This window comes from Schistocerca gregaria, chromosome 2 (genome assembly GCF_023897955.1).
Source record: "Schistocerca gregaria isolate iqSchGreg1 chromosome 2, iqSchGreg1.2, whole genome shotgun sequence".
Lineage (NCBI taxonomy): Eukaryota > Metazoa > Arthropoda > Insecta > Orthoptera > Acrididae > Schistocerca > Schistocerca gregaria.
The window spans coordinates 635386076-635674433 of NC_064921.1; the positions used below are offsets into that span (position 1 = coordinate 635386076).

The 288358-nt window shown below is 41.0% G+C and overlaps 1 protein-coding gene and 2 long non-coding RNA genes across 4 annotated transcripts; 2 read left to right on the top strand and 1 right to left on the bottom strand.

Moving 5' to 3' along the window:
- Positions 1-3177: 3177 nt before the first annotated feature.
- On the top strand, positions 3178-60330 carry LOC126334663 (uncharacterized). The gene is made up of 3 exons (XR_007564765.1): positions 3178-3209; positions 3576-3629; positions 59345-60330. It is a non-coding gene; the product is annotated as an uncharacterized LOC126334663 (long non-coding RNA).
- LOC126334662 (ER membrane protein complex subunit 4) lies at positions 59501-123688 on the bottom strand. Its single transcript, XM_049997125.1, has 4 exons — positions 123531-123688; positions 101654-101804; positions 76028-76145; positions 59501-59761 (listed from the first exon to the last, which is right to left on the bottom strand). The coding sequence occupies exons 1-4, from the start codon at positions 123608-123610 to the stop codon at positions 59565-59567; spliced, it is 546 nt and encodes a 181-aa protein (XP_049853082.1). The 5' UTR covers positions 123611-123688; the 3' UTR covers positions 59501-59564.
- Positions 123689-203869: 80181 nt separating this feature from the next.
- Positions 203870-215564, top strand: LOC126334664 (uncharacterized). 2 transcript variants are annotated; one of them, XR_007564766.1, is made up of 5 exons: positions 203870-204066; positions 204997-205113; positions 205316-205403; positions 209026-209210; positions 214327-215564. It is a non-coding gene; the product is annotated as an uncharacterized LOC126334664 (long non-coding RNA). The 2 variants fall into 2 exon arrangements; XR_007564767.1 differs by lacking the exon at positions 204997-205113.
- The last annotated feature ends 72794 nt before the right edge of the window (positions 215565-288358 follow it).

Consider the following 288358-nt stretch of genomic DNA (forward strand, 5'->3'; position numbering starts at 1 on the left):
AAAGCAATTTACCAACAATAGTATAAAACTGTAATGCCAACTAGCCTGTTGTTTCTTTTAAATTATTTATTGTATCGTATTATGAGGTTGACATTGTCTATTGCTGTGATGGCTTAATGACCATAAAGTTATTATTATTATTATTATTATTATTATTATTATTATTATTATTATTATTATTAAGTTAGTTGATCTGCACAATCTGTGAACAATCATCCACAATTAAACGTATTTTTGTGGTGTTATTTTAAAGTTATAAGAATTTGGATGCATTGTTTCCAATTTATAACCAAGAAATTACACACAAAAATCATCACAAATAACACTGAAAATTTTATGTTTACTTGACTATTAAGGCTTACAGCTCTTCTGAAATATAGTTTTTTTTTAAATTGTGAGTACCGCTCTTTCCTTGAAATTTCCATTGTCAAAATGTTGACTCATGCTATGAGTTACTGTCTCATTCACTAAGATATCTAATATTGATTCTTGGTGACTATTTGTCACTAAAAATGTTAGAGCATAGAGCTTAACGAGGAAATTCGTAAGGTGTGAAGAGACCTTCTCTGAAACAAACATGTTTTGCAGAACTCAAATAAGCGATTTTGGAAGATTTAAGCACGGTATACATGAAATAAGTGCAATGTATTTAGCTGAAGGAAACCTATGTTGGAATATAATTAGCAGATGACTGGGAAAAAAAGCTGTTTATAGATAATGGATGTGAAAGATCCAATGTCATTAAGTATAGGGTAGTGTGTGTTGGAATTCTACTGTTGGTGATGTTAAGAATATGTTGTGCTATTTTCTTATACCAATAAAGTACATTAAACTTAATGTTATACATACCAATCAGTGAGTTTAAACTGTTGGATAGTGTTTGATATAAAACTGCTTTTGCCATAACATGCACCTGTAGGTGACAATGTTGTGAAAATGTCTCTTCACTTCACGATTTACTTCGACTCATCATCCAAAGCAGAACACATATCAATTCTGGTAGGGGAAGGTGGGGCACAGTCTAACAGAAAAGTTATTTTCTTAAATTTTGAAAAATATATTTCTGGAGGCATTGTTCTTTTTAAGTGGTAGCATATGACAGTTGCAAAAGTTTTAAATACAAGGTTACCAGCATGATAAATTACACACAAATCTAAATGCCACACTAGGCCTCTTTTTAAACCGTAGCCCACCATCCCCTACTAATGGAGCTATTATGTGTCTAGATGAAAAAAGAAACCTTTTCACAAAATTCATGATGTTATCTCATTTCGAGAACTAGTAGTAAAATATTGCATCACTGGGGGAATTACTGCTCGAATCATACAATGGTCAACCATAACTGGCGAAGCAACAGCAAAGGTCCTTTTAAGCAATGAAACTTGTTTGTCAAATTCGCTGTTATATAGCAACGAATTTTTTAAACAAGTCTGTAAACCTACTGTACCAACAAAGTTTGTCAATTTAACCACACTTATGTGTACACTTTATTTGGACTGTTTGTTTAAAGAAGGAGAAGAAAGCAAGATGTTGGTCTGGGGAATGGTTCAGAATGAGAGAGAAATATACACAGCAAAACATGCTAAAGGAACCTGATGAGTACATCAACTTTTTGCGAATGACCGTGTAAATTTTAATATCTTCTCTAGAGTTACTTCACTCTCACATTAAAAAAAAGTCATAATAATACTAGAATTTATTCTCTTCTGTTTGTTCCTCCAATGACAGTTCATTAAAATATCATAATGACAGAACTTATAGCTTACATCGACCTCGGAAAAACCAGAGAACTTGATTTTTTTTTATTTCCTTCCATTCCCACTTGTAAGTTGGGCATAGAGTGCCGATTTTTTTTTTTTTTTTTTTTAAACCTCTTCCTGTGTTGTATAAGGCGTGGAAATATGTCATGACTACCGTTTTGTTAACTGCTAGTGATATTTTGTTTTTATTCTAGATCACTGTTTCCACAGTTGTAGAAACTCATGATACCGTAAGATAAACTGTAATAAAACTATTTCTCACTAAACATACGTGGCGAAACGTCAACACAAACAATGTTTCCCACGTCGTATTTTCTCTCAATCAAAATTTATGTCAAACACGCGTCAAATAGGTCTGTACATTGTCAAATATTTGGCAAACACAATAAAATTTGACAAATTGTTTGATGGTTTGTATGACCATTAATGGACCTTCTTCTCATCACTTACGAAAGTGCTAAAACGTACTTTCTTATACATCATTTGCCCATTGTTTATCACCGTGTCTATTGATAGGAACCGCCCGAGGTTGCCGAGCGGTTCTAGGCGCTTCAGCTCGGAACCACGTGACTACTACGGTCGCAGGTTCGAATCCTGCCTCGGGACTGGATGAGTGTGATGTCCTTAGGTTAGTTACGTTTAAGTCGTTCTAAGTTCTAGGGGACTGATGACCTCAGATGTTAAGTCCCATAGCCATTTGAACCAATCTATTGATAGGAGGAAATGCCAGTGTGTTAATGTTGCAATATTTGCTATCTGATGTCTGCTTCTTTTTATAAATTACATTTCATACTTTCTGCATCTACAGCTATACCTTGCAAATCTTTTGTAGTTGTTGAGATGCGTTTATAGCGAGTAGTTTATCCATTTTCTGTTGGTGTTTGCAGTAACAGAAACATGCTATAATGCGTGGGCTTTTGTGTTTTCCTAATTTATTTTCCCTCAGAAAATTTTGTGATAAAGTTTGGTAATTAATTAGAATTTCATTTAATGTATGTGTGTCCATGATGAGAAAATTGATTAACGATGAGCTCTTATTACACACCTGTTCATATTGTAAGTAGAGTAGCGCTTACCTAACAAGATTACATTTCATGTTTAGTAATACATCATTTGAAACACTTCCACACAGCAACCTGTGAATTTGCTGGTGGTCACGATAAGTCTGAAAAGACCGTCGTACAACACAAATCACTCTCCAGAGGAACTGTGGCAACAGTAGATAGACAACCGCAAGCGATCACGTAACGTGTAATTCTCTACAGTGTATCATTACTCTCGTCAAGGCTTCATTCGAGTTGTAGCAACCTATTTGTTGGTGACGGTAAAGATCTAAATCTGTGCAATGAATTGCATCTTTGCTAAGCGTATTTTGCGAACAAACATGAGATAAGACAGTAGTGAAAGAGAAGTGGAGTGAGAGAAGACGAAATAATGCTCAGATCTTTGGTAAGGACTATTTAAATAAATATTTACACCCAGAGCGTATAAAATACCAATGACAAAGGATAGGTTCAGATTGTATTCTATTTAAAACACCCTCCAGCTATCTGAAAATAAACATCGTATGTAAGTCAGTAGCAAACGTGTTTCGTCGACACGCTATGGCAATTTTGACATTTATTTACAACATAATCACTATCCTGTTCATTCTCATTCATCTTTTAGTAGGTGGAGCTGTAAGCACTTCACGTATTAAATCTTTCTTTAGTTAAAATTGTTTCGCAATTTGACGCGTTTACTGAGTTGTTTCGTAAATGCTCACATGCAACAAGGTTTCGTGTTAGTTTATTGAGATTTTACTCCTATTTTCAGATAACATTTGGTTTGGGCGTGTACACCGGTTTGTACATAAGTCAAAATTACGAGGTAAGTGCATTATGCGACCTGCACATATGGATTATATTCAGCTTTTTTAAAATAATTTTTATGTTGTCTTTGTGTATTAAAGTGAGACACGGTTGTTAAGTGAGAATAGTAAAAACGTTACATATAATTGGTACTGAGAGGCTAGTAATGCCTTACATAGCTTGATCAGCCACACTGACAAACAGTTGTGTGATATTTGATAGTGTCGTAATTGTACTACTGCAACAACATCGACATTATGTCCTAAAACCATTTAAGCAGATATACAGGAAAACCTATAACAGCACATTGCCAAAAGTCATTATGAATCAAACATGCATTAAATTTTGTTGTCACTAATATTTTTTGGTAGATTAACTAGTGTTTACATTAATTGGCTGTTGAAGCATATATATACAGAAGATTTTTGTAGAGTGAATATTTTATGTTCGGTAGAATTATTTGTGAATGTTCTGAATTACTGTATAGTGTTGGTACTGTTGTATTATGGTAGTGCGATATCTTCATTGTCGGGCTCCGTCATCATAAGCAGCTGATAGCCCACAGATCAAATTTGAGTCACCCTTTATAGATATATATATTAGGCCTGCTCCTTATCCTTCCTTATGGTTAACACTGCAGCATAATACTGATTGATATACTAGGTAAAGAAAAAGTAGAAAAAGTTTAATGGTCTTATGACATAGTATAGAGAGCTGATATATACTCCTTCAGTTGTTTACAATTTCTTTCTTGCTATTAATCTATCGTGGTAACATGATGTCTGGGTATTATTATCATTTTTGACTCGCAAGGAGATCCATGACACCACTGAGTCATATTTTCCACAGTTAGTCTGGGAATTACCTGCCTTTTATAATCTCTACCATTAATATTGTAGCTACTGAGTCAGCAATGTGCTGTTTGACTGCTTAAAAGGTAACTTTATGGTTGATGTGATGTTTCAAGTGTTTATATTGTTGCATTTCAAATTAACTTTAAATTAAATGGTGAGGAGCTCAAGCCAGTGTTAATTGTTTATGGACTTTTTGGTTATTGTAAAGGGAATATCTATGGAGTTGTTGAGTTTGTTGAGTCTTGGACCTCGCTTTTGCCAGCACTCTTACTGGCTGACATGTTGAGGATCCTGAAGCAAGGCATTGCATTCTCCACCAGCAGAAATATGTTTGCCAACTCAGCTGTTAATGATATTACAACAATCTGTAGGTCTCTTAAATGATCTTCAAGCCTTTTGCAGCAAAATTTATAGTTACCAACTTTCTGGACCTTGCAGATGACTTAATGTTCTCATTTCCCTATCACAATGTTTTGACAACTTCCCTAGGTGCCTTCATGAGGTGTTACAGATTTCATTGTTTGCTATTTGGACTGCAACCCAACTGTGAATTGGCAATCTGGGTACTGCCCAAGCTAGGGCGGCAAACTTAGAAATTTGTAAATCTTCACAAACATAATTCTGGCAGAACTACAAAGAAGAAATTAGTCCATATATGCATTTTTTTGGTACCTTGCCAAAGCTTTCAGTTTCATGGATTACAAAATGGTGTGGCATTAAATCAATGTCCCTTGCTTCAATGGAGGCATACCACAAAATAAGTAAAATCAGGGTCATATTAACAACTGATAGTACAGGAATAAAATGTAATTAAATATGGTGTCCCCCAAGGTTGGTACTTGGTGTAACCTCATTCTTATCCCACATAAATGGTTTACTTAATTTACTGAACGAATTACTTTTCTGTAGTGAGGCTACCTTTTTTAAAATTAATTTTTTGCTCCATAGGGCATAATAAATTAATGTCAGACAATAATTAGATAATGCATTTCCATTTGGCAGTATTCTCTTATATAAACATAGAGGAAAGAATTAAGATGTAGTAGGATTCTTCAAAAACTGCTGTTTTCTGATGTACAAATATCTTGAAAAAAGATGCAAATACATCCATACTGGATAAGGTGCACAACCCAGAGTAACTAAATCCACTTTCCCTTCTTCCCTTTCTGTCCCCTCTCTCCTCCCTGATGAAGGAACATTTATTGCGAAAGCTAGGAACGTAAATTTTCGGTTGTTTTTTGTGTATCTATCAGCTGTACTGAGCTGAGGTAAGTACTGGCCAGCCCCTCTATCTCTTTGTTAGTATTTGTTTCACATCTTTATATGAGATTTTCCATTAATTATTCAGTGTCCTTTGCTTCACTCATGTAGACTGTATAGTCTGCAGAGATTTTTTTAAATTATTATTTAAAGGAATATTTATGTTGTTCACAAATTGCGACACCTTCGCACTAATTAAAGCCATAGAAGCATGGTCTGTTCTGATTGTACTTCTAACCAAAAAGTTATTCTGGTAGCAGGAGTTGGAGGCTTTTGTTAACCCTGTTTCAAGAGTTCTTGTGGTAATATATCCATATAAACTTTCACTGTCCTATCTTGTATTTCCAACCAAGAAGTGAAATAACAGTTTTTTGTATATTTAGCTTTAGAACAGTTTTAATATAACGAAATATTTTCTAAAAAAAAATAATGCTCTATTTCACTCCCGTAGGGGTAAAATTTCATAAAATTCCATCGTAAACAAGGTCTACAATAGAAAATCAACACCTTCTGCAAATTTCAAGTTTCATTCCTTAGTACTTTGGGCTGGTCAATGATGAGTCAGTCAGTCAGGAATTGCCTTTTATAAAAATATATAGACTGATCTTATAATCTGCAGTAGCACACATTTTTATACTGTATTTTCCAGGTTTTTAAGGAATGTGCATCTTGAATGGATGCTGTCTCAAAGTATACAGATGCTCATCAACAATAATATAATGCCTAGGGATATAAGACAAAATGTGTACATTAATGAACATTTCAAACAAAGCCTGTATAGTTTCAACTTTTGATCCAGAAACTGTTTTTCTTTCTTCCATTGTAAGTTCATCATCGAACCAGAGGCGAATCAGAATATCACAAATCATAAAAAGCTCATTGTGGCTCAAAAAATAGGTCATATTCATCTGTCTGAAATTCACTCAGACTTCCCATGTGCCTTATATAAACCAGTTATTATTAGTAGACAAAAGATGAAAGAATGCCTGTAGTTCTGTAGAGTGAAGTTCAATCCAGCATTGAAGACATGGTTGTAGGATTTTACTGTCTTCGGTACATTATTGCTATGCATTTCTATTACACTCAGCCTGCGATTGATGATTAAAAAGTCTGAGACAATCTATCCATGTCTGTAATTGTGGTCTAAGGTGACATGGAATATTTGCACAAGTCAGGTGGTACCATATCATGTGTTAGTTATCAACTTCAAGATACAAGAGTGAGTGCACTATTTTCCTAAATACCGGTATCATCTTTTTCACATCCACTTCATCTCCAACTTGTATATCTTCCTGTATCACATCCACATCAGCATCGCTCTCATCCCTATTTCCAAAAATTGGTTCTTTATCACTATCACTCTTAAGCATGCCTGCTGAAACTTGATTGTTCTGTAACCCCTTTCAAAGCATATATCATCATCCATTATGAATAAAATGCACCATTACACCTTACTCCAATAAAATCTACTTCCTGACTGGTAATTTTCTCCAGCAGTGCATGCATATATATCATATGCAAATTGGTTACAATCTACATAGGAATGTCAGTTGAGAAATTGCACTGTTACCAAGCTTTTGTTTTTGTAATAAAATGTGACATTGAACAACTGATATTGTGTACTTGTAAAATCCAGGATGGAATGTCACAGTATTATTTTTAAAGGAAAGTTGCTGCTACAATGTAGCAGAGATGCTGAGTAACGTATAGGCACAACAAAAAGAATGTCACATATAAAGCTTTCGGCCAGTAATGCCTATGTCAGAAATAGAACACACACACACACACACACACACACACACACACACACACACACACACACACACACACACACACAAGAGCAAACGCAATTCACACACGAGACTGCAGTCTCGGGCAACTGTAGTCACACTGTGAGCACCAGCACCATTGCATGAGAGGGGGAGGGTTAATAGTAGGTTAGGGGTGGCGGACAGTGCAGTGTTGCTGAGGAGCATGCAGGAACAAGGTGGAGAGAGGGTAGGGCAGTTAGGTTGGACTTGAGGGCAGGGGAGAGGTGGTGAGGGGGAGGGTAGCAGAAAAAGACTGGGTGTGATGGTGGAACGACAGATGTGTAGTGCTTGAATGGGAACAGGGAAGAGGCTGGATGGGTGAGGACAATGACTAATGAATGTTGAGGCCAAGAGGGTTACGGGAACGTAGTATGTATTGCCAGAAAAGTTCCCAGTTGTGCATTTCAGAAAAGCGGGTGTTGGTGGGAAGGATCCGTATGGCACAGAGTGTGAAGCAGTCATTGAAATGAAGGACGTCATGTTTAGCAGCCTGCTTTGCAACGAGGTGGTCCACTTGTTTCTTGATGGCCATTCATGCAGACAGCTTGTTGGTTGTCATGTCCACAAAGAATGAAGCACAGAGGTTGCAGCTTAGGTTGTATATCACATGGCTGGTTTCACAGGTAGCCCTGCCTTTGATGAGAAAGGTGATGTTTGTGATCGGACTGGAGTAGGTGGTGGTGGGAGGATGTGACAGGTCTTGCATCTAGGTCTACTACAGGGATATGAGTCATGAGGTACGGGATTGGGAGCAGAGGTTGTGTAGGGATGGATGAGTATATTGTGTTGGTTCAGTGGACAGTGGAATACTGCTGTGGGAAGAGTGGGAACGATTGTGGACAGGACATTCCTCATTTAAGGGATGATGAGAAATAGTCAAAACCCTTTTGGAGAATGTAATTCAGTTGCTCCAGTCCTGGATGATACTGAGTTACGAGGGGAATGCTCCTCTGTGGGTGGACAGTGGGAGTCAGGTAAGTGGTGGGAGACTGGAAAGATAATGCACATGATATTTGTTTTTGTACAAAATTGGGATGATAATTACAGTCTGTGAAGACTTCAGTGAGACCCTTGGTATATTTCACGAGGGACTGCTCATCACTGCAGATGCGACAACCACAGCTGGCTAGGCTGTATGGAAGGAACTTCTTGGTATGGAATGGGTGGCAGCTGTCGAAGTGGAGCTAATGTTGGTGGTTAGTAGGTTTGATATGGACCGAGGTACTGATGTATCCATCTTTGAGGTGGAGGTCAACATCTAGGAGGTGGCTTGTTGGGTTGAGTAGGACCAGGTGAAGCAAATGGGGGAGAAGTTGTTGAGGTTCTGGAGGAATGTGGATAGGATGTCCTCAGCCTCCATCCAGATCGCAAAGATGTCATCATTGAATCTGAACCACGTGAAGGGTTTAGGATTCTGGGTGTTTAGGAAGGATTCCTGTAGGTGGGTGGTCCATGAATATGCCCATAGCCGTGCCTCGGATTTGTTGTTTTCAAAGGAGAAGTAACTGTGGTTGTGGATATAGTTGGTCATGTTGACTGAGAAAGGTACTGTTCAACAGTGGTAAGACCATGGGCATTAGGGAGGCAGCATCAGTAGTGGTGATTAGGACATCGTGTGGTAAAGGGTCAGAAACTGTGGAGAGTCGGTGGAGGAAATGGTTGGTATCTTTTATGTAGGAAGGTAGGTTCCAGGCGATAGGTTGAAGGTGTTGGTCTATGAGAGAGTCTCTCAGTGGGGGCACAGTAACAGGCCACAATGGGGTGTCCTGGGTGGTTGGGTTTATGGACTTTAGAATCCATGTAGAAGGTAGGAGTGCGGGGAGTGGTAGGGATAAGCAGAGAGATGGACTCCAGGGAGAGGTTCTGGGATGGGTCTAAGGATTTAAGGAGTGACTGGAGATAGTGCTGGATTTCTGGAATGGTGTCAGTGTGGCAAGGATTGAAGGTGCATTTATCTGACAGTTGGCAGTGTCCTTCTGCCAGGAAATCCTTGCAGTTCCAAGTGGAGCCTTTGTCCGCAAGTGGGATTATAAGGTCGGAATCAGTTTTTAGATGGTGAACTGCAGTTCTTTTTGTGGCTGTAAAATTAGTTTGCATGTTGAGGGATTTCTGGAATCATGGTGAGGCAAGGTTCGAGGTTAAGAAATTCTGGAAGTTAACAGGGTGATTGGAGGGCAGTGGTGGTGGATCATGGTTGGATGGAGGAGTGAACGAGTTAGGCAGGATTCAACATTGGTCTTTGGTTTAATCTGATTGGTAGGGTTGGTCGTAAAAAAGTGTTTCCACTGTAGGGACTGGGAGAAGGAGAGAAGGTCTTCAACAATTCCTTCATGATTGAATTTGGGAGTGGGGCAAAAGGTGAGGCCTTTGGGGACTAAGGTTTCTGGAGGAAAGGTTCATGACTGTGTTATGGGTCTGTTTAGGTTTTGGATTCTATTTGGTGGTGGTAGGGAGTTTTGGAAGGTGGGGTAAGTGTAGTAGGTCTGCAAGCCAGGGTTTGTCAGCTGTGGCGGTGGGGGGCGGGGGGGGGGGGGAGTAGGAAGTGAGCAGGACGGAGATCTTTCTGAGATGGCGCTGTGCATGTTGCTACCTATCCCATCAAAGGAAGGGCTACCTGTGAATCCAGTCATGTGATATACAACCTAAGCTGCAACCTCTGTGATGCATTATTAGCGGACATGACAACCAACTAGCTGTCTGTCCGCATGAATGGCCACCAAGAAACTGTGACCAAGAAACAAGTGGACCACCCTGTTGCAGAGCAAGTTGCCAAACATGGCATCCTCCGTTTCAATGACTGCTTCACACGCTGTGCCATATGGAGCCTTCCAACCAACATCAGCTTTTCTGAACTGTGCAGGTGGGAATTTTTCCTGCAATAGATCCTACATTCCCGTAACCCTTCTGGCCTCAACCTTGCCCTCACCCATCCTGCCCTTTTCTTGTTCACATTCCAGCACTACAAAGCCTTCATTCCACCATCACATCCAGTCCTTTTACTTCTCTCCTTTTCTGCTACACCCCCCCCCCCCTCCACCCCCTCGTTCCTCAGCATCTCTCCTCTGCCCTCCGTCTAACCTGCAGAACTTCACTGTTAGTTTCCCCTACCCTACTATCGCTCCCCTACTTGCCCCCTGCCTTCTGTTTACCCCCACCCCCACCCAGTCACCACTCTCATCATGTACTGGTGGTGCTGCACGCGGTATAGCTACAGTTGCCTGAGACTGCAGTCGTGTGTGTGTGTGTGTGTGTGTGTGTGTGTGTGTGTGTGTGTGTGTGTGTGTGTGTGTGTGTGTTTGTGTGTGTGTGTGTGTGCGCGCGTTGTCTGTTTTTGACGAAAGTCTTACTGGCCGAAAGCTTTATTAGAGGCAGTCTTTCTGTTGTGCCTATATGCAACTCAGCATTTCCTCTATATGGTGAGTGGCAACTTTCCTTTTCGTAATATTGTTATTGTATACCTGGGGTATTTTCTGACCCCAATGCAAAAATTTCAAATTACTGCACTAAGAATAATGAAACAGTAATAAATATTTTGCCCAGTACTAATAAAATGCCCATTAAAAGCACATGTGGAAAATATATGACATACACCATGATAAAACTGTTTCTTGTAGTTAAGAAAACCTTGGAATCTGAAAACATCCTAGACAGAAGCAAATTTAATAAGAGAAAACTATTTTCTTGCTGTGCTCTGTCCGATGGCATTATACTCGTACATGGCACAAATGTTTTTGGCTGCTTCTGCTGCTGTCACCCATCTATTGAACTCAAACAGAAGAATATATTGTAAATGCTCCAATTTCTCCAGTTGTCACACAATTTTCTAGCATTCAGAGCTCCAATCACTGTCTGTAAATGACAGTAGCAACAATGAACTAGGAATGAATATGGAAATTGATAAATAAACCCATAGAAACAGGAACACCAACATGAACAACAAAAATGCTATGAACTTATACGCCAATCTAATGCTTTCAACAGCTACTGGCCCAGGACTGCAGATGACATAGTGTATGTAAATACATAAAAGACTGCCCTTGACATCTCACACTTGCTATGCAACAGACCACTGAAGTGTTTTCATGTATGCTGAATACTTTTTGTGCTTCACTTTAAAGTAAAAACTCTCATTGTGATTACAGTTAACCCAACTGTCCACTACTAGACACACACAACCTACCTACAGATGCTTCCCAGTACGATTGCACATAGTAACTACTGCTTCAGCATGGTATTTAATGCTTTACTATTTAAAGTCTACTCATTTGCAAAAGTTTATAGAAACTCTACAACCTAGGAATCCATACAGCTGGTTAAGTATCTGTTGAGAAATTACTTATTATGTGCAGTTAGCCAGATGCCTTTGGGTCTGATGGTTTAGCCCAGAAAGTTTCACCCCTTCAGCCATACAGTGTGTGTGTGTGTGTGTGTGTGTGTGTGTGTGGGGGGGGGGGGGGGTAATTTTTATCTGTTTTCTGTCTTTCTCTTAGTTGCTCTAAACTCATGGAGGTATGCACTGTCTATGCGTCTAATTGATGGCAGTTTGTTTTGTTGCCATACGCATTTCGCTTATTTTATTTGGGAAGCATCATCAGTGGCCTGACATACATGTTTCCTTTTATACAAACAATAAACATATTATGTGGTTGATATAATATGCTGCTGTAGTACATTTTGTTGTGTTTTTCTCTTGCCTTTTTAGGTGAGAAGCAACATTTTTAGCACAAGCTCCGTATTGTGAAAGTATCGTTTGGTGTTACTTAAAATTTCTAGTGCTGTTAGCACTTGTGTGGTCCTGGAGGGAGAGAGAACAATACACACACATTTGACATCTTCAGAAAGCCAACAGCTACAGACATAATTATAAATGCTTGATCCAGCCACCTACAAAATAAAAAATTTGTAGCCCTACAACACATATTACACAGACTAAATAATACCCCTTTCAGCAAAGCAAACTATCCAAAAACAGTAGCCGACCGAGACAGATGCAGCAACAGGGAAGTAACCGTTTTTGTGACATTTATGAGTTCCTAACCAGGAGCAAATTTTATTATATCATCTGTGTGCTTTACTGGTTTATTTTCTTGAGTTTCTGCATGTAAATATAATATCTAATAGCCACAGTTTTCCACAGTTTTCGCATTTTTGTTTGCGTCAGAAAGTAAACAGATTTTGTGACACATTATAAGTTCCAAATCGGGGGCAAATTATTTAGTTTCACCTGAATGCTTTCTATAGTTAGGTTTTTGAATATCTGCATATCACTAGACACAGTTCATGCATTTTCATCAGGATCTACAGTAGATTTCTGTAGTGTGAGTCAATAGTCTGTTTATCTGCATAGTTTAGTTTTCCACAGTCTTTAGTATGGACAGGGACTGCGATTGTTGTGTGTGGATGTGAGCCGAGTTGGTGACACTTCACTCTCAGATTCAGCCCTGTGATGGCTTCGGTTACACAGCTTGAGGCTGCAGTGGATGGCCACCACTGTTGTGGGCCTGCCGTGGGGATCCAACAGATGTCCAGCACGTCAGAGTCCTCCGATCAGTCCTCACTGGTGGCCAACCCAGTTACTGCTCGCACTGAGTCTGACCCCTCACCTATGGTCGAGTGGGAGGTCGCCCCAGGGTGAAGCGGGCAGCGAACAACTTACCAGGCGGCCACACATAAGGCCTCCCCAGTTTGTCTGATAAACAGGTTCCAGGTGATGTCTGTGGCTGACATTGTCGCTGAGCCAGATGCTGTCGCCTGTCCTGTTTCAGAGGAAACCACTCAGCCTGCAGGATCCGGGAAATCACAGAGTGTGGGATTATTGGTAGTCGGGAGCACCAAACCTTAGGCGTGTTATGGGGCTCCTTAGGGACTTGGCTGACAAGAAGGGTAAAAAAACCAATGTGCACTGCGTGTGCATACCGGTTGGAGTCATTTCAAATATGGAAGGGGTCCTCCCAGATGCCAGGAAGAGCACAGGGTGCAGCCAGCTGCAGGTGCTTGCTCACGTCTGTACCAATGATGTGTGTCACTTTGGACCAGAAGAGAGTCTCTCTGGTTTTGAGTGGCTAACAGAAGTGGTAAAGGCTGCCAGCGTCCTTGCAAGATGAAAGCAGAGCTGACCATTTGCAGCATAGTCGACAGGACTGATTGCGGACCTCTGGTACAGAGCCGAGTGGAGTGTCTGAATCAAAGGCCCAGATGGTCCTGTGACCATGTAGGTTGCAGATTCCTCTACTTGCGCCAAAGGATGGTTGGGTTTCGGATTCTGCTGAATAGGTCAGGTGTCCACTATATGCATGAGGCGGCTACACAGGTAGCAGGGGCTGTGTGGCATGGACAGGGCGGTTTTTTAGGTTAGAGGGTCTCGGGAAAACACAAGAAGGGCTTCAGTCACAAAACACAGGAAGAACATAGATATAGGAACCACTGGTATAACAGTTGTAAATTGTCGTAGCTGTGTTGGGAAAGTACCAGAGCTCCAAGCACTAATAGAAAGCACTGATGCTCAAATCTTTATAGGCACTGAAAGCTGTATTAAGCCAGATATAAGCTCAGCTGAAATTTTTGTGAAGAACCTTTTGGTGTTCTGAAAGGATAGGCTAAACACGGTTTATGGTGGTGTGTTTGTTGCTGTCAGAAGTAGTTTAACTTATTATGAAATTGAAATATACTTCCTGTGAGTTAGTACGGGCAGAGGTCATTGTTGGCAACTGGAATAAAATAATAATTGAATCCTTTTACTGACCTCCCAATTCAGATGATATAGTTGCTGAAAGGTTCAAAGAAAACTTGAGTTTGATTTCAAACACGTACCTGACACATACAACAATAGTTGGTGGTGACTTTAATTTACCCTCGATATAATGGCGAAAATACATGTCGAATTCTGGAGGTACACGTAAAATATCATCCGAAATTGTGCTAAATGCTTTCTCTGAAAATTATTTCAAGCAGTTAGTTCATGAATCCACGTGAATAGTACATGGTTGTGAAAACACACTAGACCTCTTAGCAACAAATAATTCTGAGTTTATAGGTAGCATCAAAACCAATTCAGGGATTAGTGAACACAAGTTTGTCGTAGCGAGATTGAATACTGTAATCCCCAAAGCCTCGAAAAATAAGCGAAAAATATACCTATTCAAAAAAGCAGAGAAAAATTCTCTTGACGCCTACCTGAAAGGCAATCTCCACTCCTACCAAATTAATAATATAAGTGTAGACCAGATGTGGCTTGAATTCAAAGAAATAGTATCAACAGCAATTGAGAGATTTATACCAAATAAATTAACAAATGACAGAGCTGATCCTCCTCTGTACACAAAACGAGTTAGAAAACTGTTGCAGAAGCAATGAAACAAACATGCCAAATTTAAACAGAAGCACAAAATTTAGCGCAGACTTCAATGTGAGATGCCTATAACAGCTTCCACAATGAAACTTTGTCTCGAAACCTGGCAGAAACCCAAAGAGATCCTGGTCGTATGTGAAGTATGTTAGTGGCAAGAAACAATCAATGCTTTCTGTGCACGCTAGCAATGGAGATACTATTGAAGACAGTGCTGTCAAAGCAGAGTTACTAAACATAGGCTTCTGAAATGCCTTCACAAAAGAAGACGAAGTAAATATTCCAGAATTTGAATCGAGAACAGCTGCCAACATGAGTAACGTAGAAGTAAATGTCCTCGGAGTAGTGAAGCAACTTAAATCACTTAATAAAAGCAAGTCTTCTGGTCCATCCTGTATACCAGTTAGGTTCCTGTCATAGTATGCTGATGCATTAGCTCCATACTTAACAATCATATGCAACCATTCTCTCGACGAAAGATCTGTACTTAAAGACTGGAAAGTTGCAAAGGTCACACCAATATTCAAGAAAGGTAATAGGAGTAATCCACTAAACTACAGGGCGCATATCGTTAATGTCGATATGCAGCAGGATTTTAGAACATATATTGTGTTCGAACATTATGAATTACCTCAAAGAAAATGGTCTATTGACACACAGTCAACATGGGTTTAGAAAAACATCATTCCTGTGAAACACAACTAGCTCTTTATTCACTTGAAATTTTGAGTGTTATTGACAAGGGATTTCAGATTTGTTCCGTATTACAGGATTTCCGGAAGGCTTTTTACACTACACCACACAAGTGGCTCATAGTGAAATTGCATGCTTATGGAATATCATCTCAGTTATGTGACTGGATTTGTGATTTCCTGTCAGAGAGGTCACAGTTCGTAGTAATTGATGAAAAGTCATCGAGCAAAACGGAAGTGATTTCTGGCATTCCCCAAGGTAGTGTTACAGGCCCTTTGCTGTTCTTTATCTATGTAAACGATTTGGGAGACTAATAAAGTCATCAGAAGATCAAAACAAATGGCAAAACGATTTAGAAAAAATATCTGAGTGGTGCGTAAAATGGCAGTAGGCCTTAAATAAAGAAAAGTGTGAGGTCATTCACATGAGTGCTAAAAGGAACTCATTAAACTTCAGTTACATGATAAATCAGTCTAATCTAAAAGCCATAAATTCAACTAAATACCTAGGTATTACAATTACGAACAACTTAAATTGGAAGGAACACAAAGAAAATGTTGTGTGGAAGGCTAACCAAAGACAGCGTTTTATTGGCAGGTCACTTAGAAAATGTAACAGACCTACTAAGGTAACTGCATACACTACGCTTGTCCATCCTCTTTTAGAATACTGGTACGCGGTGTGGGATCCTTACCAGATAGGACTGACGGAGTACATCGAAAATGCTCAAAGAAAGGCATTTTGTGTTATCATGAAATATAGGCATAGTGTCACAGAAATGATACAGGATTTGGGCTGGACATCATTATAAGAAAGGCATTTTTTGTTGCAACGGAGTCTTCTCATGAAATCCCAATCACCAACTTTCTCCTCCGAATGCAAAAATATTTTGTTGACACCGACCTACACAGGGAGGAACGATCACCATGATAAAATAAGTGAAATCAGAGCTCATATGCAAAGATATAGGTGTTCATTCTTTCCGTGTGCTGTAAGAGATTGGAGTGATAGAGAATTGTGAAGGTGGTTCGATGAACCCTCTGCCAGGCACTTAAATGTGATTTGCAACGAGGATGGGATCAATGTGGTGTGCTTACTGTAAGACCTTCAGTACACACACCATCAGATTATTTGACTTGTTGCTTTAATGAAGTAGGCGAGTGTCTGCAATATGTCTCGTGGCATGTTTATCTTCTGCCGTTAGGTCAGAGGATAGAAATGCCACTTGCACGCTAAGGGTAGCAGATTATCGGTGACCGACTTTAAACACAACTTGATTAATTATCGCACACATTTATTAAAATAATAACAAGCATAAAAATTACTTCACTTGGTTCTGGATGCTATTTACAATTGACAATCTGAAGTTCCTTTGGTATTGGTACGTTAATCTTATTCTCACATATGTGTCTCATACTTGACAAAAGTGTCTATACATTTATCTTCATGGCTATGTACAGGAATATGGTAATCTTATTAGGCGCAGACTGAAACTTGACTATAGACTGGTACAGACAAATGTAGAACTGGTACGGACTGGTGCAGACAAATGCAGACTGACTAATCCCAGGTCTGTGCACTCATAATACCTTGCGCGTTCATGTATCACTGTGCAAGTGTGATCCACAAGGAGAAAAGGTTCTCCATTAGCAGCAATCTCAATGGCACATATTAATATGCGGATCGGCAGAAGCAGAATTTGGTCTGTCACTATGGCAGCGCCATCTCGTAGTGCGGAGACGGACGAGCGCTGTGCCTGCGCTGTTGTCCTTAGCGGGGCGCACTCTAGTGGGAAAGGTGTGTACGCGCTGACTACGCGGAACTATGTACACAACACATACATTACATGGTTAACTTTCTTGACACTGGGGTGCTCTACTCAACAAATATTAAGTTGGAACAAATCATTATTTGTATCCTGCCACTGCCAACAACAACTCGGCATGGTGGTCAATAGGAGTAACTGTTTCGATAGAAGCCAGAACAGCATGCAACTTCTGAGAAACATTCATTTGTTTTGGGTCAGTACCAACTTTATCTGTCTGTACTGTGTGCTGCAATAAGTAGCACCCTTACTTTATCATATCTACATTGTTTTGGTGTTAACTTCACCCTGTTATAATGATCCCATACAGAGGATACCCATTTCCCAGTATTTGTAACTTGCTGTTATATGGTGGGTATGGTTTGCCATCTGAGGTTGACAACAATTTCAATCAACACAGCTACTCTCGACAACTGCTGTGTGAAGAGTTTGTTTTTGTGACTTTGCTTTTGTGTGTGTGTGTGTGTGTGTGTGTGTGTGTGTGTGTGTGTGTGTGTGTGTGTGTGCTAAGTGATTGAAGTCTGTGGTTAGTTGATTCTTTCACGTTGTTGTTTTCTGTCACAGTTTAAGATGGAAAACTCCGGTACTGCCAAAAGGGACAGAGAAACCCTTTCTATGGAAGAAAAGGTAAAAATCCTGGAAAGAGTTGAAGCTCACCATGGAAAATGTGTTGCATTAACGCAGAGTTTAGGAATACCGCTATCTATGTTGAACACTACTGTGAAAAACAGAGACTATATTTTGGAAAGTGTAAGCAACAGTGGGCAAAATTAAAAAAAAGAAATATGCCAGATATTCAAAATTCACAGAACTGGAAGAAATTGCAAAGAGTTGGTTTCATGCAGCACATGTGTCGAATATTCCAATAAATGGTGTGATGGTGCGCGAAAAGGCACTGAAAGGCACCAATGTGCTTGGGATCAAGGACTTTACAGCATCTAATGGGTGGACAGATAGATACAAGAAGCAGCACAATGTAGTGCTTAAAACTGTATGTGGTAAAGAAAACAGAGTGGCAGGTTGCAAGAACTTTTGAAACAAATATTGACAAAACGGGTCTCTATGTCAGCGTATTTCCAAATAAAATGCTTGCCTTTAAAGGCTAAAACTACCATACAGGTAAACACAGTAAAGTTCACCTGTCAGCAATATTGGGCACGATCAGGGATGGTTCTGAAAAAATTAAACCGCTTGTGACTGGCAAATGTAAAATACATGGTGTTTTAAACACATAAAAACACTGCCAATGAATTTCAGTGCCAACAAAAAAGTGTGGATTATGTTGGAATTATTCGAGAAGCAATTATGTTGCCTGATGCAAGAATGGGTACTAACAACAGAAAAGTTCTGTTAGTGGATTGTTGCCATGCGCATCCCAGAAATATACGTCTGTGTAATGTGCAATTAGAGTTTCTGCTACCAAACTGCACAAGCAAATTACAGCCTTGGGATTTGGGTATTATCCATGCCTTCAAAAAGTGTTATAGGAAGGTAATTATGCAGAAGACATTAACTTTGATGGAAATTGGGAAAGACCCAGCTTTCTTTAAAGTGTCAGTTTTAGATGCTTTGCATTATATTGCAAAGGCATGGACAGAAGTTATGGCGGCCACCATCTCCAGTTGCCTCTGAAGAGTGAGATTCATTGAAGCCGACCATGGAAATGGATCTGACGCACTAGACGTGAGTGTTAGTGATAACTGTGAAAAACTGCTTATTTCATCATGGGAAAAGCTGCAGCATCCAGTTCACTATTTCTTGTAGATTGACGTGATGTCACTGTGGAAAGTGTTTCTGTGGATGACGTGATCGACTTTCACACACAAGAAAATACAGAAAGTGACAGTGACAGTGATGAGGGCAATGAGGTTCCCTCATTTGCAGTTGTTAATGCTGCAGTGGAAACAATTAAAAAATATATTTGAGCTGCAGATGTTGACAAGGTTTGCCGTTGTGTTTACAAACTCGAAAACCACATTGAAAAAATTAATCATAAAAAATTAAAACAACACACAATTTTGGATTTTTTTTGCTAAAAAGTAGTAACTACTGTACCCATTTGTTCACTTCTTATTTGTAGACCAACCAAATTAAAGTCAGTGTAATAAATATAAATGGCATATTAATGTTTTGAAAATGTGTGCTTAAAATTCTTCAGTGTAGTATGATTTCCTTCCCTGTAATTTTGGCTGCGGATACAGTCTGATCTCTTCGTAACCCCAATGTCTATGTTGATTTGAAAGTGTCAATTTGGCTGCAATCTGACGAAGCCAGTGAGTGTGAAATAAAGGCTGCAGTGACTGGTCGATCTGTAGTTTAGTGCCATATTTAACATACTTTACAATATTTCACGCACCTATAGATATAAAATCAAAAACGGAAAGATAAATGGCTGGTACTGTATACATCTGCTGACATCCCTTTTGCAGGAAAGTTACACTAAAAATTATGCAGTTTAGGGAGGTTTCTAATGCAGTATACACTTGACATGCACTTTTCATAGGCATCTAGTGTAAATACTAAAACTGCCAATTGCATCACTTCAGCTTTGCTAACATGCAAATCAACATGGCGGTTGGGTGATTTTCATTATTTTTAATGTGATTTGTTGTGCTAAAGTGTCGGTGAATGTCATATTACCTGCCAAACATAGCACTAAATTCAGATAAGCTTTATTAAATAATAAACATTCCCTGATGAGTATTTTGTTCCCTATTATCTACATATATCATACAAAACTACGAAAATGGAAAGCGGGGCACCATAAATAACCGGTAAAACTTAAAAAAGTCATTTCCACATTTTACATTTTCTCGCAGTTTATGCCATTTTTTTCAAGTCCCTTGAAAAGTGTAAAAGTGGGTTTTTACTGGGCTTGCGTTACACCTTCACCGAGTTAGTATTGAAATGTTTTGTGAGGAGGCAAACTGCTATTTTTCACAAGAAAGAGAACAGTGCATGCTATTGGTCAAGTGATTCCCTTCTAGGTGTCACTGCCATGTCTGAGCTCATGACAAAGACTAGACTCAAATTATTTGTAGAAAATTTGCATTTCAATGACAATACAAAAACTATACCTAGCGGCACTGCTAAATATGATTACCTTCAAAGTATCCATAATTCAGAAACTCAATGCTTGTTTGAAACAAGCTCATGTTCCATCAAGCATATTGCTGTTGATGAGAGCACTATACCTTTCAAAGACCAATCCTCATTAAGCATTATATGCCAGTGAAGGTGCAGCTGTAAATTATGGGGCTTAGCCAACAGCTGTAAATTATGGGGCTTAGCCAACACTAAAACAGATTTTGTTTCTAATTTCCAAATTTATACAGGGAAAATGTGCAGAACAAGAAGATTCCAGATTTTCTCTAAAAGGGTGGTTTCTAATGGCACTATGTGAGACTTGCATGGATTATCGTTATCTTGCCTTTGACAATTTTTTTACCTCATTCAGACTAATGGTATCCTTATATGAATTGGTCTTTGTGCTGTTGGCACAGTCAGGCAAAATAGGAAGGGGCTAGTTTATGTTATAAAGAGGAAAGGCCAGTTACAATGGGAGAGTTTGTCTTCTGTACAAAAGGGTATGTATCTGCAATAAAATGGTAAGACAAAAAGCCAGTTACAGTTTTGCCAACTGCTTACCACCTGAAAATAAGATTTCTCGCCAAAAAAAAAAAAAATAGAGATGGTACCATCTGATCTACAACCTGCCCTGCATATGTCATGGAGTACACAGCTGCAGTGGGAGCTGTAGATCAAATTTGACCAGCAGAGAGAAAGACATACTTATTGGCAGCGGATCACTCAAATGGTGCATTGTGTTTTTTCTTTTGTTTTGGACATTGAAATAGTAAACAGTTTCATCATGTGAAACTGTAACAGGGTGTATACGACCCGGGACAACCGGGAGATCCGGGAAAAACCCGAAAATTTTCCCATCCGGGAGAAAACCGGGGAAAACCCAGGAATTGTTTGGAATTCCGGAAAATTTTAATTGTTTTAGTTTTCAGTTAATTTTTTGTGATTTTTACTAGTAAGAACCAATACTCTTACAAAGGATATCATTGTATCCCGCTATTGCAGAATAATACTGCAGCAATAAAACATGAACGAGAACAAAAAAAAGAATTGCAACTTGAGTTGCAAACGAAATGCGCTGTATACAACAACAAAACAGTGCTTATACAAGCGTCTGCCAACAGCAAAGTGTGCCAAAGGCTTTAGGAAGACTATGCAATGTGTTGTAAAAACAAATTGCCTCCGATGAGCGTGGCGTGGCAACTGTTCAAATTAGATTAGTTTGAGCAGTTGTGGTGGGGGGGAAGGGGGGGAGTTTTTGCGCATGCGCAGTTGAGTCGCGTGGACCCCCACTAAATATTGCCCTGGTTCGGAAATTAGTAAATCTGGGCCTGATGCACAGAGCAGTCTCAGTTGTGGTGGGGAGGTGGGTCGTCTCCACGTGACCTGTTTTTACGTTCAGTGATTTTTGTTGTTTCGTCTTCGTTTAATACTCTCATGTTAAATGATAACAAAACGTATTTTTGTGGCCTGGAGCTATCAAATGCATTAAAATACGTACGCGTAATTACGGAAGGCAAAAATATGTTTTTAGTTTTAGATTTTATTTCCACCTTTCTGTGAGCCAATCATTAATCGCCTAACAGAACAATGAAGTTATTTTTGCCGGTTTGCTAAAGAGATTTGGCTTTTATTAATCATTTCTGTTGAGGCAGTCCATTTATTTGAAACGAAATGTTTAATTTCACACTATTGGCTAGTTTCAACTGTTCGCTGCATTTCAAGTGGACGTAAGGCATTATGCCACAATAAAGAATCAAACATTAGATAATACAGTACTAGTACTCCAAGAAAATTTACATAAGAATGTGCATTTTAAGCCGAATAATGTGTTTTAGTATGGTTCACGAAATTCTGACGCTCTTGAAGTATCCTCTGATGTCTTGTTTCTTTTATGACATAATGTAAAATCTTTTAATGTTTTACACGTACGAACATATAGGCCCGTTCACACACAACGATCTGTCTGCGCACATAACATCTGCGCAGACAGATCGTAGCGTGTGGACAGAAGATTTGCACCAACCAGAGGTGTGTGCAAACCTGGAAGTTGGAATTTTGAGCGAAACCTCTCAAATCTGTGGGTTCAAACCACATCTGCGCAGACAAGTTGGAGCGTGTGGACAGGAGATCGCCGCAAATCTGGCGCGAAACAGCTGTTTGCTCAGTCTAGTGTTTGTATTTGTGCGCACAGGGCATTAAAATGGCTGATAATCGTCAGTGTTCTCGAGAGTTTGTAAGTGAATTCATTGAAATGTATAGAAACCACCCATGTTTCTGGAAGATTAACACTAAAGGATATAGTGACCGAGACAAAAAGACAGCAGCATACAATGCTCTAATTGAGAAGTTGCGGGCAGTTGACGCCTCTGCAAACAGAGAAACGGCAATAAAAAAAAATTTCGTTGCGAACTGGCGAAATTATTTGCGGATGGATGTCGAAACTTATAATTATCTCTTAAAGCTTGTAACCCCTCATATTATGAGAAAAAATACTTGTATGAGAAGGGCAATTTCTCCTCATGAACGGCTGGTGGTAACATTAAGATTCCTAGCAACAGGGAGGAGCTACAAGGATTTGGAATTTTCAACTGCAATATCGAAATAAGCGTTAAGTGAAATAATACCCAACACATGTGAAGCTATTTACGCTGCCCTGAAGGATGAGTTCATGAAGGCAACTCAAGTAAATTAAGTCTGTCAGCGAACTGTTTACCGAGAAAAGTTATCTTTTGCATGTACAGAAATCAGAAAATGTAATCAACTTCCTTTTCCCCTTGTTCTTGTAAGGCAGCTTTCAACTGGGAGAAATGTAAAAAGAAGGGGGAGGCAAGCATTCATTGCAAAAAAAACAGTAGTTTGTGGAGTTATTGATGATGTGTGCTTGTGTGCAGCTGCAAGTTCAGAAATCTAGAAGATCTGGTGTAGGAGTAGATCAAGTATACCAGCCAACGTTATGTTATTTTGATATGCTTGGCTTTCTTAGTGATCAAGAAACGCCAAGACCAAGCAGGAGTACAATTGAAGATGAAATTGGAGTGTCAATGTGGAAATGGAACACGAGGTAATGTAAAAGAAAACAGGTTCGTCCTGCAACTCTCGGAGTAAATTTACGTGAGAAAACTGCTTTCGCTTTAGCAGCCACTGCCTACACCATTTTGTTTCTGCAGTTGGTCTAAATGTGTTCTGCAACACAAGTTGCGAACACAGACCACAACATAACTTTCTCCATTTCTATATTTCAAAATAACTGAATTAAATTTTTGAAATTTATGGAGAGGGTAGTCACTTGCCACTGATATTTCTTTTCTATACCGACAGATGGCGGGCGAGTAGTAGATTGGAGTTTGTGTCGTGTGAATACACCACATTGCAGCGATCTTTTGCATGTACAGAAATCAGAAAATGTAATCAACTTCCTTTTCCCCTTGTTCTTGTAAGGCAGCTTTCAACTGGGAGAAATGTAAAAAGAAGGGGGAGGCAAGCATTCATTGCAAAAAAAATAGTAGTTTGTGGAGTTACTGATGATGTGTGCTTGTGTGCAGCTGCATAATATTTTCCACCGGGGTACAGGGAGGTGAGGTGATACAGGCAATGCAGTACATGGAAGCAAGAGATTAAGACCAATTTCATATGTAGATACTGTCAAGTACCACTATTTTGTTTTGAAAACTTTCATAAAAATGTCAAGCTGTAAATAAATAAATTTGTTTGACATAATAATAGTGCTTACTTTTTTCCTTTTACAGTGAGAGAGATAGAGGGGGAGGGGGGTTCTCAATTTATTCCTCCTCGAGTCCAGTGGGACATACACATCCTACTTAAAATAGTAATTATAAATCTATAAACAACAATCAAACTTTAGAAATATGGCCTGATTCGGTGTCCATTCCAAAATAAGGAAGCCAATTTTTACAGTAATATGCAAAATTGTAACTAATGCAATCATGAAAGGGTTAAACAGTATCTTGTCTTTATGAGGTGGTTTGCATGAGAGTTCTTTGGAGTGCTTAAAGATGTCTTGGCTGTCAGTGAATATGGAGATGTCTTCAGCTTTTAGGAGTCCCGTTGAGGACTGAATGGGCCCATATAGCTCTTTTATTCTAGTACAAAAGTATTGTAGTATCATATGAGTCATGTAGGTGTCTTATTTTTTTGTTCATATCCCTTACTTTGGTGTGACATTTATTTTTTAGCTCTTGAAAATGTATCTTCTTCACTCTAGAGATTCGATCTTACATATGTATGAGGTGTGATAAAAAAGAAATGAACTTTACATTTTTTTAAAGAATATTTATTTATTCTTCAACAGCTTCATCCCCTTCAAAGTAATCCTCCTCAGATGTAATATACTTGTGCCAGCACTTTTCATTATGGTGTTCAGCTCCTTTGGCGAATATATTTCTCTCTCATCAATGGTGGCACAACAGCATCTTCTCGTGGTTCTTTTCAGCCTCAGGAATAGAAAAAAGTCGTAGGAGGCTACGTCCGACAAATATGGTAGCTGATGCAATATAACAGTTTTGTTTTTGCCGAAAAATCACAAACAAGCATTGTAATGTGATCATTATTGTGATGCAATTTCTACGAGTGGTTTTACCACAAGTCTGGTCATTTTATTCGGGTTGCATCACTGAAATAGCACATAACATCCAGGTAGTATTCCATACTGACTGTACAACCGTAAGACAGGAACTGATGATGCACTATCCCACTGTAATTGAAGAAAACAGCGAGAACATGTTCCGCTTGTGAATGAACTTGTGAAATTTTTTTTTGTCTTGGCTCTTCAGGTAGTTTCCATTGGAACGCTTGGGCCTTGGTTTCAACATTGTACCAGTATACCCGTGTTTTGTCACTGGTTATAACCTCCTTTAGAAATTCTGGATCACGGTTGACTTCATTCAGCAATTCATGAGCAATGTCTACACAATGTCAGTTTCGGCTAAAATTCAACAGTTTCGGAATATATTTCGCTGCTGCTCATTTCGTGCCCAAAACAAATGGTGATTCGATGATTTTCCAGAACCATTTTCTGTACTTCTTCCACAATGTCATCAGTAATTAATGCGCTAAGGCCTCCATCTCAGTCATTTTCAATGTCTTTTCAACACTCCTTGAAATTTTTATATCACTCATAAACTCATGTCATACTGACAGCAGATTCGTCAAAAGCCACATTCACCACTTGAATGCGGTGCTGCACTTTATTCCATTTTTCATGCAAAATTTAATCAAATTCTTTAATCCTCTTTTTTGAAAGTAAAAATTTGCCGAGCACTCAAAAACACAATCATTTTGAATGCCATCAATAAGTTAAATATTCAAAACAGCTAAAAATGCAAACAATATGCAGGAAAATGTGTAACAAGAAGATATAAAAATCAGATGTACAATGGTTATTTTTGAAGTAAGAAATGATCTTGTCCATCCATCCTGCCACTACATCTCTGCTGGTGCTGGTTGTATGATCATACTGCCTTTGTTTGTCACCATGTCAGTCAGTAATCCTGTCAATTGTGAAGTGCACTCGGTTATTCAGCTCTTCAGTGCAAAACAAGTTTGTCCTGCTGAAATTCACTGGGCAGCTCGTTGAAATTTATGGTGCAGGTGTAATGAATAATGGAAATGTGCATAAATGGTTTAGGCTGTTTAGTGAAGGGAGAATAAATGTTCTTGATGAACGATCTGGAGGGCGTACTGTGAAGACTGACACAAGAAGTGGATGAGGCACTTTGCCAAAACAGGTTCTTCACAATTGACAAGCTGCATCTGAAATTTCCGTAAGTTTCAAGATTGATAGTTTTTCACATTGTTACATACAAACTACACAAAAAAAAGTGTGCAAGATGGCGCCGAAAATGTTGACAGAAGAACACAAAACAAAGCAAATGGCACATTCTTTGTCTATTTTGGAGCATTGTCACAAGGATTGTGATGAATTCCTGACCCACATTGGTGACTGGTGATGAGACATGAATTGCTCACTACACTCCAGAGAATAAATGTCAATCCAGCGATTGGTATCATTCAGACTCCCCAATGAAACCAAGAAAATTCAAACAAGAACCTTCAACACAGAAAATTGTGGCCACAGTTTTTTGGGACCAGAAAGGCATTCTTCTGTTTGACTTTTGCCAAGAGGAATGGCAATAAATGCTTGAAAGTACTGGGAAACATTATTAAAGGTTAGGTATGTTATTCAAAACTACAAGTGGGGGATTGCTCTCTAGCAGCGTCGTTCTACTTCACGATGTGCTGGGTCTCGTGTTGCAGCAAGAACAAAGATGCAACTGGACAATTAGTGGATCATCCACCATACAGTCTTGAAGTAGCACCGTCAGACTGACTTTAATCCGTTTCCAAAATTGAAGGAATTTCTTAATGGAAATTGCTTAGAAAATGATGACATGTTGAAAGAAACTGTTACTAACTGGTTTAACGGCCAGCCAGCAGAGTTCTTTCCTGCTGTGATCCAAAAGCTGGTGCCATGACTTGACGAATGTTTAAGTGTTCGTGGTGACTGTGTTGAAAAGTGAAAAATATGTGCATATTGTATTTGGTGATTCAATTTATGTTCATAAATAAAATTTCTCTTACTTAATAACACATCAGTTTTTACTTTGAAAAGGACCCTAATATAAAGCCCATGAAATTAAAAAATTACCATTACTTTTTGATCACGCTTCATATATATCATTTCTGTATTGTATATGACATGTCCAGTACTATTGCACTAAATGGTCCAAGAAAGAATAAATCCAAAGAATCAAATGAAAATCTTAAAAGTGTAATTAAAAATAGACATTTTGCACCATTGCTCTGTAAGTTGGCAGTAGTGTTACCAATGATGTAAGGAATGACATATAGGGGGCAGCATACTACAGACATGCAAAATGCAGCCACAATACTAGTTCAAAATGGCTACCCCACTTGTGAAATGCAGCAGCAAATGAAGGTCCAGTATGGTGATGCATTTGTATCACTGCAGCAAGTGCACGAGTGGAGTAGAAAGTTTGGAAATGGTGTGATTTCTGTGACAGAAGCCCAGTGCCTTGTTTAAGAACACCACAATATTATGACATCAGAGTCTGCTGCAGCAGCTGAAGCCATAAATATGAACACAGGTCATGGCTCAACATGTAACATTATTCACAAAGTGCATAAATTTTACAAAGTGTCTGCAAGGTTGATGCCATGGCAGGTCACTCCAGAACTGAAAGAGTGAGGCATTAACATCTAAGAAGAACTTTCGCTGTTCTTTGAAGGAGAAGGTGATGGCTTTTATGTGAGAATTGTTACAGGAGACTAAACCCAGATACACTACCACCAACCCTAAACAAAGAGAGCAAGCATAGAATGGTACCATTTCTCATCATCAAAACCCATGAAGTTCCAGCAGCCATCTGCAGGGGAGGTTTTGCTGACACTCTTTTGGGATGAATTAGGCGTTGCTGTGGAACACTATACGACTAGGGGAAACACCATCATCAGTGCATCACATTCCAATGTGTTAAAAAATCAGATTCAGCCTGCAATAAGCTCAAAGCGATGTGCACTTCTGACAGCAGTTGTTATTTTGCAGTTGACAATGCTCGGCCTCATACTGCCCTTGCAACACTTGGAACCATCAATGACATGCACTTTGATACTCTTCCACATCCATCGTACTCAACAGATCTCGCACCAAGTGATTACCACATGTCTGGATCACTCAAATAGGTGATGGGACGAAAGAAATTTTGTTCTGATGAAGACGTGCAGCAGGCAGGGCACAATTGGCTGCACCACACATGATCAAAAGTCCCCCCCCCCCCCCCCTTGCCCCTTAGAGAAATCTGTGCACGTCCTACATGCTGGAGGAAGTGTGTTCTAGGAGACTATGTTAAAAAAAAAGGTACATGATTTCCACTTTTGTTCAACAAAAAAAAGAGGTTTTCATTTTACTCTCTCTTGTAAATAAAACAGAGCAAGTAATAAATAGATTTATATTTTGGTATTTTCAAAGTATGGTCCATTCTTACTCTAATTTTGTTATGTTGAGTGGATGGTGAGTCAGCTGGTGACAGTTTCATTTTGAAATTTTGATGTGTGAAATTTCCTCCTTTTGATATAAAGTTGGTTTGACCACTAATCACATATATTCCCTGAGCTCTTCATATATATCCATGTGATCTTTAAGTTTTTGGTTGGATAAACTGAGTGTCAATGATAAAGACTTTATGTTCACTACAAAGACGAAGTAGTAGTGTGTGTTGGAAGTGCAGTTTCCTATTTATTTCCCAGTAACACTGCTGCACTCTAAACATTAACGCTTTCAGACCATGTGGTTACATTTGTGTACATTAATTTTCATGACATCTTAACTGCAATAGAAATATTTTTCCTCAATTGGGAGCTGATGTACACATTTGTGAATGTTCATTCTTTTCACCGTGCACAAGTGCTGCCATCTGTTGTACAGCCCTATAAACATATCAACAGATTAATGTAGTGGTGCAGAGCAGTTTGTGACCTTGAAAGTACCTGGTAGTCTTTGGTAAGCTATAACCCACAGTATAGTTGAGTACCAGTATTGTGGTTTTGCATGAACATTGTAGAATGTTCAATTTATTCATTACAGCAATCAATATTTCAAAATCATTTGTTTTAGTCAGCAAAAAGAAGTGATGTTTTTCTGTGTGCGCAAATGTAGCCATGAGGTCTCAAGAACAATGTTTTACATAACACTGAGTATCTTGTGTTTCCTTCACATGAAGTGCTTGTTGGAACAGTTTCTTTTTATCCTGGAGATTGTATGAGTTTTGACTGGGATTTATTCAAAACATATTAAGTATGTTGTATTACTAGGTATTGTTATGAGCAACAATTAGGAAAATAGACATACCATTGAAGCTCCAGTTGATGACAATGTCGTTAGGTCTACTGTAAATTATTATTTTAGGGAAATACCACTACTGATATTATTTGTGAATATTTCAGTTCTGTTCATCATGTCGAAGAAACAGTATTTCAACATTGAGTGAGATGCAGATGCCATTTTAGAGATGCTGCTGAATGGAGAGGTGTCAGATTTCGATTTATCATCAGGTGAAGAATCAGTTCCTGATGTAGATTCCTACTGTACTTCAGGACAGAAGGAAGTGAGAGTGGGGGCTGACAAAATAAACAGGGGAGAAACCAATGATGGGTCAACTGCAAATAATGAAAGTGGTGTGTGCAGTGACAATGACAACAATAGTGGTATTCAAGACAGTGATCCACTTACCAACAATGAGCTCAGTGATGTAAAATACATTTTGTCAGAAAAAAGGACATGAAGTGGCGTCATTATCCTCTCTCTATACTGGATTCGTATTACGAATGGGAACAATGTATTGAAGAACAGGAAATACTTTCTCCTTCAACTTATTTCAGCAAGTACATTACCAAAGATCTGTTCAGTACTATGGCTGATATGACAAACCTATATGCCTTGCAGAGTGGAACAATTAGCAATTTCAAACAAGCTACACCAGCAGAACTCCAAATCTGGATTGGGCTTCATAAAATTATGGGAACTCTAAAATTTCCTAGAGTCCGAATGTATTGGGACACAACATTGAAAATGCAATTATTCTTGGACAGTATGCCCAGAAATAGATTCCTCCAACTCAGACCAAATTTACATCTTGTTAACAACATGGCTATACCAACAGACAATCAATAAATAAATAAAGTTCGGCCTATATGTACTGCCATCCATGACAGATGTCTGGAGTTATCTGTGGAGGTAGAGCTTGCAGTTGATGAGGCAATGATCCCATTCACAGCGAAGCTGTCAGTAAAACAGTATGTGAAGGTAAAGCCTTCTCCGTGGGGTATCAAAATGTACATTTTATGTGGTAAGAGTGGACAAGACTATGATTTTATTCTTTATCAGGGAGGATCGCTGAATTTCAGACATCTTTGTTGAAGGAATTTGGCGAAGGTCCAACAGTAGTTTTACAATTAGCCCAGAGAATAAAAAACCAAATGGGGCATAAGATATATTTTGACAATTTCTTTTCTTCATACAAGCTTTTCCAAGCATTGAAACAAGAAAAAATTTGTGCTGCTGGAACTGTCAGAGTTAATTGATTTGCAAATCCTCCTCTAATACCAGATAAGGAGGCAATGAAGAAGGGAAGAGGATTTTCAGAAGAAATTTGTAGCGCAGATGACATAACACTGGTAAAATGGATTGACAAGAAAGCAGTTGTTCTAGGCTCTAATTTCATTGGAAAAGGAGAAATTGACAAAGTTGGACGCTGGGACAAAAAAGAAAGTAAATATGTTACTATGGATCGACCAGAGATTGTAAAATGCTACAACCATGGCATGGGCGGAGTTGATCTTTTTGATCAATTGATGTCATACTACAGAATTTTTATAAAGTCAAACAAATGGACGAAGAGAGCTATTTTCCATGCTGTAGATTTTGCTGTGGTACAGGGCTGGCTCGAATACAGGAAAAATGCCAATGCAATTGGTCTACAAATGAAGAAAGCAATGTATCTCCTACACTTCCGTATGAAGCTGGCTGATGTTCTAGTTTTAAGTGGGATGGATACCTCGAATAGAAAATGAGGCCGACAATCTGCCACACCTCCAGATACACCTGTTCAGATGACGAGGAGAAACTAGACCTCCTGAAGAGATTCAGTACAATGGAACACAACACTTGCCTCTTCATGAAAGTGTTGCACTGCCTACCATGTGAAAATTTCCGGGATGCAAGGGGCATAAAAGAATATTTGTGAAAAATGTAATGTATATCTTTGTTTGTAAAAGGAAAAAAAAAACTGTTTCTGTTCATTTCATGTCAATTAGAACCACATAATGAACATAATTCTTGACTCATTTCATTTTTAATTAAAACTATGGTGAATTTTGTATGTAAATGATTTCAAATTTATGTGTAATGTTTAAATAAATTAGTTTTGTCTGCTATGATTTCAGTGTTGATTGAGACCCAGTTTACACAAACGAGTAAAAAAATTGGGATTATAAGAGTCATAACATATGAGGAAGTATCATGTAGCCATTTCCAGAGAGAGGCATGGGAAGAGTCATATTGCAACATGAGGAAGGCATTGCTCATTTGCCAAATTAGTCTCCACTGCAAATCCAACACCACAAATGCAGCATTCTCTTTATGCGTACCCCTTCCAAAAAGGTGGTGTAATTTGTTTCATTCTCAGTGATCTTTCCTGCTGATACCCTGGTTTTACCCATATTTCAACATCACTGTTAAAGGACTCTTGTGTTACAAGAAATCTTCTTTCTGATCTTCTGTTATACATTATGTCTGTTAATGTTCTTACATACTATGTTCCAATATTCATTCTGATTGCAGTTTGTTTTCAACTGCAAGGCTGACACCCACTGCATCTGTGATTGCACAACAGGACTCAAATGCCAGTTAGGTCACATTTTCATGAGGTTTCCTTAGTGGTATGGACAGTGGTATTCTTAAACTGGCCTGCTCAGACACAGGCACGAGTACAGGTCCGTGCACGAGTACAGGTCCGTGCACGAGGACAGGTCCCTGAATAGCTATAATATATACATATCCTGTAAGTGTGCAGGTTGGATCATAGAGATTTCCGGTTTTGCCCACAACTGGTCACTCTTACCCATCTGTTGTTCGATTTTCAGTGTAGATAAAGTGCAAAAGAAAGAGAGAGGGGAAACAGACAGAGAAAACGCATTTGAAGTAACTTCTGGGTGTATCTCATCTTGCCAAATAATGGTACATAAGCTGATATTTGAAGACAGACCATGAAACCTCACAGACTGCCTTGCATTAGAGGATATTTGAGTTAAGCATGTGTAGCCAGTCTGTGTGGTATAACCTCAAAGTTAAAGCATTGTTAGAGCTTCCTGTTCAATCTTCTCAGTCACTGGGTATTCCTTTCTGCCCCCCCCCCCCTCCCCCCTGCGTGTCCAGGGGTTAGAATATGCCCGAGGTAATCCTGCCTGTTGTGAGAGGTGACCAACAGGAGTGTCACACATTTCAGCCTTTATGTGACGGTCCTCTGTATGGTTTGACTTCCATTTTTCAAAATTGTGCTGAAGAGCGAGCCAGTTGGAGAAGGGCACCTTACATGGTGCATCGTGTCCATCGTACATTGAGATCTTTAGCCCACTTTCTTGTTGTTGCACTGCAGCTCCACCCAGTCTGCATCTCGTGGGCAAGGACACCTTCCAGGATGCGTTTTTCACTGTGCACTATGCAGTGTCACTTCCTGTGCCATCGATGACCATGGACTTCTTTGCACCTCATATCCAGTACGGTAGCCAGTCCATTGTGGTGGGGCCGCCATGTACACTGTTGGTTGTAGCCCCCTGACAACACAGGGATTTCTCTGCTGATGCCTGCACCGTTAACTCCCCACACATGCCAAGGAGTAGATGCCCGTCACCCTGAGACATCGGTACTCCCGATGGCCATCCTGCCAGGTGGCCTTTGCTGTGACTGGGTGGCGCCCATGGGGCCCCTGGTTGGAGTGGATGGTATCAGGGTAGATGACACGCCATGAAGTGTAGTACGTCATCCTCTTACTGGTGATCCATCACCAGCAGTCTCTAAGTGGGCAAAGTCTGACTTTAATGCTAAGAAATATGACTCAAAGACATTTCCCTCCCTGGCCATACCATGGGAGGAACACCAGGCAAAGGATGGCAGTGAAGCTTACTCATCCCAGTACCTCATATGTACGAGAGTTGAAGCCTCAGATTTTGAGGAGCATTTGGAGGACAAGTTTGGGGAGGTGAAGGGCTTGTCCAAAATGTGCTCTGGGTCAGTTTTGATAAAAACAGTATCCCCTGCCCAGTCATGGGCATTACTCGCTTGTGGGAAGTTCGGGATGTTTCTGTTACCATCGCACCTCATGAGAACATAAATATGGTCCAAGGTATTGTATTTCACAGGGACCATCTTTTGCAGTTTGACGACAAGCTGTGCACCAATTTAAGGTGGTGAGGTATTTATTTTGTCCGGCACGTCCATTGGGGTTCAAGGGATAACCAGGTTGCCATCGCTGCCTTCATCTTGGCCTTAGAGGGTGACACATTGCCTGAGAAGGTCAAGGTGATGGTCTACCACTGTGACGCCAAGCCATATATCCCTCCCCTGATGTGGTGCTTTACTTGCTGGAAGTTCGGCCAAATATCTTCCCGCTGTACTTCCAGCCCCATCTGTCGAGATTGTGGATGTCCATCGCATCCCAGTACTCCATGTGCCCCGCTTCCCATCAGTGTCAACTGAGGAGAGCATCAATTACCTTGCCCGCCAGATGGCAGGATTTTACAGAAAGAGAGGAAAATAGTAGAATATAAGTCCCTGGACCGACTGACTACACTGAGGCTAAGAGGAAATTTGAGTGCTTACATCCTGTGTCTATGACTTCCCCATATGCCACCGCTATGAGAAAAGTTGCCGCCCCATCAGTTCCCCGAATTCCAAATTCCTGTCGCCTCTCAGAACCAGGGGCTAGACCTGCCCCCTTGATGGTGGCAGGCACTTCCCTCCCTGTTGCTCCTGCACCACCTACTTCAGGAGAACACCCCCCCACCCCACCCCCCCCCCCCCGACCATTGGGGATTTCAGTCCCCACTTCTGAGTCAGAGAAGCGTAAGGCTTCTTCAGCTCCTCTCACCAGTAAGGAGTCCCTTGGGTCATTACCTTCCCAGGTTTCAGCTAGTGGGAAAGATGACCCCAGCCAGTGGGTGAAGAGCCCTAAAGCAGCTGGTCATAGGGCTTCATGCTCATCCTCAGTCCCGGAGACTGATTCAGTGAATTCTTCCCAGCCAGGGAAACCCAAGGAGCAGTGTGAGAAATCGAAAAAGAAGACTCATAAGAACAAGGAACTTGTGGTGGCACCCACACCACTGCTAGCTACAAGCTCTGTGTCTGAGGATGGGGTGGAGATTCTGGTGTCCGCTAAGGTCCTAGCTCTTGCCGTACCCTCAGACACAATGGATACAGGCTGCTCAGGCAAAAAGTCTATGGCAGCAAGTGACACTGAGGCGTAAACTGCCTCATTAAATGTTTCATGCCTTCCCAGTCACATGATCATGTCATTGTCCATTAGAATTACGGCAGTTTTTTCCACAGCGTGGCTGAGCTACAGCAGCTGTTAAGCTTTACAGCTGCTTTCTGCATTATCCTCAAGGAAACCTGGTTCCCGGCAATGCGGATTCTTGCTCTCTATGGTTATATGGGACCTTAGCGACTATAATCGAGTGTCATGGGGAATTTGCGTTTATGTCCTAAACTCAGTCTGTAGTGCAACTGTGCGAACATGGACGATGCAGGAAATAACTGTCTGCAATGTGTATCTTCCCCCAGATGGTGCAGTACCCCTGAATGTATTAGCTACACTGACTGATCAACTCCCTCAACCTTTCCTACTTTTGGGAGATTTTAATGCCCACAACCCCTTGTGGGGTGGTAGCATGCTTATGGCTGAGGTAGAGATGTCGAAACTGTACTGTCTCAGTTCGACCTCTGCCTCTTTAACACTGGGGCCGCCACACATTTCAGTGTGGCTCATGGTAGTTACTTGGCCATTGATTTATCAATTTGCAGCCCAAGATTTCTCCCATCTATCCAATAGAAAGCACATGACGACCTGTGTGGTAGTGACCACTTCCCCATCTTCCTGTCACTGCCCAGGCGTCAGGCCCTTGGACACCTTCCCAGATGGGCGTTAACAAGGCAGACTGGGAAACTTTCCTCTCTGATGTGACGGTTGAGCAGGTGAATACCACAGTCGTTTCTGCGGCAGAAAATACGATCCCTTGTTCTTTAGAATGCCCTCAGCAAAAGACAGTCCCTTGGTGGTTGCTGGAAGTTGCTGAGGCAATCACAGAGGGTTGGCAAGCTCTACAGCAACACCCTTCCCTAGAGCATCTGATAGTCTTGAAGTGGCTCCATGCCTGTACACCAGCTTATAAAACGACGGAAACAGGAATGTTGGGAGAGGTATGTGTCAACCTTTGGGTGCCATACATCACCTTCCCAAGTCTGGACGAAGGGATCAGACATCTTTTTAGGTACCAGACCCCAACAGGTGCCCCTGGTGTTAACATCAGTGGCGTGCTATGTACCGATGCAAACATGATTGTCGAGTGCTTTGCTGAACACTATGCTCGAGCCTCTGCATCCGAGAACTATCACCCAGCAACCTCAAACGGCAGATGGAAAGGAAAGTATTCTCGTTCACTATGCACCGCAGTGGACAGTATAATACCCCATTTATGGAGTGGGAGCTCCTTGGTGCACTTGCACATTGCCCCAACACAGCTCCTGGGCCGGATCAGATCCACAGTCAGATTACTACAAGCACCATCTCCTCGTCTTCTTTAACTGGATCTGGTGCAATGGCATCTGTCCATCGCAATGTCCGGTGAGCGCCCTCATTCTGGTGCTCGAACCCAGTAAAAACCTGCTTGATGTGGATAGCTATCAGCCCACCAGCCTTGCCAATGTTGTTTGTAAGCTGCTGGAATGAATGGTGTGTCGGCGGTTGGGTTGGGTCCTGGAGTTGCGTGGCCTACTGTCTCCATGTCAAGGCGGCTTTCACCAGGGGAGATCTACCACTGATAATCTTGTGTCCCTCGGTCTGCCATTCGAACAGCCTTTTGCAGACATCAACACGTTGTTGCCGTCTTTTTTGATCTACGCACAGACAACTTCTGCATTTTTGTACTGCTCCACCAGTACTGGTGTTGCTGAGCGGCGCCTACAGCGGGCCATCTACAAGGCACAATCATTGGCTCTCTCCTACGGCTTCCAGTTTGCAGTCGCTAAGTTGTGTGTCATGCATTTCGTTCTGCGATGTACTTTTCATCCGGAACCAGAACTTTACTTTGATGACGGTCCACTCACTGTAGTGGAGACATATCGATTCTTAGGACTGGTTTTCGATGGCCGACTGACTTGGCTACCTCACCTTCGTCAGCTTAAGTGGAAGTGCTGGCAGCACCTCAATGCCCTCTGCTGCCTGAGCAACGCCAACTGGGGTGCAGCTTGTTCTACGCTGCTGCAGCTTTTTAAGCCCTTGTTCAATTCCGACTTGACTATGGGAGTCTGGTTTATGGTTTGGCAGCCCTCAGCATTGTGTGTACTCGACCCGTGTTGCGTGTACTCAACCCAGTGCACCACTGAGGTGTTTGCCTAGTGACGAGAGCTTTTAGAATGAGTCCTGTGACCAGTGTCCTGGTGGCGACTGGAGTCCCTCCATTGCATATCGACGTGCACAACTGTTCACCAGTTACGTTGCCCACATTCATAGTTCTCCTGAGATTCAAATAACTGTCTCCTTTTTCCACCCACGACATTTCATCTTCCGCATTGGTGGCCCAGGTCAGGGCTAACGATTGCGGTTCATGTGCGATCCCTTCTGTCTGAAGGACCCTTTACCACCTCCCATCCAGGTCTGTCCACATACACCTCCATGGTGTAGACCTAGGCTGCAGATTTGTCTGGACCTTTCGCGTGACTCTTAAGGACTCAGTTACTCCTGCCACTCTCCACTGTCACTTCCTTTCGATTCGTGACGTGTTCCGGGGCTCTAAAGTGGTTTACACCTATGTCTCGATGGCTGATGGTCATGTTGGCTTCGCCTACGTCCACAGAGGCTATTTTGAACAGCATTCCTTGGCTGATGGCTGCAGTGTATTCACTGCAGAGCTGGTGGCCATCTCTCGTGCACTTCAGTATATCTGCTCATGCCCCAGGAAATCATTTCTTTTGTGTACTGACTCCTTGAGCAGCCTGCAAGCTATCAACCAGTGCTACCCTCGCCATCCTTTGGTAGCGTCCACCCAGGAGCCCATCTATGCCCTCGACCAGCCTCATTCAGTTTTGTGTAGACCTCAGGACATGGCGGCATCGCAGGCAATGAACTTGCTGTCAGGCTGGCCAAACAGATTACGGAAACTGCTTCTGGCGATGGGCATCTCTGAACCTGACCTGCTTTCTGACTTGCGCCATACGGTTTTTCGACTTTGGGAGCCGGAATGACATAACAGTGCACACAAGAAGATGCGTGTCATTAAGGAGACTATGAATGTGTGAAAGTCTTCCATGTGGGCCTCTCACAGGTAATCAGTTGTCCTCTGCCGGCTCCACATTGGCCATGCTTGGGTGACCCACAGTTACCTTCTGCACCATGAAGTGTTGGTGTGCCTGATTGACAGTGGCCCATAATCTGGTGCACTGTTCCACTTTGACTGTGCAGCGACGAAATCTTGTGTTACTGAACTCGTTGCCACTAATTTTATCTTACAACGCCTCATTGGACAATTTAGTTTTACGTTTTATTAATGAGTTGGGTTTTTTATCATTTGATCTAAGTTCCAGCGGATGTCCTTTGTCCCTATGTGTCCTCCAGTGCTTGTAGGCTGGAGGTTTTAATGTGTTGCAGAGTGGCTGGCTTCTCCTTGTTTTTTATTCTGATGGTCAGCCAGCCAAGGGAATCGGCTTTGTTGTTTTAATCTCTTCTTCCCATTTCTTGCATTTCTGTTTTTCTTGTCCCATTTTGTCCAGTTACATGTTTGTTGCCCTTCATTGTTCCTGTGATTTTTTCCTTTCATTCTGTTTTGAGTTGTCAGTCTCGTTTATTTTATTCTCACACTTGTGGCATTGTTTTATTTAGAACAAGGGACTGATGACCTCATAGTTTGGTCCCTTTTTCCCTCTTTTAATCCAACCAACCAATTTCCTTTTGCTTCAACTGCTTATTTGGTGAAGCCTTACAAAAATGAAAGACTATTAAGGAGGATGAGGCATCATCTGAATTTGAATAACTCACCAATGAAAATTACTATGTTGTCTGTCTGTCTTGGAAACATTCCACAGATTAAAACTTGTTATTCCAGTAACTTTCTAATCAAAGAGAGATTTGAAAGTGCTGAATTTCTCTAATCTGTCAATAACTAGACTTCTGCCATGCAGTTACACATGTATCAACTTTCTGTGCCACTTTATATTATATTTTAAGAAACTGTTTTGCTTCACCTGCGAAGTTTAACGAAATTGGCAACTGAACCTTATTGCCCACAATCATATATGGTTTTGAAGATACATGTGTAACTTTCCTTTACTAAGTGTAAGAATCGTATTAATTTCAAAGATTTATCAACCGTTAATACTGTTTGACAACTTATAACTGAGGAGGGGGGCATGTGAGTGTTGTGTCCAGAGAGGTGATTAGAAGGAGAAAGAGGTGGGAAGCTAGAGGAGAGTTGAGCAGCTAATGACTCAGAGGTAGGCAGCAGGTTTGTAGGCGAGGAATGAGGAAGGGAGGGGTGGTAAGTACACATCCTAGGCAAGTGACACACACGTACCAGACCTGGTGAGGCATGGCACACAATGAGGAGGATGTGGAAGTGTGGATTGGGGTGGAGCGACAGGACCGAGGGAGAGGAAACTAATGGGTAGAGGGTGTAAGGACAGTGGGTTAGCCGAGCAGTTGCTCTAGTCTAGGGCAACTGAACCATATTCTTAACCAGGGATTTGATTGTCTTTTCACCATGCCCAGAAATGAGACACTGTACCCAAGATTCTTCCTATACCCTCCAAAATTGTTACTCCATTGCCCGCTCAACCTACACAACAGTCTAGTCAGTCTCTACACCACTCCCACTCCCTTCCTGGGAGTCATATCCCTGTGGAAAACCCGGGTGCAAGACCTGCCTGATTCACCCACCCAGCACATTCTACTCCAGTCCTGTCACTGGCTTATCGTTTCTCAGCAGTGTTCTTCCGAAAAAGGCAACCATGCCATACACCAGCTCGAACAGCATTTTATGTGGGAATGACCACCAAGCAGCTGTAATCTCAGAATGAATGAACACTGACAAACAGTGGCGAAAAACAAAGTTTAATCCCAGTTCTACAACACACTGCTGAGAACAACACACTCAAGTTTGGTGGCTACTTTGCAGCCTGAGCCAGGCCATCTGGATCCTTCCTCCAGCACCAACTCTTCTGAACTACATAGACAGGAATTATTCTTGCAACATATTCTTCACCCACTTAACCCTCTTGGTCTCAATCCCCACTAACCCACTGTTCCCACACCCTCTACCCAATAGTTTCCTCTTCCACTTCCCACCCCCCCCACCCCCCCTCCTCGACTGTGCCCCATCGTCATCTTCATTGTGGGTCGCATCTCACGTCTCGAGTTCCTGTGTCTCACATGCCTAATCTGTGCACCTGCCACCTTTCCCTACCTCACTCCCAGATTGCACACAGGTGTCTCTGGTTCATTGTCAAGCTTTACAGCCCTCCTCAGCAATAATGTCAGTTCACATGGAAGACACCTCACCTCAGTATGCCTTTGATGTATTTGAGGATATACCAGTTACTTTGCAGTAGTTAACATAAAATCAAGGCTGGTCATTTTCTGAGCATTATACTGGGCTAGATGATGAATGAAACCATTCCCCCCACATCCTGCATTAACAACGGTAAAAAATACTTCAGTTGGTAACCTAAGAGTTGTGCCGCCAGATTGCTAGTACGCACTCCCCTGATTTAGCACACCCACACCACCCTTGGTTAAACTACAAAAAGAAATTATCTCTAGCTTACTGATGTCTTCATCACGTGTTACAGGGTGGTGCATGAGTAATCACTGCTTCTAACCATAAGAAAGTAAAAGTTATGTTCTCTGTGAAGCCATAAATAGTAGAAGACTTACCTGCACATATCTTACTTTGTTGAAACAATGGTGAGTTCCCTTTCTTATCTTTCTTCGTTGTTTCTACACATGAGAGTAGAAGTTTCAGAAACTTTTGACAGGTTCAATAGAGCTAACTCAGTGATATTTCAGGGAGGTTTTTGGAACGTCATCCCTAGTTCACCAGTGTCCTTGACATGTCCATCCAATGCCTACATCAGCTGCAGGAGGCACAAACATTTCGCCAACACACACAGTACAGTCTGGGGAGCAGCACTCTGAGAGTTCACAATAAATCTTTTTTTCTTTCTTCTGACATCAAGATTGCCACTTCAAACAGTTATCAATATAACCAGAAACTTCTAGTCATAGTACTGCAAAAAATATCATGTTAACTTCCATCCACTGAGAAAAGATTATCTGTGGTTTGGTGATTTATTTGGGAATGGATATACTGAAATTACCTGTGGATTCAATGTGGGATTTGAAGATTGCCCATGAATTCAAATAAGCCTATGAAACCCTTCGGTCTATAACATCAAAATCATGTATGAAAGATAGGTTTTTCATGAGCACATGACTGTTATTTCACCAGTTATACTGTTCAAAAACTAATCTCTCTCTAAAATGTCTCGAGACTCCATATTTATTCACACAACTTGATTTCCATCCAAGGCAGCGTTGGCCCTAGGTTGGAGACCAGGAATCTGCAACACAGTGTTGTGTTGTCATTTACTGACATTAATTGGTGGTTGTCCTTTTCTACATGTGAAGCCGTTTCACCCACCGTAAACTCATCTGGCAAATAACAGTAGCACAAATAGTACTGAATGTCTGAGAGATGTCATGGTGATTGTACTGTAAATTTAATGAAGGGTAAATAAGGCAAATGGCTCCCCACTATAAGAATCTGGCATTCCAACTGAAAGATACACAGAGAAGAACAGCAAAACAACTCCAGAAGGGGAGGGGATGGTCACCAGGTAGTTAGTCAGCTTTCTCACAGATGTAAGAGAGCAATTAACAATTAATATTATTCGTTTTTTATGGTTTACCACCATCAGAAACTCATCAGAATTTAGCAAATGACAATTAGAATTCTACTCTTACAATAGTTAAGAAATGGGCACCTGAAATCAACATTGTTTAGATAATCCATAAGAAGAGAATTTACATACTGGGTAAGGCATTTTAAGTTTCACAAATGTCTGATGCCACGATCTCCAAATGTTCTGTTCAGAAGCTCTGTAATTATCTGTTTGAAATAGGTGGCTTCATCGTATTGGTATCGCATGGCTTGCCTTATGTCGATTGGGATGTCTTCCAAGAATTGCTGCAGCATACCTGTTAGGAACTGTAGAGACTTGTTGCTATTTAGAATTCCAACAATATACAAGGGCTGTTAAATAAAGAATGATCATAATTTTTTTATGGTCATAATTTCTCTCGCTAAAATTTAATCTTATGATATTCTGTTAGCTTAATGTGCAGCAAACATGCCGTAGCAGTTTCATTGTTGGGACTCCTGGCCCGATTGTGAGAGGCAGGCAAGGTTAGACATGTTCAGTATTGCCTACCACTGCAGTGGAGGTAACACGCGAGGAGCAATATGCGGCTTTGAAATGCTGCTTTCGTCTCAACAAATCTTCAACTGAAGCCTATACAATGTTACCGGAGGCTTATCGAGAGTCTGTTCTTTCCTACAGCACAGCTCAAAGTTGGTTTAAAAGGTTTAAAGAGCGGAGACAATCAATTACAAAGGAAGGTGGACCCGGTGCTCCAGTCACTGCTCTTATGGAAGAAAATATCAACACTGCTGCTGTCACTGTGAGAGAGGATTGACAAATTACCTTAAGATCACTTTCTGATGTACTGAACATTTCATTTGGTGCCACCCACACGTTTGGTCACAGAAAAATTACATGAGACATGTTTGTGCACGATGGGTTCCGAGACTGTTGGTCCTGAAGAAAAGGACATTTGCGTGCAGTCAAAATTGATGTTAGAGGAAGACCCGGAGTTTCTTTCAAATGTAATCCCTGCTAATAAAACTTGGCGACATCATTTTAATCTTTACAGCAAGCAGCAAGGCTCAGTGTGGTAATCTCCATCATCACCAACCTCCAAAAAGGCAAAAGTGGTTGCTTCTCCTGGGAAAGTTATGGTCATCTCATTCTTTACTACTCATGGTATGATTTAGCAGCATGTTGTGCCCCCCCCCCCCACACACACACACACAGTACCTGGACAATACTACAGGGATGTCCTTAAAACATTGCAGGTGCAAAAGACCACATATCTGTGAAGCAGGCTGGATGCTGCACCATGACAACACGCAGTAGCATATTGCCAATGTTTCTGCTGAAAATCTTGCAAAAATCAATGTGAAGTGCATCCCTCACCCTCCTCAATTGACCGGAAGTCCACATTTAGCCCCTTGTGACTTTTTTCTATTTCCTAAAATGAAGAAATGCCTTCTTGGGAGGCATTACCAATGGTCGGAAGCAGTGATGAAGGCTGCGGAGACAATTTTGAAGGACCTCTCAAAAAATGGTTTCCAGCAATGTGTTTGAAGACTGTCAGAAATGCTGGGACAAGTGCATCACATTCATGGGAGACTACATTGAGAAGAACCATTAGAATTATAAGGATGAGTAAAGGTGTGTTGTCAAAAAAATTATGATCATTCTTTATTGAACAGCCCTTGTAATAAACCAGTTATAAAGTTCTTGAAAAGATTGATTTGCCCGTGGTTTATAAATGTTTCATTTTTAAACAAAGTATTGCACTGAAATACCATATTACATTGCAGTTGTTGTAGACATTGTTTATAGTGAAATGTGTTGGAATGAATCACTCCTTCAGCTCATCCCACTCTCACGTTCAAGTTGCCTTGTGTATTACCACTACTAAAATGTTAGTTGCATTTCTCTCATCAGTTGCTGCTCTTTTTTGTTGACATGTTTTGTTCATCTCACTTCCAGTGTATTGAAACTTTTTTTGCAGTGTTTTTAAAAACAGATCGCAAGGGCTGTTTTTGATGACAGATTGCAAGGGCTTGGCACAATCAAAATAGCTTTCGGCTTACAGACCACACTACTGTGTTAATAGTTTGGTGACATTTGTCATAAATAGAAACATAAAACTTTCCCATTGTGAAAAACTGAAGTACTTAGTGAACATGTTGTGTGATGTTTACAATACCAGAGCACAGACTGATGGGTTTCTAGCACACAGGTAAATGTGTGAATCATATCTGAGTTACATTTGATGCAGTAGTGAAGATTTCATTCTTGTTTTATGAAGCTCCACACATTACATTGTTGAAGTCCACTTCAGTGAATCTTTCCTGTGGCAGTTTCATGTGGAGTCAATATGGAAAACAGGAGCCACCCATATTACATGCCAAAGCAAACTGAAGACATGGTTAAGGTGGCAGCACCATCCTGTTTACACTGGAGAAACTGGGAATGGAGTTGATAGTGTAAACCCAGTATTCTTACAAGAGAGAGGCTGCCACACACTGTCAATACCCCACATAGTACAATGATTAAACAGAGCTGGCAGTTTTGTTTGGTAATATCATTTGCACACCTTTCTTGTCAACATTTATTCACAGTGTAACTTGCCTGAATAAGCCACTGACCACTTTGTTGTCTTGTTTACATATGACAGCATGACACATTTTAAAACCAAATGCCATAGACAACAGTTTTTCTCAGAACTTCCTTGCTAACCTTCACATCCAGATATCTGGCGACAACAGGGTGTATAAGACCTGGGAGTTTTTGCACCTGAGAATAACCCGGGAACTTTTTAGAATTCCAGGAATTTTTCATTGTTTTAGTTAGGTAATTTTGACTGGTAAGATCCAATATTCTAACAAAGGATATGGCTGTATGCTGGTACTGCAAAATAATACAGTAACAATAAAACACGAACGAGAGAAGAAAGACGAAAATAAAACTTATGTTGCAAACGAAATGAGTCATTTGCAACAACAAAACACAGTGCTCATACAAGCGTCTGCCAACAGCAAAATGTGTCGAAGAGCTTAGGAATACTATGCAATGCTTCAGAACAACAAATTGCCTCCGATGAGCGTCAACTGTTTATATTAGATTTGTTTGAGCAATTGCGAGAGTGCTCATGCACGTGCACAGTTGAGTCGCGTTTGTGTAGTACCTTCTCCAGCTTCTGGCTACAGAAATGTGGCTGTTAGCTGTATAAGCAATAGCAGCAAGCGGCCGGATGCTACCCGGAAAAATTTTACTGGCACGCCCAAGCTACCAGTATCACGCATGCGCAACAAGCTCGGATCTAAGGGGCGGAGGCAAACCGTATCGTCCCCGGAACGCATCCCTCTTAGTTTTTGAATGTCGATTTCTGAATGAATCATAAGTTGATTTTTGAATGTGTGCACAGTGTACGTGATGTGTATGCCAGGGGAATCCCCGTAGCATCTAGAAATAAACTTTCCTTCAGACAAAATGCGACAGGGCTATACGAGCTGAGCGGAATTAAGCCGAACGGGTGAAATGCCAGTCGCTGTTTATGTGGTTGACTGGACCTGCGAAAGCCATTGGCTCAAACTACCAGAGTGGAAATAAACGGCTAACAGGAATAACGGGTAAGAAAGATTATGTGATATCTTCTTGGTGTATCCAAGAGAATGAAATTTAAACAAAGTTTTTAGCCAGACGCTACACTAGTAAGGGTCAGTTGTACAGTCCCCAGCTAGCAGGCGCTTACGTTCTATTCTGGGAGTAGCGCGGAAATCGGGCTGTACGAAGACGTAATAACGCCTAACCGGAGAATAACTAAACTGGTGATTGTGGCAGTATTGGTGAAGTTAACCGGAGAATAAGTTTTGACACTGACAGGAATAGTTTTTAGAATTAGTGATAAGTTTGTTTGTTAGATCCAGCAAGGAAAAGAAACATCACACAAATTATACAAGAATATGACGATTCCAAATTTATATAAAAATTTCATACTGCTACTTTTCGATCTCATGCTTGAGAAGCTGGAGCATATGAATGAAATGTGAAACTATTTCCTAACATTAAGCTATTTGCTTGTAATAGGCCTAATAGGCGTTTGATATTTGTACTTCGTGAATTATTTTCTGTCGTCTCATAAAAATAACCATTCGATCCAAACCATAATAGTTTATTTCGTGTGTATTACAACTTTTGCAATATTAGACATCCCTATTTCGTTTTATCAAGCACACAGGGGCAAAATACACGTAGCTTGAGAAACCACACCATATTGGGTGCGATTTGTATTAACAGCTTTTTCAGTATTAGACAACGACATTTTGTTTTATCGTGTAGAAAAACGTTTGACGAACTGTGATGAGGTAATAGATTCTTCCGCAGAAAAGAAAGCACGCCATGTAAAGCTATAGTAAGATTAGAGAGAAAAAAAGTGCTAGGACCTAAGGATTGAAGAAATGTGTACTGTCTTGCTCGTCTCTTGTCCGCACTGGTTTTATGCAGAAAACAGCAAGTTATTAGCTAATAGTCAATAAAGAGTGCAGATGTTCTGAAGAGTTCTTGCTCTCCCAGTTAGAAGTAATCCCGTCCAGTATTAATTGCGAGGGCTATTCTTTTTTTTAAAAAAAAAAAAAAAAAAGAGGGGGAACAAGTTGTCAAAACAGCCAGCTTGGAGCAGGAGAGGCGCCACAGGACATTTTAATTTCCACTGTCCTGAATATAATTTGATGGCATCTGTTACAATGTATACACGTTTGAATTCGACAGAGCGAAATACAGTGATGTTCGATAGAAGAATGCTGTGTGAAGATGCATGGCACTGCACTTTGACACACTTAATACCAAATAACATGTCTACATTTCCTCGAAGACATATGATTTATGTATCAGACTCTTCAGAAAGATGTGCGCTACAAAATGAACATTTTTTTGGCGTCGTACCTCGAACGCTGGAGGGAGGGGCGTGCACTATCTAGCATTTCCCGGGTGCGGAAATATCATAGATCCCGGACTGGGTGCCTATTCTGTATCTTTCCGCCATTGTGCCGATTGTTTCGGTACTCAAGAGCACCGAATGATCTAGTACTCGAATTTGAGTCCCATCTTTATTCAGTATGCATTTCGGTAGCGAAACCGTTCGGTTCTAGAGAACCGAAGCGCTGTTGTCGGTTCGCGTCGCGCAAGCCACTCAAAAGCAAGCGGGCGCACATCCGCGCATGCGCACTGCAGCGCGCACGGCGCCACGAACACAAAGCGGCTAGCAGACGACACAGGCGCGCTATTCTTCGCAGTATCTAACTTGCGTTTTCGCAGTACAAAGTGTTGCTAAAATACCAGCGGAAATGTCGGACGAAAATGATTCTTAGCTGAAATGCATAGAAATTTTTGGTTTCCCTGACCGCATGTTTCCATGCATGCATAATATAACGATAGTGTTTTTGACTGTATTTTGCAGATTGTGGCAAATTCCGAATATGTCATCTTATTCTCATTCACACTGACATCTTGTTTTGGATTTTACGATTCGGAAAATGAGTTAGAATAGTGTGTAGTATCACATTGCATTGATACATCTAAACACCCGAAAATTGATTGAGTGTTTCAAAGAATAAGATAAACAGAATGTGGTTGTAACTCGCTCCTACAGATCCAAATGATTTGAGTAGCCCATTTCCCTGTATGATACTTCAACGATTTCGGTCTTAAAAAGAAAATTGGAAAAATGGGTTTTCGAGAGCTCTTGCAGTTCATCGAAGTTTATAACATGCATCTCATGAATGAAAAGGTTTCGTATATGGTGCTACAGTCTAAAAATATTACGGCGGAGATCTTTCATCTCTGTTTACTGTTGTTGAGGGTTCGATCGCAGATAAAGACGTGTGATAAGCAAGATTAAGATGATGACTGCTGCTAGTTACATTCCCAGTAATTTAAGTTGTGCTCTTAGATTCCTGTCTAACCGCATACTCGGAAATCGCTACATATTCGAAAAAAATGGTGAATTATTTCTGACAAGAAAAAAATATAAAGGTCGCTATCAGTTGTTTCACTCACAGCAATTTCTCAATTTCGTATTTTAAACACACACAAATCACAAAATCATTACTGAGGAAGTGCGCTCTTACATGTAAGTAATATTGCAGAAAAATCTTAACTTACACGAATAACAATGTCTCAGAACGTGTTCCACATATGGAACAAAAATTTTTTTTGCATCCATCCGTGCGCACTAACCACTTCGCTATGCTAAACAGCTACGCATGGCTGAATTCTTGTACTGTTGCGGAGGAACGGAGGCTGACTTTATTGCCAACCGATGCTGCATAAGTCAGAAATGCGTAATAGTTTGGAAGGTTTCTAATATCAGGATTCATATAATTGCTTTCCATTGTTACTTGAAAGTTGTAAACACGTTTCGGTAATTACTAACTAAACCGTTTGTGGGAAAAAGTACACAAAGTCACTCGTAACGTCAGTTCACACTCACGTAATATTTGTAAGCAAAGCTGGTGTATTGTGATTTAATTATCTTTAAACTCTTATTTGCATTAAAATAACACGTATTTTGAGAGAATATTGACCGAAAACGTTTTCTTTTTGGACGTAATCATTCACAGTAACAACCTAACCATATTTCTAACAAAGGGAAGTGGTCTATTATGAACTCACTTTCCAACCGGATGCGTCCTCTGGTAATTCTTTAGTAACACAGTCACTAAATCCAAAGCTAAATATGTTTAAAGTAACAAATTATAGGTGCACATTAACCACAGCTCACCCATCGACAGGACCACACAACCTCTCGGTACAATTGTCGTAAAATCAGTGGGAGGACCATTCAGTAACAGGTCTTACTGAAAAGGATATTTCGATAAAGAACCGAAAATGAGGTCACTACCGAAACGAACCAACTACCCCGATCGATATGAACGATACAGAATAGGGCCCCTGATATACAGAGTAGCTTTGTGTCGTAGTGGGGAGGTGGGAAGTCTCCACTTCACCCGTATTTACGTTTAGTGATTTTGCTGTTTCCTCTTCGTTTATTGCTCTCACGTCATTTGAAACAAAACAGATTTCTATGGCCAGTAACTATCAAGTGAATTAAAATACATTTACATAATTACGGAAGGCTAAAATATGAGTTTTTTATTTTATTTCCATCTTTCTGACAGTCAAACATTAATCACCTTGCAGAACAATGAAGTTATTTTTGTCAGTTAATTAATAAATCTTCTCCACTGAGGTTTAATTCCACACCATTGGACAGTTTGAAATGTTCCTGCATTTAAAATACAAGTTTTCATGTTCTAGCACGTATGGCATTAAGCCATGAAAAAGAACCAAACATGAGATAATACAGTACTGGTACTCCAAGAAAATTTGCATCTGACTCTGTACATACGAATGTGCACTTTAAGCCAAATTATGCATTTTAGGATGGATCACAAAATTCTGATGGTCAGGGATTATTGTCTGATGTCTTGTTTCTTTTATGATATATCATGTTTTACACATACGAAGATATGGGCTTCCTGTGTCGGCGTAGCTGTGCAAGTGTGATGGAGCCTGTTACCTGGTGCTCTGTGGCAGCTGCTGAAACGAACGTATTTCTAACGGTCATGGGAAAATATTGTGAATGGTGGTTTGAAAAGCATTACTTTTGAAGTAAATTTCCTTTTACATAAGATAAAATATGTGCGAGAATGTACAATGAATTTCATAAATCACTGAGCGTATGACTCATTTAAAAATCAACTCTTTTTACATGACTATTAGAAAATTTTTGAGCCCAGATGATCAGACATTAATGTCATTATTAAAAAATTTTACTGGCTCATTTTGATGTATGTGTAACACACGCAAAAAAGATCAAATTAGATTCTCTCGCAGCTTATTAATCTTAGAGACCAATATCACATGTGAAACCTTTGCTTTTCTTGTAACACCATGTATATTAATTTAAACCATTAACTTTTCATATTTGTATGGTCGTGCTACTGAACAATGATGTTCATATTGGCTGACAACATCATGTCGTATACTCTGAATATCCTTCTGGCGAGATCACGTGACATGAGCTATGACTGGCTGCACATCGCAATGACAATTTCAATGCTTTGCAAAGTAAGATGGGGTGTTTCGTGGAATTCGAATTTATACTTTCGTCATACGAAAATATGCAGCCTACATGATGATGCACATCACAGATCTTCCAAAAACGTGTATGCAACTCTCTCTCCCTCTCTCCACAATTGCATTAGTTTAAGAAGCAAAGAATAAAGCATAATCCACATTTTGTATATTTCCACTCATTAATCTACAACATAATTTTATTTGTAATCCATCACTTAGAAACTGTGTGTTCATGTGCTCACCCACAGTCATGCATTAGGTGTCTCTAGATAAGCCATCAAATGTTGAAGAATATTATTGTCCGCAGCTATAACACTAGAAGGAAAAAAAATCTTCACTAATGAAGATTTTTTTCCATTACTAAAGCTGTCAGATATTTAAAAAGAAGTATAATAAGCAACAACAAAAGCCTTCAATCAGTTTCTTAACATGAAACATTTGACAGGAGTAGGAAAATAACATGTTTGTTACATCTGCAATTTGTTTGCAACTCAAGTTGCAGTGAAGTCTAATGTGTCCACATTTATTAAATTTTAGTCACTCTTATATTTGTATCTTCTATATTTAGCATGTAAACAGACTCATAACTTTGATAGAAATTATGCAGCTGATCTTTGGAACATTTAACTAAATATTTGTACACTATTATTAGCATGTATGCAAGAACTGATACTATAGGCATAACTAAAGTATGAGTAATAGTAAATTTTTCATGAAAATCTGAATATGATAATGCTATGTCCAAGTTAAGATGTGGACTACTACTTTGTGTCAGAAATGAAATTGCAATCAGAGCAATGTATAGAAGCTGCTGATTATGTACCAAAACATGTGAATGTGATTTCGTGTAGTAGAAAGTCTGGAAGTGTTTCCTAGTATGAGCAAGCAATTATTCTTACTGATTATGTTGCAAATGGTCAAACAGTAACTAGCAAATACAAGTCTTCAGGACAAACTGAATGAAGACAATTTCCTCCTGTCTATACCTACATCTAAACACATTTGTCTGGGACCTTGTTATTCTGCAAAATAGGTTACAGCAGCTGTAGATGAGCTTTATTTTTTTTTATTTTTATTTTTTTTTTTTCACAGCTAGGTCAAGAAAAGTACTTTTGCTCTCACAGATTTATCAATAGTTCTCATTTACTGCCTAAATTTGTGGTGTGTTGCTGTAATTTATTTCCAGACACTGAAATTTTACTGTAAACTATTTATATTTCTTTCACAGGTTCCTCGAGTCGATGATCCGGCAAAATTATGGGAAAAGGTTAAAGAATTTGCAGATCAACATAAAAAGCAAAAATGATCCATTTGGCTTTATGCGTGTGTAGGTCCCTAGCTGTCATGCGCAATTTACTGTATTTAAATGGTAAGATAAAGTATTAAACTGTGTAGTACATTTTGTATGGATAGAGTTGATAATTCATTTTATATTTGCATAAAAAACTGAATGTTCTTGTCTCTGCAATTGAATGGATGAGTTGAAAAAGGTACACACTCCACAAATTAAAATGATAGCCTTTTTCTTCTCTGGACGTATCGACACCCATTGAGCATTTGGCAACAATAGTTAGATACGAGTGAGTTGAAGAAGGGACATGTTCCTGGAATATGTTCCTTCTTCAGCTCAAGGCCGCGCTAGTGTCGGCGACACCCACCACAGCACTAGTGCTCGCTGCTGTCGTGTTTGGCGTGTAATGTAGCAGATGAGTGAGCTGTTTAAGGTTATCTTGGTTATGTTAAGATCAGTGCCAAAATTAGTTTAGTGAAGTTTATTAGTTTTTGGTTTACTTTAACCAAGTAACAATGTCAGCAAAAGACAGTGACAGCGCTGAACCAAGACATAAAAAGGGAAGACGTCACAAAGAAAAACGTATGGGAGATGGAAAAGTTAGCAAGGCGTCACGGTGACGAGTTTGTAACTTCAGCAGGCGTTCATGTTCCAGCCAAAACAACCGGCCCTAACTGTAAGTTCTTGGAAAAGACATGCCTTGGTACAGAAGTAACTTCAGGTGCGCCCCAGAGAAGTTTTGGTGAGACCCTTGCCTCGTATTCATGTTGTATATTTGGCTCCTTTCACCGGTTATAGCATATTTTAACGAAAAACTAGTGACGATGCATATTTTCGCTCTACGTTTACAATTTAGGCTACGTTTAGGCTAGCTTGATCTAGTCGTGGTGTGTCAGATTGATCGCGAACAACTGCATGCAATCGCTAACTGAGAGGCCACTGCCTAGTGAAATCATTACAGAAGAGTAACAAGACAGACAGGCAGACAGACAGACAGACAGACAGAGTCAGTGCTCCTCATTAATCCCCTCCACCGTCATACTATACTCGTTGGCAACAATTAAACTATGCAAGCTTTTCGTCGCACGCCCATTGTTTCAGTTTAGCTTTCTGTTTACTTGTACATAGTTGAATGTGTTTACAATGTGTAATGCACCCTGCTGCAAAAAAAAAGGCGTTTCGTGGATAGCTGACCATCCGGGAACATGTATATATGACGGAATTGTTTTACATTGTCGAGTTAGTGAGAAAAACGGTCTTTATAGCGCAGAACTGCAGAAGAAAGCACCATGACAATAACTTCCAGCAGGGATTTGTCCAACAGTAACCAAAAAAGTCAGTTTAACATGGATCTATGTGAAGCATTCATTGCAAGCAATATTCCTTTTCACAACTTACAATCCCTATCCTCCAAGGCTTTCAGCACAAATATTGCTTAGATAAAAATACACTAGATGAAGCACCATTGCGTAAAAATTACATACCGACAATTTACATAAATTTTCTGAAAGAAATACACAATCAATTCAAGGGTAGCATTATCTGGATTTGTAGACAAAACTACAGACACTTGTGACCATTACAGTGCAAATTTAATTGTTGGTACTTTAAAAGAAAAGCCATCTTCTTCCTATATATCGGCCAGCAAAGAACTTGAAAAAGTAAATCATTCTACGATCACCAGATTTGTGAATGAGGGTACTAGAAAAATATTTCCAGAATCTTCTGTCGGTAAAAGGGTGTCTGTGTTTTTCAGATGCTGTTCCCTATACGATCAAAACAGGAAAAGCCCTCAGAGCATTTTATCCCAATTTGATTTGTGTGACATGCTTTGTTAATCACCTTGCCGAAGAAGTTTGTTCCACATTTGTGAATGTAATTTAACTGATTTCATCCACAAAGAAAGTGTTTCTAAAGGCTCCTGCTCGCATAAAGACCACTAAAGAAAAACTACCAAATGTGCCACCTCCCGAACCAGTGTTTAGTTGTTGGGGTACATGCGTCGAACCTGTGTCGTTTAACAGTGAACATTTCGGGGCCATTAGAGGGGTAGTAAACGGCTTCAGTAGTGCAGAGGCTTTAGCAGTTTGCCGGTGCAAAGAAGTTCTTAATGATTCTGGTATTAAAAAAAAAAAAAACATTGCTGTGATTAGCACTCATTTTTTCTCTCATAAACCTGCAAGTATTCAAAAGCTTGAAACTCAATGTTTGGCGCTGAATGAATTTATTCAGTTAATGAATAAAATTATTCTGGTGAACTCCTCACTGCTAGAGGTATTCCCAAGAAAACAAATGTTTGAAAATATTTTAAACAATAACCCAGGCTTTGAACCTTTGTTTCTGGTAAGTTCACCCATCCCATTAGCAAAACTATAAGTGCCAGCACAGCACCCAAATTCAGATACTGCCCAGTTACCTCATTTGATGTAGAAAGGTCCTTTTCTGCTTATAAAAATGTTTTGAGTGATCAAAGACGCAATCTTACTACCACCAAACATTGGGAACAGTACTTGGTCGTTTATCTTTACAACAGCAGAAAAATGTAAAATAAACTGTAAATAATGCTTCGGTCCAATAGTATTAATTGAAAATTAATGCTCTTCAAAAAATTCATGATTGTTGTTTTTTTATATGAAATACTACAGAGTATTTGAGCGTGCCACTCTGCGTGCGATATATCTTTAAGTTGGACCTGTAAATATTGATTGTTTCACTCCGACTCACTTAAATTGCATCTGCTTGTTACCAACAACAATAGCAAAGAAGGAACAATTCTTTAAACATGGTATGCAAATTTTTAGAAAATAATCCCAGAAAGGGCCCCTTCCTAACCTCTACCAGACAGTATTCAGAAAATGGTATCAGTGTTCTAAATGTACTGACTTTTTGTGTGGCTGGTACTCTTCTTCATAATTGATATGCACAGGTTAGACTTTGAGATATAATGCACACAGTAACTACCATGTTTAATTATTTGATCATGCAGTCTCTATTGATCACCTTGCAGACTTTTTGCAGATAATGTAGCTATCTGCAGTGAAGTGCTGTCTGAAAGATGCTGTACAAATATTCAGTCAGACCTCAATAAGATTTCAAAGTGGCACAAAGACTGGCATCTTGCTTTAAATTCACAAAATGAAAAGAAACATAGTATCATATAACTATGATATCTATGAAGCACAGTTGGAATCAGCCAATGTTTGTTTGACCTAGAGAGTCCCACAGAGTTGCTGAAGAAACTGGACAGGCAGACTCTTGAAGATAGACATAAATTATCCTGAGAAAGCCTACTTATAAAGTTTCAAGAACTGTCTAAGTGACGATTCTAAGAGTAAACTACCAACTCCTATGTATCACTCGCATAGGGAGGAGATTAGATTAATGACAGCATGCACTGTGGCATTTAAACAATCGTTCTTCCTGCACTCTTTTTGTGAATGGAACGGGAAGTAATCCTGATAACTGGTATAGTGGGATTGGAATGTATCCTCTGCCATGCACTTCAAGGTGGTTTGCAGAGTATAGATGTAGATGTGCCGAGGAGTTGGAAAATTCATGACAGCTCTTATTTTCTCAGGATCTGGAGGGACTCCATTGTCATTCGATTTTATTTAAATGTGGCAGGGAAGGTAAAACAGCTTAGGTTTAACCCGTCACCGCCCGCACCGAAACTGAGTTTATTGTATGGTATTGCTCCCTGTGTATCTAGTAAAGCCAACTGATGCCCTTAAGTAGTGAAAGGAGACCCTTTACCAGTTCCTTGTTAGACACAAGTTCTTCAAGTCTAGTTTTCCCAAAAATTGTGTGTCTCTTGCCATGCATTTGAAGATAGGGTGTGATGCAGTTTCCTCACTCTCATCACAGATCCTACATTTACGGTCCTCTTCCATAATACCCATTGTATGTAGGTGTTTTTTGAAATTCCCATTGCCGGTCATCAGTCAAACCATGAGTTTAATCTCTTTTCTGTTCAGGATTCTTTTAAAAGAACTACTTTGGCATCATTACCTTACCATGTTTTTGTTTATAGACCTTGGTCCAGTATTCTACGTGTTGTCTTATAATCCAGTTTCATAGTTCTAGTTTGATTATAGCCTTAGTGATTGTCAGAACAGGTTCCAGTCCAATGAATGGAGTCTTTGCCCCCATCCTCACCAATCAGTCGGCTTGTTCACTGCCACTGATCCCTGAGTGGCCACAGTCCCACACTACGTTTACCCTAATGCTTCCCCCTAGCTGCACCAGAGCTCTGTGACATTCTGCAACAATCTTAGATCTTGTTGCAGGAGATGCCAATGATTTCAGGGCTGCCTGAATAGATGTAGATGCTATAGTCCTTGTAGTACCTATGCATATTCTCCTCCACACATGCCCTAATTGCAGTAATTTCAGCTTGGGATACCGAGGCCAGTTTTCCTAGAGAGATGGTGCCTCCCAGTCTTGGCTGAACCCCGTACACCCTGGCTCCAGCACCTTGGTCTGATTTCGACCCATCAGTGAACCAGAGAATGTCCCCGTGTGGTGTCAAACTGTTTTTTCCCCACTGCTCCCTGCTTCCAATTACTATAATTCCTTTATTTACCTCACTCAGTATTTTAATATGTGATTCTGGATATCTCAATGAGATCCAGTTTTGAGTCTGTATGCACCAGTGCTGCCTTCATCTTGACCCAAAGCTATAGTGGAGGCATGTCATGCTTGGCTTTCATCCAAGTGGTTGGTGTGGTGCTAATTCCTCCTGTTATGGCTAAGCAGGCCAGTCTGCACCTTAGCAAACTCATTAACTGTAACCTGCTGTTCTACCTTCTTCCACCACACTATGGCCCCATAGGAGATCCTAGGTCTAACCACTGTGGTGTATATCCAGTGCAAATCTCTGGGGCTTAGGCTCCAGTTTTTGCCATGCCCTTCTGGTACTCATTAGAGTACCTTTCACCTTGAAGTAGATGCTCTTAGAGTGAGGGGTCCGTGTTCTCATCTAAGGTTACCCCTAGGTATTTCACTAAGCAAAGGTTGGTTAGCTAAAAGCCTCCTCGATGTCCAGAAAGATGCAGAGGGCTATTTCTTGAAAGTGAAGTGCTTTCTGCACCCACCCAGTGAGCTGTCTCACTTGATTTACCTGGTTGTGTGTGTTGGTTTGAATGTAGAGGAGCCCTAGTTAGTCTCTTCTCTCAAATATGTTCATTAACCAGTTTTTTCATTGCTTTATGAATAAAGGAGGGTAGAGTGGATTTGTCTCATATCCTTGGCCTTGCTATAATCAGTTCTCCCTGGCTTTCGAATAAAGACAACCTTCACTGCCCTCCAGGCATTGGGAATGGTTCCTGTTGCTAGGTTACCTTGTCATTCACTAAATGCTTTTTAAATTTGTTGGATGGCTAAGAGGCCTGCAGTCTGAACATATTTCAATACAATCGTAAGGTGGCTAAGATATTCTTAACTTGTCTTAAAGAAAAAGACATGTCATCCAGGCAGCACAGACCCATTGTCCCTTTAAGGCATTGAAGCAGGTTGGCAATATTATTCCCAGTCAGTCTCGTCAACCTCTGTTTACCCACAGCCTGTCTGCATGCACATAGTCGAGAAAGACTTGACTTCTCTCCAGCCATCTAGGGTGTCATCAGTGCACAGAAATGGGTAGACATCTTTGGTGATTTTATTCAGCCATCTGTATTCTGCCCAGAAATGCTTTGTGCCATCCTCCTCCTGAAGTATGCTGGAGAGGAACAAGAATTCTGAAGGTTCAATGCCGCCATTTTGCAGCATTCCTCCCTGATTATCTGTTTAGCTGGGGAAACCCTGTACTAAGTGCTAGATGACTGGTGGATTATCCCTTGTGTTGATACAGGTGTTGTTTTACCGTGGGCTCTTGTCTGTCGTTTCTTCCCTCCAGAAGTAGTGGATCACATTTTTAGTAAACATCTGTGAGCTGCCTCAGAGACTAACTTTATGGATGAGTTGGAGATGCTTTTTTTCATCAACCACCTACAATGCTTATAATCAGCGCTGGCATTTAGATATTTTTTATGAGTCTGAGTATCTTGATTGATGACAGACTTGTCTTGTCTGACAGTAGGATAACAGTTGGCCAGGGAAATCTTTATGTGTGCATATTCAAGTACCTTCAGCAAATGCAAGCAGTCCCGCGTGAAAACAACATTACAACTACATTCTTATAAGATGACAGATTTGGGGAACTGTTTTCTGCAATACATATTCCTGTTGGCTGGACATATTTTCCATTTTTTACTCCCACAACAATTTCTTACGTATTACAGAACATAATATTCTTTAGATGGTGACAATAAGCATCTAACATTAAAGAAAGAGAAATTCCTGAGTAAACAAGTGCGCGGACAGGTTGGCCATTGATGATAATGTCTATGAGATTTCCTAACATTTTGGTGTCTGTTGTCCATGGAGATTTGCATTGTGGTGGCCCTCATATACATAGATAATCACGTCACTTAGTTTTACTGAATTTAGTTGCTGCATGAGATGCTGGTATCTCTGTATTGCAACAGGAAATGGCTACAGCTTTTTGGGGGTCACCACATCCACCCACCCCCCCCCCCCCCCCCCCCACTCAAGGGCTCACAACTCTTTTCTGAGTACGTTTAGCTACCAAGAGCCCCACCCTTTACAGTACTACTTCCTTTTTTGTTCTTCAAGCCTACACTTCAACTATCCCCTTTACAGTCATGCTTCATGCTTCCCAGCATTTGCCTTTAGTGCCCTCCTTAGGATTATTCCTGCAACAAACAAAAGGGTGACAGTTGACTGGCTTGAGTAGAACTGTTGTGACATGTCGCAGTATACTGGTTGTTGAAATTCCGCCTCCTGTCTCTGCAGTAGCATATAATGAGTCAAATGTTCCACTGTGACAACATACCAGTGTGTTGTCTCAGTCCTCCAAATGTCTGTTCTGTGAGATGTTGCTTGTACTTCATTGTTGGTTGGTTTCTGGGTGGTCGTGTGATGGTACTAAAAATCAGTACACCTGTTAAACATTCTTGATAATCTCCGCCCATGGGGTCAGCGTTCATTCATGGCTGCCCCCTCTTGTTTACTCAGTTCAACATTTCTGGCTGCCATAAATGTGGCGTATGAAGTGAGGTCATGGCGGTAGTCTTGTACAACTTCCGAAGGGACAACATTTGGGAGTCATGAATTCGTAGCACCATGTAATCAATTCTTCTGTGAATTCTTTCATCAATATTTCACATGTCATTCATGTTCCCTATGTTGCACAGGGCTGTGTTATTTCTCCATAACATTGAGCCCTGTTGTTCAATTTTTCTTCCACTAAGCAAACATTGCTACTGATTGTTGCTAAAAATTGGCTTCAGTTTGGACGAGAATTTATTCATGTGGGAAACAATGGAAAAACATTTGAGAGATGTCAGACAGTGGGATTGGAACCATCACCTTCCAGTGGTAAAATCATCAGGCTATGTGTGGATAATCCACAAATGGTATACCCTTCACCATGATAATGGAGAGTTTATTGTATGTTCATTTTTAACATACTGTAAGTACAGCAGTAACTCGAGAGGCACCATAATAAGATGATGTGACTACAACCACTCAGTCATGTTAATGAAGAACAATTTTTCGTCTCGTGCATGTCTGGATTTTCTTAATATATCTCTCAGTGAATCAGGGTGCTCAAAAATTTTAGCAGTAAGAGAAAAATACGTGTTCTTGTGAGCCTATTATGGAGAATTTCCTTCTGTGTCAAGAGTGATATTGGATAGTAGTAATTCAGTTTGTTGGACACATGGCCTCCACAAGTTCTTTCAAAGGATTGTGAATTGACAAGACTTGTTATTCATTTAATTTAAAGGACTCAGGTTCCAGTATGAAACCAATCTCCATGTGCCCCTCCATAACAGACTTGTGCCCATGAGTGCTAGTAAGTTGTATTGCACACCATTCTGTGTGTACTTTGTGGCTCAGCTTCCCACCCACATGTCATCTGTTTGCCCATGTCTATTCACCTGTGCAGGTGGGCACTCAGGCTGAAACAGCCTGCTGTAGTCAATTACTTCATTTAAAAGAAGTGTATGCCACCATTTGAGATGACATCATCCTCTCCTTTCTCCAGAAATGGGAGTGTGGGGGAATCTTGCAACTTTCATCTGACTATTTTGTCTCTTCAGCTGTTTTATGTTAGTACGCTTGGGAGAACAAAATGCAGACAATGGTTGGCCAATACTTAACTTTCAGAAGGCAAAACTGTATTGCTGTTATACAAATTTAAGTTTCCTTGACAACAGAGGTAAGATCTCACTCTGTAACAACCTTGCATCTTGTGCCCTTTCTAAACTTCCATTAAACTCCATATTTGCTGTATCTCCTTTTTAACTGCACTGTTCCTGCCACTTTCCTCCATCCTTGACATTTTCAGTCCAAAGTGTTTACCAGTATATTACCTTTGTCCTTATAAAAGGGACACTCCTTCCCTAAAGAATTCCTCTGTGAGGAAACAATTAGCTGTTTAAATATGTGTGTGTTGAGTTTTGCCTCAAAGAAACCCTTGTATCCAATTGAATATATTTTAGCTGAAAAAAGCGTTATAGTTAGCCTCAGTGTGTGTTTCTTTTTGAAGCCCTGAGTAATCAAATGTGTCACATTTTCCTTACAACTTGCACTTTAAATTGGGTAATAATCAGCCTTATTTTGCCTTGTAAGACTACTAAATTGTGTTTTGTTGCAGGTAATGCCTTAAAGGAAAGGAGAGGGGGAGAAGACTGAATTGCAGAGCAAACATTTCTTGCCAACAGAAAGTTCACCTGCAGCCCAGGTCCTCCAAACACTTAGGAGATTATATATATATATATATATATATGTATTAACAGTTATCTTTTAGTTATGTGTTTTAATATTATATACAAATTAAGGATAAATATACACAATTTTTACACATTCATGAGTGTTTATGCAAGATGTATTCCTCCTCCTGAATATTCCATCCGTAATTGAGGTTCCACAAAAGCTAGCCAGTCAGAAGCATGAGATGGTAGCAGTCCCATTGAGTGACACTTGTAAAGTGCCAGAGCAACACTTACTATGTTTCCAAGTAGGTATGCAAATTTTTGCACCACTGCATGGTCACCTTCAATCATTTTGAATGCTGGCAAAAGAAAACAAGTTTAGTTCTTTGATGAACATGAAATTTTGATATCTTAACTTTAAAATGATGGCAAATGGCTCACTGTGTAATGATGTGGGCCATTAAAGTAAAGAATGATCATTTAATCACATGCACTCCAGCTGCAATCTACTGAATTGTTTTCAGAGAAAACTGGAGCTCTTATGTTCCTCATTTTTACAAAACTGCCTCTTTCACTGCAGACTAATCAAACAATAAGTTATCAACTTGTTTAGTGTGTAACAAAATTATCTTACTGTATATCATAAATATTGTGATGACTAATTTTATTACAGTAAACTAATTTGTACATGAATATTGGAAACATGAATGTAAACATTAAATATATATTTATTTATTACTCAATAACTGTTGCATGCATCACTTATTGCTGAGTGACAAATATAAAATTAACTACTTTTATTATTCACTACTCTAAAGGAGAAACATGGTCTTTATTGTTTTGAAAATGTGTGTTTACACTGCATTAGTGTTCCAGCCAAAAGCTTTAGTAGGTCAAGCTATATAATAAAGTTGTTTCACAAATCTTATTAGTTTATCATTTGTGCTAACCCTAATTTGACCGTGTGTTAACCTTGCAGCTCAATGTATACTCCTCTACAAGTTTTGTAAAATGTCTTGTTGCACTCTAGTTCATTTTATGTTTTCCACTGGGTGAAATACCAGTAAGTATGGATATGGGAACAGTGCATTGAAAGCAGTGAGAACCTGACACCAAAATATCTTCAAGAATCAAAATGGGGCGTAGTCCTCATCGAAGGCCTGAAGAACAAAATGCTAATGAATGCAGTTAAAATTTTTTCCCTACCAACCATTAGTTGTGTTAAGAACATTATGTCAATATGGAATGTTTCTGTTTCCAACTTTTGTTATTAAATTCACAAAATTACTTTTTAAAAGTATACCCACTAGAGTAATTGTAATATATGCAACTGAACATCTTGACCACTGCATTAGTAGCCTTCAACAAACTACAGAATGTTTTACTTTGTCCTGTCAGAGGTATGTAACTATGTGTCTACACAGTCAGTTGAAGAATCAGATGAACATCACTCATGGGCAGAATAACAGTAATGAATGTAAAAACTGTTTCACCATTGGCATAAAACTGATCAAAATAAATGATATATCTTGTAACAATAAGTGTATCAAATTTAGCCAGCATGACTGAACTGTTCTACCTTTCCCCCCATCTAAATACAGAGAGATGTCAATTTTGTATACTTGTATTGGAATAAATTTACAAATTTCTTTGCCAAGTTTACGATCTCTGAAGTTTCCTCTAACTTTTAGCAGTTTACAGGCACTGCACGCTGCTTCTCTTTCTGCAACCACCTCTTCTTCCTATTGCTGATAATATTTTTCAATCGATTGTGTAACATGAGAACATAGTACTCAGCAGTCTACCATCAAACAATCATGAAACTGCCGGTAATTAATTAATATCAGAGTGAAGTTCTTGAAAAATTTCAAAACTCCAAACAGTCCCAGCATGATACCCAACTCTTCACATATGTGGAACACACTAATGCTAATAATTAGATTAGGGTGCATAAATCTGTGTGTCAAGAGTGGGTTGCAAGAATTTTTGAAATGAAACTTCCTGGCAGTGGCGGACCGAGATTTGAACTCGGGACCTTTACCTTTCGTGGGCAACTGCTCTACCAGGTAGGGCAGTTGCCCGCGAAAGGCAAAGGTCACGAGTTCAAATCTCGGTCCGGCACACAGTTTTAATCTGCCAGGAAGTTTCATACCAGCACACACTCCGCTGTAGAGTGAAAATTTCATTCTAGATATTTTTGAGATGGTGACAAACTTTCACAAGACACAAAGAATGTTCAGAGAGTGTGAGCCAGTTTTTTCTTTTCTTTTTTGTGGGACTGTCAACATTGTAGCAATGTTGAAAGCAGACACGTAACATTTAGCATAAAATAGAGTTTCCAAAAACATGAGGGCATAACATTTAATTTCTGTTCTCTTTTACTTCAGAGTTTATTTCTTCTATCCGACAGCAAAAATTAAATTGTGGTGCTTTCATATTTCATTATTAAAAACAATGTACATTTTCACAGCACATGTTGAGTAACTTGCTGAAGCACTGTCATGATACTGCAGCTTATTATCTTGAGAAATTAATGGCATTGTGGTATTACCAATCGCATGTAAACAGTGGTGTATCATTACTGAATATAGCTAGGAACTCTGCTAGCTTTAAGAATTATCTTGGCCTAATTTAACCAATAAGTGTGCCTTTAACATGGCAGGTATTAGCAGGGCAAGTCAGGTAAAACACATAATTTTGCATTGTCACTGATTGGCTGTAGTTTCACAGTTGTGGCTCCACAACGGTACATTTCTGGTCCACTATTAGGAGGCAAATTTTGTTCAATTCAAAGTCCCCCACTGCTCTGGTCATACACCAGATTCACTTCCCAATGTAAGAGCAAACTTCCCAATCATACTGCAATCACTTGAGAAGACTATTATCCAACAATTAATTGAGAAATTACATTCTGTAAGCAGCGAGCGTCAGAAGACATCCTGCGAAACATTACAAAATGTGTTTTCTGAGAACAACCTAGAACAGAATGTTTGGTTGTTGTTGTTGGGATGTTTAAGGGGGACTAAACAGCTAAGGTCATCAGTCCCCTATTCCAAAAAACCGGCGAAACAAAATTTACGGAACAGGTAAAACCCCAAGGGGGGAGGAGACGCCCCTCCCCCCAGTCACTGAAAGAACACCAATGTGTCAGCGAACACTAGAGACAAGAAGAGTACAGACGAACACGGGACAGAAAGAAACGGAAGAAAATAAGAGGGTCGGAGACTGGTTGACTGACCATGGGAACAAAAATTGGGAAAGAGTCAACCATCCGAATACACACATTAAAATCTGCAACCAATGAGACACTCGAGGACAAGATACACAGAAAGGGAAAGGGACAGGTCCCCCCTAAATGGAATCATAAAAAGGACTACCACGGATAAAATTTAAAACGTCATCAGCCATGGAGGCATCGTCGCATAAAACCAAAGGCAACGTGCCCGGGAGATTAAAAGTCTGCCGGAGGATGCGCAGGCGGGGACACTCCAACAAAATGTGGGCGACTGTCAACCGGGACCCACACCGACACAGGGGGGGATCCTCCTGACGCAAAAGATGTCCGTGCGTCAGGTAGGTATGGCCGATGCGGAGCCGACACAGGATGACAGAGTCCCTGCGAGAAGCCCGCAGGGAGGACTGCCACACATCGGTCGTCTCCTTAACAGCCCGCAGTTTATTCGGAGAAGTCAGGCTACGCCACATCTGAAGCACCTTACGGCGCAACGCCAGCTGCAAATCACGAGCCGGGAGGCCGATCGCCAAAGTGGGGGCGTCGACCGCCCCTTTGGCCAGCCTGTCGACACGTTCATTCCCCAGGATGCCAACGTGACCTGGCGTCCAAACAAAGACCACCGAACGACCAGAGTGGGTAATGGCAAAAACAGACTCCTGAATAAAGGATACCAGAGGAGAAGAGGTATAGCAGCGGTCGATAGCCTGGAGGCTGCTCAGGGAGTCACTGCAGATGACGATGGACGTACCTGAGCAGGAATGCATATGCTCAAGAGCGCGCAATATGGCCACCAGCTCTGCAGTAAAAATACTGCAGCCAGCCGGCAAGGAGCGCTGTTCAACATGGGCAGCGTGAGCAAAAGCGTAGGCAGGACGACCATCCACCAGGGAACCATCAGTGTAGACAGGCTCACAGCCTGAAAATGAGGCGACGAGCGCAAGAAAACGGTGACGGAGGGCCACATGCGGAACCGAGTCCTTGGGTTCCCGTGCCAAGTCCAGGCGGACGGACGGACGGGTCATACACCAGGGAGGCGTGAGTGCACAGGCCCGGAAGGGCGGCAGAAGAGGGAACGACCCCAGTTCCGACAGCAGGAACTGGACACGGACAGCAATGGAAAGCCCAGACCTAGGTCGCCGGTCGGGCAGAGGGAGGACCCTGGGAGGGAAAAGCAGGCGATGATTGGGATGGCCCGGTGAGCAATGCACGTGGACAGCATAGTCGGCGAGCAGTCGGTGGCGGTGAATCCGCAGCGGGGGAACCCCGGCCTCCAGCAGCAGACTATCCACGGGGCTCGTACGGAAAGCACCAGTGGCAAGCCGAACCCCACAGTGGTGTATGGGGTCCAACAACGTCAACACTGAGGGCGATGCAGACCCATAGGCCAGGCTCCCATAATCAAGCCTGGACTGCACAAGGGCTCTGTACAATCGCAACAGCGTGCTGCGATCTGCACCCCAAGACGCATGGCTCAGGCAGCGGAGGGCGTTGAGGTGCTGCCAGCACTTTTGCTTCAGCTGAGTAATATGAGGAACCCATGTGAGCCAGGCATCAAAGACGAGTCCTAAGAAGCGGCTAGTGTCCACCTCTTCAAGTAGGTGACCGTCGAGGTAAAGTTCCGGATGAGGGTGGACCGTCCGACGCCTGCAGAAGTGCATAACTCGTGTCTTGGCCGCAGAGAACTGAAATCCATGAGTCGGAGCCCATGATGCCGCCTTGCGAACGGCTGCTTGCAGCCTGCGTTCGGCGACTCCCGTAGTCGTTGAGCTAAATGAGATGCAGAAGTCGTCGGCATACAAAGAAGGAGACACCGACGACCCCACGGCTGCAGCCAGACGATTAATGGCCACTAGAAATAAGGAAACGCTCAACACCGAGCCCTGCGGGACCCCATTTTCCTGTATATAAGATGAACTAGAGGCGGCACCGACTTGCACCCGGAAAGAGCGGCGCAATAAAAAGTTTTGAAGAAAAGCTGGGAGCTGACCACGAAGACCCCACTCGCGCAACGTAGCAAGGATGTGATGCCTCCATGTTGTGTCATATGCCTTCCGCAGATCAAAAAATACAGCAACGAGATGCTGACGACGGGAAAAGGCCGTACGGATAGCAGATTCCAGCCGCACCAAATTGTCCGCAGCAGTCCGGCCCTGACGGAAGCCACCCTGGGATGGAGCGAGGAGACCGCGCGACTCAAGGACCCAACACAAACGCCGCCCCACCATACGTTCGAGCAATTTGCACAAAACGTTGGTTAGTGTAATGAGACGATAGCCATCCACCGCCAGAGGGTCCGCACCGGGCTTCAAGATGGGAACGATAACACCCTCTCGCCATTGCGACGGGAACACGCCCTCGCTCCAAATGCGGTTAAAGATGGCGAGGATGTGTCTCTGGCAGTCCCTGGAGAGATGCTTCAGCATCTGCGCGTGGATGCAGTCCGGTCCTGGCGCTGTATCAGGGCAATTGGCGAGGGCAGCGAGGAATTCCCTCTCGCTGAAAGGAGCATTGTATTTTTCAGAACGACGTGTGTGGAACGATAACGGCGTCCGCTCGGCGCGCTCCTTTAGAGAGCAAAAGGCAGGACGGTAAGTTGCAGTCGCAGAGCTTGTAGCAAAGTGCGTGGCAAGGAATGCGGTTAAAGATGGTGAGGATGTGTCTCTGGCAGTCCCTGGAGAGATGCTTCAGCATCTGCGCGTGGATGCAGTCCGGTCCTGGCGCTGTATCAGGGCAATTGGTGAGGGCAGCGAGGAATTCCCTCTTGCTGAAAGGAGCATTGTATTTTTCAGAACGACTTGTGTGGAACGATAACGGCGTCCGCTCGGCGCGCTCCTTTAGAGAGCAAAAGGCAGGAGGGTAAGTTGCAGTCGCAGAGCTTGTAGCAAAGTGCGTGGCAAGGTGGTCAGCAATGGTGGCAGCGTCTGTGCAGACAGCGCCGTCCAGGGAGATTCCAGGGACACCCATAGGGGTCTGGTATCCATAAATCCGCCGGATGCAGGACCACACGAGCGACGGGGAGACGCGGGAGCCCAAGGATGAAATGTACCTCTCCCAGCATTCCTGCTTAGGCCGTGCAATAGGACGACGGGCCAAGGCACAGAGCTTCTTAAAGGCGATAAGGGTCTCCAGAGACGGGTGCCGCTTATGACGCTGGAGAGCCCGCCTACGGTCGCGAATAGCCTCAGCAATCTCCGGCGACCACCAGGGGACAGACTTCCTCCGAGGGAGTCCAGAAGAGCGAGGGATGGCAGTCTCGGCCGCAGAAATAATTGACGAGGTCAAGACACGGACCACCTCGTCAATGTCACCCTGTGGGAGAGAAGCAATGGTGGCAGCGGAAGTAAAAGCCGGCCAGTCAGCCCTGTTGAGAGCCAAGCGGGGCAGGCGCCCAAAAGAATGACACTGGGGCAGTGACAAATAGATGGGAAAATGGTCACTACCACACAGATCAGGATGCACTCTCCAGTGAAGGGATGGGACAAGTCCGGGGCTGCAAAGAGAGAGATCGATGGCCGAGAACGAGCCATGGGCCACACTGAAATGCGTGGGAGCACCGGTGTTCAAGAGGCTAAGGTCAAGCTGAGCCAACACATGCTCCACAGCGCGACCGCGGTCATCGGAGACAGTCCCACCCCATAGAGGGTTGTGAGCATTGAAACCGCCCAGGAGCAGCAATGGCGGCGGGAGTTGAGCCAGCAGCGCAGCCAAGACATGTCGGGAGAGTTGCCCATACGGAGGAACGTAAACAGAGCAAACAGTAATAGCCGGCGAGAGCTCAATCCTGACAGCGACTGCCTCTAAAGGCGTCAGAAGGGGTACTGGTGAGCTACAGACAGAGTGGTGAACAAAGAGGCAAACTCCACCTGAAGCTCGTTGACAGTCAGCGCGGTTCTTATAGTTGGTTGGTTTGTGGGGGTGAAAGGGACCAGACTACTTAGGTCATCGGTCCCTTGTTCCACGACCATAATAATACACGAAGAAAAGTCCAACAAGCAATAAACACATAACGGAGACGACAAGGGACGACACAGTACAAGAAAGACATAGACGAAGACCAGAGAAAAGAGATGAACAGACACGCAGAGTGCGACGGTCATTGGCCGACCATGAAAATAAAACTGGAAAGGCCAACAACCAAGGGACACATTAAAACACCACAAACTAAAACCCCAGGCCAAAAGCCACAGTCGACACTAAAAAAAAATAAAAAGGGACTCTCATATTGAATGATAAAAACCCCCTGCTCGAATAAAACGGAGAACTAAGTCAGCCATAGTAGAGTCATCGGTTAAAAGAGCAGGGAGTGTATCAGGCAGCGCGAACGTCTGCCTGAGGGCAGTTAAAAGTGGGCAGTCTAGTAAGACGTGTACCACGGTCAGGGCCAATCCGCAGCGACAGAGAGGCGGGTCGTCACGGCACAAGAGATACGCGTGCGTGAGCCGGGTATGTCCTATGCGGAGCCGGCAGAGGACGACAGCGTCCTTGCGAGACCCCCGCATGGAGGAGCGCCACACACTGGTTGTCTCCTTGACTGCCCGAAGTTTGTTGGGAGAGGGCAGGGTGCGCCACTCATCACGCCAAGCAGCAAGGACCTTCTGCCGCAATACGGATCGGACGTCACTCTCTAAAAGACCGATCTCCATGGCCGGGGAACTGACCGCCTGTTTCGCCAGGTCGTCAACCCGCTCGTTACCCGGGTTGCCGACGTGACCCGGGGACCAAACAAAGGTGACAGAGCGGCCGCAACGGACGAGAGTATGGAGGGACTCCTGGATGGCCATCACCAGACGGGAACGAGGGAAACACTGGTCAAGAGCTCGTAAACCGCTCAGGGAGTCACTACAGATGACAAAGGACTCACCTGAGCGGGAGCGGAGAAACTCTAGGGCACGATAGATGGCAACCAACTCGGCAGTGTATACACTGGAGCCAGCTGCCAATGACCGTTGCTCACAATAATCCCGTAGAGTGAGAGCGTAACCAGTGTGACCAGAGACCACCGAACCGTCGGTGTAGGCCACCGCCGCGTTCGGAAACTCGGCCAGGATGGAAAGAAAGCGGCGGCGGAGGGCCTCCGGAGGCACTGAGACCTTCGGACCCTGTGCCAAGTCGAGCCGAAGGCACGGTCGGGGCACACTCCACGGGGGCAGACGGAGATTGGCCCGGAAAACAGGCGGCAGAGGAAAAAAGTCAAGGCCACGGAGAAGGTCCCGGAGGCGAACCGCAATGGGACACCCTGACCGGGGCCGCCTGTCCGGAACATGGACGATCGAGCGCGGGAACAGGAGACGGTAGTTTGGATGCCCTGGCATGCTATAAACGTGCGCGGCATAGGCGGCCAGAAGGCGGTCACGCCGGAACCGCAATGGAGGGACACCAGCCTCCACAAGTATGCTGTCGACGGGGCTTGTCCGGAACGCTCCCGTGGCGAGGCGGATCCCGCAGTGGTGTAAGGGATCCAGCAATCGCAATGCTGAAGGCGAGGCAGAACCGTACGCCACACACCCATAATCAAGGCGGGACTGGATCAGCGCTTGATATAGGTGGAGGAGGGTGGACCGGTCGGCACCCCACCTGGTGTGGCTTAAGCAACGGAGAGCGTTTAAGTGCCGCCAGCATGTTTGCTTCAGCTGCCTAATATGGGGCAGCCAAGTCAACCGGGTATCGAATACCAGTCCCAAGAACCGATGCGTCGCGACCACAGCAAGAGGTTCACCGTCAAGGTAAAGGCGCGGCTCAGGGTGAACCGTGCGACGCCGGCAGAAATGCATAACGCAGGTCTTCGCGGCCGAAAACTGGAAGCCGTGCGCTACAGCCCATGACTGCGCCTTGCGGATGGCACCTTGCAGCTGCAGGCCCCACCCATGAAGTGTGGCCAGGATGTGATGGCGCCAAGTCGTATCGTATGCCTTCCGCATGTCGAAGAAGACGGCAACCAGATGTTGGCGGCGCGCAAAGGCTGTACGGATGGCAGACTCCAGGGAGACCAGATTATCGACGGCAGAGCGGCCTTTACGGAACCCACCCTGAGACGGAGCCAGAAGGCCCCGAGACTCGAGGAGCCAACTCAACCTCCGGCTCACCATACGTTCCAGCAACTTGCAAGGAACGTTGGTGAGGCTTATGGGGCGATAGCTGTCCACCTCCAGCGGGTTCTTGCCAGGTTTCAATACGGGGAGGACTATGCTTTCCCGCCATTGAGACGGGAAAACACCCTCGACCCAGACGCGATTGAAAAGATCTAGGAGGCGTCGCTGGCAAGGCACTGAGAGGTGTTTCAGCATCTGGCTGTGAATGCGGTCTGGTCCAGGAGCCGTATCAGGGCAATCAGAAAGTGCGCTCTGGAATTCCCATTCGCTGAAAGGAGCATTGTACGACTCCGCGTGGCGCGTGTGAAAGGAAAGCCTCCGACTTTCCAACCGCTCTTTCCGGGAGCGGAAGGCCAACGGGTAGTTCGTTGACGCGGAACACTGAGCAAAATGCTCTGCTAACCGGTCCGTAATCGTGTCGGAGTCGGTGCACACTGCTCCATTCAGCGAAAGCCCAGGGACAGAGACAGGTGGCCGATAGCCTTGGAGTCGCCGAATCTTGGCCCAAACCTGCGATGCAGAGGTACGGACGCCAATGGTGGAAACATAACGTTCCCAGCACTCCTGCTTCCGTTGGCGAATAAGGCGTCGGGCTCGGGCGCGGAACTGTTTAAAAGCAATGAGGGTCTCCAACGACGGGTGCCGCTTATGGCGCTGAAGAGCCCGCCGACGATCTCGAATCGCCTCTGCGATCTCGGGCGACCACCACGGCACAGTCCTCCGCCGAGGTGACCCGGATGTACAGGGAATCGCAGATGCCGCCGCAGAAACGATGCTGGTGGTGACCGACTGAACCACCGCATCAATCGGATCAGTGGAAGGAGGTGCGATCACTGCGACAGATGTAAATAAGTCCCAATCAGCCTTATTCAGAGCCCATCTGGAGGGGCGTTCAGAAGAGTGACGCTGTGGCAGTGACAGAAAGATGGGGAAATGGTCACTACCACATAAGTCGTCATGGACCCTCCAGTGGATGGATGGTGAAAGTCCGGGGCTGCAAATTGAAAGGTCAATGGCCGAAAACGAGCCATGGACCGCACTAAAGTGGGTCGCCTCTCCCGTGTTTAAAAGGCAGAGGTCAAGCTGTGACAGAAGAGTCTCGACATCTCTGCCCCGGCCAGTAATCGCGGCGCTACCCCACAAGGGGTTATGGGCGTTAAAGTCGCCCAGCAACACAAAGGGAGGCGGCAGTTGTCCTATCAAGGCAGCCAACACATGACGAGAGACATCACCATCCGGCGGAAGGTACAAACTGCAGACAGTAATAGGCTGAGGCGTCCACATCCTTACAGCGACAGCCTCTAAGGGTGTATGAAGAGGCACACACTCACTGTAGATAGAGTTAAGGACGTAGACGCCGACTCCACCAGACACCCTCTCATAAGCTGCCCGGTTCTTATAATAACCCCGATACCCTCGTAGGGCAGGGGTCCGCATTGCCGGAAACCACGTTTCCTGGAGGGCAATGCAGAAGAAAGGGTGACTGCTGACGAGTTGGCGGAGCTCAGCAAGGTGGTGGAAAAAACCGCTGCAGTTCCACTGGAGAATCTCTTTGTCCATGGGCGAAATAGGCGTGAAGGGACCGAGGAGGCGGATCACGTCACTGGGTCACCTGCTGTCACCGATCGAGGACCAGTACAATCGGCGTCCTCGGCGTCTGAGGGTATGGCGAGATCCAGGTCCTCAGCGGACGCCAAGATCTCCACCTCATCCCCAGACGCAGAGCCTGTATGGAGCGGTGGGGTGGATGCCACCGCGCGTTCCTTGGCCTTAGAGGCCTTCTTCTTCTTCGTCTTCTCTCTCTGCTCCTTGGGCTTTACTGGCTGGGAGGGCTTCACCGAGTCAGTCTCCGGGACGGAGGAGGAGCGGGAAGCCCTGCGACCAGCCGCTGGCCTGCTTTTCAGCCATTGGCTGACGTCACCCTTCCCAGAGGTGGAAACCTGGGAAGGGAGGGACCCGAGGGATCCCTTGCGAGAGAGAGTCGCCGAAGAAGTCGGACGCTTCTCTGGCTTAGAGTTGGGGACTTGTGTCCCCGATGGTTGGGGGGTCGTTGCTCCTGAGGTAGGTGGTGCAGGAGCAACAGATGGGGAAGTGCCCCCCACCATCAAGGGGGCAGGTGTAGTATTCCGGCTCAGAGTGTTCAGTGGAATCGGTGCAGCAGAGGACAAAACTACTGTTTTGGCAGCGGTGGCATAGGAGCTGGTCAGAGCCACAGGATGTAGCCTCTCGTATTTCCGCTTAGCCTCAGTATAGGTCATGCGGTCCAGGGCCTTATATTCCATGATCTTTCGTTCTTTCAGTAGAACCTTGCAGTCTGGCGAGCAAGGGGAATGGTGTTCGCCGCAGTTCACACAGATGGGAGGCGGCGCACATGCAGTATTAGGATGTGAAGGGCGTCCACAATCTCTGCATGTCATGCTGGAAGTACACCGAGATGACATGTGGCCGAACTTCCAGCAGTTGAAACACCTCAGCGGGGGAGGGATATAGGGCTTCACATCACATCGGTAGACCATCACCTTGACCTTTTCGGGTAGGACGTCACCCTCGAAGGCCAAGATGAAGGCACCGGTGGCTACCTGATTATCCCTCGGACCCCGATGGACGCGCCGGACGAAGTGAACACCCCGCCGTTCTAAATTGGCGCGTAGCTCGTCGTCTGACTGCAAGAGTAGGTCCCTATGGAATATAATGCCCTGGACCATGTTGAGACTCCTATGGGGTGTGATCGTGACGGAAACATCCCCCAACTTGTCACAAGCGAGTAACCGCCGTGACTGTGCAGAGGATGCCGTTTTGATCAATACTGCCCCAGAGCGCATTTTGGACAAGCCCTCCACCTCCCCAAACTTGTCCTCCAAGTGCTCGACAAAAAACTGAGGCTTGGTCGCCATAAACGATTCCCCATCGACTCGTGTACAGACTAAATAGCGAGGTGAATAAGGTTCGCTGCCAACTGTAGCCTTTCGTTCCTCCCATGGTGTGGCCAGGGAGGGGAACGATTGTGGATCATATGCCTGAGCGTTATATTGAGGCCGAGAACGCTTAGAGACTGCTGGCGGCTGGCCGCCAGCAAGAGATGATGTACCACGCTTCATCGCGGGTCATCCGCCCTGATGCCACCTACTCCGACCAAGGGCCCTCCCCACGGGCGCCACCCAGCCTCAGCAACGACCACCTGGCGGGATGGCCATTGCCGGGAGTCCCGATGCCCCAAGGAGACAGGCATCTACTCCTTGGCATACGCGGGGAGTTAACGGCGCAGGCATCAGTAGAGCGATCCCTGTGTTGTCAGGGGGCTACAACCGACAGGGTACATGGCGGCCCCACCACAACGGACTGGCTACCGTGCTGGATTTCAGGTGAAATGTAGTCCATGATCGTCATTGGCGCATAAAGCGACACAGCAGAGCAGACTGGAAAAACCGCACCCAAGAACAAAGCCACGCCCTAGAGATGGTGAGTGGGCGGGACAGCTATGCGACGACGACCAACCAAGCTAGAGATGGTAATGAGCGATGGACACATTGCACCTTGTAAGGCGCCTTTCCCCAATCAGCTCGCTCTTCGGAAGAATTTAGAAGATGGAGGTCAAACCCGGTAGGGGACCATCACATAAGGCCGAAACGTTTGAGACTCCTTTTAGTCGCCTCTTACGACAGGCAGGAATACCGTGGGCCTATTCTTACCCCCGAACCCACAGGGGGGGGGGTTCTTATAGTATCCCCGATAACCGCGAAGGGCAGGGGTCCGCATTGCTGGAAACCAAGTTTCCTGAAGAGCAATGCACAGAACAGGGGAAACACTCAGAAGCATCCGGAGCTCAGGCAGGTGGCGGAAATAACCGCCGCAATTCCACTGGAGAATGGAAGCAGGAAGGGACTGGGAGGGCGTTAAGTCGACTAAGAGGCAGACGGCGCCGCAGAGTCAACGGCCGCCACCGAGCGAGAGTCAGCTGTGTCCATAGGAGAGGTCCCCGAGGGTTCCGTGAGGGCGAGATCCGCGGCAGAGGCGAGGATCTCCACCGCATCCCCAGAGCCAGAGCTATTGACAGCAGGCGGTACTGGAACTGCCGGAGCGTCCTTCTTCTTGGACACGTTCCGGTCCTTCTACTCGCGTCTGTCCTTTGGCTTAGAGGGCTGGGAGAGTTTCTCTGAAGGAGCGTCGGAGGCTGACGACGACGCAGAAGCCCTACGACCTTCAGCCACTGGCTGACATCCGGCGGGGTAGAAGAAGAAACGGAAGAAGGGAGGGCCCCGAGGGAACCCTCCCGCGAGAGAGGAGGCGGCAGAGACGACGCCGGCGGAGACGACGCCGGCAGAGAAGGGGAAGGGGGAGGGGGAGGGATCGAGCCCCCTGGTTTTGGAGCAGATGTCACTCCTGAAGCATGTGCGGGGGGAGTGACAGAAGGGGGTTTGCCCCCAACTGCTAAGGGGGCAACAGAGGAAGGCTTGCCCCCAGACACGAGGGGGCAGACAGAGATGGACGGCCCCGAGGGCCAACTGAAGGCGGCACAGAGGAGGCGACAACTGCCGCCCGCGAGGGCGACGATAACGTAGCTGCAGCATAAGAAGTTTGAAGAGGGACAGGATGCAACCTTTCAAATTTCAGTTTTGCCTCGCGATAAGTAAGCCGGTCCAGGGTCTTAAATTCCATAATCTTCCGCTCCTTATGAAGAACGGGGCAGTCCGGCGAGCATGGAGAGTGGTGTTCCCCACAGTTGACACAGACAGGCGGAGGTGCACATGGAGAATCGGGATGAGAGGGGCGTCCGCAATCTCGACATGTGGCACTGGATGGGCAACGGGAGGACATATGCCCAAACTTCCAGCACTGAAAGCACCACATCGGGGGAGGGACGTATGGCTTGACGTCACAACGGTAAACCATTACCTTGACCTTCTCAGGCAATACAGCACCCTCGAAGGACAAGATAAAGGCACCGGTGGCCACCCTGTTGGTCTTGGGTCCTCTGTGCACACGACGGACAAAATGCACACCATGTCGTTCCAAGTCAGCTCTCAGCTCGTCATCGGACTGTAACAAGAGGTCGCGATGGTAAATAATCCCCTGGACCATATTTAAGCTACTGTGGGGAGTGACGGTAACAGGGACGGCTCCCAGCTTATCACACAAGAGCAACGCCTGTGACTGGGCTGGGGAGGACGTCTTGAGGAGGATGGACCCATTCCTCATTTTAGACAAACCCGCCACTTCCCCAAACTTATCCTCCAGGTGTTCCACAAAAAACATAGGCTTTGTCGAAAGAAAGGAGTCACCATCAGTCCTGCTGCAGACAAGGTATTGTGGTACATAAGGCTCCTGCTTGGCACTAGATCTGCGTCCCTCCCATCTGTAGTGCGATCCCTGCGTAGTCAGGGGGCTACCACCAAGAGGGTACATGACGACCCCACCACAACAGACTGGCTACCGTGCTGGATTTTAGGTGTTTAAAGGGTCCACAGTTGCCGTGGGCGCTAAGAAGGGGATTGCGCACAAGACGAGGAGGCAACCCAGAAGACATGGGGTGTAAATCCCTCCACACGACAATAGATAGCATGCAAGATCGAGGTGCACGATGGACCAATAGAAAAACACCACGTAAGGCGTCCTTCCCCAAATGGCACGCACTAACAACGGAAATTTTGAAAATGGCAGGTCAAACCCAAGTGGGGACCATCACATAAGGCCGAAACTTTGAAGACTCCTTTTAGTCGCCTCTTACGACAGGCAGGAATACCGCGGGCCTATTCGTACCCCCGAACCCGCAGGGGGGGAGAATGTTTGGAATTGCACTTATGGTGAATATATATTGAGACTAATAGCAACAAATAGACCTGGCCTCTTTTGAATATGTCTACATAAAAACTGGTACCAATGTCTGTCTAATGCTATATAGCAACAATGATTACTACCGAAGTATAAAGGGTAACTAAACCACGTAGGATTTATATTTTCAGCAAACTAGCTACAGAGGCAGTTGTGTTATCTCAGTAAGGAACCCAAAACATTTAACTCTGGAGAGGAGCATGTAGAAGAAATGTGGCTTGGGTGTACAGGAATAGTTGACCTTGCACTAGCAAGATATGCACTGAGTAGAATAGTTCATGATGGGAGAGACCATCCATGTATACAGTCACAGTAAAGAGTAAAGAAACAGACACTACTGCATAATGTGTGTAAAACAAAGCATACGGCTGTAGATAGATGCTTGATGAAACATATTTGTCTTTAAAGAGAGAAATGTATGTAACGGTTCCAATTCAAGTTTTTCATAATTCTAGTCCTTAGGTGTTTAGTTGAACTGACAACTTTTATTACTTATTATGTAACCAAAATTTAATGAATTATTTTTAGTCCTTACATAGAGTACTTCACACTTTCTATTGTTCAGGGACAATTGCCACTTTTCACACCATATGGGTATCTTTTCTAGATCATTTTATAATTTGTGTTTATCTTCTGTAGACTTTACTAGATGATGCCAGCAGCACTTACAGACAATCTAAGAAGGCTGTTCACATTGTCTCCCATATCATTTATAGAGATAAGAAAAGCCAGAGGGGCCATAGCACTTCCTTTGGGAATGCCAAATATAGTTTCCGTTTCACTCAATGATTTTCCATCAATAACTATGAACTGTGTTGTTTCTGACAGGAAAATAAAGAATCCAGTCACACAAATTACACAGTACTCCATAATTACGTATGACGATTGTTTTGAATACTAATGGATGTAATATTTTGTCTTTATTCTTAGGTGCTGAAAGAAATCCATGCAGCAACCATTTTATGAAGGAGTTTTTACAGACCAAAGAACTGCATCTTCATCAGATAATTCAACAAGCTTTTTATCTGCAGGATAGTGCTAAATGTGGCAAATAATGACTGGTGCCACTGCTTCCCTGTCCACTGAATCTACTTGGTGTGTCTTTCGTCCCTGGCATCAGTACTACCTTCAGTGTCTCTCCTTTACCACTTCTATGTACTTCCCTTATCCAATCACATTCCTGATGGACATGAATGAACCCTTGACCAACAGATTGATGAACCCATTTTGTCTCTTACAACACTTGGCTGCCCCCCCCCCTTCCCTCCTCCTCCTCCTCCCCCCCCCCCCCCCCCCCCTCAAATCAACCATCCAACATCTACCTGGTGTGTCATTAATTGAGCACATCTGGGAGATTGCTGACTGCCAGCCTTGAGACCTTTGGATCCTATACCACAACATTTAGCACCTACAAACTACTGCTACTTCAAGTGATTTATAAGGTTTGTATGCTATTAAATTGCATGACTTACTTGTTTGCATGGTGAAAAGGGCTTTTACTGGACGAACAATTAACATGCCAACCATCATAATTGGAAATATAGAAATGGAATTTCCTGCCATGTACATTATAAACAGGTTCATTGGCATCTGAAACAAAGTTATTGCATGTGAACAATGGAAAGTAAATTCAAATTACAACCCTCCTTTAAACATCACTAATAGGAATATAAAAAAGGACTAAATATATCTTAACTTCGGAAATCTCATGCACACACACTTTGGGAAGTATTAAGGGCATATACAGGGTGTTTCAAAAATGACCGGTATATTTGAAACGGCAATACAAACTAAACGAGCAGCGACAGAAATACACCGTTTGTTGCAATATGCTTGGGACAACAGTACATTTTCAGGCAGACAAACTTCCGAAATTACAGTAGTTACAATTGTCAACAACAGATGGCGCTGCAGTCTGGGAAGCTCTATAGTACGATATTTTCCACATATCCACCATGCGTAGCAATAATATGGCGTAGTCTCTGAATGAAGTTACCCGAAACCTTTGACAACGTGTCTGGCGGAATGGCTTCACATGCAGATGAGATGTACTGCTTCAGCTGTTCAATTGTTTCTGGATTCTGGCAGTACACCTGGTCTTTCAAGTGTCCCCACAGAAAGAAGTCACAGGGGTTCATGTATCGAAATATTCATTCAGGAAATTAAAGACGTCGGCCGTGCGATGTGGCCGGGCACCATCTTGCATAAACCACGAGGTGTTCACAGTGTCGTCTAAGGCAGTTTGTACCGCCACAAATTCAAGAAGAATGTCCAGATAGCGTGATGCAGTAATCGTTTCGAATCTGAAAAATGGGCCAATGATTCCTTTGGAAGAAATGGCGGCCCAGACCAGTACTTTCTGAGGATGCAGGGACGATGGGACTGCAACATGGGGCTTTTCGGTTCCCCATATGTGCCAGTTCTGTTTATTGACGAAGCCGTCCAGGTAAAAATAAGTTTCGTCAGTAAACCAAATGCTGCCCACATGCATATCGCCGTCATCAATCCTGTGCACTATATCGTTAGCGAATGTCCCTTATGCAGCAATGGTAGCGGCGCTGAGGGGTTGCCGCGTTTTAATTTTGTATGGATAGAGGTGTAAACCCTGGCGCATGAGACGATACGTGGACGTTGGCGTCATTTGGACCGCAGCTGCAACACGGCGAACGGAAACCCGAGGCTGCTGTTGGATCACCTGCTGCATTAGCTGCGCGTTGCCCTCTGTGGTTGCTGTACGCGGTCGCCCTACCTTTCCAGCACGTTCATCCGTCACGTTCCCAGTCCGTTGAAATTTTTCAAACAGATCCTTTATTGTATCGCTTTTCGGTCCTTTGGTTACATTAAACCTCCATTGAAAACTTCGTCTTGTTGCAACAACACTGTGTTCTAGGCAGTGGAATTCGAACACCAGAAAAATCCTCTGTTCTAAGGAATAAACCATGTTGTCCACAGCACACTTGCACGTTGTGAACAGCACACGCTTACAGCAGAAAGACGACGTACAGAATGGCGCACCCACAGACTGTGTTGTCTTCTGTATCTTTCACATCTGTTGTTGAAAATTGTAACTACTGTAATTTTGAAAGTTTGTCCGCCTGAAAATGTACTGTTGTCCCAAGCATATTGCAACAAACGGTGTATTTCTATCGCTGCTCGTTTAGTTTTTATTGCTGTTTCAAATATACCGGTCATTTTTGAAACACCCTGTACATCCTTATAATGAATTTCCTACTGTAGCTAAAACATTCAGGAGTCAAGCCAGCCACCTCTAAATTCATCTGCATAATTTGTCATATAGCAATTTGATTTAAAAGTGACTTATGATCTGTTCTCTCAACAACAGTACTTCTCAGAGCTTTTCCTTATCATGCAAACACCTGTTACATGTTATAACTGTAAAGTGACTATTATAATACAACAAATAACAACTTATGTCTACTTCATGCATCAAAACCACTTTGTATTAAGAAATAGGAAGCAGCATTATTTCATTTGCAACTGGTAATTTGATCTACAGGGCTATTGCTCGAGTAAATACACATTAATCCTACAATAAGTTTTATGTAGGAACAACAAATTGGGCTAATGTTCTTATACTGAAAACAGAACAGCTTAGGAAGACTGTAAATTTCGAGGAACACTGTACATTACACAATACATTTGCATTACCCAGACAATTCTGTTGCTGTTCCCCCAAGTTTAGAAAGATGTTCCACCAGCACTGCAATGCCTATGCCCACATTTCTTGTGTTACCAAATATAACCCCCGAAGCCTGGTTCACATCAGAGAACATAGAAATTAATACAAGCATTCACCAACAATTCACCACCATTCACTGTGATTTGCCTGTCACTGCACCTACGTCACACATTCTACAACAGCCAATGAGTGCTCAGTAGGGTTCCGAGAGCTCTGCTGTGAATGTCTTATCCAATATGTGGATTAAACATGTTCATAGTGAGTTATTTAGTGAATTTTTATTCGATTTGTTACGAGCTGTAATGGCTGATGGTGGTGGTAAGCTACAAATTCTACATAAGCAAGCGAGAGACATATTTGCAGGATACAAGCTTTCTTCAAACACAAAGCTCACATATGCGCATATTGCAACTGATGCTTAGAACTGGCAAGGCTGTAATCCCTGTTTGTGCCTGGACGTGGGAGAACTGCCACCATTTTTTAATCTGACTATAGTAATTGGCACCAAACTTTCAGTCAACACTGTGCTAGTTTTATCCATGACGTGACATTTAGACGGGATTATTCTGCACGGTAGGTGCCCTGTTTCTCACAAAATAAGCAAAATGGTGTAGGAAAAGAAAAATATAGATGTCTGAATTTTAACACAAGGTTGGAGCAATGTACTTATCACTGAATTGCCTGCTTTAGCATTGTTTCAAAAGCAGGACACTACGTGCACATGAAGGACTTGCTATTTGTGTAAAAAACCCTCCAACACTGAATATGTAAAATGAATAGTTGGAAGATTTGCAAGAGGCAACTTTCTGAAATTGTAGCAGTAGTGTATACTAAACTGGAGTTAGTGCTTATCTATCTCTGTTACACCCCCAGTCTCTGATATTTATCAATTTACTGATGAAATGGAAGCTCTAAATAAGTAGCTGCTGGCAAAATGCAGCCCTCACAAGATAACGTAAGGGGGCAGTCACATGAAAATGAGACAGATGGAAAACACAAACTGTTTATTATTTCAAAAGTACTCACTATAATGGTTAATATATTTGTCCCATCATAAAACAAGATGGCAATAACTTCATGGAATAATGCTTGTGGGTGCCTACCGAACCATGATTGTACCCAGACATGCACCTCTTCATCCAAAACAAATCTACAGCGACAAACTTCTCTTTTTCAGGGCTCCAAGAATATTGAAATTGCATGAGGAGTGATCAGGACTCTGTGAGGACTTTCCAGTAAAACTTTTGCAGTATAGTCTAAACACCCTTGGAAGCCCACATGCAACAGAAAAATGCAATCCCTGGGTATAAGCTGCTTTCACTGTTGCCTGTCAGTCACCTGCCAGAAAAGGAAAGGCAATTGCTTTCTGTACAGTCACACCTCCGTAGGCATCTTAATTCTGAAGTGGTCAATAATGTTCCAGTATAACGCAGAGAGCCAAGCAGACACCCCTCTGTGTGAAGTCAGGACAGATGTAACCTGTGAAGCATGTGTGACGCTAGTAAAACATAATTAAAGTTCAGTCATTTACAAGACTTAGTTCTTCCACACCAGCCTCAGCTTTTTTCTTATCCAGCTCCAGGATGTTGAGTCAACTCAACATCTGCGAGCCCATGAGATGTCAGCAACCCTTGCACCACAGAAGGTTGCTAGCTGGCAGGTGTGGGCATGGCCCAGCACACAATTATCCTCATGTTGGCTGCTGGAGTGTCCCCGGGTCCACTTTGAGTTCTACGGTGACTCTTTATGACCTATCCACGATTTACCTAGTGTCAGTACTTATGTGGTCAGTTGATTTCCGCCCGAGAGTTGAACAGGAATGTGGACTCCAACGATCAAGTTGCTGGATTCCGTGTTTAAATTCAGTACTGGCAGCACTCTGTGACGTGGTGTTGGAAGACAGTCAGTTTCTCCATTAGCATATGGTAGGCAGCCAGCAGCATGAAATTCATTAGGTGAAGGCCATCATGTTTAATATATCTCCAGCTCTTCATAGACTGTGCTGGTGCATCTATGACAGTTTCCCTACAGTACTGTGATCATACAATTCGAGTACTATTACTGTGAATGTCACTGATCCCAATGACTGACTGACTGGGGTTTTTATCGGAAGCTAACATGAGGCCATGATTCAAGGCTCTGTTCATAATGAATGTCTTCCACATGTTCACTTAATAGTCTGTTAATTGCTGTGTCATCTATGTGGTCTTGTGAAAAAGAGAGAGACAGTGTATGTGAGTTTCTTGCATCATGTCTGACGAGCTAATGAATATATATTTTTTTTGTCTTTTTTTTCACTTCCTTTGATTCTCTGTTACAATCTCCTATCTGCTGAATGCATATCCTCACTCGACAGCCTCTGTCTTTGGCATAACTTGCATTTGCCTGTGGCAATGTGAGTTTTAATATTTTTTTTTCTAGTTTCTACCCCTTACTATTCAGTTGTGATGCTGGTTGTCATGTAACAACTAAATTAGGATGTGTAAGAGTTTAGTAGGATAAAATTTTATGTCTTCTAGTCCTGTGTAACTCTTATCCAGCTTAATCTTCAAAATGCAGACATACTTATGTTACTCATGCTTAGTCCAGCCAGTAGCTAAGGCCCTGAGTATAACAGATTTACTGCAGCATATAAGTACACAGACCTTGTCAACTTAAATGATTTCAAATGACCGACTCTCTCCGGTCCAACTGACATTAGTTTTTTATACAACACTTCATTTTTCCAAGGAAGGCCTCTGCTTGAAGTATTCCCTCTAACAAGGGAAGGTGTTTGGATCTCTCTGCTTTACCCAATTTCAGAGCATCTACAACACTGCACAAAGCCCAATGAATACATCAAAAATAATTACAAACTTTAGGCAGAAACTTATTCTAATACATAATTAAGTCACTGACAAAAACAAAAACCTTATTTAATTATATTTTGTATTACTTCACAGCCACGTGTAGAATGTTTGCTCATGGCGAGAGTACTGAAATTTAAAACAAAGCAGATATTCATGGGAATTTTCTCAAACTAAAACTCCAGAATTTCTGTACCCCCATAAATGCTATGTAGGGAAGAACACCCCCATTAACCAAGAGTATGCAGCAGTCCTCTTCAGGGTGGCTAAAGATGTTTAAAACATGAGTTTTAATTTTTAATGTAGTAGGAAAGTTCTTGTAGAGCCTAGTCGGAAGCATGTAAGAGCATAGGTATGTGTGTGCATGTGCTCTCCAGCTCAAAGGATAACACCAGAAGCTAGTAAGTTTTTCGTCTTGTGTGTGCGCCTTCTACTCCATCCATTTCCTCTCCCCCCTCCTTCCCTCTGTGGATCTCCTCTTCACCCTTCTCTCTATCCATTTCCTCTCCTTCTGCCTGCTCTTTCTCCTTCTCCTACTCCCCCTTTTTCTGCCTATTTCTCCCTCCTGCTGCCTGTGCATCTCCTCCTCTTTCCTTCCTCTGTCCATTTCCCCCTCCCACCTATCGGTGCCCTTCTTCTTCTTCTTCTTCTTCCTCCTCCTCCTCCTCCTCCTCCTCCTCCTCCTCATTGTCTGTCCTTGTTCTCCTTTTCCTCCTCTCTCCACATTATCAAACTCTCCCCAATAGGAGGCTGGTAGTCTTACCCCCACAGTATTTCTTTCCAGATTATAAGCAATGTATGTACCAAGTTTGTTTGAAATCATCCCATGGCTTTGCTCACATACACACACACGTCAAATATATTTAATGTATTTCACGCATATTTGCACACATTTTTCACCCGTATTCTAGAGAAGCAGTTTCATTTTCACACATTTCAATGTTTATTCCATACGCCTTGAATTATGTGTTGTACAATGATACAATATTACAGGTACACCCAGTGGTATATGTGGCTACTGTCAGCAAAAGAAGTTAAAATTAATAAATTAAAATGTTGTGCATGATGCAGCAGTTTTTCACACATCTCTGTATTTATGACGTCATATATCCTAAACTATCTGTCACACAATGATATATTTTTCTACGCACATTCAGTAGTATATGTGAATACTACCCGCAAAATTAGTCAAGAATACAGTAAGTAGAAAACAAGTAACAAATTAAAACATCATGCTTCATGTAGCAGTTTTAATGCATGAACAGGGAAAATGTAGTAAGATACAGAACTTTTTCCTTTCACCATTCTGTGGAGGTCAGCAGTGAGAAAAGTTTTGTAAAGGTGTGAAATTATGCGTAAAGCCTGTCTCTAAGTGCTCTCATTCTCAAATACTGTTTTTTTGCCCCTATCCCCTCCCTTTTCGTAGGCAGGTGGTTCTTACCCCACAGTGAGGATTTCAACACTGTGATATGTGCATCAAGTTTGGTTGAAACTGGTCGAGAGATGTAGAAAATACATACACACATTTTTATAATATGTACAGATTAGCAACATTACATCCTCTTCTGGAATCCATGTTCAATAACAAAATTATTTCACACAAAAAGCAGCAAACTAATCCCTTCAGTGCTGTGCTAACGTAGAGATTACGTGAGCTTCCTTTTGATGGTTTGCTCAGAATGTAATCTGAACACACACAAATGATATTTGCTTGCACTTTCCTACCATTTACACTGGAGAGGATGCTCAGTCACTCATGCTTGTTTGCTTTCCATAGTACAACAGGCTTAAGATGCCCGTCAACACCCCTAGAGAGCATGGTCACCAGACTATTCAACAATTGGGCATTGTAGAACATGATGGGACGACATCTAATCAAGTCTTCATTCCTCTTGATGAGAAAGGTAGTAGTGTGGTACACTATTACGTAAGATTGCATGCACCTCTATGAATGAAGGTGTGCTGAAAATAAATGCCTCTGAATTTTTTAATGTGAAAACTCTTAAAGCCTTATAAATAAGCAAAATATTATTAACATTGTAAGACTTTATTCTTCATGTCTACATTTATTTTCTCAAGCTTGGTGACATACACATTTCTACTAACAAGATCAATTTGTTGATATTGTCACTGTATGGTGTTGGACTAAAGTTTACATAGGCACAACCTCACCTCTGCTTGCATCGCTTCATCACTATCACAGTTGTCCTTTAACATACTCTAAGTTCTTCAAACAGATGAAAATCAGATTGTCCCAAGTCAGGAATGTTTGGAGGATGATCGAAGACAGTGAAACTAATGCATCAGATTGTTGCAGACGTCCTAGCATTCTTGTGAGAACTGGCATTATCAGGATGAAGGAGAGGATGCTCCCTCCATGTGTGGACGAACTCTTTGAATTCAGAATTCTATTACAACATGCCGTTTCTCACTACACTCCAACACAGTTACGTTAAATGTTACAATTTGGAGCCCTCTAGCAGCAGAGTGCTGTGGGATGCAGACATGAAGAATAAAAATGTAGAAAATAACTTAAAAAAAAAGCTTTAAGAGCTTCCATGTAAAAAAAGAAAATCAGCATGCCCTTTTAAGATTGCATTTTAGTTAGAGGACATCATACAGAAAGATCAGAACCTGTGGAGTTAGGCAGTTTCTCCATAGGTGTATCATCAAGCCTATCATATAGGAAGTACGATGGATATGGAGAAAGGAGAGATTTTATCAATAGAAAGGAGATACTTTTTATCAAGACTAATGCAGCAAACTCTCAACTATCCGACTCTTGACTATCTGGCTTGTGCTTATCTGGTTGGTTGGATTGGGGTATAAAGGGACTGAACTACAGGGTCATCAGTTCCTTTTTCTTGATGCAAGCAGGACTCAAGGTACAAAATCATCCAACACCACACCTAAAAGAAAACGAATGGAATGAACAAAAAATGGGGAAAACATACACCACAAGGAAAAGTAGAAGAAGGTGTTAAAACCATAGAGCATATGCTCTGGGCTGGCTGGTCACAATAATAAAAGAGCCACTCTGCAAAACAAAATGCCCACCCCAAAAAGACAAGGCGAGATGAACCCATGTAGGGAAAAGACGACCACCAAGACAGACAAATACAAGGAAAGTGCTACAGAGTTAAAATGGAGGGAGGGTGGCGACCTCAGGGAAAAGGCTAAATGCCCACCCTTAGATGGTACGATAAAAACCTCCCTCAAGGATAAAACTAAAACTTTATCTGCTGTTGAGGCATTGTTGCCCAACACCGAAGGTAGGGTGCTGGGAAGGTTAAAAGTATGCCGCAGAGCGGCTAAAATTGGGCGGTCCAGCAAGACGCGGACGACTGTCATATATGAACCACAGTAACACTGAGGTGGGTCCTTGCAATGGTGGAGTTAACAATGATGTTAGCGTCGTATGGCCAATGCGGAGCCACAGCGAACCACAGAGTCCCTGCAAAAGGCCCGCATGGAGGTCTTCCACACATCTGTAGTCTCCTTAATGGCATGCAGTTTGCTGTGCGTACTGAGATTATGCCGTTCCGTCTCCCAAAACTGAAATACCTTGCAGTGTACTAATGATCGCAGGTCAGTTACTGGGATGCAGATTTCCAGAAGTGGTTTCCATGTAGCCTGTTTGACCAGCCTGTCAGCAAATTCATTTTCTGGGATTCCAACGTGGCCTGGGGTCCACATAAACAGCACGGAACGACTGGACCATTCCAGGGAATAGATGGACTCCTGGATGGTCGTTACCAAAGGATGGCAGGGGTAGCACTGGTTCATAGTTTGTAGGCTGCTCAAGGAGTCAGTAGACAGAAGAAATGACTCGTCATGGCATGAGCAGATGTGCTCAAGAGCACAACAAATGGCTGCCAGCTCTGCAGTGAAAACACTGCAGCCATCTGGCAAGGAGTGCTGTTTAATATCTAGTCTATGAAACATACGTGTAGCCAACATGACCATCAGCCATCACGCCATCAGTGTAAACCACTTCATGGTCCCAGTACATGTCAAGAATCGAGGGGAAGTGACAGCAGATAGCTACAGGGTTAAGTGAGTAGTTAGGGCCATGTGAAAGGTCCAGGCGAAGCTTTGGCCTAGGTGTACACCATGGAGGTGAACTTGAATGGATCTTGAGTATAAGTGGTAAAGACAAGGATTCCACTTCAGACAGAAGAGATCAGACACGAACTGCAATCTTAAGCCCAGACCTGGGCCTCCAATGTGGGAGATGAACCGTTGTGGATGGGAAAAAGAGACGAGTATCCGGATGCTCAGGAGAACTATGAACGTGTGCAACATAACTGGTGAGCAGTTGTGTACGCCTAACCTTCAATGGCAGGACTCCAGCCTCCATCAGGACGCTGATCATCAGACTCGTCCTAAAAGTTCCTGTTGCCTGTCGAACGACACGGTGCACTGGGTCAAGTAAACTTAACGCTTAGGGCACCGCTGAACCATAAACCAGACTCCCATAGTCAGGGCAGGATTGAACAAGGGCTCTGTATAGCTGCAGCAGCGTAAAGCGATCTGCAGCCCGGACAGTGTTGCTTATGCAGCGGAGGGCATTGATGTGCTGGCCGCACTTCCGCTTCAGCTGACAAAGATGAGGAAGCCACATCAATTGGGCATCGAAAACCAGCCCTAAGAATCAATATGTCTTCACTACAGTGAGTGGATCGTCATTAAGGTAAAATTCTGGTTTTGGATGAATGGTACGATGCCAGCACAAGTGGGTGACACACGACTTCACGGCTGAAAACTGGAAGCCATGGGCCAGAGCCCATGATTGCGCCTTGTGAATGGCTACCTGTAGGCACCGCTCAGCAACACCAGTACTGGAGGGGCAGTACGAAATGCAGAAGTCTTCTGCATACAGAGAAGGTGAGGCTGACGGCCCGACAGCTGCTGCTACACTGTTAATGGCCACCAAAAATAGAGACACACTCAATACAGAGCCCTGAAGCACCCCACTCTCCTGGATATAAGGGGAACAACTTGGACACAAAAAGTACGGAGTGATAGGAAATTTAGGATAAAAAATCGGGAGGGGGCACCCAGAAACCCCACTCACATAATGTGGCAAGGATATGATGTCATCAGGTCGTGTCGTAAGCTTTTCATAAATCAAAAAACACAGCAACCAGGTGTTGGCGTCTGGGAAAGGCTGTTGGATGACTGACTCGAGGGAAACTAGATTACCAATGGTAGAGCGACCTTAATGGAAATCGCCCTGTCATGGAGCCAGTAGGCCACATGACTCCACTACCCAACACAACTGCTGACTTACCATATGTTCTAACAGCTTACAAAGAAAGTTGGTGAGGCTGATGGGGCAACAGCTATCCACATCAAGCGGGTTTTTACCAGTTTGACCACTAGAATGATCGCACTCTGCCGCCATTGCGATGGAAAGATGCCATGCACCAGTACCGGTTGAAGATGACGAGGAGATGTTACTTGTATTTGGACGAGAGATGTTTGATCATCTGACTGCAGACCCGATCTGACCCAGGAGCTGTGTCGAGGCAATGTGCTAGGATGCTGAGGAGCTCCCACTCTGTAAATGGAGCATTATAGGGTTCACTGTGACGTTCAGTGAATGAGAGGGCTTTCCTTTCTACGCGTCATTTCAGGGTGCGAAATGCTGGGAGATAATTCTCTGATGTGGAGGCTCAAGCAAAGTGCTCAGCAATTGCGTTTGCATTGGTAGATAACACGTCATTGATGTTAATGCCAGTAACACTTGTCGGGGTCTCCTACCCACAAAGATATCTGGTCTTCCAATGATTGAGTTGCACCTCTCCCAACACACCTGTTTCCATCTTTTTATAAGCTGGCAAACACGGGCACGGAGCTGTATAAAAGCTATTAGGTGCTCTAGGGAAAGGTGCCACTTATGTCACTATAGAGCTCGCTGACGCTCTTTAATGGCCTCAGCAATTTTCGGCGACCACCGAGGTACTGACTTTTGCTGGGGCCACCCTAAAGAACAAGGGATCCTGTTTTCCGCCACAGAAACAACTGTTCTAGTTACCTGCTCAACTACCACATCGATAGTACCATGTGGGGGAGATTCAACAGTGACAGCAGAGGTGAAAGCTTCCCAATCTGCCTTGTTTTTAAAGCCCATCATGGTAGACGTGCAGAGGAATAGTGCTGGGGGAGTGACAGGAAGATGGGAAGTGGTCACTTCCACCCAAGTCATCGTGGGCTCTCCAGTGGACAGATGGTAGAAGTCATGGCTTAACAGTTGTCCTAGCTCAGCCAGGTGGTAGAAAAAATTACAGCAATTCCACTGAAGGATGATGATATCATGAGGCTGGGAAGGCATGAAGCATGGAAGGAGGCAGGTTACACCTCAGGGTCACCTGCTGCCACTGACTGAGTATTTGTATCCATTCCTATTGTGGATGAGGCATCAGTGAGATCAAGGTCCTCAGGGGACTCTGAGATCTCCACCTCATCCACAGGTGCAGAATTGGCAGGGAATGGTGGTGTTGGGGCCACCGAAGAGACTTCTTTCTTAGCAGTCTAATTTGTTTGCTTGCCCTCTCACTTCTCTTTAGGGGCTTGCTGGGAGGACTTCTCTGAAGACCGTGAAGCTCTTCATCCAGCAGTTTTTGGCTCCTTGTGTGCTTATCTGGCCCCTACTTAATTAATATCATAACACTTCATAATAAAATGAGGAATAATTTATTGTACATACTGCACTTTTCAAAAGCTTTAGCAAGTGGGTGCCAATTATAATGATATGTGGCCTTTCAAAATGTTTTATATGTCTTTTGTGCTTCTAGTAAATCTGGAGCCACAATTATAAGGTACAAACTGTATTATTAATACTGAAGGAATTATTGGAACCACCCTTCAACAAACAATACTTAGAAGTCCTCTCCAGTGCTCACAAACAAGAATGGACATATGTAGTTGCATGTGGACATCCAAACTGAGTTCATTGTTAAATTATTGTTTGGTCCTTAATGTTTTAATTATACATTTCAAAATGGGTGATAAACGAAAGAGACTTGTGGTGATTATGGACCAGAAACTACATGTTTTAAGGTGACTGGATTCAGGGGTAGCAGGCGAAACTATTGGTTTGGAGTTCAGGATAGGAAAATTTACTGTTTGAACGTGGGAGAAAAACTAAGCATAAATTGAAAAGTGGTATGTTTCCCAAGCTTGTGGAAGTGGAATAAAAGTAAGAAAGCTTTCGCATCCCACAACTACCCTCCCGACCTGTTTCAGAAACAAATAACCAGAGCCACTTCCTCATCCCCTCAAACCCAGAACCTCTCACAGAAGAACCACAAAAGTGCCCCACTTGTGACAGGATACTTTCCGAGACTGGATCAGACTCAATGTGGCTCTCCAGCAGGGATACGACTTCCTCAAATCCTGCCCTGAAATGAGATCCATCCTTCATGAAATCCTCCCAACTCCACCAAGAGTGTCCTTCCGCCATCCACCTAACCTTCATAACCTCTTAGTTCATCCCTATGAAATCCCCAAACCACCTTCCCTACCCTCTGGCTCCTAACCTTGTAATCGCCCCCAGTGTAAAACCTGTCCCATGCACCCTCCCACCACCACCTACTCCAGTCCTGTAACCCGGAAGGTGTACACAATCAAAGGCTGAGCCACGTGTGAAAGCACCCACGTGATTTACCAACTGACCTGCCCACACTGTGAAGCTTTCTAAGTGGCAATGACCAGCAACAAACTGTCCATTCGCATGAATGGACACAGGCAGACAGTGTTTGTTGGTAATGAGGATCACCCTGTGGCTAAACATGCCTTGGTGCATGGCCAGCACATCTTGGCACAGTGTTACACCGTCTGAGTTATCTGGATACTTCCCACTAACACCAACCTGTCAGAGCTCCGGAGATGGGAACTTGCCCTTCAGTATATCCTCTCTTCTCTTCTCGATATCTGCCAGGCCTCAACCTCCGCTAATTTCAAGTTGCCACCCCCATACCTCACCTGTCTTTCAACAACTTCTTTGCCTCTGTACTCCTGCCTCGACTGACATCTCTGCCCGAACTCTTTGCCTTTACAAATGTCTGTGTGTGTGTGTGTGTGTGTGTGTGTGTGTGTGTGTGTGTGTGTGTGTGTGTGTGTGTGTGTGTGTGTGTGTGTATGCGCGCGCGCGCGCGTATACCTGTCCTTTTCCCCCTAAGGTAAGTCTTTCCGCTCCCGGGATTGGAATGACTCCTTACCCTCTCCCTTAAAATCCACATCCTTTCGTCTTTCCCTCTCCTCCTCTCCTTCCTGAAGAAGCAACCGTTGGCTGCAAAAGCTAGAATTTTGCGTGTATGTTTGTGTGTCTATTGACCTGCCAGCGCTTTTGTTTGGTAAGTCACATCATCATTGTTTTCAGATATATTTTTCCCATATATTAGTAGTAATACAAAAGTTATTTACACTTGAGATATATATATATGAGAGAGAGAGAGAGAGAGAGAGAGAGAGAGAGAGAGAGAGAGAGAGAGAGAGAGAGAGAGAGAAACCATTGCACCTACATTACACTCATCAAAATACAGCATGGATGAATTCCAAGAGATTTAAAACCTGGTTCCAAACTGAATTCTTACCAGCAGTAGAGAAATATGTGGAAGCTAACAATTTACCACGGAATGCTCCGCTGCTTCTTGATAATGCGTTACCACATCCTGTCAGTGACAAATTCACATATGGAGATATCAAAGCATTAATTGAACTACCAAACGTGATTGCTCTCTGTCAGCCAATGGACAGGGCAGCCTTAAATTGCTAAAGAAGAAGTACTAGTGCTGTCTTCTCAGTTTGTTGGTATCAGCAGCTGATAATAATGAAAACTGTGTAACCAATCCAAAGATTGACTTGCTAGACGTCATAAGGTGCCTGGGTAAAGTGTGTGAAGAGATTTGAGCGTATCATTTGTAAGGTCTTTAAAAATTCTTTTACACCATAAAAGTGGACATTTTAACTTTGAAACCAAGTGTGAAACCAAAGTCAAAGATGGAAATGATTATATCATTTTGTTGCTAAAATATTTACTAGGTTGAGAGGATGTTGATGCAGAGTATGTCACAAAATGGATGGCAATTGATGAAGTTGATGAACTTACTGACAATACTATTGTGGAAATGGTACTGCATGGGAAAGCATCACCAGTGAAAGAGGCGAACTTAGATGACAGGAGAAATCTTATCCCACATTCTGATGGTTTCAGGACAATGAAGGCAGTGTTGCAGCATGTCAGTGAGCAGGAGGAAGCAATGCCAGCTGATATCCTTTTGTGTAAGTGGATTGATGCTGCAACATAGAAGAGAGCTAAAAGAGGAAACACTCTTCTATTAAAACATTTTTTAAATCTATAAGTTTCATCTTCTGTTAGGTCTAGCTTTTCATACGTGTGTAATAAAGCATTCATATTTTACAATACAGATCATTTCATGTTTCTTATAATAATATCTTAAGGATTCAGTACACTTATAGCTAGCAGATATTATATAAGAAGTAAGAAAATATTAATAAATTTGGAGTTTTGTATAAAAATGTACCTTTCGAATGGTACAGCTGCGGTCAGAAGATAGAATTTATAGAACTCCAGCCCATCTGACTTTTGTTATGCAGCTTGATGTTCAGCCACATTAGGCTGGAAATCTAGAGTCTACTATATTAAGACAAATGCACAAGGCGTGGTGTCAAGATGGACATCAGGATGTGGGCCACCATATGTATGAAGTACAACTAGTCGACAGTCTGCTGAGAAAATGGCAGTGCTATAATGGCTAAGTGAGGACAACACCCTCAGTTATCAATGTGACAAGCAGATGCTGGCATGCAGCTAAATTGTTCGAGAACACTCTGGAAGAATCACGGTCTTATGTCTAAACAGTTGCAACCAGTGCTCTGTGTGAGAGCAAGGTACAACTCAAACTGGGTGTTGTGGAAAATGCCTAACAGAATGGTATATTAATTGAATCCTTGAGTTTTTGCAAGCTTCTCACTTCCTACGAATCACAATTTCTCCTCTCTGTTCCAGAATCACTTGTGATAAGCACCTTAGCATACTTTCTCCCTCTCACTCTGTTAAAAGTGGTTTATTATATTTCAGCCCACACTGTTGTTCATGTCCTGACTGCACTACGCAGACCACACCTACATCCACACTGGGCCAGAATGTGGCAAAACGAAAATTTTGTGCCAGTTGTGTATGGTGGAATGTGTTGAGGCATTCCAAAACAGGGGATCAGATGATAGAATATCAGAGAGCAGTAGCAAGACTACTGGAGTCAGTCCCTCAAATTGTGTACAGCAAGAAGATTCAAAACCAGGCCTTTGGAACGGGTCAAAAGAAGTAGAAGCCATGCCTGAGAGCCCAGCAGAAACTTGGTGAACTTGTCCAGACCAGACAAATTACAGGAGAGCCCAGCAGAGGAAGAACTACTTGTGGAAATAGCTGCAGGGGAAGAGAGAAAGAACTACTACATTACAAATAAAAAGCTTCAGGATGTGACAACAGCAATAGTTTTAAAACTGTATAACATTGTATCAATGTTAAGATGACTTCAGCTAGTATTCAGACATTAGAGGCATCAGTGTGAAGCAAGATCTTGGGTTAACAAATAAACCATTTAGTGGGGCAAAGTTCGAGCTTAGGGAACTTGTTGAGTATGTGGTGCTCGAAGAAGTCTGAATGAATGATACACCACTATTTCAATACATCATGTCTAAAATCTTGGGCGAAGCTAGGACAAAATCAACTGTCCAGGATAGAGCTAACAACACAAATCAATTTACCAGAGTAACAGAGATGGCTCAACTACAAGGCACAAAAGAACTGTTATGTACACTGGGTCGGATTTCATACACTCTCTAGGAAATGACAGGATTTAGACAATTATTTGAAGTGTGGATGAAAAATTAACTTTAGTGACACAGTGGAATTAACGTTGCAAGAGGAAAGTGTGCTAGTCTATGAAAGAAAAGGTTCAGTTCCCAAGAGTGTTTCATAAGGAACTTTAATACTGAAGTAACATAGGAGGAAGATGATGTAACTGTGGGCAGAGGGGTCACGTGGCTAGACTATGGGAAGCCAAAGAGGAGCACCTATGAATGCAGAAACAGCTAAGAGCCTCCGGAATTTTTTGTTATCGCTGAGAAAAGCCAGGTCACATGGATGACAAAAGTAAAAAGATGATCATTTGTGAAAAGTGCAAAAGGCAAAGGTATCAAGCACTGATATCTAAAACACCTACTTGTTACATGTGCAACCAATATGGACACATTACACACCAGTAGAAAGAGAAATTAAGTGCAGTGTCCACAAGGACTATCTGCAATTAAAAATGTAAACTAAGAGTGCACAACACAAAGCACAATGAAATTGCCTAAAGTTAAGAGTCATAGACTGAGAAGCATGCAATGAAATTATGAAAGCATATCATGCATCAGGAAGACATTTACAGTTATTATTAGATACTGGAGCATGTTTAAGCCTTATAATGATGGGCTCATAGAAGAAGCAATAATTACCTGGAAGATATCAGTAGACTGAAGGGTCAGATGCAAGTTACAGTGGATACATTTTGAACCAAATTACTAACAACAGGGAAAGTTCCAGTGAAACACTAAGTCCATATCATAGGAAGAGGATCACATATGCCTTATGATGGTCTAATAAGAAGAGACTTCTTAAGGAAGCAAAACACTGATTAACTGTTATGAGAGGATAATCAGAATACAGGGTCAAAATACTCTGCTGCTGACAATACCTGAGACAGAAGGAGAACCACAAGTCTGCAGGAAACCAATGGGTCAAGTGGGAGCCATAGTTAATGGAAAATGCTTTAACAGACACAAAAGAAGGCACGTTTTGAGGCAGTCTGGGAGTCAGATTGAATCAAAGACAAGTCGTGAGACAAAAATTGATTAACTACCTATCAGGCAAAATAGTGTGGCACCAGAAAATGACATGACAATAGGTTCTAGGGAAGGAAAAAAAAAAACCTTAAAGGTATGTGCGGAAACAGAATCAAATTCCAGTAACAAGAAAGGAATGCTTACTCTCAAACAAAAAGTAAGGACAGGAGTGCATACAGCCAAATCTATGGTACAAATAGAGCTAAAATAATGTATTCTCATTGTATTGAATACACATGAAGTAGAATGTGGCAGTGAAAATGATATACAAACTGATAAAGAAAGTGACATCAATGTGAGCAGTACAGGAAGCAATGAATGGGATGGACATGTACAGAAATCTCACTGTCCAGGTTAGAGAAGCAATTCAAACCAACCATTTGAATAAATAAGGGTGACAGCAATTGGAAAAACTCTGTAGCACATACTGTGGTGTATTGTACCTAAACAGTGATAAATTGTAATATACAGAAACAGTACAGAAGCCATTCCCAATACTGCCAGAACACAAAGAAAGGGTTGTGAATGTACATCCATATGGTATACCAGAAATGCAAAAGGTAGTATTACAGGAGCAAATTGGGAAAATCATTAACAAGGCTACAATAGTTGAATGTCAGTCTATGGAACGCAACTGTGTCATTAGTAGCAAAAAAAACGAGATACCAGTGGAATAGTATAATATAGATTTTTAACAGACTATAGAAAGTTGATTGAACTTTAAGTGGGTGAAGTCTTTACCATCTCCAACATAAATGAGATACTGGTCCAAACGGGGAAAGTCGAGTATTTCTCCACTTTAGATTTGGCCAGTGGATAATGTCAGATGTTATCTGAACCATCTGATAGAGAAAATATAGCATTTAGTGCAAAATACCAGCACTATGCATACAAAAATGCTTCCAACAGGGCTAAATAATGCACCAAGAACATTTCAGACATTAATGAATGTTGCTTCGGCAGGATTGCAAGAGATCCACAGTATTTGGATGGCATAATCTGCCACAGAGGGCCATTAAAGGAACATAATGAGAATCCTTGGATAGATTAAGGGTACATATACTAAAGTTACAACCAGATAAGGGTGAATTCCTGAGAAAGCAAGAAATAGTCTTAGAACACATAGTAACAGATAAAGTTGTAGAGCCAGATGACCATAAAGTAGAAAAAGTGAATAACTTTATAGTTATGAAATCCATGAAGGAATTAAAAAGGTGTTTAGACTTGCTGGATATTATCGTCTCTTCATTCTCAAGTTCAGTAAAATTGTGAATACATTTCATACGTTATGGGAGACACAGTGCCATGTAAGTGAGGAGATCCATAAAAAGCAGCATTTGAAGAAAATAGGAAGATTAGTAAATCCTCCCATATTGAGCTATTCAGATTTAGAGAAACCATTTATATAGATTAACGCCACTGACGATGCGTTGGGAGCAGTTCTGTCACAAAGGAAGATAGGTGCAGATTTACCAATTGCCTATATTTCACAGTCATTGAACAAGGCTGACAGGAACTGCCCTGCAACCAGTCAGAGTACTCAGTGATTGTATGGAACACAAAGCAGTTCAAACCACGTGTCTGTCATAGACATTTTACCATAGTAACATATTACAAGCCACTCACATGGATTTTAAGTCTCAAAGAGCCATTGTCATTCTAACTACGAGTATTCCCACGACATTGTGCATAAATCTAGAAAGGTCAATGCAAAAGCTGATGCATTATGTCGAATGTGGTCTGACGATGTAGAGGATGTAGGTGAAAATACAGGACACAAAAATGTGATTATGGGAAACCAAAACCAGAAGAAAGAAATTAGCACAGAGGAAAAGACTGGAATTATGAAGGAAATAAACAATAATTTGTTAGGTGGATATCATGGAATGCATAGAACCTTAGGCCTAATAAAGTATAATTTATAAGCACTGGAAAGGTATGAAAAAGGCCCAGAAGAATACATGACAAAGTGTGACAAATGCCAAATGTAATAGTTCATACATAGCACGACAAATAAGCCTCTATTAATTATAGACACAGTGATGAATGTAGTAGAGTAATGTAACATGGACATTGCATGTCCATTAGATACTACAACTAGCAACTGATCCAGCTTGATATTCCTAGTTTTCGGTAATGGTGCCAATCAACAGTCAGGACTCTAATGTTCACGAGGATATGTAAATTATTAAAGATCCAGAATATCCAAACCACACCATTTCTCCCTCAGACAAATGGTGGTGCTTGAGGGAACACACAGAATACTGGTTGAATATTTATGACACTTCATAAGGAAGAACTGCAGTAATACATACATATGGGTACCATATAGTATGTATGTATGTATTTAATATAACACCACATAGATCCACTGGGTACACACTGTGTTAATATTTGCGAGAAAAGTAAATATTCCAGGAGTCCTACAGAAAAGAGGACAGAACTCCTGTGTATAATTATGAAGATTATGTATATGTGTTGTGAACTAGAACACAAGAAGCATGAAAAATGAGAAAAGAGGCAAAAACAAATCAATAAGGTTCACTGTGACAACACTGAGACTCCAAGAATATTTCAGATAGAAGATAAAGTTGTTTTGTATGAGACCACAAGAAAGCGCCATTCTAAAAAGCTAGATGTACAGTTCCAAGAACAGTACAAAGTGATTGCAATAGAATTATGAACGTGTCAATTAAGATGCCAGAAATGTTAAGTTGAAGCTCAGCCTCAAGGAAGTGCAGGAAACTGAGGACATACAAGGGCACTGCATGCTTATGAATATGAGAGAGAAACACTGCTTGTTTTCAGTGGTGACCATTCAAGTGTGCACCCGCCTCATCAAGTGAGGCATAAATTACAAATATTGTGAAAGCCCATCACAGAGAAGCTAATTTTCAAACAATCCGATTATGTTAGGTTGGCAACAGTTGGACACATAATACAGTGGATGCAAAGTGTACCAACATGTGCTATGTTCTAATTTGAAACGTATCACACTGTCTTATCTTTCTTAACATGTAAGGCTGATATCTGCATAAGCAAGTCAGTGTGAAAACCTAATTGCAGGATATCAAATTTTATTGTAATCATTTTTGTTGTCATTTTATCAGTAAATCCAACTCTATGGTGAACACACAGTTGAATTTAGAAAAGAAAATAGGATCCAGTCTATTATTCAGTTAGAGAACCAAGTCAGTGGAGAATCAGAGTGTTTACCACCTGATCCACATTTCTGGTCTCCACTTATCTGGTTCATCTTAAATTATTCAGCTACTTGGTTACGCATGGAATTTCAGAAAAAGCATTTTGTCCTTTACTTTTTTTCTGGCTTATTATTAACCACAATTCACTTTTGCTTTCCATCTTCATTACTTTGGACCCGTTGTCGTCGTCTTCAGTCCAAAGACTGGTTTGAAAAAGCTCTCCATGCTACTCATCTTGTGCAAGTGTCCTCATCTGGTTACTGTATTCATCTCTTGGTCCCTCTACCATTTTTAATATCTCCCCCCCTTCCATAGTGTTAAATTGGTGATCCCTTGATGCCACAGAATGTGTCCTACCAACTGAACCCTTCTTCTAGTCAAGTTGTGCCACAAACTTCTCTTCTCCACAATTCTATTCAGTACCTCCTCATTAGTTATGTGATCTGCCTATCTAATCTTCAGCATTCTTCTGTAGTGCCACATTTCAAAAGCTTCTATCCTCTTCTTGTCTAAACTATTTATCATCCACATTTCTCTTCCACACATGGCTACGCTGCACACAAATACTTTCAGAGAGGACTTCCTGACATTTAAATCTATACTCAATGTTAACAAATTTCTCTTCTTCAGAGATACTTTTCTTGCCATTGCCAGTCTACATTTTACATCGTCCCTACTTCAACCATCATCCATTGTTTTGCTTCCCAAATAGCAAAACTCGTCTAATATTTTAACTGTCATTTCCTAATCTGATTCCCTCAGCATCGCCTGATTTAATTCAACTACATTCCATTATCCTCATATTGCTCTTGTTCATTTTCATCTTAAATCCTCATTTCCAGATACTGTTCATTCTGTCCAGTTGATATTCCAAGTCCTTTGCTGTCTCTGACAGAATTACAATGTCATCAGCAAACCTCACGGTTTTTATTCCTTCTCCATGAATTTTAATTCCTACTCTGAATTTTTCTTTTGTTTCCTTTTACTGCTTGCTCAATATACAGATTGAATAGGATTGGGCACAGCTATAGCCCTGTCTCATTCCCTTCTCAAACACTGATTCCATTCCATGCCCCCTGTATCTCATAACCAACATCTGGTTTCTGTACAAATTGTAAACAGCCTTTCGCTCCCTGTGTTTTACCCCGGTCACCTTCACAATTTGAAAGAGTATTCCAGTCAACATTGTCAAAAGCTTTCTCTAAGTCTACAGATGCTATAAACATAGGTTTGTCTTTCCTTAACTTATCTCCTATGAGAAGTCATAGGGTCAGTCTTGCCTTGTGTGTTCCAACTTTTCTACAAAATCCAAACTGATTTTCCCCAAGGTCAGCTTCAACCAGTTTTTCCATTTGTCTAAAGAATTTGTATTAGTGTTCTGCAGCCGTGACCTAAAACTGATAGTTCAATAATTTTCACATCAGTTAGCACCAGCTTTCTTTGGAATTGGAACTATTATATTATTCTTGAAGCCAGAGAGAATTTCACCTGTGTCAGACATCTTGCTCACAAGACGAAAGAGTTTTGCCTTAGCTGGCTCTTCCAAGGTTGTCAGTAGCTCTAATGGAATGTTGTCTTGTCAGTAGCTCTAATGGAATGTTGTCTTGTCAGTAGCTCTAATGGAATGTTGTCTTGTCAGTAGCTCTAATGGAATGTTGTCTTGTCAGTAGCTCTAATGGAATGTTGTCTTGTCAGTAGCTCTAATGGAATGTTGTCTTGTCAGTAGCTCTAATGGAATGTTGTCTTGTCAGTAGCTCTAATGGAATGTTGTCTTGTCAGTAGCTCTAATGGAATGTTGTCTTGTCAGTAGCTCTAATGGAATGTTGTCTTGTCAGTAGCTCTAATGGAATGTTGTCTTGTCAGTAGCTCTAATGGAATGTTGTCTTGTCAGTAGCTCTAATGGAATGTTGTCTTGTCAGTAGCTCTAATGGAATGTTGTCTTGTCAGTAGCTCTAATGGAATGTTGTCTTGTCAGTAGCTCTAATGGAATGTTGTCTTGTCAGTAGCTCTAATGGAATGTTGTCTTGTCAGTAGCTCTAATGGAATGTTGTCTTGTCAGTAGCTCTAATGGAATGTTGTCTTGTCAGTAGCTCTAATGGAATGTTGTCTTGTCAGTAGCTCTAATGGAATGTTGTCTTGTCAGTAGCTCTAATGGAATGTTGTCTTGTCAGTAGCTCTAATGGAATGTTGTCAGTAGCTCTAATGGAATGTTGTCAGTAGCTCTAATGGAATGTTGTCAGTAGCTCTAATGGAATGTTGTCAGTAGCTCTAATGGAATGTTGTCTACTCTCAGGGCCTTGTTTTGATTTATGTCTTTCAGTGCATTGTCAAATTCTTCACGCAGTATCACATCTCCCTTCTCATCTTCCTCTACGTCCACTTCCCTTTCCATAATATTGTCCTCAAGTACATCTCCCTTTTACAGACCCTCTCTATACTCCTTCCAACTTTCTGCTTTCCCTTCTTTGCTTGGGACTGGATTTCCATCTGCACTCTTGATAGTCATACAGGTGGTTCTCTTTTCTCCAAAGGTCTCTCTAATTTTTCCGTAGGAAGTATCTATCTTACCCTTAGTGATATACACTTCTACATCCTTACATTTGTTCTCTAGCCATTTTGCACTTCCTGTTGATCTCATTTTTGAGACGTTTGTATTATCTTGCTCCCACTTATTGGATTTTTATATTTTCTCCCATCATCAATTAAATTCAATATCTCTTGTGTTACCCAATGATTTCTAGTAGCCATCTTTGTTTTACCTAAGTGATCCTCTGCTGCCTTCACTATTTCACCTCTCAAAGCAACCCATTCTTCTTCTATTGTATTCCTTTCCCCTGCTCTTGTCAACTGTTCCCTAATGCTTGCTTTGAAACCTACAACTTCTGGTTCTTTCCATTTATCCAGGTCCCATCTCCTTAAATTCCTACCTTTTTGCAGTTTCTTCAGTTTTAAACTGCAGTTCATAACGAATAAATTGTGGTCAGAGTCCACATCTGCCCCTGGAAATGTCTTACAATTTAAAATCTGGTTCCTAAATCTGTCTTACCATTATATAATCTACCTGAAACCTTCAGGCGCCTCCAGGTATCTTCCACATATACAATCTTCTCCCACGATTCTTAAACCAAGTTTTAGCTACGGTTAAATTATGTTCTGTGCAAAGTTCTACCAAGTGGCTTCATCTTTCATGCCTTCCCTCAGTCCATATTCAGCTAATACTTTTCCTTCTCTTCCTTTTCTCATTATCGAATTCCAGTCCACCATGACTTAAGATTTTTGGCTCCCTTAACTATTCGAGTAATTTCTTTTAGCTCATCACAAATTTCCTCACTTACCTCCTCATCTGGAGAACGAGTTGGCATATAAACTTGTACTGCTGTGACGGGTGTGGGCTTTGTGTCTATCTTGGCTACAATAATGCATTCACTATGCTGTTCGTAGTAGCTTACCCGCACTCACTCACTCACTCTCTCTCTCTCTCTCTCTCTCTCTTATTATACTCATCATTGAACCTAATTCTGCATTACTCCTATCTGATTTTGTATTTATAACTCTGTATTTACCGACCAGAAGTCCTGTTCTCCTGCCACCAAACTTCACTAATTCCCATTTTATCTCACTTTAACCTATCCATTTCCATTTTTAAATTTTTCTAACTTACCTGGCTGATGATGGGATCTGGCATTCCAAGCTCCGATGCGTAGACCTATGGGTGTAAATTTTTGTCTGAATTATGTTAGTTAAAAAAGTAAGAAAGCCATTTTAAAGCACCTGAATATTGTACCATGTGCGACTGTAGGCAAGTATAATTCAAGTTGCTAAACTTTGTTCTAACATATCAGCACATACTCTGTCAATTTCTACAATACAATTACAAGCAAATGTCGATTATTTAATACTGAGGAATTTGAGATATTCTGTTTTCTTTTTCTGCACTGATCAACCCATCTATAGTTAATTTCACTGCTTTTATTCAGTGATATGGTCACCAGAAATGCGATGTTTTAATTCTCCAGGTTACCACTTACACACACAGCGAAGCACGGTTTTCTGGACCAACCAACATCTCATGATGGTGGTGGGACAGACAGTTAACAACTGAAAGTGTTATCTAATGAAATGAATTAAAGAAATAATGTATATAGTGAACATACATCTCTTAATCCATATACAAAAGAGAAACAAAATATGAATGAAAGATTATTATTGCCACCCTAACATTATTTTATTTTAGCTCAGATGAGTCTGTCAGTCCATCCCTTTCACATGTACCAATCACAAGCAGGACATCGAAGCTGAACTTAGCAACGTGAATAGGGGGTTTGATTAATTTTAATTGATAAAACAACATGTACTTACTCATGAATTATGAATTATTCCTGTTGATTAGTTTTATTCAGAATTTTGATGCTGATACCTCTAACACTTAACAAGTATTTTACCAATGTACTTGAATAAGATTTATTAGAAAAAGTATCAGAAATACTGCCAACAATACTGTGTTGCTACAATAACTAGTTCTTTGCCGCACAGAATGCTGGCAAGAGGAGGCAGCCTAAAGCTACAATTGTTGACTGACTTTGTGGTACGATGAAACGACTTTCCATGCGGACAAAACAATCGTGGTCTACAGATCAACTGTTTCTTGAAAGTGCATTACAGAGACATTCTTGCTGATTTGATTATGAAATGAGTTAATGGAGGCTGTTGTACCTCAATTACTCCAAGGCAGAAAAGGGATGACATTTTGAATGTTAAATAATGTGCAGGTAGGCAATGTATTGCTACACTGTTAGATCAAATATTTTCGCAGTTGTTACAAAAATGACGACTTTCAACTCTTACTGACTATTATTATGAGGAAGTGACCAAGTTAAGGATAGCAGCACTATATAAGCTATTTTCATGCAGAATTTAAACTGGAAGAAATGCCTAATGTTATGGTAATCATGAGCACATGAAGTTTTTCTGTTGTGCTAATCGGTGGCTCAGTATCTCTGCTATGTGGTGAATAGCAACTTTCCTTTTCATAATATTGGGAAATTTTATTGCATTTATGTATCTAACCCACTCCCACATTTTTTTCACTTCCAACAATAACACCCACAAATTAAGTGCTCTAATACATATCTAATTATCCTACCCATTTCTCTGCCCCACATTAGAACTAAGTACAATTCAGTTTCAGTGGTTTGCTAATTTACAGCATGGAAGTCACTATATATTTATCTATTGCCCTCAGCATTTCATAATATTGAATTTGATACATGCTTCTGTTTCCTATTCACTGATTGTGATCATCTGTTCTTTGCTCGAATGAATGACTTCCCCTTCCTACTGATATTCCCAGTTTCATTCGCCAATAAATGGGGTCAGATGCAGTGAACCACACATACAAAAATTAATTTCAATTCAATATGTAATGGCTCTTACCTGTTTCAGTGGTCCCAATGCAAGTTCCCATGATTTTTTAATTATGAGATGGTTCGGATCAGACTCCCTAGTGGCTTCAGTATAAACTTGTCCAGCTGAAGGGTTATATCCAGGTGGTGAAGCAAGGTCAGAACTTCTCTCCTGTTTGCTCCTGTAATCAATACATTGTTACAAGATTGCAGAATTACATTATTTGTTTAACGAAGACAATTCTGCTTATGAATTTATTAAATTTATAAAGTGCGTCAGTACTTGTCAAGTTGTGTCACTTACAATACAGCCAACTGACACAAAAATTATATTTGCCTCCTTCCTTATTAAAACGGGTAATGCTTTTTCTGTCTCCCTACCTCAAACATTCAACTATTTTCCCTTTTCCACCCTGACAAAGGAACATCTGGGTCCAATGGAACACACACAACTAACAAACATTCTGTTCCATCCAACACATTTAGTAACATCCCATGGATACACAAATATGTTTGCATGACCCGAATAATGTCTTTCTTTAGAGGTAACAAAGAAAGAAACACATAACACAGTGCTACAATGTCCTGGCAGTGTAGCCGAACTGAGGCAATGGACATGCCAGGTGGAGCATATGAGAGACTATGTTGTCCCAGTGCTGTGCCTTGACATGGATGACAGGACGTGTCAATTGGAGTAGATTGGGATAAGCAACAAGAAGAGGAATGGTGAGAGGTGAGGTGAGGTGAGGTGAGGAAGAGGAGGAGCACAGTAACAGGAGAGGATAAAAATATGGCAATCAAAGGATTCACTCTGCTGTAGGCAATGGAAGTTTGTGTGTAGTATATAATGAAACATGAAGATGGGGTTAAAATGGTGCAGGGGTGCTAGCAGGATAGAAAAAATGGAAAGGGGGACAAAGGAGGGAACAGTGTTTTGTGTATTTCACTAGACAAACTAAACTGAAGTCTAGTGGTAAGCAGCTGTCGGAGATGGAAGAAAAGCATAAAAATATGGAAGGTGCTGAAGGACAAGGAATATAGGGGGGATTTAACCCAAGGGACTTTAAAGACGTGTTGTAAAGATGATACCTATGTACAAAATTAAGATAAAGCCAATCTTGGGGAAGGACCTCTATGGCATATGTTGTCATGCAGCCAGTGAAGTTGCGCACTGATAATTGGTATGCTCCAGTACTGTGTGGTGAGCTTTGTTCTTGTTCAAAGTTTGGTGGTGACCATTCATTTTGGTGAACAGCTAGTTAGAAGGCTGTGCAGACGTCATTTGGTATGTCTCCGTTCACATGTGGAGTATGATATTCTGCTGAAGGTAATGGAACAGGACGTGTTTGGTGGGTGTGTGGGAAAGCTCTTTCGCAAAGTACAACTTCCGTGACAAGAGTTGGATGTAGGTATTGCCCTCAACCAGTATCAACCAGGATTTTGCACACACTGACCAGGCAGCAGAATATCACTTTAGTGGTGGAGGCTACTTGCCATCTTTGAAGGCCTCAGAAACTATCGGCACTCTCGGCAACGGATTGCTTGTCACTGTGGATGGGCTGTCCATGACTGGCAAAACTATACGAGATACTTTTTTGTGGAAGGGAAGGCAGCTATTGATGTGGAGGTACTATTGTTTAAGGGGGGGGGGGGGGGGGGATCAAACTACGAGGCCATCGGTCCCTTGTTCTCGAGGAAACAATTCCACAAAGGTGAGAATAAGACAATGAGACAACACAAAATAGAATGAAAGGAAAATCCACATCAACGACTGAAGGGCAACAAGCACTAAAGCGGACAAGAAAACGACAAAGATGCAAGAAACACGTAGAAGAGGTTAAAACAAGAAAGCAGGTTACTATAGCTGGCTGACCATGAGGATAAGAAGGAAAAGCCAGCCACTCTGCAACACATTAAAACCCCAACCCTGTAAGTACTAGAGTGGAGGACACACAGGGACAAAGGACATGTGCTAAAACTTAGAGCAAATGATAAAATTCACCCTCAAGAATAAAACATAAAACTAAAGCTGGTGTTGAGGCATTGTCACCCAACACCGAAGGTAGGGAGCTGGGAAGGTTAAAAGTCCGCCGCAGAGTGGTTAAAAGTGGGGAGTCCAGCAAGAGATGGATGACCGTCATTTGGGAGCCACAGCGACACAGAGGTGGTTCCACGTGATGGAGGAGGTAACCATGCGTCAGCCACGTATGGGCAATGCGGAGCCGAAAGAGACCCACTGAGTCCCTGCAAGAGGCGCGCACGAAGGTCTTCCACACATTTGTAGTTTCCTTAATGGCACACAGCTTGTAGTACGTATCAAGATTATGCCATTCCGTCTCCCAAAGCCTCAAAACTTTGCGACATAATTCTGAACACAGGTCAGTTTCAGAGAAGCCAACCTCCGTAAGCGGTTTCTGCGTAGCCTGTTTGGCCAACCTGTTGGCAAGTTCGTTGCATGGGATTCCAATATGATCTGGGATCCAGACAAACACCACTGAATGACTGGACCGTTCCACGGCATAGATGGACTCCTGGATGGTTGCTACCAAAGGATGATGAGGATAGCACTGGTCGATAGCTTGTAGGCTGCTCAAGAGCCTGTACACAGGAGAAATGACTCGCCCGGGCATGAGCGGATGTGCTCAAGAGCATGAGATGTGGCCGCCAGCTCTGCAGTGAAAGCACTGCAGCCATCTGGCAAGGAGTGCTGTTCAATATGTTGTCCATGAACATACGCAAAGTCTACATGACCATCAGCCATTGAGCTGTAGGTGTAAACCACTTCATGGCCCCAGTACACGTCAATAATCTAGAGAAAGTGACAGCGGAGAGTCGCAGGGTTAACTGAGACCTTAGGGCCATGTGAAAGGTTCAGGCAAAGCCACAGCTTAGTTTTACACCATGAAGCTGTTTGTTAAAGAACCTCAAGTATAGGTGGTAAAAGCAAGGACTCCAGTTCGGAGAGAAGGGATAGCACACGAACTGCAATTGGAAGCCCTGAGCTGGGCTACAGATGTGGGAGATGAAATGCCGTGGGTGGTAAAAGGAGACGGTACTTCAGATGCGCAGGAGAACTACGAACATGTGCACCGTAACTGGAGAGCAACTGTGCATGCCTAACCCACAATTGAGGGACTCCGGCCTCCAACAGGATGATGGTCACTGGACTAGTCCTAAAAGCTCTTGCTGCTAGGCGAATGCCACAGAGGTGCACTGGGTCGAGTAAACATAATGCTGAGGGCACCGCTGAACCATAAACCAGACTCCTGTAGTCAAGGCAGGATTGAACAAGGGCTCTGTAGAGCTGCAGCACCATAGAGCAATCTGCACCTCAGATGGTGTTGCTCAGGCAGCGGGGGCACTGAGGTGCTGCCAGCACTTCCATTTAAGCTGACAAAGATGAGGTAGTCAAGTCAGTCTGGCGTCAAAAGCCAGTCCTAAGAATCAATATGTCTCCACTACAGTGAGTGGATCATCATTAAGTTACAGTTCTGGTTCCGGATGAATGGTACTATGCTGACATAAGTGCATAACACACGACTTTGCGACCGAAAACTGGAAACAGCGGGCTAGAGCCCATGACTGCGCCTTGTGGATGGCTCTCTGTAGGCACCGCTCATCAACACCAATACTGGTGGAGCAGTACGAAATACAGACATCGCCTGCATACAAAGAAGGTGAGTCTGACAGCCCGACAGCTGCTGCTAGACCATTAATGGCAACTAAAATTGGAGATACACTCAATACGGAGCCCTGCACGACCCCACTCTCCTGGATATGGGGTGAACTATGGGAGGCACCTACTTGGACATGGGAAGTACAAAGCAAGAGGTAATTTTGGATAAAAATCTGGAGCAGGCCTCGGAGACCCCACTCATAAATGTTTCAAGGATATGATGTCGCCAGGTCATGTCATATGCTTTTCGTAAAAAAAAAAGAGATGGCAATAAGATGTTGGCATCTGGAAAAGGCTGTTCGGATGACAGGCTCGAGAGACACGATATTATCAGTGGTACAGCGGCCATGGTGGAAACCAACCTGAGATGGTGCCAGTAGGCTACGTGGCTCCAGGACCCAACCCAACCACCAACATACCATACGTTCCAGCAGCTTACGAAGAATGTTGCCGGGGACCAGGTTTCCTGGAGGGCAACGCAGAAAGCAGGTGTAAAGCTTAATAGTTGCCGTAGCTCAGCCAGGCGGTGGGTCATTCCATGTCAAGTCACCCAGGCCTTGACACCAACCATGTCAGATTTTGATGAAACTTGGTACAATTACTTCTTTTATCATCCTGAAAGCACTTGTATTTTTTTTGCTCTATCTCTTAGTTTTTTTTTTTATAAATTTTTAAAGTTTTTAGATTTGGCATTGTTTCAGCGGTCGGAAATCTTAACTTAAACATGTCCTCACAACTAAAAAAATTTGTATATAAAAGAATACTGAAGATATCAGTATGAAATTTTGGAATAAGTTCGTGTATTATATCTAAATGTTAAAAAAAATTACCATAAAGATATATTAAAATCTTCCAAAAGGAAAAAATGTACAAGGGTGTTTTTTTTTAAAAAAAAGCTAACGGATCATTAGTTTTACAAAAACTGCAATATCTAGAGTATCAGACCCGATAGAAAGCTCAAATTTGTTTTAAAATACTCTTAATTATATAGGTTATTAGATAAAAGAAAAATTATGTTGGCTTTTTAACCTGTTTAAAAGTTATCTAATTTTTAAAAGAATATTAATTATATTTTAAAAATAAAAAGTACCAAGTGACAGACACCGAAAATAAGTTTTTGTCTTCTTGGAGTAACAATGTACGCTTGGATTTTGTTTTGTTACTCCTGTGTTTTGAAGTAAAAAATTATTACAGTGTTAAATAGTGCCTGGATAGTATTTTATTAAGTTTATTCGAACTATCAGTAAGTACTGTTACTTAGTTTATAGAGATTCTTTTCCAATATCCTATAAGAGTAACCAGAACAGTAATCAGACCAAAAGTGAAATCAGCATGTCAGATATTCAAACCTGTAGCATAGGGTTATTTAAAGAATCTGACTGTTTCCAAACAACCCACACACCTTCAAAAAAGTTTCAAGCGGTATCTGAATTGAGTGAGGAAGAAAAAGATTTGATCCACTTCCGATCTGGAATTAATCTGTGTGAATTTAAGAATATATGTTCACACCACAGCTACTACTTTTTAAATATTTTTGAAAAGTATCTAACAACATGTGTAGACCCACTAAATAAAAAAATTAAAAAAAGGAGCCCATCAAAAAATCATTGAGGAATGTAGACTTGGATCTTTCTAAACAATTACTGACAAAAAATATTAGCATAAAACCTAGACAAAAGCTGTCCTCAACATGCCGTAACTTTTGTGAGGAAAAATTAAGAGTTGAAGTCAATGAAAGTGAAACAGATGATGAAGTCATGGTTGAATTAGAATCATTGGACTCCGGAAATGAATCCCTCGTACAAACAAACATTGCTCTTGATAATTTAGGTTTAACACCGATAAAGCTTCATGGCTTGTCAGAACAAAGTAAAGGGTCTTATTTTAAAAGGAAGGTTAGCAGTATTGAAAAGACTGCAAAAAAGGCGGTTTCAAAAGCATTAAAATATGATGCACCAAGTTCTGATGATGACGAGGAAGATACAAGTGTGGTTGAGAAAGCAAAAGATTTTGATGTAATGATTTCTCTTATGAAAGAGAAGATTTCATCTGTTGGGAGGTCTAGAAAAATCCAGACTCTGACCTTGGCTCCAGATTCTTGGAGTCGAAATAAAGTGATGAAAGAATTTAATGTAAGTGAATACATGGTGCGACAAGCTAGAAAGCTAAAATCTGAAAAGGGTATTTTGGAAACTCCTGGTCCAAACAAAGGTAAAACTCTTTCTGAAAATACAGTAAGACTTAACAGATTTTTATGAAAAGGATGAAAGTTCCAGAGTGCTACCTGGAGCAAAAGACAAAGTAAGTGTTAAAAAAAATGTGTACATGGCAAAAAGACTCATTTTGTGTAACTTGAGAGAGCTCTATTTTTCTTTCAAATGGGAGAACCCGAGGTAGAAGTAGGATTTTCAAAATTTTGTTTCTTGAGACCTAAATGGTGTATCCTTGCTGGTGCTGCAGGCACACACACTGTATGTGTATGCAGTATCCACCAGAATGTTAAACTATTACTGGATGCTGTGAAAATTGAAGAATATTATAAAGACCTAATTAAGATGCTTGTGTGCAACATGGAAAACCAAAACCGCATGCTACATCATTGCGACAGCTGTCCTGCAAATACTGCACTAACTGAGTACTTAACTGAAAAACTAAGTGAAGATTATGATTTAGAAGAAGAAATTTTAATCATCAGTGGGTTAACACAGACAGGGCAGAAATGATCAAACAGTCTATCAGTGTTGAAGACTACATTTCTTTATTGGTTAGGTCATTGGAAAAGCTCACCCCGCACTCGTTTATAGCAAAATCCCTATCAAGTCTGCTTGTGTCTGTGTATGTACGGATGTGTGTGTGTGTGTGTGTGTGTGTGTGTGTGTGTGTGTGTGTGTGTGTGTGTGTGTGTGTGTGTGTGCACGCGCGTGCGAGTGTACATCTGTCATTTTTTTTCCCCTAAGGGAAGTCTTTCCGCTCCCGGGACTGGAATGACTCCTTACCCTCTCCCTTAAAACCCACATCCTTTCGTCTTTCCCTCTCCTTCCTGAAGAAGCAACCATCGGTTGCGAAAGCTAGTAATTCTGTGTGTGTGTTTGTGTGTTTTGTTCATGTGCCTGTCTGCCGGCGCTTTCCCGCTTGGTAAGTCTTGGAATCTTTGTTTTTAATATAAATACATACATATATTTTTTGATGATGTAAATAAAATAGAAAGAAACTTCCACATGGGAAAAATATATTAAAAACAAAGATTCCAAGACTTACCAAGCGGGAAAGCGCCGGCAGACAGGCACATGAACAAAACACACAAACACACACACAGAATTGCTAGCTTTCGCAACCGATGGTTGCTTCTTCAGGAAGGAGAGTGTACATCTGTCCTTTTTTCCCCCCAAGGGAAGTCTTTCCGCTCCCGGGATTGGAATGACTCCTTACCCTCTCCCTTAAAACCCACATCCTTTCGTCTTTCCCTCTCCTTCCTGAAGAAGCAACCATCGGTTGCGAAAGCTAGCAATTCTGTGTGTGTGTTTGTGTGTTTTGTTCATGTGCCTGTCTGCCGGCGCTTTCCCGCTTGGTAAGTCTTGGAATCTTTGTTTTTAATATACATATATTTTTTCATAGAAAATATTAATATATTTAAATAGTATTATTTTTATCTTCAAATGTGTATAATAAATAAACTTGCTGCAAAAATTCATGATGTTATCTAAAAGAGTTTTTAAGATAAGCAATTTTAAAGTTTTGAATACAAATTAAATTTACCCTTTCCGAAGGTTTGGGAAACGCAAAACATAAAAACTTTAAAAATTTATTAAAAAAACTATAACAGATACAGCAAAAAAAAATTGCAGATGTTGTCAGGATGGTATTAGAACCATTTGAGCCAAATTTCATGAAATCTAAGGAGGTGGGTGTAAAATTTATTTTTTATTGGGTGATTTGATATGGAATGACCCCAGTGGAAAAAGCCACCTCATTTCCACTGGAGGATGACATTGTGAGACAAGGAAGGTATGGAACATTCAATGACACAGTTTAGGCCTCAGGGTCACTTGCTGTCACTGAATTATTGCTTGAGCAGTCTATATATCTGAGAGTCCGGTGAGATCTAGGTCCTCAGCAGATGCCAGAATCTCCACCTCATCTATCCCCAGATACAGAGCTTGTAGGTAGCGATGGTGTGTGTGCCACCACAATTTCCTTGGTCTTGGGGGTCTTCTTTTCGGACTTTTCTCGCTGCTCCTTGGGTTTCTCTGGCTGGGAGGGCTTCACTGATTCAGTCTCCGGGACTGAGGAGGATCATGAAGCCCTACGACCAGCTGCTTTTGGACACTTCAGCCACTGGTGGGCATCATCTTTCCCACTAGCAGAAACTTGGGAAGAAAGTGAGCCAATGGTTCCCTTCCTGGCAAGAGGAGCCGAAGAAGACTTACACTTTTCCGGCTGGGAGGTGGGAACTGGTGTCCCCGATGGTGGGGGGGGGGGGGGGGGGGCAGTGCTCCTGAAGTGGGAGCAACAGGGAGGGAATCACCGCCCCCCCTCCCCACCCTCCCCCCCACCATCACAGGAGCAGGTGTAGCCTTTCCGGCTCTGAGAGCCGATTGGAATTCGCAGAATTGATGGGGCTACAACAGTTTTCATAGTGGTGGAGTATGAGGTGGTCATAGCCACAGGATGTAGGCACTCATATTTTCTCTTAGCCTCAGTGTAGGTCAGTCAGTCTAGGGTCTTGTATTCCATGATTTTCCTCTCTTCCTGTAAAATCCTGCAGTCTGACGAGCAAGATGAATGATGCTCACTGCAGCTGACATGGATGGGAGGCGGGGCACATAGATTATTGGGATGTGATGGACATCCACAAACTCTACATGTGATGCTGGAAGTACAGCGGAAAGACATATGCCTAACTTCCCACACTTGAAGCACCGCATCAGGGGGGGATATAAGGCTTGACATCACAGCAGTAGACCATCACCTTGACCTTCTCGGGTAAGGTGTCATCCTCAAAGACCAAGATGAAGGCACCGGTGGCAATCTTATTAACCCATCAGACCCCAAGCAATCTTATTATCCCTCTGACCCCAATGGATGCGCCGTATGAAATTAACACCTTGCGCTCTAAATTGGTGCGCAGCTCATTGTCAGACTGCAAAAGAAGGTCCCTGCAGAATATGATACCCTGATACATATTTAAGATCTTATGTGATGTGATGGTAACAGAAACCTCCCCCAACTTGTTACAAATGAGTAAAGCCCGTGACTGAGCAGAGGATGCTGTTATTATCAAGACTGCACCAGAGCGCATTTTGGACAAGCCCTTCAACTCCCCAAATTTGTCCTCTAAATGCTCTACAAAAAACTGTGGCTTCACCACAATGAGGGAGTCCCCATCAGTTCTTGTACATATGAAGTACTGGTGTGAATAAGGTTCACTGTCATCCTTGCTCTGGCATTCCTCCCATGGTGTGGCTAGGGAGGGGAATGATTTAGCGTCGTACTTTCTTGCATTGTACTGAGACTTGGAACACTTAGGACTGGTGGTGTCTGATCACCAGCAAGTCATGACACAATAAGCTTCACTGCATGTCATTCGCCCTGATGCCACCCACTCCGACGAGAGCCCTCCCCACGGGCACCCCAGCCGCATCAAAAGCCACTTGGCAGGATGGCCTTTGCCAAGAGTCCCGATGCCCCAGGGTGATGGACATCTACTCATTGGCATACATGGGGAGTTAACGGCACAGGCATCAGCAAAGCAATCCCTGTGTTGTCAGGGGGCTACAACCAACAGGGTACATGTGCGGCCCCACCACGACGGACTGGCTACTGTGCTAGATATTTAGTGCAAAGAAGTCCAGGGTCATCGTCGGCGTAGAAAGCGACACTGCATAGTGCAATACACACCCAGGAAGGTGTCTTCGCCCAAGAAATGGAGAATGAGCTGGACTGCAATGTGACAGAGAAAGTGGGCTAAAGATCTCAATGCACGATGGACATGACGCACCACGTAAGGCACCCTTCCCCAACTGGCTCACTCTTTGAGAAAATTTTGAAAAAAGGAGGTCAAATCCTACACGGGACCATCCCAAAGGCCAAAATGTGTCAGACTCCTTTTAGGTGCCTGTTATGACAGGCAAGAATACCTCGGGCGTATTCTAATCCCTGGACCTGCAGGGTAGGGGGGGGGGGGGGGGGGGAGATGAAAGTTTTTATGGAGCTACTATGAAAGAGTGTGTGTGTGGGAGGGGGAGGGGGAGGGGGGGGGGTTATGTCCAAGAAGGTGGCACACTGAACTGAAGGGACCTAGTAAAATGGATAGGAAAAAAAGAAGAGGAATGACTGACGCAAACCAAGAAGATATAGCCAATGAACCTGAAGCAGCAAACAGAATCCTGGATGGCTAGGAAGGATTCCGCTTGGTGGCTCATGAACAGGTTCATACATGAGGGTGCCCAGGACCATACTGTTGATTTGCATTTATTCCCTTTTACAGAGAAATAGTTGTGCATGAGAACATACGTTGCCATACCTATTAAGAATGAGATGGTGTGTTTACAGACAGCAGAAAATTGGAAGAGGTACTGTTTCATGGCAGCAAGGCTATGAGCATGGGGGGTGTTAAGTGAATACAGAGATGGCATGAACAGTGACAAACCAAAACCTAGGGGTTAATGGGGGTCTAACACTGGGGAGGAAACGAAGGAAGTGGCTAGTGTCCTTTATATATAAGCTGAGAACTGTGAGTTATATGAGTTAGCCAACTCGAGAGAGATCCTTTCAGTGGGTGCACAGTAAACAGATACAATGTGGTGTTCAGAGTGAATACATTTTCGGTTTTAGGAAACATACAGAAGGTGGGTGTGCTGTAGGTGGTTTGTGTAGTGAAGGAGATGGATGTGCAGCATAGGATCAGGGATGGGTTTAGGAACTTTAACAGAGATTGGAGCTTGTGATGGACTTCTAGGATGGAATCACTATAACAAGACTTGTAAGAGGAAATGTCTGGCAGCTGGTAGACATTCAGCCAAGAAATCACTGAGTTGGATGGCAGCATGAACTGAGAGAAGTAAAGTTCAATGTTTGCTTTTGGTCAGATGTATTGAAAGTGAGTGAGGCATTGTGCCAAGGTGATCACATGAGGATTAAGTGAAAGGGGGGGGGGGGGGGGGGGGGTTGGCAGGAATTGTGAGGATAGTCAAGGAAAGGGGACAGGAATATGTACTTTTCTTACATGTTCAAACACTTCAGTTTCTGGCACATACTAAGAGTCTAAAATTCGAATTGATGTAAAAGGTGTTAATTTATCAGCTGCACATTATTTCTCAGCAACATTAGGATCACTGCTGGGGCAAACAGATACTACCCAATTCTCCCCCCCCCCCCCCCCTTGTGTATCGAGAAACGTCACACATTCTGTATTATATAATGTGTCTACACACAGTGTATGACATTTCTTTATGATGGAAAAAAATTGTTACTTTTCTCAAACTTAAGGTCTTGTAAAATTTACAGAATACAAGGAAGGAGCCTCCATGAAGATCATACAACGAACATTATTCTGAATGAGCAAAATGAGATTTCAGATGATCAGGTGTACAATGATAAATGTTAGGAGGAATCATAGCACCAGATTCTTCCACCATCAGGACCAAAAAGGACAACATTTTTCAAAGCCAGCTCTTAGAATAGCATCAGTTAATATTGAAAGCATTTCATCTGATGAAGTTTTATTGTCTAATTTTTGCAAAGAAGCAGCCTGTGATTTTCTGTTAATCCAAGAGACTCCAGAGATACAAATGACTGAAGACAAAAAAAAATAGAAGGAATGAATAACATAACTGAAAGATCAAATAAAATGCTTGACATAGAAATTCAGGCCATTGAGATAGAGTCATGTAGAGTGACATCCATACATAAACCACCTAATACTATCTTCAGCTTCAAGGGACCACCTAACTTCATCTCAGAATCAACTAACCACATAATTGGTGACTCACTGCCACAGTACATCATGAGGCTATAAGAAAACTGATATAAATAGATAATAACTAGAAGACTGGATTGAACGGATGGGTTTGATGTTAATCTACAACCCAAAGATGCCACCATCCTTCAACCATGTTGATAAGCCAATACTGTGCATGCAGCATTGACCTATTATTTGTTCTGTTGAAGCAATTGTGAAGCCAGACAATTTAACTGCAATTTAAGAGCAATGAGAGGAGATGTACGATGAATTTGTTAAATCAGATCAAGTCATCTCACACAAATATATCTCAAGAGGGTGTAGAAAGAACTATATCCCACAACTTAATGGAGATTCCAAGACTCTCTTGGAGAGATTCGAACATATGTTTGATGATGACCTATCCTGTGAGGAAACAATCCAAACAGGTGAAGACCTCCTGCAAACTGTATCAGCTTCCAGAAGTAAAAATGCTATGATATAGTATCAAATCTAGATATGAAACAGAACAGCCAAAATGCATGGAAATTATTGAAGACCCTCAACAATTATTCAACCACTGCTCCTCCTGATGTCTCTAAGGTAACTCCTGACCTAATTGTCCATCAGTTACTTCTGAATGGTAAGACCAAAGGAAGATGTAAAACTCCAAATTTATTAGGAAGCGTGGTGCGAGACTCCCTCTGCACTCCTTTCACTTTCAAAAAACTGGATACATTATTCAAGTCTATGAAAAACAATAACATTGCAGGCCTAGATGAACTTTGAACAGAGCAAATTAAAATGTTTGGACCTGCTACAATACAGTGGGCATCACATCTTATGTACTCTTTTGTTTCAAAACTGAGAGTTCCTAAGATCTGGTGCAAAGAAAGTATTAGCTCTTCTGAAGCCTGGAAAAGAGCCAAAAGAAGCATGAAACATTTGCCTCCCCCCCCAAAGTCCCACTGTCTGGCCACAGAGGAGCATTCCCCTCTGTGACTCGGTACTGGAGCAACTGGTTTTGACTACCTATTGTTGTACCCTGAAATGAGAAATGTCCTGCCCACTGACCTTCCCACCCCTCCCAGTGGTATTCCGCCATCCACCGAACCTGCACAATATACTAATCCATCCCTACACATTGCCTGCTCCCAACCCTTCACCTCATCGCTCATATCCCTTTCTAAACCTAGATGTAAGTCCTGTCCCATACATCCTGCCACCACCACCACCACCACCACCACCTCCACCACCACCACCACCACCACCTACGCAAGTCCGGTCACGAACATCACCTATCCTATCAAAGGCAGGGATAACTTTGAAACCAGTGAGGTTATCTACAACCTAAGCTGCAACCACTGTGCTGCTTTATATGGGGACATGACAACCCACAAGCTGTCTGTCTGCATGAATGGCCACCAACAAACTGTGGCCAAGAAACAAGTGGACCACACTGTTGTTGAACACACTGCCAAACACACACTGCCAAACATGACATCCTTCATTTCAATGACTGCTTCACACCCTGTGCCATATGGATCCTTCCCGCCACCACCAGCTTTTCTTGACTGTGCTGGTGGAAACTTTCCCTGCAATACATCCTACGTTCCCATTAACCCTCCTGGCCTCAAACTTTGATAGCCATTTTCCTCACCCATCCAGCCCCTTCCCTGTTCCCATTCCAGCACTACACAGCCATCATTCCTCCACCACACAGTCTTTTTATTTCTCTTCTTTTCCACTACTTCCCTCCCCACCTCTCCCCTACCCTCCATCTAACCTGCAGGAATTCACTGTCTGCCTCCCCAACCATAGTATCCGTCCCCCTCCCCACCTCCTCCTTACTCTGACTCAGTTGCCACTCCCACCAAGCACTGGTGCTGCTGCTCGCTGTGTGATTGCAGTTGTGTGTGTGTGTGTGTGTGTGTGTGTGTGTGTGTGTGTGTGTGTGTGTGTGTGTGTGTGTGTGTGTGTGTGTGTGTGTGTGCGCGCGCGCGTGCTGAAGGCTTTAATGGTCAAAAATGTAATTTGTGACAGTCTTTTTGTTGTGTCTATCTGCGACTCAGCACCGCCACTATATAGTGAGTACCAAATTTTCCTTTTCATAATAATATTAAGAAATGTTGAGAAAAGCCTCATAAAAGGGCAGTGAGGCGTTTGCATGGAGTTCTTGATGTGGACATATCCTTAATTTGGTCCAATACATTGAAGACATTTGTGAAAGAGGTCAGGTCATACTTGTGTCTTTCACTGACACCATAGCAATCTATGCTATGTCAGCCACAAAAAGCTGGTTGGAGAAGAGTATTCAGTTACAAAGGATTACCACTTAACATATTTTATCCAATGTCTCTTGCAAAACAGAAGATTACTTTGTCACGCTGCAGACTGTTTATCCAATGTCTGTTGCAAAATTGGAGACTACTTTTTAACACAGCAATATAAGAAAAGTCAGTGGAGGATTCAGAAAATGGAGTCCCTCAGGGAAGTGTCTTGCCCCTAGTCTTGTATAACATCTACACTAATGACCACCCAATTAACCATGAAGCTAGAGCATTTATTTCTGCTGGTGTTACAGTAATTGCTACCCAAGGCAAAATCTTTGAGGAGTTGAAGACACAGCTGACAATAACTCTCAAGGAGCTGGCCACGTACTATGATGCTATCCATTTGAAGGCAAATCCTGGAGAAACACAAGTTTCTGCATTCAATCTAGGAAACAGGCAAACTGAAAGAAAACTGAACATCACTTGGTGGGGAGACCGGCTATTCCACTACGACATTCCTAAATACCTTGGAGTATTGATGGACCATTCCCTTACATTCAAAGTCCACTGCAAAGAAGTAAAACACAGAGTATCTGCATGGAACAATATCATCCATAAACTTACAGACACTACCTTGCCCACTCAACCAAAATTGGTTCAAACATCTTACCTGGCACTATGTTTCACCGCAGCAGAATGAGCTGCACAAGTCTGGAAAAATTCTACACACGCCAAATCGGCTGATACGTCTTTGAGCAAGACTTGGCACATTGTAACAGGCCGTCTACTAACAAGTCCTGTCAGTAAACTGTACCAAATTATGGGTATAGCAACCCCCCCCCCCCCCCCCAGGAATTCACATGAAAGCAGATGCACAAGTGGAAAAGAAACAAGAAACTGATCCCAGACACATCCTGTTTGGACACAAGCCCCAATGACCACGACTCCAATCAAGAGAGAAGAGCTTCATGCAGAAAACTACAGCAATTCCTTCATCTCCCGGGACGCTGCCGAGATTCTTTGCCTGATGCACACTGAGTCAGTGTCAGAGTGGACCAGCCAGAGGCTCAGACCTGCCTTATGGCAGATAGAAGATGCTGAACATACTGAGAACTGGGGTGCAACAGTACAAAGGCAACCTCAACCTCAGAAATTGGGAGTTCTGTAGTAATGATGAAATTTGACAGTGTGGTGACCAGCAGGACCAACAACATCAACTAGTCTCCAGGAACCTGCCAGACGCCTACACTACTGGTGATCTTGCTGCAGTTAACAAACCAGCAGTCAAAGCCACTAAATACTGGGTTTCTTTATCTTCCTGTCCGTATTTCATAAATTCGTTTTGTATGTATCAATCATTATAATGTTATATATTGTCATTACTTTCTAACTTTACTGAATTATCTCTGAAATGGATACTTTGTATGTCATTAATCTCTTCACATTATTAATGCTCTAAGAGTCATGTAATAAATTCCTGTCCTAGACACACAAAATACACAAGTAACTAAGATTTCTAAATGAATTTCCTGTGTTTCCTTGCAAGATGTTGGCACGTTTGATTGTTATGATAGGATGGTCCACTAGCTGCGTAATAAGCAATAGCCAGTTCTCATATACAGAGCACCGTGTATGGTTGCCTAGAGGAAGGTTTGTCTTCCATTACCTTACAGTGATACTGAACAGTTCAACTCAACTGGCAGTGAAGGCAATTTCTGCTAATTGTTGTGCCATATTTTACAAGTTTATAGACCTATATTGGATAATGAGATATTACTAAAAGTTTCTCTAATTAGTAATCAGTAAGACGCAAGGCACAATGGACAAGTAGTGCTAACCCACAAGAGTTTATTTTGAGTTATTGCTTTTTATATGTTTGGTTAAATTCAAAGGCAAGAACATAAATACAATAAGACAAAATAATCTATATAGTAGACAATGCTTTCTCCTCCTCAGGTGACACCGCCTTAAGCTAGCACTATCTGTGCGGGCAAGGTGGTTTGTGCGCTCTGGATCCGGAGGACTATGCCAGCAGTAGCTTAGCTAACAGCAGGGTTATCCATGCCGGACAGACCAAAGGGGAGGAGCCAGACGAAGTGTGTCCCACAATGACCTATCATTAGCCTGTCTATATCCTATCCTAAACCTCTCCTTTTTCCTTGCCATTATCAAACCCTTGCCATGGGTATGGCCAAGTCCTTAATGGCAGCTATGGCAGAGAAGAATTTTGTTTGTTTGACGCACCTGGCGGAGGTGGCACCCTTTCCCTCCTAAGGGCAAATGAGGAGTGGAACCACTGCCTTGTGGCAAACAGGGATCTTCTAAGGCTGAGGGAGTAAACCCTGAAAGAAAATCCTTGGATGCATTAGGCTTACCAGGCCATCAGATGAGATTGTCATTGCTTTCAATCAAAGAACGAGCCTCGGGTTAAAAATACCTAATGTAGACAGCACTTCTTGTTCCCCTGGAACAAATGACAGCTCTTCACAGCCTTAAAAAAAAAAATCAAGGAATGCAAGAAGATACACTAAACAAGAATAGAGAACTGGAACCCAACAAAAAGACGAAAAAAAGTTGAAAGTGGGAACATTATATGAAATAACTTTGACAGGAAAGACTGAAGAAATTGTAGACATGATGGAGAGGAGAAAGATTCATATCCTTGGATTGAGTGAGACCAAGTGGAAGGGGGAAAAAAAAAACCTCTAAATTGCTGAGAGGTGGGTACGAATTATACGGCAGGGTCACAATAAAGTGGCAAAAAATGGGGTGAGATGTGTTTCACAAAGACATTGGCCCAGTTACAGATGTGAGCTTTGTAAGTGAAAGGATAATTAGAGCAAGAGTGAACTTGGGAAAGAATAGTTTTACTAAGTGTATGCACCTCCGCAAGGGTGCAGTGAGGAAGGAAAAATGAAATTCCTTGAACTGGAAAACTAAGTAAGAGAAGATAACATTATGATAATTACCGATCTGAATGCTCAGATTGGCACGGCTAGAAATGTATATGAGGAGGTGATAGACCCTTTTGGATACGGAAGACGAAATGTTGAGGGTGAAGAAACTCTAAATTTGTGCATAAGGAGTCACCTTTTAGTGAAGAATCATTTTTCAATAAACACGATAGCCATAAGATTTTTGTTGTTATAGACAATATATTAACAGCCAAATTAATTGGAGGAAAAGTAAGGGACACTAAAGTCATACCAAGTGAGCACTATGATAGCGACCACAGGTTACTAGTAGCTGATCTAAATTATATGGAAAGTTTGAACGTTGTGCAAAGAATGCAAAAATTAAGGATTGGAAGTAGAAAGAAGAAGAAAACAAGAAAAGTTTCCAAAATCTAGTAGCACAAAAATTGCCAAAAATTGAATGGGGTAGTGTAGAGGAGTGGAGCCTATTTAAAACATCAATATTTAACTGTGCTGTGCACGTATGTGGCAAAACAAAGGGTAAAGTGAAAGACAAAGAAACCAGCTGGTGGAATGATAGAGTAAAAGATGCAATTAAAAAACTTAATATGACAAAGAAAAACATGGTGTTTGAAAAAAGAAATCAGAACCAGGGACTGGTACCAGAAGATGAACACAAGGTGACAACACTGGAGAAGGAATACCAACAGAGGAAACTCCAAAAGAAAGAATTGTGAAAGAAGAAAAGGAGAAGAGCTGGAAAATATTCAGTCAGAAACTAGAGCAGGACAGCAAAGGGTGCCAAAAACTGCTATATGGGTTACTGAAAAGTAAAAGATCTGATAGAGATGACATAAAAGCAATTGAAACAGAGGATGTGGATATTATCAGAGACACGAACGGTATCAGAAAAGAGATTAATTATTTTGAATCTTACTGAATGGGGAAGGTGCACAAGAAAGTGACACCGAAGTCGTTGAATTAGAGGAAGAGCAGGATCCAATCTCTTGGTTAGAAACTGAGAATTCCCTGAAACAGATGAAAAGTGGGAACGCAGCTGGGGGTAGATGTAGATGAGCTGACAGTGGATATGATTAAAGTCTCAGGAATCCATGGAATACAATGGTTACACTGGGTGCTGGGAGTAATATGGAAAGAAAAAGTCCCGGACAAATGGAAAAAAAGGAATTATAATACCATTGTTCAAGAAAGGTAATAGAAAGAAATGCACCAACTACCGAGGAGTCACACTGTTTATCACACTGCCACAAGATAATGGAAAAAGTCATAGAAAAAAAGATTGTGGAAAAATATAGAACACCAATTAGATGAACAACAGCATGCGTTCAGAAATAATAGGGGAACAATAGATCTCATTTTCTCCCTCCATCTGTTAATGGAGAAATATTGGGAAAAAAGAAAGGACTTGATAGTAGTATTTGTGGATTTGGAAAAAGCATATTACATTGTACCAAGGGATAACATATGGGAATGCTTGAGAAAACAATGCTCCTGAGTCATTAATTTAAAAAGTTCAGATGCTGTATGAAGGCTGAGAGAGCAGTGCACAAGTAGGAGGTGGAAGATCAAAATGGTTTAAGACAAAGAGAGGTGTTCAGCAAGGCAGTTCGCTCTCCCCTTTACTCTTCATTACACTTATGGACACCATCATGAAAGAAATCAAGGAAGAAGAAACTTAAGATCTCAATGCTTTTGTTTTTGCTGATGACATCACCACTTGGGGAGACGGAAATGGAGGTTCAGAGGAGACTAGCTTAATGGAACACAAAAATTTAAAAAATCAAGTTAACTATGAGTAGGAACAAGACTGGCAATCAAGATAAGCAGGGCACCCACACCTTGTCACATCATACTGGAGAGGGAGAAAGTTGAATGTGCGAAAAGCCTCAATTATCCGAGTAGCATCACATAATGGGACAGAAGTTCCAAACTAGAAGTCTTAAACAGAATAACAAAAGGATCTAGCGTCTTCCACCAAATATGAAATCTAATCTGGGACAAGGAAGTCCCTCAAAGAGCCAAACAGACCATGTATACATCTTATCTCCTGCCAATCATGATGTAAGCTTATTGTCTACAGGCCTGTGTTATAAATAAGAGTGTCAAACACATGCACTTGAAATGAAGTTCATTAGGTCAGCTCCACACAAAAACGAGAAGACAGAGAGAGAGAGAGAGAGAGAGAGAGAGAGAGAGAGAGAGAGAGAGAGAGAGAGAAATGATTATGTAAGGACAGACTTAAGTGGCATTGACTGCAGAGGAGAGGGTGAGTGCTTTGAGATTGAAATGGTTCGGTCATGTGAAGCAAATGCACCCAACTAACTCCACGCCAGTACTTGGAGATGGAGGTACCAGGAAGAAGACCAATTGGGCAGCCTAGAAAGAGATGGACAGACCAGGTTAAGGAAAATCTCAAGAGGAGAGGAGTAAAATGGGATGCAGTGGAGAGGAAAAAGCTATATCAGGACAGGGCATAACGTTCACAAAGTTACTACCCGGCTCGCTGGGAGGAAATCCTGATGATGATGATGACGACACTGCTTTCTAATGGCACATAGAAAATTACTAGGTGCTAGGATGTGATGCACTCAGAAACACAACGGATAATAAGAAGACTAATCTATGTTAAATTGAGGGTTACAACATTTTTCTAGTGGCCCCTTCAAACCAAAGTGCATGTGCAGAGTAACTACAACTGCCAACTGCATTTATCTTTGCAGAGAGCAGTAGGACAACACAAAGTCATTCCTCACCAAGGTCATCCTTAATACAATCTACTGCAGCAGAACCAGCAACTTTCAAACGAATTTGAAACAAACATGAGAATAGTAAATTAAGCGACTTGAGCTTCAAAGTAGGATTGACTATGCTATTGGTAAGACTAGATAACTCTCCATCCAGTCCAGATTATGAAAGCTGGATGAGGCCCAGAAGTATCAGTTTAAGTTAAAAATAAATGCCTCCTCCTCCCTCCCCCTCCCCCCAAGCTAAAAGTATTAAACTTTTAGCAGTTATCTGCGAAGCATTTGAAACAGTGTTGAAGTTTCAGGTGCTCCTAAAAAGAAGTGAAGCTCACACAATACTAGGTACATGGAAGCTGGTTAAAACCTGAAGCTGATAGTTACATTTTTGGGGAAAATTTAAGCAAGTACAAAAATGATAGGCTCATGAGAAATGTTGAAGTCAACAAGACGGAAATTGAAGCTGCATGTGAGACTGCTTGGCCAATACTCAGGGATGGGTGTAAAATTATAACTACATTACTTTATCCACCTTTAGACTCGCCTCGAAACACAGGTTAACTGAAAACATTAGAGAAACCTTTATCTATACTGACCAAAAATAATTTTCCTGTGTTGCAACTTCTACAACTATTACTAACATAATGAAACTGAATCCTCGTATCTTGTGAGGGGCCTCTAGAATTGTGAGCAACCTCAAATAATTAGTAAACTATGAAAATTTTCATAAAATGTTTGTTAATTCCTAATTGTTGCCACCCACAGAAATTAAAAAGTATAGCTTCCATATACAATTATAGATGTCACAAATCAGCACTCATAGAACAGTGACACCGTGCAATATCTCTCTGTCAGTAGGTGACATTTCAGTCCCTTGACTTTTTCCCTCATTAATTTAATTTACATTTTCCAGTTTGCTATTTTAGAGAGTGCAGCAGAAACAATTTTCTGTTCGTGAGCGAGCAAACTACAAACAGGAGTTGTTAAAGATAACCATCCAAGTCATACCAATTTTCAAGATGTTTGAGGAGCCATCAACAAAAATGATCTGTAACTATAAACATTTTAACAAGATTAACAGTAAAAAATTCTTGCATTATCAGTTCCTTTAAATGTCCAATAACTTCACTGAAAAATTGTGTAGTTAATTTTTAAATTCTATATGAGGAAGAAAAATAACTTTAGAATTAATAAGATGAACTTGTGTGGCAACTTATGTCACCATATATAAATATCAGATAATCCTTGTAATACCAGAACAGACTAACACTTGACCCATATTACTGTTAGGAGAGCCTTAACAATAATTTACGTTCATAAGAAATGTGTGAATCTTATTCTTCATCACTTTATTTGAATTATTTGTAGTACTTCAAAAAGTGAGTATTAACATAAGCAACACCCTGTACCACAGAAGAAAAAGTCAAGAAGTTAAAAAGCTGTTTAACACAATTCTTAATAACAGTAACACCTTTAACGTTCTAAAGAAAATTTAGTTATAAACACCATTACCTGTGCGACAAAGTAACAAAACAAAACAAAGCTGCGCTTTGGGGAGAGAAAACTGACATAGTCCCTAGATCCCATTACGAATTGGTATGTTGAAGTGTTGTAAACAAGGACTAATACAAAGATACTTCGTGAGCTGTAATAGCAACAAGACTAAATATGACAGCTAACGACGTAGTAAATGTTAAAGGTGTTTGTTGCAAAAGTGGGACGAACGCTGTTCTCATTAATGCAGCACATGCACTATTATAGGTAAGTCAACTGTGCTGTTTGATACCTCGGCGACCTAACAATTCTTCACGGTCTAGAAGTCTGCAGATTATTAAACACAAAACATAAGTTATCTTCCCCCGATTTATTTGTTTGTTTGTTTATTTATTTGGTCCTTCAAATCCTATATGTATAGAATATATACAAGGATATTGGACATGGTTAGGTATTTACAAGATAACTTACTGTATTTAGATGTTCAATAAGCGTATAAAACAGTCATTCCTGCAGGACTAAATTTTCGAACGTGTCACATGAATTTGCTATGGAACAGTACTTACACTGTCACAGTCATTTAAAAATAAATCACTGATAAAAACTAATTTCTCAATTGTGTTCAGTATATTGCAGTCCAGAGCCTAGATAAACTTTCCTTTTTCCTTCTTATGTAGGTTGCATTAAAACTTTTTTTCCACCATTAACCCCATTTAACATGATTTTTACGGCTATGTTAAGTAAACAAATGACTTCTTGCACTATCAACCTTACAAAAGAGTTGCCAAGCAAAATCACAGCTTAAGACAATAGCTGCAATAGGTAATTACAAACAACTGTGGAAATTACCTGGAACCAGTGTCCAAGGCCCATTTATATTTTCTATGGTTAACTCGTGCAGTAGCCATACCTCCTGTCACCTGTATCATTCAACTGCCAACAAAAAATTAACAAACACGCTCGTCAGAGATTCATCTGACTACACGGCATGCGTTCGTTCCCTGCGACCGCCACAAGCTAGCCCCAGCAGAAATAGGCACCATGGCGATAGCCATTTGAGCAAACGAATTACACAACTCATTATATCTCCGGTTGATACATTCATTCCAGTTTTGAAAGCTATTGCTCCCTTTTTATTCTCTGAAAGGGAGAACCTGTCAACTTCATTCTAGTTATTTACATATATTAATGAAAAATGACAATAAGCTTCTAAGTTAAACAAGCGTATTCAAGTATTTATAGTAAACAAGTGTGTTATTATTTTATTGCCAGGGACTTTTTATTCATTTCAAAGTTATCATGTTTTTCTAGCAATGATAGTCCTCATATTTACTAAGCTGCAGATTTAGCGTTTCAAAGAGCTGTGGGCAGCACTGTGACTTGAGCAATATCTATACAACTTATGACTGTTTGCTTGTCACGCTGTAAACGGGAAATTATGCCATTTTATTGATACGGTGGACGATTCTGAGCTGTACCGGGTCAAAAGTGGATGCGAGCCTTCACAGAACTGAGCCGAAACAGTGTCTCCAGGCTTTGCTCTGCGCTTCCTTGTACAGCCCTTACTGACCTACAGAAAATGACTTCTCCGTTGCCCTGAAGTGATCATTCCGGTGACGATTCCCACTCAAGTTAATTGTACGATGTTTTTACCGACCACCCGTTTCCTCCATGACAGTTTTAAAGTCATTCAAAGAAAGTGTACGGTCAGTAACGGACAAATATCTAGATCATGCAGTATTAGTTGGAGGCGACTTTAACCTACCGCGTGTAGACTAGGACGTCTATGGATTCACTGCAAAGTGTACAGGTACTTTTGAAGTACTTTTGAACACATTTTCCGAAAACTGCCTTGAGCAGCTGGTTCGATAGCCCACATGCCGTGGATATATTTTAGATCTTGTAGCTACAAACAGAACTGACTTTACCGACAGTATCAGTACGGATAGAGACAGTGGTAGTGATAATAACGTCGTCATAGTGACTATAGTTACTGAATTTGATAAATCAGTGATAAGACTGGGAGAGTATTTCTGCAAGAAAGAGAATGTAAGCATGCCACTTAGACAATGAAATGACAGCGTTCAGTTCCAGTATGATGAACACAGAAGAATTATGGGCAAAGTTTAAACAGATTGTAGATCGCAATCTGGAGAAGTATGTCCTGAGTAAGGGGATTAAGGGCGGAAAAGAGCCACCGCGACTTAACAAAGGAATTCGCAAAATGCTGAAGAATCAAAGGCCGCTGCACACTCTTTTTAAGAGAGAACATGAAAACGACGACAGACGAAAGTTACTAGAGATCCGTGGGTCAGTGAAATGACTGATGCGCGGAGCCTACAACTACCATGGCCCTACCTTCGCAAAAGGTCTTGCCTACAACCCAAGAAAATTCTGGACCTACGTAAATTCGCTAAGTGAGTCTAAGGCGTCTCTCCAGTCGCTCATTGTTCAGTCTGCTGCTGCAGTAGAAGATAGCAAAAGAAAAGCCGAAGTTTTAAATTTCGCGTTTAAGAAATCAGTCATGTAGGAGAATCATACAAACATATCATCATTTGACCAACACACAGACTCACATATGGAGGACGTAGTAATAGGCATCCCTGGCATAAAAAACAACTGAAAGAAATGGAAACAAATAAATGGCCAGGTCTGCATGGAATCCCAATTCTGTTTTACGAAGAGTACTCTACGGCACTGGTCCCTTACTTACTTGCATTTATCGCGAATCTGTCGCCCAGTGCAAACTGGCAAGTGACTGCAAAAAAGCGCAGTTGACTCCTGCTTATATGAAGGGTTAAAGAACGGCCCCACAAAATTACAACCAATATCCTCAACATCTCTTTGCTGCAGAATTCTAGAACATATGCTGGGTTCGAATATAATAAATTTCCTTGAAATAGTAAAGCTTCTGTCCATGAATTAGCATGACTATAGATAGCAACGCTCGTGCAAAACTCGTGCCATTTTCTCACACAGAACTATAGATGAAAGCCAACAGAAAGAGTCCATATTTCTAGATTCTCGAAAAGCATTTGACACAGTGTTCCATTAAAGAATGTTAATGAAGGTACGAGCATATGGAATAGGTTCTCAAATATGTGAGAAGCTTGGAGACTTCTTAAGTAACAGAACCCAGTATGTTGTCCTCAATGTCGAGCATTCGTCAGAGGCAAGAGCATCGTCAGGAGTGCCCCAGGAAACTCTGATAGGACTGCTCTTAATTTTCATATACATGAATGATCTGACGGACAGGGTGAGCTGCAATCGGCGGCTGACTGCTGATGATGCTGTGGTGTAGAGATGGGTGTCATCACTGAGTTACTTTAGGAGTCTACAAGATGACTTAGACAAAATTTCTAGTTGTGTGATGAATGGCAGCTAGCTTTAAATGTAGAACCATGTAATTTCATGCAGATGAGTAGGAAAATAAAATCTATAATGTTCAAATACAGCATTAATAGTGTGCTGCTTGACAGAGTCACATCGTTTAAATATCTAGTGGTAACATTTCAAAGCAACATAAAATGGAATGAGCATGAAAAGATTGTATTGAGGAAGGAGAATGATGGACTTGGAATTATTGGGAGAATTTCAGGAAAATGGGGTTTATCTGTTAAGAAGCCCACTTATAGGACACTATTGCGATCGTTCTTGAGTATTACTTGAGTGTTTAGGATCTGTATCAGGTCAGATTAAAGGAAGACATTGAAGCAATTCGGAAGTGGGCTGCTGGATTTTTTACTGTTAGGTTGAAACAACATGTAAGTGTTATGGAGATGCTTTGCAAACACAAATAGGAATCCCTGGAGTAAAGATCGCATTCTTGAGGAACACTATTGAGAAAATTTAGGGAGCTGGCATGTACATAACACATAAGAACCACAAAGATAAGATAAGAAAAATCAGAGCCCATAATGGAGCATATAGTCTTTTTTCTCTTGTGATGTTTGCATGTGAAACAGGAAAGGAAATGGCTAGTAGTGTTATAGGCTACCTTCCACCACACGCCATATCGTGGCTTATGGAGTTTGTATGTAGATGTAGATCATAATCTTGACTGTAATAGTTCCACCTGACATCCAGCACTAATATTCACAATGAAGCCCCCTTCTCCTGCAGCAGAACTTAATAATGACAGCGCTTTTCCATGTTGAGAAATATTATCAGTGGCGATTTGCTGAGTCTACATATAGTTTTATGCAGAAGAGCTACTGTACTATACTGAAGAACAGAACCATGCTATACTGCATGTATGTATTGTAGTTCTATAGGCCTACATCTATGAAACCAAACACAGCTGAATATTATTTTTCGAAACTTCATTCCTTGTTTCTCCCCTTTGAGAAGAATTAATATATTATTTTTGAAGGTTATTTTTGTTTATATCCCAACGATTTCCCCAATCATTAGGATTTCTTTTTTCTGTTTCAGGTTCTTAACTTTAGGTGTAAATCTTATTAGTATAGGAATAAAAATCTTCTTTTTTGTAAACTACTCATTGGATACCATTATTTACATTTTATTTTAAGAAGGACGCAATTTCAAACTGTTGGGTTAAGAAAATGTCATTAATGTTCATATGAATAGTATTAAACAACGTACTTTGCATATGTTAATGAAATATGCTTGTTGCAGCAATGCTTTTCTAGAGGCGACTTCTCAACCCACGGGCAGATGGTCCAACCTACTGCCTGCATGATTCTGATGTGTGTGCTGGAGAAGCGAGGCGACATGAGGCACACCACCACCCTGGCACAGTGGATTCAAATGGTTCAAATGGCTCTGAGCACTATGGGACTTATCATCTGAGGTCATCACTCCCCTAGATCTTAGAACTACTTAAACCTAACTAACCTAAGGACATCACACACATCCATGCCCTAGGCAGGATTCGAACCTGCGACCGTAGCAGCCGCACGGTTCCAGACTGCGCGCCTAGAACCGCTAGACCACCGCGGCCGCTCATGCACACTGTTTTGATCTCTCTAGATGCTCAGAAGTGGCACATTGTCGTAAGAGAACATAGAGGAGTCAGTATAAATACTGCTCCAGTACTAGTTGGTAGTTGATGTTTGGTGACATGACATCATTATTACAGGTAGCCTGTGGAAACCAGATCTTAGCTGTTGGCCACAGATGGAATCATGTATATGATTGGAGTTAACCCCCTCAGCGTCAGTGCACTGAAGCACTGAAACTGGTAGCCATATAACAAATAACATCGAAAGAACAGCTGGAGGTGTTTCATTTCATTACATGAGTGAATGGCCAAAGTCTCTCAAACCTCTAGTGAGAAGGATGGACATACAAAAAATAAGTGGTGTAAGTTTACAAACCTCTTGTTGACTCCTGTTCAGTAGTCTGGGTATTCTGACTTTGACCTCTGAATACATATATTCTTTAAAGTTGTTTAACAATATTAGCTTATTTTCAAGAAATAGCAGCTTTCTTTCAGTTAATACTGGGCAGAAATTCAATCTGCATTTGGACCGCACATCCTTGACACTTGTGTAGAAAGGCGTGCAGTATTCTGCTGGATCCATTTTCAATAAGCTACCACAAAAATTCAAAAATCTTAGCAGTGATCCACAGGCTCTTAAATAGACTCTGAAGTGTTTCCTCATGAGTCACTCTGCCTATTCTGCCGAAGAGATCCTTGAAGAATTAAGCTGGTTCCAGTATTATATTGTTGATTGTGTTTATGTAAACATATGGCTTGTCATCTTTTTAGGATTAATAAACTTTTTATTTTATTTATTATTACAATTCTGTCGTAATTTCATGTACTGACAAGTTCCATGACCATGGAGATTTGCTACTCAAGTAGGGCCTATGGAGCTAGATTTGTAGAATAAAATAAACAAATAAATAAAAGGAGAGTAGGTCACTCCTTTGCAGAGTGGAAAACAGTAGAGATTGCTGATGAGGATATGGTGTATCATGTAAGACGACAAAGGTTCGACCACATGTTGTGGTTCCACTCACATTACAGGAAGAAGTGTTAAAGCAGGGACACGATCACACATTATCTGGTCATGGGGACTGTAGAACCACAGAAGAGCTGAATATTCCTGGTGAAATAGGCATATACAAAGCGTGAAACAGTATGTTAAGATCTGTGAACTATGTGCATAGCAGGCTGAGTTGAGTTATCAGCATATTCCACTGTGAAGGTTACCAGAAGCTAGTAAGGTTTCTGAAATGATTGGTATGGACATTTTATGACTTTCTGGACAAAAGCCGTTGGAGTACTATTGTATTCTGGCTATAATAGATCACTTTTCACGAAACATAGTAGTGGTAGCTATCCTGAATCAACAAGCCATCATTCTATCACAGTCTACCCCAAGTAGCCGAGTGCTCAGCATGACAGAATGTCAATCCTAAGGGGCCAGGTTCGATTCCCGGCTGGGTCGGAGGCTTTCTCCACTCAGGTACTTGGTGTTGTGTTGTCCCAATCATCATCGTTTCATTCCCATCGAAGGACAAGTCACCGAAGTGGCGTCAAACCGAAAGACTTGCACCTGGCGAATGGTCTACCCAATGGGAGGCTCTAGTCACACGACATTTACATTTTATCCTAGGACAGGAAATGGATAATAATGGGTTACTGAAGTTTGGTGTTCTATACACATTAACCATAGATCAGCACACAATTTTCATATTGGAACTGACGAAGTAATTGTTTCATCAATTGTATTTTCATAAGACAAGGAAAACCCATTACATCCTCAGGCAAATGGCACAACAGAGAGTGCATTGGAGTAGGAAAAATACTAAGTCACTACGTAAATATCCAGCACAATGATTTGACTATTCTGTTGCCATATGTTGTCATTGCCTGTAATAATAACATCCATGAAACTACAGGCCTGTCACCATATCAGTAGTGTATGGTCGGAAAATAGTGTTTACTATTTGAAATTATCAAATGTAGAGTAGCAAAGAATGGATAATCAGTGTGAAATTTAGCAAGGGCATTATGAGAAATGTGCAAGTGTGCATGGAAACCCAATGCAAAGACTATCTAATGTCAGGAGCAAATTGGACTGTGCAGTTGAAAACTACTGGAGTATTAGGTAAGGCAAATTGTGATGTAAATGAGTCCATACACTCCAAAGGTGAATAATGAAGAAATTCGTCACTCGGTATCAAGATCTATACCAAGTAATTGAAGTGTTTCTCCAGTGAGCTATAAGGTACAGCTTCCGACACAAACAAAGGCATACATATCAGAAATGTACATATTTTCTGGGGCATGCCAAATTCACTGCTGCCATAACCAGCATGTGGGGACAGTAAGAGGAGGTAAAAACAGATCACATCCATGAAGGCTACATACACATTACCATATGCTTGAAGGCTATGAAAGCGATAGCGTACAGAGAATTTGGGTTTCTTTGATGTTGTCTGATATACCACAGGAATGAGAGTTTGGGGAGTGGATGGCACAAGTGCAATAAGTGTTTTGTGTTATTCACAAGCATTCATTTTATGAGGGGTTTTACTTTGTTTATGTGTATTTGCTTGACATGTTAAATTTTGGTTTATAGTAGTAGGATAGCACTGTGTGTATGGTTTCAGAGTACACACTTTTTCCGACTTACGTCCAAGGCTACCCCCTCTCCCTCATCCTTTGTGGAACCACTGAGAATTGTTCAAGGTCACCCAGGGAATCACCCAGCAACTGTGTGCCTTTCATCCAAGGGCATGACGAAATTCGATAGTCATCATCTGACATAAAAATGACGGAAAACACCTGTCAGCCAATGGAAGCATAATAAACTGTCGGAAATGCCAATGGACCAATAGGAAATGAGCTCTCATCTCCCCTCCCTTTGTTATATTATGAATCCAGTATTCCAAGCCCCATGTCTGAACTCCATTTTGAGACGATGGTGAAATGCCAGTACCAGCAACAGTGGCCATCCAGCACCCTCTGCCATAAGAGGAATGAGACTGGAAGTAAGTATCAAATAGTAATTATTACTATCGTTACCAACAAATATAAATTAGACTATATACTTATGATTTTTTATTGTTTCTTCAAAACAGTGCACACCTGAACCTGTGGTAGCAGAGCTACTGGATTAGGACAACCACATACTATTGCCCATAATGCTGCAGCAGCAACAACTGCAGATCGTGTTCCTGATATATTGGACTTGGTATCTTTCAGCTATACTGTGCAGCCATCTTCATTCAACTACCCTGTGCTGCTGCAACAGCAGCAGCAGCGACCATCATCACTGCAGCTCACAGAATTGCTGGAATGTTCTCCACAAAGAGTACTGTTGTTCACAAACAACGTTACTGCACTAAACGTCTAAATTAGGGTCTGGATCCTGATGATGACTGTGCTGTGGTAATTAAAATTGAAAACGCGCAATGTGTTGATTCTAAAGTTCAATAGTCATGATTCGAGTGGGAATATATGAGCAGTATGGTCGGTTATATAAAGAATAAGATGTAGGACGAGTATGATCCTTCCCATATTTTAACTGACATTCAAGTACTAGGCTATAAAGTCACTATAGCTGATATTTATGTGAGTTGATGTTAGAAAGTATTAGAGAGTTGTAAAATTAGATGATAAGTACTGTGCTATAACAAATGCCACAGAAAGATGGTGTCATTGGCAACCACACGTAATACCTGATTAGTATGAGTTAGTGAAATATTTGAGCAAAAATAATGTTACAATAAACTAAGTGGAGCAACACATAAATTGCTGTATACCGCCTGTGCCAAAGTGTGTATCTTTAGGACCTGTAAAGACTGTTGAGGGTGAATTCACAGATGGGATTCCTATGTGGGTAATGTCACATGTCGGCTTGTATGCCATTCAGGCTGAGTTTAAGTACTACAGACGGCTGTTATTTTTCAAATTCTGTGCAGCCACTATTCATTGTACCTAAAAGTCAATAAAGTCCCCAGCTTGCTGCTACCCACATCCTTGGGGGTGTTAGTACTACCTCCCTGGAGACGTTAGTACCACCTCCCTGGAGATGTAAGTAATGCCACCAGGATGCTGTCAGCAAGTCAATGAGAATTGAATGAGTGTTATACACTCCTGGAAATGGAAAAAAGAACACATTGACACCGGTGTGTCAGACCCACCATACTTGCTCCGGACACTGCGAGAGAGCTGTACAAGCAATGATCACACGCACGGCACAGCGGACACACCAGGAACCGCGGTGTTGGCCGTCGAATGGCGCTAGCTGCGCAGCATTTGTGCACCGCCGCCGTCAGTGTCAGCCAGTTTGCTGTGGCATACGGAGCTCCATCGCAGTCTTTAACACTGGTAGCATGCCGCGTCAGCGTGGACGTGAACCGTATGTGCAGTTGACGGACTTTGAGCGAGGGCGTATAGTGGGCATGCGGGAGGCCAGGTGGACGTACCGCCGAATTGCTCAACACGTGGGGCGTGATGGCTCCACAGTACATCGATGTTGTTGCCAGTGGTCGGCGGAAGGTGCACGTGCCCGTCGACCTGGGACCGGACCGCAGCGACGCACGGGTGCACGCCAACACCGTAGGATCCTACGCAGTGCCGTATGGGACCGCACCGACACTTCCCAGCAAATTAGGGACACTGTTGCTCCTGGGGTATCGGCGAGGACCATTCGCAACCGTCTCCATGAAGCTGGGCTACGGTCCCGCACACCGTTAGGCCGTCTTCCGCTCACGCCCCAACATCGTGCAGCCCGCCTCCAGTGGTGTCGCGACAGGCGTCAATGGAGGGACGAATGGAGACGTGTCGTCTTCAGTGATGAGAGTCGCTTCTGCCTTGGTGCCAATGATGGTCGTATGCGTGTTTGGCGCCGTGCAGGTGAGCGCCACAATCAGGACTGCATACGACCAAGGCACACAGGGCCAACACCCGGCATCATGGAGTGGGGAGCGATCTCCTACACTGGCCATGCACCTCTGGTGATCGTCGAGGGGACACTGAATAGTGCACGATACATCCAAACCGTCATCGAACCCATCGTTCTACCATTCCTAGACCGGCAAGGGAACTTGCTGTTCCAACAGGACAATGCACGTCCGCATGTATCCCGTGCCACCCAACGTGCTCTAGAAGGTGTAAGTCAACTACCCTGGCCAGCAAGATCACCGGATCTGTCCCCCATTGAGCATGTTTGGGACTGGATGAAGCGTCGTCTCACGCGGTCTGCACGTCCAGCACGAACGCTGGTCCAACTGAGGCGCCAGGTGGAAATGGCATGGCAAGCCGTTCCACAGGACTACATCCAGCATCTCTACGATCGTCTCCATGGGAGAATAGCAGCCTGCATTGCTGCGAAAGGTGGATATACACTGTACTAGTGCCGACATTGTGCATGCTCTGTTGCCTGTGTCTATGTGCCTGTGGTTCTGTCAGTGTGATCATGTGATGTATCTGACCCCAGGAATGTGTCAATAAAGTTTCCCCTTCCTGGGACAATGAATTCACGGTGTTCTTATTTCAATTTCCAGGAGTGTATAAGAAGTGCACATTGAGACAGCCATAGGCAGGTGGTTATCAGCTCCCTGATAAACATCCCACACTTTGTGAGCATCTCATATGACACCTTGTAATAGTCAAGAGTAACTGAGCAACGTTCAGCGTCTCTCATTGGTATACATCTACAAAATTAATACACACACTGAACAGGAAAAATCATTTATTGTTTTCCATTTTATTACCAACATAATGCAGTTTAACAGCTGGAGACCATCGAACTGGCATCAAGCATTTATATCATAAAGTGTAGAGAAAGAAGTTCGTCCCTTTTAAACACTTGACGTAGCAACTTAAATCTATGTGAAATTTCACACAGCTAAGTTATAAGCTGTGTAAGAAAGAGGTAACAATCCGTTGCATTTATTGATTTTAATCTGTTACATGTTACAGTAAGTTTCCTATAAATGTCAATAAGCGCTCCACAAATATTTCGTGATTTCAGCCACTTAAAGATGGAATATACTGTAGTAAGCCACTTACCATCCTCTCAGAACCCATAATCCGTCAGCTGAATCAATGTAACATATTCAAGAAGTCCAGAATGTGTAGGTTAAGCAGTCATCTTAACTACACTGAAGTTCTGCAGTCACTAAATAGATACGTAATGGTCAACACATCAGTGAGTCTGTCTTCCAGTATACACTCACTGCCCTCACTTAAGTTAACAACAAGCACAGTCACTTCACAAATGATCATCACCTTGTTAATTCTGGGGATGAACTGGTCGTAGTGACCAGAATGGCCATTATTTATAGTTTGTTTAAAGTTGCTCACACTGTTGCAAAAAATGAGTATAAACAGTGATCGATAAATAGCTCATTTAGTTGTGAGAGAACCAGCAAAGGACTAAGAAATCAAGGTATATAGCAGCAGCAGTAGGTGAGTTGAAGAGGCCACATGATGTCATAATTATGTTGCCTAACAGTAGCAACAGTATAAACAATGTAGGCTGTAAATGCACCAATGTTGGTATGATATCTGACTGAGTGTTCGATCCGGTGGACTTATTGCATATCCACGATTTCATGAGATTAAAGGTATATTATCTGTTGCTGAGTGGTACTGACTATGTGATACATCTATGCAACTTCAGCACTGTTGCACAGCAACGTTCATCCGCCATCAGTAATGCTGGGGGATCATACTGACACAGTAGGTGACTTCCCTGGAACCATTACAGTATTTAACGGCAGAGAGCGTTTCCATCTGCAGGAAAATATGATTGAAGATCTAATGTACACAAGTCATAGTATAAAGTATGGTGTAGACTGTTGACTAAGGTGGCAATTGCATGTTCATTAGTTCTAGGGAGACAAAGTGCAATAAGCTTTTGGAGTCTGCTCGCTGAACTCTGCATCCATCAGAAGAAACCGTCGCTCAGTTGTTATGATACAGGTTGCTTTGGACTGGCGGTGGCAAATGTATGAGCCAAGAGTCCCACATATAGGCACAAAACTGCTCTCGTACTTAATTATGTTCATATACTCTGCAATATGTTAGTGTTAATAAGTTTACTGTGTGGTCCCCTATAAAGTGCCCTGTATGTCAATGTGAACTTCTACCTGTTTTTATGGCAGAGTGGACGAAGTAGCCCCTTCACAACAGTCTTGTGGTAACTGACTGGACCTTTAGTGATGACACTGTAAACTGGTTCAAGAATGGCTCTCTCTGAGCACTATGGGACTTAACATCTATGGTCATCAGTCCCCTAGAACTTAGAACTATTTAAACCCAACTAACCTAAGGACATCACACAACACCCAGTCATCAAGAGGCAGAGAAAATCCCTGACCCCGCTGTGAATCGAACCCAGGAACCCGGGCGCAGGAAGCGAGAACACTACTGCACGACCACGAGCTATGGACCTGGAAACTGGAGGAGGAAGAAGAAGAAAGGGTCATTACTTTGCGATTACATTTGGGATTTAATTGTGGGGTCTTCAGGCTATGGAGAAACTAATTTAGTTCTAGCACTGTTAACACATCCTGAAGGTGTCTGCTGCGATCACATATGTTTTTTCAGAAACCCTACTTCAGCCGAAGCATTAGCTATTGCAGGAGATATTGCACGCCATTGGAGGGGTATTGTAACATACATTCAGCAAAATAGCGATATTCCACCATCCGAGAAAGCAAAGCCAAACAGTGCGTTCATACTTGACGATGTCACAATGGAAAACCAAGGTGAGATTAGAAAATATTTCTGCTTTGGTCGTCATATGCAAGTCGATATACACTAATCAGCTAGGATGATATGACCACCAACCTAATAGTCGGTATGACCACCTTTTGCATGGATGACAGCATGGCATGGAAGTAATGAGGCCTTGGTAGATCGCTGGAGAGAGTTGGCACCTAATTTTCGTAAATTCTAGGGAGGGGTGCGATGAGCTCTGATGCTATGTTCAATCACATCCCAGATGTGTTCGATCAGGATCATATCTGGAGATCTGGGAGTGAGCACATCAATTATAACTCGTCACTGTGTTCCTAAAACCACTTCATCACACTCCTGGCCTTATGACATGGCGTATTATCTTGTTAAAAGAACGCCACTGCTGTCAGGAAACATGACCGTCATGAACGTACATGGTCTGCAACCAGTGTGCCTTGCACGAGCTCCAGTGTACCCATGGATGCCAACTTGAATGTTCCCTACAGCAGAGGCCTAATGGTGCTGCTGCCAGCTTGTCTCTGTCCCACATACAGGTGTCAAGGAGCTGTTCTCGTGAAAGATGACATATTTGCGCCCTCCTGTTGGCATGATGAAGGAAGTATGAGGATTCATCAGACGATACAATGTTCTGTCACTGCATCAATGACCAATGCCGATGGTTACATGCTCATTTCAGTCATAGTTGCCGATGTCATGGCATTAACATTTGCATTTATAAGGTTGTTGGCTGTGGTGGCCCATTGTTAGTTCTGTTTCGTGCACTGTGTGTTCAGACAAGCTTGTACTCTGGTCAACATTAAAGTCTGATGTCAGTTCCGACACAATTTTGCCACCTGTTAGGTTTTACCAGTCTGCTCAGCATATGATGTCCAACATCTGTTCTGAGGGGTTGCCTGCCCAACCCCACGACGTAGTTTCACCTTGATTTCGCCATGTGTCGAAGACAATAACTACAGCCCTCCTCAAACACCTGCAAAGTCGTGTCATTTCCGAAATGCTTGTACCAAGCCTCCAGGCCTTGGTCAAACTCAGATAGACCGTGCACCTTCCACATTCTACACATGGACAGCATACTCACTGATATTACATACACTGTGCGGGTGTCTGACTAGCAGTCATTCTTCACCAGATGACACTGCTATCGCTCGGACAGGTTTATATCATAGCAGGTCGGTGGTCATAATGTTCTTCCTGAACAGTGTATTTTATTTGAACCAGACATACTCAAGGATTCCAAAGCAGTTTATCCAGTCAAATGCAAAGCTTATTATAGCTTTCAAACTGGAAAGTCCGAATTTAAAGCATATTTACCAAACTCATGTAGGAACTGACATGTTATTCAAAGAATTCCTAACCATATGCAAGGATTGATGGAATATCTCGCAGTATGGATTTATGATTATTAATAAAACGAAGAAACTGAATGAGGGGCGATATAGACGAAATTTCAATGATATACTATATAAAAGACAGATTAGGAGAAGGCAGGGTAAGTTGATGAGGATGACGAATTTTGAATTTCCCTGATAACTCTACAGATGATGATACATGTAATATGGTATTGTGTCATTAGCACGTCCTGTTGGCATGTCCGTTGGACTAGACTAACTTGGTCGTTTTGTTTTGTTGAGAACAGAGGCTTCGAAGCGGACACTGGTTTTGTAGCAGTTTTGCCTACTGTTTAAATAAGGATCATGTAAGTAGTACTTTTTTATTCATAAGTATTAATTGATTCCTCTTAAGCCTTGTAGATTTAATGTTGTTCTCATAACTGTCAACTGCAGTTAAGATGGCGAATTATGCAGAGGCTAAGATGGTGAATCCGCCATCTTACTCACCTCTCTCTGTTGCCATACTTCTAATTCCTCTGTTACTTTATAGTCATGTCATTTTGATTACAGGAGACGTAGTAATAATAGTATGATAATCATGCTTAGAACCCATGGCTGCCATTTACAGCTCACACTCGATCAAAGTACACTCTGCTTCAAACCGCACCTGCACGGATGGCGTGGGAACAGCAAAGCAATGTCGATCTCACTGGCGCATCGATATAGGAAGGTAAAGGATTGGGATTCCTCTGTTCACATCCACTTCGATACACAGAGCTACCATATGAAAGACTTCGATATAAAGAGGTGACTTCGATATAAAGAGGTTACTTCGATATGAAGAGTTTTTGTCTACTGAACGTCGACTTACATAGGTAAAATCTACCCTTCTTGTGCTTTCCAAAAACTTCGATATAACGGCGGGTTTTCTTCTAAATATTAAGGTTTTGTGCTTTCAGAGGAAGGGAATGAAGCGAAAATTCAATATAGACAGGTCTCCGATACATAGAGATTAGATATATCGAGGTTAGTACGACATCTCTTTATGGTTAGTCAGCAGTGACAGTCAGAGCTGTCATGGAGTGTCGTCAGGCACGAATTGTTTGCTTAGTTACTATTCGGTATTGATCCATATCCGTAACAAAACAATCCATCATGTCATTTAAGTTTCAAACATGTGCACAACTGGCTGCTCATCATTAACTTTCATTTTTAATGTCATTTTGTGTTAGATAACAAGTACAATGGGCGGTTTTCAAATAGCACATAGAAGGATTTGCTATCATGAATACTTTGAAATTATTAGTGATACATTGTTGAAAGTGATGTCTCAATAGATTGTTTGATGCTGTTAATTGTGGTATTCTCAATTAGTTAGTTCATTAATCAGTTTATGCAAATGCATTCGCCAAGCAAACAATGGTTAACAGATGGTTGGAAAATCCTTTAGAGAGCAAGAATGCAAGTATGATTGATGTGTTAGAATTATGGTCATTATTTCTGTCCGTCACTAATAAGACCGCTAACACATTAGAAATGACGCGTTTGTAATAAATTTTAGTTTGGAAGTGTTAAGGACTGTCTCGGGTGTTCTCTGATATTTATAACATAGTGGTATTACTTTATATCTGGAGTTATTGCCATACAGAGCATTTCTTTCTAGTAGTTACTTGTAGTAACCATTTTGCATAGTCAAGAAACTGTACCAAAACGAGATTAGCGGATCTGCAGGCCACATGCAAATCAGGAAGAACGCAATTCAGGTCATTTGGATACTTTTGAGCATGATAGTACATTACGAGATGCTGTAAACTTTGGAAACTTATGATTAGAACTTTACATTTATGTAAAATCATAATCGTTAAGTTTATCTTTATTTGACTATTTGTTGCATTATTTTCTACTTTCAACGAAAGAATAGTCCATTCCAGATGTACTATAATGATTATTCCACGCACATTGTACATATTATTATGAGTAATAGAATCACTAGCACGAGTTAACCGGCTGGACATCGCCTGAGTTGTCATATTCTGAGAATTATTTAAACCAGTCGTTAGCGTTGGCATATCGTTACTTAGGAAGGTGTTGTAGTCGGTACTATGAGGTGACAATTATGTAACTTTATGGACTAACATGGACAATACATAGATATAAGGTTGCCTTGTGGGGATATTAGCATTTATATCCACGCAAATATCTCTTAGGAGCATAAACTATCTACAAAAATGTATAGTGAAATATTAAAGTAATAGCACCTGCAGAGATTGAGGACGCTTAGCTACTGTCATGGTCGCTTCCTGAATGTGTATCTGTAACCATTAAATTTGTATTTCTTTCAAGTAAAAGACTAGTTGCATATACAGCACTTGTGAATATTAAAGCAGATGTTGCACTTTCTGAATGACAAGCCACTTTTTGAAAAGTTACACTTTCAAAGTAAAATATCACTTTATCGTTTACTTTAAGTGAACAGAAAATTACATTTGTCACATGCACTATAATTCACGAAACTGTGTAGACTGAAATCTGGCGAGGTGTTTTCTACTAGGAATAATATAAAGCCACAATACCTTTCGTCATCTTCTCCTGGCGTCCAGTATCTGTTACACATTACTTTTTTTAAAAGAATTTAGACAATAATTATTTATGGTTCGTTGTACAAATTTGTCCTCATGTACATAATTGCAATGCTATATATTACAAAATAATATACCAGCTTTATAACCACAGAAAATTATAAGGTTTTTAATATACGTTTAGTTGGAAAAAGGACACTCCTATTAAATGCGCAAATAAATTCAACGAAATAAAATTATTGTTTTAAACAATAATTACACATATATTACTTAACTATTACAGTTAGAAAATGCCTTTTACAGAAGAATAAGTCTTCCTGGTATGAAGTTTATATTATACTGTCTGCACAAATAAATAATATACTTCCGTCTTTTGCACTGATGGTGACCTATCTTCACGCCTCTAGCGAGAAATGCCAAAAGATGAAGAATCAGCAGCTTACATTTGTGGCTTGAAGTAACATCGCTACTTCAGTAGTATTTTGTAGCCAATATAATGTACCTTGATTTAGTATCGTGTGTAAGGTTACCCAGGCACACTAGCTTGGAACTGGCAATTAATTATATCTTCTTCTGTGGATTATCGCTGCGTAAATACTCTGTGGAAATACAAGTAGCATTTATATCTCGTCCATCTGATGCTGTTCTCGCTAATAAGCTCCGAATTCCACTACACGCTACTATACTAAGTCCAGAAGGCTGAGTAAAAGATTTCTTCTAGAACCTCCACATGATATGAAAAGCGTAGTAACTTCGCCACCTAAACACATCAGGGAGGGATCTACCTAATGTTACTGACTTAATACTCAAGCCGTGATCATGAACGCTAACATTTCATTGAACAAGGTGGCGCAGTGCTTAGCACACTGGAATCGCATTTGGGAGTACGGCGGTTCAATCCCACGTCCAGCCATCTTGATTTAGGTTTTCCGTGATTTCCCTAAATTGTTCCAGGCAAATGCTGGGATGGTTCCTTTGAAAGGTCATGGCCGATTTCCTTTCCCGTCCTTCTGTAATCCGATGAGACTGATGACCTCACTGTTTGGTCTCTTCCCCCAAACAACCCCAACCCAACTAACATTTCAGATAACATAATCTCCCTAAGGAAATCTATAAAACAATACAAAACAATTACTTAAACAGCATCATTCACAAATATGCGTACCAGTTTACACTGCACGGTTTCTCACTTGGTGATAGCACTTTCAGGGCCTGTTTGAGGAGCTGCTACCTACACTAAGTTGGTTTTTTGCTATTGCAACTGTATGACATATCTTACTTTAAGATGTCCTCTGCCACCTCTCACATGCTTATGTGTTGCCTACCATGATAAAAAACTATTGCAAAAAAAACTTGAATGATTGAAATATGATGGTATACAGAGGTACATCATTGTTTAAATGATAATAATGATTAATATTAATGTATTTATGAACTGAAGGTATAAGTAAATTTTTCATAGTCCTTTTTGGGAATGTGTTGCCATGGTGTTTGTTAAAATATCTTTGCAGTTTACATGGGAAAACCTAATGTGAATATAAATTTAAGTCTATAATTCTAATAATATAATAAATTGTCACTAAATAACAAATAATGATTTGATAGCCTCATTTTTTATATTACGTCTACATCTATACAGATATTCTGCAATCCATTGTACAGCATGTGGCAGAGGGTACCTCATACCATTACACCACTAATAGTCATTTCCTTTTCTGTTGCACTCATAAATAGGGAGGAAAAAACGACTGTCTATATGCCTACATATGGGCCCTAATTTCTCGTATCTTATCTTCATGGCCTTTAAATTCAATGTATGTTGGAGGCAATATTATTATTCTGCTGTCAGCTTCAAATGATGGTTCTCTAAATTTTCTCAATATTGTTCCTTGAAAAGACTGTCGCCTTCCCTCCATTTGAGTTCCTGAAGTGTGTCTGTAAGAAGTAAGAACTGTGTACTTTTCAAACCTGCCAGTAACAAATCTAGCACAAGCCCAAAGCACTTACCAGTAAAATAAAAGTATACAATGTTAACTGTAAGTTACTTTCATATTATTAACGCTGTCAAACTTATATTTACAATATACCATGTTGTAACCAAAAATGTAATATCAACAGGCAAACAACTAAAACACATGAAATAAAGTCACTAAAAAGCACCTGAAGATGAGCCTCCAGGGCTCGAAATGCATAGTGCAATAAATAAATGCAACTTGTGACTGAAGGCGGTTTGTTCTTTATTTTACGAAAGTAAAACAGTCGCGGACGAAACACTGGTAAACAATGGATAAAATTAAGTAATTTTAATATGTTTCCTCTGGAACATCATTGTGAAATTTAGCACACACATTAACAAATAATGTAGGACTTACATAAATTATTTCGAAACAAAAAATTCCATTTTGGAATTTACAAAATTAAAAATTATTTGATCTGGTAAAATTTAGCACTATTATGAATCTTGTCAATTAGCATATCCTTTTAAAGCTTATAAGAAACTGACTGAAATGGTACAAACTTTAGGTCTGTAAGTCAAATAGTTGTTGAGAATAGTGATTTTAAGGTTTAAAAAGTAACAAAATTAGCATAATTTTGGAGGATTTAAGCATTAATAACTCAGACACCCCCATGAACCATGGACCTTGTCATTGATGGGTAGGCTTGCATGCCTCAGAAATACAGATAGCCATACAATAGGTGCAAACACAATGGATGGGATCGAATGAGGGCAAGACAAATGTGTGATTCCTGAAGAGAAGCAGCAGTCTTTTCATTAGTTACAGGGGCAACAGTCTGGATGACTGACTGATCTGGTCTTGTAACATTAACTAAAACGACCTTGCTGTGATGGTACTTTGAACGGCTGAAAGCAAGGGGAAACTACTGCTAGAATTTTTTCTGATGGCATACTGCTTTACTATATGGTTAAATGATAATTGCGTCCTCTTGGCTAAAATATTCCGGAGCTAAAATAGTTCTCCCATTTGGATATCCAGGTGGGAAATACTCAAGATAACATCATCATCAGAAGAAACAAAACTGGCGGTCTACAGATCGGATCGTGGATTATCAGATCCCTTAATTGCGCCGGTAGCTTAGAAAATTTAAAAGGGAAATGCATAGGTTAAAGTTAGATACATTGGGAATTAGTGTAGTCCTATGGCAGGGGGAAAAAGACTTCTAGTCAGGTGAAAACAAGGTTATAAATACAAAATCAAATACTGGTGTTGCAGGAGTAGATTGAATAAAAAAATAGAAAGCTACTATAAACAGCATAGCGATTGAATTATTGTAGGCTAGATAGACACGAAGCCCACACCTACCACAGTAGTAAAAGTTTATATGCCAACTAATTCCGCAGATGAGGAAGAGATTGAAGAAATGTATGTTGTGATAAAAGAAGTTCTTCAGATAGTTAAGAGGGACGAAAATTTAATAGTCATGGTGGAGTGAATTCGATTGTAGAAAAAGGAAGAGAAGGAAAAGTAGTAGGTGAATATGGACTGGGATAAGGAATGAAAGAGGAAACCGCCAGGTAGAATTTTGAACAGAGCATAATTTAATCATAACTAAGACTTGGTTTAAGAATAATGAAAGAAGGTTGTATATATGGAAGAGGCCTGGAGACACTGGAAGGTTTCAGATCAATTACACAGTGTGAGACGTTTAAAAGTACTTACCAGAATATTCGGCGAAATACAAATCGAATTAAAAATAGAGGTGATAATAAACAATGTTCACCTCAAAGACAGACACCTATTAACAAAATGTTCGACATTCTGCACCACTCGTGGTGGCGGGAGGGCGGGGATGTCTTTGAAATCTTAAATGAAAACCTCTATTTTTATTGTGGTTTTGGATTCTCTGTGCAAAAATGTGTAACTTTTGTATGAAACATTTCTTTCATTTCATGATAGATGGTGAAGTAACCAGGACGCATGAATATCAGGTGACAATCTACATCTATGTCTACATGGATAGTCTGCAAATCACATTTAAGTGCCTGGCAGAGGGTTCATCGATACACCTTCACAATTCTCTATTATTCCAATCTCGTATAGCATGCAGAAAGAATGAACACCTATATCTTCCCGTAAAAGCTCTGATTTCCCTTATTCTATCATGGTGATCTTTCCTCCCTATGTAAGTAGGTGTCAACAAAATATGTTCGCGTTTAGAGGAGAAAGTTGGTGATTGGAATTTCGTGAGAAGATTCCGTCGCAATGAAAAACGCCTTTCTTTTAATGATGTCCAGCCCAAATCCTGTATCATTTCTGTGACACTCTCTCCCACATTTCGCGATAATACAAAACTCGCTGCCTTTCTTTGACCTTTTTCGATGTACTCCATCAGTCTGTAGTGTTTCCTTTCCTCGGTGTTCTGCTGTGAAATTACAAAATAGAAAATCTGATTGGGGTTTGAATTTTTATGGAATAAGTTTCAGATAAGGCGGACTTCGTATTACTGATTGGGATAGTGCTGTAAATTGACCGTGAATGGCAGACTGGGTCGGCAACACTACAAAAAACGACTGTAAGGAAATAGTATCAGAAATAAGTTGAAATTTAGCTTATAATTCTGTCAGAAACGTAGTATCTGTTATAATATAGTCTTCGTGGCTGCATTTGGAATACTTCTTGACTTTCTTATAGGATGTTGTTTTTTCATTGTTCACTGGTCCTCTTGTTCTCCGTCTGATGAAAATTTATTGAAGTGCTCAATGTCTGGATTAATTTATAATTTTGGCGATAACCATTGCGAGTCCCTACTGAAATAACTTAAAGACGCCGTGTGTTCATTTCATAATAGAGTTTTAATTCCCACTTAAACCATTCTTTAACGTCAGCTCCAAAAAATACACATCTTAAACGTATGAAGACAAGGTAACAAGAGGGTAATTAACTAATTGTTAAAAGAAGCACCTAAGTAAAAGTAAAAGAAGATCAAAATTACTTATGAAAATCTGTCGCTGGCGCAGCGCTCTTCTACATGCGCGATCGTAAATCACATCTTTGCTCTGGCGGAGGCACGGTAGTCAAAGTACCATTACAATGCCTACTCTACTGACACGCTCCGCAAGCGATATTGACAGCATAGAAATATATTTTCTCATATATATATGAGAAAATAAGAATTTTACATATTACGAAAATATTTCTGAACACAATGATCTTAGCAGATCAGTCTTTGTATACAGCCTTTTTGGTGTGTATCTTCTTTATGACTCGTAACATTAATGTCTTTGCACTTCGGTGTGTTATCGTTGCTTAGCACAGCGTTTGAATTCAGTTCACATCAATCGTGTTTACAACGGAATTAACTCGAGCAATAAATTTTTCTTTTATATTGCTACAATATCTTTAAACGTAGTATCGGCTTCTGAGTGTGTGTCTACTGCCTAGATCTCTTGTGTGTGACTTGAAGAAAATCCAAAGTTTGTTCATTGTGTCAACACGAAATTGTGATCTCCAGCAGTCGAATTTTGGTGGCTTCCAACGGGGTATAAATGGTCAATGAGGGCACAAGTAACACCTCACTGCCTACGACAGGTGATGAGCTTGTCCTTTACACCAACCTGAAGACCTGCCAGCTTCCACTACACCATACAGTTCAAGGCATATTGACACTATGTAAATATTTCTTCACCAATGTTCCATCATGTTGGTTTCTTCTTTGCATTTTCAGTTCCATTTATATGAATTATGTGCTACATGCACAAGGCCTTTGCAGTTCATTAACATCTCATTAAAATACACTTCTTGATATAATAAGTACATGAATATGCAAATATTTACAATAAACCATTACATGAGATATTTACATTGTTGTCATATAGTACATATACAGAATTAAATGAAAAATATTGTAAATTTTTATGTTACATTCAATATCATTGTGCTGACATGTGAATTACTTTACATTCAAATTGAAATATATATAATATTTTATTTGTTAGCCCATTCTTTCTCCTTTCTTTCCTTTTTTTGTTCCTTTCCCTTTCGTTACACTTGCAACATTTAAAAATAGTTTTGGCAACTCGCTAGAATATTCAACTTAAAGTTCATCTTGCCTCCTTTAATAAAATTTACACATATTTCAAGCCTCAAGACAACCTTCTGTAGGATGATAGGCTCATGGGAAGGTTGCTAACTATTTCATAAATACTAGTAAAGTCATCTCCTACAGTGGACTGCACAAAATAAAATATGATAGACAAAATACATGTTAACTTAATATAATGTAAAATTTCCTATACCTAATACAGTTTCTGAGTGTGGTGTCCCCACTATTACCGTTTCTAAGAGTGGTATCCCTCTATTACCGTTCTAAGAGTGGTGCCCCTCTAAATATCTTAGGATCCTACAAGTATGTACATCAGTGTGGTAAGTGTATATATACCTAGTTCAAGTCAATCATGTTCCTATAAAGTTTGTATAGTTCATCTCCTTCCTTTCATGAGTATCAAGAAATATAAATAAATGTTGTACTTAATAAATAAATAAATCTTCTTAGTTCTTATCAGATAATTACTACTGCGTTCGATGCTGTATTTCCATTCTGTACTTACCTTGTGGTACCTGTAAAATTCTATTCATAAACAAAGATGTGTGTATGTCTCTCCACACTTTCAGATAATCACAAATTATATAATGTCAAATATTTCATCAACATGTATCAATTTTTCTAAGGTAGGAATGAGAGTGTGAGCCACAGCGGATGACTGACTTTTTGTTTTCTCCTTATTCTCCTATCTATTTAATGGTGCATTAGTTCAGTACAGTAGATGAGCTTTAATTATACCATTAGATGACTGCTAAATATGTCCTCTTAAATAATTCTTCCAATCTGAAGTGTCAAGCCTATATAATTCTAAAAATTTCATTACAAGATCCCATTAGGTTAGTGTTAAAATGTTATAGATTTAAATCTTCTGACATATATATATATATATATATATATATTTTCAACAGTGGCTGTTGTAAATAACTCTTTCCATATAAATCTGTACTATCACCTTAAGTTATAAGAATAGATGTAAGACATCACATAAGTTATTATCTCAGGCATACCAGTCTTTCAATAAATAATACTGCTTCCACTACTTTCATTCTGTATTCCGTGATTACATGTGATATAACGTTCAAATCTAGTTTCTCTCCTCTCAACTCATAACATTCTCACCTATTTCAATTATTCATTCTTCACAAATAACATATAGCCTGCTTATTCCTCAGCATCATATATATATATATATATATATATATATATATATATATATATATATATATATATATATATATATAAAGGAACCCGCCTGGTAGAATTTTTGCACAGAGCACAATTTAATCAAAGCTAATACTTGGTTTAAGAATCATGAAAGAAGGTTGTATACATGGAAGAACCCTGGAGATACTAAAAGGTCTCAGATAGATTATATAATGGTAAGACAGAGATTTAGGAACGAGGTTTTAAATTGTAAGACATTTCCAGGGGCAGATGTGGACTCTGACCACAATCTATTGTTATGACCTGTAGATTAAAACTGAAGTAACTGCAAAAAGGAGGGATCTTAAGGAAATATAACCTGGATAAACTGAAAGAACCAGAGGTTGTACAGAGTTTCAGGGAGAGAATAAGGGAGCAATTGACAGGAATGGGGGAAACAAATACAGTAGAAGAAGAATGGATAGCTTTGAGGGATGAAGTAGTGAAGGCAGCAGATAATCAAGTAGGAAAAAAGACGAAGGCTAGTAGAAATCCTTGGGTAACAGAAGAAGTATTGAATTTCATTGATGAAAGGAGAAAATATAAAAATGCAGTAAATGAAGCAGGCAAAAAGGAATACAAACGTCTCAAAAATGAGATTGGCAGGAAGTGCAAAATGGCTAAGCGGGGATGGCTAGAGGACAAATGTAAGGATGTAGAAGCGAGTATCACTAGGGGTAAGATAGATACTGCCTACAGGAAAATTAAAGAGACCTTTGGAGATAAGAGAACCACTTGTATGAACATCAAGAGCTCAAATGGAAACCCAGTTCTAAGGAAAGAAGGGAAAGCAGAAAGGTGGAAGGAGTATATAGAGGGTCTACACAAGGGCGATGTACTTGAGGACAATATTATGGAAATGGAAGAGGATGTAGATGAAGATGAAATGGGAGATATGATACTGCGTGAAGAGTTTGACAGAGCACTGAAAGACCTGAGTCAAAACAAGGCCTCCGGAGTAGACAACATTCCATTGGAACTACTGACGGCCTTGGGAGAGCCAGTCCTGACAAAACTCTACCATCTGGTGAACAAGATGTATGAAAATTGGCGAAATACCCTCAGACTTCAAGAAGAATATAATAATTCCAATCCCAAAGAAAGCAGGTGTTGACAGATGTGAAAATTACCGAACAATCAGTTTAATAAGTCATAGCTGCAAAATACTAACACGAATTCTTTACAGACGAATGGAAAAACTAGTAGAAGCCGACCTTGGGGAAGGATCAGTTTGGATTCCGTAGAAATGTTGGAACACGTGAGGCAATACTGACCTTACGACTTATCTTAGAAGAAAGATTAAGGAAAGGCAAACCTATGTTTCTAGCATTCGTAGACTTAGAGAAAGCTTTTGACAATGTGGACTGGAATACTCTCTTTCAAATTCTAAAGGTGGCAGGGGTAAAATACAGGGAGCGAAAGGCTATTTACAATTTGTACAGAAACCAGATGGCAGTTATAAGAGTCGAGGGACATGAAAGGGAAGCAGTTGTTGGGAAGGGAGTAAGACAGGGTTGTAGCCTCTCCCTGGTGTTATTCAATCGGTATATTGAGCAAGCAGTAAAGGAAACAAAAGAAAAATTCGGGGTAGGTATTAAAATCCATGGAGAAGGAATAAAAACTTTGAGGTTCGCCGATGACACCGTAATTCTGTCAGAGACAGCAAAGGTGTTGGAAGAGCAGTTGAATGGAATGGATAGTGTCTTGAAAGGAGGATATAAGATGAACATAATCAAAAGCAAAACGAGGATAATGGAATGTAGTCAAATTAAATTGCGTGATGCTGCGGGAATTAGATTAGGAAATGAGACACTTAAAGTAGTAAAGGAGTTTTGCTATTTGGGGAGCAAAATAACTGATGATGGTCGAAGTAGAGAGGATATAAAATGTAGACTGGCAATGGCAAGGAAAGCGTTTCTGAAGAAGAGAAATTTGTTAACATCGAATATAGATTTAAGTCTCAGGAAGTCATTTCTGAAAGTATTTTATATGGAGTGTAGCCATGTATGGAAGTGAAACATGGACAATAAATAGTTTGGACAAGAAGAGAATAGAAGCTTTCGAAATGTGGTGTTACAGAAGAATGCTGAAGATTAGATGGGTAGATCACATAGCTAATGAGGAAGTATTGAATAGAATTGGGGAGAAGAGAAGTTTGTGGCACAACTTGACCAGAAGAAGGGATCGGTTGGTAGGACATGTTCTGAGGCATCAGTGGATCACCAATTTACTATTGGAGGGCAGTGTGGAGAGTAAAAATCGTAGAGGGATAGCAAGAGATGAATACACTAAGCAGATTCAGAAGGATGTAGGTTGCAGTAAGTACTGGGAGATGAAGAAGCTTGCACAGGATAGAGTAGCATGGAGAGCTGCATCAAACCAGTCTCAGGACTGAAGACCACAACAACAACAACAATATATCCCTCTTATTCACCAATACTTCCTTTTTTTTCAACAATAATAATATAATACCTTTTTCTCATCTTATATTCCATTTACCTCTCTCTATATTACTATATCTCCTCTTATTAAACTAAAATAACATTCACTCATCTCATTCAGTCACTCACATCACTCATATCATCGTTACTATTATCATATGCCGCCTAAAGAAAATAATTCTGTTCAGTTCTCTGCCTCCTCTAATGTGTATATGCCTCCTCTAATGTGTGTATGCATCAATAGCAACTCCTCTTATAAGCAAATATCTTATTAGCTATTGGATGGTTCACATGTCTAAAATATATGTATATGTGTATATACTGAAATAGTACTTCTTTGTGTAATGTGTAATATTTTTCAGGATGTGGGTCTGTTCCTGCACATAATTTATTCTTTATCTGGATCTACCTAGGATCATTGTCCTGCAATATGGCAAACTTCCTGCACATGTTTTTGTAGTAAGGTGCAAATGTACCGTCATACATGAGTAAAATTTTGAAATCTGGTGTTTGTTCTGTCACATCTGAAATTTCTTGTAGGTCTTGTGGCAAACGAGATAGAGCATTGGCTATAATGTTGGATTCTCCTTTTCTGTATATAATATCGAAATCATACTCTTGTAGCGATGCAGACCAGCGAGCAAGACGTGAATGTAATAACTTGCATGATAGCAGGAGCTTGATGATCAGTATAAAGCTTAGTACGTTTTCCCCATAGAAAGTACAAAAAACTTGCGAAATGCCTCTACTATGGCAAGTGTTTCGAACTCGGTCACTGAATACGACTTTTTGCATTCAGTGAGCGTGTGGCTAGCAAAACTGATAGGTTTGATGACTGTTTGTTCATTTTCTACATGAATTGCATCTGTTACTAGGCAAAAGTCTGACGTCATGTCAGGATGACATAAAAACGGTGCATTTACTAAATCATTCTTAATCGCTTCAAAATCTGTCTGGTAGAACTCTGTCCATTTCCAAATATTATTTCTTTTGAGTAAAGATAGAAGAGGTGGACTGTTAAGAAGGTGGTAGGGTATATATATATATATATATATATATATATATATATATATATATATATGACATCTCTCTTTCCAAATATGTCTCTCTTTCCATATATATATCCACCACTGCTGGCGGCTCACCTCCAACTGCAACGCTACGCACTGTTCACATCCAACTGCCCAACACTACAATAGTGAACATTCCAACAATGCCAACCAGCCACAGATTGCACACAGCACAGTCAGTGATTTTCATACAGAGTGCTACGTGGCGTTACCAACATAAAAACCTAAACAGCCTACTTACAATGCTTTAAGCATCTTCTTGCTTCTCACTGCTGAAGAGCAATTTGAGGATGGCGATTGCGTCTTTCAACACAATCGAGGACCTGTTCATAATGCACGGCCTGTGGCGGAATGATTACACGACATCCTTGTAACGGACTGGGTTGCACAGAGTCCTGACCTGAATCCTATAGAACACCTTTGGAATGTTTTGGTACTCCGACTTCGTGACAGGCATCACCAACCGACATTCATACCTCTCCTCAGCACAGCACACCGTGAAGAATGGGCTGCCATTCCCCAAGATTCAAGAATTCTTCCAGCACTTGATTTAACGTATGCCTGCGAGAGTGGAAGTTGTCATCAAGGGTAAGGGTGGGCCAACACCATACTGAATTCCAGCATTACCAATGGAGGGTGCCACGAACTTGTAAGTCATTTTCGGCCAGGTGTCCGGATACTTTTGGGTCACATAGTGTACATGAGACCCTTAAACTTACATGGTTTGAAGAACCATGCTCATTAACAAACTACCCCACTATGAAAAAAGGTAAGTACTCTTATCATTAATTATAAGTTAAGCAAATCACAACAAACTATAACTCTTCAAATAACAAATGTGCTTTCATAAGCAGTATTTTGATTTACTCAAAATTATAATTGGCTGTACATATAACAACACAACATTATATTCAAGTTTAATCATCTTCTCATAATAAATTAGGACAATCAGAATTAAATTCACTAGGATAGAATTCCTATCCAGGTTTCTGATTTGGGATAATCATGGGTATAAGATAGAGTTTTTAGCAACACCACAATTATTATTAAAATAAACCAAATTCCACATTTACAGAGTGCCAAATGCAAACAATTTAGTGTAAGGCTGGAGGCACTGAGGGCGCAATTTGCAGTGGCTGTTAACTCGGCAGCGATGCAATCATGGCAGTACTGTTGGCCTCGCCCTATTACTGATCTTCTTGGCGTCGAAATAATATTTTTATAGGGCCAAAAACCATGCCATTGTGACCTCCCCTCTCTTTCTTTCTCTCTCTTGCTCTATCGTCATCGTTTTATTCTTTTCTCCTCGGCTGTCCTATCCCTCTTCATTCTTCCTTCCTACTGCGGCTATATCTCAGGGTTTTCGACAAAAGGGAGGGAGAAGGGGGCACATATGTGGTTGATCATGACGACGTAGTGCTATGTGTGAGTGTCACCATTATCTCTGTTTTGGGAAGATTGATGACTAAAGCTGAAACGTTTTTCTAAAAAGATAAGTGCTCTCTTTTTCAAAAGGTGAAAATTGTAGTGCAGAACATAATTTTTATCGATCTACTAAATTGAAGGAACATGACACAGTTTATAAAGTTCCAGCTTCGGATGAAGTTTATTTATCCCGAGAAGCTGATACAAAACTCATCCGTTCCAAAGTCATTCACAACGAGAGTGCTTAGTTTTCTGATGTGCGTGTAGTGGTCACCAGTGATTGAAATGATCGTCCCGGTAATTCCATTACAAACTGTTTATTGGTTTCTAACCATCATATCAATCAGTCGACTATTCCTTGAAAAATATATGTCGTATTGTGAGGTAACGGGCGAGTTGCGGCGCCCTGGAAATATTCTAAGTTCAGAGTTGGCGGCCACCACTCGGGCCGCTGGGCAAGCCGTGGTTCATTAGCAACCGCGCGATGCAGCACAACGGCCGGACCACGTGGTCCATCGGCCGCGTGGCTGGGAATTCAATAATGACACTGTGTCGGTGAAGGAGACACGCCGGGAGTGGCAAAGATGAAACCATAATGGCAAACATTTCACAGTTCGTATAGAAATTAATAATAGCCAGATGAATCATGATATCTCAAAAAGAAAATTTGCATTACTATTATTTGCACGACGATTCTGATGATGTAAATAGGTTTCCAATATCTTTATTAGTTTAATGTTTAGTATCTGCGGTAAATTGTACAAGTAACACCCAGCAACGAATTTCCAAAATCTAAACGGTTCATTATATTAAGTCGATCTAAGTGTCTATAAAAAGATATCAGTGTAAACCTAAATTGGTATAAATTACAGGCATGTAACTTGAATAGTGCATGAGTTATTGGAGTTCAAAGTGGCCGTTTACTATCGATCGCGTCAGGCTATAAGCACTTCACAATTACACGAAATAACGGTAGCAGCATGTTTATAAATATATTGTGTCTTTGTTTATATTCGATATATACTATTCATTAAGAAATTGGTTAAATATTTACTGTGTGTTAGAATGCACAGAGACATTAAGCTACTGGCCTACCTTTTGTTCTATTCCTTTGATATATGTTTATTTAATTTGTTTATGTATATAACAACGTGTGTTAGAGCGTGTTTATGGTCCAACCGTAGAAATATTTATTTCATTTCAAGTATTTAAATGTAAATCCATTATTTCGAATGTGCTTAAATATGTTTGCGGGTGTACGTTGCCTTGGAGACATGGAGGGAGCACTCTAGCCAATCACAGCGCTCGTTAATGGTGAGACTGTATGAAAGTGGGGGAGGAAGAACGTTTCGAGCCGGCCGTAATGGCCGAGCGGTTCTAGGCGCTTCAGTCCGGAACCGCGCGACCGCTACGTTCGCAGGTTCGAATCTTGCCTCGGGCATGGATGTGTGTGATGTCTTTAGGTAAGTTAGGTTTAAGTAGTTCTAAGTTCTAGGGGACTGATGACCTAAGATGTTAAGTCCCATAGTGCTCAGAGCCATTTGAACCATTTTTGATCGTTTCGAGAGAGGGCACTGGGGCAGTTTGGGACAGTGCGGCGACTACGTATTCCAGACCCTAGACAACGAAACCAGCCAAAACTTTTAATGTTGCAACTCTGTGTCTGAGGGTACGTAGTTGGGGGGGGGGGGGGGAGGGGGGGCACCACATCATTTCACTTTACTAATTGAAAGCCCGCAGTTCATTTCACTTTACTAATCGAAAGCCCGCAGTTTTCAAACAGAAAATCAAATCCCATTTACTTGTAAGCACCAAGAACGATTACTATAACCTCCAATAATTCTTTAATAATTATTATCAAGTTAATGTCAAGAAATTACGGGAGTTTGAAGTAATCCTTCACGCGACTGTAACGCAAGATAGCGTACCGCGTATCTCAAACTTCTCGCCGTTATTTCAAAGTCCGCGCGCGATCTGTTTGTAAGGCTAGGCGCAAATTGAGAAGCGTATAGCACGTGTGACGTGACAGGACACGCGGGTGCAGCGCATATTGCGACGCGTACACAATACTTCGCACGCGCCTACTAGCAACGCTCTACGCTGACTGAACCGAGGGGCGCGCAGCCTCTTATCTTTCTCAAGCGATTTTACAGAAACTATTCTCTGAAAATATATGATTTTTGCCTTATGTACACATTTTAGTAAGACACTGCGCAAAACTCAAAAAGTTTGCAACGAAAATTAGGAGTCGCTATGATTTTGCGTTTGGTGCGTATTACACCATATGTTGCTGCGTATGAAATTTAGCTAACATGCTGAATTTTTGTTTAGACTTGGGAGGAGATCTCTATCTGCCTCATATCTCGAGAAAATGGATCCCATGTAGCGAGCTCACGTCCGATCTCACGCCCGCACGAATGTAATACTCGCAACATCTCTCGTATCTCCTAACGCACTCGAGACACCGAAACGAAAGTTTGGCGAACGATAGCACACAAGGAGGAGAGTGTTTTGCCAATTATTAAACACACGGAACTTTCTTATCTATCTTTTTTTATTTATTTCACTGCAGTGACTGTAATTTTTTAAGAGTTATCGACAGCTAGCGAAAAAAGAGCTTCCTAGTATGAAAATAAACACGAAATTTCTTCTTTTATGTTACTGCAAACCGATACTATGAGGTTTTTCGTAAGCTATTGAGCTCTGTGATTGCCAATTACTTGTTTAATGAGGCCCTCCGTTTCGGAATTCTGTCTCAATAGCTGCTGTGAGATGAGTTGGGCAAATTACTTTGTGACAAAGGAAATACAATTAAACCAGTCACCAAGAGAAATGTGGCCTTTACTCATAAATGGTGATGCTTCTTCGAATGACAAAAGGTTAACAACTCACTCAAAAACAGATTGGCAATTATGCTGGAATTTTGGTGGAATCCCCGTAACCCATGGTATTTTTAACACTGAGCGACTCGAATGGAAATTTACCAACGGATTTTATTCCTTCTCTTGATCTGAGCAGTATTAAAATAATGAAGAGCGTTCCTTCAGGCGGAATGATAGGCACATGCCAGATACTGTTTACTCGCCTAGGGCTTGCCAAACTGACAATGCGTGATCGCGAATAAAATAGCTGTTATTGAGAAAAATAAGCAATTGATCTGTCGCACAACACAATGGACAGTGTATTGTCAGCAGCGAAGGATAAACAGGAATGCACAAGCTAGCCATGTGTGCCTTGTGAGATGGAATTCGAAAAACATTGTCATGAAAGTAGATCTGCCTATGTCAGCAGCACATTTCAACAAATTAAATATATCTAATCATAACACTCTTTTAGGATATTCTTACTTTCGTAATAATACCGACCATTTTTATGTAGGCTCTTGTTGTATAATTAGTTTATTAATGATAATGTCCATGCAACAATTGAAATGCTTTTTCTCATCAAGACGAAGCAATTATAACATTGTTCTTTGTGACTGCTTTTCGACTGTTTCTAGCTTGCAGTGGAAATATGTTGTTCACATGCATGTAGTAGAGTGTGTCGTATTACATTATTACATCCATATCAGAGTAATCACAGTGAAACTTCCATACTTCAGATCTTGGACGCTTTTTACCACAAGCACAAAGGGATCACACCTGTGGAGATTATCCCTTTCTAAATTTTTGTAACAGATCGTACAGATACGCTAACTTACTAGGCAGCGAGAATATGACCTTGCTTTACTTTCCTGCCTTGATTCTTAATCATATGATTTTACAATATTCCTTGCTTCCTTATTCACAAACCTCTGTCCCTTGTTGCGATCTGAAAACATCGCGGAGGCATATGGTGCAATTCCAGCGGCCAATGGCTCATCAGTTACTGAAGTATATATTTTTCTTGACAGAAGAAAAACAAAACTATGCTAACGAAGAAAGCTGGAGCGTTTGAGTGGCGAAAAACGAAACACTACCCAAAGGCAATAAAATTCAGTACACAGTAAGGCAAAATTTATCGTATTGTTAATACTAGCACTGCTGATATGCGCCGTTCCGATGTGAGCATATGGCCGGGCTACTTTTCCGCTCCCCGCGTCAAATTTCCCACGGTGTTAGCGAGGCATGCGCGGCGCGAGAAACTGTTCCACAACCACAACGCCGCGCGACCTGGCGCAGGCACGTGTCGCGTCCCAGTCGCGTCGCGTCGCAATTAGCGCGGTCCCATTTGAACCTGTAATGTTACAAAAACGCGCGCTGCTCTGCGTCGCGCCACACGCGCTATACGCGCCTCAATTTGCGCCTAGCCTAACATAGTTTGGCCGTGGCTTTCTAGAATGTTTTGCAAACCAACTACGGATTATGGATTATCAGTTTTAGGTTACTTGTTTAAAATTAAAAAGGATCCGAACTCGATTACAACTTGTCCGCGCACTTGGGCAACTCAGACGCTATTATATTTTTCAAAGGAAAAAAAAATCACTCATAACGCAGCATTGTGATCTGCTAAGTAAAAAAAAAAAACTCATTACCTATTGGTTCTTCTACAGTGTCACTCGCTCAGCAAAGACTGCACTAAAAAAAATATCGACTTGAGATGACTTCACGCGTTACTACCTGTTTTGACTCTCCTACCCACACGTGACACAAAGCATATCTGACTTTAATGGACATCCCGACAAGATAATTGCTTAAAGATTTCGTGGATTACTCGAGCGGTTACCCATGTAATGCTACACCATGATAATGGTATCACCAAATTATGCATCCGAGGCCCATAACAACTGCCGTTAACCTCTTCTGGCCTCAAAACTCCAGGAATACGAGCCACTATGATTCGCTGCTGCTATCGAGGTGTTAACACAGCATTGCCCAGCGCAGACTACTTACTCGTCACAAAGGACGAGTTGCACTTGCGCGCCAACCACATCTTTTCCATTCCGCCAGGCTACGTCCGTATCTGTGGGGCTTCCCCACATCTTTCACATTTAACCCTACGTTCCCTAATTATGGACCCACATCTTTTACATTCCCTAATTATGGACCAAGTCATTTATAGTATATTACATAACAACTATTCCAGTAGTTATTTAAATTCACAAGCACAGTTTAAACAACATGTTCAAAAGTTCACGAAACTGAAATATGTACACATAGTCAAAGAATTTCCATGACAGATACATCATACATAAGCAAGACTACAAATTGACATAGAATTATCCATATACAAGGGCGTACCCAGGATCTAAACAATAGGGGGGGGGAGGAGGAGGGGGCAGGTCATACTACTCTCAAGAAACAAGGACTCGAGACAACATACAGCACTTCTTATTAAATAAAACAGTAAACCAGTGAAAAACTGCTTTTAATAAACATTTTAAATACAAGAATGCACTTGTACAATCCGAGAAAACAAGCAGCAGTTCTTATTAAATCAAACAGTTAACTAACGAAAAACTGCGAATATCTTCTAGGGGAGAGGGGGGGTGGGGCAACTGCCCATCCCCCCTGCCCCTCGCTGGGTATGCCCATGTCCATATAGATACAAAATAGATCAAAAATAGGTGTTACAATTGCACACGATGAAGCAGAATAAATGTCGTGACAGGTTTGAGCCAGATGAAGAAGTGTTGAGTTTTCCCATGGGACAGGAGGTGTGGAACACAGACGACAGGCGTGAATCGAAGCAAGACAGGGAACAGGAGGATCTGATCGGTGAAGTCAGTGAGAGAAAAGGGAGGGAAAATGTGAATAGGCATGTGGAGGTTCTTGTTTATATAAATAAAACCACACATGAGAATACACCGAGGAAAATTCGGCCGCTACAGTATAACAATCCTCAAGCGTCTAAAGTAACATCATCAGTTGGTGAAGATGGGTCTAGTCAGCCGAAGGATTTATTGTTTGAGATTTTGGGGATGGTAAAGGACACAAAGCAGAACCTAGAAAAGAAAATGGACGAAGTAGAGAATAAGATGCTTGCGAATGTGAACGAAGTGAAGAGGGGAATAGTAGTGGTTGGTAAGACGAGTGTCGAAGGGCCGTTTGAGCCAAGACAGACGCAGGGCTGGCAAGACTGGATGCAGCTGGCACCAAAAAAGTTGCATGCAAGAATCGCCAGGCAAACTGCTTTAATAAAAGACCAGGGGAAGAAAGCGCTTGCGAGTACGACACAAAAAATGGAATGCGTTGAAGAACGCGTTGCGGGTACTACCCAAAGTTGCGAAAGCGTAGAAGAACGTGTAGCACGCCTGTAACGCCAAGCAGAAATTGGAACATCGCGTCCAGAGGCGACGACCGGTGGACATGGAAGTGTGGCGCTGGACGGAGGCCCTCCGTGCACTGAGTCGGCGCAAGATAGTGCACTACCAAGCACACACAGCACCAAGGGGGCGCCCGATCGGAACAACTAAGACTCAGTTTCGGTATCATTATGGGGCAGGACTATGGGGTCACAGCATGCACCAGGAGATGTCAGTTCGCGTTCAACAGATGGGCGCGTTTGATACTAGAACCGATGGAAATGTGCAAGAGGGACCAGATTATAAACACTTTTTATAGGTCCTCAAATTTCCGGGTAAATGGAGGCTTACTTCGCCGAAAAATTTGGCAGTCACAATTTTCTAGCACGCTTTCAATATCTTGGCCATTGCTGGCAAAATTAGAATTTCTCTGGGGCACATCGAGGGCGAGGCAACTGAGGAAATGCGCGGTGTTTCGGGAACATGCCGATCGTACCCAGAATCCGCCGACGAGTTTCTACGAATGTATTGGTGGCGCGAAATGCAAGATCGAATAAAACAGGAAATCATTTTGTGTCCAGATCTGGAGGTGTCAGGATACAAGACCCCCCACGAAGCTCTTCGAGACTTTAATTAAAAAGAATCAGTTTCTTGATGTGCCACATAGTTATAGAGAAATAATTACGTTCTGTTTCACGAAACTGCCAAGCAACTACCAGCAAGCACTTGTAGGAAAGTACGGATCGAATATTGAAACATTCAAAAGCCTTCTGTGTCAGTTGAAGTTAATTTTTGAAAAACAAGCAGCGCATGGCCGAAGGAAAGGGCAATATAACTATTACAACGGCGACTTTCGTGGAGCACCGCGCAATAACAACAAAAATCATAGGAGGAATGAGCGTGATGGAACATCCGGGAGGCATGGGAGACAAAATTCAGGACGGCAAAGTAACTGGCAGAGGGAAAATGATACCTGCCAGTACGACACGAACTGGAGGCGCAGAGATTCAGATGAACAGCGGAATGAAACAATCAAAATACGTAGTCCTAACCCGAGTTCCAGTCACCAAAACAGAAACGGAGGGCGCGCAAGAGACTCCCACCAGAAAGGATCTCTATCCTACAATTACTGTGACATTAGCGCACGACTACATGGAATTCTGGACAGTGGCAGTCACATAACTGCGATCTCTGATGCAGCATATCAAAAATGCCCGCAGAAGGAAAGCTGGCCCACCTTGTCCATGAAAAAGACGGATACCACGGGGCCGCTACAAGGAAAATGCACTGAGGTCAACAAGCAAACGAAGTTAGAGTCCACATGTCAGGGAAACAGCTAGAGACCAATTTCTTAGTCATGCCGAATCTATCCATCGACCTGATAATAGGCATGGACTTTCTCTAAATGAACACCAAGCTGTCCTTGACTTAGGAAGGGGAGAGGTTGTGCTGTGGAAGGACAAGATCGTCACCATTAAATTTGAAGAACACGTGATACAAGCACAACTTCCCACCAATTGTGTTAGACTCAATTACATGAACAATAGTAATGAAGGTAGGAAACGCGTGTCTGACCAACCTGAGGGAGATGAGGAAGAAGACAGGACTGAAGCGACGACATAAGAAATTAAAGCAGTCATCGAGAAAAAAAGTTGAAAAGATAAAGAGTATAGAGCCAACCAAGTGCAGGGAGTTACACGATATGTTATCAGAAAGTAGAGAAGTATTCCTACCGAAGACTGGATACATAATGAATTTTCTATACGTATTCAAGGTGAACCCGCAAAAGAAGTACTTTTTGCCACCTTATGTCAAACCAATGGTTTACGAAAAGAAATTACCCTCATGTTAAGAGAGGGAATAATAGAGACCGTGAGGTCGACATATAACAATCGTTTGAAAATTGTCGACAAGGCAAATGGGGGAATTCGTCTTGTCCTAGACTATCAGCAAATAAACACAATCATTGATCCTGAGATGGACTGTCCTGAAAGATTAGAGCAACTACTACAAACATTTGAAGAGGTAGCAGTATTCATCTCTGTGGATCTGAGATACAGCTTTTGGCATCTTAAATTACATCCCAGCTGCAGGAAATGCACTGCATTCCTGGCATTTGGGGAGTGCTACCAAATGTGTCGATGACATTCGGCCAAAACATTTCATCTGCAGCATTTTTTAGGAGGCTTGATGGGATTCTCATAGTGTAAATTTAAAAAGAAAAGACGCATCACCTGTTATTAGATTACCTGTTAATAGCGGAAGTATCTTTAGGGCAGCACAATGCAGTCCTCAGAGAACTGCTGCAAACCTTCAAGGAGTTTGGGGTTATGGTGAATATTGAGAAATCGAACTTTGGCACGTCCTCTGTGAAATTTCTGGGACACATTATTACAGGTGACGGCATTGCTCTGAACCCAGAGAAAATAGAAGCCATAGCGAAATTTCCGAGATCATGAACAAAAGACAACTGAGAGGATTCCTCGTAATCATAAACTTCTATAATCGCTTCATTCACGTGAAAACACAGAGCTGTTCCCGGATGAATCAAATAACAGGAAAGAAGGTTGCCTGGGACTGGGACGAAACTGGAGAGAGCGAGTTTCTTTCACTGAAGGCGGCACTGTTACAAGCACCAATCCTCTCGCAGCCAAACACAGCCCAAGACTTGGGCCTAATGATTTTCCAGGATTATGTCGAAGCAGGTAACCAGATGCGGGAAACTATTGTGTTCGTGAGCAGAGTACTTTCCAAAAGTGAGAGGAACTATTCGGTGACAAGAGTTGGATGCTTTGGGAATAGTGGAGGCGTTTGAGAAATTTAAGTTCTTCTCGTACAGCAGGACCACAAAGCACTGGAATTTCTACTTACTGCCGAACTCAGCCACAAAAAATTGATAAGGCGGGCGACATATCTGCAGCAATATAATTTCATTCTAGAATATATTCCAGGCACTCAAAATGTTATTGCAGACGCTTTGTCACGTACTCCGATGGGACTTGAAAGTAGTACAAATGAGGAAGTTGAAGGCAGCTACTACAGTTTGTACTACATGCAGATTGTGACATTCGAAAATTTCGTGACATGCAGTATGAAAAACATACAGAGGGAACAGGACAAAGATCCAGACCTCACCAAAGTAAAGCAAAAGTTGAAGGACAGGGGACATGGACAATTCTACCTTTTGAGAACAGGTATGCTTCTTCATCGGAGTGGTGGGGGAGGTGTCGAATGGTGCCCGTGTCTTCCAGAACATTTAATCAATAAGGTGGTGTGGCACACCCGCCTCAGTTACGGACATTTCGGACCACGGAAATGCTTCCTGAAGCTCAGAACACTGTGTCACTTCGGGAACATGTAGCGAAGGATAGGGCGAGTGCTGTTGGTGTGTAAAGATTGACAGAAAGCAAAACACACCTCTGTCAGCATGCAGGCACCGCTGTTCACGATAGTGCCTACGAAACTGAGACAGTTAGCTGCGACCGATCTGATGGGACCTTTGCCAAGGACACATAGTAGATATAGTTATATATTAGTGTTTGTCGAACTGACACCGAAATTTGTAACCTTTGCTTCTCTCAAAAAGGCAATGGCACTTACAGTGTCGCGCGACGTAGCTCGGGACTTTCTGCCACAGGTGGGACACATCCGCAGTACAAGTCGAGTAAGTGGAAGTAGACGTTGAGACGGCACAAAATTGAGCAGATCTTCGTCTCGTCACACCACCTAAACTCCAATGTAGCAGAACGGGTCATAAAAAATCTTGGAAACTTGTGTCGACTGTACTGCCACAAGCTGCACACATCATTGGATGTCTTTTTGAAGGATTTTCAAGACGTCATCAATGAGGCACCACATGGGATTAATAAGTTGGCACGTGCCACTGTGCTAAAAACTGACAGCCTCAGGATCTTATCTGAAAATTACTGGATTTTCCACTGAGAACCTGTGGACAACACCGGGCCATAATAGAACAGGCATTAAATAGAATAACGCGTGCAGCTAGAGACAGGAAACCCAGTGCAGATAAAGGAGAGCGAAAACACATTTTTGGTATAGAGTAAAAAGTATTGGTGAAATCTGTTCAGTTTCTGAATAAACAAAAACAGAAACGCCAAAAGTTTTCCTCGGTGTAGAATGGGCCCTACAGGGTTAAAAGAATCGCCCGCCAGAACACGTATGAACTGCAGATACTGATGGGCAACACATTCATTAGCATTCACCACATATCCTACATCAAGCCGTTTGTAGGATAAGTCTTGTGTGTGAAACAAAAGGGAAAAATTAGTAAAATAAACTGGATTAGAAAACATCTTTTCATTGTGTACGTATTAGACATTAATTGTGGTAATTTGTTTTTATTTATATTCTGTAACATGTAAATGTGTAACTTGTAGAGGCTACGAAGTGACATATGATTTTGCGCTATCTTGGTTAAGTCTGAGAGTGAAAATAGGAGTTGTGTCGGTCTAACTCCTCAATTTTCCGGACTCAGCGTTACAGGGGGGAGCTACCACTCTCCCGAGTCAATAGAAACACAGACTCGATCTTCAAGTGTCTTTTGTCTTTACAACATACGTATTACTGTGTCTTTGTTGAGCACGAGCTTCTGGATGCATATCGACAGTGTTCTGGGCAGCCGGCCGAAGTGGCCGTGCTGTTCTAGGCGCTGCAGTCTGGAACCGCGAGACCGCTACGGTCGCAGGTTCGCATCCTGCCTTGGGTATGGATGTGGGTGATGTCCTTAGGTTAGTTAGGTTTAACTAGTTCTAAGTTCTAGGGGACTAATGACCTCAGAAGTGGAGTCCCATAGTGCTCAGAGCCATTTGAACCATTTTTTTGTTATTGAATGTACAAAATATTATCTGAGACGATTGTAAGGAGTTCTTAATGCTGTATTTGCAAAAAGTTTTTGGGGAGGCACACTTTTTACACGAATTTGAGTACTGTGCAGGTACTGGAGGCAGCGAGAGATTGCTCGACGAGAACTGACGTTATAGGGTGCTCGGTGTGGAATAAATGGGCCCGAGCTACACGGAAAAGCCTGAGGGAGGCAGCTGTCAGTCACGACACATCACCCTTTCAAGACCACCTACAATAAATCAGACCTTAAGGCAGATATCGATAGTTGACAATATGGCGGTAATCGTGGGGGAAACAAACCAACGTGCTTGTTTTTCCATAATGCGTGTGTGTAACATTTTATACGAGACGTTCAAGAGAAGCGAATGCACTTATTACTAGCTGTTATTTATGCTATATGCTGTGAATGTCGTCAAAAGTGCTACGCTAGTATTTATTTTCTAGATTCTGTAGTAAGTTCGGCATAATTTTGAAGTGTAAGCTGTTCTTGCGATGGGTCGTAGCTGTTGTGTACCAGGATGTAAATCCAATTACGGCAAAACATACGATACCTCAACATTTAAGTTTCCCAAGGAAACAGAATTGAGGGACAAATGGATTAAACTAATTCATAGGGATAATTTTGAAGTGAACGATAAAGCTGTGGTATGCATTAAGCATTTTGAACCTAAGTTTGTGGTTACGGAAGACATTTTTCCTGTGGAAAATAGTGGACCAATATGTGTGCCATGAAAAATAGCAAATCTAACAAATGATACATTTCCAATCATCTTTCCCAATCAACCTTCTTATCACTCAGTACCAGTTGCTAAGCAAAGGAAGAATCCTGGAGATCGTGTTCAACAGCAGCTACTGGAACGTGATGAATGTAGTTTCAGTAAGTGGTGCGAAAATGACAATATACCTGACTTTCAGAATTTTAAAAGCGAAGTGCAGAAAAGGAATGTTTGTCCATTTACAATTTTAGTAAAGGATGACTACGTATCTTTCATTAAGTTAAAGAATGATTCAGTCAGTGATGTGCCATTAGTTTCAGTGTGCTTCAAGATATCAAGTTCCTTGGAAGTAAAAGTGTTTCACAAAAATGTGTGTTTGCCCACAGAAACCTTGAAATGGATACTACACTCTGGGGTGGAAGAGAACTTGAAATGTGACAAGTGGACGAAATTTGATAATCTGGTGAGTCACCTAAATGGTTTCACAGATAACTCTACTGGCACCATTGACAAGATAATAATTTTAGTCAATGTTCTCAAACAGGCACGAAAAGCTGGTAGTGATTTTGATGCTGAAATAGCACCTAAAATAGAATTTGTTTTGGAGCAATTACAACTCGCAATAACAAAGCAATGTAGATATTCTCCTAAACTTTTGACATGGGCAGCAACCATTTGCTTTTCATTTCCTGGTGCCTACCATCACTTGAGAAAAACAAATGTGTTAACATTACCTCATCCTTTCTATTTAAGGCAGTTTCTATGCAAAATGGGTCCAAATAAACCTTGTATTGGTCCACCACAGATAGCTTTTTTGAGGGAAAAAAATAAATTTCTTCAGGAAAGTGACAAGGTAATTTCAGTGATGCTAGATGAAGTTTATGTTAATTCAGAATTCTCTTATAAGGCAGGAAAAATACTTGGTGTTGCTGAGAATACTTCAGATGCTACAACAGCAAGTACAATGCAGGTTTTCATGGCATCATCATTACATTCTGATTATAAAGAAGTGATAGCTCTCTTTCCTGTAAAAAATGTTAATGATGATACTCTACTGAAAATGCCAATTGATGTATTAAAGTTAATGCATTAGCTTCAGTATGATGTTATATGCCTGGTAACAGATAACCATAGCACTAATAGGAAAATGTATCAGCTTATGTGTGGTGGCACTTTACAGCCGTGTATTACAAATCCAGTCACTCCATCCAAATTTCTCTTTCTTCTGTTTGACAATGTGCACATGCTTAAGTGTATCAGAAATAACTGGTTGAATGGAAAAAATGAATCCTTCATAATGCCACAAATTGAGGATACATTTGCTTTCATCAATACCTTTCTACACAGCAATGAAGGGAATTCTGCATGTGAATATACTGTCAGTGAAGCAAAGATTTCAGATTTGAGGAACCTGTTTCATTCTGAGAAAAATAAACTGTTGAAACTTGCCCCAAAGCTAGTGAGAAAGACAGTATATCCAACTTATATTGAGAGACAGAATGTTAGCACTAGAAATTTAGAAAAGTCAGAGGATTGAGATTTCTGATGGCACTATTCAGTTTTTGAAATTAATCATTAAATGGTGGACAGTTTCTAATGTACAGCATCCCATGAAAGGCAAATACACATCAGATGATAATTCTAGCCCAATCACTGGACCTACTGACTCCAAACTTGTGTTTCTTGAAAATTTGAAAACATTTATTGATATCTGACATGCATTGCCTACTCATGGAAAATTAACCAATGAATCATATACTGCTTTCTCTCACACACTTGCAACAACAGTTCAGTTATGGAGATACATTTTTAACACTTACAACTGGTCCTATATTCTTACAGCAAAATTACAAACTGATGCTTTGGAAGCAAGATTTGGAGCTTATAGAAGGCTAAGTGGCTGCACATATAATGTTTCAGTTGAGCAAATCTTGGAATCTGAGAGGAAACTGAAAGTAATAAGTCTACTAAAGCTCAGATCTACTAAACATGGTGAATTTATATTAAATGATTTTGCAGCAAAAGTAAATTACAGCATAAAACACCAAACGTATGAAAATTTAGATAAATAAAACCTGCTCTAGAGGAAGTAGCAAACATTCCCATGATGGATGAAGACTTGAAAGTCTTGGTTTGTATTGCAAGCTACACCAGCAAAACAGTGCTTGAGAAGCTGCAAAAAGGTGAAAAATGTTAAGGCTGTGAAGAAATGTTGCAGACACAGGATGAAATTTTGTTGCAGTATGAAACCAAAGAACTCCTTTCCTATTTCAGACAACTGGATCGTGGGGGATTGAAGTGTCCTTCTTCCATAATGATTTCCTTGTGTTGTAATATATATAAACTTTTTCAAGTTCTGATTAGGAGCACATATGAACCAGAATTCCTAAAACTTGAATATCAGAGAGATGCAGTACTTGCCTTAGGAGCTGAATTGTGTGAAAATGCTGTTAGTAACCTCAGTGATGCGTGCAAATGTGGCATTCCTTTAAAGACAATAATCAAGAAAAGTATTAAAGTGCTTTCAAATATTTTTATTAATAATTACACAAAACTGTTGAATGAAAAGTGTGTTTCAAAGGAAATTGGTCAAACACTAGTCAAACAAAAAAGAGGAACTCATGAAGACATTGCAGCAATAATAACAAAACGCAAAGTGGCCAAGCTGAGCAGCAAATAAATCCAACAGGTACTCAAAACCAAACACTTCTAACATATTACGTAATGACAGTGACTAGAATTAACTGCATATTGTTTAATACAATTTCGAGCTTTAGTTACACGCTTCATTTATTATTGCTATGTAGCTTCTATTGTGCAAATTATTATTAGTATCCAAATATGCCATTTACATGTGTTTTGTAGTAGTTTTTTGGATTTGATTTTCAGTTGCATCTCATAATTTTACTTCGTCATAGTTCTTATTACGTAATTTGTGGCTTTAGTGACAACTTTTTATTTAAGTTTGAAGATAGAAAAATACATAACAATACATTTCTCACGCAATTTAGAATCTACTGTCCATTTATGAAGTTTGTAAATTATTTGTATTAGAGTAGCGCTGAAATACTTGGCGTAAGACGGCCGCCATCTTGGTTTCTGCGTTGTGGTCTGATCTATTGTAGGTGGTCTTGCCCCCTTCTACTCGAGGGCTCGGAAGCATGTGCCGCCTACCTGGTCAGCACAGTGAAAGTAAAGACGGGTTCACACACGCAACGAAAGTATCGCCACAAGTCAAGTCGTTCTGAAGTAGCGCAGTGAGCTTACCGTTCACTCAGGACGCCACAAATTCTTCGTAATTGCGCAGTTTGCAAAATGGCGTCACCTGTCTCAGCTGATTAAACGACTGTACATATTACTAAATAAGATGTTTTGGAAACATAATAAATGTAAAATATTATTTACCAAAGTGTTTCTCGTCTCTCTTCTCTCAACTACATGTTTTAAGAATTGGTCTGCAGCTTCAAACCAAGCTAGGCTGGGTTTATAATTACCGTCTGTAGACGCACCACTCTTAAGTGATTTCAGTACTTTTTTATGTTCATTCATGTAAGCATTTCGAATGATTCGAATTTTTAATTTTGTTGTAACTATATCAGTTCCAGGTACATATTCACGCATACTGTTTACTATTTCAATTAACGCAGCATCTCTCAAATTTCTGTCTTTGTATGATTCGCTTGTGTGGTTCCAACGGCATTCTCGATCTTGATACACCTCCAAGAATCTAAGAATCTCATAATTGTCGCTGTTGACCACTTTTTCGACATATTAATAACAAACACACAAACGAAAACACTATCTGCGAACAAATACGCACTAGAAAGGTTTGAATCCAGCCGCGAGGTAGCACAATCGAATGACGTTTTTCGATTGTGGAGAAGGCAAAATGGCGCAACAAAATCGAACCAAGTTCAACTTTTTGTGGCGTGACAAAAGTTGCGCTTCTTAAATGGCGCCACCGAAAACTAGGAGTTCACACTTGCAACTACAAAGCAACTCCAGTTCGCCATTAGCAGTGGCGATACTTTTGTTGCCTGTGTGAATCCGGCTTAAGGCTGTGGATCACCTGGCGGACGGCTCTGGGTCAGCTGAGGAAGGACGCAACCCTTGGAATCCCACTGGGTGGGGGAATACGTTAGCGGCTGACCGGGGAGACAGCATGGTGCCATTCAGCAGTGATTGGGGATTCCACTGTAGAAGAGGTGCCGGACGATGAAGGTGTGCTCTAACATTGACGGCAAGAAACGTTGGAGAGCAGGGCTCTGAGCCACACTTATGATGGACGCCATTTCAGTTCCTGCACGAGTTAACATAACTCATTATAATAGGCTGGACTGCATGCCCAAAGCAGTGCCATGCTGGGTGTTGCTGGACCACAGTTTTTTGTGACTGTCTTCACTCCGACAGGGAACAGTTTCGAGCAATCAGCCATATTGATCGATCTAGTTTCAACCTCTGTCGGATGATTCCACAACATTTGGAGTCACTCTGAGAGAAATATCCTGTACTGCAATTTTTTGGTCTAGATAAGGTCAAGTGTTACTGTCTTCGCACAGCCAACTACCTGTCCTACGGATCTCTCCCGAATCTTGCGGCCCCCAATGACAATCAGATCCTGTACATGTGCTTGCCATTGTACGGCACAGTACTGCAAATCAACAATTGGCTGTCCTACCACCATGAGCTTCCTGTCGACTTACAATGCAACTACAAAGACGGAAGGATGACTGGAAATACTTCCGGATTATATTTCCCCGCCTAGTTCTGGGAAACATTAGATTCGTGGGTCACACCATTAGTCGCACTCCTCCCAGCAGGTGCCCTTTTCTCCTCACCAGGAACCACAACCCCACTCCACAGATGCACGTGGAAATGTCCGTGTGTTGAGTGATTCGTTGTATGATGTTAGGGTGTGAAGGATGTTATGGTCAACTGTTTTTTTTTTTTTTTTCGCTCAGACAACTGCGTGGACACAGTAAAATTCGTGTCCCTAGTGAAAACATTGTTTTTTTGTGCCCGCCTAACTTTATTTCAGAGACTAGAAACTGGAAATACAATGTCAACTACATATATATTGTTTTGTTTTATATCTTCAAGTTCTTTTTCATACATGTTCATGTTCAAGATATCCTGACTGCCTATCACCATGTCAGTTTGAGACAAGTTTCTTGTGATGCACACTCTGTGTGATGTTCAATCACACAGGTACACTTACACAATTTCTGTCTTTTTTGTGTACACTATATCTATCTATCATACTTATGTTCATGCCCACCAATTGTCACTATATGTAAAGATTTCTTGCGTATGTACCAATATTTACAAAATGCTATACACAATAAAATGCCACAGTTGCATGAAAGTTTTTGTTTATTTTATGTATATGAATGGGATACCAGCAGTTACAATTCTAGTTAATGTTGAATAGACCATAAGTCAATCAATCACTCTGGAAAACTTTCATCCTTTCTGTTCAGGCATATAGTGTGAATGTGGTTAAATGTTTCAATCATGAAGCATAGAAATATTGTCTTTCTGGCTTCATGCAGAACTATGTGTGTGTTTGAGTTGGGCACCAGTCGCTAATTCTTAAATTTTAACTTAACGAGAAGCTTGGAAGGCCAACATTTTACAGCAGCTTCGAACTTGGCCTTCTGGCATATTTCCAACATTTGTGTGAATGTGCGAGTACGTCCATGAACGACAGTCAGTCCCCTGAGGGTGAATTTGTGTTGGGTGTGAGTAAGATGTTGGCAAAGTGGTAAGAAAAATTCCGCCTTTCTTTTTACCATCAATTTGTTGTGACAGTTTCTTTTGGGTGATTGATAGACTAGCTCTGTCAAGTGAGTCAACCAATACCAAAAATAAATCTAAAGTGACTGGGGATAATGAGAGGTTCCATGCCTTTTCTTTTGCATGTTGACTCTCATGTTCATCAATTCTATTAATGTTTTACATCATTTCACCGTGAACCATGGACCTTGCCGTTGGTGCAACCACAATGGAGGGGTATCTGTTGAGAGGACAGACAAACGTGTGGTTCCTGAAGAGGGGCAGCAGCCTTTTCAGTAGTTGTAGGGACAACAGTCTGGATGATTGACTGATCTGGCCTTGTAACACTAACCAAAACGGCATTGCTGTGCTGGTACTGCGAATGGCTGAAAGCAAGGGGAAACTACAGCCTTAATTTTTCCCGAGGGCATGCATGCAGCTTTACTCTATGGTTAAATGATGATGGCGTCCTCTTGGGTAAAATTTTTCGGAGGTAAAATAGTCCCCCATTCGGATCTCCAGACGGGAGGTACTCAAGAGGACGTCGTTACCAGGAGAAAAAAACTTGCGTTCTGCGAATTGGGGCATGGAATGTCAGATCCCTTACTCAGGCAGGTAGGTTAGAAAATTTAAAAAGCGAAATGGATAGGTTAAAGTTAGATATAGTAGGAATTAGTGAAGTTTCTGTGGCAGGAGGAACAAGACTTTTGGTCAGGTGAATACAGGGTTATAAATACAAAATCAAATAGGGGTAATGCAGGAGTAGGTTTAATAATGAATAAAAAGATAGGAGTGCGGGTAAGCTACTACAAACAGCATAGTGAACACATCATTGTGGGCAAGACACTAAGCCCACTACTACAGTAGTACAAGTTTATATGCCAACTAGCTCTGCATATGATGAAGAAATTGATGAAATGTATGATGAGATACAAGAAATTACTCAGGTAGCGAAGGGAGATGAAAATTTAATAGTCATGGGTGACTGGAATACAATAGTAGGAAAAGGGAGAGAAGGAAACATAGTAGGTGACTTTAGATTGGGGGTAAGAAATGAAAGAGGAAGCCGCCTGGTAGAATTTTGTGAAGGCACAACTTATTCATAGCTAACACTTGGTTCAAGAATCACGAAAGAAGGTTGTATACTGGGAAGAAGCCTGGAGATACTAGAAGGTATCAGATAGATTATATAATGGTAAGACATAGATTTAGGAACCAGGTTTTAAATTGTAAGACATTTCCAGGGGCAGATGTGGAATCTGACCACAATCTATTGATTATGAACTATAGATTAAAACTGAAGAAACTGCAAAAAGGTGGGAATTTAAGGATATGGGAACTGGATAAACTGAAAGAACGAGAAGGTACAGAGTTTGAGGGAGAGCATAAGGGAACAATTGACAGGAATGGGGGAAAGAAATACAGTAGAAGAAGAATGGGTAGCTTTAGGGATGAAGTAGTGAAGGCAGCAGGGGATCAAGTAGATAAAAGACGAGGGCTACTAGAAATCCTTGGATAACAGAAGAAATATTGAATTTAATTGATGAAAGCAGAAAATATAAAAATGCAGTAAATGAAGCAGGCGAAAAGGGGTACAAACGTCTCAAAAATAAGACCGACAGTAAGTGCAAAATGGCTAAGCAGGAATGGCTGGAGGAAAAATGTAAGGACATAGAGGCTTATCTCACTAGGGGTAAGATAGATACTGCCTACAGAAAATTTAAGAAGCCTTTGGAGAAAAGAGAACCACTTGTATGAATATCAAGAGCTCAGATGGAAGCTCAGTTCTCAGCAAAGAAGGGAAAGCAGAAAGGTGGAAGAAGAATATAGACAATCTATACAAGGGCGATGTACTTGAGGGTAATATTATGGAAATGGAAGAGGACGTAGATGAAGATGAAATGGGAGATATGATACTGCGTGAAAAAATTGACAGAGCACTGAAAGACCTATGTCAAAACAAGGTCCTGGGAGTAGACAACATTCCATTAGAACTACTGATAGCCTTAGGAGAGCCAGCATGACGAAACTTTTCCATCTGGCGAACAAGATGTATGAGACAGGTGAAATACCTTCATACATCAAGAAGAATATAATAATTCCAATTCCAAAGAAAGCAAGATTTGTAATTATTTTCCTGTATTACATGTCCTAGGAACTAAGTATGTTGCTGTAACATTACATACAGTACTATCTCTACATGCTTCTAGTAGATTTGTGATGTTTGGCTCCTATTTTGCCTTGTTCAAGTTGATGTGAAAATTCAATGACTTGCTGTATTCATGTATGTGACCTGACACCATTTAGAAATCCTAGGGAGGTTCAATCAGGAACATTATCTTCTGTGTAGCACAGAACAGACGGTATAATGTATACTCATTTGTAAAATTCAATCCCCCGGAGTAGACAACATTCCATTGGAACTACTGACGGCCTTGGGAGAGCCAGTCCTTCAAAAACTCCACCATCTGGTGAGCAAGATAAATGAGACAGGTGAAATTACCGAACTGTCAGTATACAAGTCACCGCTGCAAAATACTAACGCGAATTCTTTACAGACGAATGGAAAAACTGGTAGAAGTCGCCCTCGGGGAAGATCAGTTTTGATTCTGTAGAAATATTGGAACACATGAGGCAATAATGACTCTACGACTTATCTTAGAAGAAAGATTAAGGAAAGACAAACCTACCTTTCTAGCATTTGTAGATTTAGAGAAAGCTTTTGACAATGTTGACTGGAATACTCTTTCAAATTCTAATGGTGGAAGGGATAAAATACAGGGAGCTAAAGGCTATTTACAATTTGTACAGAAACCAGATGGCAGTTATAAGAATCGAGGGGCATGAAAGGGAAGCAGTGGTTGGGAAGAGAGTGAGAGAGGGGTGTAGCCTCTCCCTGAGGCTACATCGAGTATAGATTTAAGTGTCAGGAAGTCCCCACTGAAAGTATTTGTATGGAGTGTAGCCATGTATGGAAATGAAACATGGACTGTAAATAGTTGGGACAATAAGAGACTAGAAGCTTTCGAAATGTGGTGCTACAGGAGAATGCTGAAGATTAGATGTGTAGATCACATAACGAATAAGGAGGTATTGAATAGAATTGGGCAGGAGTTTGTGGCACAACATGACTAGAAGAAGGGATCGGCTGTTAGGACATGTTCTGAGGCATCAATGGATCAGCAATTTAGTATTGGAGGCCGGCGTGGAGGGTAAAATTCGTAGAGGAAGACCAAGAGATGAATACACTAAGCAGATTCAGAAGGATGTAGGTTGAAGTAGGTACTGGGAGATGAAGAAGCTTGCATAGGATAGACTAGCATGGAGAGCTGCATCAGACCAGTCTCAGGACTGAAGACAACAACAACAACATCATTTCACGGTGGGAACGGGCCGCATAAGGTTGTTCTGATGAGAGTATTTGTACTGAAAACTCAAAATACTTTTCACTTGATTGCTATGCATGTCATGAACTTATGTGGTCTTGTTTTTAGTTTTCTCTGTTACTTCCCTTTATGGCTTGTTGTGAGGCATGTACTGGAGGATGCGACACACTGTGTTTTTCTGAGGGGTCTGCGTTTTCGTGAACACAGAGAGGGTCGTACACAATGGGCTTGAGCGCCTGGCGGAGCCATGACCTCAATCGAGTTTCGCTTACTGTATGGAGGGCGAAAACACCTGTGAGCCACCTGAGTGTCGCCACAGTGTATATTTTTCCGTTCCGATGCATCTGGAATGAAGACTGCTGGCACCGACTGGCTGTATTGTCTTCATGATTCTGAGAATTCTTGTGGAGAATGCCCTGCTTGGTGTGACTGTCTGGCGCCAGATGGCGGTGGTCTTGGAATGCAGTGATCTAGCTGGTCAAACGGCAAGTTTAGTGCCCCCAACTATGACATCGGTTTTACTCCAGATTTATCCCTGCTATTTAAGACCCAGATTCTTACTCCGCGTTTTCGAGCCGAGTTTAGGCGGTTTTGCTGTGTCTCTTCCTGGATTTACATTGTCGTTAATCCAGGAGTTTCTCTGATTCGCCCACGTGAGGAGTTCTTAGAATTCTCGGACAGCATTCGAGGCCGCAGGTTGAAGTAGAGTTGCTGCACAGCAGGAGTCGGCGCCTACGTCATCAGAATGCTGGCTATCGATGACGTGCTGCAGGTTTCAGGACTGATGAAGTATTTTGTGGATCTGGCATTATAGGACCTATCATTATTTTATACTGAAGTCTTCAGTAGCACGGCGCTCGCTTTGCTACAAGTCAACCTTGTTTGTTTCTCCATGTGTTCCGATTTGAGCTGTCACTACTAATCGCGATACTGCATTAAGTCAGTGGAGTAATATTTGATTCATTAGGACCTCCAGTTATTACTGTCAATCACAGAGAGTAGGAGCCCCTTGTTCTTGAGCCAACTCTTATTCTCATAATAGTTCATTATACCCTATCCTATAGCCTATTGTTTGTATTGACAATCAAGTACCTTTATGTTTTGATATATAAAAATCTCATTGTAATATTTAATCTGCAAATCATTTCGTAGATAAATGCAGAATCCCATTTCTTCTCTTTTCTTACGATAAATTTCTCTTTTCTTTTACTGAGTAGATTACGATTTTGATTAAATTATTGTGAGTGAGCACTACTTATTTTACCAACTAGCAGGGTCCACCATCAATCCCTTTCGTTGCCATTGTGCACATAATTAATTAGGTGGTAGGTAAGGAGGGGTCGAGTACGTGTCTAGTTCTCATGCAAAATTCGCCAGAATTAAAGAGGTACAATCTCTTCTCCACCCCGGCACATCGCAATAGTACCGTTTTGCAATTGCCATCTCATTTCCATGTCTGACGACGATAGCAACATCTATCATGAAATGAGAGAAATGTTTCATACAAAAGTTACATATTTTTTCACGGAGAATCCAAATCTTCAATAAGAAATAGGGATTAATGACTAAGAATTCGAAGTCACTCTCCTCTCCCACCCCTGGGGGTGGTGCAGGGGGATCGGACGTTATGTTGATGGATGTCCTCTTCAACGTGAACAACGGTTATTACCACTTTTTTTAAATATGATGTGTACTTCGCCAAATATTCGGACAAACAGTTTTACATGTCTCACCCTGTATAATGAGAAGGCAGAGGTTTAGGAACCAGGTTTTAAATTGTAAGATGTTTCCGGGAATAGACGTGGACTCTGACCACCATTTATTGGTGATGAACTGTATATTAAAACTGAAAAAACTGCAAAAAAGTAGGCATCTAAAGAGACTGGACCTGAATAAACATGAAGAACCCGAGGCAGTAGTACATCTCAGACAGAGCATTAGGAAATGGTTGAGAAGAACAGGGGAAAGAAATAGAGTAGAAGAAGAATGGGTAACTTTGAGAGACGAAATAGTGAAGGCAGCAGAAGATCAAGTAGGTAAAAATATGAGGGCCAGTATAAATCCTTGGGTAACAGGAGAGATACTGAATTTAAACGATGAAAGGAGAAAATATAAAAATGCAGTAAGTGCAAAATAGCTAAGCAGGGATGGCTAGAGGATAAATGTAAGGATGTAAAAGCATATATGACTAGGGGTAAGATAAATACCATGTACAGGAAAATTAAATTGACCTTTGGAGGAAAGAAAACCACCCGTACGAACATCAAGGGTTCAGATAGAAAAACAAGTGTAAGTAAAGAAGGGAAAGTAGAAAGGCGGAAGGAGTATATAGACAGTCTATACAAGGGCGATGTGCTTGAGGGCAATATTATGGAAATGGAAGAGGACGTAGATGAAGATGAAATGGGAGATATGATACTGCGTGAAAAAATTGACAGAGCACTGAAAGACCTATGTCAAAACAAGGTCCTGGGAGTAGACAACATTCCATTAGAACTACTGATAGCCTTAGGAGAGCCAGCATGACAAAACTTTTCCATCTGGCGAACAAGATGTATGAGACAGGTGAAATACCTTCATACTTCAAGAAGAATATAATAATGCCAATTCCAAAGAAAGCAAGTGTTGACAGTTGTGAAAATTACCAAACTATCAGCTGCAAAATATTAACATGAGTTCTTTACAAATGAATGGGAAACTTGGTGAAAGTCGACCTTGAGGAAAATCAGTTTGGATTCTGTAGAAATGTTGGAAGACGTGAGGCAATACTGACCCCACGACTTATCTTAGAAAATAGTTTAAGGAAAGGCAAACCTACGTTTCTAGCTTTCGTAAACTTAGAGAAAGCTTTTGACAATGTTGACTGGAATACTCTCTTTCAAATTCTAAAGATGGCAGGGGTAAAATACAGGGAGCGACAGGTTATTTACAATTTGTGCAGAAACCAAATGGCAATTATAAGAGTCAAGGGACATGATAGGGAAGCAGTGGTTAGGAAGGGAGTGAAACAGGGTTGTAGCCTCTCCCAGATGTTATTCAATCTGTATATTGAGCAAGCAGTGAAGGAAACAAAAGAAAAATTTGAAGTAGGAATTTAAATCCATGGAGAAGAAATAAAAACTTTGAGGCTTGCGATGACATTGTAATTCTGTCAGAGACAGCAAGGGACTTGGAAGAGCAGCTGAACGAAATGGACAGTGTCTTGAAAGGAGGATATAAGATGAACATCAATAACATATTGAGGACAATGGAATACAGTCGAATTAAATCGGGTGATGCTGAGGGAATTAGATTAGGAAATGAGACACTTGAAGTAGTAAATGAGTTTTGCTATTTCGTAAGCAAAATAACTGATAATGGTTGAAGTAGGGAGGATATAAATTGTAGACTGGCTATGGTAAGAAAAGTATTTCTGAAGAAGAGAAATTTGTTAACATTGAATATACACTCCTGGAAATGGAAAAAAGAACACATTGACACCGGTGTGTCAGACCCACCATACTTGCTCCGGACACTGCGAGAGGGCTGTACAAGCAATGATCACATGCATGGCACAGCGACACACCAAGAACCGCGGTGTTGGCCGTCGAATGGCGCTAGCTGCGCAGCATTAGTGCACCGACGCCGTCAGTGTCAGCCAGTTTGCCGTGGCATACGGAGCTCCATCGCAGTCTTTAACACTGGTAGCATGCCGCGACAGCGTGGACGTGAACCGTATGTGCAGTTGACGGACTTTGAGCGAGGGCGTATAGTGGGCATGCGGGAGGCCAGGTGGACGTACAGCCGAATTGCTCAACACGTGGGGCGTGAGGTCTCCACAGTACATCGATGTTGTCGCCAGTGGTCGGCGGAAGGTGCACGTGCACGTCGACCTGGGACCGGACCGCAGCGACGCACGGATGCACGCCAAGACCGTAGGATGCTACGCAGTGCCGTAGGGGACCGCACCGCCACTTCCCAGCAAATTAGGGACACTGTTGCTCCTGGGGTATCGGCGAGGACCATTCGCAACCGTCTCCATGAAGCTGGGCTATGGTCCCTCACACCGTTAGGCCGTCTTCCGCTCACGCCCCAACATCGTGCAGCCCGCCTCCAGTGGTGTCGCGACAGGCGTCAATGGAGGGACGAATGGAGACGTGTCGTCTTCAGCGATGAGAGTCGCTTCTGCCTTGGTGCCAATGATGGTCGTATGCGTGTTTGGCGCCGTGCAGGTGAGCGCCACAATCAGGACTGCATACGACCGGTGCAAACAGGGCCAACACCCGGCATCATGGTGTGGGGAGCGATCTCCTACACTGGCCGTACACCTCTGGTGATCTTCGAGGGGACACTGAATAGTGCACGGTACATCCAAACCGTCATCGAACCCATCGTTCTACCATTCCTAGACCGGCAAGGGAACTTGCTGTTCCAACAGGACAATGCACGTCCGCATGTATCCCGTGCCACCCAACGTGCTCTAGAAGGTGTAAGTCAACTACCCTGGCCAGCAAGATCACCGGATCTGTCCCCCATTGAGCATGTTTGGGACTGGATGAAGCGTCGTCTCACGCGATCTGCACGTCCAGCACGAACGTTGGTCCAACTGAGGCGCCAGGTGGAAATGGCATGGCAAGCCGTTCCACAGGACTACATCCAGCGTCTCTACGATCGTCTCCATGGGAGAATAGCAGCCTGTATTGCTGCGAAAGGTGGATATACACTGTACTAGTGCCGACATTGTGCATGCTCTGTTGCCTGTGTCTATGTGCCTGTGGTTCTGTCAGTTGATCATGTGATGTATCTGACCCCAGGAATGTGTCAATAAAGTTTCCCCTTCCTGGGACAATGAATTCACGGTGTTCTTATTTCAATTTCCAGGAGTGTAGAAGCTTTTGAAATGTGGTGCTACACAAGAATGCTGAAGATTAGATAGGTAGATCACGTAACTAATGACTAGGTACTGAATAGACTTGAGGAGAATAAAATTTGTGGTACTACCTGACTAAAAGAAGGCATCAGTTCGTAGGACACATTGAGACACCAAGGGATCACCAATTTAACACTGGTGGGGGGTGTTAAAAGTGGTAGAGCGGTCAAGATCTGAATACAGTAAGCAGATTGATTGGGATGTAGGTTGTAGTAGTACTCCAGATGAGGACGCTTGCACAAGATAGACTAGCATAGAGAGCTGCATCAAAACTGTCTCTGGATTGAAGACCACAACACCAACTCAAAAGTTAAATGTCGAAAAAAAATTTAATTTGGAATTTTTTGTGCAAACAACTACAACCTGAAATGTACAAAAAATTAGCAATATCTGAGATGTCAAGAACTGGATCACTAGTTTATTTCACATGGACTGACCCAGTATGTGATCTTAAGGTAGATACTTAACTGGTCGAAGCTACACTCATGCTCATAAATTAAGGATATTTGCAGAATGTGGTGCCACATAACATGGCACTACACGAAACTGGCGCTATTAGCGCAGGCACATAGGGAACACACACGACACAGATCTGTAAGTCCACGGTATTGGTGATAGGAAAACTGTCTCGAAACACAGGTGGTACGAAACCCCACTGTTTCCTGCGTGTGTACCCCGACATCAATATGGGATACGATCACCATGCACACGTACACAGGCCGCACAACGGGTTGGCATACTCTGGATCTGGTGGTCGTGCAGTTGCTGTGATATAGCCTCCCATTCTTCCACCAGTGCCTGAGCTCCTGAAGTGTCCTAGGGGTGTTCTTGACACCAGGCTTTACGGGCTCTCCTGCGACCAGGGGTCAGTGGATTGCACCTTGCATGTCTCTAGGCGAATAAACCATGTCTGTTCAGTCGTCTGTAGACTGTGTGTCTGGAGACAACTGTTCCAGTGGCTGCAGCATGTTTCCGAGCAAGGCTACCTGCAGTACTCCGTGGCCGTCTGCGGGCACCGATGGTGAGATATCGATCTTGTTGTGATGTTTCACACTTTGGACGTCCCGTAGTGTAGCGCCTGGACACGTTTACCGTCTGCTGGAATCGTTGCTATAATCTTGAGATAACACCTTGTGGCACACGGAGGGCCTGTTCTACGACTTGCTGTGTTTGACCAGCCTCCAGTCGCCCTAGTATTCTACCCCCCATAACGTCATCAATATGTGTTCTTTGAGCCATTTTCAACACACAGTCACCATTAGCACGTCTGAAAACGTCTGCACACTTACTTGCTGCCCCATACTCTGAAATGCACCAACACACTTCTGCGTATGTGGACTGCTGCCAGCGTCACCGTGTGACGACCGCAGGTCAGTTGCACCTCATGGTCATACCCCAAGGAGATTTAAACCCGCAAACCGCCCACCAGTGTGTTGTTTCACCATGTAACAGCATTATACTTAATTTATGAGCATGAGTAGAGTAATCAGTGTATCCTTCCTTGCAGTCTTGGCCAAAATTTTCATAAAGAAGATTGCAACATTATATTTATAGATTGCCTTCTAAAACAGCAGCAACATCTGGTAATTTTCATATGTTAACTGTTTAGACATTTTTGAAGGTAATTGTTTTGTCTCCTATCAACTGAAATAAGAGTCAATATTTAGGTTCTGTGTTACAGCAAGTTGAATAATCAGTTTAATGCAATATTGGTTTCGCTATTTTGAATAATTCTGACCAATAGTTATTTGAATGATCAGTTAGTTCACTGCAGTGTTTCTTTCACTGCTCTGAATTTCATTGACCAGTAGTTTGAAAGAATAGGCGTTACATTTTGATTAATGTTAATTTTTACAGGAGGTAGCGCCGTCACAAAATTATAACTGATGATACAATGACGTTAGTGTCTTATTACGTAGATGCCAAAACTGGCGTTTGCATATCACTTATATTGTCTTAAAGGGCAAGTAAATTGAGCGACTTGGTGGATTGCAGTGCTGTCTCCCGTTTATAATATGAAGCAACTTACATTTGTTGAATGTATTGTCTCGAAAAGCGAAAAAATCGTGACATTTGGTGGATTACAATTCTGTTCACTTCTGCTAAAATGAGAAATTTTTATATGCTGCAGTAAGATGGCAGCGGTTATGTCTCCCCAGCAGTTCTAAAGTACGTACATATCTACAGAAACTGATGTGTTGGTGTTTACTTTTTAATGTTACTTTATACTCTATGAACTTTATCAATAGTACAAAGCAAATTTTTCATATTCCTCTTCGTCTGCGGTTCACTTGCGAAGCATTGGCTCTACCTTACATGATGTGTTTCTTAGGAAGAAACTGCCGAAAGCCTACATGCTGGTCATTTTCGATGTTTTACAGTCCTAGAAATATGGCAAAACTATCCTTACCATAGGAAAGGCTCATTCCAAAAATTTTACGTAAGAGCTTTCATCTTCGTCAGTTATCATGATGCAGTTATATATGCATTACACAATTAGGTATATGAACATATAACAACACAGTTAAGTAAATCACAAGATATTTTACTTGGATTTACAATGTTTCTATGGCATTACACATCTTCAGATAGTTATTATGATCAGATAGATTCGATATAAACACAGTGATGTATTCTGTATGTGCTCTGAATGAAGTGTGCCCCCAAGGTGATGACTGGTAGCCCAAAGTCTAGCAAGATTTGAGTAGCAACACCAGAGTGAGATTTTGAGCTGTAGAAAAATAGGTTCCTGCTATTCGGAAAGCTGAGACACGGCAATAACACAAAATTTGTGTGACAATTCTTTTGGAAATATAGCTGAATTATCCTTCCAGATTTACTAGATATTTTGTTGTAATTTTGATGAAATATTCAGAACAATTAATATGTAATAAGTGACACAGAGAAAAATTTAGTTTTTCGACTGAAGAAAAGTAATTGTACACGTAAACTGCTATAATTTCTGATATTGTTCACTTTTGAGCAATTTTCTAGTATTATATGTACAACTATTCGTTTTGTCCCTTTTCTAATATAACAGAAAAGAAGCAGAATGAAATTCAGTAATGCAGTCTTAAGAAAATCAGTAAGTTTGCACTACCGTTTTTATGTACTACACAGGCAACATTTTATAATCATCAGCTGAATCACTGATGTGCCAATCTTCATTAATTATTAGTATGACATTATTATTGATGTTATTTGTTCATTCTTAGAAATCTTTATGTCACTTATTTTCGCTAATTTTTTAATAGTGTGTTGGGTCATTCCACGTCAAGTGTCCCAGTTTAGAAGATGATCCCAGCTCGACCATCTTCAATTTTGATGAGATTTGTGCAGCATGTACCTGAGGGCCCTTCATGAATTTATGCAAAGTTTCGGGCTCACCTGTAACTTGGTTGAGGTGCTAGAGTCATTTTCATGAAGACCACTTTTACAGAGACCGACAAGTCGTTAAGAAATCGTCAAGTTTGGCATTCCACTGTCCCTAATGTAAAAGAGCTAGGCACTTGCTTCTGGGTACAGTGGTACAACTTTGTGTGCTCTACACACAAATGTTGTGTAGAATTCAGAAAGCATTGCATTTGGCATAATCTCAGTTCAAAGTAGGCAACAAATCATGTCGCGAGAAATTTCCCCATAGTTTAACGAGGCGTGAGTAGTAGAGAAAGTGCGCTATGGACCGGGTCTTTTGCCAAACTACTGTCTGTCTGGGTGTTTAGTATATCACAAATTTTGACCTGGCTTGGAAGGTAAAAATCGTAGAGGGAGACCAAGAGATGAATATACTGAGCAGATTTAGAAGGATGTAGGTTGCGTTAGGTGCTGGGAGATGAAGAAGCTTGCACGGGATAGAGTAGCATGGAGTGCTGCATCAAACCAGTCTCAGGACTGAAGACCACAACAACAACAACAACAGCCGAGCCGTTAACAAACATTTTAAAGGAAGAGGTTAAATTTCAGTGGACAGAGGAATGCCAGCAAGCTTTCGATGAATTAAAGATGAGATTAGTTTCTGGTCCGGTGTTGATGTTTCCGAATTTTGAAGAAGACTTCATCGTATCACGTGACGCTTCAAATGGCACAGTAGGATGTGTTCTGGGGCAAACGGTAAAGGGACAGGAGCATCCGGTGGCGTATGCTTCCACACAGTTAAATAGGGCAGAGCGCAATTATTCCACAACGGAAAAGGAGATGTTGGCTGTAATATATGGAGTAACGTATTTTGGTTGTTACCTTTATGATAGAAAGTGTAAGGCCATGACAGATCATGCGGCGTTGAGAGGGTTACTGGGACTTTAGGATTCTTCTAGTTGATTAACACAGTGGGCTCTAAAATTAAGTGAGTTTGACTTTGAAGTAATTCATAAGCCAGGGAAGAAACACGGGAATGCAGATGCATTAGACATAATAGATAAGAGTGTCGCAGATTGGCAAAGGGCACATGCAGAGGATGAGGAGTGCCAGGGTTTTAGAACTCAAGCACATTTCATTGTGAAGGGAAATTTGTTGTGTAGAGTCACCAGGTGTGGACCACGGGTAGTGGTACCAAAGAGTTTGAGAAAGGAAGTCTTAAAGCAGGCCCATGATCATGTGCTTTCAGGGCATGGGGGTCATCGAGCAATGGTAAGACGAGTAGCAGAACGATTTTGGTGGTGCACTCGGAGAAGAGATGTGGAAGAATACATAGCAAATTGTGTACTGTGTGCGCAGTGAGCCGATGTGACGCACGAAAGAATTCCATTGCAACAGTTACCAGAGGCTTCGAAACCTTTGGAGTTTATCGGACTAGATATCTGCGGGCCATATAACAAAACACCGACAGGGAATCATTACATTTTAACTATAATTCATCTCTTTTCGCGGTTTCTAGCCATGTGCGCAATACCAGACCAGCAGGCAAGTACTGTAGCACAAGGTTTAGTCAATAACTGGTTATTGAAGTTTGGCGTGCCTGATACCATAATTACGGATCAGGGAATGAACTTCATGTCCGAATTAATGACACAGTTGTGTTGGTTATTGAGAATTTAAAAATTATGGACCAGTCCATTTCATCCACAGGCGAATGGGAGAACGGAGCGAATACATAAGACAATTTAAAATCTGCTAAGTTATTATGTGAATGGAAATCATGATAAATTATAACACCAAAATACATTCGGGGGCGGAATGTCACCATTTGAGGTGGTCTATGGTCTATGCCATCACCAGAATGAGATTTTCACTCTGCAGCGGAGTGTGCGCTGATATGAAACTTCCTGGCAGATTAAAACTGTGTGCCCGACCGAGACTCGAACTCGGGACCTTTGCCTTTCGCGGGCAAGTGCTCTACAATCTGAGCTACCGAAGCACGAATCACGCCCGGTCCTCACAGCTTTACTTCTGCCAGTATCTCGTCTCCTAACTTCCAAACTTTGGAAGTTTGGAAGGTAGGAAGTTTGGAAGGTAGGAGACGAGATACTGGCAGAAGTAAAGCAGTGAAGACCGGGCGTGAGTCGTGCGTCGGTAGCTCAGATGGTCAGCTGGCACGGTGGCTCAGCGTGTTCGGTTAGAGTGCTGTTTGGCGTCTGTAATAAAAAAAACTGAGTGGACCGATCAACAAAACGAACTTTAACGGATGTCATGTGACGTCCACAACGACCAAACACATCGGTCAACAACGAAAAAAAAAAAGAAAACAAAGATGGTGGAGCACTTGCCCCCGAAAGCCAAGGTTCCGAGTTCGAGTCTCGGTGGGGAACACAGTTTTAATCTACCAGGAAGTTTTATGCCATCACCGTTTGACGTTCTATGTCCGAAATCGCGAGCTAAAGGGGATACAGTGATGGAATTTGCTCGGACAATACGGGAAGTCTGGAAGAGGATACAGAATGCCAATACGAAAGCGTTGGAAAGGCAGGAAGAACAGAATAAGCGTTTGAGACCTTTACCACATTACAGGGTAGATCTGGGTACTGATCACGAATCCATATACACCCAAGGGAAAGACGAAAAAATTCTTGATGAAATACCACGGACCATACCAGGTCGTGGAGATGACTTCGCCTGTAAATGTTAAAGTACAGCTGCCAACAAAAACATCCGTTAGCCACGTAAGTAGAGTAAAGCCTTTTAAAGGAATGGTGGACGGATTACCTCAATTGCAAGGAAGTGACCCAACTGCAGAGGCTTGGCAAAGCATTCGGAAGAAGGAGGTCACGGCGGAGGGACAACAGCAGATGCATAAGGTTCCCTACGTGTTACAGCCATGAAGGGAGTAAATTACTATATGTGTACTATTGTATGGCGTGTTATGGTATATTTTTGTATCAAGGGATAACTTGCGTTTTTTGTGTTTTGGTGGGGCAGATAGTAGTTGCGTTTTTCTTGTTTGTTGTTTTAGTTTTGTCATTGTATGGGGGGACTATTTGCACAGAGTTCGATACGGGCGGAGTGTACTATGGGAATTTTTGAGGATGTCGTACGATGTTGTACTGACGTGTAGTGGGAAGGGGTTCAGGAAATTTTACGAATGCAGAATCTGACATATCTAAACTCCACGTTAAATCCAGAGGATTTGGAAACGTTGCACTCCTTTCTTAATGCACAGGAAGGATCTAGTACTGGAAGACGTTCGAATGTTACAACAGTACCACACCGACAGAATAATGACCGTGAGCATTTCAGCCACAGGGTGTGCCGTTTTCTATTTTTCTTGAGTATAGCTTTGTGGAGAGTGTGGGAACGTGCACCAGGCAAGGAGGTGCAAACACATCAGTTGTCTACGGCATGGGTAAACAGTGTATCGGGGTAGTGTTAATGTTTTATGTTCTCGTTGGTTTTACACTGTAGCATATAAGTTTTGTGAACAAAGTATGTTTACGCAGCCACAGGCCATGGCTGTTATATTTCGATTCGGGACGAATCTTGTCGAAAGGAGGGAAGTGTGCTGCGCTAGTATTAGTCGTAGTCATAGGAAAAGGGAATTTTGTTAAAATTCAGCAACGGCGCGGTTGGGCGATGAAGTCTGGGACCGCTGGCAGTGTGTAGTATTAGTCGGAAGCCAGTAGGCCAGACAGGGTAAACAAGTGTGGAGCTGTAGCGGCGTATTACATGTACGAATTGTTTGGAATGAAGCAACGGCGAGGCAGGGAACTGCTGCGTTGCTTTAAGTTATTGCGATGTATGAGGCGGGGGTAGATTAAAACCGAAGAAACTGCAAAAAGGTGGGAATTTAAGGAGATGGGACCTGGATAAACTGACTAAACCAGAAGTTGTACAGAGTTTCAGGGAGAGCAAAAGGGAACAATTGATAAGAATGGGGGGAAAAATACAGTAGAAGAAGAATGGGTAGCTCTGAGGGACGAAGTAGTGAAGGCAGCAGAGGATCAAGTAGGTAAAAAGACGAGGGCTAGTAGAAATCCTTGAGTAACAGAAGAAATATTGAATTTAATTTATGAAAGGAGAAAATATAAAAACGCAGTAAATGAAGGAGGAGAAAGGGAATACAAACGTCTCAGAAATGAGATCGACAAGAAGTGCAAACTGGCTAAGCAGGGATGGCTAGAGGGCAAATGTAAGGATGTAGAACCTTATCTCACTAGGAGTAAGATAGATACTGCCTACAGGAAAATTAAAGAGACCTTTGGAGATAAGAGAACCACTTGTATTAACATCAAGAGCTCAGATGGAAACCCAGTTCTAAGCAGAGAAGGGAAAGCAGAAAGGTGGAAGTAGTATATAGAGGGTCTATACAAGGGCGATGTACTTGAGGACAATATTATGGAAATGGAAGAGGATGTAGATGAAAATGAAATGGGAGATAAGATACTGCGTGAAGAGTTTGACAGAGCACTGAAAGACCTGTGTCGAAACAAGGCCCCCGGAGTAGACAACATTCCATTGGAACTACTGACGGCCTTGGGAGAGCCAGTCCTGACAAAACTCTACCATCTGGTGAGCAAAATGTATGAGACAGGCGAAATACCCTCAGACTTCAAGAAGAATATAATAATTCCAATCCCATAGAAAGCAGGTGTTGACAGATGTGAAAATTACCGAACTATCAGTTTAATAAGTCATAACTGCAAAATACTAACGCGTATTCTTTACAGACGAATGGAAAAACTGGTAGAAGCCGACCTCGGCGAAGATCAGTTTGGATTCCGCAGAAGAGTTGGAACACGTGAGGCAATACTGACCCTACGACTTATCTTAGACAATAGATTAAGGAAAGGCAAACCTACACTTCTAGCATTTTTAAACTTAGAGAAAGCTTTTGACAATGTTGACTGGAATACTCTCTTTCAAATTCTGAAGGTGGCAGGGGTCAAATACAGGGAGCGAAAGGCTATTTACAATTTGTACAGAAACCAGATGGCAGTTATAAGAGTCGAGGGGCATGAAAGGGAAGCAGTGGTTGGGAAGGGAGTAAGACAGGGTTGTAGCCTCTACCCGATGTTATTCAATCTGTATATTGAGCAGGCAGTAAAGGAAACAAAAGAAAAATTCGGAGTAGGTATTAAAGTCCATGGAGATGAAATAAAAACTTTGAGGTTCACCGATGACATTGTAATTCTGTCAGAGACAGCAAAGGACTTGGAAGAGCAGTTGAATGGAATGGATAGTGTCTTGAAAGGAGGATATAAGATGAACATCATCAAAAGCAAAACGAGGATAATGGAATGTAGTCAAATTAAATCGGGTGATGCTGAGGGAATTAGATTAGGAAATAAGACACTTAAAGTAGTAAAGGAGTTTTGCTATTTGGGGAGCAAAATAACTGATGATGGTCGAAGTAGAGAGGGTATAGAATGTAGAGTGGCAATGGCAAGGACAGCGTTTCTGAAGAAGAGAAATTTGTTAACATCGAGTATAGATTTAAGTGTCAGGAAGTCGTTTCTGAATGTATTTGTATGGAGTGTAGCCAAGTATGGAAGTGAAACATGGACGATGAATAGTCTGGACAAGAAAAGAATAGAAGCTTTCGAAGTGTGGTGCTACAGAAGAATGCTGAAGATTAGATGGGTAGATCATATAACTAATGAGGAGGTATTGAATAGAATTGGGGAGAAGATGAGTTTGTGGCACAACTTGACAAGAAGAAGAGACCGGTTGGTAGGACATGTTCTGAGGCATCAAGGTATCACAAATTTAGCATTAGAGGGCAGCGTGGAGGGTAAAAATCGTAGAGGGAGACTAAGAGATGAATACACTAAGTAGATTCAGAAGGATGTAGGTTGCAGTAAGTACTGGAAGATTAAGAAGCTTGCACAGGATAGAGTAGCATGGAGAGCTGCATCAAACCAGTCTCAGGACTGAAAACAACAACAACAACATGAGGCGGGGCACTATTCCAGAACCAGGAGGGCGATGTGTAAATGGCTGACGTATGGGAATTTAGCCCTGCTGTAGTTTCTGTCTCTCTCTGACACTATGTCAGAATCGAGGGGAAAAGCGGTATAAATAGTCAGGCACTTTTAGCTTGAGGGGTGTACCAGGTCAGTCGAGAGTCGGGTCGAGCCTGTGCTGCTTTACGCTTATAGAGGACCGTGTTGCAGCGACAACGGTCTGCAGTGGGTCCAGGACAAGCCATGTTCGCTTCCCACCTGGCGTACCGGGGTCCGGGTGAGGTGATTGCTGCGGGAGGCGCGGCAGTGCTGCAGTTGCACCAGAGATGGCGGCGGGTGTTGCCATCCGGCAAGCACCACTAGCGGCAAGTTGCGGCATCGCATCCAGGATGACGCAGGTTCGAGTCCGGTCCTGACCTGGGAGCAACAGTGGCCTGAGGGCCATCGGGTGACCAGTACAACCACCTTCGTCCCATGGTCAGATAGAATAGGCCCAATTGGGGCAGAGGGCGGCGAGGACCAGGGACTGTAGCAGTCTCCGGAATTGCAGGCAGCTACGCGATGCAAGACACGACGCCTTGGCGGGCAGCTACTGGGGAGAGCGCAGCCAACTACCAGCTGAGTGGCCTTGATGATGGGGCATCAGCGTCAGTATGTCAGGAGTTGCTGAGCCGGCTGGACTCATGGGACAATGCTGCGGGTGACACGCTGACACTATGGTGCACCCATCATAGTACTGTAAATTATGTGAATAAAGCAATACTTCCGAATCCTGCTGTGTCACTCTGCACTGCCACTTGATGCCACTGAATTTGCTCAGCCTCCTAGCGAAATACGGCGCGGTGAGTCCTGGCTTCAGCTCAGTATCTGGAGTCCGGGGTTCGAACATCGACACCCCACAACACTAGAATAGTTTTCTGTTGTTACATCTGTTGGCTCCATTGAATTGACTGAAAATGGCAGAAAATGTTTCGTGGCAATGGGATTTTGATGGATTGGCAACGAACCATGAAAAGGTTAAAATATGGGGTTCTTCTTCCTTTTGGAGCAAAATGCCAGATTTATTATGTTATAGTTACTGGCGTTCTATGGATAGATCCCTTAATCAGGCAGGTAGGTTAGAAAATTTAAAAAGGGAAATGGATAGGTTAAATTTAGATATAGTGGGAATTAGTGAAGTTCGGTGGCAGGAGGAACAAGACTTCTGGTCATGTGACTGCAGAGTTATAAACACAAAATCAAATAGGGGTAATGCAGGAGTAGGTTTAATAATGAATAGGAAAATAGGAATGCGGGTAAGCCACTACAGGGTGTTTCAAAAATGACTGGTATATTTGAAACGGCAATAAAAACTAAACGAGCAGCGATAGAAATACACCGTTTATTGCAATATGCTTGGGACAACAGTACATTTTCAGGCGGACAAACTTTCGAAATTACAGTAGTTACAATTTTCAACAACAGATGGCGCTGCAAGTGATGTGAAAGATACAGAAGACAACGCAGTCTGTGGGTACGCCATTCTGTACATCGTCTTTCTGCTGTGAGTGTGTGCTGTTCACAACGTGCAAGTGTGCTGTGAACAACATGGTTTATTCCTTAGAACAGAGGATTTTTCTGGTGTTGGAATTCCACCGCCTAGAACACAGTGTTGTTGCAACAAGACGAAGTTTTCAACGGAGGTTTAATGTAACCAAAGGACCGAAAAGCGATACCATAAAGGATCTGTTTGAAAAATTTCAACGGACTGGGAACGTGACGGATGAACGTGCTGGAAAGGTAGGGCGACTGTGTACGGTAACCACAGAGGGCAACGCGCAGCTAGTGCAGCAGGTGATCCAACAGCAGCCTCGGTTTTCCAGTCGCCGTGTTGCAGCTGCAGTCCAAATGATGCCAACGTCCACGTATCATCTCATGCGCCAGAGTTTACACCTCTATCCATACAAAATTCAAACGCGACAACTCCTCAGCGCCACTACCATTGCTGCACGAGAGACATTCGCTAACGATATAGTGCACAGGATTGATGACGGCGATATGCATGTGGGCAGCATTTGGTTTACTGACGAAGCTTATTTGTACCTGGACGGCTTCGTCAATAAACAGAACTGGCGCATATGGGGAACCGAAAAGCCCCATGTTGAAGTCCCATAGTCCCTGCATCCTCAAAAAGTACTGGTCTGGGCCGCCATTTATTCCAAAGGAATCATTGGCCCATTTTTCAGATCCGAAACGATTACTGCATCACGCTATCTGGACATTCTTCGTGAATTTGTGGCGGTACAAACTGCCTTAGACGACACTGCGAACACCTCGTGGTTTATGCAAGATGGTGCCCGGCCACATCGCACGGCCGACGTCTTTAATTTCCCGAATGAATATTTCGATGATCGTGTGATTGCTTTCGGCTATCAAAAACATACAGGAGGCGGCGTGGATTGTCCTCCCTATTCGACAGACATGAACCCCTGTGACTTCTTTCTGTGGGGACACTTGAAATACCAGGTGTACCGCCAGAATCCAGAAACAATTGAACAGCTGAAACAGTACATCTCATCTGCATGTGAATCCATTCCGCCAGACTACGCCATATTATTGCTACGCATGGTGGATACGTGGAAAATACCGTACTATAGAGTTTCCCAGACCGCAGCGCCATCTGTTGTTGACAATTGTAAATACTGTAATTTCGAAAGTTTGTCTGCCTGAAAATGTACTGTTGTCCCAAGCATATTGCAACAAACGGTGTATTTCTATCGCTGCTCGTTTAGTTTGTATTGCCGTTTCAAATATACCGGTCATTTTTGAAACACCCTGTACAAACAGCATAGCGAACGCATTATTGTGGCCAAGATAGATACGAAGCCCACACCTACTACAGTAGTACAAGTTTATATGCCAACTAGCTCTGCAGATGACGAAGAAATTGAAGAAATGTATGATCAAATAAAAGAAATTATTCAGATAGTGAAGGGAGATGAAAATTTAATAGTCATGGGCGACTGGAATTCGGTAGTAGGAAAAGGGAGAGAAGGAAACGTAGTAGATGCATATGGACTGGGGCAAAGAAATGAAAGAGTAAGCCGCCTGGTAGAATTTTGCACAGAGCACAACTTAATCATAGGTAACACTTGGTTCAAGAATCATAAAAGAAGGCTGTATACATGGAAGAAGCCTGGAGATACTAAGAGGTATCAGATAGATTATATAATGGTAAGACAGAGATTTAGGAACCAGGTTTTTAATTGTAAGACATTTCCAGGGGCAGATGTGGACTCTGACCACAATCTATTGGTTATGAACTGTACATTAAAACTGAAGAAACTGCAAAAAGGTGGGAATTTAAGGAGATGGGGCATGGATGAAATAAAAGAACCAGAGGTTGTACAGAGTTTCAGGGAGAGCATAAGGGAGCAATTGACAGGAATGGGGGAAAGAAATACAGTAGAAGAAGAATGGGTAGCTTTTAGGGGTGAAGTAGCGAAGGCAGCAGAGGATCAAGTAGGTAAAAAGACGAGGGCTAGTAGAAATCCTTGGCTAACTGAAGAAATATTAAATTTAATTGATGAAAGGAGAAAATATAAAAATGCAGTAAATGAAGCAGGCAAAAAGGAACACAGACGTCTCACAAATGAGATCGACAGGAAGAGAAAAATGGCTAAGCAGGGATGGCTAGAGGACAAATGTAAGGATGTAGAAGCTTATCTCACTAGGGGTAAGATAGATACTGCCTACAGGAAAATTAACGAGACCTTTGGAGATAAGATAACCACTTGTACGACCATGCAGACCTCAGATGGAAACCCAGTTCTAAGCAAAGAAGGGAAAGCAGAAAGGTGGAAGGAGTATATAGAGGGTCTATACAAGGGTGATGTACTTGAGGACAATATTATGGAAATGGAAGAGGACGTAGATGAAGACGAAATGGGAGATACCATAGTGCGTGAAGAGTTTGACAGAGCACTGAAAGATGTGAGTCGAAACAAGGCCCCCGGAGTAGACAACATTCCATTGGAACTACTGACGGCCTTGGGAGAGCCAGTCCTGACAAAACTCTACCATCTGGTGAGCAAAATGTATGAGACAGGCGAAATACCCTCAGACTTCAAGAAGAATATAATAATTCCAATCCCAAAGAAAGCAGGTGTTGACAGATGTGAAAATTAGCGAACTATCAGTTTAATAAGTCATAGCTGCAAAATACCAACGCGAATTCTTTACAGACAAATGGAAAAACTAGTAGAAGCCGACATCGGGGAAGATCAGTTTGGATTCCATAGAATTGTTGGAACACGTGAGGCAATACTGACCCTACGACTTATCTTAGAAGCTAGATTAAGGAAGGGCAAACTTACGTTTCTAGCATTTGTAGACTTAGAGAAAGCTTTTGACAATGTTGAGTGGAATTCTCTGTCAAATTCTGAAGGTGGCAGGGGTAAAGTATAGGGAGCGAAAGGCTATTTACAATTTGTACAGAAACCAGATGGCAGTTATAAGAGTCGAGGGGCATGAAAGGGAAGCAGTGGTTGGGAAGGGAGTAAGACACGGTTGTAGCCTCTACCCGATGTTATTCAATCTGTATATTGAGCAAGCAGTAAAGGAAACAAAAGAAAAATTTGGAGTAGGTATTAAAGTCCATGGAGAAGAAATAAAAACTTTGCGGTTCGCCGATGACATCGTAATTCTGTCAGAGACAGCAAAGGAATTGGAAGAGCAGTTGAACGGAATCGATAGTGTCTTGAAAGGAGGATATAAGATGAACATCAACAAAAGCAAAACGAGAATAATGGAATGTAGTCGAATTAAGTCGGGTGATGCTGAGGGAATTAAATTAGGAAATGAGACACTTAAAGTAGTAAAGGAGTTTTGCTACTTGGGGAGCAAAATAACTGATGATGGTCGAAGTAGAGAGGATATAAAATGTAGACTGGCAATGGCAAGGAAAGCGTTTCTGAAGAAGAGAAATTTGTTAACATAGAGTATAGATTTAAGTGTCAGGAAGTCATTTCTGAAAGTATTTGTATGGAGTGTAGCCATGTATGGAAGTGAAACATGGACGATAAATAGTTTGGACAAGAAGAGAATAGAAGCTTTCGAAATGTGGTGCTACAGAAGAATGCTGAAGATTAGATGGGTAGATCACATAACTAATGAGGAAGTATTGAATAGGATTGGGGAGAAGAGAAGTTTGTGGCACAACTTGACCAGAAGAAGGGAACGGTTGGTAGGACATGTTCTGAGGCATCAAGGGATCACCAATTTAGTATTGGAGGGCAGCGTAGAGGGTAAAAATCGTAGTGGGAGACCAAGAGATGACTACACTAAGCAGATTCAGAAGGATGTGGGTTGCAGTGGGTTCTGGGAGATGAAGAAGCTTGCACAGGATAGAGTAGCATGGAGAGCTGCATCAAACCAGTCTCAGGACTGAAGACCACAACAACAACAACATAGTTACTTGTGTGACATATGACACTGAAAGCAATTCATAGGTAACCTGACAGTTATGATTCAGATTGGTATGTGAGCAGTCATAGTTGACTGAGCTACTTTGTAAAATTTCATCTATCACTCTATATGAAGAACTTGTTGGAGATGAAATTCTTCCCGGTCAGTTAATTATCTGTAGTTGAAAAGTTATTTCGCTTGACAATGGGATGAGCTGCGAGGGTTTTAGCCAATTAAACAAGCTAGGAGTAGAGGGTATACAAAATGGATGCATCCATTTGTATACATACACTAATGATAAGATGCTACATCTGTCGACTGTTCTCTAGTAGGGGTGCGGTTTTCTGTGAATTGTTCTAATATTCACGAGGGATGGAGTTATTTGAACTTTATAGAGTAGTCCTCTTACAGGCACAATCCCATGGATGATACAAAATGCCAATAAAACTGTATTTACAGCTCTGATTGGTGAAAATGAATAGCTCATAAACAAATTCAGAGACCGTTTTGACTCGTGGAATAAAGGAATAGGTGGTTTACTTTCCGAGGGGTAGACTAGAGGTCCTAGCACCCATAGCGATGCAGAACATAGTACATTAGTACACTGGTTTTATAAGAGAGGAGTCTGAAATCCGTATGCCATTGCCAAACATATTTCGAGTGTGGAAAGACAACAAGACTTTGCTGAATTTCTGTGTGTGGGATCACAATTTATGAGAAATCTACCAATGAGTTTTGGGGTGAACAGAGTAGCGGTGGTGTGCTGTGGAACACTATGTGTAGACGACATCCCAGATTACCTTTTTAATTTTCTTCTTATGTATAGACTTGCTGACATTGAGTTTTTGATTAGAACGAGCGCTAACTTATTTACACTTTATTTTTAATATAGCCGTCTATTCTAACAATTACTCCTCAATAGTTCCCATACGAATATTATGATAACCCACAGACTAAAACAGAAATAAAATAATGACAGCTATGAAGAGGAAGGCCATCCAATCAGTTTTCCCTCTATTAATTTATGCTATTTCTGTTGAGCTATATGCCTTGCCTTATACCTCTCATATTTCAGGTATTTGTCAATTCGCATGCTATATCCGCTGTGTCTTTGAAGTGCAAAGCTTTATTCCTGGATTGGTAGCCGGCTCAAGAACCACATCAGCTCTGGAATCGTATTCCTTCTTGCAATGAGGACGAATGGGACTTTGGGAACATTGTAGATTAAGTCTGGCAATCCTGTGATAGTCGAGAAATTTTCTGGAGTGACACAGAATTATCCTTCCAACTTAATTTGATATGGGCTTGGTATTTCAGTTAAATATTATGAGCAAATTTCACTTATGGCGTGTCATCTAGCTAATGTTTGTTTATAGTCGAGAAACGTCAATCTACGCAGAAACTACACCATCTTCATTGCGAATTAACTGTCTTAGTCAGCACTAGGACTATGAGGAAGCACTAAATACTGTATTTGTACCGGGAATGTTGTCGAGCTGCAAACGAAAGTAGCATTGGTTCTAGGTTGCAATCTCACAGGAGACTGTCGTTTTACCTCTAATGTGACAGAGCACAACTATCTGAATGTAACACATAATTCTCGTCAAAATGATCCTATAAGAGACGACTTGAAAGCACTCAGCCTGTAGAGGCACAGATATTCGATGTTCCTGCCTTCACCATTTTATAAAATCGAAACAAACCTATGCTACCACCTCCTATTTCCAGGTAAATTTTGCTTAGTATTGCTCATATAATATATTGAGAAAATCCTGATTACAACATTATTGTTACGATATGGTGTATACACAGTTGATAGAAAATATTCCAAGCTGAAAAACAAACAACAGTATTAAATAAAATCATGCTTGCACGTGTGGTTTTAGAAACGTCTGCTGTTGATCATGGGCTCAACGCCCGAGACGTTGCGATTACATGGACTGACGCATGCTACCATCAAGCGACTGCAGGCTGGAGGAGCAGACATTGATTTTATCACGATAGGCAGCGATGAGCTCTGCATGGAAACGTTTCCCCACGTTTTTGCTGTTGCTATCAGTTTAGAAAATGATATAAATTATTTTTTAAACTTTCAAAAAATTGATACTATTAGCAGCCCCATGAGTTGCGCTTTACTAAATCACGGAAGCATCAGGTTCGGTTGCACTTCGCAACGTTTGCCAGCCAGTGCAGCAGAGTCGTTGAAGTGGAAGCAACACTTCCTTTGGAAACTTCTGCATCCTACAGGGCTTGCAGTTTGAGTAGGTGACAGTCATGTGATTTTATTTCAGTTATTACAAAATCTAAGTTGAATTTACGCCATGGATAGTTGAGGCAACTGTTTAATGGCGACTCAATCGAGCAGGATGCACTGAACAGACCGTTATCCACTCCATGGAGTCAGAAAGTCTGAATCTCGTCCAGTGCAGTGCAACTGAGCTACGGCATAATCGAGACAAAGCTATATGGGATGATCAGTTTTACCATTGCTTGATGTGCTTATAGAGCACCATGTAGAGGTATCTTTAAGGAATTAAAAATTATGACCTTACCATCTATATTTATATTTGAAAGCATATGCTTCATTAAAAAAAACCATCAAGTTTCAGCTGTGAATAGTAATATCCACAATTATCAAACGAGGAACAGGGATGACTATCCTTGGAATGTGCACAGAAAATCAATATATCAGGACAGTGCTATTTACAAACCAAAAATTCTGTACAACGCATTGCCAGATAGCATCTAAAGATAGCAAACATTAATACGTTAAAAAAAGAACTAAAACAATCTACTAATAAACAACAGCGTCTACAGCATTAATGAATACATGAAATTTTGCTCAAATCTGTAGGTCTGCTTTATAACTCTTTAAACAAAAATTCATAATTGTCAACCATTCCTAGATAAAAACAAACTTCTTTCATCCATGTATGTATCTAATTATGCACCTAGATAATCATCTTGATGTTGAAGCTGTTTTGTCTGTGTTTGCTCTAACAATTACATATGTTTTTCAGTAGGGTCCACCTTTGGCAAAACACAATTTTGTTTTTTGTCCCAGACATGTTTCACTGCAGTTGCAGATCATCAGTGGTCTTTTTTATTATTATGGCTGTTAAACATAAGGAATGTTCTTTAATGTTTAAATACATATAAATATTCGTTTCTAAATTGTAATTATAAGTTTTTGAAGAGCACATGAAATTTTTTATTCATACGTTCTTACCATAAGGTGTGGTTTTCTTGCTGTATTACATTTATACAGTGACTGTTTTTCTTTACAATTTGCAACTATATACAACTTCATGTAAGCAAAACATTTACCCAAAAATTACTATTTGTAAGCTGTTATGGCTATACCTGAGATTAATAATTTATGTGTAAGTGTGTGTGTGTGTGTGTGTGTGTGTGTGTGTGTGTGTGTGTGTGTGTGTACCTATTCACATTATGTTTCACTTACGGTTTCTTTTTCGTAATCTTCTTCATTTTCAAGTTCTACGTATGGGAACGGGATACGATTATCAGTCGGATGCAATAACTATCCCCATTAAATTCCACATAGAGTTGTACTTTGTAGTTAGTCATCAACGTGTACTCACCTTGAGATACAGAACAGAACTAAAAACTAATATGGAGGCTCAGCAGAGCAATAACAGTCTAAATATGGTGTAATTCGTGGTCGATACGACCTAATGATGCTACACAGCCCCCCCCCCCCCCCCCTGCATTATGGAGTACGACCTGTGAGGCTTGAATGGAGGTCATGTGGGCGTCGGCGTCGGTAGTAGTCGTGCGAGGTGGCAGGTGCACCACCAGGATTCCCATCTCGGTCGAGGCGGAGTGATTGGCTGCAGGTCCACCTCGCAGTCACTCAATCAGCGGAGGCAGACGATGCGTCGGCCGACTCGAGAGCAGGCGTGTGGAACGGCCTGCGGTGTGGTTCAGGAGTGCCCGCCCCGAATGCAGATCGGGCCGTCTGAGCAGATGAGCGCGCGAGTTTCTGACGGGTCGCACTCACGGGGGAAGGACAGGCTGACATTTAACTGCCCGTTGGTGGGCGACGCCGCGGTGTCTGTTAGGAGCACGAGCACACGGTCATCGAAGGTGACGATCGACACGTCGGCCACGTGGTGTGGTGGTACATTGCAGCACAGGTTGAATGTGGGAGAGCGAGTGTCAGGAGTCGGTGAAGTGGCGGCGAAACCTGCACGTGGGGTGGATGGCGACGTGTCTGGAAAACCTGCGAATAGCGGCGACGAATCATGGGTTGGAGGAAACAGGGCCGTGGGATGAGACAAAGTATTTTCGGGCTCTACGGCGAAAGAGTCGTCCGCATGGTCCCACTGAGACGGCAGAGGGGCGTCGGCGTCCATGAAAGCAGTTTGAGTCTGCGCAATTAAACAGTTCGAGGATGATCTTTTACCATAATGCCGAATGTTGTCTCGCCCTGTCGGAGTACCTTAAAGGGGCTGAGGTAGGATGATTACAGGGATTGTCTGACTGCATCATCCCTGAGCATAATGTAGGAGCAAGTGTCGAGTGAGGTTGGCATGTAAGTGTCCGGTGGGGAATGGCTGATAGGCGGGTGTAGCCGTGCATGTTTGAAGTGAGTGTAAATGCGACTAATGAAATCTGGGGAGGGGAGAAAATACTCGGATGTTTGAGGCAGGATAAGTTCCCCTGGTAGGACTGGGTTCTTTCCCGAAAACGAATTCAGAGATCGTTCCCTGTAAGTGTGGTTTAATGGTCAAATGGAGATCGAGTAACACCCATGGAAGCACCTCAGACCAGAGGTAGTCATAAACCTGAAGGCAGTTTTGATGGTGCGGTGCCACTGTTCAATTAACCCGTTGCTTTTTGGGTGGTAGGCTGTTGTATGAATGTTTTTAATGCTACAGATGTTACAAAAAATGGTGAACAGGGCAGACTCAAACTGCCGACGTTGTTTGGTGATGATGGTAGTTGGGCAACTGAACCTGGCAATCCATGAGGAGATGAACCCTTGGGTACGGTTCCAGGGGTGGTGTTGCGTAAAGGAACAGCTTCCACCCAACGAGACATGCAGTCTAATGTGGAGAGAATATATCTGTGACCCTCTGACAGTGGTAGTAGATCGATAAGGTCGATATGTACATGACGAAATCTTCCTTGTGGAACTTGGCTAGTGGAGGGGAGGTGTGGTGGCCGATTTTGTTGCATTGACAGGAGACGCAGCTGTGTGCCCAGGTCTGACACTCCCATTTAATATTTTTCCAAACGAAACGCTCAGATACAAGCCGTGTGGTGGCGCAGACACCAGGGTGAGCGAGGTTATGCAAGGTGTTGAAGGCTTGCCGGCGCAATGTGGGCGAGAGCAATGGCCGCAGGGTGCCGGTAGAAGAATCACACCACACCTCATCCAAAATGCTGGGGAACTTGGCTTCAGTAAACACAAGAGATATTTAAGGATCTGCAAGGAGAGCTTGAGATTCCTTGTCAGAGGCCTGGAGAGCGGCCAGGTTGGATAAATCGATGATGTGTGAGACAGTATTGATCCATGAGAAAAATCAGCGGGGATGTTTTCTGTGCCTTTGATGTAGCGAACGTCTGTTGTGAATTGAGAGACTAAATCAAAGTGGCGGAAAAACTGAGGGGATTGGTTCTCAGCATCCGCTAGTGGTTTGTGATCGGTAAGGATGAAGAAAGAACAGCCCTCGACGTCGGGGCGAAAGTGTTTGACGGCTTCATAGACTGCTAGAAGTTCCCTCTCAAAGCGGAATATTTCTTCTGAGCTGTAGACAGTTTTTTTAGAGGAGAAATGAAGAGGAGAAACCATGTCACCTTTGTGTCGCTGGCATCCATAGTGATGAACAACTCGGGTTGGGATGGGCGAGTGTCATGGCGTGAGCAAAGGAAGATTTAGAGCCTTGAAGGCCTCCAGCATAGGTTCAGTCCAGCGAACTGGTTTAAGGCCTGAAGTCTGTTTGCCTGACAGCGAGTCTGTCAGCTGGGCCTGCATGGCGGCGGTAGAAGGCAGATGCCGACGGTAGTAATTTATTTTACCCAAGAAACGTCAGAGTTCTTTGTAAGTAGCCGGACGTGGCAGTGACGTATGGCCTTCACGAGGGATTTGGGAGGCTGTATTCTGTCTGTAGAGAAGGTGTTACCCAAAAATGTGACAGAAGACTGGCGCAGTGGGAATTTGTCCTTGTTGACCTCGACGCTATTGGAGTTCAAGGTCTGGAGGACCTTGGATAAATGATTATCGTGTTCCTCAGCCGAGTTTCTGAAAATGAGTATGTCATCCAGATATGCAAAGCAAAACTCGAACTGTCGTAAGATTAGGTCTGAGAAACGCTGCCATGTTTGTGCCACGTTTTGCAGGCTGAACTGCATGTAGTTGCATTGGAACAAACCAGGTGGCGTGATAATAGCTGTCTTTGGAATGTCTTCCAGTGCTACAGGAATCTGGTGATAGGCGTGTGTTTACAATCAATAACACTGAAGACTGTGGCACCCGATAACATATGAGTGAATTCGTTTATGTTTGGCACTGGGTAATTGTCCACGATGATACGAGCATTTAAGCGTCTGTAGCCGCTGCACATTCGGAAAGAATCGCCATGTTTGGTGACAAGGTGAATCGGTGAAGACCAGTTGCTGTCCGATGGTTGCAGGATACCTGCCTCCAAAAGTTCGTTAATTTCCTGCTGGGCCATGCGTATCTTAATGGGGTTGAGGTGTCTAACCTTGTGCCTAATAGGAGGGCTAGCAGTGGTAACTATCTTGTGTGTTGTTCTGTCAGTGACGGAAGAAACTGAGAACTGCACAAGAGACCGAGCAATGTCCTGACGTGAATTTTTTGGACGAGTGGGGCGCGACGAGGCGTAACTGTTAGCGCGAATGGGAAAAGGCAGCACAAAAGTCACAAGCCTATTATGTGAGTGAGGCGTGCGCTTGTATGGAGAGGTCGGCTCCGTGCACAGTGCGGAGCGGGATGGGACGCGCAACGACTGTCAGTTGTCAGCCTTGCCTTGGGTAGCAGGCGCAGGCGAGAGGGATGTTGGCATCACAGGGGGATCAGAGATGGCCACCGAGTCACGTAGCTGGTGTGTGATAGAGGGGGAATGTTTATCAACACGCGGGGCGGCTGCCTGTGCGGTGGGTGTGATCGTATCGCACGCGTGACTGTCATTAGAAGCACAGTTAGAAACACATGACACTGAACGTGGTGAGCGTGTCGGGGTTGTGATGTCTAACGGACGCGAATCGTCACACGCAATTAATGTATTTGAACTAACCTGCTGAGTATCTGAGCTGGTGTGTGCTGGAGGAACACGATTAGGTGGCGGCACAGTGGACTGCAGTTTCAGCAGTAAGGTACAAGCCGACAAGCTCATTGTAAGTGTGTGTTATTCGTTGTTCTAGATCGTTTTCCCCGCGGACTTGTGCAGCTGAGTGGTATTCTGACAGTAGGTTAGTGATGCAGGTCACAATGTCGCCCGCGAAGGCAGAGCACTCGCGTACTAATTCACATGTGCAAGAGAAACAGAACATGAAACATAAGTGCGGGAACACAGTATCGGTGTGTTAGCAGGATGATGTAGCACTGAGCCCTGAACCAAGTTCGAAGAGTTTGTAATGTGACAAAAAATCCATACCGAGAATTGGTTCATCGATGTCAGCAGTTTAGAAAGTCCACGGAAAACACAGAGAAGGAGATAGGTGCACCGTAACTTTGACACAGCCTGAGGTTTGTAACATTGATAGCTCATAGAAGTGACCTCGTCGGTGAAAAGGCGGGAGGAGCCTATGATGTGGGCATGATAGACACGTCAGCACCTGTGTCGACTAGGAAGATGAACCGTGACGAAATGTCCATCATGTATAAACGATCGCTTGGCCGAGTGGATGGAGTGCAAAGTGTGAGGACGCCTGTGAGGTTCCCCGCAGGACTCAGCATCTTCTAGATCCTGCAGTCAGTGTTTGGGTGGTGACAAAGTACTCGACACTTCTTGGCATCATCGCCGAAAATCTTGTGGTACCAACAACATTGATGAGCTGGGTGTGGTGTTGGCGGCGACTGTGGCAGCAGAGGAGGCTTGTCCTCATTGATTTGTTCTGGGATGTATACTGGCATGTATGGCGCATGGGCATTTCTTGAATGCTCAGACAGAGGAGAGAGCGAGCGGATACTGCCAGGCAGTGTACACGGTGCGGAGGCGAAGCGAGCTCTGCCTCTGCCCACAGCCGGCCGGTAAACAGCAGCAGTTGTGGCAACCAGTGGTGAGTGGTGTGCTGGTTGGTATTGTTGTAGCAGTGCATACAGTTGGTCTGTGATGTGAAGACAAGAGCCGATTGACTCGAAGAATTGCAGTTGCAGGTGAATCTGTAGGTTGGTAGATAACTGGACCATACCACCCACAGAGTAACGTCCAGCATCGTATGTCCACTCATCTACATCTACATCTACATGACTACTCTGCAATTCACATTTAAGTGCTTGGCAGAGGGTTCATCGAACCACAATCATACTATCTCTCTACTATTCCACTCCCGAAAAGCGAGCGGGAAAAACGAACGCCTAAACCTTTCTGTTCGAGCTCTGATTTCTCTTATTTTATTTTGATGATCATTCCTACCTATGTAGGTTGGGCTCAACAAAATATTTTCGCATTCGGAACAGAAAGTTGGTGACTGAAATTTCGTAAAAAGGTCTCGCCGCGACGAAAAACGTCTATGCTTTAATGACTTCCATCCCAACTCGTGTATCATATCTGCCACACTCTCTCCCCTATAACGTGATAATACAAAACGAGCTGCCCTTTTTTACACTCTTTCGATGTCCTCCGTCAATCCCACCTGGTAAGGATCCCACACCGCGCAGCAATATTCTAACAGAGGACGAACGAGTGTAGTGTAAGCTGTCTCTTTAGTGGACTTGTTGCATCTTCTAAGTGTCCTGCCAATGAAACGCAACCTTTGGCTCGCCTTCCCGACAATATTATCTATGTGGTCCTTCCAACTGAAGTTGTTCGTAATTTTAACATCCAGGTACTTAGTTGAATTGACAGCCTTGAGAATTGTACTATTTATCGAGTAATCGAATTCCAACGGATTTCTTTTGGAACTCATGTGGATCATCTCACACTTTTCGTTATTTAGCGTCAACTGCCACCTGACACACCATACAGCAATCTTTTCTAAATCGCTTTGCAACTGATACTGGTCTTTGGAAGACCTTACTAGGCGGTAAATTACAGCATCATCTGCGAACAGTCTAAGAGAACTGCTCAGATTGTCACCCAGGTCATTTATATAGATCAGGAACAGTAGAGGTCCCAGGACGCTTCCCTGGGGAACACCTGATATCACTTCACTTTTACTCGATGATTTGCCGTCTATTACTACGAACTGCGACCTTCCTGATAGGAAATCACGAATCCAGTCGCACAACTGAGACGATACCCCATAGCTCCGCAGCTTGATTAGAAGTCGCTTATGAGGAACGGTGTCAAAAGCTTTCCGGAAATCTAGAAATACGGAATCAACTTGAGATCCCCTGTCGATAGCGGCCATTAGTTTGTGCGAATAAAGAGCTAGCTGCGTTGCACAAGAGCGATGTTTTCTGAAGCCATGCTGATTACGTGTCAATAGATCGTTTCCTTCGAGGTGATTCATAATGTTTGAATACAGTATATGCTCCAAAACCCTACTGCAAACCGACGTCAGTGATATAGGTCTGTAGTTAAAAGGATTACTTCTACTACCCTTCTTGAACACTGGTGCGACCTGCACAATTTTCCAATCTGTAGGTACAGATCTATCGGTGAGCGAGCGGTTGTATATGAGTGCTAAGTAGGGAGCTATAGTATCAGCGTAATCTGAAAGGAACCTAATCGGTATACAATCTGGACCTGAAGACTTACCCGTATGAAGCGATTTGAGTTGCTTCGCAACCCCTAAGGTATCTACTTCTAAGAAACTCATGCTAGCAGATGTTCGTGTTTCAAATTCTGGAATATTCCATTCGTCTTCCCTGGTGAAGGAATTTCGGAAAACTGCGATCAATAACTCTGCTTTAGCGGCACAGTCGTCGATGGATTTCCGTCCCCCAGGTGCTCCTCATACAAGGCCTCGATGATTAATTCTTATGGTGAGCAGGCGAGCTGGTTCAATATTGTTTTCTTTGCGAACTCGTACTTCGGTGGAGACGGTTGTGAGAGGAGTAGATCACTAATAAGTCCAAGTGATCATGGAGGTGTGTGACGAGACATAGGAATTTAGAGTTGTCGTCGGATACATTATGTAACTCAAAACAAAAGAAACTCAAGTGCAAACCATGATACAGGGTTGTCCTCATGTAAAGTGGACAGCTTCAGCAGACAGCCAGAGGGGGGAGGGAAGCTTTGGTGTATCTTGGAAGGCCTGCTGGTCTGTGGTAGGAGAGGCTGTAAGGCACCCTGGCAACATAGACGTAGGTGTGTCACTGGCAAGCATGTCCGAAGCAACGGAGGGCTGCATTGTCCTTGACATGTCGCGAAAACATGACGTGGCTGGCATGGTCAGTACCATGGGAACGAGCGGTTGCGCAACATGTGTGGCAGTTCCATAAACTGGACTGAAGGTTAGAGATACAGATTTGAAATTGTCCACCTTGGAAATGACGGGGAAGGCTGGCATGGCAGACATAGGCGGAACTGTGGGAGAGGCGAGAGGCTGAATGGCCAGTATCGGCGTCCCTGTGTGTGTGTGTGTGTGTGTGTGTGTGTGTGTGTGAGGGTGGGGCTGTAGGGGGGGGGGGGGGTTGTACTTTGTGCGACAACAGTGTGAGTTATCTGCGCACATCGGGAACACACCCCATGTGGTCGGACTATAAATTACCAGTGAAACTTGCTTAACAATGTATTGTTGCGGTAAAACGTTTCTGGAAGGAAAGCACTGTAAGATGTGCTCGAACCTGCGTGGTCAAAAAACTGAGCAACAGGTCTGGTGGGTTAGCAAGGGGAATTTGGTGCATGAAAATGTCTATCGTTAGTTTGTGAGTGAGGCAAAACCTGAATAGGTTGATAGCGACTGATAGTGTGTGCGGTTTGCACAAATGGCGGCATTGCACACGGCATGATTGTAACTGACATTGTGGCCTGTTGAGAGTCAAAGTACGTGTGCGAATGTAGATTACTTTGAACATTACATGATTGATCGGTAGTAACACAGTTCTGAAAATTATCCACTTCATATTTCACATGTTGGTGAGCACAGTCTGGCGACATGAAACCTGAGTCCATTGTTTCAGTTAACGGTATAGCACCCGACCATTGTAGAACAACAAAGTCTGAGGTTAATTTGGTTGGAGATCGTGAACCACTATTGATTAGTGGAGAGCCGGCCATTGGCGAAGGATCGAAGTGGCCTGGTTGTCGTAGTTGGGCCTCCAAATCTTCGAACAAAGCATTGGGTGAGGTAGCCATGGCGTAGTGCGCATAGCCTGTTGATTTACAACACCCGGTGCAGAAGTCGCAGAAGATGCAGAAACTTCGGAATCACCAGTATGGGAAAGGGTTACAATTATCGGTCGGATGCAATAACTATCCCCACTAAATTCCACATAAAGATATATTTCGTAGTTAGTTATAACGTGTAGACAGCTTGAGATACAGAACCAAAAACTAACATTGGGGCTCGGCAGAGCCCAAAGATGTTAATTGTGGTCGATACAATCTATCGATGCCACATATGTATTGAGTTGTCACTGTCACTGTTTACCAGATGTAATAACAAGATTGCGGATGATGGAACAGTAGAAGGTGTGAAAACAAGATGGCAGACAGTGGAACAGTTGAAGATGTCTTTGGTGGTCGTTTTTAAATTACTCAGATGTGTGTGTGTGCGTTTGTGAGCGCGCGGGCGTGTGAAAAGAGAGAGAGACTGAGGGGAGGGAGAGAGAATAGGTTTGAGGATTTATCATTGTCATTATAATTATATTTAATTATTTTTAGTTTTATGTGTGTGTGTGTGGGGGGGGGGGGGGGGAGGGGCGGGGAGCATTCAATACATTGCGGTTACCTAATAATTCTTTGAGGGCAGAGAGCAGAATTCCATTGCAGAGAGCTGTGTATTCATTTATTACGTGCTTTCCTTCAACTCTGGCTTTTTGTATTTGATAATTTTCTTCAACTGTTAGTTTTTGTGGAGGCTCTTGCTGCATTTGAGAATTTTCAATCAGTGTTTATGTCTGTCCATAAGGTGGAATGACAGCTATTACTTTTCAATGCTCTTCTGTGTTCTGTGTATCCGGTATTAAAGTTTTTGCTTGTCTGCGCTATATAAACTGATTTGCAGTCCTGAAACATTAGTTGGTAAATACCAGATGTGTTGTGTTTGTCTGTACTTGTATTGGTTGTCCTTAGTTTCCTCTGTGTTGTCTGTCCTGTAGGCTATTTTTAGCCCTTGTTTTTTGATTATGTTGACTATTCTGTGAGCTGCTTTGTTATTGTAGGTGAGAACGAACCACATGTTTGTTGTTGTGGGTGTTTCTAGATCATGTGTTCTTGTTTGTGTGTTTGTAAGTTGATGAGAAGGCTTTTGTGTGTTGGGTGTCTTTTATAGGTTGTTTTAATTGTGTGGTTCAGTTTATCTATAGTGTTTGTGTCAAATCCATTCTCTACAGCTATTTGTTTGATTGTCTGTAATTCAATGTTATAGTGTGTAGCATATATTGAAAACTAGCTAGTTTGTGGGTAGTCGGATGATTGGAATGTTTGTGAATGGCTGTGTTGGTGGTGGCTACTTTTCTGAATATGGAGAATTGGTGTTGGTTGTTGTGTCTGTGTATTGTGAGGTCAAGGAAATTTAACTCTTTGTTTTTTTCTGATTCTAAGGTGAATTGTATTTTTGGGTGGACTTCGTTCATATTACTATGAAGTTATTGGATGCGACTGAGTGTTTTCTAGAAGACATATGACATCATCTACATAACGATACCAATATATTACTCGGTAATGTTTAGGTCCTCCTATTGTTTCAAATATTTTATTTTCAATTTTTCAACGTGATTAAGAAGGTGAAACGTAATGTAAATAGATACAAACACACTCTCACAACCTTTCACATAAATTATTAATGTCAGGTGTAGCCATAACAGCTTAGAAATAGTAATTTTTGCGTAAATGTTTTGTCTACATTTTATGTTGTATATAGTTGCAGGTGACAAATTGTAAAGAAAAACAGTCACTGTAAAAACATAATACAGCAAGAAAACCACACAACCACACCATGTGGTAAGAAGGTATGAATACACAATTTTAAGTGCTCTTCAAAAAACTGTAATTAAGATTTTTAAAATTTTTTTATATGTATTCAAACAGTAGAGAACATTTGTTATGTTAAACAGCCATAATAATAAAAAAAAACCCTGATGATGTCGCAACTGCAGTGAAACATGTCTGGGACAAAAAGAAAATTGTGTTTTCCTAAAGGTGGACCCCACTCAAAAACATGGGTTCCTGTTAAAGCAAACACGGACAAAAGATCTTCAACATCAAGATGATTATCTCGACACCCTGCCAGGCATTTCAAAGCAAGCTCTACAACAAATTCTGGAACAACACTGCAAAGTTACATCAAACGATTTTAAATATAAAATTCAACATAATTTGTCTTTCACATAAATGTAGTACCTAACTACATACATGTAAATGTAAACAGTATGTCACCTGCAGCCCAACGTGCCAAACATAAAGCTGCAATCGAGTGGATGAAGCAAGAAATTACATACCTACATACAAAAAAGCAGGCGCTCAATGCTGAACTGTTCAAAATTCCCCTGGAACTAGGAAATTGCAACAAAATCTTTGAAATACTGTGAAGTGGTGTGACTTTGAATGACGAGGCGACTATGAATAGCAATTTAGTGTCTTTTTAAAGTAAATGCTGCACTCTAATGTGTAAATAAAGAACTACGGTCAACGTCATTTAATATCGCCAAAACTGGATACTTTCAGATGGTGTAAAAGTCGACATGAAATACCGTTGTATACTAGTGCCAGAAAATAAAATAATTTTCTATAAATTAAGTTCCTTCACAACTGCAAAACATTTGTCTATTATTAGAAGCATTTTTGAGTGTAGAATTTGAAACAAATTTCTGTGGGCAAGGTTAACACTTGAATGAACATGTGGATTTTTTGTCTTTAACGACCAACTGCACACAGAAAACTCCAACCAATTACGATTGGGCACTTTTATTAAGTTCGTATAACTACACAAAACACAAGAAAAACACTACAGAAAATCACAGCATGCATATTGCAACTAAAGTCCACAAGACTGAGCCCAAAGAACAACGAGTCCCCAAAGAACATTTACTCTGCACTTTGTAGGTGGCAGTTACTTGGGGTCGATGGTTGCCACAGAGCAACCCCCCCACTCCTACCTCCAGGAGCGCGGAGCACTGGGGGAAGGAAGTATGCATCATCTTCCTGTGTACTGGTAGTTGTGGGATGCTCTCTGGTTGATAGGGGTGTATGCGAAGAGTCCATGCTGTCTGTGCAGGGTGAGCTAGTGCTGGCATAGTCCGCCATCCAGTGGTGTGACGGACTGGTCGACCTGCACACTTGAACTGGACAGGCATGGAAGATGTCGGTGTTGCAGTACATCCCAAGAGGCGGATGCGAATCTTGAGCATCCCGTCGGTGCGGAACGTATCCGTCCCATTTGGGATGGGGATTGTGTGCAGGATGGTGGACTCTCATGAAGTGTCCCCTATGCGGAGGATGAAGATGGATCCCTCGTGGAGCTGCAAGGAAGTGTGGGCACTCAGAGGCCTTGATTGAGATGCAATTTTCGTCGACAATGGACGTAGTGGGCACTAGGGGAGGTGGTGGGGAAAAATAATGTAGTTCAGGGGAAACACTGGAACACTCTGCGGGGGCATTGGCTGCCGAGAGTTGCAATGGAGTAATGTCACATGCAAAATGTGGCTGGGCTTGAGGTTGTGGATTGTCACATGCAGTGCCTGAGTGAAACGGGGGTAGAGTTTCGTCACACGCAACAACTGAGCTGGCCACAGGTGTAGGCTCAGTGTACATATGGCGTAATTCACAAAATGACACTGGGAGAGGTAGCCGCGAATGCAGTCAACACACTCCTGAGGGGGGTGTACACCTTCCGACGAGATGGTGTACCCCAGAAAATTGACAGTGGTACAGCGGAGTTGTGACTTGTCATTATTGATCTTGACTCCGTTACGTGTCAATAAGTCCTGTATCGTGGCCAGGTGGAGGTTTGTGTTCTCTGTCAGAGGAGGAAAAAATGACTATGTCATTGAGGTATGTGTAACAATATGTGCAGTTAAACAAAAGTGAGTCTATAAAATGTTGTTAAGATTGGGCCGCATTTTTGAGACAATAAGGCATGTAACAAAATTCGTAGAGGCCGAAAGGTGTGATCAATGCTGCCTTTGATACGTCATTCTTTTCCATGAGTATCTGCAAATGTGCCCTGCAGCAGTCCAAAACACTGAAGATGCATGCTTCGCTAAGTACTTGCATTTAGTCTTGTATATGAGGTATCGGATAATTGTCTAATATGGTCTGTGTGTTGAGGCGGCGATAGTTGCCTCAGAGGCACACAGTTCCTTCCGTTTTCGGAATTAATGTATGGGTGAAGACCAGTTACTGTCCAACGGATGAACAATATCTACCCGCAGAAGTTGCTCCACTGTGGCCTTAGTGAGGCGTAGTTTATGTGGCGGCAGTCAGGGCACTATATGACGCACTGGTGGCCCGTCTGTTGCGACAATTTGTGTGTCATGCCATTCGTGATAGCGTTCAGATGGGCTGGTGAACTTGCTTGGGAGCCATTGCGAACAGGGATCAGTAGCATGAGAAAGTCACTATCCTGATGTGCTGGAGAAGCTGTCTGTGTCGGTGGCAGCAAAGTTGCACAAGGTGCGTCTCTGGTGTCAGGGGGCAGCGACATCAAAGTCCCACACGGTGCATCGCCGGTGTTGGAGGGTGGCATCGTTGACAAGCATTGGACGAGGCATCGAGCCTCAGCGAGGGCTTGCATAGCCGACAATATTGCGCTGTTCAGTTCAGCGTTGTGAGTGCGCTGATCGTCGACTGCTAGAGCCCTTAGACTGAAGCTGGGCAATGGAAGTTGCAAGGCTATTCACTAGTGAAGAGCACTCAATGAGAGCCATGTCAAAATCATCGGGAATCTGAGGGGTTGGGAGGTCTGAGGAAGCTACTGAACACACAATATGAGTGGATGAGGCGTGGTACAATGATGCAGCCGACTGGAGGTCTGGAGACAGTCACCTACAAATATCGTACATCTAAACACATGACACGTGGTGGAAATGTTAGATGTTCTACACACAATAAGAAAAGCCAGTTAAAAATCCACTGTGAATCCTGAAATTAGATCACATTCTGTTTTAAGGAAGGGTGGTTGCAGTTTCGTATACACCAATAAGAAATTTCCATCACACCAGTGTAAATCTGTTAGTTAAAAAATTATACAGCTGCTCATCAAAAGTGTGTTTCTGTCATCATGGTATAACTGATAGATAATCTTTGAGTACAAATCATCTACAACTACAGCTAGATAAGAATCTATTGCAACCCACAGTATGAACCTATCTTATCAGGTGTACGAATCTACCTTTCGCCTACTGTTTGAATCTTCTACAGCCGCTAGTATGTCATTAAACCAATTGAGCCAATGTGACCCAATATCTGTATGAACTATTATAGCACATTTTCCTGTGAAAGCATCATTACAATTCATCACAAATGATTTACAAATCTTGTGGAAATGTTTGAAGTGTATCACCGTCATTTATGTATACTGAGATGTGAGGCATTTGTAGTTCTATATAATGAGGTGTGTTCTGTGAATTGCAGGGAATGCTCTACTGTGAAAAACTGTATCAACTGCTATATGTGAGGTGGCTGGAGTTTAGTGGTCCTGCAGACCAGTATTCCTTTGAAATGTGTTGTCGTGTCTTTGGATCCATAGAAGGTATTACTCCTGTAAGAAGTTGCTGTTTCGTCTCATACAGCACTGACGTCTATTTTATAGGAATGATGTGAGCATACCATAATTTTCATACTGCAATCAGCTATGAAATGTCTATCAGTTAAGGTTATACACCTCTGGAAACCTACAAACGAGTTGTGTTAGACAGAATCAATGTTGTATTTTGTGTCCAAAGTAGTAGTTTAACCCTCTTAAAGTTTCTGCAATGTTATCACAGAGCTTGTCTGGAACCAGCTCTGAGTCCTGCTACAATATATCTGATGCTGCATCTGCTGTGTTGATTTCAGATTTGTAATTATTTTCCTGTATTACATGTCCTAGGAACTAAGTATGTTGCTGTAACATTACATACAGTACTATCTCTACATGCTTCTAGTAGATTTGTGATGTTTGGCTCCTATTTTGCCTTGTTCAAGTTGATGTGAAAATTCGATGACTTGCTGTATTCATGTATGTGACCTGACACCATTTAGAAATCCTAGGGAGGTTCAATCAGGAACATTATCTTGTGTGTAGCACAGAACAGACAGTGTAATGTATACTGATTTGTAAAATTCAATCCACCGGAGTAGACAACATTCCATTGGAACTACTAACAGCCTTGGGAGAACCAGTCCTTAAAAAACTCTACCATCTGGTGAGCAAGATGTATGAGACAGGCGAAATACCCTCAGACTTCAAGAAGAATATAATAATTCCAATCCCAAAGAAAGCAGGTGGTGACAGATGTGAAAATTATCGAACTATCAGTTTAATAAGTCACAGCTGCAAAATACTAACACGAATTCTTTACAGACGAATGGAAAAACTAGTAGAAGCCGACCTCGGGGAAGATCAGTTTGGCTTCCGTAGAAATGTTGGAACACGTGAGGCAATACTGACCCTACGACTTTTCTTAGAAGAAAGATTAAGGAAAGGCAAACCTACGTTTCTAGCATTTGTAGACTTAGAGAAAGCTTTTGACAATGTTGACTGGAATACTCTCTTTCAGATTCTGAAGGAGGCAGGGGTAAAATACAGGGAGCGAAAAGCTATTTACAATTTGTACAGAAACCAGATGGCAGTTATAAGAGTCGAGGGGCATGAAAGGGAAGCAGTGGTTGGGAAGGGAGGGAGACAGGGTTGTAGTCTCTCCCCGATGTTATTCAATCTGTATATTGAGCAAGCAGTAAAGGAAACAAAAGAAAAATTTGGAGTAGGTATTAAAATCCATGGAGAAGAAATAAAAACTTTGAGGTTTGCCGATGACATCGTAATTCTGTCAGAGATGGCAAAGGACTTCGAAGAGCAGTTGAACGGAATGGATAGTGTCTTGAAAGGAGGATATAAAATGAACATCAACAAAAGCAAAACGAGGCTAATGGAATGTAGTCAAATTAAATCAGAGTATGCTGGAGGAATTAGACTAAAATGAGACACTTTAAGTAGTAAAGGAGTTTTGCTATTTGGGGAGCAAAATAACTGATGATGGTCGAAGTAGAGAGGATATAAAATGTAGACTGGCAATGGCAAGGAAAGCGTTTCTGAAGAAGAGAAATTTGTTAACATAGAGTATAGATTTAAGTGTCAGGAAGTCATTTCTGAAAGTATTTGTATGGAGTGTAGCCATGTATGGAAGTGAAACATGGACGATAAATAGTTTGGACAAGAAGAGAATAGAAGCTTTCGAAATGTGGTGCTACAGAAGAATGCTGAAGATTAGATGGGTAGATCACATAACTAATGAGGAAGTATTGAATAGGATTGGGGAGAAGAGAAGCTTGTGGCACAACTTGACCAGAAGAAGGGAACGGTTGGTAGGACAGGTTCTGAGGCATCAAGGGATCACCAATTTAGTATTGGAGGGCACTGTGGAGGGTAAAAATCGTAGAGGGAGACCAAGAGATGAATACAGTAAGCAGATTCAGAAGGATGTAGGTTGCAGTAGGTACTGGGAGATGAAGAAGCTTGCACAGGATAGAGTAGCATGGAGAGTTGCATCAAACCAGTCTCAGGACTGAAAACCACAAGAACAACATAGTCAGCTACCAGTATGGGAGTGACGTTGGCCACTCAGTACTGCTGTTTGCAGGCCTCAATCACTGGTGGGGTGAAGTGCATGATTCACAAGATACCTGCAGAACGCTGTCGCTTTCACCACACGATCCGTTAGGTTTCTGACAGCACTCTCGAGTTTTTCTGTTCACATTTCCTCCTTCAGATGAAGCTAGAAACCTGTGCTGTGTGGCTGGTGAAAGCTACAGTCATGTATCACCAGTTGTCGCAGCACTCTATTTGTGTTGACAGATCAGTTTTTCATCTTGAAAAATTGTGTACAAGTATGGTGTAGAAAATATCATACTTTCCTGTCATATGTATCTGCTGTGATTTGACAGTTATGTTTCAGTTTGTAAATACACTGCTCAACATAAGTTTGGAATATTATTGTAAAATGTAAGCTACGATACTAGAGGTCTCATTGACCTACGCACTTCATGCCTTAGCCAGTCAGAGCCCACACAATGGACTGCATTTAGTAAGGCATGTTTTGTGGCAGTTTCTCAGTCATGTAAGCATACTGCTGCCACAGTGGCACACTGCGAGCAATCCAGTATCAACAACAGATTTGTTCGGTTTGTGTTCAGCACTGCAGTAACATACCATGTAGAGGCATATGGCATACAATACTTTGATAGAGTCGGGATAGTGACTTTACTTTCAGCAGGTCATACACAGCAAAATGTTGCTGAGCAGTTAATGTGACTCAAAGTGGTGTATTTAAGGTGTGAAGAAAACAGAGACAAGAAATGTGAATGACAGACCTCACATGGTTGTCCTCACATGACAACACCAATGCAGGATCATTTCCTCCAACTCTCGGCTCGTAGGCACCTGACATCAACAGGAAGAAATATTGGAAATTACTTCTCCCGGGCAACAGGGATTCGTATCACAGACCAAGCAGTGCGTAGACGATTGCATCAGGGTGGCCTTCATTCCAGAAGACCAATAAGTTTTTCACTGAACCAACAGAACCGATGCAATGGAAGGACCTGGACTATTACACATCAACAATGGACCAATGTAGAATGAAGTAATGTCATATTTGCTGACAAAACCAGGATTGGTTTGCAACCAGATGCTATGCTACTAGAGATCTCACTGACCTATGCACTTCATGCCTTATCCAGTCAGTGCCCATACAATGGACTGTGTTTAGTAAGGCAAGCTTTTTTGCAGTTTCTGTCATGCTAGACGTGTTAGGGTTTGGAGAAGCGCTAGTACATCAGGAATGCCAATGTGTTCTGATAGTCCATCTGTTTGCAGGTGGAAGTGTAATGTTCTGGGTGGCAATAATGATGGGTTGGTTAGAAGCAAAGATTTTCCCAAGAAAAGTACAAGGAATTATTTAATTGTGTGTGTATCATAATACTAAGCTGATACAACCTAAAAGAACAGGAAGGTTAATAGTGTAACAACCACAGCAAGGCTCTATTCAAGTGAGACTTACTTGCTGACTATACAAAACAGAGAATGTTGTTTATTCAGTGTAGTAGATTTGATTATGGTCCATGTACTAGTTTCAGAATGATTATTGTATTATTAAGACAGTGTACAAGGGTGAGCCAAAATTATCCACAATGTTGACATAACTCTTCTTACTTTGTTCATACTGACCTCAGTTTTTCACAGTGTTGTACAAACAAACCCACGTATCACATAAAATATTGGGCTGATTGATATATAATTCTGTTTGTAAATTTTCTCCATTGGAGCTCACTGACTTTGCAGTCCATTGTAACACTTTTGAAAGTTTCATATTTTAATGTGTATTTGATGGCTGATTAGAGTAAGGCCAAATACACTTCACACATCATGCGGCAGTTTTTCATGTGTCTAACTGTGTATGATGTCATATTTCCTGAAATATGATAGGTCGGTAGTTCTTAGCCCACAGCGATTGTTGCCTTACAGTAAGAGAAGTGTGTCTTTAAGTCTGGTTGAAATCAGTCCCTATAGTTGAGGAGATGTGGAACATACACACACATACATACATACATAAATTCATTTTTATAATATGTATGCATACATCAAGTTTTTTACCTTATAACTAAATAGTTTTCCTGTGACTTCCACTAGTTATGCTGCACAAGTCCCATCTGAAATTGATTTCTTACCAAACTCACTGCAGCATGTCAGGTATGACTTGATCAATTGGAAGACAGATTCTAGTTCCGAGCTGTGGTAGAGAAGCCAGCATGGTGTCAGGCCCAATGAACTTGGGGCCATGCAACTGGGACATCTCAGCATATCTACTTACCAGGAAAGTGGAGATTTAGGAAATCCAGAAGTTGGAGAGGTGAACCATCTTGCGTAATATTCACCCAATTCTTAGTTGTTAACATCAATATGGCACTTAAAAAGTTTTTCAACATAGCTAAGTACACTATTCTGTTGATAGCTTTCTCTGGAAAAAAAAGGGGGGGGGTTGTTAAGGCAGCCATCTTTGTTCCAAGTGCCATCAGCATTTGTGGTGGCACGATTCTGTACTAGTGTGCCACAAGAACAAAACTTGATCTATTTTGCTACAAGTTGACAATGAGATAAAGTTGGTAAGCCATATGAATAACTTTGTATGAATTTTCAAAGTTGTAGCATGTTTTGATACATCCGATATCGCAATCAGAGATCTGCTCCCAGCAGTGCCTCATTAGCTCAGTGATTGTGCACATCTTATGATGTAAGGGTGGTGTGTTTTGTCAGTTCTAATCACAGTGTAGCCAATAACACTAAAGTTTCTCATTTTCTGTTTTATTTAATGGAACAGCAAATTGCTACAAGAAATTATTTAATAAAATCTGCACAAAATCTTTAGATATTAAGTGATCTCACAAGCTCATCTCAGCAAACTGCGTTAATAATCATCAATGTCTGACTTATGAGAGCCAAGCTGTAACACTATACACTGACGAGATAAAACATTACAGCCACCTGCTTAATAGTTTATTTGTCCATCTTTGGAATGAAATGCATCACTGATTCTGTGTATCATGGACCCAACAGTTAGTTGGTAGGTTTGAAACATTAGATGCCTATGCACAGGTCATGTAATTTGTATGAATAATAGGCCGCTGATTTGCATACTAGTTGATGGCGCCTGATAGTGACTCATTTGTCTTCCATAGGATTTACATCAGGCGAATTTGGTCACCAAGACACCGATGTAAGTTCACTATAATGCTCCTCAAATCATTGCAGCATGGTTCTGGCTCCAAGACACAGACAGTCATACTGCTGAAAGATGACACAGCTGTCGGGGAAGACATCAAGCATGAAGGGGTGCAGGTGGTTCGCAGCTGTCACGGGTCCCATGCTAGTACAAGAGTTTCCCATAACATAATACTGCTCCCATCAGCCATAAAATAACAGTGTCTCTTGCAACTTGATTGTCTGCATCAAAAATGCTCCTTATCCGTTGGATGAAGCACAAACACGCCCTTGGAAAAATACACAGCACATTCAGCCTATGGGATATTCATTTCATCCCAATATTTCAACCTTCCACCACAATGAAAACACGTGGTTTCATCTCCATCACCAGTATAAAAGAATCCAGCTTCACTTAGTTAGTTAGTTAGTTAGGGCATTGCTTAATAGCTAAAGACTAACCTTTGAAAGATGTCAGCCTTGCATCATATGTTCTATATTTAGTGTGAGCTACCCTAATTTACTGTATATCACACACTGAACTCCATAACAATGCTGATTTAGGAGATAAAACAGAGTTTGACCTACCCAACACCCTCAGACATTGACTATGTACAGAGCGACCTGCTTCCAAAGCTCTCTTTATATATAGCCTACTCTAATGACCCAAGATGCTGTCACTACTGCTCACATGATCATAACATTGCTTCAGAACACCGAGCAACTTTGAGAAATTCTGACAATGCTCACTTGTATAAAATTTGCATCCTGGATGAAATGGGCGAACTGTTCATTTCCTGCATATTGCTGCATGTATTAACTGTGAACCTACAATTTCCTCATGTATTGTGAGTCAGAGATCTGTTTCAGCTACAGTAAGGGCATTTTTGATGAATGCAATGATGTATTGTACAATGTATTTTTCGTGCTGAGTTAAAAAAACATTGTGAAGAATAAAGCATTATTGTTAAAATGTGTTCTTTTCATGTTTTTTCCTACATCAATCACACTTAGACCTGTTCTTTGATAGTTATGAATACATAGTGATCTTAACACCTCCTGACCTGTGCTGAAGAATTGCTATCTTTTTAGTGTTGAAGTATGGAACCGACATAAAATACTACAATTCTGTCAATGTATTCAGTCTCCCAGGGGTTTGAAAAACATTTCACCACCAGCAGAGTACTGTTTTTAAAATCTATGCTACAGAGTTCCATATGATTTGCAACAACTGCTTTGCGACATGTACACCCCGCTAAGCTAGTAGTGACTAGATACTGTAAAAAAAATAAAAAGGTTCAAAATGGTTCAAATGGCTCTGAGCACTATGGGACTTGACATCTATGGTCATCAGTCCCCTAGAACTTAGAACTACTTAAACGTAACTAACCTAAGGACATCACACAACACCCAGTCATCACGAGGCAGAGAAAATCCCTGACTCCGCCGGGAATCGAACCCGGGAACCGGGCGCTGGAAGCGAGAACACTACCGCACGACCACGAGCTGCGGATGACTAGATTCTGTCCTGAGGTGAATTTCAGGGAGAAAAAGAACATCTGATTGTTGCCTACAGCCACAGATGATGTAACTTCAGTATGAAGCTTTACACAGCAGATGTAATCCGATTTCACAGTTAAAGGAGCTTCGTTCCTTAATGTATGCACTAAATGTTGAATGGATGTTACATATCAGTACTTTAACAGGGGGGAAGTCTACACATTATAGAGACAGTGTACCATATTCCATAGTCAGGAGTGTGGTGTATATTTGGAGAAACTGGCACGGACACAATGGGAGTAAAAAAAAGGTCCATCTAAAGCAGATCAGTCTGACACTGACATGGACAATCAGCTTCCAGAGATCACAAGTAGTTTATGAATTCAGATAAAACATATTCTAAATTCACTTGAAAATTTGGCAAAACTGTAAACACTTAGCGGAATTTGGCTATTTCTCTGCATGATAGATACATTTAAGTTCTTTAAAAGATTTCAAATCAAGATCCACTACTTCATTTTTCACAGCATCACATTGTTTCTCGAATAACTGTTTCTTCTAACTTCTGCACTGCATGGATACATGAACTGAAGCACTGTTCTAAATAATTCACATGTATACTACACAAAGATAAATCATAACATCACTGCACACAACCCGAATACATAGTAACCAGTAGTACAGTCTCTGTGACACAAGAGATGGGGCCATCCCTAAGTCCTAAGCTGGTCGTAGGTTGCATTCCAAAAATGAATAGCATAGAGACAGAAGTGACAACACTTTCTGCAGACCTGACCATCATTTTACAGGACAATGCTCAAGCACGTACAGTGCACCCTGTTACTGATTTGTTTTACTGATGGGGATGTTAAGTGCTATACCACCTACTGTACTCCCCTGACTTAAGCCCTCCTGAGTTCAACTCGATTTCTAAACTAAAGGAAACACTTCATGGCATTTGCTTCACAACTGCTACTAATTCGTCGGGCAATAGACCGAACCGCTTGAACTGTCAACACAACTGGCACTGCTAAGAGTATCCTACAACTTCCACATTGCTCGCAACTCGTTATACACAATGCCGGTGACTACTTTGAAGGTCAGTAAAACTTTGAAACATGTACCTATTTTGTACGAGCTGTAAATAAATAGTTGCCACTATTAAAGTTCCAGCTCTCGTATAAATAAAGGCATATGACACTTGCACTCTCCCAACCAAATCTTGCCATATTTGCGATATCCAAATACTACCATACTTTTCTTTGGTATCCAGATGACAAATGGATTCATATGCTGCTGGTGGATAACAATGTCTGTTGATGATGGAAAATTATGCACAGGATTATATCAATCAATATTCAGTCATCACATTCCTACTTAAAGGAAGTACAACAACACGGAACTGGTAGGAGAGTCATATGTCTTTAATGACTTGTCATTCACAAAAAAGCACCTTCTTGCATCATTCCACACATTTATCAATATCCAAAACTGTCACGGAGTAATTCAAACAAAGCAAAATGGGATCATCTGTCACTTCCCACAAATTTGAGCAGCTGTCAAGCAGTCTTATGGATGCTGGCACCATCATAATGAAAGGAGATTTGGCATTGAGAAATATCAAGTGGAAGTTCAGTATTCAACCACAAATCATGAATCTTGCTTTCAATTACCTCAAGAAGCACAAACATCTACACACCAAAGTCAGTCCTTCAGTTATGAATGACTGGCTAGTTCTGTGAATGATTCATATGTTAAAAGAAGTGATGTCTTCAAAAGCAGCATCAATGCCAATGGGGAATTTTTTTATGCTATTTTGTCGAGTGCACGTACCTTTTACAGAAACAAGCAACTGCAGCTGGGTCACTATATGCTTATGGCAAATTAGATCAACATTGCAGCAACTGGTCAACCTATTCATGCCTTTTCTGCTCTTCGTGGAGAAGAAATGTAGATTTACTGCTTCAACAGCAAGGAAGTAACAGAGCACTGTTTTAGATCAATCATCACTGCTTGATCTGAAAACCGAGATTTGAATAATGGACAGGATACTATTAGTCACGAAAAAATTAGCAACTATCTCATAATCGCTCATCAAGTCAAGACTGTGGCTTTACATCGCAGCCACAGCATATAAAGGCTCATATGCTTGAACTTGTGCTAGTTATCATTTGACATCTTCTTTAACAACTGCAATTGCCGTTTGCGGCTCACTGGAAATTGTACTCAGGCATCTCAAAAAGATCTGTGAAGTGACTGGAGAATTTAAGACAGTACAAGTGACTTCAATTTCACCATGTCTGCAATGATAGTGAATAAAACAGATGATTTATTGTCTTAAAACAGATGATTTATTGCCTAACACTCTTTCGCTATCTGGCAGAGAAGATCTCTCTCTCTTGTTAAACTTGTACTCTGGGCTTTGAAGGCATCGAAATAAGTGTCCAAGGAATAGAAAAGCAACTGGAATCACTCAACAGAGGAAAGTCCACTGGACCTGACGGGATATCAATTCGATTCTACACAGAGTACGCGAAAGAACTTGCCCCCTTATAACAGCCATGTACCGCAAGTCTCTAGAGGAATGGAAGGTTCCAAATGATTGGAAAAGAGCACAGGTAGTCCCAGTCTTCAAGAAGGGTCGTCGAGCAGATGCGAAAAACTATAGACCTATATCTCTGATGTTGATCTGTTGTAGAATTTTAGAATATGTTTTTTGCTTGAGTATCATGTTTTTGGAAACCCAGAATCTACTCTGTAGGAATCAACATGGATTCCGGAAACAGCGATTGTGTGAGACCCAACTCACTTTATTTGTGCATGAGACCCAGAAAATATTAGATACAGGCTCCCAGGTAGATGCTATTTTTCTTGACTTCCGGAAGGCGTTCGATACAGTTCCACACTGATAAGCAAAGTAAGAGCCTACGGAATATCAGACCAGCTGTGTGGCTGGATTGAAGAGTTTTTAGCAAACAGAACACAGCATGTTGTTATCAATGGAGAGACGTCTACAGACGTTAAAGTAACCTCTGGTGTGCCACAGGGGAGTGTTACGGGACCATTGCTTTTCACAATATATATATAAATGATCTAGTAGATAGTGTCGGAAGTTCCATGCGGCTTTTCGAAGATGATGCTGTAGTATACAGAGAAGTTGCAGCATTAGAAAATTGTAGCAAAATGCAGGAAGATCTGCAGCGGATAGGCACTTGGTGCAGGGAGTGGCAACTGACCCTTAACATAGACAAATGTAATGTATTGCGAATACATAGAAAGAAGGACCCTTTATTGTATGATTATATGATAGCGGAACAAACACTGGTAGCAGTTACTTCTGTAAAATATCTGGGAGTATGTGTGCGGAACGATTTGAAGTGGAATGATCATATAAAATTAATTGCTGGTAAGGCGGGTACCAGGTTGAGATTCATTGGGAGAGTCCTTAGAAAATGTAGTCCACACTCGTTCGACCTATGCTTGAGTATTGCTCATCAGTGTGGGATCCGTACCAGATCGGGTTGATGGAGGAGATAGAGAAGATCCAAAGAAGAGCGGCGCGTTTCGTCACAGGGTTATTTGGTAACCGTGATAGCGTTACGGAGATGTTTAACAAACTCAAGTGGCAAACTCTGCAAGAGAGGCGCTCTGCATCGCGGTGTAGCTTGCTCGCCAGGTTTCGAGAGGGTGCGTTTCTGGATGAGGTATCGAATATATTGCTTCCCCCTACTTATACTTACCAAGGAGATCACGAATGTAAAATTAGAGAGATTAGAGCACGCACAGAGGCTTTCAGACAGTAGTTCTTCCTGTGAACCATACGAGACTGGAACAGGAAAGAGAGGTAATGACAGTGGCAGTAAAGTGCCCTCCGCCACACACCGTTGTGTGGCTTGTGGAGTATAAATGTAGATGTAGATGTAGATCTGTCTTCATCGTGTACTACAGGAGTTTCTCACAGAGTCAACTAATAGAACAGGGGCAGGGGGAAAACTACAGTCAATGAAACAAAGTTAACATGAGCATACTATATACTGAAACTCATAAAATAACACAAATGAGAAGTAGCCCTGTTACACATTATCTTTCAAACTATCTAAAATCTAAAATTTTGAGTGCCTTGGTGATTTGCTGACCTGATGCAGGAGAGGAAATAAAGCAAGAAAACTACATCAAATACATACTCTTAACACATTTATCAAGAAGCAAATTGGTTGTTTATATGCTTTTCTATGTATGCTAATATCCTTTTGAGCACTATACAAGATAAAGATTTTTACATGGAAAGAACATAGGGGGTAGTTCCCCAGAGCAATGACCAAACAAGCCTTACTAACTCACCTTTGATATATGAGAGCTGGAACAGGAAATTCACTGATGTCAAATGATTGTGTATACAGGTCTCTGTCCGTGACCTAATCTTCTTTATCGTATTCGTATGACCACTATTCTGAATATACAATGGTGGTATTTGTTGAATGCATAGCATTTTTGTGAGAAATACTTGTTTTTCTCTTTTTTTCCTCAAACGAGATATACCAAAATAACACAATTCTAACATTGCCACATAGCTTCCAACACACTATCCACCGAGTCATTTACACTGGTGCAACTGTTATGCAGATCAGTCACAACTACACATAGTTCAGAGTTACTGTATGAGAAGGGATTGATAATGATATTGTATTATGGCTAGAAGAGCATGTGCCATCTCCTTTTTCCACATTGGCAATGCACATAAATGCAGTGGTACTTACAATTTTCAGAAACAAACCAGCCAGTACTTACACAGCAGTCCGATTTGAAGTGTTATAGTCCATAGGTGACATGCCGATGGGATTTATGACTGCTTACCTGCTACACACAAGTCAAACTGTCAGTCCTTGGTGTCTGGATTATTCTCTTAAGATTAATGCAAACAAATCTGAGCCAGACATATCCATCCTACTTCAGCTCGCTCCACATGTTTACTGCTAGGTATTTTACTGCAGTTAATGTTTCTGGTGACAATGTGTATCATCCAAATATTTTGCTATATTTAGATGCCTCTACAAAATCTCTATACCCTTTCCAGTGAGTATTAAATGGTTTCAGACTATAAGATGTTCCACAAATAACTTTTTATGTGTGCCCTCGCTCTAGTACTTTGATTTAAAAGCCACTTAAATTCCTCAGAACTTTTTAGATAACTATTGTTTGTTACTCCTGTGTATCATGTCTCTTATCCTAATTGTTAAGCAGTGAGTATGCTACCTCAGCTTGCACAATAGTAACTTATCCGCCTCTAAATCTTTACTGCAGTCAGTTCCTTCACTACTTGAGGATACCATATTAACTAATAATTTTACCAGTTGTGGCTTCATTTCGTTTCTAAATCCCGTAGGAATTCTTACATTCTTATTCATAGTATCTAGTAATACATTTTATAATAATCCACTCTGCTCACTACAAAATCTTCTACTGATTTAATGGTCTAAATGTTGTTTTCTAACTTTTCTTCCAATAATTCATGATGATCATCTAAATCCTGTACATGTTTTAACCTTAATTCTACTCTCTTTTGTAGTTTGTACATTCAAACACAAAATGGTGCAATCGCTCCACCTGCTATTATTGTGTCCTACTTAAATTACTAAAACTTATCCTTTATTTTCAGCTATATTGAGTTATACACATCACGTATAAGCTGTGTGTACCTAAATCTGCCAAACATATTTTATGTAGCTTTGTTATTCACACAGTAATTTTCAATATGCTGTTTATAGTAATACATTTAGTTTTGCTGGAAATTGCGTTAATGAAGAATAACTCATAAATAAAATTATTATAACAGCATGTAATGGCCAAAATAGTGTGAGCTACTCAGAAGATTTGAGTACTGACATCACTCATTAGAAAGTCCTTATTTCATTATTTCTAGTAATCTGGCTCGGTTTTCTTAAAAGTAATTAATTTAAAATTATATAGATAAAAAAAAATCAGGGAAATTTCAAAACCTGAGGGGTTAAGGGTGGAAGATATAGTAGTATGAGGTACATTCAAGTTCTAAGGCCTCAGATTTTTTTTTGTAATTAACTACTCACCCAAAATCGATAAAACTGGCGTTACTTCTCGATGTAATCGCCCTGTAGACGCACACATTTTTCACAACACTGACGCCATGATTCCATGGCAGCGGCGAAGGCTTCTTTAGGAGTCTGTTTTGACCACTGGAAAATCACTGAGGCAACAGCGGCTGGTGAATGTGCGGCCAGGGAGAGTGTCTTTCATTGTTGGAAAAAGCAAAAAGTCACTAGGAGCCAGGTCAGGTGAGTAGGGAGCATGAGGAATCACTTCAAAGTTGTTATTACAAAGAAACTGTTGTGTAACGTTAGCTCGATGTGTGGGTGCGTTGTCTTGGTGAAACAGCACATGTGCAGCCCTTCCCGGACGTTTTTGTTGCAGTGCAGGAAGGAATTTGTTCTTCAAAACATTTTCGTGGGATGCACCTGTTACCGTAGTGCCCTTTGGAACGCAATGGGTAAGGATTATGTTCTCGCTGTCCCAGAACATGGACACCATTTTTTCAGCACTGGCTGGCGGTTACCCGAAATTTTTTTGGTGGCGGTGAATCTGTGTGCTTCCATTGAGCTGACTGGGGCTATGTTCCTAGATTGAAAAATGCCATCCACGTCTCATCCATTATCACAACCGACGGAAAGAAAGTCCCATTCATGCTGTCATTGCACGTCAACATTGCTTGGCAACATGCCACAGGGGCAGTCATGTGGTCGTCCATCAGCATTCGTGGCACCCACCTGGATGACACTTTTCGCATTTTCAGGTCGTCATGCAGGATTGTGTGCACAGAACCCACAGAAAAGTCAACTCTGGATGCGATCTGTTCAACAGTCATTCAGCGATCCCCCAAAACAATTCTCTCCACTTTCTCGATCGTGTCGTCAGACCGGCTTGTGCGAGCCCGAGGTTGTTTGTTGTCACACGATGTTCCGCCTTCATTAAACTGTCGCACCCACGAACGCACTTTTGACACATCCATAACTCCATCACCACATGTCTCCTTCAACTGTCGATGAATTTCAATTGGTTTCACACCACGCAAATTCAGAAAACGAATGATTGCATGCTGTTCAAGTTAGGGAAAACGTCGCCATTTTAAGTATTTAAAACAATTCTCATTCTCGCCGCTGGCGATAAAATTTCATCTGCTGTATGGTGCTGCCATCTCTGGCTCGTATTGACAACGAACGTGGCCTCATTTAAAAACAATGCACATGTTTCTATCTCTTTCCAGTCCGGAGAAAAAAATCGGAGGCCTTAGAACTTGAACGCACCTCGTATGCAAGACAGAGATTACCCTACCTTCCACCTTTAAGCTATCATGTTTCCAAATCTTGCAAGGTGCAGTTCACAACAATCAAGTCTGTCTTTCTCATCCTTCTGATAGGTCTCCCCTGAGCTACTTTTCCAAACTCAGCCCATTTCCTAAGCCTCACCAGACATTTTCCTTCACCCCTCTTCCTTCCACTGCAGCCCCTCTGCAAGCAGAAGAAACCACTGGCTCCAAAAACTTGCAAATTTTTAATACCTTTATATGTGTGTCCTCCAGCTGCCACCTGGTGAGTAGATCTAATTACATTTTCAAAAGCTGATTATTTCTTGATATTATTAACTTAAGAGGCAGTTATAATTAAATATTGGTCACACTCAAATTAATGTTTGCCCACTGAGCTATTATGCTTGTAAGATTCCAGGATCTGACTTCATATTTTTGTTGTCCTAATTTTCCTGAACCACATAATACTCTTCAGTATTCAATTGCTAAATATTAAATTTCCAACTTGCAGTTTTATGAACTACAATTTAATTCTCAAGATCACAAAATATCATTACACCAGTCTTTATATACAAACCCATTCCAAAAATCTTCAGTCTGCCGCCAGCATTCGTACGATTAACATATCTCTGTTAAGGCAGTTGTAGGATTACAGTCAATGTGTTATTATCATGCAGTAACTTGTGTTACCTTTTACTGAATTCTTTGTGTCAACAGGAGTGACTTTCATTTCAGTTGTCTCTTTGTGTTACAACATGGACTTTTGCATATTTCTTTCAGTAAATCTTGTGTGTGTTGTCTGTAAACTACAGACAGTGTTTTGATACTCATCTGTCAGGCTTTGTATATGAAAATGCACTGTAAACATTCTGTTACTGTCATACTTTTTCATAGGTTGTTGAAAGTATTTACCAATGATGAACATTTTATATGAGATCTGAGACTGGTCATTGTGTTGCTGCAAGTGTTAATAAATGTGGAAACAAGCCAAATTAAGTCAATACTATGTTGAATACATTATTTGAGAATTTATCATAAAACCAGATTACATCAGTTCGATATATGTACACTGATGAGACATAAAAAATCACGGGTAAGGCACCTTTTATAATTTCTTATTTAACTGAGAACCTTAATCAAATACATTTGAGACAGACTTACTTCCATTTCAAAGATTCTGTTGCTTATACACTACTGGCCATTAAAATTGCTACACCACGAAGAAATGCAGATGATAAATGGGTATTCATTGGACAAATATTTTATACTAGAACTGACATGTGATTACATTTTCACGCAATTTGGGTGCATAGATCCTGAGGAATCAGTACCCAGAACAACCACCTCTGGCTGTAATAACGGCCTTGATACGCCTGGGCATTGAGTCAAACAGAGCTTGGATGGCATGTATAGGTACAGTTGCCCATGCAGCTTCAACATGATACCACAGTTCATCAAGAGTAGTGACTGGCGTATTGTGACTAGCCAGTTGTTCGGCCACCATTGGCCAGACATTTTCAATTGGTGAGAGATCTGGAGAATGTGCTGAACAGGGCAGCAGTTGACATTTTCTGTATCCAGAAAGACCTGTACAGGACCTGCAACATGCAGTCATGCATTATCCTCCTGAAATGTAGGGTTTCGCAGGGATCGAATCAAGGGTAGAGCCATGGGACGTAACACATCTGAAATGTAATGTCCACTGTTCAAAGTGCTGTCAATGCAAACAAGAGGTGACCGAGACGTGTAACAAATAGCACCCCATACCATCATGCCAGGTGATATGCCAGTATGGCAATGACGAATATATGCTTCCAATGTGCGTTCACCATGATGTCGCCAGCACAATGCTTTAAACAGAACCTGGATTCATAAAAAAAAATCACGTTTTGCCATTTGTGCACCCAAGTTTGTCGTTGAGTACACCATGGCAGGTGCTCCTGTCTGTGATGCAGCGTCAAGGGTAACTGCAGCCATGGTCTCTGAGCTGATAGTCCATGCTGCTGCAAACGTCGTCGAACTGTTCATGCAGATGGTTGTAGCCTTGCAAACGTCCCCATCTGTTGACTCAGGGATCGAGATGTGGCTGCACGATCCATTACAGCCATGCAGATAAGATGCCTGTCATATCGACTGCTAGTGATACGAGGCCATTGGGGTCCAGCACGGTATTCCGTATTACCCTCCTGAACCCACCGATTCCATATTCTGCTAACAGTCATTGGATCTCGACCAACACGAGCAGCAATGTTGCGATACGATGAACCGCAATCGCGATAGGCTACAATCCGATGATGGTACGCATTTCTTCTCCTTACGTTTCACCAGGCAACTGCTGTTTGTGTATGAGAAATCGGTTGGAAACTTTCCTCATGTCAGCACATTGTAGGTGTTGCCACCAGTGCCAACCTTGTGTGAATGCCCTGAAAAGTTAACCATTTGCATATCACAGCATCTTCTTCCTGTTGATTAAATTTCGCGCCTGTAGCATGTTATCTTCGTGGTGTAGCAATTTTAATGGCCAGTAGTGTACATACACTGGTATGGCACTTATACATACAGTGAGTTGAAACTGCATCAAGTAAACATAGAGCTTGCTCCCTGCAGGTTAACTGTCATATAGGCTACAGTCCATCTTGTTACATACCAGATTATTTTTTTTTTAAATATGAACAAGCAACTGACTGATACAAAGAAGTTAACACAAATATTGCGATCTGGCAATTTAACTACCGAATGCTGACTAGCAGAATGATTGTTCTGAATGCTGATTAAAAGAATCATCGTCCTGCCTTACTATTTCTATACGTGCATAGTAATGCAACTCAAAATACATTTCAATGTTGTTAATAGCAACCTACGAGAGAGAAAATTTACTGGGCATGAAAATTTAATGAGCAAAGCAAAGGAGCATGACTGTTTTTAACTATGCGTTGGATAAAGGGAAAATCGACAAAATTATAGGAAGTACGTTGTGAATATTATGTATACTACAGACCCTGTCAAAATTGTCTTAAGAATGAAATTTTCTTGATGAAATGACTAGTTAACCACATAGTTTTCTTAATTTTCTTCTGGAAATGTACTGTTGCTATGTTGGTAAATTTCTTTGGATGTGCCTATGCCTTGCCTACAGTTTAGTATGTTTTATAGATTCAGCCTAATCAGACACTTTCCCCAACTCCTTAATTTGCATCAATCTCCTTATCTGGCTGGAACTGGCAGTCTGTGATTGTTGTAGACATATTTGCTGATTAAAAAGTTCCTGCCTGTCCTATTCCTTCATGTATACAGAAAAGGGAAGATTCTTTCAGTCATTCCTTGCTGTATACATGTATAACACAACAGAGAAACTGATAAGAGGACAAGGCCCCTGTTACCTTTCTAAGCTTAATTTGATCCATACAACGAGGTTCTTTAAAGTATGGGAAAACTGCTACTCAAAATGGCTGAAAGTTTATTGCTGGGTTGCAGGGGATATGATGCAACACTAAACATCTCCAATCGGGGACACGACTATTAAATTTTTACTAAAAATTATAACACAGAAGAATCACGAGTAATGAAAAGAGTAAAAGAAAATTTTTTTATGTGGTGTAATTACAATTTAACAATTTTTAGATTTTTTCACTTTACTTGTACTGTGAAAATTTGCTTCTTGTCAGATTTCATGATTCTACATTAACAGGAAATAACCTATAGGTATTGATGAGTGAGTAAGATAAATGGCCAAATATTTTGAGTGCATTGATTTAGAAGCTTAAATTTTTTACACCACCAAGGGATCATCGACCTTAGAAAGTCACACAAACATGAATTTGATATGCCAACAAGTTCACAAGTAAAAGGAGTCTTAACAAATGGACATACAAATAAATAGATGGATAAAAAAATATTTGTTTGTGTTTTATAATAACAAATTAACCATTTTGGATTTTTTCCTTTACCTGTAATGTGAAACCTTGCTTTTCACTGAATTTCAAGATTCCAGGTCAACGGGAAGTAACCTATATGTTTAATGAGTGAGTTTGTGCCTTTCAAAATATGTGATATAAGTGGCAGAATCTTGAAATTGAATTGGTTTAGAAATTTAAAAATCTTTACACCGCCAAGGGCCACAGACCTTAGTATGTGACAAAAATTTGAATTTGATATGCCAATCTGTTCAAGAGAAAAAAGGGTCTTAAGAGATGGGCAGATTAATGGACAGGTGGACAACCAAGTGATCCTATAAGGGTTCTGTTTTTATAGATTGAGGCACAGCACCCTAAAAATGAACTCACAGATAAGCTTTTGGACAATGTCCATCCTCAGAAACACACACACACACACACACACACACACACACACACACACACACACACACACACACACACACACAAAATAGTTACAACATCCAGCACAGCAGCCTTATAGGTGAGGTCAGGTGGAGTACATGAGAGGAAAAAGGGGACGGGAGGAAGGAGGAAGACACAGCACGGGAACAGGACAGGAACTGGCAAATGCAAATTCATTCTGGTGCAGGCATGGAGGGTTGCATGAGGTACACAACGAAATAGAAGCAATGGGTTGGGAAGAAGGGGAGGGGGAAGTGAAGCAAAAAGAAACAACAGAGGAAGAGGGAGATCACAGAGAGAACAAAATGGTGCCCATTAATGGACAGCTGAATCAAACTTGAATGAAGTGGAAGGAATTAGGGGGTAGAGGTGAGTGTGGGGCAAGGAGTAGTATGAGTTTGTGATCAGAAAGATTGGGCGAAGGGGGGCGATCCATATAAAATGGGTTTTGAAGCTATCAGTGCAAGCTAACATGTTGTGATCAGCAGCATTCACTGCTTCTGGTTGGTCAATTTCCCTCTTGGTCCCCGTTTGGCATTGGCCAATCATTCATGTGGATGGGTGGTTGATGGTTATATCCACATAAAAGGCCATGCAGAAGTTAGAGCACAGTTTGTGATATGACTGCTTTCACAGGTGGCACTCCCTTAATGTGGTAGGCTATGTTTGTGATGGGTGGAATAGGATATGCTGGGTGGCCTATATACATGTCTTGCAATTGAATCTTTCACAGAAACATAATAGCACATTGACAGACAAGCATATTTCACAGATTGGTTGAGTCGGTGTGAATTACCACTTTGGGAATGACGGAAAGATGATCGTTGTTTCAGCGCAAGATGAAAGACATTCACAGTTCTGATGAACATTTTAGTTAAACAGTTCCATTCCAGGGTGATAGTAATAATATAAGAGTGTGCTATTATGAATAATACAGGGGGGTGCTACTGCGCAGCTGGTTAATGGGAGAGATTGGAAAGTTAGGATGTAGTATGGGAGATCTATTTGAGCACTAGATTCGGTGGAGAGTGTCTCTCTATGAAGGCCTTAACAAGACCTTCAGCATACTGAGCAGAGGACTGCTCATCAGTGTCAGTGACCGTCCAAGAATAGCTGGACTGTGCAGGAGAGACTTTCTAGTGTTGACAAGATTGCAGTGATTGAGGTGGTTGGTACGTTTTATAAGGATGGAAGTTTTTGTGGACTTATTCGAGAGGTGGAGGGGCAATGTCCAGGAAGATTCTGGAGTCTTGTTTCTTCACATTCTTAAGACCGTTTCTCTAATCTGTGTGCAACATCACTTTCATTGCCTACGTCCTATCATCAAAAGTTTTGATGTTTTATATTCAACCGGATGACTTCTCCTGCCATAATGAACTTATATCTTCAAAACTATATTTACGTACACTTCAATATTCATCTACTGCCCGAATATGTAGCCTGTATCAGCAACAGGTTCTGTAAACACAAACAGATGACTTGAAATAAGGATCTTACTTACAAACAAGGTGATCCAACACATCCGCATGATACTGAAGTGCAAGATATGGGGTACTCCATTGTGTACCTGGAACAAAGTAATCATGAAAGATGAGCAACTCAAGCAAAGTGATAGAGTAACAAGCAATTTAATCACATAAAAATTTGTTTTGAGACAATATGTATCTACCAAAAATCTGCAACAGTAGTTGCTTTGCAACTCCCTTGTGCTGCAAACTATAACAATGAAAATATAAAATTTATTTAGTCATGGACCAAATAAATATAATTAACGTGGCAATAAAACTGCACCTGATGTAGGTGCACTTTCCTGGAAGCTGCAGTTCTCAGTCCCTTTTTATGCTTAAAATTCCAATATAACTAGTGTTACCCACATACATAGCAGGTTGTATTTTATTTTAACATTATCATGTTTTTAAAACCTTGAAGCACTTTCTTTTTTAGTTGTATAAAAAGCATAAACCCTGAAATTCTCACGGTAATTTGCCCCATCCACCCAGTCTTCAATGCGTTCATCTACAAAGTATTTTCCCAACAGTCCATCCCTAGTAATATGCATCCACCACTCATAATCGTATCCATAAGTAACAAGATCTCTGAAAGCAGCAAAGAATACTAGCATTCAGTGCCCTGTCTCTGATAAGATCATAGTAGTCAGAAGATAATCTTGGACTGAACAAAGGATGGGAAGGAAAATGACTGCCATTTATGAGGAATCATCACAGGGATCCATGAAACACTATATGCATCTGTAAAGGTATCCTGGCAACATAAGAACACGTACATTATACAGTGATAGAGATGCAGCTGATCATGGTCGCTATGTAGCACTTACTGCAAATGGTATCCCTACAGCCATTAGCACAGAAAATATCAAGTTTGATGTCTTTGCTTTGCAATATGGAATGCACAAGGACTCCCATCAGCAGATCTAACTTTGCAGCATGGCTTGTTATAGCATTTTTCATTGCTAGACAAGTGCCCTGTTGATGTCAGCATGGTCTACAGAGCAACGTTGGAGATAAAATACACCACTCTGCAGTGATGATGTATGTACAACTGGATTTTATTTTGGATAGTGTGAGCTGACCACTCTGGATGCAAGATGTCCTCATTTTACAGGTACTCATTTTACAGACTTGTCCAGTGTGCTCGAGTGTTATCATCAGATGGGAAGTGCTACATAGGAACCAACGAAAAGGTACGAAAGTCCTTCCTGTAGACTGAAGTCATCATGGTACTCCTAGGAAACACATGCAGTGGTGTAAGTGCTCCTACCATGAGGCCACACAAGGTTATAAAACTGGTACTGGCATAATGATCCATTCCCACACTACTGAGATAGTTGTAATGTGTGCCAGGGGCATGCCAGATAAAAAGACAGTGAGAATCACTCTCCTGGGTAAGCTGTGACTCACTTGCAAATAGGAACATTACCCCAAAATATTTGAGTCCATTCATGGCATACAAGACAATGTATTACCCAAGCCATACTGTGCCTTTGTGTGAGAGGAATATATGTTTACAATCATAATCTGCTAGCCAGCATACAGTGCAAAGTGAATAGTACCTTGTACTGATGTTAGTCATTCCTTTTCCTGTTCCACTCATAAATAGAGTAAGAGAAAAACGACTGTCTATATGCCTCCTTAGCACTAATTTCTTTTATCTTGTCTCTGCAGTCCTCATGCGAGATGTACGTTCTTGATAGCAGAATTGTTCTGCAGTCAGTCTCAAATACCAGTTCTCTAAACTTTCTCAGTGGTGCGTCACGGAAAGAACACTGTATTTTCTCCAGGGATTCCCATTTGTGTTCATGGAGCATTTTCATAATACTTATATGTTTAACAAATCTACCAGCATAAATCTAGCAGCATGCCTCTGAATTGCTTCAGTTTCTTCCTTTAATCCAACCTGGCGAGTATCCAAAATACTTAAACAGTATTCAAGAACGGGTAACATAAATGTTCTATACACAGTCTTCTTTATAGATGCTCTGAACTTTCTTAGAATTCTGGCATTAAACTGAAGTCTGCCATTCACTTTTCCTACAACCAACATTATGGTAAAATTATACACAGCCTGACAAAAGAACACTGTAGTACTCAAAAGATGCAGTCAGATGTAAATGTAACTTCATACAAAGACACCATCAGCAAGTATGTGTGGGTGCAACTTGGACATTAAATCTGTCCAATTGTCATTATCCAGAATATCAAGGACCACTTAGCACAGTTGTGGGCCAGTCAGTCTCAGGAGAGAATACAACTGCTTAATTACTCCCTTCCTCACCAAATCAACGTATCTATCCAGGTCACAGTGGGAGAATGGCAAACTGATATGTAGGCTTGTACTCTGAAGTTCTTTGTAAAATTCACTCAATTTTGTAATCATTGCATTATCATCAATACCCTCTCAACCTGCGATGTTTCACTTCATTTCCTCTTTCCCTTCTTGGTGCTTCACTCTTTTTGTCAGGTAGTGCATTTCTTATTGCTTTGGAATGTTACACATAGATATTTCATTGCTGTGACTGTTTGAACCAGGACAGCACTAATACTGCATGATACAGGATTTTTTTCTACAATCTGGTGGGTCTCTAAGGAACCTTTTGAAGTCATCAATACACACTGTGACAGAACAATACACTCTCTCATGGAAGATAATGGGCATACAGGATATTGGGAGATACTGTGCAGGTTGGATATATTTTGCCATTTATGGCATTATAACAATTCTGGTACTGGGTTGCAACAGATTGCTGACCTTGCCTGTATTGTAATTGAGTGATTTCTCTTAATGGTACATCTGACATTAAGCACCTGGTGTAACTTGTGGTAGTTGTGATGAACCTCAAATGATCTGACCACTTGGTGTGCCATATATGTCATATATTTATGTGTTGTCCTGCCACAGCTTACTCTGCATTGTCTGTGACCCAATGTTCTTTTCAAGAATCGCAAAAATAGCTTGATTTGTGTACATGCATATACATATTTATGGGTTGTTGTTGTTGTTGTGGTCTTCAGTCCAGAGACTAGTTTGATGCAGCTCTCAATGCTACTCTATCCTGCGCAGGCTTCTTAATCTCCGAGTAACTACTGCAACCCACATCTTCTGGATCTGGTTAGTGTATTCATCCCCTGCTCTATCTCTACGATTTTTATCCTCCAAGATTCCCTCCAATTCTATTCAGTACCCCCACATTAGTTATGTGATCTGCCCATCTAATCTATTTTCTTCTTGTCTGAAATATTTATCATCCATGTTTCACTTCCAACCATGGCTACACTCCATACAAATACTTTCAGAAAAGATTCCCTGACATTTAAATCTATTCTCGATGTTAACAAATTTCTCTTCTTCAGAAACACTTTCCTTGCCATAGCCAGTTTACATTTTATATACTCTCTACTTCGACCATCATCACTTATTTTGCTCCCCAGATAGCAAAACTCATCTACTACCATAAGCGTCTCATTTCCTAATCTCATTCCCTCAGTATCATCTGATTTCATTTGACTACATTCCATTATCGTTGTTTTGCTTTTGTTGATGTTCATTTATATCTTCCTTTCAGGAACAGGCCATTCCGTTCAACTGCTCATCCAGGTCCTTGGCTATCTCTGACAGAATCACAATGTCATTGGCAAACATCAAAGTTTTTATTTCTTCTCCATGGATTTTAAATCCTACTCCAAATTTTTCTTTTGTTTCCTTTACTGCTTGCCCAATATACAGACTGAATAACATTGGGGATTGGCTTCAACCCTGTCTCACTCCCTTCCCAATCACTGCTTTCCTTTCACGCCCCTCTACTCTTATAACTGCCATCTGGTTTCTGTACAAAATGTAAATAGCCTTTTGCTCCCTGTATTTTACCTCTGCCACCTTCAGAATTTTATGGGTTATACAAAGTAAATTATTTTCTTATTGGTGATGGTAACAAGTTATGCCTTTACTACTATATGCTCTTACTTTCCTGGATAAGTTGGTGCTTGAGCATTTATTTTTTCATTTGTTAGGGCTGTTATACAGTTCTAGTCATTCTGAAATGCTGACATGACACAGTAACACACATTCAACTCTGTTTCCTTTAAACTTAAAAATTTGCAGCAGAAATTGTTAAAATGCTTCAGAAGGCAGTGGTGGTCTAGCTGCTAACAAGCTCTGCTCAGAAAAATGGTTTAGAATTTTATCATAGGCTACATTCTCACAAATTTCTGAAGAGACTGGATTTGGTAAAATTGTATATAATTAGAGTTGGTTTGCTAATTTCAATTGTATAGATCAATGCCATTACAGCTCATTTAACTCTGGCAAGAAATATGGCACAAGTGATTGCTTGAATATACTGATGATTGTAGATGAACATTATTTGTTACATTACTCAATTTCCAGAATAAAAGCCATTATAGCCATCACTGATTTCATTTACACAAATAATGGGATGTCTGAGTAGTATTTAAACTCCACTCATTCCAAATACAAATCAAGTGTGTTAATCACCAGTGCTGGATGATGCAGTTTTTGCTGAAGGAGGGTGTAAACACTGTGGACGTTCACAGGAAACTGATGGCAGTGTGTGGAGAGAATGTACCATCATGGAAAGTACTCTTGCAACATGGCAACACTTGTCCCCATACAAGTCAGAAAACCATGGCTGTCATTGCTGAAATGGAGATTCAAGTGCTGCTAATGCACCATATTCTCTTGGTTTGGCTGCTTATGATTATCATGTATTTGGGGCTCTGAAGAAACCTCTAGCTGGAACTCATTTTGCAGTTTTCCAGGAACTGCAAGCACTTGTCCTGTGGCAGGTTGGCAAGACTACAGAAAAGTGGTCCGAGGAGGGCCTACAGAAGTTAAAGTTGACAAGTCATAAGAATACAGTGGTGTGGCAGTACCTGGAAATCCATTTCAGCTATGGCAGCTGTGTTTTTTCAGTTTGTGTGGGGACAAATGTAGTCTTGTTGCAAGAGCACTTTTCGTGATGGTGCACACACTCTACATACTGCCATCAATCACCTGTGAATATCTGCATAGGTTGCATCATTCTTCCACAGATATTACCCTTCTAGTGATTGTCTTGCGACTTACAGTTGACTAACAGTACTACATACTTGCAATTGTAATGAGGAGTCAAATGGTGCAACGTGAATAATGGGGAATAATATAATGGGGAAAATCAATGTGGAATGCCTCTCGTATTTTTCTGAAAGTCCGGTATTATGCCTCCAGTCTCATAGAAACTACACACCAAATTAAATAGCAGTTTGGTTGCCATTTTCCCCATTTTAGAAATTTGAAAAGAATGTTATCTATATCTTCCATTGTAGTCCATTACAAATCTGCCAAAACACTGTTAAACTATGAATGAAATACAGGAGCCCCTTTTCTCTCAAATTGACCTCCATTTATTCTTGTATCACAAAGGTAGGAAAATTTGCTCACAGAGGCCTTTAACATATTATTTCCACCTATTTGCTCTCTTCTCTACTTTTCACAACGGAATTTATATTGCACTTTTACTGTTGAAACCCTTTCTTTTAATTTCACCTATGTTGTTTTGACTTTTCTCTATACTGAATTTGTTTTTTTTTAATTTTTCCTGCAGCCACTTAACATTAGTTCCACTACACTTTCTATTTATTTCATCCCTAAATGACTTGTATTGTTTTATTCCTGTCTTTTTCTTGTCCATTTTTGTACTCCATTCTTACATCAATCAAGTGAAATATTCTTCTGTTACCCAAGATTTTTTTGCAGTTACCTTCCACCTATATTTGTCCAAGCAACTTCTGTAATTGCCCTTTTTACAGACATCCATTCTTCTTCTAATGAAGAGCCTGTCATTGTATTCTTTACTGAAATATGTACAGAATTAGAGAACTTCCAACACATCTCATCAATCCTGAGTACTTCTGTATCCTATGCCTTTCAAAACTGATTCTTCCAGATGATCCTCAAATCCAAGTCTACCCTTCACCATTACTAAATCATAACCCAATTTATACCTGCTCTTGGGTATGTCTTACAATCAAATATCTGATTTTGAATCTCTGTCTGACGATGAAGTAATCCCGCTCAAATTTTGGAATTTTCCTGTATCTCCCGACCTTTTCAAAGCATACTTCCTGCTTTTGTGACATTTGAGTAGTATATTTGCTGTTACTATCTGAAATTGATTGCAAAACCCAGTCTTCCCCCTCTCTCATTTGTATTACAAAACTCATATTTCCCTAACTCTTTCTTCTAGTCCTTAACCAACTACAGCATTTCAATCACCCATGCTTACAAGTGTCTTTAAATAAGACCTAAGAAAAAGATAGAAAAACAAATTATTTCATGATTTTTTAAAAAAATTTTCAGCGCAATCCCCTTTTAACTCTATACACTTTTCCAAGCATTGACCCCACTTTTTTGATGTTGTTGTTGTTGTCAGTCCAGAGACTGCTTAGATGCAGCTCTCTATGCTACTCTGCCCTGTGTAAGCCTCTTCATCTCCGAATAATTACTGCAACCTAAATCCTTCTGAATATGCCTAGTGTACTCATCTCTTGGTCTCTATGATTTTTACCCTCCGTGCTTGCTTCCAGTAGTAAACTGGTGATACCGTGATGACCCAGAACATGTCCTGCCAACTGATCCCTTTTTCTAGTTAAGTTGTGTCACACATTCCTCTTCTCTCCAATTCTATTCAGTACCTCCTCATTACTTCTTCAGAAACACTTCCCTTGCAATAGCCAGTCTACATTTTCTATCCTCTCTACTTCGTCCATTATCAGTTATTTTGCTCCACAAACAGCAAAACTCATTTACTACTTAAAGTGTCTCATTTTAGTCTAATTCCTCCAGCATACTCTGATTTAATTTGACTACATTCCATTATCCTCATTTTGCTTTTGTTGAAGTTCATGTTGGCAAGCCTCAAAGTTTTTATTTCTTCTCCATGGATTTTAATTCCTGCTCCAAATTTTTCTTTGTTTCCTTTACTGCTTGTTCAATATACACATTGAACAACATCAGGGATAGGCTATGGCCCTCTCTCATTCCCTTCTCAATTGCTGCTTCCCTTTCATGCCCCTCTACTCTTATAACCGCCATCTGGTTTCTGTATAAATTGTAAATAGCTTTTCGCTCCCTGCATTTTACACCTGCCACTTTCAGAATTTGAAAGAGAGTATTTCAGTCAATATTGTAAAAGCTTTTTCTAAGTCTACAAATGCTAGAAATGTAGATTTGCCTTTCCTTAACCTATCTTCTAAGATAAGTCATAGAGTCAATACTGCCTCATATGTTCCAACAATTCTATGGAATCCAAACTGATTTTCCCCAAGGTCAGCTTTTACCAGTTTTTCCATTCATTTGTAAAGAACTCATGTTAATACTTTGCAAGCATGACTTATTTATCTGATAGATAGATAATTTTCACACCTGTCAACACCTGCTTTCTTTAGGACTGGAATTATTATATTATTCTTGAAGTCTGAAAGTATTTTTCCTGTCTCATACATCTTGCTCACCAGATGGGGAAATTTTGGTCATGGCTGGCTCTCCCAAGGCTATCAGTAGTTCTAATGAAACGTTGTCTACTCTTAGGACCTTGTTTCGACAGGTCTTTCAATGCCCTGTCAAATTCATCACGCAGTATCATATCTCCCAATTCATCTTCATCTATGTCCTCTTTCATTTCCATAATATTACCCTCAAGTACATCACCCTTGTATAGACCCTCTATATATGCCTTCCACCTTCCTGCTTTCCCTTTTTTGCTTAGGACTGGTTTTCCATCTGAGCCCTTGATATTAATACAGGTGGTTCTCTTTTCTACAAACGTCTCTTTAATTTTCCTGTAGGCAGTATCTATCTTACCTCTAGTGATATATGCTCCAACATCCTTACATTTGTCTTCTAGCCATCCCTGCTTAGCCATTTTGCACTTTCTGCTGATTTCAATTTTGAGACTTTGTGCTTCTTTTCGCCTGCTTCATTTACTGCATTTTTACATTTTCTCTTTTCATCATTTAAATTCAATATATCTTGTATTACCCAAGGATTTCTACTACCCCTCATATTTTCACATACTTGATCCTCTGCTGCCTTCACTATTTCACCTCTCAAAGCTACCCATTCTTCTTTTACTGTATTTCTTTATCCTGGTCTTGTCAACCGTTCCCTAATGCTCTCTCTGAAGCTCTCAACAATCTCTGATTCTTTCAGTTTATCCAGGTCTCATCTTCTTAGATTCCTACCTTTTTGCAGTTTCTTCAGTTTTGATCTATTGTTCATAACCAATAAATTGTGGTCAGAGTCCACTTCTGCCCCTGGAAATGTCTTACAATTTAAAACCTGATACCTTAATCTCTGTCTTGCCATTACATAATCTATCTGAAAAATTCCAATGTCTCCAGGCCTCTTCCACATATACAATCTTCTTTTACAATTCTTAAACCAAGTGTTAGCTATGGTTAAGTTATGCTCTGTGCAAAATTCTACCAGGTGGTCTCCTCTTTCATTCCTTACCCCCAGTCCATAGTCACCTCCTACTCTTCCCTCTCTTCCTTTTCCTGCAATCAAGTTCCAGTCTCCCATGACTGTGGAGCTAGTTGGCATAGAGACTTGTACTACTGTGGTGGGTGTGGTCTATGTGTTTTGGCTACAATAATGTGAACACTATGCTGTTAATTGTAGCTTATCCGTATTCCTATTTTTTTATTCATCATTAAACCTACTCCTACGTTACCCCTATTTGATTTTGTATTTATAGCCCTTTATTCACCTGACTAGAAGTCTTGTTCCCCCTGCCACCAACCTTCACTAATTCCCACAATATGTTACTTTAACCTATCCATTTCCCTTTCCAAATTCTCTAATCTACCCATCCAATTAAGGGATCTGACATTCCAGCTCCGATCCATGGAATGCCAGTTTTGTTTCTCCTGATGGCAATGTCCTCCTGAGTAGTCCCAGCCCAGAGATCTGAATGGGGGACTATTTTACTTCCAGAATATTTTACCAAAGAGGACGCCATCATCATATAACCATACAGTACAACTACATGTCCTCGAGAAAAATTACGGCTGTGGTTTCCACCCTGCTTTCAGCCGTTCTCAGTACCAGCACAGCAAGGCTGATTTGGTTGATGTTACAAGGCCACATCAGCCAATCATACCCTGCAACTACTGAAAAGGCTGCTACTGCTTTTCAGAAACCACATATTTGTCTGTATTGCTGAGGCACGCAAACCTTCCCACTAAAAGCAAGGTCCATGGTTCATGGGGGGCCCAAGTTTTTTAAGCCATTCGAAAGGTAGGATTTCAGAAGGTCTGCAAGATAGTCATTTGTTTGGATGATGATCTCCTGTTTCAATGTGAACTGATATCTATTGGGCCATTTTTTCATGTTTGAAAATATAAAAAAAATCACTAGGAGTCAAATCTTGTGAATGCAATGGATGCTGCAATAATTCAGACTTTTAATTCCATAATTTTGGCCATCAAAGCTGCACAGGTGCGCATCTGCGCATTGTCATTGATGGAAGAGGATCTTTTTCTTTTCAAAATGGGGATTTTTTCTTCTATTCCTTCACTTAACCAGTACAATAATGATGCATAATACTCTCCAGTTATTGTTTGTCCCTATTTCAAGTAATGAACACAAATGATTCAATGTGCACCCCAAACAACCTTGGCCATCACTTTGTCAGCCAATTTCACCATATTTGGAGCCCATTTGCCTTAAAAAAAAAAGCTTTGATTGCTTCTCATCTCTGGAGTAGTAGTGCATCCATCTTTTGTCCAGTTACCAATCAATGCAGAAATCCAGGAGGATTTAACCAGAAAAGTATCAAAACAGCCTCAGGGTCAACCACATGATTTCATTATTCTCCACAGGCTAAACTTTTTTTTTACACCCATTTTTTCATGCAAAATTAAAAACATTGTACCCTGCAATAAACCTGTGGCATCAACTATTTCGTGCATGGAATTTGTCAATAATTTCGGAGGGGTGGTAACATCCACTGGGCGTGCTGAATGCTGTTCATCTCTTGTGGATCTATGGCCATGTTTGAATTCATTTATTGAGCTGTGAAAAATGGCAAACACAGTATCAGACGTGCTGTGAACTTCATCCGACTTAGCTTTGACCTGTTTTGGTGTTAAGCTTATAAATATAAGTGTTTAATGAAAACTTGAAACTCACTTTTTGCATGTTGCGAAATAAACAGATGCTTGTTGCTTCAATCAACTGGGACACTGAAACCACGTAATGGATACGGTTGCAACTTTACCTGCCTGTTGGTGACAGATGACACTTACTACCAGCAAACAGTTTCAAAATAGTCTTATCAGTGAGGTGTTCATAGTAACTCATTCTCTACCTCATCTCCCTATTCATGAAGCAGCGTAGTTCCATTACGTCACTTTATGCTGCTATTAATATTACCCTTTATTCTCCTGACCGAAAATCCTCATCTGCCTTCTGTTTAACTTCACTGACCTGCACATTATCTACATCTATACGGATGTTCTACAAATCACACTCAAGTGCCCAACAGAGGGTTCATTGATCCACTTTCACAATAATTCTCTACTATTTCAATCTCGAACAGCATGTGGAAAAAGTTACACCTACATCTTCCTGTGTGAGCTCTGATTTCCCTTATTTTATTATGACGATCGCTGCTCCCTATGTAGGTCGGTGTCAACAAAATATTTTCACATTCAGGAGAGAAAGATGGTGATTGAAATTTAATGAGATCTCGCTACAGTGAAAAATGCCTTTGTTTTAATGATGTCCCCCCAAATCTTGTATCATATCACTGACACTCTTTCCACGATTTCTCAACAACACAAAATGTGCTGCTCTTCTTTGAACTTTCTCGGTTTACTCTGTAAATCCTATATGGTAATGATCCCACACTGCACAGCAGTACTCCAAAAGAGAACAGACAAGCATAGTGTAGGCAGTCTCTTTAGTAGATTCTGCCAATAAAATAGTCTTTGGTTTGCCCTCCCCATGACATTTTCTATGTGTTCTTTCCAACTTAAGTATTTATTAGGTATTTGTGGCCTGTTGATTTGACTGATTTACCATGTAACCGAAGTTTAACAGATTCCTTTTAGCACTCATGTCAATGACTTCACACTTTTCATTATTTAGGGTTAATTGCCAATTTTTGCACCTTACAGATATCTTTTCTAAGTCATTTTGTGAGTTGTTTTGATCTTCTGATGACTTTACTAGATGATAAACAACAGCATCATCTGGCAACAACCTAAGACAGCTGCTCATATTGTCTCCTAAATCATTTATATAGATAACGAACAGCAAAGGGCCCATAAAACTACCCGGGGAATGTCAGAAATCACTTCTGTCTTACTCAATGACTTTCCATCAATTACTACAAGCTGTGACCTCTCTGATAGGAAATCACAAATCCAGTCACATAACTGTGCTTATATTCCTTAAGCACAAAATTTGACTACAAGCCGTTTGTAGGATACAGTCTCAAAAGCCTTCTGCAAATCTAAAATCAATTTGAAATCCCCTGTTAATAGCACTCAACACTTCGTGCGAGTAAAGAGGTAGTTGTGTTTCACAAAAATGAAGTTTCTTAATCCATGTTGACTTTGTGTCAACAGACTGTTCTCTTCAAGGTAATTCTTAATATTCAACATAATATATGTTCCAAAATACTGCTGTATATCAATGTTAATGATATGGGCCTGTAATTTAGTGGATTACTCCTACTGCCTTTCTTGAATATTGGTGTAACCTGTGCAACTTTCCATTCTTTGGGTATAGATCTTTCATCAAGCGAATAGTTGTATATGATTGTTAAGTATAGTGCAGTTGCATCAGTACACTCTGAAACGACCTAACTGATATACAGTATGGAACAGAAGACTTGCTTTTATTAAGTGATTTAAGTTGCTTCACTACTCGGATGATATCTACTTCTAAGTTACTCATGTTGGCAGCTGTTCTTGATTTGAATTTTGGCATATTTACTTTTGAAGTCCATGCTAGACTCGGTCTTTGCATTTGCCTTTCCCGTTTTCTAGCTTTCCTATCACATTCAGATTTCTGACATTCCACACTCTGACTCATAGAATGCTACACTTCCACTGGTTTCTCATTTTTTTCTCATGGTCATATCCTTCTTGGAAGATCCCACGGGCCAATCAGAATAGAGAACTAATCCACAATCTTTTTTCAGTTGAGAGACCACCATAACACTTCTCAATTACAGTCCAAAAGTTCTGCAGATACCAGTGCTTCCATCATCTTTTAGGAGCAGCTTTTCACCTCTGTCTAATCCTCACATTGTTTGACAAGGCTTTTTGTAGAATGATGGTGACTGCTTATGGTGGAAGTTTTCAGCCACCCCTGCTGTGCAATATTTGTTTCATACTAACCAGTTTTAAGCACAGCTACATAACAACTGACTAGCACATTCACAAATACTATGGTGCATAGTGCATAATAAATTGAGTCTGACAAGTAATACAGAAAGGGGTTAGGAACTGGCACCTCTTTTATAAGTTATCAAAGAGAATAAAGATATTATTTAAATAAATACTGAATTTTTCAGCATACCCATCCTGCCATTAATCCTAAAAGATTACCACTGTAACCAATAACCACCCAATTCTACCTCAGAGAGCTTTCTCCCTCTCATCTCCAACAATAAAGGTGGACACTCAAACAACCCTTACATTGTCGTCAACGTTCCAATCACACTACAAAACTGTGCTGGGACGCGACATAAAATTTATGGTGTCAGGTGTGTGGGGTGGTTTACAAGGTGGTTTGGTAGACAAGTGGATAGTTGAACATAAAAAGCAGGAAAATAGGAAATTGCAGTGGTGTCCCAGAATCGCACCACAAGAAGAAGAAGAAGAAGCCATTTAAGAACAGCAGAGCCCAAGATTCCGGAGAGCCCAGCAGACAACATTAGTAGAGATGTCCAACTGCAGCAGATCAACAGAAGAACAAGAATATCCAGTCAACAAAACAGGTAAGCCAATGCAACAAATTAATAATAAGGTCCTTTGAACTTGTAACAAGATGACGTACCCCTGTAGCAATAATATGGGTATCAGTGCTAAGGATGCGGAAGGGTTGATTCTGAAAACATTCAATGGGAATAAGAAGGAATCTCAAGAGTTCATAGAGAACGTGAATGCTGCTTTTGAAGTAGTTAAAACAAGGATGCAAAATTACTATTTCAATAAGTAAAATCTAAAATCACTGGGGATGCGAGATCAAAGTTAATAGTACGGGAGAACACAAAAAATTGGGCACAAGTAAAAAGTGTGTTAAAAGAAAATATTCAGATAAAAGAAGTACTGATTTTTATGCTTGCCATGTGTTCAAAGCTACTCAGTATGCAGGGGCATCAATTGCCTCATGGGATAATAGGATAGACAAATTGTGAAAATCTTTCAGGGTGGTTGTAACTAGGGTAATGGATAGAGAACAGCAAAAAGAGGCTGTAGAATTAATATATGCATTAGGGCGTGCATGTTTCATACAAGGGTTAGCAAATGAGAGAATTCAAATTATAGGGTGGGCAGTAGAGGAGAAAATGTGAAGTTGGGGGAAGCAGTAGAGATAGCCCAACATGAAGGAAATACTATATGTCAATGTAGGAAAAGAATCAGGTGTCGAAGGGAATGAGTTGGCATGATAGCAAAAAGAATGCACTAAGACCAGTGAAAAGTTACAAATGTGGAAAAATAGGACATGCATCCAAACAGTGTCGTAGTAATATGCAAGTCAGATGGGTACCACTAACCAACAAAGAAGTGCGGAAGAAGTGCAAAAGTTTCAGAATTATTGTTATCACTGTGATAAATCGGGGCATACAGATGCCTGTGAGAAGATAAATATGTGTCAAAAATGTAGAAGGAGTGGACACAGTGCGAAAGACTGTCGAACTCCCAGGTGTCATACTTGTAATAAATATGGGAATAGAATGTTTAAATGTGGAGAAAACCACAGAAGGCAAACAAGAGAATGGCTGGGAAATGAAGCAGGTTGTACGCAAAGCAGTCGCACATAACCACTGTCATGTGTCAAAAATGTAGAAGGAGAGGACAAAGCGCGAAAGATTGTCGAACTCCCAGGTGTCATACTTGTAATAAATATGGGCATAGAATGTTTAAATGTGGAGAAAACCGCAGAAGGCAACCAGGAGAACGGCCGGGAAACGAAGCAGGTGGTATGCAAAGCAGTTGCATGTAACCACTGTTAAGTGACCTGAAGTGCGTGTAGTAGACTGCGAAGTAAAAATGAAATAATTACAATATACTGCCAAGAACTCGGTAAGAGGTTAAAGTCTTTAATCATATAAGTCTGCTCAAGGTAGAAGCAATAACCATGGAAATACCTGTGAATTGTAGAGAAATAAGAAGATTGAAAGGAGTTACAGAAGATACAATGAACACAAAGGGCATAGCGGAATTGAATTTAAGACTAAACAGAAAAGTGTTGGCTAAACAGACATTCCACATATTATGCAAGTGAACAGATGTTCCACATGACAGACTAGTAGGAAGAGATTTTCTACAATGGCAAAAAGCTATCACCGGTTCCCACAGGAGACAACTCAGAGTGAATGGGCCGAGCATCCCACTAGAAACGGAACAAGAAGGACAGCGATCACAGTTAGGACCAAGGGAACGTTACCAGGAAAACAAGGAGCTGACTACAGAATTGCGTAAACTCAAGGGCACAGTAGCTGTGGACGGGCAGATAAGAGATAAACATTATGGCTCGTTAAGGTCACAGCATAGAAGGACAACAGATCTGGAGCTACACGAACGCACAGAAATAATAGGACTTAGGGAAGAAAGGGTAATGAAAATTAGAGTGGCTGAACATGAAAAAATTCCAGAGGGAGGAGACGTAATAGTACCAAAACAAGAAGTACTTAAGGGTGTGTACATTCCAGAAGCAATTGTGTAAAACATTCAAGGGAAATGTATTATTAATATGTTAAATACCAATGAAGTAACATGTGATGTGAGTTCAGTACACTTAAGCACAAAGTCATTAGATGTGGAAGCAACGGTAAGGAGATTAAAAGAGATGCCAGAACAGGCAATGAATTACAAAAGTCATGCAGCACAGTTTACAGACACATTATGAGTGGATCATTTAAATGAGGAAGAGAAATATGAAGTGAAAAAACTGTGTAGTGAGTACTGTGATGTATGCCATTTAAAAGGAGATAAATTATCATTCACAGAGACAGTAAAACATAGACTTCTGATACTGCCAGAGCATGCAGGAAAAGTCATTAATGTCAGACAATATAGGATACCAGAATCCCAGAAAGAAACACTACAAGAGCAAGTAGAAAAAAATGTTAGCAGACGATATTATCATAGAAAGCCAAATTCCATGGAATGCACCGATTCTATTAATTCCTAAGAAAGCATATGCTAGCTAGTAGGCAGTGATAATATATACTGGTGATGGATTATCATAAAGTAAACGACATTTCAGTAGGGGAAGCATTCCCGATCCCGAATATATCAGAAATAATAGACCAGCTAGGAAAAGGAAAGTACTTTTCAACACTGGATTTAGCCAGTGGATATCACCAGATATTAATGGAACCCAAATACAGAGAGAAAACAGCACTTAGCGCTAATTATCAACATTATGAGAATAAAAGAATGCCTATGGGTTTAAAATGAGTGCCTAGTACATTTCAGAGATTAATGAACGTAGTGTTATCAGGATTACAAGGTACCAAGTGTTTGGTGTATTTAGACGACATAACATGCTATGGAAGTTTGCTAAAGGAACATAATGAAAAATTTAAGAGATATTTTTGATAAATTAAGAGAACACAGGCTGAAGTTACAGTCAGAAAAGTGTGAATCTTTATAAACTGAAGTTATATTTTTGAGAATTCCAGTGAAGCTGCAGCACCTTTACATAAATTATTAAAGGATGACAAACAGTATAAATGGGGAAGGGCACAGCAAGAAGCATTTGAAGAATTAAAGGAAAGATTAATCATTCTCCCATTCTGCAGTATACTGATTTCAAGAAGCCTTTCATTATTATGACAGCTGCAAGGGAATAGCAGTTGGTACAATACTGTCACAAGGGAAAATTGGAAGTGACCTACTGATCGTATATGCCTCCAGAACATTAAATAAAGCAGAAAGAAAGTATTCAGCCACTGAGCTGGAATGATTAGCATTAGTATGGGCAACGAAACCATTTTGACCATATGTGTATGGAAGAAAATTCAAAACAGTAGCAGATCACAAGCCTTTAATGTGGATTTTCAGTGTGAAAGATCCATCACCAGGTTATTAAAACAGAGATTAAAATTAGAAGAATATTCATACGGGATTGTATATAAGCCAGGAAGATTAAATGCCAATGCAGATGCCTTAAGCAGAATGAGGCACAGCAATGAAGAGACACAGGGAATCGAAAATCAAGAGCCAGTTAGAAGAATAATTGATGATAAGGAATTAAGTGAAGACACCACAGAGCTAAATGAGGAACAAAAGGCCAACATTATGAAAGAAGTACATGACAATCCATTGGGTGGACATCAAGGAACACATAGGACACTAGATCATTTAAAAAGATATGGTTCATGGAAAGGAATGAAAAAGGATGTTGAAGAGTACATTAGAACAGGCGATAAACGCCAACAGAATAAATTTATGCAGGGAAAAACAAAAATGCCATTAGTTATTACAGACATAGCCGAAACAGTGTTTGAGAAATGTTATATGGATATAGTGGGTCCATTAGACATAACCGTGGAAGGGAACAGATATATTTTGATGTTTCAGGATGATTTAAGCAAGTTTACAGTAGCAATTCCAACAGAGAGACAAGATGCAAACACAATAGCCGAGAAGTTCATAGAAGAAGTTATTTTGAAGTTTGGTATTCCTTCAGTATTACTGACAGATCGAGGATCAAATTTTCTAAGTCAAGTGTTCAAGAGAATATGCAAATTATTAAGGATAAAGAAGATACAGACAATTGCATTTCATCCGCAGACAAATGGAGCCTTGGAACGAATGCATAGGGATCTAGTAGAGTATTTAAGGAATTTTGTTGAGGAATATCATACTGATTGGAGCAAGTGGATATTGTATAGTTGTTTTGTATTTAATACAACATCACATAGCAGTACAGGGTCTACCCCGCTTGGACTAATGTTCGGAAGAACAGTAAACCTACCAGGAATATTGCAAAAGGAAACAGCCACAATAGGATATGATTACGATGACTGTGTATACAATTTCAAAGCTGGGATGCAAGAAGTGCATCGAGCATTATGACAAAACAGTGCATCAGAGAGCTTTTCAGGTAGACGGCAGAGTACTATTGCATGACGAAACAATACGATGTGGAAGATCAAAAAAGTAGATTCCCAGTTCATAGGCCCATATGAGATAGTGAAAGTGGAACTGCCCCATGTGATCATAAAGATGAAAAGGCAGCAGGAACTGAAAGTGCATGCAAATAGATTAAAAGCATGTTACTAAAGAAGCTAGAAGGGTAACAACAAGATTTCTATTAAAGACCCATCAGGATGGCATCAACCCTAATGACGTGGATTCTAATTATCTTCAATGGATGGTTGAATCACAGTTGTCACGAGCAAGGAAAAACGGATGGACTTGTGAAGATTAATCAGATAAGAGCATCACAAGGGCTATGTTACCATCACAAAGGTGATGTTGAAATTACAAGTACAACATGAAAATTGGTAACATATGTAAATTTGAAAACATTAGATGACAAATTTCATGCTGTAAAATAGAAGGATTAAAAATGATACAGCAGTGCAAAGAGAGACTGGAATGGTTAAACATTAGTCAAGTAAAGTGTAATATGTTGATTAACGTGTTTACGCACCCTATAGAGCAATTGAAAGAAACCAAGTCCCTCATTAATCAATTAACAAGACCAGTGAGAAGGCAAAAGAGAGGAAATTTAAGTTTTGGAGGGGAATAAAGTGAAATTTTATTTGAAACCTCAGATAAGGCAGAAGCCGAATATTATAAAATGCACATCAATAATACGGAGTCAAGATCTGAACAATTGTTAAAATTATCTAAAGAGCAAGTAGCAGTAGTCAGAGCCACATCGTCAGGCTTGAATAAAACAGTAGATGCAATCGCGACCAATGAGCAATTACTCAAAAACGGAATGAATAAATTAGAAAATTTTGTTAAATATTCTCTGAGGGCCACAGACTATGGCCTCAAGAAAATGGCTGCATTCATGACACTCAATGTACAACTCTTACAATTTCAAATGGTATATAATGAAAAAGGGTAGGGAATGTGAAGGATTAGTAAGTGAAATAATTTATGCACAGAAGGGTATCCTTGCACCTCATATTGTTAATCCAGTACCAATTGTCATGTATCTGAGAGAAATCCAAAATGATTTAAGAGAAGTCAAATTCCCGATCCCCTTAATGGAAGAATATAGATATATATTATTGAAAATTATAGATCTCAATGTATTCGTAACTAATGAAATATTGGGATCTGTTATTAGTATACCACTGATTGAAAACAAAGATTTTAACCTGTATAAAATGTTACCAGTACCCATTAAGTTAACTTCAGGTGTAGATCAATATGTGTATATGTACAACCAGAAAAGGAATAATTACCAATAGATAGTTCTAAGAAACCATACGCTAAGTTATCACAGGTTAACTAAATTGTAGAGATGTAAATGCACAAACAAACAGATGTAAGCAAATGTTTGAATTAATTTCCAAGTATAATCAAGAAGATTGTGAGGTAAAATTATTACAAGACAATCATAAACTAACTAATTGTGCCAAGAAAATGATTTCATAGCTCCTATAACATTTGTATGTTGTGCAAAATGTAACTGTTGCAAGGATTTATACAAAAAGTTTTTTGATGATGAAAATTACTGTCGATCTATTTGTAACAAGACGAAAGTCGTGCAAACCCCTAAAGTAAATAGAATTCCTTTAAGATCAGCTGACATAGAAGAAGATGTGGTAATATATGAAAGAACTCCCAGAAGCATAGATGACTGAGTAAGAATTACCAATAGACGATTAGATGTTTTCTTTCAGATGCAAAATAAGAACTACACTCCTGGAAATTGAAATAAGAACACCGTGAATTCATTGTCCCAGGAAGGGGAAACTTTATTGACACATTCCTGGGGTCAGATACATCACATGATCACACTGACAGAACCACAGGCACATAGACACAGGCAACAGAGCATGCACAATGTCAGCACTAGTACAGTGTATATCCACCTTTCGCAGCAATGCAGGCTGCTATTCTAGCATGGAGACGATCGTAGAGATGCTGGATGTAGTCCTGTGGAACGGCTTGCCATGCCATTTCCACCTGGCGCTTCAGTTGAACCAGCGTTCGTGTTAGACGTGCAGACCGCGTGAGACGACGCTTCATCCAGTCCCAAACATGCTCAATGGGGGACAGATCTGGAGATCTTGCTGGCCAGGGTAGTTGACTTACACCTTCTAGAGCACGTTGGGTGGCACGGGATACATGCGGACGTGCATTGTCAAGTTCCCTTGCCGGTCTAGGAATGGTAGAACGATAGGTTCGATGACGGTTTGGATGTACCGTGCACTATTCAGTGTCCCCTCGACGATCACCAGAGGTGTACAGCCAGTGTAGGAGATCGCTCCCCACACCATGATGCCAGGTGTTGGCCCTGTATGCCTCGGTCATATGAAGTCCTGATTGTGGCGCTCACCTGCACGGCACCAAACACGCATACGACCATCATTGGCACCAAGGCAGAAGCGACTCTCATCGCTGAAGACGACACGTCTCCATTCGTCCCTCCATTCACGCCTGTCGCGACACCACTGGAGGCGGGCTGCACGATGTTGGGGCGTGAGCGGAAGACGGCCTAACGGTGTGCGGGACCGTAGCCCAGCTTCATGGAGACGGTTGCGAATGGTCCTCGCCGATACCCCAGGAGCAACAGTGTCCCTAATTTGCTGGAAAGTGGCAGTGCGGTCCCCTACGGCACTGCGTAGGATCCTACGGTCTTGGCGTGCATCCGTGCGTCGCTGCGGTCCGGTCCCAGGTCGACGGGCACGTGCACCTTCCGCCGACCACTGGCGACAACATCGATGTACTGTGGAGACCTCACGCCTCACGTGTTGAGCAATTCGGCGGTACGTCCACCCGGCCTCCCGCACGCCCACTATACGCCCTCGCTCAAAGTCTGTCAACTGCACATATGGTTCACGTCCATGCTGTCGCGGCATGCTACCAGTGTTAAAGACTGCAATGGAGCTCCGTATGCCACGGCAAACTGGCTGACACTGACGGCGGCGGTGCACAAATGCTGCGCAGCTAGCGCGATTCGACGGCCAACACCGCGGTTCCTGGTGTGTCCGCTGTGCCGTGCGTGTGATCATTGCTTGTACAGCCCTCTCGCAGTGTCCGGAGCAAGTATGGTGGGTCTGACACACCGGTGTCAATGTGTTCTTTTTTCCATTTCCAGGAGTGTATGTAAGGGTAATGTGAAACCCTTATGTAAAATTGAACGTAAAATTGTCAAATATAACGATTTCAAATGAATAAATGTTTTTGCAATTATATGACAAATTTTCTTGCACATGGATAAATGTTAAAATGTATTAAAGGCACTCTGAACAGTGCACATTAATGTAATTTTGGGGGGGAGGTGTCCAGTCCCAAGGGGGGGGGGGGAAGTGATTTTATTACACAATACTTGTCAGATGAAATGAGCGGAGAACAATTGTCACTTCATGAAGTTAGAAACCTCAGAATTTAATTGAGAAAATCCTGGTGGAGGATGTTTGTGAAGGGGTGAGAGATAAGATGCATACAATCAAAACATGCACATTAAGAAATTATTTTAGCCACAGTTGAATGACAACAGAAGTTTTCCATATGTTATGTAAAGTAGTGACCTTCAGTAGCCCGTAAGATCATGGACTAAACACGTGATGGAACTATTGGAGACTGCGCCAAGGGATACAAGCTCTGATGTCAATGGAAGCTTTCCAGTACACATAAGTGGTAACATCGAGTGAAAACCTCTAGGAGAAATCCGGCATTAAAGTATTTACGTGTCAAGGGAGCCAGGTAATGGAAATATCCCAAAAGGCTATTATCAAGGGTCAGCCACAACTTAGATGGTATATAAGCAAGAGGTAAAATGAGAAGAGTCAGTCTGATGGAGAATTCTGATGGAGTAGTCTGACAGAGGAGCGCGAGAGCAGTAGTATGACAGTCCACTGCAACCTGTGTATGCAGAAGTAATGTTCGCAGCAAGAAGTCGGTGATCAGATCTGGAGAAACACACAGCAACTGCAAGATAAGTAATCATTATCTATTCTGGGGAATAGCTCTGAACAGAGACGATTTGTCTTTGTCTCAAAGAACAGCTAGCATTTGTAGCTTCGTAATTAACAAGAACAATTTACCGCATAGTAATTGTCTCCTGTAAGCTTAGGCGAGTGGCCTCCTGATAAGAGCAAATTGAGTCTGACAAGTAATACAGAATGAGGTTAGGAACTGGCACCTCTTTTATAAATTATCAAAAGAATAAAGATATTACTTAAATAAATACTGAATTCTTCAGCATACCCATCCTGCCATTAATACTAAAAGATTACCACTGTAACCAATAACCACCCAGTTCTATCTCAGAGAGCTTTCTCCCTTTTATCTCTGACAATAAAGGTGGACACTCAAACAACCCTCAAACTGTCATCAACGTTCCAATCGCACTACAAAATTGTGTTGGGATGCAACAGTTTTTCTCTTCTGCATTCTCTACAATCACCTCACACCTATTACAGACTGCAGAACTGATTTTAAAAATTTCAAAGTGTTGTCTGTTTGCCATTAAAAAAAACATGAGCTATTCTACCTCTTACATATATTGAAATTTTATAATTGTAAAATTTGAAAGTTTTGACAAAAATGTAAACTCCCCTATTTCCTGGGATCCCCCATATTGTAGCAGTTCTTTTTAATCCTCTTGGCTCCCTTATTGACTGCCTCTTTCTCCTGTATATTTTGTCAATGATCACTGTTATATAAATAATAATCCCCCAATGTAATATGGATACCTCAAATTCCATGACCAACACATCTAAAGAAGTTTTAATATAATAATCAATACCGTTGTTGACATTTACACTTTTCTCTGTTTGTGCTTCTATACAAAGGAGACGATGTTGCTCAACGAAATGCAAGGAGCAGAGAAAGAATAACACAATCTATGCGTCTCGAGTAGTTGGGAGAGGGGGAATATTTATTTGTTTTTCAGTCACTACTGGCAACCCACAGGTGCACTTGCCTCATACTGATCAGCAGCTGTGGTGTAAATAACACACAGAAGTAACAAGGACTCGCAAAAGAGTGTTGTGGGAGTGCTCATGTTTAAACACACACTTTACTTATTTCTCAATTGACTCACACAACAGAATGACATTTTGCAACACTTCAAAAGAGACACTGTCTTCCCTTCCATGAAAAAGTAATGTAGTTGTGCATCTGAAATTTATTGTGATTAAACCACCTAAAGCCATTGTTAGATATTGGTCATCTCCCTTAAAAGCAAAATGTTGGTAACCCTACTCCCTATAGATGTGTTGGGGGCATAAATTTTGTTCAAGGTCTTACAATTATATTTCTTGAGTATGATGTTCTAATGGCTCTGAGCACTATGGGACTTAACATCTGTGGTCATCAGTCCCCTAGAACTTAGAACTACTTAAACCTAACTGATTAAGGACATCACACACATCCATGCCCGAGGCAGGATTTGAACCTGCGACCATAGCAGTCGCGCGGTTCCGGACTGAGCGCCTAGAACCGCGAGACCACAGCGGCCGGCAATATGATGTCATCAACGAAGTTAGGACTACAGCTGTTGAGAGATGACACACATTTAACTGTGTTTAATCCTGTAGGATATCTTGTTTTCACTTTTGGGATGCATGTGAAATGATGTACCAATCTCAAGCAATTGAATTTTGGCTGCTGCCATGTAAAAGTCTTCATCTGCGTACGGTCTACACGTGACTGTGTATTGTTAACCTGTACCTTATGCATGTTACTTCACACAGTACAGCACTTGGAGCATGCCTTGAACAAACAGGTGATTTTATGAACTTTTGCACAGACTACCTTCAATACTTATACACTGAGTTTCATAAAAGCAATGCCACTGTTATTCCAAAAGATAATGTACAATTGATATAAAAAGTGTTTTGTATTATCCTTCACTGTAAGAATGAAGTATTTCAAATTTTCTGCATGGGAGGGGAGTTAAACCCACATATAAAGAGCCTGAAGTGTAAAAACCTATGTGATCACAAAGGATGTCACAGACTCAATTCCTCCATCTAGCTACCCAGAAACATTAGCCAACTGCCAACAATGACAAAGCACTGATGGCACACTCGCATCACTGAAGCAGACCATGCTGCCATATTCAATTGACCATGTCAATATCCACAACATGCCCAACAGAAAGTTGACTATATGACTATGTCAAAAGAGCCCAATAAATACAAACATGCAACTGGCCATAATTTAGAACAGCTGTTGGAGCCTGTTTGCTGGAGAAGCTCAAATCCAAAGAACTGGTGCCTTTATTATGACTGGAACCACTGTGCCCCTGTTTCTAGAGGACTGATGTAGTCCTCAGCACACACATATTGCATGCTTATTGAGAATAAATGTTTCAAGTTATTTGAGCCTGCATAAACTTAGATGGAGTTTATCTGCCTACCTTGGATCAGAGTACTTGCCACCATCACTGCGACACACAATGGCACATCTACTACTGTCACCACCTGCGTCTTCTGGTCCTCGAATCCTGTATCATCCACTCTAATGACCTTCTGATACTCCATCCTCAAGCGGCCCTTTACAAAATTAATTAAAACATATTTCAGCATGGCTGGCACAAGCAATGCATTTGATATTTTACAACTAAGTTATTCTGTCATAGCTGTTGAACAGTGCACAGAGAAGTAGATTTTACTCACAATTTTTACCAGTTCAAAAATTCAAGAACTGATGAAACCTGAATTCTAAAATCTCCCATCAATGCTACATAGAAGTTTTTGGGGTCTCCAGAAACAAAAATTCATAAAAGATTTTATGTCCTGCAGTGTCACAGTTGAAACAGTTCTCTATTAGGCCTGAGTAAAAATGGATTTTCAGTGAAAGCATTCAATAGAGCAGTTAGTTATTTCTTATTACCTATCTTTAAACAATGTGAAAAAATATAGAAAAAATAGATACCGGTACTGCTTTTATTCCACAACACATTGTTTTTATATATTTAACTAGAAAACTTTTCCCTTATTAGTGTATATTTTAGTGTTCATTGCCATGGTTTCCATATAGTTCATTACAAGAAAAGATTTTAAATGATTACTTATAGAACTATCTTCTTCCAGAGTGATTTTGTGATTGCAAAATAATCCTTGTATAAATACAGATTTCATGATGTATCAAAGCCCATATGAATATGTGGGATAGTAGAAGAATTACTATACAATTTGTTTTCAGTTAATTGTATGCATCAATTTTATAGTCAGATTTCACTTGAAAGACCTACCAGGCCATGGAACTTCGTACTTCTGATCCTATTCAATGAAACCAGTCTGTTGCTCCCCTATGGTCTGTGTACTCAACTAGCATGGATAGCATGACATAACTATAGAGCATATACTTTTTCCAAAACTCCCATGTCTATTTCATTCAGCTTTGAGGCACATAAACAACTATTCTTATGGGAGTAGTTAGATGCTCACAAACCTAGTCAGAGCCCTTTCTTCACATTCCAGTTATAGGCATTAAAAAATATTATCATTGGATTAGATATTGAAACAGAACTAAAGGAAAACTCACTGAACAATTAAGATATACTTGCAATTCTGTGTTCTGTCCTCATTTCTACATTCTTTTCTTGTCCCTTCTTATATACTATGTTCAATAAAGTTTGTAGAAGCAGCTGTGGTTTTATACCATTTCACCAGTTTCCAATTTTACTTTTTCTAATTTATGCACAAAGTGTGTCATCATTGTATTTCAATCTCTGTATTTTATTTTCAATGCACACATCTTCTAAAATAAAAGTGAAAGTGCATGTTAAGGATATTAATGAATTTCAACTTTTTATTTGTTCAGTTATTACTTTGCACCAAAAAGGTGCTCTGAATGCTATGGTTTATGACACATTGGTTCACATGAAGTGCATGAACAGCACCTTGTAATTACTATCTGATTATCAAGTCATAAAATAATTACTGCACAATTATGTACTATCACATTAGTTTTGTTTATTGTTCTTAATGCTGTTTATTCAATTTTGTGACAATAATTAAAAGCTAAAAAGTATAAGGAGCAGAATGCACTTCTTGTGCTCCTAGGTCTATTTTTTTCTTCAGTATCTTAATTTGAAGCGATTCCTACTTCAGACTCTTTGAATGTCAAGTCCTTATCAGGTGCAAGGTAACCAACCTCATCCTCCCTAGAATAGCACCGACTTTTTCATGGAAACTTCATTTAATGCTTTCATACTGTCAATATATAGACACTGAGTCTGCCTTATATATTTTGCTAAAGTACAAAAATATTATTTTTAAATGTATATGATCTTGAATATTACATCCATAAGGGATGGCATTATGAGGGCTGCAACTATTGATCAATACAAATTAAAGAGTTTCTTTAATTTGTATATGATCTTGCTCTACAAAATGCAGTTTTCTCTTCTAACAAGGTTTTTGTTTTTAAAAGTATATAGTTCATTACTTGACAGAATTTTATGGTGAACAGAACTTGCTGCAATCCTGTATCTTTATCTTTGCGTAGCTCTTGCATGTAATTTCTTTATCAGTCCACAAACTGTAACAGCGCCCTACACACTTACCTTCACCTATCTGTTTTTGCATTATTTTTCTCCTGAAAGCACTATTTTTCCTTACATTGCAGTTTCTTTTTCTTCATTGTAGAATCTCCAGTTTTCACTTCTTTTCCTTCATATGCAACATCCAAAGGAATTACATCTTGTCTTCTCCCTACTCTAAAAGAAAACTTAATATTGTTTTGTTCTACATTGAAGTCTAACTCTTACTTTATCACTCTCTCATACATACTTATACAAACCAGTACTTTCATGTGAAACTGAATTACAGACACAGTAATTGTTGGAGAAGAATTCATTTTTATCACAGCCAATGAAATAGTGCAGCTTTTCAATGAGGTAGCAAGGTACAGAACATCAGTGCATTTAACTTTCAATAAAATGTGGTTGCCCATTGTATATGAAGCATCATCTTAGACCTCATACAGTCAATGGGCTTTTCACATTGCATAGAGTCACAGGTTCACTGAAAGCATTTATTTTTTACTGGTGTTACAATAAGAGTTGACAGCACTGGACAACAAAATGTTGTGACAAGGGTCTACATCACCTAAAAAGGATTTTAGCATTAGATGGACAGGCCACAATGCATAAAATTTGTAAATTTTAGTCTAAATAATAAGAGAAAAGTCAGGCAACCTCGTATGTCTTTGTAAGCAATGTGTTTGACCTAGATACAGCTCCAAAATATGTCTGAGCTGAGGGCAGCAGTTGGGTGCTCATGGATGAGGAAAGCTTTCAAACTCTTTCAATGTTTCTTGAGGTGACTGTGAGACATCACGGCCATCATCAGAGTGCAAATGGATGGTACAAATTACTAAGTAGGTGTCTATAGAATTAAACTGGTTATGAGTATAATTTCATTATGAGTATTCTAATAGCAAATACCACTTTCATTGTGATGTTTGCTTACATTTCTCAGTGATGCTTTGACCAATGTGTTGTTATACTAAGAATAATGGTTTCGTAATGCAATCTCCATATTTTGGGATGATTATTTGTTGACTAAGATTATGCATTACTCTGAGCTACACTCAGAAACGATGGATTACTAGTTCAATGAACCATTCTCTTCTTGGTAAAAAGACAACTTATCACAAGCGGATTTCGGTCCTGTTAACAAGACCCAAGTAATAATGGTATTTTCTACAGAAACAAGAACCTGTTTTACGTCTCAGCATTTCCTTTGCTTGTCTGTTAAAGATGTCAGAGAGATTTTGAAAGTTGCTTCCTTTCTATGACATATATTTCTTCGGTATCAGCATTTCTTCCCAGTAACTATTCCTTTCTTCAGTACCTTTTAGTTTTCTGTATCTTTTAATTTCTGACCTGTCTATTTTTCCCCAGCCTCCACCTTTACCACATACAATCTACTTATCTTTCCGCTCTTATTAACTCTTGCTCAATGTTTTGTCAGTAATTTCTGTTTTGCTTACACATCAGGTTTTCAAATCTCATCTGGTGCAGTCCCTAACAATCAGTCTTTCCTTATCATCTTGTACTAGGCAACTTTTCTGAACTCTCCCCATTTCTCAAACCTCGCAGTCCTTTCCCTTCAACCCTTCTGCGGAAAGAGAAGCCACTGGCTTTGAAAACTTGCATATTTACTTAACCTCTTGAAGCCACTTGGAGAGTAAATTTTTTTATCTGTACAATTGCATTATATTTTCAAAAACTGATGATTTTCCTTCATGCACTATAGTACTATGTATGACTTCACAGACAGTAATCAAGATTAAGATGAAAAACATGAAACTTGTGTTGATCTAAGAAAGCTTTTGATACAACAGATTGAGAGAGACAATTTACAAAAATGAAAAGAAAACATGAAAAACTAATTTCAAAATTATAAAAAAGTCAGCACTGATTAAGATATCGTGAATGAAATGTCCAAGGTTTTTTTTTTCAGTGATGGTTAAGTAACAAGTTAGACATAGATGTTCATAGTTTCTTTAATATATTTAACATTTTTCATAATTACAAGAAGGGGTACTAATGAAACTACAGTTTTTGGTAGAAGGAATGTTTATAATAAGAAGCAGATCTAAAATATGTCAAAAGGTACACAGCCAACTGAACCCAGTAACGGATGATAAGTACAGCACTGTGAGAATATATTAACTCTACATCCCCACGTCCCCTCCACAAAGGTATATTTGGCAGATGCGTGTTACATTGTCCCTCTGTCACCAAAGGTGAAGTCATGCCAACAAGTACTATCACAGCTGATCTAGTTGTAAGGGTATAAAATGATGTCTATTGGATTAAAAGTAGTGATGTGCCAGAATTATTTTGCTTGGCATGGTTGAATGAACTTAAAGACACCACCATGGTTAATGCAAGAGCCTCATGGAAGTAGTTCAGACCAAATCCGGTCAAGCGAATTTACATCAGAACAACCTGCTGATAAAATAAGTACTGTCACCATGTTCACAAGCAGTTACCCCACACTCAACTCAGCAGAGGGACCAGAGTTACAATATCATCAATGCAACACAAAGGCAGAGCCACTGTGGCAATGGTGACCTGGCTGCTACAGGTCAAAACTACAAGGTCTGTCTAAAAACTATCCGACCTTTGATTTTCCTGCACAAAATAGAGATGATAGTGCCGTGCCACTGTACACAGTAAAGGAAGAGACCTTTATGCACATGCTGAAATTTGTCCCCACCTTTCAGCATGACGGTCGCTGCCTGTCAGTCGTTGAGTGAGGTGCTACACAATGTGTTCGTCGGATTACTAATTCTCTCAAGACAACTGAACGTGTTGAGGAAAGAAATTGCATCAATTTTTGTCAAAAGATCGGTGATTCTCAAAATGAAACAATTCATAAGATTCACCAGGTATTTGGAGAAGATGTGATGAGTGTAACACAATTTAAGGAGTGGTTCATCTGATTCAAAAATGCCTGCACATCAGCGGAGAGTGACCAGTGTTCTGGCAGGCCCCAAACTAGTCGGAGTGCAGCTGTTGTTGAGAGGGTGCAAAATATGGTGATGGCACATCATCGTTTGACCGTGCGGGAGATTATCCAAGAGGTTGGAGGGAATAAGGGTTCCGCACATGCAATTTTGCATGACGATTTGAACATGCACCAAGTGGCTGCGAAATTCGTGCCCAAGTTGTCGCTGGAACCTCCGTTTTGATATTGTCCTTCTGGACACCACCAACACTGATCCTGGGTTTCTGAACACTGTGATAACTGGAGACGAGTCTTGGGTGTACAGTTATGACCCAGAAACAAAAAGACAGTCATCGCAATGGAAGCATCCCGAGTCTCCAAGGCCGAAGAAAGTGCGGCAGGTATGAAGCAAAATCAAGGTGATGCTGATGGACTTCTTTGATGTCCGTGGAATTATGCATCACAAATATGCACCAGAAAGACAAACAGTGACAAAGGAGAACTATCAAGAAATTCTCTGGCGACTCCGTGACGCAGTTAGGCACAAAAGACCAGGCGTGTGGACGTCGAAAAACTTGTAACTGCATCACGACAATGCACCTGCACATTCATCCTACTTGATCCAAAATTTCTTGGCCAAACATGGAATTACAGCTGTTCACCAACAACCTCCCTACTCTCCAGACATGGCTACTTGTTACTTCTGGTTGTTTCCAAAACTGAAGACGCCACTGAAAGGATCCCGTTTTGAGAGTAGAGAAGAGATAATGCGGAACATGACGACAGAGCTGAACACCATTCCAAAAGAAGACTTCCAGAGGAGTTTCCGGCAGTGGGAGGTTCGGTGGGCTAAGTGGGTGCAAGCACAGGGGGCCTACTTTGAAAGGGATTAGCATCCCAACCCCGTCAAGTATTCGAAATATTTTTTCTGGCCAAAGGCCAGATACTTTTTTGACAGGCCTCATAAGGTTCTGTTGCTACTTACATTACAGAAATCGATGATTTGGTGAAACAGGGACAAGCCAATCCTTTACGAATACTCATTTCTATACAGATATATGCAGTCTTACAGCCACCAACTATGAGAAGGGAAATACACTGGATCAGCTAGTCTGAATTCTGTTGCTGCTAGCTGCAACTCTGCTCACTGTACCAAGTCTAATGCCGCTAACTTAGTGCTTCCTGTAGGCCCACTTCAGTCACTCCCGGGCTCTTACCATGGCCGTTTACAGTTCATGCTTGGAGCTGTGCAGCTACTGAACTACCACTGCCTGTGTGTGTATGTGAACTCATTGCTGTCTGCATCTGCTAACGGGCAGGCACTGCTGTTGGGAACAGTCTCATATGTGGTGAATCCACTGTACGATTCTCTGTGCTCTGGCATGCCCCACCCTGAGCTGATGCCGCATATATGCCCCATGTGTGCATCTGACCAAGCTGCTACCATCATAATTTCAATGACTGAGAACTGCAGTAAGCTGCTTGCTGACACCACCACCTCCGCATCCGCACTGTACATGGTGCTACCCAACATATCCTCTTTCACCTTCAAAGTAATGCGCTTGGGAATGTACGCAATATTCCCAGCATTAGTCCCATTTTTGGAAGTACTCCTGGAAGAACACAGGGTGAAGCATGTTCAGGACCTGCTGTGATTCCACTTTGATGTCTTCAACCAAGTCAAAACATCACCCTTTCAACATGATTTTCTTCTTCAGGAACAGGTAGGAGTTGCACGGGGGTAGGTCTGGTGAATAGGGAGGGTGGGGGACCACTGTCTTGTTTTTTTGGCCAGGAATTCCTTCATAACAGGTAAGGTGAGAGCGTGTGCATTGTTTTGGTACACCAACTAGTCTTTCTTTTTCCACAACTCTGGCCATTTGTCCTGAATATTTTTCCTCAGTCACCTCAAAACTTCACAGTAAATCTGCCCATTGGCAGTCTGTCGATGCCTTATGCAGTATTCCCTGAATGTTGGGAAAAATTACCATTGGCTTCATGTTGCCAGGAACTTGTTGAACTTTTTCCGGCCTTGGAGTAAATTATATTTTCCATTTTAATAATTGCTGCTTTGTTTCAGGGTCATAACTGTAGATTGAAGATTAGTCATCTGCTATGATTCTGGACACTCTCAGATACTATGTTGTGGCACAGTACATGTCTGAATTCAGAGATTTTGTTAGGTTGAGAAGGTGAGGGAACAACTATGCTGCAATTCATCTCATGTTCAGCTCATCTGCCAGAATTTGTTGACATGTACCATATGACAGCCCAAGACTGTTACTAACATCATGAAATGTCTGCTTTCAATTTCCATGAGTCACATCATGCACTTTTAGTTCATTTCTGGTGTTGTGCATGTTGACATTTGACCAGAATGTTTGTCACCTTCCACAGATTCTTGGCCTTCCTTGAAGTGCTTTAACTACTCAAAATGTTATTGCTTGACTCTGTGCTCCCTCACCAAAAGGCACTGTCAGCATGTGGTGGGTTTCAGCTGCAATTCTCTTCAATTGAAAGAGAATTTGATGCAAATCCATTGCTCCTTTACATGATCCAATTCACAATTTGCAGAAATACTGAAACACAGCCTAACTCACCAATACAACTAGCAACTGCATGTGACAAAGATGACACAACTTTGTGCCACAGCAGCTACAACATGTACCTCTTAGACATCCACCAACGGAATGTTGTACTGTACTGGTTTGATCAATACAATGAAATTCTTGAATATTTTGGGTTGCACCTAGTACAGCTAAAGTCTTGTGGGCATTGTCCCCTCCAAGCATTACCACGACTGTTCTAGTTTTCTGAGCAATAAATGAATGTTTTAACAGTGTTGTTGTCATAGCAAAACGTTGGACGGCAAACTGGCATCTAGTTGCTGCTCCAACATGATCCCACCCAGGATGGTGTACTATGAACTTTCTGACCTCTGACAACCTAGCTTCACCATGTATCATAGAGGTCAACTACTTCTGGACTCAACATGTGGTGTCAGAAGCAGCTACTGACATCTGCAGCTGAATCCATGACATCTCCAGCCAATTGTGCAATTTCAATGGTAGTAGTGTAGCTGGTGAGCTTTTTAAATTTTTGTGGCATTTTTGTTTTGATTTGTACATTGCTGTGACAGACAGAACACAGGAATACAGAGATACAGCTTGTGAAACTGAGGGACCGGCGCATAGGTTTAAGATGAACTAGCTGAAACGGTGGAGGCAAAAGCTCCATTCAGTGTACTCACTCCCTCTTTGGATTTGGCCACAGCTAGTCTAACAGCTCCTTTTTCAGATAAGATAACTGAGGATGTGTCAGCATTTATCAACCATTTGGAGGCTGCTGCTGTGAGCTTGGGTCGGACAAAGTACATTTTCACATGTCCACGTTATGACAGGTGGGCGAGGCAAAGGGATACATAATCTGTTAATGAGCAGTTGAATAAGGCACCTACATTCAAACAACTCAAGAATGGACTCTTGCAGCACTTGTGAAAGCAGTACAGTACCAGGTTCTTTAGAGAGCAGCTCAATGAAATGTCTCAGAAATGGAATGAATCAATGGAAACATTCTTAGATAGAAGTAGGAGAATAAATGTGTAAAAGTATGACATAACACAGAATGAGGTGACAGATAAAACTGTTGTGAAGATGCAGAACACAAGAGTGCTGAATGTGCTTTTGAGAGGGCTACCACCTGATACATCAAGGACAGTACAGATGGAAAATCCAAAGGATTTGATGCTCCATTAAGGTTGTTACACAACTGGAGAAAGTAGATATAGCAACATGGACCCTGAGTGGAGACCTTTGTTTCAGACAAACAGTCAATGCATCTGCATTACAGAAAAAAGTACAGCATTTAAAAGTAAAATAACACAGCTTCATAAACTCTGTTGATATGATTTGTAGATTTGTTCCATCACAGTGGACCATTACCAGTGACACTCATGACATAGTACATAGCCCAGTGTGGTATAATCCTCCTATCTATATGGAACCATAAAGAATAACTCAGCACTTGCAATCAATAATGGAAGATTTCATCTATCACCTGCTGGATGATGGCATTATTGAGGAGTGTGATAGTTCATGGAGAACACCCGTTGTCATGGTCCCAAAATATCTTCAAACGAGATAAATAAATTACAAGTTCTGTTGAAATACCCCATATCTAAGCACAAGGACAGTGACAGATGCACATCCTATACTGAATATAATGGAAACACTGGACAACCTGGGTCAATATAAATACGCCGATGACTGGGTGCTGGCAGCGAGCCATTGAAATTTTGAAGAAACGGAAGCCATCTTAACATCTGATTTGGCGATAATAGGAACATACTTTCAGAGACAGAGACTGAAACCAAATCCTACTAACATCCAGATGGTTTGCTTCCATTTGTGCAATAGAGTGGCTAACAGTCAGCTCCAGGTCTATTTTGATGACCACAATTAGTACCCAATACCTGTATGAGTTACACTGGACTGGATGCTGTCCTACGAAAAGCATTTGGAAACACCGCTGCAAAGATATGAACTAGGAACAATATCATACATACGCTGTGTAGAACAATCTGTGGCTCTGCACACACTTTAGCATTAAGACTACTATACAGTGGAACACAGTGCTTCTGTATGACTCAATAGCACACACAAAAAAATTTTAGCAGACAGCTGAACAACAAAATAAGAATTATCAGTGGTACACTAAGATCAGCCACCAATGAATGGCTGTCCATTTTTAAGCCACATTATGCCCCCTGGACTTAAATGAAAAGCAGCTCTACTCCACGAGTTTAAATGCATTCAAATCAACCTGCAACATCCTATATATCAAGATGCAAGAAAGAAATTGCCTTTGATCAAGAAAACCATCCAAGAAAAGAGCCACAGAACTGCACAAATCTTAGTTCAACATTAACTGACTTACAGGAGCAAGACTGAACAGAGGCTTGCTCTCCGCATTACCAAAATTTGTCTTGCATAAGAAAGAAACCCCCTGTCTTTGACCAGTCATGCATAACATGGAAAATATTTTAACGGAATACACCCCAATCACGGCAGAAGCATGGATACACTTCACAGAGGGGTATGGTTCCATCTCCAAAATGTGATTGTGGAGCAGCCAATCATACCGTTCGTCACATAATTACAGAATCGCCCAACAGGGATTATCGTGGTACTTTCAATGACTTCCTGATGGGAACAAATGATGCAATTGATTATACTAAAAATTTGTGTGTCTGTGTGTAAGCTACATGAGTTATTGTTTGTATTATACTAATTACTGTGTTTAAAAACCACATGATAAAGAAATAAATGTAAATACTTCTCCATCACAGGTTTAAAGAGTAAGAATCACCACTTGGAAGTTTTTACAGAAGTCTAGGCAAAGACCATATTCACTCACATTTGGGGACATTATGAATATTCAGTTTGATAGCGACAAGATATAAAGAGGGAGCCACGCCATTCTACAAGTCTGCATGGATCAACTATCTACCATCTCTGGACTCTACTGCTGCAAGCTGGGGGTCATCTGTTCGCACCACGTCCGATGCAGCCACACATGCACCCTTGGCAAGCTGTTGGTGGCACTGTTTCACCATTTGCGCTCAAGAATGTACTGGCATGTTTCAGAGGTTATTAAATGGAGTACTCAGATGGTTAAAACCACATCAGTGTACTGTCTATTTAGCCATTATTATTATTAGTATTATTATTATTAAATACTTGGAGAAATATGCACAACAGCTGGAAGAAATGTTTAAGAGGTTGTGTTCAGCTTGATGTAAACTATCTAGGTCTGATTAGCCAAGATGGCACGAAAACTGACCCAAGATTGATATGTTCTGTCTGTGATTTCTTAGTGCCGCAAATTACAAAACAATTCCAACTTTTTACAGGTCTATGTGATCGTTACAGAAAATTTGTCAAAGTGGTTGCTGAACTCATTAGACTGTTAATGCAATTGTAAAAACATGGTGCAAAATTTTAGTGGGCAATCAAATGTTAAGTCACCTATTTTCATTGTTACCTGTGCAGTATGAAATTTGGAGTTGTCAAACACCAAGCGGTATTAAAATGATTGTTAGGGCTAAAAGATCCTTTGAGCAGATTAACTCATTGGGAATTAAAATTAAGTGAATTCAGTTATGAAGTAGTACACAAATCAAGCAGGAAACATAGCAATGTCGACGGGTTGAGTAGAAAGATTGGGGTCATGTGGACACTTCTCAGAATCCTTGCAGAGTGGCAGAAGACACAGACCACAGACACAGACTGTTAGTTATTGAGGACACAGTCAAGTTTGCTGTGGATGATGCGATATTCAGGCCATGTATTGTGATATCCACAGCTCGGAGGATGAAATAGTGCTTGTTTGAGGAAGCAAAAAAAGTTCACTGGACTAAACATAGTCAATCCCATTTAGATTACAGAACAGCAAATGAACTCTGTGGTTTAATCTGAAATAATGTAAAGGAAAACTGAATGTACTGTACATAATTGTCAATTTGTCAGACATGTGTCATGACTGCAGAACTGCAATGAGCTGAGCTGGTGGGTCAGATTTTCTGAAAAAGGAAGGTGTACTGTACTACAAAAGTTATACTTGCATGGCTGAATAAAATAATAATGCTGCCATGGATAGTGAAAGAGCCTCATGGAAAGCAGGTCACACCAGAGCAGGCCAGGCAAATTTACTTCAGGAGTGACCTGTCACCGCATTATCAGGAAGTTAGCACCTGTCCCAGCAGGTGACCAGAGTTGATATAATCGATGCAGCAGAAAGGCAGAGCTGACGTGGTGCAGGTACCTGATTGTTACATGTCTGAGCCATGGCTCTCTTACAGCTTACTTGATGGGAATCTATGGCTTGACAAAACAGGGACGAGCCAAACCCATACAAAAACTCCTCTTTTATAGACAGAGGAATGCAGTCTGATGCCACAAGATCCAAGGAGGGACCTATGCCATTTTACAAGTCTGCAGAGTTAAACCAACTACCACCTCTGGACTCTGCTGCTGCTATCTGGCGCCCTACTATTCACACCAAGTATGATGCTACTATCGCACACGTCATTGCCAAGCCACCATTCCAACAGTACCATGCCCAAGGTGGTGAACTATAGCTTACTGATGTTTGAAGACTCATTTCCACCATCTACTGTAAAGGTCAATCACTTGTTGACACTGCAGTAGTAAAACACAACCTTCTTATATCGCTGTATCTTCTCACAACAATTATTCTCACAATTAATGACCTGTTCGGAATCAGGAAGAACAAACTTCTGTGCACCTCTTTTGCTGCTAACAAGTATGGCAAGGCCAACTTGTTGACTCTGCTGTCCACATTATCATTTCCTGCCACTCATTTTTCCATCTTCCAGTCTACTTGCCAATGACTTATACTGTGTCACAGCCTGGCAGACTGTAAGACTACATTTCTGGAATGTCAGCCTTATCATTTTTATACACTTCCACATGCCCTGGTACACAGTTCCTTAGTTTTACTCGATAAAAGTTTAATGGTATCTCAATGTTCTTGATAATTCGTCCAGTACGATATATTTGTTGTATTGATGTCAAACACCAAAGGAATCAGCGTAAACAATTATTTTCCCTTCATCTTCTTATGTGATTTCAGTTTCAAATCACATATAGAGAACAGAAACTTTGTTCTATCAGAAGATTTTCTTGAGAATTCCAAGATTTTCAAGGCTGAAATTAAACAAAAACTCATGAACCAGTTTTTATGTATGCGAGAGTAAGGTACACTTCACTTCTTTACAGACCCACAAATGATATTTTAGAGCTGTTGCATGTCTTATTAGTTACTGTTCTCGGTTCAGCTATGATTTACAGTTGTATCATCAATTTTGCAAGTCAAAGTCTTGTAATCCTTGAAAATTCCTTTGTTACCATTGTCTGACAACATTCCATGCTTTGTTGTCTCATTGCATGACAGCCTCAACAATATGAGAAAATGGTCATTGTTGGTTGTGCAAAAGTCAACAAAGTACTACTTTGCCTTGAAATTAGTAAAATAAAGACTTTTGTGATGTGAGAATAAGAAAGTCAACATCTATTTGCCATTTTCTCATGTGTGTATTATGCTCCATTGCAGTGACAATCGTGCAATGGGAAACACACCTACAACCAGAGAATGTAAAGATAATAACAGTAAACCATGTGGTCATCGCACGTGCTGGAGTTAGCCATGATTGAGCAAGCAACACTGAAACAATCGAATGAACATCTTCATTTTTCTTTATGTGACCACAACCAATTGTACATGAAGCAAAATCACTGAATGATTTCTAACCAAATGACTCACAAGGGGAGGGCACAGGATGGGACTCACCAATTTGGCTCAAACTGTGTGCATAGAAGCAGGTAGATGCCTTTTTCAAGTTCCTACAATACTGACCTGAGTGGGCCACAGGAAAAGAAAAAAAGCTCCGTAAATATTTCTAAGTAGTCTGTGAGGGAGTTTTCAGTACCCATAATCAAGTCAATGGCACAGCACATGACAAGCATATCGACTGAAAATCTGCTAGCTTCGGTTTGATTCTCGATACTTTCCTTAATACAACATTAAACTATTGAGCATAAAACGTAAATAGATTTAAACAGTTCAGTTTATATAAATTAAATTAATATATTCAGTTTCATTAAGATTATGCAAATTTAATTAATTTTAAATATGAACAGGTATTGTTTAAAGATACAGTTCTGATGGTTTGTGATTTCATCCATTCTTCAATACAAAGTTTCATTGGGTTCACATCACCACCCTAATTTCTTTCCTTTCTCTTTCACGAGTTAGGAGCACATGGCTCTGGGATCTGTACCAAATCCCCTATAGTTAGCCTTTAGTATGCTTGTTTTCTGATATTTTGTTGCAGTCTCTAAAGTCACGAACAGTGTCTCGCCATGTGTATGCAGTGATTTTCCCTGAAAGCTTACTGCTTCATTGGAAAATCGAAACCCAACAAGAATTAGATACATGTGAAGTGATTAGTGAAAACATTGAAACTATTACTTTTGATGAAAATTTAAAACAAAATATTACCAGTGCTCATTATTATTATTATTATTATTATTATTATTATTATTATTATTATTATTATTTTCAAAATATATAATAAAAGGTATCATCCCCAACAATCTTTCTGCATATGCGGATACTGTAGCAACAGCTATAGGTCAAGCAGTTGCAGAACAGGTTACTGAAATTATTAATCACAATTTCACAGTAAATGTAAAAGGTTCTTTCTTCAAATACTCACACAAATGATGACAATTATGATCCTAATGAATATTACCCTTGTACTTGGGCGTCCTTGTCTGGCAAGAAGGAAGTCTTTGACTTTGCTGCTGCTAATCAAAAATCAAAGTTTCCATCATTAAAATCATGATTCCCATTCTTTGGGAAAAAGTGGAAGGCAAGAGTGAGTCTGTGAGTGAGCAAGCGTGCTACTCAAAAAGCTGTAAGGGCTTGTCCTCCTCCCCTCCCCTCATGGCTCCAAATTTGGAAACCACATGATCCTAAAATGAATAAATCTACTCAATCACGTAATTGCAAGTAAATAATATTTGGCTCAACAGGATTATATGTACATTAAAGTCTCCAGCTGTTAAGGTTATATTTTTACAAGCCTCAGCAACCAGATGATCATGTAGTGGCAGGTATAAAGAATACACTGTCTTTGTGCACAGCTTTGAACAATTACTGCTTCCACCCCATGTAGAGGGTAACTTTGGGTACCAGTTGTGTGAACCTTTAATCAATATCAACCATTAAAGAATGCTGTCACTTTAGCCTCTGCTCTGTCTCCACTAATATTAGCTTTCACAAGGATGTTGTAGCCTGTTAGCATGTTTGTACCATGGTTTTTTGAGAACATGTTTATACTGGACTCACTGTACTCAGAACATTATTCCCTCTGTCAATCTATTATTTTCCTGTAATATAAGTACTGGTTTAATTGGAGTGAGGACAGCACAAAAGTATAGCAAGAATTTTTACACTACCCTTCACAAACTTCTACATTCCTAACAGTCTACACCATTTTAATCTCTGATGTGATATCTGCAATCCACTCTCCCCTTCTCTGGGCAAAAATGATGACTGCTTTTGCTGGAGAAAAGTTATTTGTACTTGCTGGCTGTTAAAGTAGTATGTTGGCTTGGTTACAGCTGCCTTGGTAGTCACTGTCACTGTGTACCCTTTAACATTTACATTAGTTACATACAATTGTTGTTGCTTGGTCTCTGTTGAGACTTCTCACTGCAGTAAAGGTATATTGAGAGATTGTGTGAACATTTTTCTGGTTTTGAAGGCCTTTTTCTGTTTTCAGCAAAGAGTCTTAGCTAATTACCATAGTTTCCAGCACCTTTGTCTTCCTAATAGATCATAGTGGTTTAATCAACAATTCACACAAGAAGATGGCAAGGAGAATTCTACTCATGGTCAGTGGCACTGCAAACACAGATGGCACCTGGGGCACAACACTTTATTGCCACCCCCACCCCCCCCCCACCCCCCACCCCCTCAAATCCCCAAATGGCAACCGGGGCAAAAACTTCAGCAGCTCCCAGGGCACAACACAGCACTTTACAGGCACCCCAGTCCAGAAACACATATAGTAATATAACATATAGAATTTACTCTAACAATAATATATTTTCTGGAAAAGTCTTGTTTGTCTTGGTGACTATTTGGCATCTGGAGAAACCCCTTGCTGCTCCTCCCTCCCTACTCCATTGCTCATAGTTCTTTAACTATAGGGCTGCCCGTGTAATCCAGTGATGCCTTCACATAGCCACCGCTCTGTGCTTAATGAAGTTGTTCTGACCTCTGAGAATGTTGTGCCAGATTCAGCTTAGTGCTGTCACGGCACTAGTCAGCCACCGCCACCACCATCGCCATACACGAATAAGCACAATATGTTACGTTGTCTCCGAGTTCTGTGCCTAACCTTCAAGGATGACTTCTTCTAGTACAACAGTATGAAGATGTCAAGATGTCATGGATTTAGCTCACATTCTGCCCATCAGATGAGTGTAAGTATCTATATATTCTCTAGCTTGATGAATAATAGGAAAGTTTCCTGAACTCCAACTATCTTGTGGCAGCCACCTCCAGCACACTCCTGTCTCCTCGTCAGCCCATTGAATCGACTGGGTGGGAGAGCACCTAAGCCAACCTGACTGACCTAAGAAACACTCCCCCACGTTGCAGCATTCACTGCACTGATACAACTTTTAATGGGAGAGCAATGACACAGTTGGAGATGAGTTTTTGACGTTTTCCAACATTGTTATTACTGATTTTAGAAGAGATCGTTGATAGCATCACTGTCGCTATTTCCATCGTTATCAGTGTGATTTAATGGACCAACAAGTGTTGGGATTGGCAGCTCACAGTTGGAGCTGGAAGTAGAACTTCAGTAAGGCCACTACGAGTAAGTGGCAGCATGTGTGTACTGAAACCACTCGTGGGTTCTTAGCTTCATATCTGTCCCATTTTTTTGCGTTTGTATATCATAGACAGTTATAACAGAAATAGAAACTGACTCATTACATATGAGTGAATACATCATACTGTAATTTTCTTTACTTTTAGATAGGTATGATAAACAACTGTACAAAACCCCCAGGACCCAAAAGCCTACTCCTATGCACAAGTTAATACTGGGCAGAACCGACAAGTGAATTCCGTGTACTATTAAGTGTTTTACAGATTAACATTGCCTGGAGACTCAGAGGGACAGCATACAAAGTGTTACATCAACTATGTAACAAGTGGACCCAAGCAAAAAAAGTGTATAAATTTATCAGTTACGTTAGTGTCTGTGTCCTTGCGCAAATACATTTTCTTCAGAAGCAGCCAGTGACTAACTATAGAGACACTAGTCATTTTTAAATATATCTTAGTGCATTATTCTAGATAGTTTACATCAAAGCAACACCATGCTAAATATAAAGACTGAATTGCCACAAAAAGGGAAACTATGTTGCATGATACCATGATCCCAACGAATTATGGGACACACTGATTCACTTACTGAAAGCATGCAGCTGCTGACACAGCAACTTGCAAACATGCTATGTCAAGGTGTGGGATGACTTGAATAATGACTCATTGAAGCAGCACTGTGTCAATCGGTCTTGCATGCCTTAGCTGCCATACAGCCAAAGTCATCACCACCAGCATGATAGAAGCAAAGAGTTATAACGTGACATAAGCAAAGTGTTATATGTTAAAGAGTGCAACAGACCCATGTGTCTGATCAGACAGCCTCCTTCAGCTAGAAGCTAACCAAGCTGTTTGGGGTCCAGAGCTTGACTGTGACAGTCTGCCCACATAATCTAGTGACACTTTTTGTGTAACCCCCCACTGACTGCGAGTGGTAAGTGATGCCTTCACATAACCACCGCTCTGTGATGACAGCATATACTGTGTTGTACAGTGATGCTGTCAATGTCAGGCTACACCTACCAGACAAGGGTATGTATCTGTATCTATTCTAACTTGATGAATAATAAAGAGTTCCTGAACTCTGACAACTTCGCTGTGGCCATTCTTAACTCTGGTGGACTCCAGTCACCACAGACACTTGGGAGGGACAACAAATACATCATCCCGACAACCTAAGTAATGCTTCTCCAACTCACAGTAAACTTCAGCGACACCTGCCCATTACAATATTAAAATGAAAACTGATATTCTTTACAGTTCACAAGTGGCCTCTTGGGAACAATTTTTCACTTTGGACATATTGTTGTAACCAGAATGAAGACTGATCTGCTGCACCTCTCCATGCAACTCTATCCTGCGCAAGCCTCTTCACCTCCAAATAACTACTGCAACCTACATCCTTCTGAATCTGCTAACAGCACTCATCCCTTGGTCTCCCTCTGCGATTTTTATGCCCCCCCCCCCCCCCCCCTCACACACACTTCCCTCCCTCCAATACTAAACTGAAGAGACATTTTTGTATCAGAATGTGTCCCATCAACCAATCCCTTCTTTTACTGAAGTTGTCATACAAATTTCTAGTCTCCACAATTCTATTCAGTACCTCCTCATTAGTTATGCAAACTACCCTTTTAATCTTCAGCTTTCTTCTGTATCAGCATATTTCAAAAGCTTCTATTCTCTTCTTGTCTAAACTGTTTATCGTCCCTGTTTTGCTTTCATATAAGCCTACATTCCAGACAAATACCTTCAGGAAAGACTTCCTAGCACTTAAGTCTATACTTAATGTCAACAAATTTTTCATCTTCAGAAACACTTTCCTTGTCATGGCGAGTCTACATTTTACATCTCCTCTACTTCAGCCATCATCAGTTATCTTACAGCCCAAATAGCAAAATCTACAATTCTAATAAGTGCCTTGTTTCCTAATCTAAATTCCCTCATCATCACCTGATTCAATTCATCTATATTCCATTATCCTTGTTTTGCTTCTCTTGATGTTAATCTTATGCCCTCTTTTTAAGACACTGTCCATTCTGTTCAACTGCTCTTCAAAGTCCTTTGCTGTCTATGACAGAATTACAGCGTCATCAACAAGTTTTTATTTTTTCTCCATGATTTTTAATTCCCATTCCAAATTTCTCCTTGCTTTCCTTCCTAGATTGCTCAACATGCGGATTGATTAACATTAGGTATAGGCTATAACACTGTCTCACTCCTTTCTCAACCACTGCTTCCTTTTCATGCCCTCAACCATTATAATTGCCATCTGGCTTCCCTGAACCAGTTGTATACAACCTTTCACTCCATATAGTTTTATTCCATATTTTATCTTACTATCAAGTTCCATTCCCCCATCACAATTAAATTTTTGTCTAGCTTAAAAATTTGTGTAATTTTTTTTATCTCATCATACATTTCTATAATCTTTTCATCATCTGCAGAGCTAGTTGGCATATAAACTTTTACTACTGTGGACTTCGTGTCCACCTTAGCTAAAACAATCTTACCTGCATTCCTGTTTTCTCATCCATCATTAAACCTACACCTGCATTACCCCTGTTTGATTTTGTATTTATAGCCCTGTATTCACCTGATCAGAAATCTTATTCTTCCTGCCACCGAACTTCACTAATTCCCATTATATCCAACTTCAACCTATCCATTTTCCTTTTAACAATATTGGAAAAGTAAAGTGGCTACTCACTTGCACTTAAACATTACTCACACACACATGCGCGTGTATGTGTGTGTGTGTGTGTGTGTGTGTGTGTGTGTGTGTGAGGGGTGCATGCCTTTGCATGTTGTATATTTTTGACAAAGGACTCATTGGCCGAAAGATTGTCTGTGACAGTCTTTTTGTGTCTATCTGCGACTCAACATCTCTGATATATAGTGAGTAGCAACTATCTTTTTCATAATATTGTTACATTCCATCCTGGATTTTCCATTGTTTCATGTTCCTTTTAAAATTCTCTAACCTAACTCCTGATTAAGGACTCTCCAACATTCCACCCTCCATTCCATCACTTTTGTTTCTCCTGATGACAACATCCTCCTGAGTAGTCCCTGCCTGGACATCCGAATGGGAGACTATTTTACCTCTGAAATATTTTACCCAAGAGATACCATTATCATTTGACCATACAGCAGAGCTGCAAGTCCTTGGAAAATATCATGGCTGTAGTTTCCCCTTGCTTTCAGCCATTCACAGTACCACCACAGCAAGGTCATTTTGGTTGATATTACAAGACCCAATCAATCATCCAGACTACTGCCCCTGAAACTGCTGAATAGATTGCTACCCCCTACCCCTCCATTGTGGTTACACACATGGTACGGCTACCTGTATTGCTGAGGAAAGCAAGCCACCCCACTAACAGCATGTCTGTGTTTCATGTAAAAGTAGTATTAGTAGTAGTAGTGGTAGTAGTAGTAATAAGAACCAGCAGAAAAATGTTCCTGTTGGAGAACAAAAAAAGGTGAATATGCTCTTTATCAAAAGTCTCTCGCTGAAATTTGGGGTACCAGCTGTCTCGTTCTACCTTCCCCAACAACTTTAAAAATTTTTGCAAAGGTATTGACATGTGAACAAATTTGTACTCTTTTTAACATGTAAGTCACATCTCACTCCTACAAACTGCTTATATTAACTTACTCATACCCACTAGCAGATCGCTGTAAGTCTTTCTCATACACCCATTCCCAATTAGCCACTCTCATTCATGGTCACAATCTCTTAGTGGCTCCCCAACTGTCACTGTCTCCCATCTCATGGCCTCAATTGCCTTAATCCTGTCCTACCACCGCCGGCCGGTGTGGTGGTACTGTTCTAGGTGCTTCAGTCTGGAACCGCGTGACCGCTACGGTCGCACGTTCGAATCCTGCCTGGGGCATGCATTTGTGTTATGTCCTTAGGTTAGTTAGGTTTAAGTAGTTCTAAGTTCTAGGGGACTGATGATCTCAGGTGTTAAGTCCCACAGTGCTCAGAGCCATTTGTACCATTTGCCCTACCACCACTGCCTCTTCTCACTATCACTGTCTCTATCTTGTTCTCTCTTATTCTTATTATCTCATTTTTCCTTCATACTGCTGCTCTCTCTTTTCACATTCTCTATATCTCTCTTCCTAGCTGTCATTGTCATAGACTGTCTCTTCTTATCACTGGCTCTCACCCACTTACACTTTCTCCTTCTCATTATTCCTCTTCTACTGGCACTGTGTCCTTCACTATTTTCCTAGCAATGTTCTCTCACTGTCATCTATGTTCCCCCAGCACTGTCCCCCTCTCTTTCTCGCACACTGCTATTTTTTTCACTCTTTCTATACAACAACCATTGCCTACAATCTTTCAGCATTTATTACTTTTCCTTCTCTTTTTCGCTGCCACTGTCTCCTCCTCTCAAAGCATAAAAAGTGCAAATCTGTTCGCATGTCAAAATGCTTAAGAACATTTTTAAAGGTGCTGAGGAAGGTAGAATGAGGCAACTGGTACCCCACTTTTCATTTTTCAGTCAGAAAGAGCATATTCACCTTTTCTGTGCTCCAATTGGAGCATTTATCTGCTGGTTTCCCTTCTTTTCCTTACCACATCTGGAAATGCCTCTTGTGCGAAAAGATCTTGATGGGTCAGTAAAATTTAGACAGTTTACTTATGTGCAATTGAAATATCGCAAAACTAATTTTACACCACAGATTGGATCTTATCTTCTAATGATAACAGACACACTTTACATCAGATTTATCCATGCTATGTCACTTTATAAGGTATGTTTTCGCTGCACACCACATTTTACATGCACCAGTAGGGTAACTTTGAACCTCTCTGTATCTCAGAAACTGGAAAAGATACCGAGAAAATTTTTAAAGATCTTGAAGATAGGAATCTCAGGAATATGTTGTAAAAATTACAGTCACTTGCTGTGCATAGCTATCTTTGAATGCGCGACTGGGATTTGGTCCACTGCTGATGGCAGTGTTTTTTTTATTTCCTCAGGAACCGCAAATAAATTTACGCAAATGCATCATTTGTTCATTCACGGATAAACCTGTCATCAGTCAATTTAATTTTTATGTGTACGAGTAGGGTAACTTTGAAACTCTGTATATAGCAAATTTTCATGGTTTTTCAAAATCAGGATCTTAGGAACACATCGTAAAAGTTCAGCCATTTGCTGTGCATAGTCATCTTGGAATCAATGACTGAGCTTTTTTTTAAAAAAAAACACCAACAATTTTTTACACCTACAGGTAATACAATTTTGACAAACTGTACCCACAAAACTTACGCAAATGCATTATTCATTCATTTACAGGTATACTCGTCACTTTAATTATATCACGGGTACACCCATCATCCATCAATCAACCTTTCATGCATAATTTACGTATACTAGTAGGGAAACTTTGAGCCTCTATCTGGAAAGGGATACAGATATCAAGAAAATTCCTAAGACTGACCGAGAGTGTTTATATTCATCTTGGAATCCTCAGCAGGGTTTGATCTGCTGGTAAAAGTGGAAGAAAAAACTTTTTTTTTTTTGCCCCCTCACCCCTCGAAAGGAATTGCTCATGAACTGCTGGTGCCTCCATAAGCCCCACCATATGCTAAAAAGAACCAACTGTGTTCCCCTATTTGCCTAAGTAGGAGGACTTGTGTAATATTCGTACACAGACCCTGTACTGTACAACAGTGATCCTAAGACAATCATTTTGTTGTGTATAAAACTAGTCCCTAGAACACAAGAAATCTGTAAACTTGACCCTACCTTTTTATCATAAACAGAATCCAAGGTATGAGCATCAGAAAACCCAATTTTTATGCATGCCATTTCGGAACATATTGGTAAGCATATTGTTGAATACACACCAATAGTAATAATAATAACCGTACTGAGCAGTATCTCGGCATCAGGTACCTGTTTCCAAACATATCCTGTATCTCCAGAAACTTAGTTGACATACATTCTGATCCCCACAGCCTCTTTGATGATTGAGTGCCAGCAGTTTGAAGTGTGTATGCTGTCTCTGCTTGAATGAGTTCTTCCACTGTTCATTAACCTGTGTTCACTAACAGAATTTTTTTTTCTAGATTCCTGTAGTTGACTAATTTTAGGTACAGCTATGGGAAATGGTTCGCATATACTGTCCCACGCAACCACTGCCACATTCACAGGGATATCATAGCAGCTGGGACTCTGAAGCTCTCGCAGTGTAAAGCATTGAGCCAGACACACATTGAATACATTTGTTGAGTATGGTACACAGTTTATTCCAGATCTGGTACCAAGAAGGTTTTCATGCATGTTCAAATAAATAGTGGTTTATTCCTCATTTATCCTCGGTAAAAGGTGGCAGCATAAACTGTCACCCACTCTTACGGTAACACATGATTTGGGTTATAAGGAACTGACGCAACTCTGGATGGAATAAGGCCTGGAGCACTGTAGATTTCAGGTGGTTTTCCACACTTCTTTAGCATATGGTGGGCGCTCTCTGTAGTGGACGGAGTGCAGCACTCACAGGTACTGAAGAACAGACTGTACTGATGCGCTAGCTTTTGAGACAGAGAGGTGAGCTAAATCCAGATTGAATCTGCATAATGGCTGAACTACTGCTGGACTGGTACACTGGTCAGTCTGAGTGTGGTGCTTAGACAGTTTTCCATAATAGTTTAAGCAAATGGAGATTCCATCTCAAACCATACAGGCTATGTTAACTCGTGGTCATGAATTTCACTGGAAAAAATGTATATTAGACCTCTGCACCAAAAGTGTTAAAACATAAAATATTTTCATTTTATCTTAATTTTTGTAAATGGGACAGCCCTTTGAAAAATCTATTTTCTATAAATAACTCTTAAAACAGTAAAGAACACACACACACACACAGATATATATATATAAAAAACAGAAAGAAACTTCCACATGGGAAAAATATATTAAAAACAAAGATTCCAAGACTTACCAAGCGGGAAAGCGCCGGCAGACAGGCACATGAACAAAACACACAAACACACACACAGAATTACGAGCTTTCGCAACTGGCAGTTGCTTCGTCAGGAAAGAGGGAGGGAGAGGGAAAAATGAAAGGATGTGGGTTTTAAGGGAGAGGGTAAGGAGTCATTCCAATCCCGGGAGCGGAAAGACTTCCCTTAGGGGAAAAAAAGGACAGGTGTACACTCGCACACACACACACACACATATCCATCCGCACATACACAGACACAAGCAGACATATTTAAAGCTTTAAATATGTCTGCTTGTGTCTGTGTATGTGCGGATGGATATGTGTGTGTGTGTGTGTGTGCGCGAGTGTACACCTGTCCTTTTTTTCCCCTAAGGGAAGTCTTTCCGCTCCCTATATATATATATATATATATATATATATATATATATATATATATATATACACACACCAAAAGTACTGGAGACCTGGGGCAGATGTTTTCCATTAAACTCCCTTTTAGCGTGTTGAAATTTAGTTGACACCTGCACACTTATGGGCTTCCTTTATGTTAAAGACAAAATACAAAATTAAGTTAATTTTTCCAATTAATTTTTTTTTCTAATTTGGAAAGTCACAGAACTCTATCTTTTCTGTCATATTACTAGATACTACTGATGTAATTATAAACAGTAAGTATCTTCTCTGCCCCAGTTGTATGTATTATGTAAATATTTTTACTAAAAATGTCAAAAAAATGTATTTTTACAAGTTTGTATGAATTATTTAAACAAAAAACCCCATCTGAAAACTTCTAAGAATTATAAAAAATATTGTTTGGTTCATATGTTAGTAGTCAGTGCAAACACAGTGGGCAATATTTTTCTGTGTCAAGTATTAACAATTTTCAACATTCTACATATTCACATCACTGAATTTCTAGTGTAAAATATGGATGTTTGCAACACTATTTCAGCACTCTTCTGTTTATAACAAACGTGTGAGAACCTGCACATAAACCATTCTGCATCTAGTTCTGTGTTTGGTTTGAACATTTTGTTAGATTCTATGTCAGTGAGGAAATAAAGCTGTCAAAGAGTGAGGTGTGTGGTCACGGAAAAAATACTTCTGACGTAGTGTTTAAGAAAAGAGAAAAACACTTCACTGCTGTTGGAAATCTGTGACAGGTATTGTAGTAATATCTTGTTCCTCAAGTAACAGTATTAGCATCACATCTATTATGCAGGAATTGCTACAATCAATACAAGAAGAAATTTAGTGACAAGCCACCTGAACGATCACCATCACCCGAATGTGAAACTGAAGAAGACAGTGCAGATATTTAAATCCCTGCATGTGAAGTTGTTGATGCATTGAATACTAGCATTTATGCTGTAGTCCCTACTATATCCCCCTTTAAACATCCAGGAAAGGTAAGAAGCACAAGGAGAAAACAGTGTGTAAAAAGAAAAGTGGAAGAAGCTGAAACAAGTTTTACAAGTGCAAAATCTTCAAAACTTTTTGAAGTGTATAATGTCAATGCACTTGGTGCAGAACCTGAAGATAATGATATGTGCACGAAATGTGATGCATGGTTTCAAAAACTAAATAATGCTACTCAGAAGCCACCTATACTGAGAAGGTACAATTACTGAAACTAATACCAGATATCTACCCAAGCAGCAGATACACAAATACATACCCACTTGTTCACATTATTTGATTTCAAAAGTTAACTGCAGGCATCCGTTGCAAGATGTTATGCTTACTGTTGCTCTGGAATATTATTTAAGTGATGACAAAGACTGCAGCACGCAAAGTCCTAACCAGGCTGATGATGATTGGTTTTGTGAGGCGCTCCGTGGTCATCAGCGCCCATTCAAAGTCCCAACTTTCACACAGTCCATTTTTTGTTTACAATCCAATCTAGTCACTGTCACAAATGATGATGATGATGATGATGATGATGATGATGAAGTGGTGAGGATGGCACAAGCACCCAGTCCCTGGGCTGAGAAAATACCCAACACGGTCGGGAATTGAACCTGGGACCCCATGATCTAGAGGCAGCAACGCTAGCCACTAGACCACAGGCTGCTAACCTACCTGATGTTATCTCTGTTAGTGAAAATGGTTAAAAAGCTAAAGGATAGATGACAATGTCATAAAAGAAGCATATCTCCTAAAGATAGGAGGAGAAACTGGATTTAAAAATTGGTCTCACAAAATTATACTCCTTATGACCAAAATGGGTAAAATGCCAGCCAGTGAAGAAAATACGCACATTTATTTACTGCACTGATTTGAAACTTTTTTTTTAAGCAGTGTCACAGGAAAGATGTTCACAGAGATGACCCTGAAGATTTTCTGTATATATCAAGAGCCGTAAGATAAATGTTGGTTACAGGAGTGTGCCATGTGCTCTGGTGCTGAAGTGATGACTGTTAAAGCATTACACCTTCAGGATACTGACAATGATATAACCAATGCATTGAGGGAGGAGGAGAGTTGGTGAAGAATATAGTAGAGCCAGAGAAATTTGTTTCAGAGGTTAGGCATTGGGTCATGAAAGGAACCACTCACCATTACATCCAGAGGATTCAGAGACAGGCCATAGCATAAGTAAAATCAGCCACATTCCAGAATACTAATACACTAGTTCTTCATTTCGACTTTGCTGAGAACTGGTCTGTAGCTTTGCAAAACAAAATCCAAAGTTACTACTGGTACATATCACAGGTATCAATATTCACATGCTTTGCTCACTTCCTTGAAACGTCACACTACTTTGTTATTGTCAGTGATGATCTGATTCATGGTGGTGCACATGCATGCTACGCTGTCAGCATGATAATTGATGACATAGCATATAGAGGCCATGCATTCCTAAACCTGTATGTGACTGATGGTGCAGCATCTCATTTTTAAAACTGCTTTCAGCTTTATGAGGTTGGTAAATACTGTAATACAGGAATTACGACAAAAAAATGGATATTTTCAGCAACAGGTCATGGAAAAAGTGCATGTGATGGGGCAGGAGGTCTCTGTAAACATCTTGAAACAAGATTTAATCTCCACCATGAAGCTGTTGATACTATAAGAAATGCTACTGGATTTCTACACACCATATCAACAGTAGTAACAAACATGAAACTCTTAATTTTAAATGAAATTACATTAAGAGAATTCCATTTAAAAAAGAGAAAAGAGCAGTCTGCTATGGAGCCTGTCGTCAGAATCAATCAGGTCACTACTAGGTTGCATCCTTGAGTGGCACATACATTGCAAGAATGGACCTCCACAAAATGCAGTCTGTTACTTGTGTGAAATGCAGAGACCATAGTATACATTAGAAGACTTTGTAGTGAGCCACTTCATTTCTTGTGTGTATGACAATCAGTGGTGGATTGGACAGATAATAAGTGTCTCTCATGAGCTGCAAGATATAACCATCTCCTTTATGACACCTCATGATCCTGCTAATGCTTTCAAATGGCCATCATCAAAAGATCAGTGTGCAGTTCCCATTTTCCAAGTGCTGCTCTTGTTGGACTATCCTTGTCTGTGTGCAAATTCAGCTTGGGTATATAAGTTCAATGAGAAGAACACGAAAAACAAACAAATGAACTCTTTTCAACAGTGCAGTGTTGATTGTTACATTACAGGCAATTTTTACTCACAGAAAGTCATGATGAAGTAAAATCATGATAGAAGACACTGATAATTTGTGAATAATATCATAAAAAGAAAAATGGGTATAAATATTATATATCTCATTTTTGTTATAAAATGCTTTTAAACAAATTTACGAATTGTTTTCCCACTCATTTATTGTAAAATAATAATTTTGATTCAGAAATACCAATTTTGCATGGGAATTATTTAAAATCAGTGATCAATTTAAATATTTAAGTGTCCATGATTTATTGATCTTGAGAATAGAGCTAGGTCTACTTAAAAATTTCTCACATTATGTACAGACAAGTATTGCCCACTCTGATTGTACATTCCCTAAGTACAATGAGCAACTAACATACCACGAAATTTTTAGAACATTCAGGATGGGGTTTTGGTGAAAGTAATTTCTAAATAACCAACAAATTTCAGATTCTTTCATCTTTATGTGCAAATATTTTGACAGTTTTAAGAGTCTCATGCATTAGTGCATAGCTGACAGTTAGCAGTCCTTCCACTTTATCATTTCAAGACAGTTAACATCCCGTGGCTATTCATATTTTCAAAACAAAGTTCGCAAAAAATTACAAATTTTCATAGTTTGTTTAAAAAAAGGGGGGGGGGACAACTCAATTATCCCTTTTGATACAACATTTTCACAAGTACTCTCATTTAGAGTGGTTTGTAGAATTTTAACATATCATCAGAAAATCAAAATCTTGTAGTTTTCGAGAGGCATCATGTGGAACTTCAACATATATATTTTTTCAGCAAACTTCGAAATGTGACCATTGCATCATTTGGTTGATTTCATCTCAAATTTCACAGGTCAATAATAAATGTGTCACATCACTATTTCAAAGTTTGCTGAAAAGCCTCGACAAAAAGAAACAGTAAAAATACAATAACACAAAGAACAAAGTTCACATGATTCACAAATAGATGGTGGACACGACTTTAGTCCCCAGGGACCATTCTATCACTTGGGTGATTTCATCTCAAGTTGTACAGGTTAATAGTGAATGTGTCACATCACTATTTAAAAGTTTGCTTAAAAGCCTCAAAGAACACAAACATTAAAAATACATTAACACAAAGAACAATGTTCACACCATTCACAAATAGATGGTGGACATGACTTTGGTCCTTCTGTTCAACAGATTATCATGGTGACAAGAAATACTTTCACTTACTCTTTACAATCCATTAAACCACTACATTAACTATATTCTTATAAAATTGAAGGTGATTTTCTTCTTAAGAATAATATTTGAAGAGAGTTCTGTTGAGAAAGATGGATGCCTGATATGTGGTTCCTTCCAATCAAAGACATCTGACACTACGATGACCAATATGTCCTGGTGGGTGTAGGAAGAAATTCTGTTAAAGGTACCCCTTTCACTCTTAATAACTGTGAAGACATTTTTAGTTTTTTGTGTCCTCAGTGTGTATCTCAAATAATGTCAACACTTTGCAAGATGTTTTTCACCGTCAAACCAGTTAAGCTAAGCTCCTCGTTCTCTGAACGATGCACACCACTTCACTTCATTGCACAATGGGAGTCCTTGAGACGTCTTACAGTTTACAACAACAGAGGGCTGGCAGAGCTGATCAACAGCATGTTGGGGGAAGCACAAATTTTTCAAACATTGATCCAATTGTTAACTAAGCTCCCCGAAGCACTTCCAGTAAAAACTGTTGTAGTACAGTCTTTCTCGAAAGAGCAATACCAAAGACGAGAAACAGCTCTGCAGATTTTAGAAATTACATGAATTGTGTGTTAACAGGTTTCAACACAACATACCAATCTTAATACAGTGTGTTCACAAAATAATGCCTCAGTTTGAATGGTGTATTTTGCGCACGTGGCATTATTAATTCAATTTAGACTATTTTAGAGAAATCATGCATCAAACCTAAGAGTAACTTTGTTTTTCTTACAACTGTTCAATATGTGCTCCTTTAGTTACATGGCGCATATTCAGCTTAAAAGGCAATTCTTCCCACACTCTAGTAACAAGTAGGGAGTAATGGAAGCAACAGCCTCTTCAGTTGTGTGTCTCAACTCTGACAAATCATTTGTTAGTGGCAGAATGTAGAAAAGATCTTTTATAGAGACCCAAAGGGAAAAAAAATCACATTGCCCGAGGACACGGGAATGTTGTGGCCAGTGGAAAAGAGCTCTGTTGTACTGTTGATTACAAATGATTCAACAGTCAGGGACTTTGACATTCAACTACTGTTGTATATAGAAATTCCAAAGCGGAAGGGCTCCATCTTGTTGCTGAATAAAGTTTTCAGCTTCACCTTCTAATTGGGGAAAGAGTCATTCTTGCAACATAGCTAAATAAGCCACACCTATTATCATAACTTCAGCGAAAAATGGTCAACACACTTTAATCGGGGAAACAGCAATGAGAATGGTTTAGTTTCGGAGAATCTCTTTCATGTTGTACATGTGCGTGATGAAGTTCTGCCTGCCCACTTAGATGAAAAGTTGCCTCATCACTGAACAGCACACAATCAAGAAAGTGATCTTCAAACTGCAAACACTTCACTTGCAACGTTACAAAGTACACCACTGTCATCTGGATCTAAAGCACGTATCAACCAAAACCAGTATGGGCGCATTTGTAAACATTTTCTTAAAACCATCCACACTGTTCTCTGTGGCAACTGACATTCAAGACTTGCTTTTTGAACAGACTTCTTAAAACCACAAAGGTAAGATGTTCTCACATAGTCAAAATTCTATTCAAACACTTTTTGTTGGCCCGTACTTATTCCCTAGCACACACAGCTGATCATTTTGAATTGACTATACCTTTGGTGGAAGTTTTAGCCACATGGGGGATCACAATTAAACCTTAATTGAAAGACACACTGCAACTGACTTTACAGTTCACTCGTAGCAAACTTTACACTCAGAAGTTGCCATTTTGTGTGTGCATGTGGTGCCTGCAAGTGGGAAAACAGAAAGCAGTACTTGTACATGCACTTATCTAAAACTGTTTGAGTTGCTCTTTAATTTTGACATTTCACCAACACTATAATGCTTCCAGTTGGTAGTATTAATACTTATGGACATTCTATATACTACAATAAAAAATAAGCCATACATCAAATGAAGAAAGATTAGGAAAAGAAAGCACTGTAGAAAAGACAACAATAAATCAAATAACTAAAACACGATATTTGGGCTGTAGAGCAGTTATGAACATCATAAAATTCAGTTGTATGGCAATATTGGGAGAATTAGACTGGGTAATGAGACACTAAAAATTACTAGAGGTGTTTTGCTCTTTGGGCAGCAAAATAGCTGATGGTGGCCAAGATGAGGATACAGAGTGTAGTCTGTCAATAGCAAGAACATCATTTCCCAACAAAAAAAAAAGAAAATTTTTAACACTGAATATTAATGTAAGTGCTAGAAAGTGTTTTCTGGAGGCACTGGTTTGTAGTGTAGCCTCTTACAGAAGAGGGACAAGAACTATAACAGTTCACACAAGAAGAGAATAGCTTTCGAAATGCCATAGTGTAGAACAATATTGAAGATTATATGGTTAGACTGCATAAATAATGAAGTACTGAACTGAACTGAAGAAAAAAAGAAATTCATGGCTTAACATGACTACCAGAAGGTATCAGTTGTTAGGACTCATACTGAGGTAACCGAGGATGTAAAAATTGTAGTGACACACCAAGGTTTGAATACAGTCATACAGTAAGCAAGTTCAAATGGATGTAGGTTGCATTATTTATGTAAAGACTAGCTGTTACCTGTGGCTGCACTCGCGTGTCGGTAGTTTAGCTGTGATGAGTGGTGGTGAGTAAATAAGCTATCGTCCATGCAATAAAGTGAACTGCCCTGTGTGTCTGCCTGTTCAAGTGCATGTGGATGGGCATGGGCAGGGGTGCACACCTATGCATCATGTAACTCAAGTAGCCATAGTAACTTTTTAATATGGTTTATGTTCACAGATGTAAAAAAGTGTTCCATCCCTCTACTTCACACTGTTCTTCTTCAGGGTTCAAGCTATCTCCACACCAAATTTCATTGAAATTGGTTGTGAGGTTTAATCATTTTTGTATATGTTATAATACAGAAATCTGGATTAAACACGCTGAGGATTATATAAGCATTTTATTCATTATGTTGAATCATATTACGTAGAACAAATCAATCAATAAAAGCATTTTTGCAAACAGGAATAAATTCAAAAGTCAAAGAAGTTTAGTTGTGAAAAACTAACAAACACACTTTTGCAACTTTACATTATGATATTTCTTTTTTTTTTCCCCTCTCCGTGATCCAATTCTGATGAAATAAAGCCTATGCATTGTCTTAAACTACACTCTAGTTACCCATGAAACTTCGAATAGTAGTTTTGAAGATTTAATGTGTTCAAACAGACAAAGAGGGAGGCACAATTGTTTTACAGTTTTATTATTGCACAGGACAAGCTAGGATGGAGAGGTGCATCAGAGAAGTTTTCTGGCTCAAGACCATTGGAGCATGGTAGACAGTGGAACTGTGGCTGCATGAACTCATAGTGGATGGTGCAAGTTTCGCTGTAGATAAGCACATTTTGTCTCTGAGAGTGCTCTTCACAATGCCTTTTAGGGTTGCATTAAACTGCAAATGATTTTTTACACTGCCATTAGAGAAATCAGTGGCTGCTTTGACTGCTTATCGCACTGCTCCTGAAGCCTGTCGGTTTATCATTAAAAAGTGTTCTTCAGGTATGTTGAACCCAAATACTTCACCACTTGTGCTCTTGCAACAGGAAAAAAAATGGGCTACGGGTGAAATGTCTGTGGCAAGTTGTTTCAATCCTCATAAATGTACCCAGTCAATTCTTTCTGATGTTGGAGAGAAATTACAATATGACTGCAACCAGGCTGACCTTTAATTTCAACTTGTACTGAAGGCCACCAAATATATATGCTCATATTCCAGGGAATTGCACGTAAGACCAAGACATTATATTGTCACTATGACAATTCTGCACAGTATGCAAAAAGGATGAATAACTCTGTGGCATGTGATAGCCAGCTCAAAGGTTGTGGACTAGGGCAGCCCACTGAACAGCATTATTAGATTGTGTAATGCCTAATACAGATTTAAATGTTAGGAAGACTTTTCTGAATATAATTGTATAGAATGTGTCCATGTACGGAAGTGAAACATGGACAATAAACAGTTTTATCAAGAAGAGAATAGAAGCTTTTGAAATGTGGTGCTACAAAAGATTGCTGAAAATTAGATGGATAGATCATACAACTAGTGAAGGGGTACTGAACAGAATAGGGGAGAAAACAAAAGGGCACAATCTGACTAAAAGAAGGGATTGGTTGATAGGACTCATTCTGAGACATCAAGGGATCACCAATTTAGTACTAGAGGGGAGGGAGGGGAGGGGTGAAAACTGTAGAGGGAGACTAAGAGATGTATGCAGCAAGCAAATTCAGAACAATATAAGTTGCAGTAGATATTCGCAAATAAAGAGGTTTGCAATGGGTAAAGTAGCAAGGAGAATTACATAAAAGCAGTCTTCAGATTGAAGATAGCAACAATAGTAACACATAAACTGAAATTTTAAGCAGTAAGAATGCAGGGCAGTTATTTCCAATAAATTGATTAATCGAAACAATGGAAAACCTACATATGGATGTGCGGGCAGTATTTTGAACCCCTCTGCTTCTGAGTAAGAGTCCTGTGTCTTAATCAAAGAACCATCTTGCACTGTTCTCAATGAATTCACCTTGGCTTCTTACTTTGCAAGGTGACAAGATGCCATTAACTGCAGGGAACTGCAAGAAAGTATTTACTCTGTCCTTGCAATCTAACATCAAAGAGATGTTGAGTGTATTCAGATGTCCATAGCTATGGTTGCATCATGATGATAAAAGTTATGAACTGACATGTAAAGAACCTAACTAAATTTATTTGAGATCTTGGAATATAAATTTTGCACAGGGGCCCATAGCAAATTTTTACTGCAATTTCAGATAGATGGAATTTTTTAGATCCCTGAATGTATTTTTTCATGAGAAAATTGCGAGGTTTGAAATAAACAGGACTTGAAAAAATATGTAAAATTGGACTTTACATAGTACCTTTCCAAACTAGTAGCAGGGCAATGAGAGAGAACAGAAAATGAGGTGACACCTTGCTTTGTCTTATGTGAATCTTTCATCTTGCCAACTGCATGTGTCTGTGTTAGACAAAAACTTATTTACACCGTGTATGGCACCATTTATAACTGAATCATACTCTTGAGTTCTACAGCTAAACAATCAAAATGGTGAATTCAATGGAAAATAATTTGAGCTCCAAGTTAATCAAAAATGTTATCAGCAGATACAACTTAATGACTAGGAGCAAGACATTCCAGGAGAACATAACAGTCTTCACTGATCTGTCAGACAAAGACAGCTAATTTCTACTACAGAGATTATTAGGGTCAATCTCTCAAAGCAATCATCAGAAATGGAAAACAATCTCAGACTCCTACTCAGAAGCAGAGGGGTTCAAAATACTGCCCGCACGTCCATATGTAGGTTTTCCATTGTTTCGATTAAGCAATTTATTGGAAATAACTGCACTGCATTAGTTAAATAGTTACTTTCATATCCCATGGATCATTTTGCATGATAAATCGTCATGATGTGGAACGAGTCATTTTACATTCATATTACAAATTATTTACACATCTATTTGTACTCTTAACATCACCATATTATTATTATTATTATTATTATTATTATTATTATTATTATTATTATTCCAGCAACATGAAAACAAGATATACAGATTGAGTTACCAATTCCTACCCACCATCTTTTACACATTACAAACATAGAAATTCTTCTGAGGAATAGAAAGAGTTGTCAAAGAGAAACTTTTTCAATTTATTTTCAAATTTTGTCTTGCTGTCTGTCATTTTATATCACTGAGTAAGGGGTTAAAAAATTTTGTTGCAGCATTGTGCACCCCTTTCTGTTCTAAAGGACAACCTTAATATTGAATAATGAATGTCATTTTTTCTTCTAGTATTGTAATTATGTTCCGCATTGTTCCTTTTGAACTGTTGTGGATTATTTACAACAAACTTCGTGAGGGAATAAATATACTGTGAAGCAGTAGTCAGAATACCGAAGTCCTTAAACAGATGCCTACAAGATGATCACGGGTGATCGCCACATATTATTCTTAAAGCACGTTTTTGGGCAATGAAGACCTTCTTTCTTAAAAATGAGTTACCCCAGAACATTATTCCATATGACATTACTGAGTGAAAATAAGCAAAATATGACAACTTACTGAAAATAAGCAAAATATGTCAACTTTACTGATTTCTCTCTCCTCAATACTTGCTATGATTCTAAGCATCATGATTCTAATCAACCACACACTTTCACATAAACTAACCTGAAATTTGTCTTAAGTGATTTAAGATAATCATGAACTAATAAATATGGATGTTAGAAAAGTATTTTAGCTGTCATTTTACCACAGCACCTCACTAAGTGTCATCTAAAATGTTTTAGCCATACTGGATACTTCACAACACCCTACAGAAAATAGACACCCAGACAGACATTATGTGCCTTTTTCTTTTCCTTGTAAGCATGTAAGGCTTGTAGTTATGTACAGCAGTGTCACTGTAATAACATACACACAATGGAACAACCAATTCAACAGTTAAATTAAGGTTTGTGCCATATACAACATGTTCCAGTCTTTGATAGATTTTGAACTGATTTGTTTTACTATTAACATGGACAATAATGGCATTCATTGCCTGGCATATCCAGTTTGAAATAAGGACTTAACAATTACACAATACAAATCACATACTGGTAGCTTTGTATTTTCATACAGTAAAACCATGAGTAATTGCAGAGAACTGATTTCAAGTTCCTTTTTGATGATTTGCAGTCAATCACTGCTCTCTATGCAAGCAGCTGTCCAAAAACCTGTTGTTAAGTACAAATCTGAAGATATTCCACCATAAACAGTTGAGTGAAATTTTCCAACAATCACTGATATAATTTTAACAAAATTGCATTCATTAAAAATTAGAATAACCATTTTTAATCTCATTTCATTAGTCCAAGAATTCCTAAGACTCATTTTGTAACTTAGTGTGTAATTTATTCTGTACATACAGCTCTTGCTGCCATTTCTAGAAATTTTCCTCATATACTATGTGATCAAAAGTATCCGGACACCTGGCCAAAAATGACTTAAAATTATGTGGCACCCTCCATTGGTAATGCTGGAATTCAGTACGGTGCTGGGTCACCATTAGCCTTGATGACAGCTTCCACTTTTGCTGGCATACATT

Bases quoted from the DNA above. Each gene is read 5' to 3' on its own strand.
- LOC126334662 (XM_049997125.1), bottom strand. From the start codon at position 123,610: ATGATACAGGTGACAGGAGGTATGGCTACTGCACGAGTTAACCATAGA. The intron at 76,146-101,653 runs GTAAGAGCCATT...ACTTTGTTTCAG, and splicing joins CATTGGGACCACTGAAACAG to ATGCCAATGAACCTGTTTAT. The intron at 59,762-76,027 runs GTAAGTCATGCA...TTCTTTTGCCAG, and splicing joins CCTTTTCACCATGCAAACAA to CATTCAAAATGATTGAAGGT.